This window comes from Canis aureus, chromosome 30 (genome assembly GCF_053574225.1).
Source record: "Canis aureus isolate CA01 chromosome 30, VMU_Caureus_v.1.0, whole genome shotgun sequence".
NCBI classification, from domain to species: domain Eukaryota; kingdom Metazoa; phylum Chordata; class Mammalia; order Carnivora; family Canidae; genus Canis; species Canis aureus.
Genome location: NC_135640.1, coordinates 40,338,008 through 40,577,254, shown reverse-complemented (window position 1 = coordinate 40,577,254; position 239,247 = coordinate 40,338,008). Strand labels below are relative to the sequence as shown.

General features: G+C 54.9%; 3 protein-coding genes and 3 long non-coding RNA genes across 16 annotated transcripts; 4 read left to right on the top strand and 2 right to left on the bottom strand.

Annotated features, from left to right (window-relative positions):
• Positions 1-41,295: 41,295 nt before the first annotated feature.
• On the top strand, positions 41,296-44,894 carry LOC144302010 (uncharacterized). Its single transcript, XR_013368931.1, has 3 exons — positions 41,296-42,232; positions 44,257-44,396; positions 44,591-44,894. It is a non-coding gene; the product is annotated as an uncharacterized LOC144302010 (long non-coding RNA).
• Positions 44,895-56,412: 11,518 nt separating this feature from the next.
• ZBTB21 (zinc finger and BTB domain containing 21) lies at positions 56,413-76,043 on the top strand. Of its 6 annotated transcripts, none has more exons than XM_077879291.1 (3): positions 56,413-56,541; positions 68,607-70,198; positions 70,799-76,043. In XM_077879291.1, exons 2-3 carry the CDS (start codon positions 68,620-68,622, stop codon positions 71,791-71,793), a joined length of 2,574 nt encoding a protein of 857 aa, XP_077735417.1. In that variant the 5' UTR covers positions 56,413-56,541; positions 68,607-68,619; the 3' UTR covers positions 71,794-76,043. The 6 variants fall into 6 exon arrangements, with proteins under 6 accessions (XP_077735417.1, XP_077735412.1, XP_077735414.1 ...); XM_077879288.1 differs by adding an exon at positions 67,289-67,430 and having other exon boundaries at positions 56,430-56,541; positions 68,607-76,043; XM_077879287.1 differs by lacking the exon at positions 56,413-56,541 and adding exons at positions 57,140-57,443; positions 67,289-67,430 and having other exon boundaries at positions 68,607-76,043.
• Positions 76,044-86,847: 10,804 nt separating this feature from the next.
• On the bottom strand, positions 86,848-90,906 carry LOC144302008 (uncharacterized). The gene is made up of 3 exons (XR_013368929.1): positions 90,819-90,906; positions 90,450-90,532; positions 86,848-89,612 (listed from the first exon to the last, which is right to left on the bottom strand). It is a non-coding gene; the product is annotated as an uncharacterized LOC144302008 (long non-coding RNA).
• Positions 90,907-102,373: 11,467 nt separating this feature from the next.
• C2CD2 (C2 calcium dependent domain containing 2) lies at positions 102,374-159,556 on the top strand. 3 transcript variants are annotated; one of them, XR_013368925.1, is made up of 15 exons: positions 102,374-102,790; positions 112,910-113,008; positions 124,976-125,095; positions 128,933-129,037; positions 132,723-132,845; positions 135,589-135,712; positions 137,398-137,503; positions 139,983-140,047; positions 142,012-142,136; positions 142,641-142,815; positions 143,791-143,904; positions 146,013-146,140; positions 147,748-148,063; positions 155,821-158,499; positions 159,368-159,556. XR_013368925.1 is itself a non-coding variant. In XM_077879283.1 (14 exons), the coding sequence occupies exons 1-14, from the start codon at positions 102,518-102,520 to the stop codon at positions 156,081-156,083; spliced, it is 2,136 nt and encodes a 711-aa protein (XP_077735409.1). In that variant the 5' UTR covers positions 102,374-102,517; the 3' UTR covers positions 156,084-159,556. The 3 variants fall into 3 exon arrangements, 2 of the variants coding, with proteins under 2 accessions (XP_077735409.1, XP_077735411.1); XM_077879283.1 differs by having other exon boundaries at positions 155,821-159,556; XM_077879285.1 differs by lacking the exon at positions 112,910-113,008 and having other exon boundaries at positions 155,821-159,556.
• On the bottom strand, positions 149,991-165,326 carry LOC144302007 (uncharacterized). 3 transcript variants are annotated; one of them, XR_013368927.1, is made up of 5 exons: positions 162,276-165,326; positions 153,610-153,976; positions 151,870-153,303; positions 151,277-151,427; positions 149,991-150,673 (listed from the first exon to the last, which is right to left on the bottom strand). It is a non-coding gene; the product is annotated as an uncharacterized LOC144302007 (long non-coding RNA). The 3 variants fall into 3 exon arrangements; XR_013368928.1 differs by having other exon boundaries at positions 151,870-153,976; positions 162,276-162,542; positions 163,481-165,326; XR_013368926.1 differs by having other exon boundaries at positions 151,870-153,976.
• Positions 165,327-165,679: 353 nt separating this feature from the next.
• Positions 165,680-230,861, top strand: PRDM15 (PR/SET domain 15). Of its 2 annotated transcripts, none has more exons than XM_077879281.1 (24): positions 165,680-165,747; positions 185,869-185,914; positions 186,621-186,714; positions 188,523-188,676; positions 190,655-190,907; positions 196,666-196,767; positions 198,126-198,350; positions 200,232-200,361; positions 202,373-202,554; positions 202,690-202,784; positions 203,138-203,225; positions 205,888-206,055; positions 208,697-208,791; positions 210,748-210,879; positions 212,488-212,622; positions 213,225-213,388; positions 214,287-214,366; positions 214,622-214,741; positions 220,843-220,974; positions 221,448-221,531; positions 222,001-222,176; positions 224,919-224,999; positions 226,072-226,281; positions 227,385-230,861. In XM_077879281.1, exons 2-24 carry the CDS (start codon positions 185,878-185,880, stop codon positions 227,862-227,864), a joined length of 3,417 nt encoding a protein of 1,138 aa, XP_077735407.1. In that variant the 5' UTR covers positions 165,680-165,747; positions 185,869-185,877; the 3' UTR covers positions 227,865-230,861. The 2 variants fall into 2 exon arrangements, with proteins under 2 accessions (XP_077735407.1, XP_077735408.1); XM_077879282.1 differs by lacking the exon at positions 165,680-165,747 and adding an exon at positions 166,468-166,583.
• Positions 230,862-239,247: the final 8,386 nt, after the last annotated feature.

Sequence of the window (239,247 nt, the reverse complement as noted above, 5' to 3'; positions counted from 1 at the left end):
TTTTTTTCTTTTTTTTTTTAAAGATTTTATTTATTCATGAGAGACACAGAGAGAGAGAGAGTTGTCATCTGTCAAATACTAACTATGCCCTGGAATGAAGGAAATGAAGCTCTGCCTGCAAAAGCAATACCTGGTCCACGAGGGCAAGGAGCTGTGTAACCCTGACACAACCCCGACCCTCTGTCCCCGAGTCCCCACGGCACGGCGAGAGGTTCCTGACAGCTCCAGCTTCTCAATGCTCCCATCCTCTCTGCCACTGAGCTCTGGGGTTCACACGTTACCCATCTTGCAGGGAAAATCGAGCAAAAGAAATCACGAACCAAAATTTGGCAGCGGGTGAAAAAACTTTAAACCAGTGCCAAAACGAAGTCGAGCGTAGAAACCGAGTGGATGTGTTTGAATTCCCAACTGAATAAGACAGAGTTCAGAGGGAAATGATTGTTTGTGCAGGTTTGCAACCTCCATTCTCCGCAATCCGGGGCTTCGGAAACCGGGCATGCTCTCAGCAGGAACAGGTGCCCGGCAAAGGGTTTGGGCAGGTGCCCTCGCTGGGTCCCTCACTGCCCTGCCGGCCACTTTTCACCTTCATTTACCGAGGAGGACTCTGGGGCTGGTGGACCCCAAGGGGGGGAGGGTAGCTGGCCGTGAGAGCCCACTTCACCGTCCCCAGCCTGCCAGGCAGGGGGAGAAGGTTCGAGCCAGAGGCCCTGGCAAGGATCATCAGGGTGGAAATTCGGGCTGCTGCCGGCCGTGGGGCCAGAGGGGGGCCTCCCTGACCGCTCTGGGTCCCCCTGCAAGGCTCTGAGACTCGGGGCAGTCTGCAGGGCCTGCGGGCCTGCCGCACCCACACCACGGGCAGAAATGCAGAGTTGCAGGCCCCTCCGCCTCAGAACCTGCACGCGAACTCCCCCGGCCCCCAGCTGACCCAGAGGCGCACACACACCACCTCTTTGGTGGTTGCCAGAAAGTCTGGCAAGACGGAACAGATGTCGCCTCTCAAAGCGGACGCTCCTTTGCAGGCCCACCGTCCTCCGGAGACCTGCTCCCCGGGAGCTCCCCGCTCCCCCGGCATCGCCCACGTGAGCCCCGAGCCCTCACCTGTGAAGCCGCTGGCCTGGCTCGGGCCCACCGCGCTGACCAGAGCCAGCAGCGCCAGCCTCAGCGTCCTGAGCATGGTCGGCGGAGGCGGCGAGGCTCTGGGCCTCTCCCGAGCAGCTGCACCGAGGGGCCTGGGCCGCCGAGCCTGGAGAAAGGGCCCTTCTGTTCCCAGTGCCGCCGCCGCCAGTGGCGATGGCTTCAGCGAGCGCGCTCCGAGGGACCAAGTCCCTTATGCCAGCTCGTTAACACCTGCCACCACCACGGCCGCGTCCCTCGGGGAACCCGCGTGGCCCAGCCCATTCTCGCTCCAGACAGATGGCATCTTTCAGGAAAGGTGAGTACCCGACCACCAGGCGGCATCGCTAGGTCCCATCTCGCCGTTACGCAGAAAACCCATTTCAGGCCCAAATCTGACTCCCTCCATCAAGCGCAAAGTATTCTCTTACCTTATCAGCGCGAAAACAGCACCACATCAAAGTGGTACATCGGGTTCAGAAAAGGGTCCTTCACACAGTCGGACAATACAGATCAAAGCCATTAAAATGTTCGCAGCCCTCGGCCCCGCGACCTTTTCCTCGGGGGCTGGGGGCGGGGAGGGTGGCGTGAGGGCCGCGTGGAGCTACTGCCCCAGAGATGCCCGCTCCTCGTCAGCGCCTACGATGGCGTCGAAGCAGCCACCGCGGGAGAATGGGAGCGTAAATCAGTACGGAGCACCCAAATGCAACATCACGCAGACGCTGCTGCTCCCCATGCAGACAGGGAAACGAAATAAAGCCAAAACAGTCCCTTGGCATCGAACTCCAATAAAAAAAATATATATATGTAGAAAATATGTACATTTATAAATATAAATATATATAAAAATGTAGAAAAATATATATATATAACATACAAAAATAAATTTATATATATATAAAAAAACAAAAACAACACAACAACCAAAAAAAAAAAAAAACCAATCTCTTGGAAAGACCCATCTCCGTGCGCACTTCTGCAAACGTGGGCACAATCCAGAGAGAGCCCCAGAGCTTCAAGAGGAATGGTGTGGGTGATGGGACGACAGCTGGGGCATGTGGTCCCCCCCGTGGCTGTCCCGGGTGGCGTGGATTTGGACATTTTGCACCAGATGCTTTCTAGCCGGCGTTGCCGTCCGGCTCCTCTGCTGGAACCGAAAGCTGGAAGCGCATTTTTAACGCCAGAGCTCCCTGGTTCTACCGAGGAAACGTTCAGACGAGGTAACGAAGATCCATGTTGGCTGTGGGGCTCACGAGGGCTATTCCCTCGCGCCCCAACCCCAGAAGGGCTCTTCCAGAAGGGACCTTCAGCCTCGCCGCGCGCCGACGTTGCTACGTCGTTTATCCTCAGCAGACGAACCTGTGGGACGATTAGCGGCTGCACCTGCGTGCAGATGCCAGGGCACGAGGCATAAACAAAGGTGTGGAAACAATCCCGCCGCCGCCGAGGGGCTCGGGGCCAGGGTCCTGGAGGGCAGCACCCCTGGGGGAAAGCCAGTAGCGCAGGATGGACTGGGGAGCTGTGCTGAGGTTTAAAAAAAAAAGGTCCAATAAGAAAATACATTTTAAAGCTGTAACAGTCTTCAACAAAGGAGACTTTAATGGGCACTAACAATAAATAGAAAAAGTATTATAATTTAGGGAAGTCTGGACATTTAAAGATGTGAGACATTTAAACACCCAGGGGGTTCAGTGGTGGAGCATCTGCCTGTGGCTCAGGGCGTGACCCCGGGGTCCTGGGATCGAGTCCCGCATCAGGGCCCCGCAGGGAGCCTGCTTTTCCCTCTGCCTGTGTCTCCACCTCTGTGTGTGTGTGTGTGTGTGTGTGTGTGTGTGTGTGTCCGAATAAATAAATAAAATCTTTCTTAAAAATTAAAAGATAATTTTTTTTAAAATGTGAGTTGAATCTGAATTGCGACATTCTATTCTATTCTGTCTTGGAACCTTTGCTCCTATAAGGTACGAGTGCTATAGCATGAAGGTGCAGCCAAGGATAATACTACCCTCGGTTGAAGCTGGTCCGTGCGCTTTCTCTCCTTTTTAGAGCCACTGGAGGAAGCCGATCCCTTATCCCCATTGCACAGATAAAGAGGCTGAGGGTCAGAGAGGCCGCGTAGCCGGTGACCTGGGAGATTCGATCCTGAAGCCCAGATTCTTTGCGCTCCCCTCTACCCGCTGTCTGGTTGGACGCAGCCAGGAGAACGTCCAGCCAGACCGCCCAGGAGAGCAGAGCCAGGTCAAGGCATCCTTCCAGCCGAGCACTTCATGCTAACTTGCAACTGTCCATAAAATGTTGTCATGTGTCATGATGCGCTTTCCCTTTATAGTAAAACTCGTATTTTTAAAAAGAAAACCTCTCAAGATTGACCGTCTGTCGCTAGCTTTGTGCTCCCTCCACCTCCTTCTCTTCCAAGCCCAGAAAGACACCCAGCTGTGTTGTTCTCCTTCCACCCGCGGTGAGGTAGTCCCCTCCCGTCCCCACGCGGGCATAGTCTTCCGTATGGCGGCCGCGGCGGCCGCGGCGTTTTTCCACGTTTCTCTTCCATGTGAACGCTCCGAGGAGCAAACAGCCCTGCACCCAGCACCCAGCAGCGAGAGGGGCGTCCGTCCAGGATGCCATGCTCGTCACTTCCAAGAAGTGTCCTGTCACATGTCCATCCGGCCAGGACCCCCCCCCGCCTCCGCCCCAGGCTCCCTCTCCTTGGGCGGCACCTCCGTGCAGAAAATAGCGTCTCGCTCAACACGGTGTCCGAGATCCCAGAATCTGGGAAAAACTGCCAGCGTGCAATGCTACTCACATGCACCCACTCACCCACGTGTGCATACACACAGTCATGTGCACAAACAGTCACACTCCGTGCGCGCACACGCACACCTGATCTCACATGCACATGCTCACCTGTATACATGCACGCTGGCTCACGCTCGAGTGTGCGTGCGTGCTTACACACTCACATTTTTGCCTGTGTGCATGCACACACTCAGGAGTGTTTGTAGTTCACAGTCTAACGTGTGCAAGTACAGACATGCTCAGCTGCTGGCTGGCTCACACGCTCACGTGCGCGTACAGACCCATGCCCACACACTCACACACACACACAGGATGAGGATGGGCTTCCTGTCCCTGGAACATGTGTCCGAGGACGTGAACTGCGTGTCTGGTTTCAGTGTCGGTGTCCGAGCTGGGCTCTGTGTGCCCCGTCCGCCTGCAGGAGGGGAGTGAGCTGACCTCAGCAGGGCTCTTAGTTCTGGGGTCCTGCGCACAGCAGGCTCCACCACAAAACCCATCAGGACCCTACAGGTCAAAAGGTACGTGCCTCCAGCACCGTCCTGGGATGTGGCGATCAGGGCCGAGAGGCTCGCAATGGTGGCCTAGGGCAGGGATGACACGGGGGGCGTCGCTCACTGCTCACTGCCCCCTTCCTGGAATCCTGCTCCACATGCAGCCCTGGCCACGACCATCCATCAACCGGGTGGAGCGGGCCGGGAGTGGTTCCCCGCCTCACCTGGGCTCAGGTTGGGGGTGAGGGTGGTGAGCGCAGGGAGAGGCATAGGTGGCAGGGCCATCCTAGGGGCCTGAGGACCCGGGGTGAGACCTCTGGCCGGGGTCCCAGCTGCAGGGGCAGGTCCCTGAGGGAAGGGGGGGCTCTGGGCAGGGGTGGCATGGGGTCTGTGATGTTCATTGCTGAGGGTGGATTGGGAGGTCTTCATCTCTAAGGGGCGCTGGGCGGGAGCTGCGTCCAGGGAACACGGGCAGTGGTGGGTGCTTGGGACCTTCCACGTTGGCAACTGTTGCCTGCAGAGCGGGGTTGGTTGGAAAGTGAGGGTACAGCGCATATGCGGACGTCGTCTCCAAGCCCCAGGGAACGCGCCGGACATTCGGCGTCCTCGGCTCCGAGCCAGAGCAGGTTGGACTGAGGAGAAGCAGGGGCCCTCCCCTAAGGTGCCCCGGGCGCCAGACGTGCACCTGCTACCACAAGCTGGGGTCCCTGGGGGCAGGGCTGCGAGGGCCCAGGTGCCTGCTGTCAGGGGCGCACAGAAGACCGGGAAGGCCGATGACCACGCACGGGTTCTGCGGGCGGCGCCACCTGCAGTGACCTGCTGGACGTCCTCGGTCTGTCCTTGTTTTCCCAACAGCCAGACAGCTTACCATCGCCATACCTTTCTGTGCCTCAGCTTCCCCATTCTACAGAACGGGAATCACTGTGCCTTCCAATTTAGGAGGGCGTTCACACCTGCTGATTTTGTGAGTACCCACATGTGGGAAAGCAGCGCACAGAAAAACAATGCACAGAAAAGCATTCTAGAACCCCGATCTGATTCTGAAGGTCTGACACCCGGAGAGACAAGGATGGAATTTCGATCCAAAGCCCTGCAGGCTCCAGACCCAGGAAAAGCCAACTTCTCGGTTTGACTCCAGAGACAGGAGAAACCAATGTCTCAGTCCAAACGTAGTCAAGCGGTGGGGGGTGGAGTGGTGTCAGCCTTTGTGCGATTCCAACCTTCAACTGATTGGATGAGGCCCACCCCCACGGGGAAGGATGATCTGCTTTACTCAGGCTACCGATTCCAATGTTAATCTCACCCCAAGGCCTCCTCACAGACACACCAAGATAATGTTTGACCAAATATCTGGGCATCACCCCCTGACCCAGTCAGGTTGACATACAATTACCCATCCCATACGTGCCCATTTGCATTTCTTCATTTTAGCTTTGAGCAGCTCGTAGGAACTTTTAGAAAACATGCTGAAATCTAAATGAAGGGAGAAGCAGGATGAGTTTTGGGTCATGGTTCTTTTCTGAACCAAAAATTGTTCGAATCTTCGTTCGTTCCCAGATAAGCATACAGGTCCTAGGAAGGAGAGTTGAAAACAGATGTTGGAAATCTAGAGTGCCGGGGGCGGGGGCGGGGGGGCGCTGCATCAGATGGGGCGAGGGTCCTGCCTCTCCCAAGCCCGCTGGCTTCTTGTCCCTGCTGCCAGTCCTCGTGCTGGGGCTGCTGTAGGGACAGCAAGGCCCAGGGTCACAATTCTATTGGTTAAATCTGACTTTCTTTTCTTTCTTTCTTTCTTTCTTTCTTTCTTTCTTTCTTTCTTTCTTTCTTTCTTTCTTTCTTTTTTTTTTTTTGTTTAAGATTTTATTTATTTATTCATGAGAGACACACAGAGACAGAGGCAGAGACACAGGCAGAGGGAGAAGCAGGCTCCATGCAGGGAGCCCGACGTCGGACTCCGTCCCAGGGCTCCAGGATCACACCCTGAGCCAAGGGCAGATGCTCAACCCCTGAGCCACCCAGGCGTCCCTAAATCTGATTTTCCCAGGGAACTAACCTTATCATTGACCCCAGCTGTAGTGTCAGAGGATGGGAAATAGGGGTGTGCCCCGCTCCCGTTAGAGATACGGCCACAGGCATGATCTCTAATCCACTCTACCTGCAGGATGGTCTGTTAAGGCTGCTCGGCTCCGGGCAGGGATGGCGGCTCCAGGATGCCGAGATCTTGAAGGAAGAGGTTGTGAAGCAGAGGAACACCCAGAGGTCTGGCCTGGAGGCGGTGCCTCCCTCCCCACGCCCCACGCCCCACGCGCCCGAGGGTGGGAAGGGCGGCCTCCGCTCCCGCGGCAAGAAGCAAGTGCTGCTCAGGACGCCCTTCTGGTTCGGGCCTGAATCAAGCTGGGCTGGCCCCGCGGTGGCCTTGGGAAGACCCCTGAGGCCCAGGGAATAAGGCTGCCCGGCGGGGCTCTGGTGCCGCAGAGGTCACGTGGGGAGGCAGGTGAGGACGCTGCTTCCGCACAGCACGTCCCAGCCAGGTGCACAGGCTGACCCAGTGTCCCAGACATGCCGACCTTCATCGCCCTTGTGGCATCGCTCCGAGTGCTCCTGGGTGTTCTCTTCCTCCCGTGAGCTGTGTGACCCGGCCGTGTGACACCTTACCCCCCTCCCACTCCTTGTCCCCCTCCGGGGTCGGTGCTGGGGGAGCGAGGCCCAGAGACCACGGCTTTGACAGCCTGACGGATGTGACCTCGCTGCTGTGCCCGGCTTGACAGGCTGTGGCTGGCAGCTGCCCTTGGCCGAGCTCTAAAGATGCTCCATGGGGAAGAGTCTGAGCCACCCTCAGATCCCACTCAGAAAGAAGGGGACTCTGCAGAATTAGAACAAGGGACCCAGAAACCCAGCAAGAGGAGGGGATGCCCGATAAAGGATGGCCTGGGTAGCAGGTGTCTTGTGCCCCGGGGGTAGAGTCTGCTTCTCAAAGACTGCAGCTCCCATTACAGCGCTGCGCACACATATCTCCCACCTGGGGCAAAGCCGCCACTGGGGTCGGAAAGACTGAGTCTCAGAAGCAGAGGGGCCCCACCAGGGGGGTCAGGTCTGTGGCTTTCACCCCACCTCATCCCAACATGCCCAGTTCCCCTGGGGATGAGGCACTTCTCGGGTTGTAGGATGCCACGAGAGACACCGGGGCGCCCATGAAAACCAGGATGAGTGTGTCGAGTACTGGGAAGCTCTTTAAGAAATACCAGCATTGGTATTGCTGCATTGGCTCAGCGGTTTAGCGCCGCCTTCAGCCCAGGGCATGATCCTGGAGACCCGGGATCAAGTCCCACGTCGGGCTCCCTGCATGGAGCCTGCTTCTCCCTCTGCCTGTGTCTCTCCTTCTCTCTCTCTCTCTCTGTCTCATGAATAAATAAAATCTTAAAAAAAAAAAAAACAATACCAGCATCTTCGCTCGTTCCCAGATTTGGACACAAAAAAGAAAAAAGAAAAGGAAAGAAAGAAAGAAAAGGAAAGAAAGGAGAGAACGAAAAAGAAAAAGAAAGAAAGAAAGAAGAAAGAAAGAAAGAAAGAAAGAAAGAAAGAAAGAAAGAAAGAAAGAAAGAAAAAGAAAAGAACCAGCATCCACCCACAACCCAGGAAAGGGGCTCAGAATCTCTAGAGGAGGGATGGGACCCCCTTTCTTTAGGAAATTCCCTGGGGGGATTTCAAGGGGCAGCAAGGGTGACGGCCCCTGAGTCAGCCCAGACTCCGGACAGTTTGCCAATAATGAGACAGACGCGAGGTGCCCTTCGTAACGAGACATGGCAGGTGTGTCCAAGTTCTAACCTCTGGCGCCTATGAATGTGCACGTGGAGAGAGAGAGTCTTTGCAGATGTGGTCTGCATCGGGCTCTTGGGACGAGGTCACCCTGGGTTCAGGGTGAGTCCTAATCCTGGTGTCTGGCGTCCTCCGAAGAGAAGGGCGGCGAACTGGAGATGCACGGGGGTCGGGGCAGGCCGTGGGAGGACGGCGGCGGAGGACGGAGGGATGCATCTGCAGGCTGAGGTTGGCGGCAACGTCAGGGACTGGACGAGGCGAGGAAGGACGCTCCCCCCCACCAAAACCTCCAGGAGGAACCGCCCCTGCACCCATCCTGGTTTCAGGCTTCTGCCCCCAGACTTTGGGAGAACAGCCGTCTGCGGGGTTAGGTCCCCAGTCCGTGGGGCTTGGTTCTAGCAGCTTGCAGATGCTCGTCTGCCCCCCTGGGCAGAGGCAGAGCTTCACCCACCCCTCATCGCACCCCCAGAAGACCCCCTTTGCCCTCGGCCCCATCCCCTTCTTCCTCACCCCCTCCAGCCTCCCCCCTCCAAGTTCCGGCAGAGATATTTGGGGGTGAACAGCAAGACACGGTACACGTGGATCTGTGGGTGGATAATCACATCAGCGCTTCGAGAAGTGTGTCCATCGCTCTGAAATAATACGGCCAGGTTTCCGCCTTCCACACTCGGGGTGGGGGGTCTCCACCCTCTGCGGGGCCCCAGGAGAACCTTCGGGAAACACCTCCAGGGGGATTGCTAATTCGGATCCCTTGGTGCCTCCCGCTGACTGCCCAGCCCGCCCGCCTTCCGTGCCAGCCACACCAGGAGAAGCCGCTGCCCCTGGTCTAATGGGTCGTAAGGCCTTCATCCCCCGGGTCGGTGGCTTTGCCCTCCTCCTCTGGCACGAGGGCGTCAGGCTGAGGTTAGGCTGCGTTATCTCAGCGGCGTCTGGGAGGCTTCTTCCCACGGGGTCACGGGCACTGGGCCTGCTCACAAGGCTTCTCTGCAAAACCTCCCCGCTTTCACCGACAAGACCTCTCACCTTCTCTGGTTCTTGCACCGTCTAGGGTGAGCGGTTTTCTAGAATGCTGTGTCCTGCACCCTAATCCCAGCTGGAGGCACTGGTTCAGCTTTGCAGCCTGAGCAGGGCCGAGGGGAAGGTACCAGAACTCCCAGCATTGGGGCAGCCAGGCCCCAACACAGCCCCAGCCCTCCCTAACTCCTCACCTGCCGCAGCCTCCGAGGGTTGCGTGCGACAGCATTTCTTTCAAAAGATTTGGAAAAAACTAGCGTGCGCGTGCAGGGCTGGACGTCTGTGTCCTTTAAATGCACACGCAAGCGGAAGCCCTAAGCCCCCAGCGTGTATTTGCAGTAAGGAAGTCGTGAGGTCGCAAGGCGGGGCCCTGACCCCACAGGAGTGGTGTCCTCATGAGAGGGGACACCAGAGCTCGCTTGCTGTCTCCCCCTCTCTCTGTCACATCGGGACACAGCCAGAAGGCGGCCATCTGCCAGCCAAGAGGAGTCCTCACCACAAACCCACCCTGCTGGACACTGATCTTGGGCGTCCAGGCTCCAGACCCGTGAGATGGCACATTTCTGTTGCTTGAGTCCCGAAGTCCATGGCCTTGTGTCATGGCAGCTGAGTGAGATGGGGCTAGGGACAGTGGTGACGGGTGCAGCCAACGCCATCTGACTCTCTGGTTCTGCGAGATGCCGCCAGAGGTGGGCTCAGAGCCTCTGGGGAGGAGGAGAATGTTCTCGAGGTCTAAGCCAGAGCCAGCCTCGGAGGGGCCGTGAGCACGCAATGCCAGGCTCCTCAGGTCCACCCCGCTCTCGTCCTCCCTGCAAGCAGCTCAGGGCCACTTCCCTGGAGGCTCTGCAGGGACACAGTGGGGGCCGGGGTGCAGGAGGAAGCACGGTCACTGCTCTTCCTGGGACAGACGTGTGCCTTCTCCCGTGGGCACGTCCAGCCCCGACAGGTGGGCTTCTGGAATGAGGACGGGGCGGGGTGGGGGGCGCTGTGGTCCATACGGTGAAGCCACGCCACGTTGGAGAAGGATCAAAGCGACAAGAAAGGGGAGGACAAGAGAAGGAAGTCGACAGCACAAATCGCACCGTCCTGGGTGTTGGTTCTTTTCACCGACCACCCGTTTGCAAAGTCGACTCTCCACCTGTTCGCTCACTCACTCGCAGGCCCGCCCACACGCCCCCTACCCCCCGCCCGGGGTCTCCCCAGGACCACAGCCGTGGCCGGGGCTGACCCGGACCTGGAAAGCCTTCCAGTCTGCCCTGTGGGTTTTGGTGTGTCCCCAAGAAGAAACGTTCAGGCCTTCCCGGGTACAGGTGACATAAGGTCTCCGCAGACGTCCTTGGGTTCAGGTGAGGTGATGCTGGTGTAGAGGGGACCTCAGTCTGGAGGGACCGAGTCCTCATGAAATGGACACAGAGAGGGAAGGTCGTGTCACCACCGAGGTACAGGCTGCAATGGTGACGGCGGCGGGCCCGGGGACACCTGGATCTGGGGTGGGGACACAAGGTATTGCTGTCGGTTTAGAGCGCCGAGCCCGTGGCGCTTTCCCAGGCAGCCCTGGGGATCTACTGCGGAGCGCAGGGCAGAGCATAAGGGCTGAGCAAGCTCACAACCAGTCCTGTCACCACAGCAGTTATGTCGCCAGGACGCCAGGACGAGAGCTCAGACCCGCGGGGAGGGGCACAGCCTTCAAAGGCCGGCTCCGGCTTCCTGAGAGGAACCTGCCCAGGGGGTTGGTCCCTGAGGCCCAGAGGGGGGAGGTGCGTCCCCGCCCCGTCCTGCCAGCCGCCTCCCAGGACCTCCCTTGAAGTGAGCATCACCTCCTGCACCTGTGACCCCTCGGGGGTACGAGACGGGGCCTCGGCATCCCTCAGGGCCAGGTCCGTTTCAGGAGGTATTTGGGTCAGATAATGAGGCCTGTTAAGCCCTGGAATGCCTTATCTAGAGCGCTGTGAAGATGAACGGCTGGCACGGGGTGAGCCTGCCCGAGCAGCTGGGGCGCCCCCCGCCTCGCCCCTGCGGCCCTGCCACGGGTGCACCCGCGGGACCCCACGGCACCACCCCACCAGCCTCCGTGTTTGAGATTGCAGCCTCACCAGGCAGTGGCTTCAGCTCCGGGCAGCAGGATCCAGAGCCAGAGGGGCCAGGGGCCACCCGGGAAGAAAAGGGGGGAGACTCTGCTGTGGGCCTTTGGGCCTCGCGGGTCCAGCTCCAGCCCTGACCCTCGGCTCGCTTTCTGGCAGCTCAGGAGGCCCCTGGGCTGTGTCCTCATCTGTCCGTCTGCATGCAAGGAGCGCTGCCCCCTCGCAGGTGGCCCTGGGCACGCCATCGGTGCTGTCAAGGCTGCTGTCCTCGCTCCCCCCTTATGAAGGTTAGGGACAGGAGTGACCGTGAGGTGACCCAGTACATGCAATGTCAACTATAGTCACTGTCTGTGTGGGGGACCCACTGGCCAAACGGACTCCTTGCCACAGGTCATCTGGGGACAGGCAGGCAGCAGCAAGGACCCAGATGGGGGCTGGTGGGTGCTAGGAAGCCGTCCTCGCGAGGGGTGCCGGTGGGGGTTCCAGCAGCAGCTGGTCAGGGTGGACGCAATCAGGTGACAGTGCGGCAGCCAGGACAGTGTGAATCATGAGCACACGGAGGGGACACCGGCAGGGACCCAGGGCAGGGGGGCAGGAGGCCGGCCCCAGGGAGGCCTACTGGGGTGTTAGGGCTGGCCCTGGGCCCAGAAACTGCTGATCCTGGAAGGGAAATGGCAATGGCTGTCGCGGGACGGCACGGGGCCCTCAAGCGGGTCATCTCAACCAGAGCAAGGCAGAGGCGGCGCTGAGCAGCAGGAACCACGTCCAGGGCCAAGCCAGCCCGAGGTCGGAGGCCAAGGTCAGGTGTCACAGTTGGGGCTAATGCTTGTGAGGACACGGGGGCCATCAGGGCAGCGTCGGACCAACAAGGAAACAAGCATGGGTCCAACTGGCCCCGGCTCAAATCCTAATTCCTGCTGCGCCTTCCTGCCCTGCCCCCAAGCGTCCCTCTCCCGTTTATCCTTGTGTCCATGGGAGGATTCTTTATATCTGCCCTGGGAGACGGGGGCCAACACCACGGGGAGGTCATGCAAGACCGACCACCTTCTCCTGGCGCCCAGCCGGGCATCTAGCAGACAGTAGGCACCCCGTAAGAGCTGGTCCAGCGAGCGGCCTTGGGTCAGCCCTCCTGAGCATTAGGGGACCCACCAGGAGAGTCATGGCCTTCCCCCACCCTCTGTTCCGAGGACACCTTGTTTTCGGATGCACGGACAGCCTCGCAGAGCCACGGCCACGCTTCCCAGGAGAAACCCGACCACCCTGATGCGCGGTCCGTCGGGAAAATGTGTTGCTCTGGCTCGCAGGGTGTCCCCTTCTTCCCGGGAGATCCCGGAGGGGGAAAGTCCCCTTCTCAGCAGTGTTCTTCACCCACTTCCTGCCCAAGGGGTCCCGGAGTGAGGGGAAGTCACTCCCAGCTGAGAAACCGAGCCTCCGTGCTGCACCCGTCTTAGAAATATACTTAAATTGAGGGACGACTTGGTGGCTCAGCGGTTGAGCATCTGCCTTTAGCTCAGGTCTTGATCCCGGGGTCCTGGGATCGAGTTCAGCATCGGGCTCCCTGCATGGAGCCTGCTTCTCCCTCTGCCTGTGTCTCTGCCTTTCTCTCTGGGTCTCTCATGAACAAATAAATTAATTTAATTAAAGAATAAAAGAAAGATACTTAAATTGAATATTATTATTTATTTTCCATTCTGACGGGGCGTTCCCGCTACACTACCTTGCAGTCCCCTCCACCACGTGGCGATCCCTGACCCGGCACAAACGCAGGGTGCAGCCCCGAAGCCAGGGCCGCTCCCCTCCATCACCCCGGCTGCTCCGCTCAGCCAAGCGCGGCGGGCCAGCCCGGGGAGGACCTGACTCAGGGTTGGTACCACAAGGCAGCACCTCTGGCGAGCGAGAAGACCCCCCCGGAAAGCCGGGGGTGGACAGGCAAGCCGCGCAGAAATCACTGGAGACTCAGCCCCGCGGCAGGGCGACGCCTTCCCAGGGACGGGAAAGCAAGGCGGCCGCAGTCGCCCCTGAAGGATTTGGTAACAGGCCCTCAAAACTGGGAACTTCCTTCCAGATGACTAAGTCCTCGTGTATTTTCCGAGGGCTCCAGCGCTCCAGCGCTTTGCCGGGGCTTTTCCAGGGGAGGGAGGGCCTGGGTTCCAATCCCAGCATTTGCACAGCAAATAACCCAGTGTTTACCGAGCAGTGTTCCGTGGCTTGGGGCTTGTATAAATAAAAGATAGACAGATGAGAAAGTCCAAATGGAAAGACCGGCTTGGAATGTCCCCCTGGCGGGCAGCGGGCCGCGGAGGGCAGCTTTCCATCCCAGAAGGAGCAAGATTCGCCGCCTTCCCGGCACGGCCCCCAGCGCCTCTGCTGAAGCGGCGCCTGCCTCCTGTAAGCATCTCCGCGGAGGGTTTGGGCAAGTCGGGGTCCCCTGAGAAGGCAGGGATGACAACCAAGGAAAGGAGATGTCGTGGCTGGGCAGTACCCCCCAAATTCATGTCCACGCAGAAGCTTAGAATGTGGGGCGCCCGGGTGGCTCAGTGGTTGAGCATCTGCATTCGGCTCAGGTCATGACCCCGGGGTCCTGGGATCGAGTCCCGCATCGGGGTCCCTGCATGGAGCCTGCTTCTCCCTCTGCCTGTCTCTGCCTCTCTCTGTCTCTCTCATGAATAAATAAATAAGATCTAAAAAAAAAAAAGAAGAAGAAGAAGAAGCTTAGAAGTCACTTTTTGGACATGGGGTCTTGGCAGATGTAATGAAGGTGAAGCTCCAGTATGAGACCATCCTGCGTCGGGGTGAGCCCCGAATCCAGCGCCAGCCCCCTAACACACGGAGGAGGCAGAGACTGAACAGAGGTGTCTATGAGTCAAAGAACACCAGGGACAGCCCGGTTCACCAGCCGCCGGGAAGGGCAGGAACAACACCCCCGCCCCCCGCCGATGCCCGGGAGCCCCCCCACTCCCCGAGGGAGCCAGCCCTGCTCTCATCTTCATCTCAGACTTGTGGCCTCCAGACTACGAGACAATAAATGTCTGTTGTTTTAAGCCACAAATTTGGTGGTAATTTGTTGCAGCAGCCGCAGGACACTGTTACAAATGGAAAGGAAAGGATCACATGGGGTTCAGACAGGCTCCTTACCCAAGTCTGCTTCTTCTTGATCTGCTGACGTCTTTTTAATTTTTTTTTATTTATTTATTTTGGGAGAGAGAGCATGAGCACAAGTCGGGGAGAGACAGAGGGAGAGCGAGAATCCTGAAGCAGCAGACGCCCCGCTGAGCGTGGAGCCAGACACTGGGCTCGATCCCATGACCCCAAGATCGTGATCTGAGCCCAGACCAAGAGTCGGACACTCAGCCCACCCAGCCGCCCAGGGGCCCCTGCAGACGTCCTAGCATAGACACTTGGTCTAATGCTTGCTCAGGGGCCGACTGCAGAGCAGAGAATTATCCCCGTCCTCAGATCTGTTTGCTCACCAAAGAGGATGCCTCTGGATGTGAGAACCGATGCAGATTATTTAAGTGATTTGCCACCAAGATTTCCAAACTATTTGAAAAGATTAGATGCAGAGGCTGTGGGGTAGGCCCGCGAGCCTCCCAGTCACATGGGGAAGGTGGCATTCACTCGAGACGTGCCCAGGAAGGGCCGGGTGGCCTGGGGACCAGGTCCAGCCCAGGCCAGGCCTCGCCGTGCCACACCAAGGAGACTCCCGCCAGTGACACAACCACAGTGGGCCCACCTCCTGTCCACCCATCAGGCCAGGGATTGGGCCGCAGCCCCCGGGGCCTTCCTCCCAGAGCTGACATCCAGCAATGCACAGTAATTTCAAAGTTCTTTTCTCAGATTTTATACAATCGAGTAAGATGGCCTTTGGGTCATCCAATTTAGCCTCCTGGAAATGCCCCCTCTTAGACGAATGGAAGGCAGGGAGGAAGCAGAGGGGGGATCCCCCAGAGAGTTGGTCATTTCCTCACAGTCAGGGTCTTCTTCCTCCACTGGGCCCTGGGAGGGGGTCTAGCTCTGGCCTTGGACCTGCAGGCATGTCACAGACATGAGGCGCTCAGAGGAGAAGGTCAGTGGCTGCCCCAGTGCCATCTCCATCTACAGGGAGGAACTGCAAGGAGAACTCCCTCCCCCTGGGCCCCCGGAGCCCTGGAGATGAAGGAGAGGTGCAGAGGGGCTGCATCCGGCCCCCTCGGCCCTCTGTTCTCCACACAGAAAGTCCCGAGTAGTAGGACTTCCTGTCTTCGTGATTCCACCTGCACCTGTGGCCTGTCCAGAGCGGTGCTGGGACAAAGAAACAGCCACTAAGGCTTCACTCTGGCTTTCTTGGGCGTCCTCTCCCCAATCCTGAACTCTCCAGCACCCTCCTGCCTGTCCTACGACTCCCACCACCCTCACCCTCCACTCCATCTGCAGGGTGCCTGGGTGGCTCAGTGGTTGAGCGTCTGCCTTCAGCTCAGGGTGTGACCCCGGGGTCCCGAGATCGAGCAGGGAGCCTGCTTCTCCCTCTGCCTGTGTCTCTGTCTCTCTCTGTGTGTCTCTCATGAATGAATAAATAAAATCTTTTTTTAAAAAGGGGAGCTGAGTCCACCTCTAAGGCCACCCATCAAAAAAACGAGTAGGTGACCCAAACCAGGCTTAATTAACTTACAAGTGTTTCCTAGTTACCTATAAGGCCCCTGGGCCCTTTTGCTGTGAGATAAAAGTGTAATAAATGTTAAAAATGGGTTTGTTTGGTTTGGTTTGGTTTTTTTCCAGACACATCTCCGTTTTGCTGGTGGTCCTTAGCTAGAGGACCTGACACAGGAGCTCTTAGCCTGACACAGGAGCTCTTAGGTCAAGCAGGGCGCTCTGGTCTAAATCCCCCCCTGGTTCGGGGCCCAGAGAGTGTGGCCAGGACATCCCTACCTCACGGGCCCTGTCCGCCCCACGCTGGTCTGCAGGAGCCCCCCACAAAGGGTGCCAAGGTTGGGGGTGACTGGTATGGCTCTGCACAAAGAATTACTATCCAATTGTGGGAAGGGAGGCTGGCCCAGTCAAACCTGACTTTAATTTAGCTGGGAAGCTTTCATTCCTCCTCAGCTAGGGCAAGATTTGTAATTGAATTCACAGTCGAAGAGCACGGCCAAAAATCTGCCTTTTAACACATGTGCACAGGGCCTGAACCCCGATGGGGGAGCAGAGCACCCGGCGAGGGCGCAGGCTGGGGTCAGGACAGCAGTAGTTCATAAACCGCATACACTTCCTACGTGCGGCCCCAAAAGCAGCCCCTGGCAGCCCTGCCCCGGACCCCAGCCACGCGACGTTCATCCCAAGTCACTTGGGTTTGGATTCTGTTCGCTAATGGAAAGAAGCTGCGGATTCCAAGTCTGTAAATGTTCATGCCAATGGTTGGTTCTAGTTTTATACTTTACTAAGAAAAGTGAAAAGAACGCCTTCCCTGCATATCATGATGGTCGTGACAACTGAATGCCGTGTTCCTGGAAAGGGTCCTGGGCTGGGAAACGAGGCAACCGTAAAGGGCATGATTTTATAATCAACAAGAAAGCCCTGCTCATTTGTAGGCTTTATTTTGACTCATTATCGGGGGCTGCGTCCTCCTTCCCCCACCTCCCAAAATGCCTTCTGTTCCCCAAAGGAAGTCATCTCTGGACGAGTAATTATTTCGAAGTTTTTCAGACCTTCCAGAGCTTTTCAGTGGAGGAGACACAGGCAAAGAGCCTCCCACATTCCTCTTGGGAAGGGAATTCGTGAGGACAGTGACAGTGGGCCCAACACCCGGCAGCACTGAGGCTCCAGGCAGGGTGGTGGCGAACCTGGCCCACTTCATGTCCTCCTGTTCTCCGGACTCTCCACCATCATTTTTATTTGAGCAAATTCACTGATGGTGGAAGTGGTAACTGAAATGTGTCAGAGACACGCTAGATGTTAACCACATCTCTCTGCTTTATAAAGGGGAGTGAAGGGGCACCCAGGTGGCTCAGTCAGGTGAGTGTCTACCTTGGGCTCAGGTCATGATCCCAGGGTCCTGGAATCGAGTCCCGCATCAGGTTCCCTGCTCAGTGGGGAGTCTGCTTCTCCCTCTCCCTCTGCCCGTCCACCCTGACTGACACTCTGTCTCTCAAATGAATAATTAAAATATTTTAAAAATTTTTAAAAATTTCAAAGGGTGTGAACTTTGCATTTGGATGGTGGATTAGGGACTAATATAATAATTTAAGCCTCTTGATTTTGATGAACGTGCAATGGTGAAGTAAGAGAATGAGGACATAGAGAGACATAGACATATCACGTATTTACTTGAAGATGTCTACACAGAAAGAGACGTGTGTGTACACAGATGGATACACGAAGGCTGTATGTAGGCTGATGTAACAGAATGCCACAGACTGGCTCATAGACAATAGAAATGCATCTCTCACTGTTCTGGAGGCTCCGGATCAAGGTGCCGGCAGGATGGATGTCCACTGAGAGCCCGCTTCCTGCTCCATAGGAAGCCGCCCCTCCCTGTGTCCTCACGTGGGGCCAGGTTGCAACATGAGATCTCTTTCACTAGGGCGCTAATCCCGCGCAGAGGGGCTCCACCCATCCGACCTACTCACCTCCCAACAGCCCCACCTCCAAACACCATCACGTGGGGCATTAGGTTTCCTTTTTTTTTTTTTTTTAATAAATTTTATTTATTTATTCATGAGAGACACAGAGAGAGAGGGAGAGAGAGAGAAAGGCAGAGACACAGGCAGAGGGAGAAACAGGCTCCATGCAGGGAGCCTGACGCGGGACTCGATCCCAGGTCTCCAGGATCACACCCTAGGCTGAAGGTGGTGCTAAACCTCTGAGCCACCGGGGCTGCCCGGCATTAGGTTTCAACATAGGAATTTGGGGAGGTCAGAAATATTCAAACCACAGCAAGAGGCCATACCATACATATGGATATATGCATGCACACATACTAGACATATTGCAAGAGGCCATACCATACATATAGTATATATAGTATATGTATAGTATGTATATATAGTATATATATTATATATATAGTATATAATATACATATATTATATACAATATATAATATACATACATATACATATAATATACTATATGTAGTATATAATATACATATATAATATAATATATATACATATAATATACTATACAGTATATATAGTATATAATATACATATAATATATTATATACATACAATATAATATACATATATACATACAATATAATATACATACAATATAATATACAATATAATATACATATACATATGTATATGACATACATACTATATATACATACTATACATAGAGGTCATGCTATTCACATATATACATGCTATACATACCTTACATATACACATTATACATAGAGGTCATACTAGACATACTACACATACATATACGTTCTATACATACTGTCTATGAGTATACATGCTGTACATACTATACATACACATGAAAACATATAAAGACTTATTACTCTCTATATATGTGGTTATATACATAGAGATTATTCTGTCAGTGTATAATATATGTAGAAACGGAGACACACACACATTATACAGCATATCTAAGAAAAGACATATATAGACATATGCATAGATGGAGATTATACTATATGTATGTATATATGTGTGTGTCCATATATATGTGTGTATACATGTGTGCGTATATATGTGTATGTGTATATGTGTGCATGTGTGTATATGTGTGTGCATGTATATATGCATGTGTATGTGTGTATATGTGTGTGTGTGCATATGCATGTGTGTATATATGAGTGAATATATATGTGCATGTGTGTATGTGTATATATGTGCATGCATATGTGCGTGTGTGTGAGTGTGTATATGCGTGTGTATATATGTGCATGTGTGTGAGTGTGTATATGTGTGTGTATGTATGTGTGTATATGTGTGCATGTATATATGTGCATGTGTATGTCTGCGTGTATATGCGTGCGTATATCTGAAAAGACATACAGAGAGACAAAGGTTATTCCGTATCTATAAGATACATACGAAGGTAGGGATCCTACGAAATATGTATGAAAAAGTGTCTACACAGAGATTATGGAGAGAGAGATGATGCCAGAGAGAAAAAGATGTTAAGCAAATGGGACGAAACTCTGACCACTGGCCAGTCACGTGAAGGGCACGGGATCCCTTTGTGCTCTTCTTGCATTTTTCCCCGAGGCTGAAATCAGATACCGCAGTAAGACGGTTCCACGTCCTCCTGATGGTGTCTGGGTTAATGAAGTTTCCGGGGGACGCAGTGCCCTGGCTCACCCCAGCAGCTGCTCAGACCAAGCATCTGGAGTCGTAGGCCCAGGCGGGGCCCGGCACCCGGGTCAGAGCCCAGCGCAGCCCAACCCCCCAAAACTGTGGTAAGCTCCTGGGTTCCGCAGCTGAGAACCCCCAGCACCTGCGCCAGCCCCCCCATTGCTCCCCCAGAGACCCAGACTCTGAGCCCACCTTCCACACTCCTCCCCAGCAGGTATCCTACAAATGCCCCGCTCAGGAGCAGAACTGCAGCATGAGGAAAGCCACAAGGCCCTCCGCCAGGCACGGGCGCCTGCTCACCACCCCGGTGGCCTGAGCTTCGTGCGCCGATGGGCACTGCTCGTGTCCTAGTCCTGTCCTGCCTCCTCTCCGCTCGTTCAAGACGCCTCGACTGAGAACCTTCCGTGCGCAGTAGACATCTAAGGAAGGGTCAGGGGAGAGTGACCAGACGAAGCTATTGTATGCTTATTGCAGACCACCGGTGTGACACGTCCCTATGCCAAGACCCCTGGCTCCAAGGAATAAGTGACTTAGGAAGGACACCTGGACCCTTGCCCCTGTTCTATCCAGTTCCTGGATGCCCGAGAGGACGCGCACACCAGACACATCCTCAATGAAAACCCCAGACCCCCAGCAAAGAGGAGACTCTCTCTCTCCTTTTCCTTTCCGAGTCTCCCAGACCATCTATCTGTGTCTGGTCTCTCTCTGTAGCTTCAAGAACCTCTGCGCTCATTCCCTCCCGGCTTGAGCTTGATTTCTACCCTGCACAGAGCCAGGGACCCTCTTGGCTGGTCCTGTGGGGCCCCCACTGGGTCCTCGGACCTGGCCCTCCTGCATCACTGCTGTTGCCTGGGCCAGGTGGTCATGTCCATACGCTGACCTGTCAGGTCGTGGGAAGTGCTTCCCAGCATGCAGGAAGGGCTCAGCACGATGGAAATAATGCCAGGAGCCAGTTCTAGAAGTTTCCTGCAGTCAAAGGAGGTTTGGGGCCTGGCTACTTAAAGCGTGGTCGCGGCAGCAGCAGCACTGGGAGCGCATCGGTGGCTCGCACTCCTGGGCCTGCTGTGGCTGTGCAGGACCTCCAGGTGTCTCATGCACATGTGAGTGCTGGAGGAGAAATGGGTTCAGGGCATGTGTGCTACAGGGCAGCAAGACAATGGGAGTTTTAATGGAGGATGACAGCCTGGGAGCAAGCAGGGGGGCAGCTGCAAGTCCCAGCGCCGGGGTTCCTCTGCAAACTCCCACCGCTGCCCCTCGGACATGGGGGCCCTGACAAGCAGCCAGCTGGTGCCCTGGGTGCCCTCAAGCAGGTCACCAGAGCAGCTGGACCCCCGGGGTCACTGTGGAAGAAAGAAAGCAATGAGGTAGTTTTCCTGAACCCCCAGGACTCTGTGTGGTGGTTTTCACAGCTCTGTCCCCCGGACGTCACCTCCTCACAGCCCAGCACTTGCTGCGCTGAGAGCATCCTCGCAAGACCCAGGAGCACGGCAATGCCGACGGGTGACAGATCTGCATCAAGGGGCCCCCTCGGGGGCTATAAATCCACCTCTGGCAGCCACCAGCCAGTGACCTCACACCTGGCTTTCGTCTGGGCTTTGTGGTGGTGGCCGGAGCTGCAGCGAGGTGTCCTCTGTCTCCAAGTCGGGACACGCTGCTCAGAAAGCAAAGGACAGCGCTGATGAATTCAGAGGCTTAAAATAAATTCCATTCGACCACAATAAATTTCCCAAGGTCTAGTATTGCATCTCAATATTGCTTTCTTTACCTTCTAAATTCCAAGATGCACAGCGGGTATCTTCCCTGCGGACAAGGGAATGGTGACCCTTGGTCCCCCTGCTGCAAGGTCACACGGTGAGGTCACGCAGTCCCCGACAGACGCCCAAACCAATGGCTCCCCAGCTGTTTGGACTGGAGATGCCTCAACCCAACTTTGGTTTCCCAGAATTTTCCCCTCTCACAGCACAGTCCCTGGTAAACCAAAAAAAAAGAAAATTTTTTTTGCACCAAGACAGGTTTTGAATAAGTTTTGCATTAAAAATCCCACCATGCCGCAAATCAACAGGGAATGGTGAGCTGCCAATTCCCAAATCCTGCCTCAGTGTTTGAAAAACAATGTTCTGGGGCGCCTGGGTGGCTCAGCCCGTGAAGCGTCTGCCTTTGGCTCGGGACAGGATCCTGGGGTCCTGCTCAGAGAGGAGCCTGCTTCTCCCTCTCCATCTCCTGCTGCTCCCCCCGCCTGTGCTCTTTCTCTCTTTCTTGTCAAATAAATAACATCTTTAAAAAAATAAGACAAGAAAAGAAAAACAAGTGTTCAAGACTGTGATTTCCACCCCCACCCCCACCCCCTGCCTTTGCCCAGAATCGGCCGAAATGCCCGGTCCCTTTTCCTTTGCACTTTGAGACACAGAGAGAGGAAGAGTCGTAGATGATGATCTTTGCCCTAAAACGGTGATGAAATCAAGGAAGCGCTGCGTCTTCCTGAGTCACCCGTCCGGCCCCCGGCAGGGAGAAGGGGCGGACGCCGAGCCGAGGTCCACACTCGGTTCTAGGAGGATGGGCAGGGGCCTCACAAGACCGCGTCTCTGGCCGGCTGGGCAGCGGCCTCCGTGTGGTTTGGGTGAAGGTGGATCTGGAGGCCGCAGTCGGGGATGAGGAAAGGGGCCCCGCACCTCCCCAAGGTCATCTCCTACAGCTGCTGGCCTTGCAAATGGGGTCGCCCTGAATCCTCTGGAAAACTAGGGCGGGAGCAGGGACTGAGCACTGAGTGTCATCAGGTTCTACGGGGAAAGCACACGCCCCCAATCCTCCTTGGTGTGTTTTAGCTCACTTATACCCACCAGCTCCCCTACTTCTTCCCTCGTGGGAAGGGCCAGTCCCGATGCTCCGGGAAGCCGGTGGTTGTCACATTCGCTCACTCATAACCTGTGGGAGGTAGCTCTCGCCCCGTCCACTGCCAAGCCCGCTCACGCCGCCCTGTGTCCCCGTGTCCCATGCTGAACTGACGGCCTCCCCGCCTCCTTCTCCCTCATCACGCCTCTGTCTTCCGACCGGATCCTCTCAGGGGTGTTCCGGAGGCTGGACGGGCCCGTCCTACCCAGGGCAGATGCAGTCGGCCATGCGCAGCCACTGGGGACAAAGGTTGCTCACACTCATGGACTGTCCCCTCACCGTGCACTACTCTCTGCCGTCAGCCTCAATAATGGAAAAGCTCTGGCTGGACTAGAATTCCATTTTCAACTCCCACTAAGCCGACTTTGCCTTCTCGGCCATTCTCCTTGTCTGGGCCTGTGTTCCCACCAAGCCTAGGGCTCTTTCTGCTCCCTGACAGGTGCCAGCACTCGTGGGCGGACACCAAGGACCGCAGGGATTTCGATGTTTGAAGCCAACATTTGGGAAAGAGGAGTTTGCCACGGTGGGCCCGGGGGCGTCGGAGCGGGTTGGGTGGTCATGTCCAGGCCACCTGGGATCCATGGCTCTTGAAAGTCTAAAGGTGGGAAGATTCATGGAATTGCCCCTGCGTACACACACACACATCACATAGGGTCACCTGTTCCTGGAGAAGCTACAGGAGCTGAAGGTGATGGATATGTGTCCGGCGGACCAGTCCCCGGGACCAGAGGACGGAGGCGCCTGCTTCCTGGGTGTGTCCATAGCCGCCTCCCACTGCCTTGCGTGCAGGACAGTAGGGAGAAGAGCCACTGTCACTGCACTGAGCCGCGCCAAGGCCTGGAGGCTCAGAGGCCCAACCGAGCCCAGCTTCATGGTTTACCACCTGGTTCGCTTCCGGGGCCCTCAGCTGCATCGCAGGCAAGATGAGGCTGCAGGGTGATACCTCGCTGCCACGATGTCATTGTCAGCATCCAGGACGTGAAAAGACTTTATAAAATGCAAGTGCCGGGCGCCTGGGTGGCTCAGGTGGTGAAGCACCTGCCTTCGGCTTGGGTCATGATCTCAGGGTCCTGAGGTCAAGCACTGCATCGGGCTCCCTGCTCGGAGGGGCGTCCGCTTCTCCCTCTCCCTCTGCCCCTCTGCCCGCTTGTGCTCTCACATGAGCTCTTTCTCAAACAAATAAAATATTTGAAAAAAATAAAATAAAATGTAAGTGCTTTTAATGATTACCATCGTTCTCAATGTTCTCGGGTATGCTACTCATGATATAATTAGATACCTCGGTGCCAACCGGTTGCCAGGGGTGAGACCACCCCTTAGGCCTCATGCCCCCCATGCCAGGTTTCCTGCGGAGACCACACGATGCACACTTTCCAGCGCACACTGGTCACGACCGTGCTCTTCTGACACCAAGGACCATAGCAGGTTAGGGGCATCCGAGGGGAGGGATCTGTCCCGGGGCGGGGGGGGGGGGGGTCAGTCTCTAACGAAGGGACAAACAGACGTTCTGAGATACTATGTCACTCTGGAGGCCCTGCAGTCCCTTCACTCTAGTGCCACCCCTTGCGCCCCATGCAGAACTCCACGGGGGGGTGGAGAGGGTGGGGAGGTCCTCCATCCTCATCAACGAGCAAGCGGGCCAGCAGGGCCCCACCTGCCGCCTGCTGGAGCAGCCACACAAGCCAGCACCGATCAACAGGTACGTCAGGCAAAGCCTAATGAATTATGTCGTGTCCCAGGGCCCACGGTTAATCCTGCTCTTGGCTGCCATCTCTTCACAACTTGGAACGTCAACGGGAAGCCTGGCTCAGAGCTAAGAATAGAGCCTCTGCCCGCCCTTGGCTCTGAGCTGGGTCACAGCAAAGCATCTGCCTTCTTGCTTCACCGCCGCTGTGGATGTGAAAATCTCTGAGGCCCGACATGCATGCACTGCCAGCCTCGGGCCCCAGGGAACAGGGGACTTGCAGGCACCTGCTTTCCCCCACCCGCAGCTCCCTGCGTGTTTTAACCCGTTTCAGATCTCACCCTGCGGGAGATGCCAGCCGGGTGTAACAGAGGGAAGGGTCATGTGCATGCCCAGGACCAGAGCTGCTCTGGGGCAAGTACAGCCGGCCGGCACCCCCTCACTGGGATTCAAACACATTAGGGAGGTCACCCCACCTCAAACAGATGGGGCTGGGCTGAGCCCCTCCTTCCCCCCACCCTCCGTCAGAGCAGGATGGCAATATGAGCTTTGCATCGATTGCATGGGGCAAATTAGCTCGGAAACAGAGTTTTCAAGTGTCAGGAAAACCTTGCTCCAGACGCATTGCTGTCATCCAAAGACCACAACGAGTACGTTGGACTCTGCGATGGAATGAAATACGTCACACGGCCTTGCTGCTGCAGTAACATTTTCTCATTCTAAAAAAATAATGTGCCCTTGTTAACTTTTCGGGTAAATGGACATAAAACATAGGATAATGTGTCCTTATCCATTGGAAATAAGTGACCCTAATATGCAAGGAGAACTTTCCTTAATAGCTGAGGTTTGTTTTCCTCGGAACAGACCCCGAGACAAGGATCTGCATGCAAACAGGTGGTTTGGGTGGAGGGTCCAGGAAGCGCAGGGGAGGAGGGAGGACAGGGATTCTTGTGGGAGGTCAGTGTCCTCCCAGTGGGACCCCAAGCAGGACACACCTGGGAGTTGTCCCAACCAGGCAAGAGGGAGCTGAAGCATTTCTCCACCGATCCCTGTCCCCACTGGTTGGAGGGGTCACTCCTCCTGGGAGCCTCAACTTATCATCCTCAGCCCATCCTGTGAGCAGGACAGACTCACGCCTGAGAGCAGAGAATGTGCTTGTCAGCAGAGAGACACCAGCAGGACCCTGCAGGGGTGCACCTGAACCCCCCCACCCCGCCCACCAGCAGCAGCCGGGCTCCTCTGGGGGAGGAGGGGCCCCAGGGTCTGGCTGGGCCCCCACAGCCTCCAAGGTTGGAGCATGCCTGGTTCCGTTCTCTGCAGACTCCAGAGCTTTCATCTGTGTGTGGGTTTAAGAACATTGCTGCTGGGGCACCCGGGTGGCTCAGCAGTTGAGCGTCTGCCTTCGGCTCAGAGCATGATCCCTGGGATTGAGTCCTGGGATCGAGTCCCACATCGGGCTCCCCGCAGGGAGCCCACTTCTCCCTCTGCCTGTGTCTCTGCCTCTCTCTGTGTGTCTCTTATGAATAAATAAATCAAATCTTAAAAAAAAAAAAAAAAAAGCGCATTGCTGCTGCCAAATGATCCCATCAGGGTTCTCCAGGAAGCCTTGCCTTCTCTCTGCTGCCTCCCCTCCCTCCCCAGGTACCCTCATCCCACCTCTGCAGCCGTGTGCACAGACAGGCGTGCATGTGCCCGAAGAGGAGCCACGGTTGCCCACCCCTTACAACTTCCTCTCTGTGCCCACCCCGCCATCCAGCGGTTGTTCATGCCAGCAGCGGGGTCACCGTGACCCTCCCCAGGCCCTCATCCTTCATCTTCCATCAGTGCTTGGAATGCAGCCTCCTGAATCCTCCTCTGGCCAGCCTCTGTTCTTCCCACTGCCTCTCTGGCCCAAGTTACTGCCTTCCCTCCAGTCTGGACGCGAGTGGCCACTTGTCTGCATCCGCAGCCCCTATGGTCCGTGACGCACATGGCGATCCATGCAGCAGACACCCTATCCTTCAGTCCATAGGCGGGTGCTCTCTGTTTTCCAAGTGAGTAAATAAATGAACAAGGGAATGAATGCCATTCCTCTCAAACACATCTGGGGTCCACCGTGCAGAGACTGGGTGCATGTGCTCATGCACGCATGCGCGCACACACACACACTCACAGCTCTTTGCTGACACTCAACTTGCAACTCTCTTGGTTCCTGCTCTGTCACCTACAGGCCAGGGAGGGTGGCTCTGCCAAGACAACAGCTTAGGACAAATGACAGAGCTGAGCCTCAGCTAAGGAAATGGCCCCCCTCCTTATGCACACGGCTGATAAGGAAACCCAGGCAGACTGAAGCATGGGGAGGAAGGGACCCTCTCAGAGGCCAGAGCCGCAGGTCACAGCAGAGCAGCCTGAAACCAACAGAGGAGGAAATCCAGGGGCCCCGGGAAGGCGTGGGGGGACGCCAGGGTCTCAGGATGGGGCTCGGCGCGGGGGCGGGGGGGGGGTCATGCTCAGGCCAGCTACCTGCAAAGTGTGAGAATCCCTTCAGAGGAAGCGGTGAGGCCACCCCAGCTCCGGCTGCAGTGCAGTTGAGTCGGGGTCACCGGGGTTCGGCGCGGCTGGCCCCTCTGCAGGGATTGGGAACGCCCGGCCCGGTTGGCCTGTACCACAGAGTCGGAGAAGGGGCCGTGGAAGGCAGCCCTGGGCCTGCTGACACTGGGCGAGGCCTAGTGTTACTAGAAGCTGTACCTTAGGATTTCTTACAGCGCCCCTCCTTGCCCGCTCCCTGCCTTGGCCGATGGTAACACCGGGCATCGGTTTCCTGTCGCTTCTTCAGCAATTCCCACAAACTTGGTGGATTCAAACTGCGCCAATGGGCTAGCTCAGAGTTCTGGAGGTCCGAAGTTTAAAATCAGAGTGTCAGTGGGGACGCGTTTGTTCCAGAAGCTCTAGGGGACAAGCTGTTTCCTCGCCCCCTCCAGCATCTGGGGCAGCTGCCCTCTGAGGCTCACGGCCCGTCCATCCATCCTCAAGGCCTATGGCACAGGATCTTCCCTCCTCTCCGACCTCTGCTCTGTCACCACCTCTCCTCTGATCCTCCTTCCTCTGATCCTCTTTCCTTGAACGGACCCTCGTGATCACATTTAGGGCTCACCTGGATGATCCAGGATCCTCTCCTCCTCTGAAGAGCCTTAACCGAATCATGCGATGCAGACAAAGTCCCTTTTGCCACCTAAGGGAACGTATTCATGGGCTCCGGGGATCGGGAGGTGGGCCTCTCTGGGGGGGGCATGAGTCTGTCTACCTTAGCCGTTCAGCATGAAAAGGGGTTGATGTCCCCGTTGTCGAGAGAGCAAAACAGAGAAAGCAGCGGGAGCCTGCATGAGCCCCAGGACCCGGGAGCTGAGGGCAGGCATGGTGGGCAAACCCAAGAGGACACAGTCATCACGGCCAGAGCAGAGCCCCAAGCTGGGGGAAGCGTCAGGCCGCGGACACAGGGGAGGGGACAGCGGGTGGGGAGCCCTGCAGAACTGAGCGATGGCTCAGCGTTCAGCCAGCAAGTAGCCTCCGTTTCCCATCCTGGATTTGGGCCGGGATTTTGGAGGCACATTCTGGAAGGTTGTCTCAAACTTCCGGCCCATCGTCTCTCCAAACGTCATCGTGAAAGGACTGACACCCTGTTTGAGGGGGAGGTTAGAATCCTTCCAGCGTCGAGCGCCATCGCGCCTGTTTCCACTCTCCGAGATCCGGGACACGTGGCTCCGAACAGAAAGAACGCGATTCGTGCCGAGCGTTGCCACGATCAGTGAAGCCGAACGCCTGTTCGGTATGAGTCCTTGGCACAGGGATCCACACTCCTGAGCAGCCCTGGTGCTGAGATGGGGCACCTGCTTACACTCCCGTTCCTTGTTTATTCCACTGGGCAGGACGCAAGGACCTGGCACCGGCTCTGGCACCGACCTTCGGTCTGCCCCCTGCCCCCCAGGACCTCTTTTCCCACCACTTCCAGTAAGAAGAACTGTTGCAACAGGGCGTCGTGATCATGGCCCCAGGACAGTGCAAGAATTTAACCAGTGGGGTAAGGGGTGGCACAGTAGGACAGGTGGGTGGGGAGAGAGGGCCGCACTGGCAGGTCCAGGAAGCCCGGCGACCTTGGTGACACCTGGCCAGGCCACCTGAGCCAGCCCACTTTTGTTGTTGTTGTAAAAGCTTTGCTGGGATGCCAGCCCCATGCCGTACAATTCACCCGCCTGGAGCGTGACGTTCAGTCCTTCCTAGTGCACTTGCAGAGCTGTGCAACCCTCGCCACGGTCGTGTCTAGAACACGCTCATCACCCTGAAGGACACCCCCTTCCGCCATCGGCTCCCCACTCCTCCCAGTCTCCCCCGTGCCCTCCAGCCCTGGGCCATCACTAATCCACTTCTTGTCTCCATGGATTTGCCACTTCTGGACATTTTGTGCTAAGATTTCACACCCTGTGGCCTTTTGTGTCTGGCTTCTTTGACCTAACAGAAGCTTCCAAGGCTCGTTTGTGTTGTGGTAGGTGTGTATTCATTCCCTTTATGGCTGACACCATTCCACTGTAGGAAACAGCACACTGTGCCTCCCAGCCCTCTGCATAGGGCCATGTGGGTGTTTCCGTCCCTTGTCTCCGTCCCTCCGTTGTGCAGAGTGCTACAGTCCATATTTCTTCAGTTGTGCTTTCTCACAAAGGAGTGGTGTTTGGTTTGGCAGCAGAGAAAGCACGTCTGCCCCCTACAACCAGCTCCAGGGCGATGCCAGTTGCTCCCTTCTCTGTCTCCCTCGGCCAGAGCTGCAGGGAGCACCCTGGTTCCCCGTGAAGCACCCCAAGTCTTGCATTTCTTGGAAAAGCAGGTCATCATTGCCCTGCTCAGTGTGTGGTCGGAGGACAGGCGGGCCTGCACATCAGCCCATATCCTGGGCAGGCCCACTCTTCCTAGGGGGCCTAACCGTGAACCCTGTCTCGCTGGCCCTGAGGGTCCTCGGGTAAGTGCACCCAGCTCACCTCACCACCAGCTCCCAGCCCAGGGGCCTGCAGGATGGAGTGTTAGCGTCTGTAAGCTCAAAACTGGTTTTGTAACCCCCATCAAAACATCATGATTTATGTTGCTGAGTGCAATGCCCACACCCAAATGCTATCGTTATAAAATTCTTGGAGGAAATCTCCCCCTCCCTTGGAGCAGAGTAATGTAAAATTCTCACTCGTGTTTTCTTGACTTGGACCAAATCCAATGAAATCAATGTATTACTTCTTCTGTTCACTTGCTGGGAAATCAGTGGGAGTCTTAACCTAAAACCGAGCCATATCCAGCCCATTGGGAATGAACACTGGCAGGTGAAAGGGGAGAAGCAGGTCCTGGTGTGCACATTACAGACTGCAGCATACATGTGCGTACACACATGCACACAGGTGCACACATGCATGGCACAGGCTTGTCCCCATGCCAGCCGGTCCCCCTAAGATCCCCTGGGGTGATGACGGAAGGAAGGGACGGTGGGTGGCCAGGACCATTCTGGGAAGTGACCCACCAGGTCACGGCCATGAGCATATTTAGCCCCATGATGGAACCACGCAGGGAAAAAAACCAAAGTCACATAAGCCAGAAGTTTGGAAATGGGGGGAGGCCAGGGCCTAGTGAGCAGAGAATAGTCTGGAAGGAAACAGTGAAGAAGCAGGTAATTAAAACGAGCCGTCTGCTGCAGCAGGACAGGAGCACAGACTAGGGAAAGCCCCTGCAAGAAAGCAGAAAATCCAAGTTCACGAAATGTGAAATGTCAGGGGGGAGAAAAGGCAGAGAAGGAGAGAGCGGAGACACCTGCTGCCACGTCTCAGGGGCGCCCAGGGAGGTGGCCGTGCCCGCAGGGAGGAGCACAGCCCTCAGAGACAGCGACCCAGGGAGCGCAAACGGTGCTGCCAGGAGCCAGGAGTCCACGGAAAGACCAGAAGATAAAAGGGGGAGGGGGCCTTGGGGCCTTCACCCTCCAGGGGCACCTGCTATTCACCCAGAAGCCAGAGCAGGCCTCCCTCGCCGTCCAAGGGTCCACCAGCTTCCCCTTCACAGTAAGCCTGCGAGGGGGCCTGTCCTATCACCCGGGGGACAGGTGAGGAGCCCGGCTCAGAACGAGGATTTGCCCAGGTTTGCTCACAAGCGGAGACCCCAGATTGGCCCGGGGTCTCCTGATTGCGGCCCCCGGACCATTGCGGTCTGCTGGGAGCTGCCAGTGAGGCGGCCCCCCCGGCCCACCTGCCATCCAGCAGGGACCCCAGCCCTGGGGTCACAGGGAGCTGCAGCCCACAGTGAAGACTGGTCTCCAGTGAGGTCTGGGCATCGGGTTCTGGGAAAGCTCCCGGGGCCATCCTGTCCACCGCCCCCATGGGGCTGAGAACTGCTGTCTTGAGGGCGCCGCTCCCACATTCCCAGGGCAGGGCGGGTTCTGGACGCCGCTCCGCAGGCTGCTGGCCAGCTGTGCATTCATTTTCTTTAAATGTTTGACCTCTGCAAACCAGTGACATCTGGCCATTTATAGGACTCTGTGTTTTAAAGTGAGCTTTGAAACCGAAGGCCCAGGTGGTTAGTCTGAAGCAGGGTAGGTGAGTACACAGAAGAGAGGAGGCCAGGCCCGGGGGAAGGGCCCCCCGCCAGCCACCCTGCTGGAGACCGGGCAGGTTCAGGTGAGCCACTCCCTTGAAGGCACGGCACCTGCCTGTCAGGTTATGCCAGTCCTGGGAATGCCCAAGAGCCGAGAGCTCCTCACCCGGGGCCTGCTGGGCCAGCTCTGAGGTCTAATTTGTTATGGGCTGAGTGGGATGGCGGGAGATGGAGCCAGCCCCCCAGCGCTAAGCCGCCACCAGGACAGGGATCCCCAGAGGAAAGCCTGAGGCCAGGGGCCACGGCTCTGGACCTCATCTCTCAAACCCCGGCCCCTGGGGCATGGCCAGACCAGAGCAGCCCCTGGAAATCCCCCGATTCACTCAGCCTCCGAGTCCCTAGGAGAGTCCCTAGGATTCGTGAGAATTTTAATCCCTCAGAGGGTGCAAAGCAGAGCCTTTCTGAGGATGAAAAGCCCAGCTGGATCTGGTCAGATTCCTGCTGGGATGGTCATCCAGGGGCACCTGGGGGGCTCAGTCGGGAAGCCTCTGCCTTCGGCTCAGGGCCCTGGGATGGAGCCCCACTTCAGGCCCTCTGCTTGTCAGGGAGCCTGCTTCTCCCTCTGCCTTCCACTCACCCTGCTTGTGCGCTCTCTCTCTCTCTCTCAAATAAATAACTAAAATCTCAAAAAAGAAAGAGAAAAATAAGTCATCCAATCTGCCCAGAAACACCATCAGTCAATCAACAGTGCTTCACTGAGTGCCCACTGGGCTCCAGGCTCCGTCCCCACTATTATTTGTAGCCAAGTAGCCCCTCCTACTTGTAAGTGGGCCAGATTTCTCATTTTTATCCCCAGCGAGCCTCTGTACAGTGGCCCAGAAGTGGCACTGCCAACCCTCTGGATGCTCCTGGGGTCTCTCTGCCCCCCACCCCCAGGATTGCATGTGCCTAGGGGCAGGAGCCAGCACCCAAGAGGCCAGCCCCGGACCCCTCACAGGTCTGGTGTGAGCCCCGGCTCACCCCCTCCTTCTTCCCACTCCTCCAAACTGCCCAGCTGCAACCAACTTCCAAAGTCACTCATTTTGCAGAGAAAACACATGGAAACGCCAACATAGATTAGGATGGAGATGAAAGCCAAGAAAAGAGAACACAAGGAAAAGAAAAGTTACTTGTCGTGTCCCTGAGAACAGCAGCTCTTACTGCGTCAATAGGACTTGGGGCTGCCTGGGATCCTGAGGGCTTCCCTGTCCACCAGGGACCGAGAAAAAGTCCAGTCATGAACGTGCGACACGAAGAGCACCCCACCGATCTGAGCTCACCGGACCCGTATGATCCAATGGTTCTCAGGTCCCACAGAGCTAGCAGAAAAGAAGGCGGTATTTCGAGTCACCAAGTGTATACTCAGGTGCCCCTTCCAACCTCTCCACCAGGGTGTCTTCATTTGATCTTGAACCCCAGAAGATCTTAGCATCAGGGTCAGCTGATCCAACAACAGAAAAGTTTAATTCTCACGCATAAAAGAAGTCTGAAGGCAAGCATTCTGGGGCAGAGATGGCAGCTTCAGGAGGTCACCTGAACGTCACCTGAACGCCACCCTGCTTCTGTTTTCCTCTTCTGCCACATGTGGCTTCTCTTCTCAGAGTCAACTCTTGGAGCACGATGGCTGCCAGTGCTCCAGCCCCCGACATCCACATTGCAGATGGAAAGAAAGAGGCAGGGGAACACGAGACAAGCGCCCCCTCCCTTCAGCGGAGGCTTCTCAGAATTCCCGACACCTATTTGCACGGATTTCTCTTGGCAGGTCCTCATGTGAGGGCCGGAGAGTCAAGAGGCTGGAAAAGGCGGTCCCTTAACTGGGTACCCCAAATGAAATCAAACTTCCGGGGATGCCTGGGTGTCTCAGTGGTTGAGCGTCTGCATGACCCCGGGGTCCCGGGATCAAGTCTCACATCTCACATACTTCTCCTGCCTCTGTCTCTGCCTCTCTGTGCCTCTCATGAATAAATACATAAAATCTTTAAAAAAAAAAAAAATCAGACTTCCGTTACTCAGAAGGAAGGCAAGGGTGGATGTCGAGGTGGGTCCCAGCATTCTCTCTCATAGGCACCCACTGTCCTCTAGAAAGGAAAGAGCAGCGCCGATTCTGAGGGAGATGAGGGCATTCGTAAGACCAAGGGTAGGTGGGGAGGAGCCTTGGGACCGGTGACTTCTCAGTTTCTGCCTCCACAGCCCCATCTGTGGACCAGTTGGCAATCAAGCAGGTGTCCTGCAGTGCCTACTTGGTGCGCGCAGCCCTGGGATAGAAGGTCACAGGGTTGGCAGGATTTTCATTGAAGTCAAATACTTGGGGCCACGTGGCACAGAGACCAGTGTCTGCAGAGACATCTGGAGCAGGGGAAGGAGAAGCCAGGTTCAGAAGGAGGTTAGCCCACGCCCTCAGACCTGGCATCGCGACCTCTCACTCTGAATCACCTTCCCACGAGAAGGCCCTGCTTCAGACCTGTCACTAACGGCCTCACCGCAGGGCAGGAGAGGGCTCTTCCCAGAAGATCGGAGGTGTGGGCAGCGCTCTCTTCTGACCCTTGGAGCAGAGAGAGAGCCCTGGAACCGAAGGCCTGACGGCTGATTCTCACGGCTGCCCTGGGAGGCCGCACTCCTGCATTCGGCTCCCGCCCCAGCTTCCCATCTGAAACGTGAGCAAATTGCACCAGGAGCTCTCAAGTCCTCTCCATCTCCAAAGTCCCATGACCTTTTTTTCCCCTGAGAACCAGATTTGCTAACCAGCCTTGCAGGGCGCAGTAGTGCCCTTTGACCCTGGAGTCCCAAAGCCACGGTGCTCCACCCAGCGCACCCTGTCCCCAGTACACCCATGGCAGCGAAGAAAGCCAAGACACACACAGCTCTGGCCTTGACCAAAGCGAGTGGAGGCAGCACCGTGCATCATCTTCCTTAGCCATCTGTAGACCCTTAGGTAGCCAAATGTGAGCCACAGTGAGAGTGAGAGGGGAGGACTCTTTTCCTGCCTCTTCTTAAAATGTATATAAATACGTACGCTTTTGGGGTGCCCGAGTGCCTCAGTGGTTGAGCGTCTGCTTTTGGCTCAGGTAGTGATCCCGGGGTCCTGGGATTGAGTCAGGTTCCCCGCATGGGGCCTGCTTCTCCCTCTGCCTGTATCTCTGCCTCTCTCTGTGTGTCTCTCATGAGTAAATAAATAAAATCTTAAAAAAAAAAATACGTACGGCTTAGAAAAAGTCTTCATCTATCTTTCTTTGGAAGAGGCTAAGACATACGTGTGTCCTACACTTGCTGGTTGATTAAAGAACAGCTTGACCCAATCCATGGAAATTTTAAGGCGCTTACAGGGCCTGGAAAGAAATGCAGAAGCCAATTTGAGCACAGAATAAAAATACCATCTGGGTTTCGGTGGCAATGAGTAACACCACTGGCTCTTCTGAGCTCAGACAATTATTACATGAAAAAGGATTTTAAGTCTGCACACAGTTAAAATGGTAAAAGATGTTTAACAATGAATAAGGAGACAGAAATAACCCAAGTAGTCATGCACTCCACGCCCTTGTGCACAGGGCGCGCGTCACGTCTGGAAACGGGGAATGAGAAGAGAGGATGTCGCCAAGGACACCGTCCACCTGTAAAAGGATAAAACAGGATCACCCAGGTGCCCAGAGATTAAGGTCACCCCGGCTGCTCAGCAGCGAAGAGCTGGGGCTGGGGGTGGACGTGGGGAGGAAGTCCATGCTCTACAAACTTTGGGCGCTTTCTCAAGATATTTGAATTCTCAACTCAAACCAGCAAGCATCCGTGGCAGGCACCCGCGTCTCCCGAGCCCCATGGTTTAGTCTTTCCGGAAGACGGTCCGCTGTCAGACAGCCCGAGTCCTCAGGCCACCCACCTGACAGTTCTGGGACCTGTGCCTCCCTCAACCCGTCCTAGGCCAGCTCCGCACCAACAAAGGTTTCTCTCCTCAAAGCTAAAAGCCACATGCCATGGCTGTCGGCCAAAGGGAAGACCGCCTGGCCACCGGCCATGCCACCCGTCGTTAATGAGCCAGAGACGGGGGGGAGCGTCGGGGAGCGCCTTGATGGCTGTGGCGCATAGGCCAGAAGGACGCCGCCAACATTTCTGTTGCTGTGGTTGTAATAATAGCAGCTCACGTCAACAAAGCCTTCACACGTGCCAAGCGCGGGGCCAAGTGCTTTTCCGTGTGTTGTAAAAATATTAAAAATAATCACCCGGAGCACCTGGGTGGCTCAGTCTGTGAAGCGTCTGACTTCGGCTCAGGTCATGATCTCAGAATCCTCGAATGGAGCCCCATGTCGGGCTCCTCCCTCAGCGGGGAGTCTGCTCGTCCCTCTCTCTCTGCCGCTCCCCCTCTTTGCTGTCTCCCTCACTCTCTCACAAATAAATAAATAAATAAAATCTAGGACACCTGGGTCCTCAGCGGTTGAGCGTCTGCCTTCGGCTCAGGGCGTGATCCTGGGGTCCTGGGATCAAGTCCCACGCCAGGCTCCCTGCATGGAGCCTGCTTCTCCCTCTGCCCGTGTCTCTGCCTCTCTCATGAATAAATAAATAAAGTCTTTTTAAAAATAAAATTAAGTAAATAAATGAAATCTTTTAAAAAATAAAAATAATCACCCAACAGTTAGACTCTTGCCCCCATGTGAAACCACCAAATCCTTGACCTTCTCATATCACCTGGACATCATCCTGCCTTCTCTGCTCCCCAGCCACACCCCCGCATGCACACATGCGCACAAGCACGTGTGTGTACATGAACATGCTCACGTGCACACGCACACACAGTCTTACCATCCTACTTTCTTTCCTGGAATTCTTGAACCAATTGTAATGAGACTGCCACCTCCATCATGCCCCCAAAACAAATCTTCAGATCACCCACGACAACCCCGAGATCAAGAGTTGTGTATTCTACAGACTGAGCCATCCCGGGGCCCCAGCTGGCCTCTTTTTGACTCTCCAGCACTGGACACTGTGGATCACCCCCACCTTCCAGAGAACTCTTTTTTTTTTTTTTTTTTTTTATTTATTTATGATAGTCACACACAGAGAGAGAGAGAGAGGCAGAGACATAGGCAGAAGTAGAAGCAGGCTCCATGCACCGGGAGCCCGACGTGGGATTCGATCCCGGGTCTCCAGGATCGCGCCCTGGGCCAAAGGCAGGCGCCAAACCGCTGCGCCACCCAGGGATCCCCAGAGAACTCTTTATTACGGATCACTTCTGGCCCATGTGATGACTTATTGTGAGGGAAACCCACCGCTCTGGGCAGAGGCGGCTCCATGAGCCCCTGAGCAGAGCGCGGCAGCCCCCTTCATCCGGAGCCTTTATGCAGTGCACAGACTGCTCAACAGCACCGGGCAGTTCTGCAGGGCTACAGGCTGAGGAGCCATCCAGTTGTGACGACGCAGACGCACAGAACAGGGACCGGGATAGATCCCAGAAAAGGTAGCTGGGAATGAGATGGGGTTCCTGGAGGCAAGCAGCACAACGAGGAGAGGGACGTGTCCTCCAACGGGTTTGGAGCGTTCCACTGACCTGTCCGCGAGAAGCTCACCCAGGGCTTACGGGAGAGCATATTGTTATTTTTAGGAAACCCTCACGAGGCCCATGATGTGGGTGATTTACTCTCGTATGGTTCCGATGCACATAGGTGTACACGTGCAGAGCAGGGGAGGGAAAGCTCCCAACAGGGCACACCTGACGGCAGGTGGTCCGGCCTCGGAGCTACGTGGGTGGCGCCGTGCGCTTCCTGCTACGTGCAACCTTCCTCTTGGGTTCAAGCGATTCCCATCTCCAGTGCTATTTTAGAGTGGGAGCTAGAGGCAAAACCATGGAGACGGTAGAAAGATCAGTGGTTGCTAGGGTTTGGGGGGGAGGGAGGGATGAAGAGTGAAGCACAGAGGCGTTCTAAGGCCCTGAAGCCACCCTGTGGGATGCTGCAGCGCTGGGTGCCCGCATTTCACACTCACCCAGACCCACAGAGTGAGCAGCGCCGAGGGCACCCCGCTGTCCGCCGTGGGCTCTGGGTGCCGATGGCGCCGCAGCGCAGGTTCGGGCGCGGTGACAGGTGCGCCGCTGGGAGGGGGCTGAGAGCAGCAGCAAGGCAGTGGGGGGGCGGGTGTGGGAGCTCCCCGAACGTTCCCCTCGATTTCGCTGTGAACCTAAAACTGTTCTAAAAAAAATAATAAGAGTAAGAAAGTCTTTAAAATAAAAAAGAGGAGCAGCGGCTGAGCGTGTGCCACGGCAAGCTGACAGTCTGAGGAGCCCACCTCCGCGCAGCCGGCCCGGGCGGGCGGTCCAGCACTCGCCGTCTCCCTCGGTCGGTTCTGCACCAGCACCTCAGCCTCTCGGGGTGCTCCCTGCAAACCCCTGCGGGCTTGCCCCAGCCTCGGCCTGAGGTCGTGTGGTGGGGAGGCGCTCTGATGGGCAGGACCCCCCCCCCCGGGGGTGGGAGCTGTGTGCAGGGACCCAAAGCTCCCTGCGGTGCTGTGCCAGCATCATCCACTTGAGGAAAGGTGCTGCTGCACGCAGGGTGCTCCGGAGAAACCGGTTCCGAGCTGGGGCTGAGACCCCACCCCCACCCCCTCCCAGGCTCGAACCTCAGACGCGCTTGTTCGAGAGCTTCTGCAAGTAAAGGGAGCCCACCAGCCCCCAGGACGGCATCTCCTGACTGGAGCAAGGACAGCCTGGCTCCAGCCCCCCAAAGAGAGATCCAGAAGGCGGCAGGGGCGGTGTCTGGGCCAGTGCAAGGGGCAAGCCCTGCAACGTGAACTCTGCTCAGAAGCAGGCTCGAGGCTCCTGGACGGCCCTTCAGAGCCAGCGCCCCGTCCCCTCGAAGCTGCACCGGTGACCCCAGTGGGCCTTTCCTGCCACGTGATGGGGGGGCCTGGGCTGGCAAAGGGGCAAACCCACGGGGGTGGGGAGCAAGAGGAACAGCGCCCACCCTGCCCCCCATACAACCACAGCCACCTCGCACCCCCACTACACCCCTTTCTGGGAGCTCCCAAAGGATACGGTTCCCCAACTGATGCTTTATTTCAAGGTGTATAAATATCACGGCCTCGGCCCAAGTCCGGACTCTTCACTCCAAACACACTCACCCAAACCACTGACTGATTTCACCATTCACACTCCTGCTTAGAGACGTTCCAAAGGGTGGGGGGGGGGGGGCGGGGGGGCTCAGCGGTTTAGTGCTGCCTTCGGCCTGGGGCGTGATCCTGGGGTCCTGGGATCGAGTCCCACGCCGGGCTCCCTGCATGGAGCCTGCTTCTCCCTCTGCCTATGGCTCTGCCTCTCTCTCTCTCCTCTCTGTGTATTCTCATGAATAAATAAATAAAATCTTTAAAAAAATGAAAAAAAAGATTAAAAAAAAAAGAGATGTTCCAAAGAAAACAAGTCTCCATAAGCAATGCTTGCCCAAAATATTGTTTCCTAATATCTTTGTTTGGAGGAAAATAAAGTGTCCTGCACGACAGGTTCATCAAAGGGCTGGAATAATCCTTGCATGAAGGAAGCCAGCCGGGCACAGCAAGCCTTATGGCCTCTTATTTTTAAAGAGAGCGCGTGGGTTATGCCCCAAGCCTAAAATCCAGAAATAAAAAGATTCAGAGGGGATTGCTCTGAAATGAAATTTTTTTTTTTTTTTAAAGATTTCATCCATTCATTCGTGAGACACACAGAGAGAGAGAGGCAGGGACACAGGCAGAGGGAGAAGCAGGCTCCCTGCAGGGAGCCCGATGTGGGACTCGATCCTAGTACCTCGGAGTCACCCCCTGAGCCGAAGGCAGACACTCAACCGCTGAGCCACCCAGGTGCCCTGGTTGCTCTGAAGTTCTGTCCTTCTTTGCATTTTCCTGGGAAGCATAGCAAGGTTTCAGAGACTTCAGGTCTGCGAACTCCAGCTTTCAACCATTACAAGGAGGGATTATTTTCCCTTGTCTGGGTTTCTCTTTAAGACGGATTTATTGAAGGGACGCCCGGGTGGCTCAACGGTTGAGTGTCAGCCTTCAGCCCAGGGCGTGATTCCGGGGTCCTGGGATCGAGTCCCACATCGGGTTCCCCGTGGAGACCCTGCTTCTCCCTCTGCCTGTGTCTCTGCCTCTCTCTCTGTGTCTTTCATGAATAAATTTCAAAAAATCTTTTTCAAAAAACGACATTTATTAAGAGAACGCGTACATAGGATGAAATTCACTCTCATTTCACAATACAAACACTCGTCACATCGTCGCTGTCCACCTAAAATCAACACACTGTGATGTGCCGATTATACCTTCAAAAATGTCACCCTCTGGGATCCCTGGGTGGCGCAGCGGTTTGGTGCCGGCCTTTGGCCCAGGGCGCGATCCTGGAGACCCGGGATCGAATCCCACGTCAGGCTCCCGGTGCATGGAGCCTGCTTCTCCCTCTGCCTGTGTCTCAGCCTCTCTCCTCTCTCTGTGTGACTATCATAAATAAATAAAAATTAAAAAAAAAAAAACGTCACCCTCTTCAGGTGTGCGGCTCCCAGGTGTTGGCAAAGTGGGCAGCCCCATGACCGCTGCCACGGTCGAGCCACAGAGCACCCCGTCTCCCCAAAAGCCCCAGCATGGCCCCTGCTGTCAATCACCTCGTCCCGCCCCCAGCACCCCTGACTTCCATCCCTTTCATGTCCCTTTCATGTCGCCTTTTCCAGGATGTCGTAAGAGCAGCATCATACAGTCTACAGCGTTCGGAGTCGGGCTTCTTGGGCCTAGCGGGCAGTGTTCCCCCCTGCGGATGGGCCCCGTCACCCAAGCACCTGCCGACAGCCATTTGGGTTGTTTCCAGTTTGGGTGACAAAGCTGCTAGACATTTTCTCTCCTCTTGGGTGAATCCCTGGGAGCCACACTGCCGGGCAGCAGAGGAAATCTGTCCGTTTGCACAGGAAACAGGCCGCGGCCTTCCCTGTGGCTGCACCACTTCACACCAGCCGCGCACGAGCCTCCCAGCCGCTGCACACCTTGGGTCGTGGCCAACTCACCCCATCACATGGCCTCCTGGCCCCTGTGTCTCTGTGTTGTCCCCTTCCAGGGACACCAGTCACCGGATTGCGGGCCCACCCTGTCGCAGCATGACCCCACTGTAACCTAAGCTGCGATGACCCCATTTCCAAATCAGGCCACAGGCACAGATTCAGAGGGATAGGAAGTAGACCTATTTGGGGACACAATTCAACCCACTACGGGGCTCAGACCTGTCCCTGGGAATGCTGTGTCCTCCAGGCCCCTCCAGGGCCCCCCGCCCCAGGACAAAGCTGGGGCTCCCTGGCTGGGGGACCTGAGAAAGCTGCCTACAAGCACGAGCAATGGGAACGGAGACCTCCGGTGACCCGGGACCTCGGGGAAGCAGGTGTAAGGCCTCTGCACCGCTCTGGGTGCAGCTTCCCAGGCCCGCACCCGAGCCTCTGTTTCTGGAAGCATCCTCTCTCTCGGCAGCTCTGGTTTCTGTTGGAGGCTCAGGTTATTCCCCACGAGGCAGTCTGCTGCCCAGCACCAGGCGAGCACTGGGAATGAGCTGTTCAGTGAGCACCTACTGTGTGCCAGTCACCACACAGGACCGTGAGATGACACAACCGCTCAGCCCTTCCCTCTGCGCCTGACCATTCCCTCCTCCCAGCCCAGCCTCCAGGCCCCCACAGCTCCCGGCCCTGCCACCGGGGACCTGTGGCTGCACCCCTGACCCGCTCCACAGCTCCGGCCACACCCACAGCCATCACAGCTTGGGACGGTCTCCCAGGCGGAATTCAGACCCATGCCGCCCTGCTTCCTCCTTGCTCTTCCTCCCCCTTCTAGAAGGCCACTCAGCCTGCAGGAAGCCCCACTGCGCAGGGGCAGGGTGTTAAATCCTGGGGCTACAGGCAGGAAGAGGCGGGGGACAGTGAGAGCACCTGTCACTGCCCCGGAGTCGGGAGTCGACATAAGGGCTGTGCCAGGAATGCACGGATGTCCCAAGGGGCAGCAGGGGAAAACACTGTCGCGCTGTCTGCAGAGGTCAAGGAGGGCTCCCTAGAGGAGGTGAGGCCCAGGCTGCATTGAAGGAAGAGGAGGAGCTAGCTGAGCGTCAGTGGAAGAGGGCCTGACCGGTAGAATGTGCCAGTTACCTAGCTGCGGGCAGCTCTACCTGGCGGCAAGCGGGCCTCCCTGGAGGGAGCCTGGAGTCAGGCCTGAGTGCCTCAGCCCCCCTGCGTGTCCCACTAAGGCGGAGTGATCTGGGGGCGCTGGGACGTTCCCAATGCACCCCCTTTAGGCTCTGCTCCAAGGCCGCTTGTTGAGGCTGATGGTTCCCGGGTGCTTCCCCAACCACCTCGGCGCCTCCCCCCACAGCTCCCCGCTGGGATCACTTCCCCAAGTCCTCATGGGATTACAGCAAGGTGGACCCCTTACATGCAGGCTGAATCCCACAGCTCAAGCCTGAGTCGCCCCCCCCCCCACCGGGGACAGGTTGCCTGGCAACACCAGGCCCTCCCCCACCCCAGCCCTGCCCATTGTGACCTATCCTTCACTCCTGCCTCCTGAGGGACAAATGCACTTGGTTGTAACCCTGCCCTGGCCCTGGGTCCCCTTCCCCACCATGGCCCATGACCCTAGAGGGTCTTCTCCATCCTTTGAGAGCCAGCTCCCCATCCCAGGGTCCTGGACCCTGACTCCTGCCTGCCACGCTGCCTCGTACATGGCCCTGAATCCCATCTTCCCGGTCACCAGCCGCGCTGCTGCTCCCCTTTTGCCGGCTCAGCGTGGCCATCTCATTCTCCGACTGCATGAGGTCCCTAACCCGGGGCCTTCCCTGGATGCAGGAGCCTGCCCACACGGCCCTGGCTTCCCAGAATGCTCAGGCCTTCACACGGCCACCCTGCGCTTTTAGATGTCACATTCCCCAAAATGCATCTCCCGGCCTCCTGTTTGCAGGGACGCTGCACTCCTGCCCCGGACCTCGCGTGGCCAAGGATGAAGAAGCCCTCCTCAGCGTGTGTAATAAAACCCGCTCCCCCACCCCCGGCCCCCAGACAGAGCCGCGAGCGTGCCAGGCCCGCCGGGGAGTGTTCCTTCCACGGCTGACGCGAGGCCGAGCCAGGCCCGCAGCCAGGACCCGCCGGCGGGGACCGAGGGGTGGGCCGCGTGCAGGCAGCGGACAGCTGGGCCCGGGCCCCAGGGGCACCTGCTCCAGGCCCGAGGGGTCCCGGCTCCCCTGTCCCTCTCTGACCCGCAACAGTGGGGCGCTGTGAGAACCTCCGCAAAGGACCGAGAGACCCAAGAAAAAGACCCCACGGGTCCAGCTTGACAAGACGTGGCGGTTAAGGGGACCCGCGGTCAGAAGTGCGTCCCGGCAGTGCTACCTCCCCTGACACGTGCCTCCGAGGCCTCTGGAGCCCCCAGGAGACCCAGTGGGGTGGCGGGCTATGCCCCTGAGGACCGTGGCGACAAGAGGTGAGGGGCTGTGCGCTCAGGGAGGCCTCAGGCCGCACCGCGGAAGGTCCCAATCCACAGAGCCTTGCCCTAGAATCTCCCTGCCGGGCCCTGCGCCACCCGCGCCCCCGCCACGCTGCGCTCGAATTTCCCACCGCCCGCCCTGCAGACACCGGCAGCCCCCCCTCCCCTCCGCTCCCCTGTCACAGTGCTCCCACAGGACGTGTCCCCTCCCCCAGCAGTGTCCCCTCCCCCAGCACCGTGTCCCCCAGCACAGTGTCCCCAGCAGTGTCTCCCAACAGTGTCCCCAGCACAGTGTCCCCAGCAGTGTCCCCAGCACTATGTCCCCTAGCACAGCATCTCCAGCACCATGTTCCCCAACACAGTGTCCCCACACTGTGTTCCCCAGCACAGTGTCCCCCAACAGTGTCCCCAGCACAGTGTCTCCCAGCACAGCATCTCCAGCACCGTGTTCTCCAGCACTGTGTCCCCCAGCACCGTGTCCCCCAGCACAGCATCTCCAGTACCATGTTCCCCAGCAGTGTCCCCAGCACAGTATCTCCCAGCACAGCGTCCCCAGCACCATGTCCACCAGCAGTGTCCCCGGCACCATATCCCCCAGCACTGTGTCCCCAGCAGTGTCCCCAGCACAGTGTCTCCCAGCACAGCATCTCCATCACTGTGTCCCCAGCACAGTGTCCCCCAGCAGTGTCCCCAGCACCACATCCCCCAGAACAGTGTCCCCTCAGCACTGTGTCCCTCGGCACAGTATCCCCAACACTGTGTCCCCAGCACCTGTCCCCCAGAACAGTGTCCCCCAGCACAATGTCACCCCCAGCACAGCGCCCCTCACCACTTGGCACAAGTACAAGGTAAATGCTCAGTTGTTGAATAAAGTTGCTGACCAAGCAGAAGGTGATAAACATCACCTTTGCTCAGAACCCACCATCTATCACTGAGTCACGGGTGTCACCTAATCATGGGGCCCTGAGGGTAGGGCAGGCAAGACCTGCAGTTCCTTGGGCACCAGGGACATATTGGGGCCCAGCACAGGCCGCCCCAAGAGGGGCCACTTGGGCCTGAAGATTATTTTTAGTTGAAAGAGCTCAAAACCCAGCAGCTTCAGGAAAAGCTCTTCACCTCCCCTCCCCCGCCTAGATTTACATCAGAAAGGAGAGCCGGCGGCAGCGGCAACCAGGCGGCTGTTCGCAGAGATTCCCCGGTACCTCGGGAGCTCATCTGCATCACAGGGCAGCATTTGTTTCCCAAACACCTCCTCTCCCGGCCTGCTAATGGTCTTCCTCCCCCCAGAGCTCCCACGCCCATCCCCTGTCCTGAGCTCCGGAAGTCCCGTTGATGTAGGAAAGATGTTGGGATTCAGAGCTGACCCGTGGGCTGTCCCCAGGAGCTGTCCTGGGGTCGGGAGGAGTGGCCCTTGATATAGTTTCAAGTTGGGAGGGGGTGAGGGAGCGCGTAAGTCTCTAAGGGATTTTGGAAGCAAGGTTTCCAGGACCTCGAGGGGGTTCCCTGTTGTTGGGAAAAGCTCATTTATTACTGTTTACTGAAAACCCAGTTCTGAGAACCTCCAGATGTAGATCAGCAGGTCACATGCTTGGGGGACGATTGCTAGCCTAGATCTTGGGGGGCAGAGATAAAGGAAGTTTCCAAAGGAATGTTTGTATGTTAAGGTAGACTCACAGGGTCCTGGGGTCGGGATAACGTTAAGCTAAGATTGCCTTTTGCTCTTAGCAAAGTCTTGGCATCGAGGCAGGTGACTCCCTAGAGGAAAGTCACTCTGCCTGTTTCACGGACTTGTCAGTGGGCTCTAAGTAGTAAGGGGATTTAATTTTTTCCTTTTGACTTTGTTTCCCATGTTCCTTTGTTCCCATTGGCCTCCCGTTGCCTGACAGTCCTTGGCAGCTCCGTGTCTGCCTGGATTCCCCGTATGCAGCAAATTAAATCTGATTTTCTCCGTTTTTCCGTTTGATTCTTCGTCCAGCTACAAGGACCTTGAAAGGCAGAGAAAATTTCTTCCTCTTCAACAGGTGGAAGGGAAGGAGACTCAGAAGGAAGCACAGAGCTGCTACTCTAGAAAAGGAGAATCCAACTCGATCCACAAACACCAGTGGAGCCCTGCCCAGGGCCAAGGGCCCACCTGCCTGGCGTCTTCCAGTTGAGAAATGAGGTCGGTGACCCGAGTGTGGGCTCCGCCCCTGCAGGGTGGAGTCGGACGTATAAACCAACACTCCCATCTGACCTTTGGGAGATGCATGTTCCAGCCCCCAGGGGCTGCTCCATGGAAAGGACTAGAGAAACTGAAAGAGGGTTTGGCTGCTTCCACTCTGACCTCAAACTTTCTGGATGGGTTCTTCTTTCCAGGAGGTCTCCAGGCTTAGGCAAAAGACCCTGAGGGCAAAGCATCCCCCGCTGGGAATCGAAACCATCCCTTCAAGCAATAAGGACTGCCCTGTGTCCTGGAGACCCTCCCCAAGACTGACCCCACGACAGTGATCAACCCCACCTGCACTGCTCACCTGCAAGGACCCCTCCACCTTTGTCCCACTTTTCCTGCCATAAACCTGGGAGTCTTTCCAGCACTCTGGAGACAGGCCTTGGGACACCCGTCCACTGGCTTCCCAGCATCGGCCTCCCTGAAATAAATCCCTTTCTTCTTTCACGGTCACTCATTTCTCTGCCTTTTGGGTTTTGTCTGCGGCTCATGGTCTGTTTGGGACCCCCGGGGCCGGGTGCTCATGGGTCCCTGCGCACCAGCTGCAAAGCAACACCCAACCTGGCCTTTGTTTTTTTTTTTTTTTTTTTTTTAATTTTTATTTATTTATGATAGTCACAGAGAGAGAGAGAGGCGCAGAGACACAGGCAGAGGGAGAAGCAGGCTCCATGCACCGGGAGCCCGATGTGGGATTCGATCCCGGGTCTCCAGGATCGCGCCCTGGGCCAAAGGCAGGCGCCAAACCGCTGCGCTACCCAGGGATCCCGCCAACCTGGCCTTTGAAAGACAGACTAGAGTCCTCCAGGTAGGCTTTTCGGGAGAAGTCGACGCTGTCTTCACAGAGCTTGACGGGAAGGCCAGTCTCAGGCACCAGGAGATTGTTCACAGAGCTCTCCTTCTCCCACCTAAAAACATCTGAGTCACTGGTGTGCTGCCAGACTCTACAGGTTAATTTAGAATATTCGGGTGATCAATAAATCTGTTTTTCTCCCATGGTCAATGTGATAATTCCCACATCAGTAAGACGTTCTCTACCAAAAATAACATTGAGGTGATGTTTGGCGAGCCAGTGTCAGGGTGGACTCGGCGAGGCATTAGAGGAGCGTGTCCACCTGCCGCCGAGCCTGCACCGAGATGCCCCTCGAGCCGACCCGCGCCACCCACCTCGCATTCGGATTCTGCAACTGGCTCCCTGGTACAGCTTTGCTCAGAACACGTTTTGAAACTTTCCATCTTGCCCAAATTTAGCATCTCCTTAATTAGCAACCTTTCCCAACAGCCTATTTTTAAACTCTCGTAGATGTGTATGGAATTTCTTTGCATCTTGCTGTTTAAACAGAACCAATAGTCACTTTCCCTGGTTTCCATACTGCCAAATTCTACTCATAATGTGATCCGATGAGGGGTTTTTTCTTCTATAATTTTACGTATCTATTCATGAGAGACACAGGCAGAGGGAGAAGCAGGCTCCCCAAGGGGAGCCCGATGTGGGACTCGATCCCAGGACCCCGGGATCACGTCCTGAGCTGAAGGCAGATGCTCAATCACTGAGCCACCCAGGTGCCCCCACCCCATGAGATTTTTGAGCAAGTTCTTTCTCCCCGCGTGTCATCACATAAGTCATATCGCGTGAAGGATTCGGTCTTAATGTTACGACCTCTTCTGTGCATCCGCATGATATTTTCAGCTCGTGCTCAGGATCGTCCAGACAGCATCTCCGCACACTGGATGCGGTTACACTCCAGGACCACTGCTGGCTGCACTTATTCCAGACCTGATTATTTTCCTCTGGGATGGCTTTCCATTGCAAAGTGGTTATTTAAGCAAGGGGTAGAAATAACAATACCCTCCAGCTCTCGTTGAATGCCTACTCTGTGCCAAGTACTGCTAGGCGATCGGCCCTTACCTCACTTGCTCCCCACGCGGGCCCTATGGGATGGAAATTCCCGGGGTTCCCACTCTGGGTGAGGAAACTGCAGGCGGTGGAGGTGATACAACTTGGCTGAGGTCGCCCAGTCACTAAGCTGAAGGTCTGGCACTTGAACCCGGGACTGGCAGTCCCCACCGTCCTGCTCTCAGCATCGAATCTTCTGCATCGCACAAAATGCACCTTCACAAAATGACAAAAGTGAACACCACGTGCATTTTTGTGGTTGCGTCCCACGGTCGCGGTCACTGCCGCTAAGGCGCTTTCTCGGTTTATCTTTCTTAACTTCGGAATCAGACCATGGTTTCTCAGGCACTGAGTGATGCTTCTTCATTTACTGCCCGGTTCGCATCGATTCTCAGACTTGAAGGCATTTCCGTTTCGATTAACATTCTCCAATAATAGCCCAACTTTGTGACATTTTGTTCTTATATTTGGTGACAAATCACTGGTATAATTTCTGCTTATTGTCTCTTTACAGCGTTGTACATATTTGGCCTCATTTAAAACATTATCTGCAAAAAAAAATAAAAAATAAAAAATAAAAAAAATAAAAAAAATAAATAAAACATTATCTGGGGGACGCTTGGGTGGCTCAGTGGTTGAGCATCTCCCTTGGGCTCAGGGCGTGCGTGATCCCGGGGCCCTGGGATCCAGTCCCACATCCGGCTCCCTGCATGGAGCCTGCTTCTCCCTCTGCCTGTGTCTCTGCCTCTCTCTCTGTGTCTCTCATGAATAAATAAATAAAATCTTAAAAAAAAAATTATCTGAGCAATGCTATCTCGAACGTTAGTTTATACCTGCCGAAACAATTGACTTTTTTGTGTTTTTTTTTTAAGATTTTATTTATTTATTTGACAGAGAGAGCACAAGCAGGGGGATCAGGAGAGGGAGAAGCAGGCTCCCCACTGAGCAGGGAGCCCGATGCAGGGCTCAATTCCAGGACCCGGAGATCATGACCTAAGCTGAAGGCAGGCAGATGCTTCCCCGACTGAGCCACCCAGGCGCCCCAAACAATTGGCTTTTATTAACATGTAACTGTCTCGGTGGCCACTTAGATTTTTTTTTTTAGTGCTTGAGCCTAAGGTAGGCCACTCAGCTACAGGCCAGTAAAAGACAGTGAAAGCATTGAGGGTCCCTGTAGAGAGCAAGATGGAGTCTCTCATGTCAAGCAATGAGGGTCCTGCAGCTACGAGATATCACCAGGACCAGCATCAGCTGACACCCCCAGAACTGATAACCAGCAAAACACAGGAGGTCTGCAGGAGCCCGAGATCAATTCAGTTAAATTCCTTTATAAAGGGGGAAGATTTGGAGCACCCGGGTGGCTCAGTCGGTTAAGCGACCGGCTCTTGGTTTTGGCTCAGGTTATGATCTCAGGGTCATGGGATGGAACCCCGAGACAGACTCTACAACTGAGTGTGGAGCCTGCCTAAGACTTTCTCCTTCTCCCTCTCCCCTCCACCACCAAAGCAGAGGGTGGGGGAGGATTTTTGCAGCAAACCATCAGACTTCCCAGACGCTGACCCCTCCACGTCTGACCACTTCAAAAAGGCACCTGCTGCAGAAGGCCCTGCCCGAATGAGGCCCCGGAGCAACAGAGATCCTTCCCCGCTGGAACGTAAGAAGCAGTGAGTGGCAAGAGCGGACCCGGACGGGCCAGAGGCCTTATCTCCACTGTGCGCCCACAGACTGGCTTTGTGCTTGGTTCCTTAACTTCCTACACCCTTCTGTTAATCGTGTTTGCTGTGTGGCTCGTCTCATGTTCTGCTCTGTGTACCGTGTAAGAAGCCAAGTTAATCATGTGGTGAAATGTCATCGAGTTTGGAATCCTGAATCTGCTTCATAATTATGATTAACTTTGCTTTATGATTGAATGGAGCAGGAATTGTGGAAAGATACAACTCGGGGGTGGCTTCACCGTGTGCTCATGACAGTCCCTTTCAAGCTTCCTTTTATTTATTTGCTTTAAGATTTTATTATTGAGCAATCTCTACACCCAGTGTGGGGCTTGAAGTAAGTCACCTGGAGATCAAGAGTCGCATGCTCCTCTGACTGAGCCAGCCAGGCGCCCCCCCTTTTCCTGCTTCCTTTTAAAACAGGATTCTGATGAGCTAACTTCAATCCCAGAAGCAAGAGTGCAACACTTAATTTGAGGATAATTACCCTGCTGACAACACAGTGGTAGTGTCACATGACCTTGAAAGCCCATACCTTCCTGATGAAACCAATCACTCCAGTCCATTGATCTCAAGGGAAGAGCCAGAAAGGAAATCGGATTTCAGAGGGAGGCCCAAACTTTTTTTTTTCCCACCATTGCCTCCCTGTCACATATTCCAAACATCTTAGTTTCTAAATTCAGTTGATATTTTATTTTTTTAATTTTTAAAAAAGACTTACTGGGGATCCCTGGGTGGCTCAGTGGTTTAGTGCCTGCCTTTGGCCCAGGGCACGATCCTGGAGTCCCGGGATTGAGTCCCACGTCGGGCTTCCTGCATGGAGCCTGCTTCTCCCTCCTCCTGTGTCTCTGCCTCTCTCTCTCTCTCTCCTCTATGTCTATCATAAATAAATAAATATTTTTAAAAAATTTTTTAATAAATAAAAAAGATTTACTTGTTTATTTGAGAGAGAGAAAAAGCATGAGCAGGACGGATAGAGGGAGAGGAAGAAAGAATCCAAAGGAGACCCCATGCTCAGCATAGAGCCTGACATGGGGCTCAATCTCATGACCCTAGGTTCACGACCTGAGCTAAAACCAACAGTTGGATGGTTAACTGACTGCCACCCAGTTGCCCCTAGTTGATTTTTATAAGTGAAAATCCTTGGGAATATTTTCAAGCAATATTTGAAAATTCTAGACTTATAATAGCCAATGATATGTCAGAAGGGTTAAATATACAGACTTGGCAAAAGCTCAGATGACATCATGATGGTTCTTGGTCGCTGGTGATGATTTTGATTTTCAAAGTGTTAGAACCCTGACAATAATTTGTCTACCTTAGAAAGAAAGAACGCTTAAGAGGAACAGGGCATCTATTTTTAGAAGTAGCAATTTCACAGATATCAGAGAACCAGACAGTGTACCAAATCAATTGAGTCACATTTAAGGCGCAGGGTGGCGGGGTGGTTGGGGGGGGAGGCTGCTCCCTAATGGAGAAAACAGATTAAAACACTTGACCCAGTTTTTATGAGAGTGCTTCATAAGCAAACTTCTAGTTCTAGAGTGTTTTATCCAGTCTGGTTCTAAGATCGATATTTCAACATAAATTGGGGTGGAAATATTTATCTGGACGTTTAAATGTGTCCGATTTCTAGCACAAAACATGCCAAATATCCAAGCGAATCTTGGAGATGATTTTAACCAGGCAAGTACTTTTCAGATCAAGTTTAAGTGCACGTTCATATTTCTTTTTCCTCAGTAGGGTGATTCATGTTCTGGACCAAGGTCAACAAGGCTGACTCTTACCAAAGGAGAAGGGGCGAAGCTCTAACGTGTCCAAGATTTAAAAAACAAAAAACAAAAAAAAAACAAATCAAAAACCTAGTCAGATCTCTTAGTCGTTTAAAAGGAGTTTCGGGGTCAGATTAATGGAGTCAACTGGCTATTCATCATGTGCACAGGACCACATGAAGCTTGATGTCAAGTAGGACAAATGTGCTCAGCTGTCTTGGAATGTCGTAAGAAACAGCGCCGTTTTGCTTGTAGATACACAGAATAAGCTGCTGTTTGGAAAGGGCCACCCGGCCTAATGCCCTTTTGGTGAGTTCATTGTTAGCTCTCACAATGCAATGGCTCCATCTAGAAATCTGGAATGACCGTCAGCTCCCTCTTGCCTGTCCCAGAATCAGCACAGTCAACGTCAGGGGTAAAGCCGGGTCCTCTTGCTGTGTGGCCCTTGTATGAGAGGGGGTTACAGCTTGATCCCAGGGCTCAACTTCATGGCACCGGAGGACAGAGGCTGGCATGGCCACCTCCACCCTTGGGCCTACCCCACATCTGGGTCCCTGGAAGAGGGCGGAACCGCCTCCCCTCACAGTCCTGAGCATGCATGAGTCTTGTAGCGTTGAACCACTTGGATTGATGGTTCCTGTTTCCTCAGACAGGATGCCAGTTCCTTGAGGGCGGGGACCATCCAGCATTCATCTTCGCGGTGCCAAAGCGTGGGCCACGACAGGCACATTCATGGTAATGCTGAGGGCAGGGCAGGAGGAAAGGAGGGCTGGCTGAGACTCAGACCTCATCCACACCCCATGTACCTCCACTCTTCATAGAGTATGTAGGTCATCAAACACAGGCCACAGAGTATGAATCCCTCTGCCTTCTGCCACCTGCCAGCTTATCCCCATCCACACACAGCTTCTCCCCCCCCCCCCGCCCCCCGACCAAATCATCTATCAGAAGCCCTGGGCTCTGGATTCACCTCTTCCCATTACTAGAAAAAGAGGATATAGGGCTGTCCAGCTGTCGAGTTCCACCCTAAACATCTGTAGTATTTTTCGGAGCTGCTTATGAAAGGTCTTGGACTTCACCGTCAAACCTGGATCCAACCCCCTTCCTCTACCTACTGGCCTCATGAACCTCCCTTTCCTGGTGTGGAGGGTTTTATCGTTCCTCCAGAGGAGGGTGGCTGTGCAGATCAGATCACAGCCAAGGGCGGACACTGGTTCAACAGAGGTTGTCATTCTTCACCCCAGTGTGAGGCTTTGGGGGTACAGATCCATCTTTATTTACCCAAAGAATCCCATGGTGCAGATATCAAAGCATTTGTATTCCTCACCTCCTTTCGTGATGGCAATTTATGGAGCAGCACAGAAGAAATCCCACCCAGGGATGCCTGGGTGGCTCAGGGGTTGAGCCTCTGTCTTTGGCTCAGAGTGTGATCCTGGAGTCCCGGGATCAAGTCCCACATCAGACTCCCCGCAGGAAGCCTGCTTCTCCCTCTGCCTGTATCTTTGCCTCTCTCTCTGTGTGTCTCTCATGAATGAATGAATAAATAAAATCTTTAAAAAAAAAAAAAAGAAATCCCACCCAAATCAGTTTTCTCATCGTATGCAATAATGTTTAAAGACAAGGCTTCTTGATTGTGAGCACCCAGTGGGACTGGCACTTAGCCTGATGCAATTTCCACCGTGTTGACAAGACAGCGATGGCCCACTCCAGTTCTGGGCCTACTTGAGCCTGTGACGCGGTGTTGGCAGGGAAGGGGCTGTCATACACCATTTACACCGCCATCGGACCCCTCACTGCTTCCCAGTCCCATTCTCTTTCTCTGTCATGTGCTCTTCAAAACCTTCCCCCTGTTGCCAATATGTATCCAGGAATCCTCACCTGTAGTAGATTGAGGATCTCCAGAGCTCTCCTCCAAAGGTATCAGTGCAGGTCCTAGTCTCTGAAACCTGTAATTCGGGCTTTTCTGGAAAAAGGGTCTTTGAAGTTATGATTACATTAAAGATCCTGAGATGGGGAGATAAATCCTGATTATCCGAGTGGGCCCTAGACGCCACTGCGAGTGTCCTTATAAGAGGGAGATGTGACACACAGAGAAGCCATGTGACTGCAGGGACAAAGGGTGGAGGGATGTGACCACAGCCAATGACATCAGTAGCCACCAGCAGCTAGGAGGGGCAAGGAAATGATTCTCCCCTGTACCCTCCAAAGGGAGCGTGGTCTTTGATTTCAGCCCAGTGGTACAGATTTGGGACTTGGTGGCTTCCAGAACTGTGCAACAATAAATGGCAGCTCTCTTGAGCCACCAAGATTGTGGCAATTTGTTACAGCAGCAATAGGAAATGAGTATATTGCTCTCTACTCCAATCTAATTTTTTATTCTTCATTTATTTATTTAAAAGATTTCATTTATTTGTGAGAGAGAGAGCACGAGCAGGGGGAGAGACAGAGAGAGAGAGAGAGAGAGAGAATCAGGCTCCCTGCTGAGCAGAGAGCCAAATGTGGGGCCCCATCCCAGGACCCCGGGATCATGACCTGAGCTGAAGGCAGACACTTAACCAGCTGAGTCACCCAGGCTCCCCAAACCTAATTTTACGAAGGGACAACTCCTCAACCTGCAGTTGGGGCAGATTTGGACATCTAGATGCATGCTCAAAATGAAATGGTTAAGAGAATCACAGCTGATTGAAACTTCCCATTTCTAAATATGTAGAGCCTTCTGCTATCAAACCATACAGACCTTCCTCCCCCAGTTTACGAAAGGATTGTGTTCATTTGGTGCAAGAAATGCAAAGACACCAAGTTATATTGCTAATTACTAAAGCCCCAGAAGCAGACACCACCAGAACACAGTTTCTGGCTGTCGGGAGCAGATGTCCCGGGACACAGCCCTAGCAACAGGCCCCGAACTCTGGGAATACACAGGTTAACAGATGCCGTGTCTGCATCAAAGGAGCCCACAAGCTCGGGGAGAAGCTGGCCTGCAAGCAGCCGGTAACTAAGGGATGACTAGATGTTACAGCAGAGCGACGGGAGCACAGAGGCGGGCAGCTGGCTCTCAGAGGAGAAATGGGATCTGCCGGCAGACAGAGAAGGAAAGAGACGTCCCCCAAAGTACCTTAACCAACTGTGCATGGCTGTGGATGTGCCAAGTGGAGGAACAGAGGGCAGCCACCTCTGTACCATTTTGTAGGTCATGCCCACCCTGGGGCCGCACCCAGCTGCTCTGCAGTTAGAGACGTGGGACTGACACGGACTGGCCCGGGAAGGGAGGAAGCAAATAGGAAGTTCAGCTACGAGCTTGCAGGGTGGCGTAGCTGTGGGTCACCCAGATGGAGATGTCTGACAAGAGGCTGGCTATATAGACGGTGTGAACTCTATATTAATACACATGCATGTGGTACAAGAAATCCTGTTAGGTTGCATCAGGGCATGGGTAATACAAAAAAAAAAAAAAAAAGGTTGCGCTCCCACTATAGGCCAGGCACAGTGCTAGGCTCCAGGCAGGAAGAGGTGAGGGACCCACTGGGGGCTGAGAGGGTCCCGGCAGGCAAATCCAAGAGAGTATGCCCAAGTGGTATGACAAGCTGCATGAGGCACTATGGGAGCACAGTGGGGGAGAACCAAACCCCAAATGAGGCTGAAGAGGTGAGGGATGGGGGAGTGGAATCCTGGGGTAGGGGGACAGGGGGGAGGGGAGACTAACATGAGCCAGCAGGATGAAACATCAATGGTGGTGGTGGTGGTGCTGGTGGTGTGGGAGTGGAGAGGACAACACACAAGACACCCAGAGGCAACAGACGGAGCGTGACTTGTTTGGGGGTGGGTTGGGGGGCAGAGGGGGATTCTAGGTGGGCCAGGTCGTCAGTCTGGTGGGTCACATCACATACATGGTTTGAATGTTAGCCTTAGAGCAAGTGAGGGCCATCAAAAACTTAAGCATGGGAGTGGCATGATACCTTTGGCTTTTTATTTTTAAAGGCTTTATTTACTTATTCATGAAAGACACAGAGAGAGGCCGAGACACAGGCAGAGAGAGGAGCAGGCTCCAGGCAAGGAGCCCGATGCGGGACTCCATCCCAGGACCCCAGGATCACACCCTGGGCCGAAGGCAGATGCTCAACCGCTGAGCCACCCAGGTGCCCCGACCTTTGGCTTTTAAAAAAGATCGCCTGGATTGCAAAGTGAGGGTGGATTAAAAGGGAAAAATCGGGAAGCTGAGAGAGCCATCAGGAAGCTTTTGGGGTGAAAAGTGGTTATAGTCTCAGAGGCACATTCAGGGGGTGGACAGACCGGATTTGGTGATAGGCTGCACCTGAGGAAGCAGACACGGTGCCCAAGTTCTGAGCTCAGCCACCCGAGCTCATGTCTCGGGGATGGAGGGGACTGCAGTGGGGGAGCGTAACTAAGTTCGGAGCCTCAGGAGACCCCACGTGTGAGGCTGACACAAGCCTTGAGCAAAGGCGGCGGAGGAGGGAAGGTCAGACCAGAGCTAGAGGAGCCAGGGCAACGAGGCATCCGTGAAACAAGCGGGTTCGAAGAAGGAATTGGTAGAGACCACAAACCCAACAGGTCAACTGAAAGCCTGAGGTTTCTCCTGGACCTGCGGGTCAGGTCCGGGGCAGGGACGTGTGAGGGCAAAAGCCTGATGGCGTGGCTGGAAGTGGAGACACCAATGCGCATCTTCCCGAGCAGCTGGCGAGGAAGGTAAATTGAGAGACACGGGGGCCGTAGAACAGTAACGAAGAAAACCTGGCTCCTGCCACACCCTTCCTGGCTTCCCACCTGTAAAGTGGGAATAACAATGTGCACTGGCCCAGACTAATCTGGGGGGGCGGGGGGGGGGGGCCTAAACCTCAAGGCCCTGGGAAAGTCTTGCAATCCCATTGGATCCTGCCTTCTTTTAAGTACAAAACCACTTTTCGCTCTCCTACCACTCGGTCCAAAATGCCAAGACCCTTCTTAAAGTTCTTCCTCAGGGGTAGAAGGAAATTTTCAGGTGTGAGATTCTTTCTTGGAGATTAGGAGTCCTCCTAAAATTAGTGAAATGAAAACTACTGGCAGTAGGGCTGTTATATTGGAACAAGTCAATTCTTATCAATCTAATGCAATTTTTTTTTTAAAAGATTGTATTTATTTATTCATGAGAGACACAGGCAGAGGGAGAAGCAGGCTCCATGCAGGGAGCCCGATGTGGGACAGGATCCCGGGTCTTCAGGATCCCCAGCTGGGCTGAAGGCTGCACTAAACCACTAAGCCACCCAGGCTGCCCAAGATTTTTTTTTTTTTTAAGATTTTATTTCTTTATTTGACAGAGAAAGAGAGACAGCGAGTGAGCACAAGCAGGGGGAGTAGCCAAGGGAGAGGGAGAAGCAGGTTCTCCCCTGAGCAGAGAGCCTGACATGGGGCTCCATCGCAGACCCCAGGACCATGACCTGAGCCACCCAGACACCCTAAATCTATTGCAAGATTATTTGTTAAACACACTCCCCAGGGATGCCCGGGGGGGGCTCAAGGTTTGAGCGCCTTCCTGCCTTCCGCCCAGGGCGTGACCCTGGAGTCCCAGGATCGAGTCCCACATCGGGCTCCCTGCATGGAGCCTGCTTCTCCCTCTGCCTGTGTCTCTCATGAATAAATAAATACAATCTTTAAAAAAAAAAAAAAATCAAGCGATCAAACAGACACACACACACACACACACACACACTCCCCAAACATTTCATCAATTCTCTTAACCGGGGTCATGTGCATCAACTCAGGTTTAAAAGATTCCATTAGGGGCCACCTGGCTGGCTCAGTCTGCAGAGCCTGTGACTCCATCCACCTCAGGGCTCTGAGTTCCAGCTCCCGGTTGGGTGTAGACACTGGTTAAGAATAAAACCTTTTTTTTTTTTTTAATTTTTTCTTTTTTTAAGATCACACTACAAAAATTAATAAGGGCATTCGGAAAGTATCAACCACGGCTTCAAACCCTGAACTTAGGGACGCCTGGGGTGGCTCAGCGGTTGAGCGTCTGCAGTGCGCTCAGGTCGTGGTCCTGGGGGTCGGGGATGGAGACCCTCATGGGGCTCCCTGCAGGGCGCCTGCTTCTCCCGCCGCCTGTGCCAGGGCGTGTCCTAAAACCCTCGCTTTAGGGGGCGACCTGGCGCCCCTGCAGCGCCCTGGCTCCGGGCACACGCCCAGCGGCGTCCCGGGCCGGCCCGCAGGGTGCAGAGGGCTGGCGCGGGCCGTGCAGGAGCTCCGGCAGCCCGCGGGCCATCGCGGCAGCCAAGTTAGGGACCCGGGGCCACCGGAGGAGGCCGGGGTGCAGAGCGCGCGAGGCCGCGAGCCCCATCCCGAGGCTCGGCCCCGCGGCGGGAGCACAGGTGCGCGCGCCAGGTCCGCTCCGCACGAGCCGCGCCGCCCGCCGGCAGCCGGAGCCCCGCCTCGGGCCGGCCGGGGGCGCGCGGGGCGCGGAAGGGCGCGGGCGGCCGCCGCGCTCCCCGCAGCCCCGCCCCCGCCCGCCCCCCGGGCGCGGCGCGCCTCCCTCGCCCCGCCCCCCGGCGCCGGGCGCCCAATCACAGCGCCGCGCACGTGACGAGCGCTGCCTGCGATGACCTCATCCCTGGTGTGGGATGACGTCAAATTCAAGATGGATGGAATCACAGCGGCAGCGGCGGCTGCGGCGCGCGCGAGCCGAGTGTGAGCGGAAAGGGGCCCGGCGTCTGCCTCGGGGCTGGAGACCGGTGAGTAACTGTCACGCCCCTCGCCCCGGGAGAACTGCGGGGCCCCGTGGGAGGCCACAGCCTCCTCGCCGAGCGCGGCCTTTCCTGACGTAACTCTGAGGTGATTTCTCTCCTCTTTTTTCTCTCCACCAGCGGGTTGCGGGCTCCGGGCGCTTCTGCGCGTGCGCGGGGTCCCGGCGCTCACCGAGCATGCCCCGGGCTCCCACGTAGCCGCTTGTGCCTTCACACTGCGCATGCTCCTTGCCCGCACTTGGCCTCGCCCTCGCCAGTGCGCATGCTCGGCCCCCGGCGGCTCTTCCTCGCGCGGCCAGGTGCCCCCCTGGGCCGGACGTGCCCGGCCTCGGCGCGCGCACCTGCGCCCAGCGGTTGGGACGCCTTCCGGCCGAGGGCGCGTGCGCCCGTCGGGTGCCCGCGCGGGGGGCCCCGCACCTGCAGCGGCCTGCGCCCCGCGGCCCGTCGGTCCCGCTCGGGGGCCGCCCCAGCCCGCCTCCCTGGCCGGCCCGCTGCCGGACGCGTGGAGCCCGGGGCGCGCCCCTGCCCCTCCAGGACCCCTGCAGGACCCGGCTCCCGGCGCCCCCGGCGCTCCCGGCGCTCCCGGGGCTCCCGGCGCTGGCCGCAGGCCTCGGGGCTGCAGAGGGCTCCTTGCCGGGATTCCGCGGCCGGAGGCGCAGGGGGACGGGGCGGGGCGGGAGCAGCGGCCCTGGGCGCTCCCCGCAGGGACCCCCGCTGGCCGGGGCCGCCGAGGTCCGTTCTGCGGATGGCGAAGGAGTTGAGCAGCGTCCTGTGAAGGATCCCAGCGCAGGGGAGCCCGCGGCACTAGCGCTGCACCCGGGGGCCATGCCCTCCCTGCAAGCCCCGGGCTGCGTGCGCGTGGACCGTGCGCTTCAGCAGCACGCTTGGAGGTGGGGTGTTTGCAGAGGCTGGCTCTCTCGGGGCTGCCGGCAGGCGTCCCCCAGACCCCATACAGTGCTGCATCCTGGGGTCCTTTTAGTGCGGGAGCTGTCCCCCCCCCTCCCCCCCGCCGCTCCCACCTCTGGCATGGGGGCATCAGCGTATTACAGCATAGACCAGTGATTGTTCATCACCGTGACCCTGAGTCATCCCCAAGGAGCCTGCGTTATGCTCTGTGCACCTTGCTCAAGAGGACCAAGTGGGTTCGTCGGTTTGGGGTTTCTTGTTGGCAGTAACTCTTAAATCCCCTCTCCCTTCTGACGCTTGGAGTAAACTGCCCCCCCCACTTTCCACCTCTAATGTCTCATTGTCATTCCTTTTAAATTTAAGTATTCCTAAATGCCGGTGTTAAAGAAGAAAGTAGAAATTCAGGAGGTAGGTTTGCGTAAAAAAAAAAAAAAAAAAAAAGAACATTCTGTTCAATTCATTCATTCAACGCTGTTTATTGAATGTGGGGTGAAAGGAGAGAACCCCAGTCTTCAAGGAACTTAGTTACCAGGGTTTTATGGCAGAGGATGCCCCCCCCCCCCCCCCCCCCCCCCGTGTGTAAACAAAGAGGAGTTATTGGGAGTCTCTGGGTGAGCAGATCCCTGAAGGGACAGCTGTCCCCACAGCCAACAGGGATGAGAAGAGCTGATTCTAGGGCTGTTTACAAGCGAGGCTTGCCAGGTTGTGGTGATGGGCTAGAGAGGAAAGAAGTTTCCGGGTTGGGAGAGCTGCTGGTTGGCAGCACACCTAACCAAATAAGGAATGTGTGAGGACAAGCAGATGTGGAGTAGGGGCGAGGGAAGTGGGCCGCAAGTGCTGTCCTGGGCATGCGGAGTATGCTGTGCCGGTAGTGTTGAGCAGGCACCTGCGGTCCCCGGGAGAAGTCTGAGCAGAGGTACGGACTTGGGAGTCCGCGTCCCCGTAGCTGAGCCCCAAGAGCTCCTCCAGAAAGCGCAGCTGCCACATGCTGAGCTCTTGAGACAGATGTTGGAGCAGGGTGAGCAGGTGCAGGTCTTGGACCTTGGGTGTGACGATTTCTCTTTACCCAGCAGATATTTCCAGGCCTGTGCTAAGCATTGGGGATACACAGACGGAAATAAGCGGTCTTCCTTTTATGGTCTCTCGTGAGGGAAGTAGAAAAGCAGGTCACTCAGAATACTTGTGCTGTTACTACAGACAGGTAGATGGGGTGTTGTGCTAGTTCAGATCGGACCGAGCCATTGGCTGGGGGCACAGTAACTAGAGCTTTGCAGATACAGTGACATTTGAGCTGGATCTGGCTGACAAAGTTGGCCAAGGGAGGGTAAGAAAGGTATGTTAGTTAGGTGGTGGGCATGGGGTGTACAGGTTTGTAGGGTAGATGGCAAGGAGTGTCCAGAGAGGGCAGAAAGATAAATTATGACCAGAAGTGTTCAGTCTGGAGAGTTTGGATTTTATCTAGGAAGTAATAGGAAGATCAATTAGTATTCCAAAAGGCAGTGATGGGACCAGCTTTACTTTAGGAAAACAAGTGAAAGGCACAATTTCCACTCCTGAGTTAAATTGGGTTACCAGAGTACAGAAGAATCAACAAATACTTATTGTCGTGCAAGATAACCATGTTGGACATTGTGAAGAGTGTCAAAACATGTTAAATAGATTTTTCATCCTTAAACAGCTCACAGTTCTGTCGAGAAGACACACAACTAACGATATCTGGCACCGTATACCCGTTATGTGAATGATCGCACTCTGTGACACAGGAGTTGAAAGGTGCTTTTCCTCATTATGAATTGAAGTAGCTAAGGAAAGTGTGTTGGTTAGCTAAGGGCTGCCAAAACAAAGCACCACGGACGGGGCGGGGGGCGGGGGGGCTAAACAGGGATGTATTTTCTCACAGTTCTGGAGCCTGGAAGCCCAGGATCAGGGTGTGGAAGGGTTGATTTCTCCTGAGGCCTCCTTCCTTGGTGTGTAGGCAACTGTCTTTTCTGTCTTCAGGTGCATGTCCCTCTGTGTGTGTGTCCTTATCTCCTCCCGCTGTAGGGACACCAGTCAGATTGGATTAGGGCCCACGTTAAAGCCCTCATTAAAACTTGATCTCTTTAAAGACTGTCTAAATATGCTTGTGTCCTTTTTTTTTTTTTTTACCCCCCACCCCCCGCCCCAAGATTTTATTTATTTGAGATAGAGCGAGAGAGTGAACAGGAGCAGGAGGGAGGTGCAGAGGGAGAGGGAGATGCAGACTCTGCTGAGCAGGGAGCCTGACACCGGGCTGAATCCCAGGACCCTAAGATCATGACCTGAGTCGAAGGCAGACGCTTCACTGGCTTAGCTACCCAGACGCCGCTAAATATGCTTGCATTCTGAGGTGCATGGGTGGGGTCAGGGCTTCAGTGTGTGGTGGAGCCCCCAGGAGGGGGTCACAGTCCAGCCCATGGCAGCAGGCTTAACAGAGGAATTGGATTTGAGCTGAGCTTTGAAAAATGATCAGCATCCAGGAGAGAGTGCTGGGGAAGGGTAGATGAGATCTTAGACGTTCAAAGTCTGGTGGTGGGAGAAGTGGGACGCTCGGGTTATGTCCCAGAGACACAGCATCTGAAGCAGGAAGTTATCACAAGGGAATAACAAAGGGAAAGTAAATTTAAAAAGTAGTTTGTCACCAGATTCACAGAGCCACAGAGTCTGTGTTTTTAAAATTATACATTTAATGCAAGGGAGAACCATGTGTTCCTTTTTTTTTTTTTTTTTTTTTAAGACTTTATTTACTCATGAGAGACACAGAGAGGGGCAGAGACACAGGCAGAGGGAGAAGCAGGCTCCCTGCGGGGAGGCCTACGCGGGACTCCATCCCAGGACCCCATCCCAGGACCATCCCAGGACGGACGCTGGGATCAAAGGCAGCAGCTCAACCACTGAGCCACCCAGGTGCCCCGAGAACCATGTTTTCATTATTTTATTATTTCTTTTCGCTCAGCTAAAATGTCAAATTGAGGCATTTCAAACTCCCTAGTTCCTCCACCCGGTTATAGCACCCTGTTTATTTCCATTATAGCGTGATCTGAAGCTACCTTTTTCACTTGTTTCCTTGTTCATTATCTGATTTACCCCACTAGAATTTGAGGGCTTTGTCTGTGTTGGGCACCCCTGCATTTCAGGTGTGTCTAACCATGCCTTGCACATAATGAGCTCAATAAAGAAGTTTAAATCATAATAGTATTCCCTAGTGTGTATGTCCAGTGAGTGTTTGAAGCTTTGTTTTAGGAAGCCCCATCTAGCAGCAGGATTGTAAAGGATGGACTTGGAGAGCCGGGCAGGAAGAATGAGTAACACTTGGAAATGTATCAGTTAGGGTCCTTTAATAATGAGACCAGAAACAGGCTAGCTTGACTAGAACAAGGAATTTATTGTAAAGACCCAGGGCTGCTCCCGAGGTTTAAGGAAGAGCTAAAGAATTGGGCCGGGAAGTACGGAAACCAAGGTAACTGGCAGGAATCGGTGTGGTGGGCACTGGCCCACTGCATTTCCAGGCCCATCTTCCGGGGAGAAAGTTTGTGGTCTGCGTGGCTTTGGTTGTGTGCCTGCCCGTTCGCCTGGGGAGAGCCGCTCATCAGACTCCTGGGACAGGGTGCTTCTTCCCCAGCCAAACCCAGGCCTCCTCCAGCAGGACTCCAGAGCAGGACTAGAGAGGCCGCGCTGCTAATCCCCGTGCACGTGAGGGGCACACCCCGAAGTGTGAGAGACTGAAACCCTGGGTGAGATGGGACCTTCGGGAGGGGCGGACACTCCTGCCCCTCCTGCCCCGGAAGGATGCGCTAAGGAAAGCTAGCTTTGAAATCTGAGAAGCTTTAGACAATTTCTGCATATCTGCATTGTCACCAAGTGAGTGAAAAGCCAACTCAGCACTTCTTGTCTCCTTTGCATAGTAAAATCAAGTGGGGAGTCCGGCCTCCGTCCAGACGTGAGGGATTGGGGCTGAGCTGCATGTATGCTTACGCTCCAAAGTCACATGTAGGTGCTTTGTTTTCCTGACCGGCTGTTTGCTTCCTGACGTGTTCTTTTTTCTGGTGGCGTGATTGGGACTATGTGAGCAGTCCCCAACATTCCAAAGGGTCGCGTGGGCCGAGTTCAGTTTCAGGTTGATGTTTTGGTTGTAAAGACACTTTCCTATGCAAGTGGTACCAGGGGCTAGTCTTGGAGCAGGTTTGGTGTATAATGTACCTTAGCTCTGACACCACCCGACTGTCAGTCTCCAGAACCAGAGAGGCCCTAAGGTTATCTTGGTCCCTCCCATCTCCCTCTCTGGGCCCCCCATTTACCCGCTGGGGCCCTTTTAGCCTAGTGCTTAGCCATGCTTTGCTTTCTTCTGTGCATGTCACCAGAATGCTCTGTATTCCAGAATTGTCTGCCTTCCCTCCGCTCCCCTTAAAAATCTTAACTCCTTGATGTAATATTTTTGTAAAGAGGAAATTTGCCTGGAATTGATTTCTGTAAGACACGGATCCCTGCTTCTCTTGGCATTTGGTACCTGAGGAATTTGAGCTGTGGGTATACAATAATTTTCTGTGGTTCAGTTGTGAAGGGCTTTGTAGCCATGCTGGGGAATTGGAACTTGAGGCCAGGGCAAGCCTTCGGGAGTTTTTAAGTCCTGGCACAATCAGATGTGGGTCTGAAGACTCTGTGCAGTAGAAATGTGAAGATTGGAGCCTTCGCTGTTGTAAATAGTCCAGTGAGTGGGGAGTCCCAAGTCCTCCCTGAGGTCCCCACGGTGCGCTCATCCAGCCTCCCATTGCCCAGTCAAATTCACTGCTTCCTGAAATCAGTATTCTCATAGCATCGTTTGTATCTTTCATCCTATTGGGGTTTTATGTGTCTCTGCCCTGTCACGGGAATGTGTGCCACTGGACAACAGGCAGCCGGCCAGCTCACTCCTCTCCCGTCACCAGCCTCTCTTAGGATTTATAGCATCCGGAACTATAAACATTGAGGAGAGGAAGGCCGCAAGGACATAAAACGTGTGCTTGCCATATACGAAGCACTACATACACGAGGACCTGGCGGACAGCCTGCGCCTTTGTTCTTCATAAAGGTCCGATCGGTAGGTAGGGCTAGCCCCATTTAACAGGGACGGGCACTACCACTCAGAGAGGCCGAGTGACCTTTAGCAGGTCACGTACCTGATAGGGGACAGAGCCAGGACTGGAGACAAATATTGATTTGAAGGTCTTTTCCATGGAGCTGTGAGTTCCATGAACTGTTAACTGTAAAGATTCTCATTTTGAAATTCCAGGAAACAACATGAAATAGGAACAATTCAGGCAGAGTTCTGGAAGATTTGCATGTGCAAGGATCCAAGCCATAGCTCGCCAGCCCTGTTTCAGAGTCTGGCTTTCCCAGGGGGTTTCCGCTCAGCTCTTTCTGTCCATCGTAAATGACTCTTCGGTCCACATTTCACCCACTTTCCTTTTAAGAGCGCCAAGGCTTTTCACTATGACTACAGTGATAGCAGGAACTCTGCAGTGATGAGTCAGGTGGAGACGAGCAGGGGAAAAGGAGTGGGGGGTGGACTCGGTGGCAGTGTGCATTTACATGTAAGGGCTTTGCAATTTGTGATGCGCTGTCTTCTGTAAGTCAGAGCTCCTGGTCATTCACCATTGAAACATTCATGAGAAGTTGGAGTTTGATGAGCCAGCGGATTTGTGGAGGAGGAGGTACACTGGGCCACAGGGTCGGCCTTACCTGAGGGCTGAGGAACAGAAAAAGCAAAGGGCCTGGGCGTTGAGTCCGCACACCCCGCCGCCCCAAGGGTTCTGCTGAATTAGCTTGTGAAATGCGGTGGTTGTGATTTCCACCCCTCTTTGGGCCTGCATCTTTTCTTTTTATTTCTTTTATTTTTTTAAGATTTTATTTATTCATTCATGACAGACACACACACACAGAGAGGCAGAGACACAGGCAGAGGGAGAAGCAGGCTCCACGCAGGGAGCCCGACGCGGGACTCGATCCCGGGTCCCCAGGATCATGCCCTGGGCTGAAGGCGGGCGCTAAACCGCTGAGCCACCCGGGCTGCCCAAGGGCCTGCATCTTTAATGGAACATTTTATATTTTTTAGTTAAGTTGTTAAACTCAGTAAATACACCTACCGTCCTTAAAACACAAAACTCCAAAACGTTAGTTGTTTGCAGCCAGACCAAGAAAGGGCCCAGGGTTTTTGAGTTTTAATAATGAAAAAGGTAAAAGCAAGGGCTTCAGGCGGAGAAGGGTGAGGAGCCTGCATACCTTGCGCTCGCTTTCCTGTCACTCCGGATGTCTCCAGACTTTGTCCCGGGCTGCCCAAGAGGACAGAGGAGGTCCATCTCCTCTGAGGGTCTTGGGGTGGCCTTAGCTCAGCCCTCCGGGCCCTCCTGGTGTCCGCCCTCCCGCAGCCCCATGGCCTGCCCTCCCCTCGTGCACCCTGTGCTCCAGCCAACCAGTCTGTGCTCCAGCCAGCTACTCCTCCTCCGCTCTGTGCTGTTGGACCCTGCCCCTCCCCTTGGAATGCCCTTCACCATTCCTTCCTGACTCCTGCTTGTTCAGGCCCCGTCTTCTGTAGAAAGCCTACCCTGAACTGCCTCGGAGCCACACCTGATGCCATCACCTGCGCTGCACTTGTCCCTCTGCACATGTCCCATCCGGGACTCCATACCCTGGCGTGTGCTGACCAACCTGTCCTATTCTCACTGTACGAGTCTCTGAGAGCTGTAAGCCAGGCCCCTGCTTGGCAAGCTTCCATCCTCTGTGTCCCCGGGAGCCACCTCCCAGCTTGTCCCACCGCCATCTCGCTACCAGTCACTCACCGGTGCGCACCCTCCCAGTCACCTCCATCTCCTTGTCTGTAAAACAGGCTTGTGGACAGCACCCAGCTCAGATATCTCTGTGTGGATTAGAGGAGGAGGCTGGAGAAAGCGTGGCGTGAGGGTTAGAGAGTGTGGCCTCTGATGCTGCAGCCTCCAGTGTGAATCCTGCTATGCCGCTGTTTGTGGGACCTTGAGCAGGTTACTTGACTCTCTGTGCCTGGGTTTCTCATCCCTAAAATAATCATGCTACCTGCCTGCTAGGGTTGCTGTAAATACTTAGTCAAGGTGTAAAAGTGTTGATGGTAGTATGTGGTCGAGGAAGCCCTCAAACAGTAACTGTCACTAGGTGTCCAGTTGGCGCTGGAGTGAGTGGAACCGGTGATTCCCTAGCATCGCCCACACCCGTGTGTCAGGAATTTGGTATGCGTGCCCACTTTTCACATAGGTAGTCTCGCTGATGACTAAATGGAGGGCCTAGCCAAATGAGTAGCATTTAAGCAGTTTTCAGGGACAGTGACTATATCTCCTACAACTCATCTCTGAGTGACTTATTTTTCCTAATTCCCAAATGTCTTCATTCAAAGAGTATAGGAGCCTGGGGGTAGAAGTGGTGACTTGGAAGAAAAGCAGGGAGCGTGGTAATTTGAAGACCGCAAAAGAATGAAGCTTTTCTGAACCATGTTTTTGGTATACAGCAGTAAGGTGCAGACGGTGTGCAGTCGCCTTGCTTCATGTCCAGGGACTCGGAGATTCTCACTTGGTTTGGTCCTCACACAGTCCGATAGCCCACACCTGTGCTTCCCGGTGCCTGGTGCCTTGGATTCCCCCAAGAGCAGATCCTGAGCCTAGGATTCAGAGTAGCTGTTTATTTGGGACGTGATCCCAGGAAACACAGGAAAGGTTGTAGGGAGAATGAAGCAAGAAGAGATGCCCGTGAAGGGCATGTTAATGGGTAGGTGTCTGCACACAGAATCGAATTCCTGAAAAAAATCTAAACCAATGTTTCTGTCCTTCCAGCGGCTCGCACAATTCTTGGAGCTCTCTTTAACTCCTCCCCTTCCTGTCCCCTCTGGCCAGCCCATTAGAAATCCCAGTAACTACCTTAACCCCCACTACCACCTTGGTCCAGGCACCATTGCCTCTCATCATGTCTCACCCGGATCATTGCTGTAGGCCCAGCTGGCCTCCCGGCTTCCACCTTCCCTGCCTCCTAGGGCCATCCTCGGCAGCATAGCCAGAGTGATCCTTCGGAGACAGAATGAATCTGACCGTCCATTCCGCTTCTGGTGGAAAGCTCCTGCGGTTCGGCGTCTCCTGCCTCTTCCCCTGTCGTCTCCCCCCATCTCCCCCGCAGCTCCCTGCTCCAGCCCTGCTGTGACTTGGGCTCCTCCCTCTGCTTGCAGGGCTCCTTGCCTTCTTCAGACCTTCTCAAGTGGCAGTTTGTTGAATGAGTGAAGGAATGAGTGACTTGTGAAATTCTGGTACAGTTTGTAGTGTGTCATAGGTGCTCAGTAAATGGCAGCAATTTCTGTGTTCTCACTTAAAGTCTCTGGTGGCATCGTGTGGTAGCTGCTGTGGTCCCTGTCTTCCAGCGACAGAAACTGAGCCTCAGAGGTTGACTAGCCTACAGCACTGACTTTCACCATCTTGACCCAGACTCCAGGACGAGTGCATTGTGCATGCTCACACATGTGGACGTGTGCTGTGCTGACCCTGGGTCGCAGGAAGGAGTGCATCGTGCGTGCTCATGCGCATGGACGTGTGCGCATGTAACTGAGACTGATGTTTCACGAGGTCTCAGCCTTCCTGTGTTTGAGGCATTCTGACTTTTCTTTTTTTAAGATTTATTTATTTATTCATGAGAGACACACGGAGAGGGAGGCAGAGACACAGGCAGAGGGAGAAGCAAGCTCAGTGCAGGGAGCCCGACGTGAGACTTGATCCTGGCACTCCAGGATCACGCCCTGGGCTGAAGGCAGTGCTAAACTGCTGAGCCACCCGGGCTGCCCATTTTGACGTTTTCTACTCTGTCCTAGTTGGTTTATGATTTTTTTAAAAAATTTTTATTTATTCATGAGAGACACAGAGAGAGAGGCAGAGACCATGCAGGGAGCCCGACGTGGACTTGATCCTGGGTCTCCAGGATCACTCCCCGGGCTGAAGGTGGCGCTAAACCACTGAGCCACCCGGGCTGCCCCAGTTTATGATTTTAATTGCTAGTTTCAAACCACTAAGTTGATTGTCAGAAACCCTTTTAAAAATATTTGTCCATGCTTTTAATTTTGCATCTGTCGCTTTTCCCTGTGGCAACATCTGAACTAGGTTTCTCAAAATTATTAGCACTAAAAACAGTGTTCAGTACACAGCTGAGTTATAAATGTGGCATAACAAGTCATTTCTTTCTCTGCTGATCTTTGTGAAAGATGGCAAGAGGGTGCATAAATAAATGCATGATTGTTGAGATGTAGTAGGATTAAGGGGAAAATTAAAATGGCTTACAGAAAAGGAAGGGGAAAAGTCTCTATTAAGCAACTGAGAGGAATTAAAATTTGCCACTGATATGAAATGACTGGGCAGCAATGAGCAGAACCTCGGGGCATGTGCTTGGGGCGTCATCCCTGGAAGCAGTCATGTCTCTGAGCCCATTAAATTGTGGTTTTTGTTTTTTGTTTTTTTTTTTTTTGAGCCCATTAAATTGAATCGGCACCGTAGCGGGGAATCAATAATAGGAAAGAAGTTTGTGTACCGTGCTTGATTATTCCAGGTTGGTGGCCTAGCAAACCCTCCTTTGTGGGCTGTTCTGAAGAGCCCGCCTGCTGGTTGACCAGCAGAGGCTGATCCTTTGAAACCAGAGGAGAACTTGCCAATGTCCTGGGTATCAGGTTGAGTGCATTTACAACCTGCCCTCTAGAGAAAGATAAAACTGTCACCGATAGTCTTAGTTAGTTTGAATCCATTCAAAAATAAACGTCATAACTGTTTTATTATTTTTCTAGAGGGAGGGAGAGGCAGAGGAAGAGAGAGAGAATCTCAAGCAGGCTCCCACCCTGTGCGGAACCTGACAGGAACCCACGACCCTGAGATCATGACCTGAGCCGAAATCAAGAGTCGGACGCTTAAATCAACTGAGCCACCCAGGTGCCCCTAAATGTTGTAACTGTTTTAAAGGGATGAGGTGTTACAGTAATGGAAGCCCCAGGGAAGGGTCAGCTTTGAAGCGTCCAGCGTTGTCTCTGTGTGAAGTGGCTTTCTCCTCACTGAGAGCATGGATGGCATTAATATGGACCCTTTTCTTTGATACTGAATTACACGTTTGCCGGGTATGAGATGCTGGCTCGTCCAGCCCTTGCAACAACCGCAAAAGGGAGGCGCAGTCATCCCACCCATTTCAGGCGAGGGCCGCGGCACTGGGCCAGGACGGGAAGCAGCCTCTCACCCCGGGGTCTCTGCCAGAGCCTGCACCCGGCCACCAGGCCTTCACATCTCAACCTCAGATTGGAACAGAATCGCAGTGAGATCTCAATGCAAACCCCTTAATTTACCGTTAGTAATAAGTGAGTTTAGATCGGGACACAGTTTCCTCTGTGCTATTGTTGAAAACATGATTTGGTAAGAAAATAGTATTCAGGAGATTATAAGGTGGTTAGCATAAGAAAGAAACCAAGCTCTTCTGTTGTTGAGCTTTCTAACTTTCGCTAAACACTGTGACACAGTAGTGATCAGTGAAATTTTTCTCTTTCCAGATTCTTCCCTATTTTTTAAAGGTCTAGTGAGACACTCCCCCCCCCCCCCCCCCCCCAACACACACACCCTCTTTGCAACCCAGTGGTAACAGTTCACGTTGTGGATAAGTATGTCCAGTGATAAGATTGACTTCCTTTCAGAATTACAGACTCAGGAGCTTCGATTCTTCATGCTTCCTCTCTGAACCAAGAGAGATAGAACCAAGCATCAAACGGATAAGAACCCTAGATAGCAAACCTTTTGTTTCAAATCATGCTCTTCTGCACAGCTGCTGAGTTCCAGCGGCTCTCTGCTGCTGTGAGAATACCTGGGTCACAGTCTTCGGTCCTGAGAACCCCCTCCACTGCGGTGGGGACCGGTGCTCTCCAAGAGCCCCGGGACCGGCTGGCTGCTGTTTGCCATGTTGTTCAAATAAGATTGTTCGCCCACAGAGCTCGTGTCTGCCTATGGTCTGCTCAGGACTGGCACCCGAGAAATGGCAGCGAGTGTTCCCTGCCCTTGAGGAGTGCTCCGTCCCGTGGAGAGCTTTTCACCACACCTTTCGTAACAATCGTACGCTTTGTCTTTCAGGTAAGCCCTCGCGATGGAGGGGCTGCTGCATTACATCAACCCGGCACATGCCATCTCTCTGCTGAGTGCGCTCAATGAGGAGCGCCTCAAAGGACAGCTGTGTGACGTGCTTCTGATTGTTGGAGACCAGAAGTTTCGAGCTCATAAAAATGTCTTGGCCGCCAGCAGTGAATACTTCCAGAGTTTATTCACAAACAAGGAGAATGAGTCACAGACTGTCTTTCAGCTTGACTTTTGTGAACCTGATGCTTTTGATAACGTTTTGAACTACATTTACTCTTCTTCTTTATTTGTCGAGAAGAGCAGTCTCGCTGCTGTGCAAGAACTGGGCTACAGCCTTGGGATTTCCTTCCTGACTAACATCGTCTCTAAAACACCTCAGGCCCCCTTTCCAACGTGTCCCAACAGAAAAAAAATATTCATAGAAGATGATGAAAGCAGTTCTCAGAAGAGAAGCGTCATTGTTTGTCAAAGTAGAAACGAAGCACAGGGAAAAACTGTGAGTCAGAATCAACCCGACCTAAGCCATACTTCCCGGCCCTCACCTAGCGCCGCGGCCAAGACCAGCACCAGTAAGCCCCATGTCCCCAAAGCAGCCGAGCCGCTCCACAGTCTGCCACTAGCTGACAAGAGTTGGCCGAAAGATGGTTCAGTGGGCTATGCGAAGCCTCTGGAGCACTCTGGGCCTCTGGATGACCCTTCCCGAAGCAGTTTGGTGAAAAGGAGCGCGCCGCCGCCTTCCAAGCCTCCGCAGGACAGAGAGCCGATGGACGAGAAAGCGGGTCTGAGCAGCCAGCTCCCCAAAGGCAAAGCCATAGAGCTGGCTTTGAAGAGACCCCGGCCCCCGGTCCTGTCCCTCGGAGGCTCGACGGAGACCCCCTACGTGCTGAAGGAAACTCACCGAGGCGGCGGGCCGGGTGAGGACAGGAACTTGCTGTACTACTCGAAGCTGGGGCTGGTGGTCCCGTCCAGCGGCTCTGGCTCCGGGAAGCCGGGCATCGACAGGAGCGGCCCGCTCGTCAAGAGCCTGCTCAGACGGTCGCTATCCATGGACAGCCAGGTGCCTGTCTACTCGCCCTCAATAGATCTGAAGCCGTCCCCGGGGCCCCCTTCGGCGGCGAGCGACGTGCCGGGGGCCGTGTTCTGCGCTGTGGCTCAGAAGGCACCTGTAAAGGATTGCGGGGAGAAGGCGGCCCCCGAGGAGCGGAGCCCTGCACCCCAGCCGCACCGCCTGAGATCCTTCAGTGCCTCACAGTCCACAGAGAGGGAGGGGGAGCCGGCCGTGACCGAGGTTCGCATCAAGACGGAGCCCCGCAGCCCCCTGGCCGACCCCTCCGACATCATCCGTGTCACCGTGGGGGACCCGGCGGCCGCCACCAGGGACCTCCCCTTGAAAACCGAAGACGACCAGAAAGACGCGAGCCGGCTCCCGGCCAAACGGAGGCTCCGGACGGACCGCAGGCCGCCGCTGAAGAAGGTGAGGGAGGACGAGCCCGGGTCCCCAGTGTCCGCAGAGAGCTTCCAGGGGGGCCCGAGCCCCCCGCTCCCAGACGGCGAGTTTCCCGATTCTGACTTGAATAAAGATGAATTTGGTGAGTTGGAGGGAACAAGACCAAACAAAAAATTTAAATGCAAACATTGCCTTAAGATCTTTAGATCGACAGCAGGTCTTCACCGGCACGTTAACATGTACCATAACCCCGAGAAGCCCTACGCTTGCGACATCTGTCACAAGCGGTTTCACACAAACTTCAAAGTGTGGACACACTGTCAGACCCAGCACGGCATCGTGAAGAACCCGTCACCGGCCTCTAGTTCACATGCCGTTTTGGATGAGAAATTCCAAAGAAAGCTGATTGACATAGTGCGAGAGAGAGAGATTAAGAAGGCCCTGATCATTAAGCTGCGGCGCAGCAAGCCTGGGTTCCAGGGGCAGAGTAGCTCCCAGGCCCAGGCCATCAAGAGGAACTTGCGGTCGCGAGCCAAAGGAGCATACATTTGTACTTATTGTGGAAAAGCCTATCGCTTTCTCTCGCAGTTCAAGCAGCACATAAAAATGCACCCGGGAGAAAAGCCCATTGGCGTCCATAGAGCCGCCAAGCCCAAAGAGCATGTCGCTCTCGAGAGTCCGGTAGAGAACAAGGAGGTTTACCAGTGCCGCCTCTGTAATGCTAAGCTCTCTTCTCTTCTAGAGCAAGGAAACCACGAGCGCTTATGCAGGAACGCAACCGTTTGCCCCTACTGCAGCCTTAGGTTTTTCTCGCCGGAGCTCAAGCAGGAGCACGAGAGTAAGTGTGAGTACAAGAAGCTGACGTGTCTGGATTGCATGCGCACCTTCAAGTCCTCCTTCAGCATCTGGCGGCACCAGGTGGAAGTCCACAATCAGAACACCATGGCGCCGGCTGAGAACTTCTCCCTCCCCGTCCTGGACCACAACGGTGACGTGGCGGCCGCCTCCCGGCCCCAGGCCCAGCCTGAGCCTGGCAAAGCCAACCACGCGGTCACTGCGAAAGATGACACCGCGTTCAGCGACTGTTCGGAGCACGTGAACTTTGACTCGGAAGATTCCTCCTGTCTGCCCGAAGACCTGAGCCTCTCTAAGCAGCTGAAGATCCACGTCAAGGAGGAGCCCGCGGAGGAGGCCGAGGAAGAGGCGCCCGAGGCCCGCGCCGCCCCCAAGGAGGCAGGCTCCAGCAAGGACAGCAGCCTGTGGCCCTGCGAGAAATGTGGCAAGACGTTCACGGCGCACAAGCAGCTGGAGCGGCACCAGGAGCTCCTGTGCTCCGTGAAACCTTTCATCTGCCACGTGTGCAACAAAGCTTTCCGCACCAACTTCCGCCTCTGGAGTCACTTCCAGTCCCACATGTCTCAGGCTACGGAGGAGCCGGCGCATAAAGACTCAGAGGCCTGCCCCGCACCCACAAACTCTCCGTCCCCGCCCCCGCTGCCCCCGCCCCCGCCGCTGCCCAAGATCCAGCCCCTGGAGCCTGACAGCCCCACCGGGTTGGCCGAGCACCCTGCTCCCTCCACGGAGAAGCTCTTTGTACCCCAGGAATCCGACACGCTTTTTTACCATGCACCCCCGCTCTCTGCAATCACATTTAAGAGACAGTTCATGTGCAAACTGTGCCACAGGACATTCAAGACAGCCTTCAGCCTTTGGAGTCACGAACAGAGCCACAACTGAGAGACCGACCGTCCCTCTTCACCCGCCACAGAAGGGGAGGTGGTCTCCAGAGTTCAGCCTCAGTTGTGAAACGTCCATAAGAAACAAAATATTTTTTCAAAGAGAATAATAAAGGTTGGAGATTGTTCCGCTTGAATAGGAGCTTGAGGTAAATTGATACTAATTAGTAATGTCCTCACTCAGCTTAGGAAACCTAAAATTGGTTGTGCTTTGGGCCTACAGTCCTAGGATGATTTGACTTCATTCATGTTGAAATTGGACCGATTTTGGTTGTTTGCATGGTTCCTCATTCCACGGTGTCAGTATAATCTTTACCCAGAGGTGGTTTTGGGTTTTGGTTTGTTTTGGGGTTTTTTTGTTTTGTTTTTCTTTTTGTTTTTTAATATACTGATTTGCAATCAGTGAAATACTCTTCAAGTATTTCTTTTGATTACATCAGACACCTAAGTTCTAGTTCAATCTCGGCCACGTTCTGAAGTCCACAGCGTACCCAGAGGAAGTGGAGTAGTTTGCAACATTGAGTTAGATCTTAGGATACTTTAGCAATAAAACAATGATAAGCCTCAACTTTAATAAGTTATCCTGACACTTGATAACAATAAATATTTGGTATTTTGTGGTCTTGTAGAAATTTTTTTGTATGAAAATTGTGAGAAATTTAAATCAGCAATAGTAATACTTAGATTTTTATAAAATAACAAAAGCTTGCTCTTGGGTCATTTAATATAATTAATGATGGAAGATTTGGGAAATAACGTGAGGGTTTCTGGAAGGCCTCCGAGCCCATTTACAAAAGTTTCCGTGGCGACAGGCATCGTAATCGAAACTGCTGTGCTGTGCACGCGTGCCTCAGGTCCCAGCCCTCCCCACCGTTGGAAGGACTGGACGCGTTTGGTCTCCTCCGATTTATGCTGTCACCGGTGGGAGATCCGAGTGCATTTGGGACAGGACACAAAGGTGGCATAAGGCACTCCCTCGTTTTGAATTTAGCAGCATTAGTGGAACAAGTAAGGTTGGGACAGACACTTAGGTACCCAGGTCCCACGCTCCCGGTCAGTACAGCCGCTGTAAGTCCCGGGTTGGCGTGGACTTCCCAGGATGGGAAGCAGGGGAAAAACATCGCGCCGCGGTCCCCACGCGCCCTCAAGAACAGTATTCGCAGCGTACCATTTCCTGCCTCTGTTTCTGTTAGAATCTGTTGGAGTTTATTGTGGTAAAATGTCCTTAGTGCAATCATTCTGCTTTAAGTCACTGCTTTAACGTTTCAAAAACCTGTATTAAAGCACTATCAAGGGTCCAGAGTTCATTTTTGCTACCTATTTTGGCCCATGGGGTTTGGGCTGCCTCTTTTTTTTTCTTTCTTTCTATTTTGTATAAGTTATAATTAAAAGGCTTTTGTAGGTGTCACCCGAAGCTCAGCGGGTGTTTCTAAAGGGAAAACTTCTATTTCACTTGTGCAAACGAGGGGTTAGGTATGAACAAGTGGAAATAACGGTTGAAACTACAGAATCCTTTTAAGGTAGTGCTATGGATGAAGATTCCCAACTTTGTTGATTTTTTTTTTTTTTTTTACAAGCTATTCTCTCAAATAAAAAAGAAAATTACTGTGACTGAGAAATAATTTGCTGAGTACTTAAGTGTGTACCGCTGCAGCAGAAAAGAGCTCGGTGCTCATCGATCTCGTCACCTACATTCCGTGCCAGTGATAGGAAAGACATGCTAACTTTTTATTGAAACACAAGCATTTTCGTAAAATACTAATTGGCTTTGTGGATTACAGAAACTGCATGTGAAATTTTGCCTTTTATTTTTCCATTTGAAAACTATCACAAGTCCCAAAACATTTGAGTGGTCCCTTCCTGTTTTTGTTCTTACTTAAATCTGATGCAGAAAGGAAAATAAAATGAAGTTGCAGTAACCAGTTATTGGCCATCTTTATATTTTCTTGAAGAAATCTATGCATTTTAAAGGTAGAACTAAGGCGTACGATGTTACCTGAAACATCAGCGTGGATATATTGCTCATTGAATTAATTCCCTGTATAATGTGCTGTTTCTTACTCTGAACACCTTGGCAGCTGTCGCTTCCTTGAAAGACAGTCTCCCTCAGAGTAATCCTTGCTTCTGGCTGTTAGAGTGTGTGCGGTAATTCCACGCCACACCTTACCTTGGCATTGTAAATTCAGTATCCCAGGACTTGAACCTTTATGCTACGTTTTTGAAGATTTTTTAATGATGTTAATCAGTAAAAAAAAAATAAAAATATTTTTGATCTAAATATAGGCTCAGCGTATCTGTTAGACTTTGAAAATTGCCAGTGTTTTGTCTCGTTCACATTTTTGTCTAGGCAAGGAACATAAGATTTCGAATAAAATTTTGAACCAAAAACATTTATAATGCAGTTCTGGTTTTTCTATTACTTTTTATACTGTTACCTTCAAAGCGTCAGGCTGAGAGAGTTTATTTTGGTGGTCAGAAAAATAAAATACGCTTCCAAACTCCTGTGACTATTTTAAATGTTAGGAAGTAAAATAACGAAAGACTCGTGAATCGCTTCGTTTAAGAATGAATCTCAGCGGACAAGCAGTCTGTGGGACAGGTTGGTCTTTTCGTTGTTAGGACTCCAGCTGGTAAAGGTATTCTTAAAAATGTTTTTTTTCTGAGGAGAATTAATGTTTGAAAATATAGAAAGCTCAGTATTCTTTGTAAGGATTCAGGATGCCTTTTTTTTTTTTAATGCAGTTGTGGAAAGAATGTTAAGATGTTTTAATATATTCTTTGTTAATCTGAGAACTTGCTCTCGAATCATTTTCTCGATGTGGGAGAGGGAAAGAGGAACGCCCTAAAACGCCTTTTTATCAAGGTAGGCAATGGAGGTTGCAGATAGTGTGCATTTTCTTTTATAGTAATATTTCAACTTAGCAGAATATTCACCTTTAAAACCAGTTACGGCTAGTGTGCATTTCCTGTTTTATCAAAATACACAACCACGAGTTCGACCATGACGTGGTTTTGCATTTGCCGGGGGCACGTGTGTGGTTCTCGGGTTTTCTGTTTCGGAGGGGATCGTTAACAGCCTTTAAAAAAAAAAAAAAAAAAAAGGCTCCAGCCCTTACTAACCAGTGGGAGTCTTATCCACATGCAGCACCCATTGGCGCTGATGAGGGTGGAAGCTGTCAGACCCGAGCAAAGCGAGCCCTTTCTTGCAGGCAGGGGGCATCTCCCTCTGCAGGCCAGCCATCGGCCGGCCCTGGGCCGGGAGAGACAAGAGCCACGGGCCTGCAGTCGGCCTCTGTCTCCGTGTGTGTGTGTGTGTGTGTGTGTGTGTGTACGGACGTGTGTGTACAACCAGAATCCAGAATTAAAGGTATCTGAATTTTCTTACCATGAAAATAATTAGATGTCACGCATAGCCGGTTTCTTTATAAATTGCACTAATTCATATTGGAATATTACAAGTCTGTTTTTTGTCCCATTTCTGATCTCTCCTTGATGTTTTTTTTTGTAATAATTGTGAAAAGCGTCATTATTTAAATAATGCTAATACATTTAATAAGTTCTTTAACACTGGCCTTTTTTTTTTTTTTTAAGTTTTAAAAATAGGGTTTTCTTTTGTGGCTTTAGCACTTTAAGAAGTTTTATGTTTCCATAATTGTTAATGTGCTTGTTCAGTGCTTCTCCCGTGTGTCCCCTCGCGGGGGGGGGGCCCACTTCCTCGCGCGGCTTGGGGGAGACTGAACGCTCGTGTTTACGTTCCAGAGGAGGAAGCATGGGTTAGTGTCAGGTTTTTAAAGGAATTCCTTTCAGAGACCGATGTTTGGGAACCAAAGTATTTTACTGTAAATCTTGAAAATAACTCAATTGAGTGCTCTCTAGTCATTTATTAGTGCTGTTCTCAAATTCTCCACAAAGTTATACTTGGTTAATGTTCATTTCCAAAAAGGGATAATTTCTTAATCGACATTAATCCAATACTTTCAAAGTTTTCATTGAATAACCCTTATTATGAAACAAAAGTGGTTATAAGCAAATTGTGTATATTTTGTTGTCAGATGCCTTAGCGGACTAAATCATTGTTCAATTTTATTTAGGAATGAGCTTTTTGGAACTGAAAAACTCACAGTAAAATAGGATTTCTATCTAATGTTAATCCATCGCTTATTTGTATCCAATTCTGTTGTCTGTTTCCTTTGCTTAAATCTTGACTAAGAATGATTGGAGTCAATAAATTTGTACTGTATTTTGTTTTGAGTCCTGGTCTCATTGGTCTGTTTGGGATGTTGATGACGATTAGTAGCATATACATTTCTGAAAGTACAGACGAGGGCCTTTCTGGGCGAGTCACGGGAGTGGCCGCCTGAGAGCAGGTGCTTCCCCAGGGCCCGCAGCCTGCTTGGAGAGCTAGGTTCCGGGGGCGCCACAATTACGTGCTCATTAAAACCTTACATCAGCAATCACGTTTGCCTGTCCACCTTTTTCTTTACCGTTCACGTTAGTCTTTGAAAGGATCGTGGGGGTGGGTGCATAGACATTGACATCTCAGCATAGTGCTTGATAATCTAGCTTCATTGCATAATCTTCACGGCCCCCAGGTCATCTGAACCAGGCCCTTCCCTCCGGGACTCCAGCTTCCCCCGAGAGGGGGAGCCACGCCGCGGGCATCTCCGATGACCACCAGCAGGCTGACGGCAGGCACGGAAGGAGCACGTCCCGGGCACTCTTGCTCACCGGATCCCCTAAGACCGAGGACAGCAGACTTGGGGGCCTCCGGACAGCAGTTTGGTGATCACACCGCCCCTGAACAAATGATACAATTTTTTTAAAGTTTTATTTATTTATTTGAGAGCACAAGTGGGAGGGGCAGGGGAAGAGGGAGGAAGACTCGCAGGCAGACTCTGCAGCCAGTGTACAGCCCAATGCGGGGCTCGATCTCACGACCCCAAGATCAGGAGCTGAGCGGAAACCAAGCGTCAGATGCTTAATCAGCTGTGCCATCCAGGCATCCTTACGAATTTTTGTCTTAATCCGCTTCAGCTCTGCTACCCAAATGGCCACCAAACGCTGTTTTGTTTAAAATGTTTCCTGTGGCCTTTTCTTCGTAGTGATTACAGGCCCTTTGGGGTCTGGGGCTGTCGCGGTCCTGTGGCGTCCTCCCCGGTCTTGGGCACACGCTCCGGACAGTAAATGCCTGTGGTGGCCAAACCACGGTGCCACCGTGCAACGTGTTCCCCAGCCAGAGGCTCTGCCTCGGCTCTGTCGAACACGTTGAGCTCCGTGAGCTGCGACAGTTGAGTGGCGGGAAGTCCTTCGGGGCGTGTGTCTGGAGAGGGACACTCTGCACGCTGTCACAGGAGCACGGTCACGCCTGGCGCAGCCCTGCCGTAGCGTCCGCGATGGGCCGTCCGCCCCATCCTCCAGGGTCGGGCCCCTCGGTCAGTGCGTTGTCCCCACAGCACCTGTGTCACCTGCGTTTTGCCCAACGGAATGCCTGAGGTCCCGTTTGGGTTCGGTCATTTCCAGGACACGTTTCCTGACCCCTTTGCCCCGCATCTCGCTGCAGCTCAACGTAGGCGCCTGAGTGTACGCATCGCCGCCCGAGAGCTGCGGCCTCGCCACCTTCCGTCTTAGCTGCCCGTGTGCTGGGGCCGCGCTGGGCAGGGGAAGGGCGGGTCGAGGTCTGATAGAGGAGTCCTGCCAGACGCTGCAGACAGCGCCCAATTATTCTCAGCTGTACTAGAAGACGCTCGCTCGCTGGGTGTCCCTGCATACGTCCCCAGATTCGCACTCAGCTGCTCACACGCCCAGAGCCTATTTTCATTCTTCTACGGATCCCACGAAGCCCGAGAAAAAGGACGGAAACGCTCAAACGTCCGGCCTCAGATCGACGCATCCCTTGCCCTTTGTCAACGCCCCGTACTCTGGTGGCGCTGTAATCGCTCCGGTGTGTGGCGGGCTGTATGAGTGTCACGGGCCCGGCCACACTGCCCCTGAGCTGCCCCGGCCTGCCAGGTTGTCGGGATACACTCACCTGTCGACCCGAGAACAGTAGCAGCTGATGACTACTACTAGGAGGTGGTGGTAGTACTTGCTGCACGGGTGTGTGGAGGTATTTGTAAAGCAGCAGCAGGCCTGTGTCCCTCCCACGCTGGGTCTCACTGTCCCCTGCGCTCGTGTCACCCAGCCCTCGTCTCCCTCGGTTTGGAGTATTGCTCGCCGTTTCCTCGACGTGCATAGCCTCGATCATTCTCGAGGATCACGGACCGGTCGTCTTGCAGAGCACCCCTTACCCGGGGCTTGGTGTTCCCTCCCAGGGAGCCCCCCGGTATGCATTTCTGCACCAGAAAACCACGGAAGCTATGTCCTTGCCCCTTGGTTGTGCACGAGGCGTGCGGTACCCGCGTGCCCCGTCACTGGGGGCTCTCGGTAGCATTCCTGTGCGTTTCTCCACTATGCGATCCCCCTCTGCAGCTAATAAACACTCTGTGGGGACGTATTTTCAGGCTGTATGGAATCTCGTTTTTCATCTCAATTTTTACCCACTAATGTTAGCATCTGTTGATGGGTTTTGCCTGAATTCCTTATTACAATCGTTGCCAAATGGCGATTTTCCTCATACCTTCGTGCCTTCTTCACTTACCTGCATGCTCTCCACTGCAAGAAGAAGAACACGTCTGTTATTCCCATTAATTTGTTCGCTGTGTCTGTGCTGCGGACCCTGGGATGCCTCGTCTATTCACGGGGTTGCAATCAGTCACCGTTGCTTCGGTGCTCAGTTACCCCAGGTCTAGCCAGTGGGAGCTTCAGGCTTCTCTGACCCGTGATACGTCCCCCTCTCGTGCCTGGAGTATCTTCCTACTTCCTCACCCAAGTGTTCCAGACTCACCCTGTCCTTTTCCTGCCAGAGCCCCCAAATCAGGCATTTCTCTGAGGACGCTGGTTCCTGTAAGTGGAGAATGTTGTTTGGAGACCAGGATCTGATGCAAGGTGTGGATGTGCCGGGTCCTTCAGTGGACGGGCTTACAGGGAAGATTCACACACACACTGACATCCGGATGTATCCCTGAATCTTCTAGATCTATCTGGATACAGGCAAATCTGTGCGTCCACACCACCAATAGCTTCGATTCCAACCCACTGCCGGATGGTTTGCTCTGTGGCTTCCTCCCTTCCAGGTTTACACCTTCCCTCTCTGATGGTGACATCAGGCTCCCACAGCCTCAGCCTCTCCTGTGTGTAGCCAACCTCCAGACCCCCTTGCACCTGCCTTGCACACACAGGCTGACTGCCAGCCTCAAGGGGATCTACCACTTGGCTTTTTAACATAAGGAGAAAGGAAAGAAGACATGGAGGGAGGGAGGAAGGACTATTTGTCTCTTTTTCCCTTTCAGTTCTACCAGTTTTTGCTTGATATAGTCTCTCACTCTAATATTAATTGAATACATGTATAGGATTGATTAACTGACCCCATTATTTTGTATTTCTAAAAGATTTTTATTCATGTATTTATTCATGAGAGACACACACACACAGAGGCAGAGACACAGACAGAGGGAGAAGCAGGCTCCTCGCAGGGAGCCCAATGCAGGATTCGATCCCAGGACACCCCCCCCCACCATGACCTGAGCCAAAGGCTGATGCTCAGCCACTGAGCCATCCAGGTGCCCCTATTGTTTTTTATTTTTTATTTTTTTTATTTTTTTATTTTTTATTTTTTTTTAATTTTTTATTTATATATGATAGTCACACACACACACAGAGAGAGAGAGAGAGGCAGAGACACAGGCAGAAGGAGAAGCAGGCTCCATGCACCGGGAGCCCGATGTGGGATTTGATCCCGGGTCTCCAGGATCGTGCCCTGGGCCAAAGACAGGCGCTAAACCGCTGCGCCACCCAGGGATCCCCCCTATTGTTTTTTAAATAAGCTTCTTTATCTACTGCCTAACCAACTTTGTTTGTGTTAATACAACTACTCCACTTCCTTCTTGACAAGTTTCAGCATGGTATATTTTTTCTATTTTTTTACCTATTTGTGTTATTGAGTGTGTTTCTTGCAAGCAGCATATATTTGGGTACTGATTTTTAAATCCAATCTACATCCTCTGCCTTTTTAAGATTTTATTTATTCATGAGAGACACACAGAGAGGCAGAGACACAGGCAGAGGGAGAAGCAGGCTCCATTGCAGGGAGCCTGGTGCCGGACTTGATCCTGGGACTCCAGGATCACACTGTGAGCCAGAAGCAGATGCTCAACCATTGAGCCACCCGGGCATCCCCATCCTCTGCCTTTTAATCAAAGTATTTAGACCATTTACATTTGACATCTTATTATTTATTCATTTTCTACTCATCCTGTCCATTCTGGGTTACCTGTTTTCTTTTTCTCTTCCTTCTTTTGGACTGAGTTTTGTTTTTTCTTTTCTTTTCTTTCAAGATATACTTCTTTTAGAGAGAGAGAGAGCACATGAGTTGGGAGGAACAGAGGGAGAGAAAGAATCGTCAAGCAGGATCCCTGCTCAGCAGAGAGCCCAGCCCAGGGCTCTATCTCATGACCCTGAGATCATGACCTGAGCCAAAATCAAGAGCCGGCCACTTAACTGACCGAGCCCCACAGGCACCCCTTGTTTTTCTTTTTAATGATTCCATTTCTCTCTTTTGTTGGATTATTAGCTATTACTTTGTTTTATTATTTCAGTAGGTATGTTACAGGTTATAGTATACATCTTTGCCTTAACATAGTCCACCCTCCAGGAATGTCACACAACCTTACGTGTGATGCAAGAACAGATGGCATAGCGTCCTTTTCTCCCTTTCCAGTCTTTGTGCTACGATTGTCAGACACTCATTTCTGTGTATAGTATAAGCCCTACAGTACATCGTTATTGTTTTCACTTTAATTTTTTTAAAAGATTTTATTTATTCATGAGAGACACACAGAGAAAGAAGCAGGCTCCATGCAGGGAGCCCGACGCGGGACTTGATCCTGGGACCCTGGGACCATGCCCTGGGCCGAAGGCAGGCGCTCAACCACTGAGCCACCCAGGGATCCCCTTGTTTTCACTTTAGTCAACTAAGGGGACACCTGGGTGGCTCAGTGGTTGAGCGTCTGCCTTTGGCTCAGGGCGTGACCCCAGGGTCCCAGGATCAAGTCCCACATCAGGCTCCCCGCAGGGAGCCTGCTTCTCCCTCCGCCTGTGTCTCTGCCTCTCTCTGTGTGTCTCTCATGAATAAATAAATACAATTAAAAAATAAATAGCCAACTAAATTTTAAAACAATCCAAGCAAAGTAACAAGGAAACAGTACTTATATTTACCCATGTAAGTGTTCATTTCTGGTGCTCTTTCACCCGCAGGTCCAGGTTCCATAAGCTATCATTGTCCTCTGCCTGAAGCACACGAACATCAGTATTTCCCTGAAGTGTGTGTTCACTGATGCCAAATTCTTTCAGCCTGTGTGTGCTGTAAAAGTCTTGATTTTGCCAATCCTGAGAGATAGTTTCACTGGATATAGAATTCTAGATGGATATTTATTTTTTTCTTTCAGAACTTTGAAGATGTTGCTTCACTGTGCCTAGCTTGAATTTTTTCCAGCGAGAAATCTGTAGTCGTTGTCTTTGTTACCGTACACAGAGGGTATCATTTTTACTCTGGCTGTTTTTAAAATTTTCTCCTTATTACCAGTTTTATACAATCTGATTATGATGTACCATGGTGTAATTTTTTGGGGGTTTGTGTGTACTCAAACACACTTGAGTTTATTTAGTTTCTTGGATGTTTGAATTTTATAACTTTTATCAGATTTGGAATTTTTCAGCCATTATTTCCTCAATTTTTTTTCTTTCCTACCCTCTCTTTCCTCTTCTACATGGTCTCCAATCACACATTTATTAGGGCCATTTGAAATTGTCCCATAAATCACTTGTTTTACGGAATTTTTTCCTTTTTCCCCACCGCTCTGTGTTTCATTTTGGATATTTTCTCTTGCTATGCTTTTAATTGACTAACCTTTGTTTCTGCAAAGTCTAATCTACAATTAACCAGCTAATGTAGTTTTCATCTCTAGAAGTTTGATTTGGGTCTCCTTTATATCTTCCATGTCTATAGTTAACATGTTCCATCTTTCCTCTAACTCCTTGAACATATGGAATATAGTTATGACAACTTTTTTTAATGTCCTTATATACTAATTCTATCATCTGTTCCATTTCTGGGTTGGCTTAAATTTGTTTCTCTTCCTCCTGACTCTGGGTAACGTTTTCTTGCTTCTTGGCATATCTGGTAATTTTTTGTTGGATGGCAGGCATTGTGGATTTTAACTTGTTGGGTGCTGGGTATTTTTGTATTCCTATAACTGTTCTCGAGCTTTGTTTAGGGGACATAATTAACTTACTTGGAAACAGTCCTATCCTTTTAGGTTTTGCTTTTAAACTCTGTTAGGTTGGATCAGAACAGCATTTAATAGAGGGCTAACTTTGCCCCACAAAGGGGTTTTTGCCATGAGGCAAACACATGCCTTCTCCCCAGGGTCTCATGGATTATTTCAAGCACTGTGTGAGCTCCAGGGATTGCTCCCTGCAGTCCTTTCAGGTGGTCCTTCTCTCAGCCCCAGGAAGTTCTTTCACATATGTGCGTTCATCACTACTTGAGCAAGGAGTCAAGAGGCCTCTCTCTCTGCAGCTCTTTCCTTTCAGATACTCTTCTCTCAGAGCCCTGGCCACTGTCTTCCTTGGATTCCCAGCTCTAGCTTCTCAGTGAGGGGACTACCTGATTGCTTCAGTTCTTTCTCATCATCTTTCTCATCACCATTCTTTGTTGTCTGACATGCAATGTTCTCAAAATCATTCTCTCATGTATTCTGTCTGGAGTTTAGTTGTTTCAAGTAGGACAATAAATCCAGCCACTCTACTCCACCTTGGTCAGAAGTGGAACTGAAGTTCATTATTTTATTATCGACAGGTTTGCTAACATGTCCTAAAGCATCTAGCATTGGATGTCCATGTATGTACACCAAAAACTTGCCCTTGAGCAATTTTTCCAAATTCTGAGCATGAAAGAACTCGAGACTTTCTCAAACCTGACCAAAAAAATCACATAACAGATCTCACTAAATGAAAACCAAATATATCCCCTCCTCAACTCAGCCTTTGTCAGGTCCCAAAAGCCCAGGTTTCACCTCAAGGCCAACCATTGTGAAAGAAATAATGGCGGACAGAATGTCAGAGTAGAAAGAAATAGACCTCTCCCTCTCTCATGCTCAATAGATGTGTGGTCATGTTTTTATATAGAATTTGCCATAGTAATTATCATGGCGTGGAAGTAACCTATAAAGTGAGGGGCCCCGTAATCTGAGCTTCATTAGCTTTAAGCAAATCTACCTCTGTCTGTTTTATGCACTTACAGCCACAACCCATGATGTGAATGTTATAATCTGATCATGAGTCACAAGCTGCTGTGAGACAGCCCTTTGCTTTGTCCAGGTCTCCTGATGGCCTGGGTAACAAGGATGTACTCCATAGGAAGAGGCTGAAGGAAGAGCCATCCCTTAAAAAAAAGAAAAGAAAAAAATTTTTTATTTATTTGAGAGAGAGAGAGCATGAGAGCATGAGCAGGGGAGGTGCAGAGGGAGAATCAGACTCCCCCCTGAGCAGAGAGCCTGACACGGGGCTCGATCCCACGACCCTGGGATCATGACCCTAGCCAAAGGCAGACCTTAACACACTGAACCACCCAGGCGCTCTAAGAGCCATCCCTTTTGATTCGCAATGTTTTTGATGGCAAATGTGATATGTAGTGAAAATGGCAGATACACTTGACCTACTTTTCTCTGTCATGTGATAAAGACTTTGGAAAATCAGGAAGAAACCTTAATTTGTACCACTAGAAATAGAAATTTTGTGTGTAGGAAAAGCAGAGATTTGGTCCTAATGATCTCAGTGACAAAAAGGAGATTTTCAGAGGCATTCAAGTTAGATCTCCAATCTGACATCATGGAGCTTATTAAGAACCAGTGCTGTTCCCAAAAGCAAAGACCAAAGATAGATTATTGAATAGTATGTAATGTTTTAGATTTGTCTGATTCCTTAGTAAATGAAAGGAACAAAGTGCAAGATACCTTACTAGTGCTTTCACGCAAAATAATTTATATCAAGGGGGCACCTGGGTGGCTCAGTGGTTGAGCATTTGCCCTTCGGCTCGGGTTATGATCCTGGGGTCCCGGGATCGAGTCCCACACTGGACTCACTGCGGGGAGCCTGCTTCTCCCTCTGCCTGTGTCTCTGCCTCTCCCTGTGTCTCTCCTGAATAAATAAATAAGATCTTAAAATTAATTTATATCAAGTGCTGTTGGGTCTATGAGAAGGGATGGGCTCTGCTTCTAGCCCCCTGTCTACCTACGTAATTCTAGAAACATCCAGGAAGCATTTCCTGATTCATCAGACTGAACAGTTGGAAATGACCATAACCTCCTGCTAAGGAACAGCCTTGCACGACGTAGGGGCTGAAGCTCTTTCCCAGGAAACTTATTTTGATTGATCCAAAGAGTTCCAGTTGAAGGTTACCAGAGCTCGGGAACAGTCTTACCATTCACACAACTTGGAAACCTTTTTCTTCTCGTGGTCCCTAAAAAAAACATTTTTGCGGTTCCCTGAAAGTACCTTGAGCCCTAAACCTTGTGGCTAATGGGAGAGTCCGCCCTGGTTAAAGGAACAAACAACACGAGCCACTGTGGGAGGCCAGCTGGGAGAAGCAGGTCCCCACGGGGAGAAATGCAAACGGGTTTGCAGGGTTTCCGTGGGCATATTATTCAGTGGGTGACCACCTCCAGGTATTTGTGTTTATATTTAGCCTGATAACCAAACTTAGGAATTCTTTTTTTTTTTTTTTTAAGATTTATTTATTCATGAGAGACACACAGAGAAGCAGAGACACGGCCAGAGGGAGAAGCAGGCTCAAGGCTGGGAGCCCGACGTGGGACTCCATCCGGGGACCCCAGGATCACACCCTGGGCCGAAGGCGGTGCTAAACCGCTGAGCCACCCAGGCGTCCCTAAACTTAGGAATTCTTATTGGAATTTTTAAACGTGATTTTTGAAAACAAAGGCAAAGTATTTTTTATCTCTGACACATGATGGATTAGGTGCTCCGGGGAGCTTGCCACTTGGGAGGCGTTGGAATCTCGGCAAGACACAGTTTCTGGCCACTTCCCGGACCCACGAGGAGGAGGAGGATTTTCAAAGGCCCCTTCCCAGCCCGCCTCCGAGAAGCTGGGTGAGGGTCGGGTTGCCTGAGAGTGGACACTCCCAGCCTCCCGTCCAGGAGCGGGTCCATCACCGGGGCAGTGACGGCCTGGCGGGGCGTGCGGACAAGTATTCTCCAAACAGGACCGCCGGCCCTGGAAAGTGGACAAGGCCGGCCCTTGGCTGGAGTCTGGGAACGTGGACCTGGGGAGAGTTCTCACCATTCCAAGCTGCGTGGACAGACAATGGGGTTTATACTCAACACCTGCCCTCCTCCTGGGACTCCGGGGTTTTGAGGCAGGCCGGGCAGCAGGTGCTCACATGACACAGCCCCAGTAAGAGCCCCCGGTAAGGCGCCAGGTACCTGGTGAGCTTCCCTGGTAGCCAGCAGCGCATGTGTGGTCGCAGACTGGTGCTGCAGGACCTAGCACACCCGTGTGACTCCACGGGGGACGCTCCTGGAGGCGTCATCCTGGCCTCCTCCACAATGCACCGCATGCACCCTTTGTCCTGAGGTGACTTTGCTTCGTGTCCCTTCACCACGATGAATCCTACCCATGCGTACGACCATATCCCGAGTCCCGCGAGTCCCAGCAAATCACCAAGCCTTGGGGTGGCCTCGGGGGCCACCATTTCAAGTCCACGTCACCGTCGGCTCACAACTGAATCAGACCCATCACCCCAAATTCCGGCGTTCGCGATTCCAGCAGATCAAGCCAGAGGTCACAGCCGGCGCGCGAAGAGGCAGCCGGACGCGTGAGCATGGCAGAGACAGCCAGCAAAGAGCAAGACCCCGGAAGCGGCAGGTGTCACGGCCGTCGCGTGCCAGGTGCACGGTAGATGTTAATGCAACAGTTAAATAAATAAAAGGTGAAATAATAAGATGAGGAATAACTCGACCTAATGAGGAATGAATGCACAAGCAGATCTGAGAAAGAGACAGTTGGAACTTCTGGAAAAGAATGAATGATTTGAGGGATACCTGGGTGGCTCAGCAGCTGAGCATCTGCCTTTGGCCCAGGGCGTGATCCCGGGGTCCTGGGATCGAGTCCTGCATCGGGCTCCCCGCAGGGAGCCTGCTTCTCCCTCTGCCTGTGTCTCTGCCTCTCCCTGTGTGTCTCTCATGAATAAATAAATAAAATCTTTAAAAAAAAATGAATGATTTGAAATGAACTCAGTGCACGGCGGGCTCCAGGGACTGAGTATGCATGTCCTCCCCCAAATCCTCGTGTTGAGATCTGATCTCTGTCGTGATATGTTTGGAGGTGGAGACTTGGGAAGGCGAGTAGGTCAGGAGTGGGGCCCTCAGGAATTGGGGTCAGGGACCCCACACAAGAGGCCTCAGCCGTGTGCGAACCAGGCCACGCTTCTGCCGCCGCCGCGATCCTGGACGCCCAGCCTCCGGGAGGGCGAGGAGTGAACGTCTGCCGCATATGAGCCACCCAGCCTGTGGCATTTTGTTACAGCCGCCCGAGCGGAGCCAGCCAGCGGGTCAAAGAACAGGGCTCATGTGACCGAACAGAATTAAGGAGCTAGTGGGCCCGTCAGAAAGAAATTACATAGAGTCAGCGCCAAGAGAAACTGGGAGATTGAAAACACAAAGGAAAAACTCAAAGACGCGGAGGTTTCCCACTCCAGCCCCGATGCTGTAGTAGGGACCTTCGCCCCTAAAACACCCGGCAAAACGTGGGAGTCCTCGAGACACCGGGCCCCAGGCAATGAAGCGACACTTCTTAAATACTTTAATGTCATGAAAACACTAAATGTCTAATACTACTTAATATTAATATTTGATAGCAAGGAAATATTCAATGTGAGTGAAAGTTGCCCCGTGTAATAATTTCCCTTGATCAAGTGACTTCATTTTTTTTTAAATTTTTTTGTTTCTTTAAATATTTTATTTATTTGACAGAGAGAGCAGGAGCGAGGGGGAAGGGCAGAGGGAGAGGGAGAAGCAGACGCCCCGAAGAGCAGGGAGCCCGATGCAGGACTCGATCCCAGGACCCCGGGATCATGACCTGAGCCAAAGGCAGGTGCTTCACCGTCGGAGCCACCCAGGCGCCCCCAAGTGACAGTTTTAGATGATTTTAATGTCATTAAAATACCTGATGCCTAATGTTACTGAATACTGAAGGAAATATTTGGCCTTAATTTAAAATGATTTGCAATCATCACTTGGTCAAAAGAAATGGTCAGACACAGCGGTTGTCTGAACTGAAAATAGGAGAAGCAAAGAAGTAGATCTTGAAAGTGCCAATGATGAGTTCGTTTCCATTAAAGCCTGGAAAGGAAAAGTCTAATAAATTCTGTTGATGGTATTAGTGAAGATTTAAACTCAAAATAATCTTACGAGTTGTATACACTTAACTCTTCCATTCTTTTTTTTAATTTTTTTTTCTTCTTTTTTTTCTTCCATTCTTGAATATTTTTCAGTTACTTTAACGGCCTGGAAAAAATCCAAACCATTAAAAAAAATAACATGTATACAGGGGCTCAATGTACAGGTTTTTTTGTTTTTGTTTTTGTTTCGGTTTTGGTTCATGGTCCATTACGGTTTAGCTTACATGGGTCTTTATTTAAAAATGTTGATTTTTAAGCATTTAAACATGAAGGGTTTTTTGCATTAATTTAGATCTTTAAAATATTGCATTAAAATTGTATTTGTCAGGGGCACCTGGGTGGCTCAGTGGTTGAGCATCTGCCTTCGGCTCAGGGCGTGACCCCGGGGTCCTGGGATCGAGTCCCGTATCAGGTCCCTGTGTCTCTGCCTCTCTGCATCTCTCATGAACAAAGAAATAAAATCTTAAACAGGTTGATGTTTTGTTCATTAAGGATTTTTTGCGTTGATTTAGATCTTTAAAATTATATTTGTCGGGCAGCCCCAGTGGCTCAGCGGTTTAGCGCCGCCTGCAGTCCAGGGCGTGATCCTGGAGACCCGGGATCGAGTCCCAGGTCGGGCTCCCTGCATGGAGCCTGCTTCTCCCTCTGCCTGTGTCTCTGCCTCTCTCTCTCTCTCTGTCTCTATGAATAAATAAAATAAAAAATCTTAAAAAAATAATAAATAAATAAAATTGTATTTGTCTTGATTGCAGAGTATTTGGTATCCTCTTAAATTCTGGGCCCCTGACCAGTGACTCCCTCCTCTCACTCCCGTCCTTGGCCTAACCTCCTTTCTGAACCATCCACCCGCCAGGAGCGGGAAGGCTGGGCAGGAAGTCCCCCTGCCACCTTCTCTCTTGCCAGATGCTTGAAGATGCACGGGTGTTCATCAGAGCCTTCAACTGAAAGGAAATAAGGTTGTACTTTAAAGGACATCATGGAGCCTGCTGTCCTGGAAGAATACAGAAGCTTCTAGAAGTGGCCGTTTGTCATCCTTGGGCAGCTGTACACAAAGATGAAGCAAACAAAAAAAGGACAGCTGCCAGCCGTGACTCAATGGGCTCTGAAGGTGCTGCTGGTGGGAACGGGGCAGGCCGCGTCATCGCAAAGGTGCGCGCTCCTTCCCGACAGGTGGGGCGGCCTCTCGGGGCCAGGAGGCCGGAGGGGACGATGCATCGCCCGGGTCAGTGGCCGTCACACCTGGCTCTACATCAAAATTGTGGGAACCGTGAACAAACACAGGTGCCCTGTGTATAATAGGCCCAATCCGGAAGCCACCCGATGCCCCTGGGCAGCAGGAGGGAAAGCGTGGAGTGTTCCCGCAAAGGAGCGTGCACGGCCCCGAGGACACAGCAGCCCCAGCTGCACACCACAGTGTCAACAGGGAGGGACACAGAAGACAGCAGCCCGCACGACCCGAAGCTACGCTGCTAGACGTCATTACCTGGCTGTCTCTGTTGGGGGGGTGGTAGTGACCCCAAGGTCATCCACAGGTCACCTCTTGATTCTTGATCTGGGCCCCACGGGTGTGGCCCGCTGGTGGAAACTCACTGATCTGAGCACGTGACACAGGCACTTTTCTTTATGTCAGACTTAGCAAATGTTCAAAAAGTGAATATGGGGACGCCCGGGTGGTCCAGGGGTTGAGCATCTGCTTTGGGCTCAGGGCGTGATCCCGGGGTCCCGGGATCAAGTCCCGCATCGGGGTCCCTGCATGGAGCCTGCTTCTCCCTCTGCACGTGTCTCTGCCTCTCTCTGTGTGTCTCTCATGAATAAATAAAAACCTGACAAAAAAAAGTGAACATAACACCTACAAGCCCGGGGCCCCACTGCAGAATTTCTCAGGCTGAGCCCTGACTCCAGTGGATTTGAGTGCGCGGCCGACGCCGCGGACAGCTGGGGGGGGGGGCAGTGGCTCGCCCACTTTCGCGTGAACGTACATCCCGAGGGCACCGCGTTCAAGTGCAGGTTTCCGCGTTCTTGTCGGAACAAGCTCCCAGGGCAAGGCCGGGGGCGGCCACGGGGCTGCGGGCCACTCGCTGTCATTCTCCAGGAGGGCCCCGGACACCTGCTGTTTAACCAGCACCCCCCACCCCCACCCCTGATTCTCCACTCACTTCCCAGTAGCCTCATCCGACCAGGAGAAATTCTGGAGAACTCCCTGCTTTTCTTCAAATAGGAAAGTTGGCTCTAGGGCTTTCAGAAGGTACTTGAAAAAAAAAAAAAAAAGGTCTTGAAAAGGGAGGAGGAGCATTTTCGGCTCAGGGCAGGTGAGCTCCGTGGGCGCAGCTCACCCCTACCTGTGGGGCAGAGGCAGCGGGGGGATGGGGAGGGACCTCCGGACCCCCCCCCCAGACGCCCACCCCCCAAGGATGGCTCAGCGGAGCCCGAGGTCAGCCGGGCAGCTGGGGACAGAGCGGGCCTTCTAGGACCGTCCCCACGCAGGGCCAGGAGCTTGGGGCCGCCCCTGGGACCGCTCAGGGGAGCACCTCTCACCTCTGCTAAGGTCCCCCTGCCCTTGCTTCTCATTTCCTCATTAAAGACTGTTTGCAGAGTGAAAACATTCCGTAGGGCTGGATGGGGTGATGTCCGGGAGCACAAGGCCGCCCCCGGGCCTTATCTGGGTCAGCGCCTCAGGCCCCGGGTCAGCACAAAGGTGCCGCAGAGCTTGTGGGTGTGACCCCGGACTCCCTGTCCCCAGCTGAGCCAGCAGAGACAGGTGTGTGGTGGGAAGCAGCTTCCCCCACCCCTTTCTGTGACCCCTGGCCTCCAGGAAGGGGTGCAGCTGTCTGATGGGCAAATTTGAAGGAACAGGTGGCTCTATTAGAAGAAGCTTCCTGTAGGAAACGGGGCTGCCCTGCAGCCCTGCCTGGGTCCTGGTGCCGGGACCTTCCTGATCTGGGCTCGGCATTAACCCAACCCCTGGGCCCAGGACCCTCCAGCCCTGTCCTCCACTTAGCTCCCGGGGCCAGTGATCGCTCATCACTTCCTTCCCAAGGGATTTAGCACCCCAGGGAGGAAGAGGGTGCTACATTCGGGGTCCCACCCGGAGATGCTGACGTAAGGCCATCTGGTAACGTCGACGTGGAGCCCTGACAGCGCTGGAGGCAGGATCATCAAACGGATGGTCTGCAAAAGTCGACAAAACCGCCAAGACTCAAGGCCAGCCAGTTCCCTAAAATCCGCCGCGAATGGACGTCTGTGCTTTCCGAGTTCCAGGCCCCATCCGCTGAGGCCCCGGGAGATGCAGCGTGCCCCAAGCACACTCCTCCTCCGCCCCTGCTCCCCCAGCCCGCTCACAGCCCACATTCCGGGAGGCATCTCACCCGCACCCAGGGGGACACCTGGCAGCCACCCCCGCTCCCTGGGCCCCTGACCCCCGGACGGCTCCCCTTCCACTGCCCGGGTGCCTCACCCCCACCACCCCAGGTCTTAGGACAGGACTTCTCGAATTTCATTCCAACGCAGGCTTTGATTCCAGGGATCTGGCTGGCGGCTCACAGTCTGCATTGCTAACCAGAGACACCAAAGCCACTGGACCGGGACCACACTTTGCATAGCGAGCCCCTAGGTGACACTGGAACTTGATGCCCTGTCCCTGCTCAGCCCTTGGATCATTCCCCCTCCCCCCTGGATAAAACTGACCTCTCCACAGGCCACTTTTGAGCAGGTCCAGCCTCGTTTCCAGACTGATCTCCGTCAAGTGCACCGGGGACGCCCCTAACATCTGGCGGGATCCAGCCAGAGGCAAGAGCACAGCTGGCACGGGTCCCCCGGCCTCTGAATGTGCCCCACTTGTCCATTTGCTGTCCATCTCCACTCACACTCCCATCCCAGTCCTGGGGCGCCCCCGCCGCCCTGTGGGAGCTGCCTCTTGTCTGCGCCCCCATCACCATGTGCAATAGCCCCATGGGCACTCACCGCACGCCCTGAGGCTACCTTTGTTCATCCCTCCAGACTGTGAGCCCCTCCCTTCCCCTCTGCAGGCTTTAGCTGGGTCTCCCCAGCGAGCAAGAGCTTACTTCCTGACATTTTGCTCTGGGGAAGGATTCCAGGGAACAGGTGGGGGCCGGGGGGCGCAAAGCAGGGAGGAAGGGGACAGGCCAGAGGGGGACAGCATGGAGCATGTTATGCTGTGGATTCCGGGGTGGGGGGCAGGGGGCGTCCCGGCTGCTGGGGACCCTCCGAGGAGGAGCACACCGAGAGGGAAGTGTTGACTGTCCATCTTCCGGCCCAGAGCAAATTCATTTGTGTTCTGTTGTATTGGGATGTGCACATGTTGCAGATGTTTGTGCCAGTGCTTTGTGGAAATGACAGGGACACCCAGGTACCCTTGGTACCACCGAGGCACAGTGCTGCGGGGCTCTCCCTGGATACAGCCGGGCTCCAGGGCGGGGCCGAGGCAAGAAGCAGGTCACAAGGAGAGGAGGTGGAGCCTGCAGCAGCCGACACCAGGCGGGCTGGCAGCTCTCCTCGGGTACGGCCCGGGCCGGTGCTGGCGGACGGCGGCGGCCCCACGGGGTACTGCGGGAATGAAGGAACGAAGGCACGAAGGGGTACCAATGACCTCGTTTGCTTCGTGCATCTGGTTGTCAGATGGATAACCCGGGAAAGAATCGATGACGAGCACGAGGAGTCTGCCGCCGAGCCTTCTCCCGGGCGCCCACGGGCCCGACGAAGAAGCGCACACCGAGCACGGAGCTCCCAACCCCACGGGCGTTTGGTGAGCCAGCCTCGAGGACCAAGGCCCAGGAGTCCCGGGCCATCCCCGGCGGGCTCCCCTGGCCATCCCCGTGGGCCTCGGGTGTGTGCGCCTCGGGTGGGCCGGGGCCGGGAGGCGGCATGAGCACAGGGAAGCCGTGGGGTCTGCGCCGGAACAGCTGCTGCTGGAAAAAAAAAAAAAAAGAGAGAGAGAGAGAGAGAGAAAGGAGAGCAAACACTGACTTCCGTCCTCTTGAAAAGCTGGAAATACGAATACACAAAATGGAAAAGGAAATCAAAATTAAAACGGACTGGCAGGCGGTCTTGTTTTGGAGATTGGGGTCCTCTCAGCCCCGACCCCTGGCCACGCACCCCCCTCCTCTGCCCGGCGACGGTGCCGAGAAGGTCGTCGGCCCAGTGTGATCGCTGAGGCTCTGGGACAGTGTGGGTCAAGCGACACGGGTCCCGGGCACCCGCTTTATCTGCAAAGGTCTGCTCTCACCTGAATTTTATCTTTTGTGATAATCCTAAGGCTTTGGCTAACAGGTAAAGCCCTCGGTGGAGTCCCTTCTTATCAGGGAGCTTAGCCAAGTCCAAGGAGTACAGACCAGAATGCTGGGAAACCCACGGACGGACGGGAAACCAGCGGCGAGCAGGCCCTTGGGATGGGCGGTCGTTCAGCTCCTGAGTCCGGGGCAGCTGGGAGCAGCGGGGGGTTGCCTGACGCGGTCACGGCTCAGGGTCCTCCTCGAGCCCACCTGGCTGTGAGTGTGTGTGCGTGGGAGGCGGTATTACACACATAACAGGAGCCTCCTTGTGAAATAACAAGGTCTGGGGCACCTGGGGGGCTCAGGTCACGATCTCGGGGTCCTGGGTTCGAGTCCCGCATCGGGCTCCCTGCTTCTCCCTCTCCCTCTGCCTGCTGCTCCCCCTGCTTGTGCTCTGTCAAATAAATACATAAAATCACACACACACAAAAAGAAAGAAATAACAGAGTCTCCTGTGTTTTTCAAAAAAACCGTGAGCGTTCTTCAAATGAATCGTCTTTATATTGGACTTTATTAGAAGCTAAAGCTACACCACGAATACGAAACCAGGGGAACCCTTCCCAGTGTTGGTTAAATCCATTGGTCAATTCCTATTTAAAAAAAAAAACAAAAAACTGTGCTAAGGCACACACACCTAACATAAAGTTGACCACGTTCCCCATTTTCAAAGTGGCCAGCGGCATTTGGTCCACTCAGAAGTGTTGTGCAACCATCACCGCCATCTGTTCCAGAACATTTTTCTTCACCCCTGAAAGAAGGCCCTCTACCCCCCCGCCCCACACCTGCGCCCCAGCCACTGGCCCCCACCGATCTGCTTGCTGCCTCCGGGGATCTGGACGTTTCCTGGAAGTGGAGTCTTGCGGTCTCGGGGCCAGGCTGCAGGCTGGAGGAGAGGACACCTCCCAGGGTCGTGTGCACCCCCTTTCCTGCCAGGCTTCTGCTTCCCCGTCTCCCCAGAACAGAGCTTGTCAAGTAGCGAGGACAGTCCAATAAGAGCAGTGGCCTCGGGCGCAGGCTCCGTCCCTCCAAGGGCCTCCTGGACGTCCCCTGTCTAGGGCATCCTCACGTGTCACCCGCAGTAAAGCCAGTCTGCCCACCCCCGCCCCCCGACCGGCTCTCACTGGACTTTGCCGGGCCTCAGGAACCTGCTGGCGGGAAGCGTCTCGCCCACTCGGCTCTCCACGCAGTCAGGGAGGGTGGGCGGCTTTGATGGGGCGATGGCACCCGGGCGGCTCACCCCCCGTGGGTGTCTGGACCTCCCATAGGACATCCTCATGGCGATGTGGTAGGGGACGTACGTTCTGTGTCCTCCTTGTCCCCATCCCTCGATGCCCCAGGCCCGGGAGCCCCAGGAGGCGGCCGCCAGCTGATGGGGGTGGTGGGCGCAGGACAACCCTGCCGTCCCATCCGTCCGCCCCTCCGCACATCGCCCGCTCAGAGCTCATCTCTGGCACCCACGGAACTTCACGTTGACCATCTTTGTCCTGTTCCTTCAATTTTGCATCACTTCTTAGGTCAAATTTATTTTAAGACAAAATTAACATTTATTTATTTATTTATTTATTTATTTAAAAATATTTTATTTTTTTATTCATGAGAGATACACAGAGAGAGAGGCAGAGAAAATGGTCTTTGAAAAAATGATTTTGGGGGCGCCTGGAGGGCTCGGCGGTGGAGCGTCTGCCTTTGGCTCAGGGCGTGACCCTGGGGTCCCGGGATCGAGTCCCGCATCGGGCTTCCCGCAGGGAGCCTGCTTTCCCCTCTGCCTGAGTCTCTGCCTCTCTGTGTCTCCCATGAATAAATAAATAAAACCTTAGATAAAGAAATGAATAAGTAAAAATAAAAACAAAATTCAACTGAGTAAATTAGAAGATCTAACTGGTTTTCTTCATCGATCCACGGACTGGGCAGCCCTCCCATCCAGCCCGGGCGAGGGAGCTCGGAGCCGTAGAGCAGGGAAGGTTCTTACAGGAAGGAGGGTGGGACGAGGAAGTTACTAGCAAAGGAAAGATTGTTTCGGGCAAGGTCACCTTCCCTGGGGGGGAAGAGCTGGGGTCTGATCCTGCCGATTGCCTCCTCTTCCTTTGGGGGAGGGAGGAGGACCCACAGGACAGATGATCGCCTTGATGCCGCCGGAAGATTCCTCACTGGCTGGTCATGACTACATTTGGGGGGGGGGAGCGGAGATTGGGACTGCAGTTAGTGGGGGTGCAGCGCTGGCCTGGTGACACGCCCGGGGGGCGGGGGGGGGGGGCGGTGCTGTTCTTTTTGACAGGACCCAGGCGCTCTGCCGACTTGCCCCAGAGATTGTCACTTGGAATCCGTGTTTTCCATGATGCCGTTAAGTCAACAACGAATGCTCCTGCCCTGCAGAGGGGCTTCTGTGTGTGTGTGTCGGGGGGGTGCGGGTGGGGGTGGGGTTACGTGGACTCTCTGAGCTCGTGCAGATGCAGACGTTAGTGTACATGAGGACCAGCTTCCTTGACATCTTGTCTACCCCCCGGAACATTTCTTTTTCCAGCACCTTTCAAAGGGGTCTGTTTAAGGTCGGCGGGGCCTGGGACGGGGTTTGTGTGGTGCTCATTTCCACCTGCGTGGTATTTACCCGCGGCCCCGGGGCTTTAACATCCTGCTCCTTGGTGACAAAGATCGCCAAGCCTGCACTGCCCCGGTCCTGCCCTGGAGAAATGGGACACAGGCACCCCCGGAAATCACCTCGATCTTCTTTTTCCTGCTCCTCCGGGGAAGCCTGGGCCCACTGCTGGTCGCCAGTCCAGCCCGGCCGTGCGTTCTGAAAGGCTGGCTGCTGCTGTGATGGCCGCACAGTCGCCAGGCCGCTCGTCCCCCATCTCACCCGACACAGAAGCAGGTTAGAGGAATAATCAGGAGCACATCCGGGGCGGGATCCGTGTGTGCTTAAACACACAGAAAAGGTAGGGCTGAAGCGGGATCTCTTTCTCCTGCAGGGATGGGGGCCCATCAGCCACCTTATTTCTGTCACCTGCGGAAGAGCTCCCAGGGTGCAGGCCAGGCTGCTTCCCTCCCCGGAGCTGTCTTCACCTTTGTGGCCCTCCCGACCCGGGGTAGGGGGGTCAGATTGCCGGATGGGGAAGCAGAGCTGGGACACCATAGCCACAGGTGCCAGCCCCCTGCTCCGAGGACTCCTCCCTCCCCTGCTCAGCCCCCCAGGTCCCTGAGAGGGTGCTGGATCCGTCCAGGAAACGGTGCACTGAGAGAATGGGGCTGGTGGCCCCAGGGGCGCACAGGGACAGCTACACTTGGCACTTATGGTGTGAGGGGCCGCGATGACTGCGTCAGAACCCACGGAAATGTCAGACGTCGCAGTCAATCCTCTGAAGACTTGCTCTCTGATTCTGCAGGTTCCTGGTGCAGACTTGCTGCTCCCCCCGCCCCCCCACCCCGCCCTGGGGTGGCAGGAAGGATCCCGCAGGGAACACCAGGGGATTCCAGGTCTGTCCCCGCCACCCTCCGGCCACATTGTCCCCGGTGAGTTACTGATGGCAGGAATCAGTAAGGCGGCGGGCCAGCAGAAGTCATTCATGTTTTCCTCTTTTAATCACTGAATTGGCTATTTCCACACTTGAGTATTTTTCCAGGGCAGCAAAATCATCCACTTCGTCTTCTTGGATTATTTGGTGCGCCACCGAAACGGACAGCAGTGCTCCATCATGAGCACATGGATGACGTCATAGGTGAACAGGTGCTCCCGGGGAGGGTTGGGAAGCCCTTTGATGGTGTTTTCCTTTAACTCTCAAAGAGGCAAACTATCCCTCTAGAAATTTGTGGATTCTATCCTTATGCCCAGAGAGGCTTAAACATACACACACACACAGTGCACAAAGGGAAAACTTGGTTACACCCGCAGGAAGAGACATCCCGAGTCCCACATGGGGCGTCTGAGCCGTGAGCGCGCCCTTCTCTAGCCGACCCATCCCCTAGATGAAGCCCGTGTTCTTCCAAAGTCAGCACTGGGAATAGGGGAATCAACGGGACTGTAGAGGTGGATCTAGCACATTCGGTGAGGAGCTAGGAGCAGCACCCCTTTGTGGGCCCCAGGGGACGGAGCCTAGCCAGAAGGGCCATGGCAGCCCCCCCGCCCCCGCTGGGGCCTTTGATGCAGGCAGGCCACAGCAAAGTCCCGACAAGGGCGTGGGTGGGCATCTGTCTCCTGCGCCTTCATCTCTGCCTCCCCAGCTGGCCCTCTTGCAGGGCCCCCACCGCACCCTGAGGAACCCCTCGAAGCGGGCGTCTGTAGCGCAGACCTATCTGACTCTCCAACAGCATGATCTCACCTGTCAGGGGACAGGTGTGCTACCAGCATCCTTCTGAATGGAGAACATGCATTTTAGGCACCTGCCTCCTTGGAAGGACCTCTTCAGCATAAAGAATAGGAAAAAGAAAAATACAAGGTTAGCTATTTCATTCCGAAGTTAGGTGCCAGCCTTGGATGCCAGCAGAATTGCCCTATTACCTCCCTTTTGGGCAGCCACGCAGGAGGCTTCCCTGAACCACCTGGCCGGGATGGAGCCTGCCATCTGGGTCGGCTTCCTCCATCTGCCCGGCGTGGGCGCGGTGCTGCAGGACGGCATCATTAGGGTGGCCCAGGGCAGGCTCCTGGCAGGCTGGCTGGTCCCCAGCAGGCTGCCAAGCCCTGCCTCAGACCCAAGGCGTCCCCTCCCTGCACAGTGGCATGACTCAGGGCCCTGGACGGGCCCGTCACCAGGTGGGATTCGAGGGCACATCCTGCTGACAGGTCGGTTGGGAGGTGGGGAGCCTGGAATGCCCTGCTTGGGGCTGGGGGGATGGAGATGGCCCCTTGGCCCCTCCTTGGCGGGCGTCTGCGGGACGGTGATCTGATTCGCCGGCCACTGCAGCAGCCACTGGGACAGGACCCCATGTCTGCCCCAGAAAGGGCCCGGGACGGAGCAGAAGCTCCACAGAAGTTCCTCGAGTGAACCCTGAGTGAACTTCCTCCCCCAGTGGGTCTGAAAGAGTCCACGTCTCCCGGGCTGCAGAACACAAAAGGCAATTCATCTTCTTGGGACAGATCTTTGCCCACGCACTTGAGAAACGGGACCCCTTCCTTTCCAGCCTCTAACGGTTTTCTCTTTTGAGGGGAATTTGTTTGCTTTATAAGAGGTGGTGGAAACAACACGGCTTTGGAGCCGATGCCCCCTGGGGTCAGACTCTGGCCCTGCCACTTCCTCCCTGTGTGGCCCCGGACACATGACTCAGCTTCTGAACTCAGGCTCCTCACTCTGAAAACGGGGTGATGCCGTCCTCTGTGTGGTGCCCTGAAGACAAAGTGAGGCCCTCCCGCCACTGAGCACCTGCTGGCACCCAGCCTGCCAGGTGCCCGACCCGCACCACAGGGAGGCATGTGGCACGGCCCCACCCCCAGGGCTGGCCGCCCCTCAGTGTCACTCCTGCTGGGGGGGGGGGTGGGCACCCGGCCCGCAGCGGGGACAGGAAACCAGCCAGGAGCTCACCGATTGTGGAAATGACAAGCGCCCTGTGATCGTCGCCAAGGAGACGCTCAAATGTCCCCACGGACCCCACTGCCGAGGGCATGGAGCCAAGTCTTAAAAGCATTTTGCCGAGAGGGAATTCTCGGAATGTCTCCCCTGGAGTGCCGCACATTTGTCATCCCGGTCGTCATCCAACCAAGTCCAGGGCCCTCGCCCCAGCCGGCCACCACGCCCCGGGCTGCGGGCAATCGGGCAATCGGGCAATCGGAGCATAACGTGATGACTCCAGCAATACCGGTAACCACGCAAAGTGAAGGAGGAGCTGCTCCACCAGGTCAGAGACAAACGATAAACTTTCGGAACCTCCTCCTTTCCTCTTCTACAAATTTAAGATAATTACTGGGAAATAAGCGTTGGAAGTATCTATCCCGATTTTTGTCGTTGTTAAGCATTCTTAAAAATCCAGAAGAAGAGCTGGGTCAGGGGTAACGAACAACTTCTAGCATTAATATGTTTGTTTAGAGATAAGAAACCTAGGACACTCGACATATTATATGGATTTTTTATTATTTTATTTTATTTTTTTTTGTATGGATTTTTAAAAACAATAATGTCGTCATGGCACGTCCTGGGTTGGTAGGGAGAGACGTCAAAATACTTGCATCCTGGTTGCACGGATGAGGCACCCGGAGATTGCGTGACTGGGTGGGATCACCCAGCAAGCAATGGTGAAGCACTGAGAAGCATTTTGGAAATGATTTTTACATGAAAATAAAACCCAGAACAATGGAGCGTCCTGAGCTCTCACAACCAGTTATTACGGAACGTTCCGAAGAGAAGTTTGGAAATGCAGCTTTTGCTGTTTCTTCCCTGCCACCGTGGGACTCACAGGGTCCGAGGTTCAGAGCCATGCCTTCTAGGGAATTCCAGGCAGGCTGGCAGTGTGAGCTCCCACTGTTCCCATGGGCCCCACCCCTGCACTGAGACCCCCCCACCCCCCACCTGCTCACAGAAGCTCAATTCAAAGCAGCGTGGTTCCCTTTTGGGAGTGGTTAAAAACAGCAAGCAGCTGCCGTGAGGTGAGCGTGTTGGAACCCACCATATCTTCGACGGTTTGGTGGCCAGGAGAGTCCTTTCGGTGCAGAGCAGCAGTCTGGCTCCCTGGGCAGAAGGGATGTGGGGTGTAGGAGGGGGCCGTGTGCTGGGAGCAGGGAGTGTCACCAGCTGGGGAGGTGAAGGACCCAGGTCCTCCGAGCCGGGGATGAACAGGCCTGGGCCTAGGGAGCAGTGGCTGGGAGCAGAAGCAGAAGGAGCCCGGTCTTTTCCTAGATTCACAAGATGTTTCAGTTTCTTTTCTTTAAAAAAGATTTTATTTATTTATTCATGAGAGACCCAGAGAGAGAGGCAGAGACACAGACAGAGGGAGAAGCAGCCTCCCTGCGGGGAGCCCGAAGGGGCACTCGATCCTGGGACTCCAGGGTCACGCCCTGGGCTGAAGGCGGCGCTAAACCGCTGAGCCCCCCGGCGCCCCGATGTTCCAGTTTGCATCACACGTTCTGGCCCTCCCGCCTTTTCCTATGAGCCCAGGGCCATGCCTTGTTTTCCCTCATTTTGCTTCTACGCAGAAGTAATTCAGTTTACATTCCCTTTGTAAGAACTTACAGCAGTGTGACGAATTCCAAGCCAGGGGAGGTGCTTACTTTACAGTTGGTTACAAGCCTCTAAATGAGCCAGTGGGGGAGTGTGCCTCGGAGACACGGCGCTGGAGGAATGAGACTGGTTCCACCAGTCACACGGGACGGGCTATCTGGTGACCACCGACGCAGGGCCACAGCCAGCGCGCTCGGGCACATGTGTCACCTCGCTGGAATGAGGCGATGGGGAGCTCCAGGCATCTAGCTATCCCTGTCATGCTGGCAAGGGGGCCAGCGGTACTCGAGTTACTCAGCTGCAGGGTTCTGGCTGCAGAGCCGACAAGAATCAGGCGTTTCCTCCAAATAAGAAGAGATTTCTGAGAAGCAGGAGAGCTCTTCCCCTCAACCCCCCAGGAGCCTGTGGGCAGAATGGGGAGCTAGTGTTGAATGGCCAGGCAGCTCGCAGAAAGCTCAGAGGATCATTCTGCTTCCACTTTCTTTTTTTTTTTAATATTTTATTTATTTATTATTATTCATGAGAGACATAGAATGAGAGAGAGAGAGAGAGAGAGAGAGGCAGAGACACAGGCAGAGGGAGAAGCAGGCTCCATGCAGGGAGCCCGACATGGAGCTCGATCCGGGGTCTCCAGGATCACGCCCTGGGCTGAAGGCAGGTGCTAAACCGCGGAGCCACCCAGGGATCCCCCTGCTTCCACTTTCTAATCTCAGACTTGCCAAGGGAGCCTCATAGCCTCATTCCCCCTCGGCCCCCCCAACCCTGATCCAGCTCACCTGGGCACTCCCTGCCAGCTTCCTGTTCGGTTTCCCACAAGGGCTCTCAGACTGGCCTCCTAATCCCTTCCTCTTTTTCAAAGAAAATCAGGCCCCTTGGGTATAAACTCCTTTGTCCTGCCACTCCCTGCCCACCACTTGGGACTCGCCTTCCTCTCTCCCTGACCTCCAACCTCTAAGCAAGAAGTATCTCCTGTGCGGGCGCTAGGCCTAGTTTAAAGCCCTTTTCTTGCGTCCTCGGGGTCACCTTCTAGCTGGTCTCTCTGCCCCCTTCTACTTCCTTCCAACCTGGTCTCCACCCTCTGCTGGGAGTGATATTTGTAAAATCCCATTTGTGCACTCTGTTTAGAACAGCTTGTTGCCTCCCCCTTTCCATGGCATGATCCACGATGCATAATTTGGGGGCTCCAGGTGCAGCTTCAGCTCGCCTCCTGACTGCCTCCAGCTCTCACACCCCCTTGCCCTCTCTGGCTTGGGAACACCCTCACACACACACACACACAAACACACGAATGCTTCCTCATATGCCCTTGTACCCTTCTACTGACCTCCCCTCTTCCAGGAGGCACCTCACCCCTGTCTTTAACACTTGGTATCCAGCGCAGGTGCATCCCACCATCTGTGTTTCTCTTTGCTCTACTGTTTCCGGGGCTTTTGCCTAATAAGTGTCAAAAGTGGCATTAGCCTGCGAACCGGATGGAGGTTCCTAATCCTGGATCTGCCAAACCTGCGGGCGTCCTTAGCAAACTCCCCGCACTAAGGCTTCTCTCTGCCAGCACCGTCGTGGCAGGGAGGGGTCGAGGGGGGACAAGGGACGACCCCTCCGCTGCCACAGCAGAGCCAGAACCCCCACTGATGTCCCGGGAATGCCAGGTGAGACGAGGCCGAGCGCTTGGGCGCACCCAACCCAACTCAAGGTCAGGTCCTCCTTGTCCTGTCCTGGGAGCTGCGGAACATGCCTGCGCTTCACTAGGTTGTGATTCAGGCCTTTCATCTGGCCTGGGCGGCCCCCAGGCTAGCGTTCCGCGGCCGTTCCTACTATTGGGGGCTGAGCGTGCACGGCGGCGAGGAGCGCAGGGGCAGGTCGCGCACGCACACGCGCGCACGCACACTTGCACACACCCCTGCCGAGTTGGGGCGTTTTCCGGAGCCCCCCCCGTTGGGCGTGGGCGTGCAGCCCAGGGGCGAGGCTCCAGGCCCCGCAGACTTGGGGGTGCGAGTTGTGGATTCCTAGGGACTTTCCGAGTGTGTGAAAAGCAGGCAGTGTCTGGCCGCTGGGCAGATGGTGCTCCTAGAAACCACCCTTGCGCGCGCGCCCAGGCGCGCCCCCCCATGCGCGCGCGGGAGCCCAGGCGGCCCGGCCCAGCGCAGCCCTGGGGTCGCGCTAAGCGGAAAGCCCCACCCCCACCCCCACCCCCACGCCCCGCCCGCGGCCCCGGTCGCCGTCACCCGAGGCCCGAGCGGCGCGCGCGCACGTGGAGGGGCGCGGAGAGGGGGGCGGGGAGGCGCGCGCGGGGCCTTTAAGGGGCCGGGCGGGGGGAGGGGGCCCCGGGTGCAGGGGCGGTGCTGGCCCCGCAGGCCCCGCCCCCGGCCCGCCCCGGCCCGAGCCTCCTCCGGCCACTGCTGGGCCGCGGGCGGGACGCCCGGGGCGGCGCGCGGAGGAGGAAGCGCGCCCTCCGCGGCCCGGGACCTGCCCAGACGCCGCGCGGGCCGCCGAGCGCCGCGGCCCCATTTCCCAGGTGTGCGGGGCCGGGGCGCATCCCGAGCCGCGCGTCTCCTCCCGCTCGGCCCCCACCCCTCCCCGGGGCCCCGCCGCGCCCCCTCCACGCCCCCCGCGAGCCCCGCCGGCCGCGCGCTCATGCCCTGAGCTCGCCGCCCGCGGGCTCTGCGCCCCGGCCGGGGGCCGCCCTGGCAACTTGGGGCGAGGCGCGCGGGCGATGCGCCATCGCCATGTCCCGCCTGAGCTCGTGGCTCGGTGAGGTCCAGTGGCTGGTCTTGGTGTCGCTCTTCGTCGCGGCCCTGGGCACCGTGGGCCTGTACCTGGCGCAGTGGGCGCGGGCCAGGGCGCGACCCCGGGCCCCGCGGCGGGCTGCAGAGCCTGGCGAGGGCCGGCGCCCCGAGGGCGACGCGCTGCTCGCCTGGATCCTGACGCTGCACAGCTGGAGGAGCCAGTGGCAGGCCGCCTGGGTGACCGCCCTGAATGAGGAGGCCAGACGGAAAGGGGTGAGTGTCTGCGCGGGCGGTGGCGCGGAGCCCGTCCCCCAAGCCCCGCCGCGGCCCCGCACCGGAGGAAGCCAGCCTCCCCCGCGGCAGAGCATTCCTGAAAGTTAGGAGGCAGACCCAGGAGCGCGGGGGGGACCCCTGATGGGGAGCCGAGACAAAGCCCTGGGGCGCGAGTCCCCACCGGCCAGGTGCGCCAGGCTGGGGGCTCCCCCTGCCCCGAGCGCGCGCCCACCCTGGAGGGACTCTGCAGAGGGGCCCCCTGCCCTTCCGTGGAGTCCCAGGTGGGCTCCGGCACCCGCTGGATGCTCACTGCCTTCGCACCTGGCAGATGAATAACTGTGACCCAAATATGACTCCGTCTGCAGACATGATTTTTTTTTTCCCCCCGAGCACGTCTTTCCAAAAGGTGTCCAAAAGGTGTCCAAAAGGTTAGCGCCCTTTGGCTTGTAGAGGGAGTTGGCCGCGTGTTGAGGGCCAGCCACTTGCCAGACATGGTCCTGGGGAACTTGCAGTGCCTGTATCTCTTCTTTAGACCCTCACGGCTCCTGGGACGGTCGTGTCGCCCGCATTTTACAGGCGGGTAAACTGAGGCCCGCACAGGTGAGGTGACCTGCCCAAGGTCGCACGGCCTGTGGGGAGCAGAGCCGGGGGTTGAACTCAGCTCCCTCCCGCCTCAAAGCTCGGGGCTTACTGCTTCGCTCTGCGGCCACGCTCTCCAGAGGTGGGGTTCCCCCCGTGGTTATCTCCTTGCTGACTTATTTTTACTTTTAAGGCGTCTTCGTTTCCCCGACAGGCTCCTGCCGTCTACTATTTCGAGGCTTTCCCAAAGAGGAATTAGGGCCTGGTGTGTTTGGGGAAGTGCCTCCCAGCGTCTGCTCATTACCCGAGCTTTCGCGTTCCTACACCTGCTTGCGAAGCCTGTGGCCATTCGCATTAAATATAGTGAGGGCTTCGTGTCTGGATCGCTCACCCTCCAAAATATTTCCACAGCGGGGCCCGGTGGCTGGTCTTTGCGCCATGGCCCTGACTCACACGGCCATGGCTTTTTTTTTTTTTTTTAAAGATTTATTTATTTATTTATGATAGAGAGAGACACACACACACACACACACACACACACACACAGGAGGAGGGAGAAGCAGGCTCTATGCCGGGAGCCCGACACAGGACTCAATCCCGGGACTCCAGGATCGCGCCTTGGGCCAAAGGCAGGCCCTAAACCACTGAGCCACCCAGGGATCCCCGGCCATGGCTTTTTAAAAAAACAATAATCTTTGAGCATAGAGGAGTATAAATTCATCAACTCAAAAGACCATGTTCTGAACTATTGAAAAAATTATACTGTACCTTTTAGATGAAAAAAGCCTTCAAGGTCAGTTGGCTCCGTGTGTCTGGATGGCTAGAATCTGTGCCCTGCTGTCCCGAGCTGGACACGTCCTATTCAGGGGAACTGCCCCGTCTCTTCCTCTCTCCTGTCTCTTAAGCAGACTCTGCACCCGACATGGGGCTTGAACTCACAACCTTGAGATCAAGAATCACATGCTCTACTGACTGAGCCAGCCAGGTGCCCCGGAACCACCCCATCTCTTGTGGGAGACCTAAAGCCAGGTGATCTCACATGTGTGAGCAAACACAGATTTTTTTTTTTAAAGATTTTATTTATTTATTCATGAGAGACCCAGAGAGAGAGGCAGACACAGGCAGAGGGAGAAGCAGGCTCCCTGCGGGGAGCCCGATGCAGGACTCGATCCCAGGACTCCGGGGTCATGCCCTGGGCCGAAGGCAGACGCTCAACCACGGAGCCACCCAGGTGCCTGCAAACACAGATTTGTTTCCCCAGGAAGTTGTTGTCTTTAACCCCCTAACTGACCTGGCATCACAGGCCTGGGCTCTGTGGCAGAGTTTACTTTGGGCTGGTTGTGTGAACAGGTGGGAGCCTTGTCCCAGGTCTCCCTGGAATTTGAGCACGTGTGGGCTGAATGATGAGAACCCTTCACTTCTCACTGTGGGCCTCCTGATGGAGCTTCCGGTGCGGAGGCCTGACCCTGCCTCCTGCAGATTTGGGATAGTCCTGCTTAAATCGTGTTGCTTTGTGTCCTGACGTTTCTCGATTGGCTTCGGGAAATAGGATATGATGCTTCCAGATTACCCACGTGCCTGGCGTGTTGAGGAAGAAAGGAGGAGCGCTCTGCTCTGGAATTTGTCTTTGGCCAGTCAGGTAAAGCGGAGAACACACACACAAAAAAAAAAAGCCTGAGGGTTTTGCCCAAGTCACCTGCATTTTTGCGTGGGAGTTGGAGGGGCTCTGTGTTCTGGGAGGCCAAGATTCGGCTTGTCTGCTCTCTGTTCTCCACCTGCTCCTGGCCATGCACTGCAGACAGAGCCTTAGACGTCAGTTTTTCCAGGCTCCTGCCTGGAAGTGACAGGCACCGAGCTCAAGACGAAATTGTGCAAAGTCTTCTCTGGTGGTTTTGCGAAGACGTGGGTTGGTTGTGATTGTGTTGTCAGGGGTGGATTGGTTTTGTGTGTGTGTGTGTGTGTGTGTGTGGTGTCCCTCTGCCCTCCCGATGCCTGCAAGTAAGTGTTGCTTGATTTGAATCCAAATGACAGGCTTGGCAGACAGATAGGATCTGGGTAAGTGACTTGTCATACCCTGCCCTGTCTCGGGCCACCTCTCTTGCTGCATAGACGGCGGCCTGGGGGAGCAGGAACTGGTGTTGCGGGAGTGGGTGTCCTGACCTGCCTGCGGGAGTTTCTCCGAGTCCTCCTCCGGCTCCATTCCCACTAATCCCCGAATAGGGTTGACACTCCCAGCCCACTGGCCTCTGGAGAGCAACAGCTTAGTGGCGCTCTTCCGCCCCTGCCTGCCGAGGGAGACCACTTCTCGGCCCGTCCCTGGGGCTTGAGGACGCGCTGGATGGGAGTTAATCGAGCCTGGCACCTTCCACGCAGATGGGATTCCCTGTGGATGGAGGCAGGAGCTCCTCCCAATTGAAGCTCTGCTCCAGTTTTGAATTTTAAGCCTGGAAAGAGGGGGACGCCTGGGTGGCTCAGCGGTTGAGCGTCTGCCTTTGGCTCAGGGCATGGTCCTGGGGTCCTGGGATTGAGTCCTCGCAGGGAGCCTGCTTCTCCCTCTGCCTGTGTCTCTGCCTCTCTGTATGTCTCTCATGAATGAATGGATGAAATCTTAAAAAAAAAAAAAAAAAAAAAAAAAAAAAAGACTGGAAGGGACCCTAAACCCTGGTAGCAGAGCGCCTCCTGTCTGCTGCAGAGGCTTGCCCCGGCTGCCCTGGCTCCTGGGCAGGGGTCAGTGTGGCCCGCCCTCATCCGTTGTCACATTCCGCCATGGGCAGCAAGTTCAACTTGGCGACCCAAATGCTCCCTTAATTGAGGCACAGATGCAAAGGGTGAAAGGGCGATGTTGTTTCACCTGCTGCCCTAACCACGGGGCTCGTATCTCCCGGCAGCCGAGGGCCGATGGGGAACCTGCGGCCTCTCTCTCCTTGCACCCTGGACCACCAGCGACCGTGGCAGACGGGCCCCTGGCATTCCAGCCCTTGCTCCAGAAGCATTTGTAAATCAGGCAGGATGGTGACTTGGGGGGGACACCCAAGCCCTCGCTGCTGCGCCAGCTGGTCGGACAGACGCCAGGTGCCTAGGGAGCACAGGCGAGCTGCCCCGAGAGCTTCGAGAAAGTCTGCGCGCTCCCCACACCCCCCAGTGCAGACGCCGTAGGTTTCCACAGGCTCCTCAGGTCGCTTCTCCCCAGTGAGGAGCCCGCAGAGGCACACCTGTCCCTGCGCCAGCCGCCTGTCAGCCCCCTCTCCCCGCCACCGGCGACACGTGTCCTCTCTGGTGCCGCCAACACCGGATTCCCGTTGATCTGGTGACAGTTCAGTCACGGAGCACAGGAAGCCGGCTCAGTCACCAGACTGGAAACTAATACCCCGTTATCCAAAGGCAGCAGCAGAGGTTCTCCCTCCAGAACCCCTGCGCTCCTGTGAACGTTCATGGGTGGTTTGTGGCGCTCATCAGGGACCCCAGCCGTGGTGGTGCGCACCCCCAACCCCCCCCCCAGCGGCTCTGGAAGCCAGGGTGGCCCTGCCTCCCAAGGCTGCTGCTGCTGCCGCCGCTGGACCACACGTGGGGAGCAGTGGTTCCCGAGCGAGGGCCATGTCCTGTGGCTGGTGTTGTGGACTTGTCTAGAAACGGGCCCGCCCAGCTTGGCTGAGGGCCCTGAGTTAGGAGGGTCACCCAAGCCGTTTGTTGCTTTAGTCGTTTGCCTGAGGATTTTTTTTTTTTCCGGAGGAATGTTCTCCATGCAGATGACCGAGACTGTGGGACAATTTGTGGTCTTTGTGTTAACTAAAAAAATAAAAAAGACGCCGCCGCGTGAACTTACAACGTGTTATTAATAGCTCTGACTCGTATATGAGCTTTGACATTTTAAAAAGTAAACAAAGCGACAGGACTTTACAGCTTTCCGATTTCCCCACGAGCTTTGAGTGGCGCTCACAAACATCTGAACTCCTTGAGCGGCGTCTGTGGCCACAGCGTAGGAGGCCAGCTGGGCTGGGGAGACCGTGAAGGTGACTTTGGGCCCGGGCCATGGACTTAACCCGTCGCCTTTGGGCTGCTCAGACATTCGGGGTTCTCTCCCGTGTGGGGCCCTCCCATGGGTCGTTCCTTTCGTCTCGAGCACTTCATTAACCTTTCTCCTTCTTGAACTTGTGTGAACCTGCAGGTCTCGGGGCTCAGGTCCCCGATCCTCCGCTTCCGATCCTCCGCTTCCGAGAGGATGCTGTCCCCGCCCCCACCCAGGCCACCTGCTCTCGTCCCCTGCACCCTGTGAGCTCCGGGGATGGTGAGCCAGCCCGGAGCCCTGTGTGTGCAGACACAGCCACCTTGGTGCCCTGCACAAGGCTGGCTCCAGAGCTGGCTGGGAGCCCGTGGTGGCTGCGGGTGGGGGTGCGGGTGGGGGTCGATGAATGACAGGCCCCAGCAGAAACCTGTCTCTGGCGGGGGAGGAACCGTGGCGACGTGCTTCACCCCGTCTGGACGCAGGCCTTCCCCTGCTTGGGAGCCGGCCAAGCCCGGGCAAAACAAGCTGTTTAATGTGCTTTGTTTTTCACTTCGGAAGAATCAACAGTAAAGGAGGCGCACTGATGACTTTGCAAATTGTCAATATGAAACCCGGGAATAGGCGCCAGTTCCGGCTGTTCTTTGCCCTCGCCCATTCTCCCAAAGAGACAGGAATTGAGGAGAAGGAAGAGTGGGTGTAGTGTTAACGTCAACTAAAAGGCAGCCAAAGCTAACTTCCATTCCCATCGGCCAGGTCGTGGGTTGCTGGGAGGGGAGGGGGGCTCCTTGAGCGCAGAGGAAGCTGGAAGGCAGCTCTGGGGCTGTGTGACCTCAGGGCCAGCCCGATGCCCTCTCTGTGCCTCGTCTGTAAAAGCGGACGGCTGTGGGCTCAGCCTGGAAAACAGATCCCTCTCCGGGTGGGGTGCGGTTCTGTGTGAGGTGTCTAGCAAATAGCCAGCGAAGGTGGGCTGTTATCTTGTAAAGTCTCCCTTTAAAAAAAAAAAAAAAACAAACTTGGGATCTCTGGGTGGCTCAGTGGTTTAGCGCCTGCCTTTGGCCCAGGGCATGATCCCGGAGTCCCAGGATCAAGTCCCGCGTCGGGCTCCCTGCATGGAGCCTGCTTCTCCCTCCTCCTGTGTCTCTGCCTCTCTCTGTGTGTATCTCTGATAAATAAATAAATAAAATATTAAAAAAAAAAACTTTTAATTTTTTTCCTGCTTTTAGATACATAGAAAAGTTGCAAAAAGAATTCAGAGTTCCCATCTATGCCTCACCCGGCCTCACATAACCACCTTGCACCATCAGAACCCAGAAGTTAACATTGGCACAATGTTACCGTAATTCCTTGGTGCCGTGATACTAATAATGTGACATGGAGGAAATTACCGCTGGCACAGAGCCCCGAACTGGAGGCCCTACTGGAATTGCAGCCCGTCTACCGCATCCTTTCATTATCCTCGCATTGTTCCAGAATCCCATCAGGTGCCACATGGCACTGAGCCACGCCTTCTCCCACCGCCTCGCAAAGTCTGTAAGGGTTCCGCAGTCTTGTTTGTCCCCACCTTGACAACTCCAAGCCGAGGGGGGGGCCGGGAATCGATGGTTATTATTTTTGCCAAATGTCCCTCAATGTGGTGCTTTCGCGGGCCTGGGATGAGGTTCGCCAAACCCCGGAAGTGATGTGTCCCTATTAAATGTCCTGGATTGTGGGTCTGTGACATCAGGGGACTTAGCACCGGGACATTGGCCTTGATCCCTTGGTGTGGGCGGTTCCTGCCCGGGTTTCTTCCCTGCACCGTGCGCCTCTTCTTCCGTTGTCACCCCCTTGGTGCTGAGCAGGTAACCTCGGGGAGCCACCCCGTCATCACCCCCTTGGTGTGAGCAGGTAACCTTGGGGAGCCACCTGTTGTCACCCCCTTGGTGCTGAGCAGGTAACCTCGAGGAGCCACCCCGTCATCACCCCCTTAGTGCTGAGCCAGGTAACCTTGGGGAGCCACCTGTCATCGCCCCCTTGGTGCTGAGCACGTAACCTTGGGGAGCCACCTGTCATCGCCCCCTTGGTGCTGAGCACGTAACCTTGGGGAGCCACCTGTCATCGCCCCCTTGGTGCTGAGCACGTAACCTTGGGGAGCCACCCCATCGTCGCCCCCTTGGTGCTGGGCAGGTAACCTCGGGGAGCCACTCCGAGGCTGTTACTCCTCGACCTCCTGCTCCCCGGTTCGGCATCGGCCGCGCATCTGTGCCGCTCGGTGACGGTTCTCTGCCCCTCCCCTCCATCTCCGTGGACTCACTGCAGTTCCCCTGCGACAACGAGCGAGCGGCCGCCTCTCCTCCACGGACTCGGTGGCTTGCGTCCGTCCGTGTGGCCTCACGGATCTTTATTTTATCCTCCGGCTTCTACTCCGACGCCGTGGCTGCTGCCTCTGTGGCCCGAACTGCTCTCGTGTTGGCCTCTTGCGTTTTGCCATCGAGACGCACAAACGTATATCGACGTAGCGCTTCCATTCTTCATGATGCACAGCAGGTTTGTTCTAGACTCATCTTGTAATTTTTTTTTAATCTTCCGCTCTCCCAGCCCTGGGTTCAGCCCCTTCTCCAAGCAGCGCCGATGATGCCTCTATTGGAGGAGGGTTTAGAAGCCAAGGCCTGGGCATCGGACGTGCTCATCGCTGCTGGGCTCTCCTGGCTTCTAGACCCCTTGAGTGGGCAGAGCTAGGAAGTGAGTGTGAGTCCGTGGTTCTGTGCCGCTCGGTGTGTCTGTGCTGATACGTCAACTTCCAGTTCGACAGCCGAGCTCGGTGTCAACTCCGTTTCTCACCTGTGTCCGTCCTCTCCCAGAGGAGGCGTCCGGCCTTCCTGCCTCTAACAGATTTGCTTATTTGGTCGCGTCTCGTGTACAGATAAAGTGGTCTCTGCGTTACTAACCCGCACCCCCGTGAGAGACACACGTTCTGACCTGGTTACGCCTCTGTGCCGTCAGGATGTTGCCCCCCCCACAGTTTCTTGGGCTAGATCTGTGTTTTCCCACCCCTTTGGGGCGCGGGGGGGATGATGGCATCCATCGGTAATGCGGTTAGCTTCGTTCGTTAGCGTGTGTACTCCGTTGGGGGTTCCTCCCACATCCTGATTTTTTTTAATCCTTTTTTTTTTTTAAACCCATGATTTGGGATGCCACGTTTGTCATACACGAAGTTTCTACGTGCGTTCGGGGGTGCTCTGGACACACTGTTCTGGTGCACTGGGTCGTCGGCGCCTTCATGCACCTGCACCCCACAGTTTGAGCTGCGCAGGTTCTTTTCCTTGTTCTTTTAGAAGATTTTATTTATTTATTCATGAGAGACGCAGAGAGAGAGGCAGAGACCCAGGCAGAGGGAGAAGCAGGCTCCATGCAGGGATCCCAACGTGGGACTCGATCCCGGGACTCCGGGATCATGACCTGGGCCAAAGGTAGATGCTCAACCGCTGAGCCCCCCAGGCGTCCCCTGAGCTGCGCAGGTTCTGTGGCGTGTTTTCACCTCGCGTGGAGCCAGTCCTCCTCGCGCTTTCCTGCTTGTTTTCCTGGGGACTCCTGCGTGTCACTTTCTTCCCCGTGAACGAAAAGTCCTGCTCTAGCCCGAGTGGGGTGGCGTCTGCACAGGGCCAGAGTCGTGAGCGGTGCGGGAGCTCGGGGTCGTCTCCCACTGCACGCTGGGCTTCCTGCAACCCAAGGATTGGGCCCTTTGGAAGGGAAAGGGAACCCCTGGGTCTTTATTTTAACTCGGTAATTCGTTTCCTTTGTGAGCGTGCCCCTTGACATGACATTTCCCAACAGAATCTTTTCTGGGTTTCAGTCCAGAAGGTGGCAGAGGGGTGTGGGCCGCATCCATGGATCCCGAGGCCCCAGGGTGCTGCACCTGTAGCATAGGTGGCCACGACCACCCCTGCTGGGCTCGGGGTGCTCTCAGCCTGCCGGCCTGGCCACCCCAGCCCTCACCCGGCCCCAATCAGGCTCCAGCCACGGAGAATGTCTGTGGAGCAGCCGGGTGACTTCATCGCTGTTGAGAAGTAGATCTCATTCTCCCCTGATGACTTGTAGGGGGTGAGATCGATGTCGCTAAAGCAGGGCGGGGTTGGAAGCGCCTAAGTGAGAACGTTCTGGGTCTTTAGATTCACTCGTGGTCATCTGGAGGTCTTAAGAAATAGTCCCAGGATAACTTCACTGCTCGCTCATTTGCGCCGCACTTGCCAGAAGACCTTTGGTGCCATTTGGTACCATTTTATTCCTCTGCCCTCGATCACGGCTTGTGGTTGCAAACAGCTCGCTCCAGTGGAGTCTGACACAGATGACGTGGTGGGAAGTTGTGAGGTTGAATATATGTTTTTTGACCACCCAGTTGGAGCTTACAAGACTGTGAGGCACTTCTTACAGCATCAGGAAGGGTTTATCCCAGGGCTGTGTTGTCGGCGTAAGCGTTTGGCCTCCCACCAGAACTTATTTTTAAAAAGGCTGAGGGGCCCCTGGGTGGCTCAGCGGTTGAGCGTCCGCCTCTGGCTCAGGGCGTGACCCCGGGGTCCTGGGATTGAGTCCTGCATCGGGCTCCCCACAGAGAGCCTGCTTCTCCCTCTGCCTGTGTCTCTGCCTCTCTCTGGGTCTCCATGAATAACTAAAATAAAAAATCTTAGAATAAAAGTAAAAAGGCCAAGGCTTGGTTGACTATCCCAGCTTTAGCCCTGATTTATTCTTTTATCAGACATCAGCCTTGTTGCCTGGTGTTCCTGTTAATTTAATTGTACCTCCCTCATTTGGAGAATTTTGGTTGCAAGAACCAAGATGCACACGGTGGACAAGCCATGGAAGAGTTTACTCGTGGGGTGTGGGTGGGGGCACAGAGCTGAAGGCAGAGCTGAACTGGGAGATGCTGGAGAGAGGGCAGGAGCCCAGCAGCCCCAAAGGTCCAAGAAGCAGGGTCTCGGGAACCCACTCCTTGGGCAAGGCCAGCAGGCTGGTTCATTTTTAGCTCAGGAATCTCAAATTCCAGGAAGAGGTGGCTGGCCCCTGGGGGGTTCCTGCCCCCTCACCACTTGGGTGGTGGGAGAGGAGAAGGGGTGTCCCCATGTGGAGCGGGGAGAGGTGATTCTCTAAAACCAGAGAGAGCGCCAGCTTTTGGCAAAGGAAGCGGAGGACAGAGCCCTCGAACCCTTGGCCAGATAGTGTGCTGGACCTCAGAGCCACCCAGCACCCTGCTCTTTCCTGAATACGTGAGCATTCAGAACCCCCCTTGCCATCTCCATCACCCCATCTCTGCTTTTGTCCCTGTGCTTCTTGCCCCCCATCCCGCTCTGGTAACTGACGCCAGCGCCGAGCACATTCTACCGCGAGCAGGTCCTCGGGCACATGGACTTAGCGGTAGCTGCCCACGGCTGCTGTTTAGGAGATTTAACTGGAAGGAGTCAGGTTACCTGTGCCCGGGTTTGCAGAGCTTTGTGGGGAGTATACGACGGTGGAGGAGGGCTGCCCCGTGCTGACCTGCCCTCATCGTGCCTCTCCTTCTGTTCCAGGGCCCACTGCTCCTGTCTTTCCAGGAGGACCCGCTGCAGCAGCCCCTGGAGCTGGCGGTGCAGCAAGTCTCCAGTGTGGCCAGGTCAGCCCACGAGAAGGTGAGCTGGAGCGTGGTCGCCCGCTGTGGAGCTTTCCCTGCCAAGGGAGCAAACTTCGAGCTGGGGTGGTGTGGGAGTGGGGGAGCGAAGTTATTTGGTTTTCAGATTATTGAAAATATGGACACCTTAAGAACCTTAAAAAAAAGAAAATTTGATCTATCAACTGACAAATGGATAAATGAAACATGGTAGCGCCGCACGGTGGACTATTATTTAGCCTTGAAAAAGGAAGGGGGTTCTGGTACCTGCTACATGCACGGGCCTTGGAGACACAGTGTGGAGTGGGAGCGGCTAGTCCCAGAAGGCATGTCTCAAATGGCTTCATTTACGTGGCCTACCCAGGATGGCTGGATCCATAGAGATGGGAAGAAGGTTTGGGGTCGCCGGGCATTGGGGGTGGGGAGTGGAATGCAGAGTGACTGCCCCTGGGTGCAGGGTGGCTTTGTGGGGTGAGGATAATGGCCTCAAAGTGATGGCGGTGGTGTCGGACAAGTCTGCAAAATATGTTAAAAGCCATTGAATTGGGGGCGCCTGGGTGGCTCAGGCGGTCGGTTAAGCATCCGACTCTTGATTTCGGCTCAGGTCATGATCTCAGGGTCCTGGAATCGAGCCCCACGTCGGTCTCCATGCTCAGCGGGGAGTCTGCTGGAGATTCTTTCCCTCTGCCCCTCCCTCTGTTCACTCTCATTCTCTCTCTCTCTCTTAGATAAATAAATGAATCTTAAAGGAAAAGCCATTTAATTTTACAGTTTATTTTTTTAGAAAGATTTTACTAATTTATTTGAGACAGAGAGAGAGAGAACAAGCCGGGAGGAGGGTCGGAGAGAGGGAGAAGCAGACACCCCACTGAGCAGGGAGCTTGATGTGGGACTGGATCCCAGGACCCTGGGATCATGACCTGAGCCGAAGGCAGATGCTTCACCGACTAGGCCCCCCAGGTGGGCCAAACTGTACAGTTTAAATGGGCAAATTAAATGCTGCGTGAATCACATCTCAATAAAATGCTTACATTTGTGTGTATGTATCTGTACATGTGTATGTATGACACCTAGATTTGAGCCATCTGGATACTATGTAGAGTTCATTTTACAGTCAGGGGTTGTTCCTGGGCTGAAATGACTTATTAGACTGGTCAAATGCCATAAATAATTTATTTTATTTTTTATTTATTTATTTTTTCATAAATAATTTAAAAGATTTTAAAAAATTTTTTATTTATTTTTTTAAAGATTTTATTTATTCATAGAGACACACACAGAGAGAGAGAGAGAGGCAGAGACACAGGCAGAGGGAGAAGCAGGCTCCATGCAGAGAGCCTGATGTGGGACTCGATCCAGGGTCTCCAGGATTACACCCTGGGCTGCAGGCGGCGCTAAACCGCTGCGCCACTGGGGCTTCCCAAGTTTTTTTTTTTTAATGAAAAGTATTGGGGATCCCTGGGTGGCTCAGTGGTTTGGTGCCTGCCTTTGGCCCAGGGCGTGGTCCTAGAGTCCTGGGATCAAGTCCCATGTCGGGCTCCTGGCAAGGATGGAGCCTGTTTCTCCCTCTGCCTGTGTCTCTGCCTCTCTTTCTCTCTCTATCATAAATAAATAAAAAATAAAAAAATAAAAAAATAAAAAATAAATAAATAAATGAAAAGTATCTGTAAAAAAAAAAACCTAGGAAACTTTCTCTGAAATACCAGGCTTGCCCTTGCTTCTACGTTTTACTGCCAGGTCTCACGCGTGCCGTTGAGCAGACAGTGGGGCACAGCGTGTGGGCCCTGCTGGAGGGGGAGGGATTGTCAGCCCCACAACCCCGGCCCCGGGATTCTGCTCCTGTCCCCGCTGGAGGACAGGTTGCGGCTCTGCTTCGTTCGCTTCACTACAGTTCAGGGCTCTGGGTGGGCCGGGGCTGTCTCTTCATCTTCCACTGATGGATAATGGAGTCATCTGCTCTCTCCCACCATAATGCGAAGCTGCAGTGAACTTGCGTGGTGGCCTCCCCTCCCTGACTCTGCAGGTGCGAGCAGGGGAGTCGATCGGGGGTACACCCGGGGCTGCCAGGTGGCAGGTGTGCCACCTGCTGTGTGACCTCAGGCGCGAGCAGGGGAGTCGATCGGGGGTGCACCCGGGGCTGCCAGGTGGCAGGTATGACCAGGTATTCTAGGATCCGTCACCAGAGCGCTGCTCCCCGGCAGCCTCGGAGGACGCTCCTGTCCTCCTACCCCTTGCCAATGCCGGAGGAGTCACCTGCTATATTATCCCTGTGACGAGCGTGGGGAAGTCTTTAGAATATATTGGGGTACGAGAGGAAGCTGACGGCAGCGATGCAGGATGTCGAGACCAGAATGGCCCACGAGGGCTGGAAGGGGCTGGGCCAGCAAGCAGGTGCCCAGTGCTTTTGTGAAACAGGGCGGTGGCGGGGGGTGGGGGTGGGTGGGAGGGTGCTGGGGGCAGCTGGCTGGGGGCCGCGGGCATCCTCTCTGTTACTGGCAGATGGGGACCGAGTCCCTTTGACAGTGCCCCTGGGGAGGAGGTGCGGAGCGCCCAGGGCTGGCCCCGAGGCCTAGAGGGGAAGCTGGGAGGCGGACTTAGCACTTGGCCATTTTTAGAGGCCTTGATGTTTAGTTGCCAGAAAAGCAAGTTTAGAAAGGGGATGGTGAAGCTGTGTTTATTTATCTTTTTAAGATCTTTCTTATATTTTAAAGATTATTTATTTGAGAGAGAGAGAGAGAGTGCGTGCATGAGTGAGCGAGAGAAAGAGCACGGGGGTGGGGTCGAGGGGCAGAGGGGGAGAGAGAAAATCTCAAGCAGACTCCATGCTGAGCGCAGAGCCCCATGTGGGGCTCGAACCCACGACCCTGAGATCCTGGCCTGAGCTGAAATCAAGAGCCGGGCGTCCCACCGGTGGACCCACCCAGGTGCCCCTAACTGTGTTTATTTTAAGACCATCGCAGAAATGGTGCGTCCTCATTAAAAAGCTAAATGCAGCGTAGCCGCCCGCCCCCCTCGTCCTCCTTCCCCTGCCCGCTGCCCGCAGCGTGTTCTTGGAAGCTGCCCACCTCCCGCAGGTAAGTGGCAACGCACACTCGGGATCTTGTTTCATTTTACGGGTTTCTTCAGAGTGCTTGACTTTTACGTGTTGGGTTTTCTTGGCCAAATGAGGACACGGGAGCGCGTCATGGCCTTGTCACGGCTGTGGGTTGAGCTGTCCTTGGGGCAGGCCGGTGGCCAGTCGGGTGTCATGCCCCGGCCTCCCCGAGTGGGTCCGGGTGGGGGGCCGAGTGCCACGGTGGCCTTCCAGCCCGCAGCCCACGCACCCCCGCCCCCTGGTGGGCGGCCCCCCTGATGGGATCTGCCTGCTGTCGGGCTACGGGAACTTGGGCGGAGGTCGCCGCCGAGGCCGTGGGCCCAGCATCTTGGCTGACCATGGCACGGTTGAGGGCGCCGTTTTGGGGAGGCATCGAGCCAGAGTTTCTCCTGCAACGTGTCCCCGGAGGGAGGTTTCTTAACACCTGTGCGTCAGCGGAAGATGGGGACAAGCCACGGCCTCTCCTATGGCTCCAGGCCCTCATGTTCTCGGACCGCTGCATCGGGCAGGACGCTTCCAGCAACCGAGTCACCCTCCTTCATTTAGGATCTACCCCCCTCCCCACCCTCTGCCCCCACATCGGGGTTTCAGGCGTCTTGAACCCTCCGTCCACCCCATCATGCTTTTTCTGTGCTCCGTAGAGTTCTCAAGGAGGGGAGTCAATAATGCCACCCACATGGGGCCTGCAAACCAAGGTCGGAAAGAAATACAGATGCGTGGTTTCCAGGGAGTCACCCTCCCCTTCCTCGGCTCACTCCATACGATCAGCCCGTATCTTTCTCCTCTCCCTGACTCAGCCCTGACAAGGGACGTGTGGATGGCACCTGAGCCAGTGACAGGGACACGTCCAGCCTGGACCACGGGCGTGGAGTACGTAATCCCGTCTTTGGCCATCTGGATGGGAGCGGGGGTCCCGTTCTCCCTCTGGGACCCCCTGCTTCCCGTGGGGTCGTGAGTCTCTCTGCGGGCCGCCAAGGGATAGAGCCGGGCCTGCCCTGCCCCCTGGGTGCCCCGTCCTTGACTTTTTCCTGCAGAGCCTGAAGACTCCCATATGCCAAAGCAACGCCTTGGCAGAGATCTGGTTCATCGGCACCTCCCGCCCCCGTGTCCTACATGGGGTATGAGGACTTGCGTGGCCGGAAGCAGCATGGGGCGCCTCGCAGAGCCCGTGATGGGTGCCGAGCGCACGCCCTGCCCAGGCTTGGCTGGCCGGAGCAGCGTGACTTGTCGTGCTCTGATGCCGACACTGTCGGCTTTCTCTTCCACGCCATAACCGATTCTCTGGACACCCATGGGTGCTCAGTAACTCAATTCCATCCTCTCACTGACCCCCTAGGGTCAGCCAGGCCCCGCAGGCTAAGGGCGCAGCCCCACGCGGCTGCCCCCTTCAGATGCCAGTCCCTCGTACTTATGGCCAAGCAGCCTCAGAGTCAGGGTATCCCCACCCCGCCTCAGCTTTGAGTTTGCTCATGGAACTCAGGAAAACAGTTTACTTCCTATTAATGGCTCGTAATATGGGAAACAACTCAAGAAGAGCCAGAGGGGAGAGAGGCGAGGTGTAGGGGAGGGGCCCTGGGCTGCGGTCACGCCACCCTCCCAGCACCTCCTCGTGCACACCGACCCGGAAGCTCTCCGGACCCCATTGTTCAGGGTTTTTTAGATTTTATTTATTATTTATTTATCTGGGAAGAAGCCCAGACGTTTATCCCTGACGGCAAGCCCTGCAGGTGTTGTGGGTCGTGGGTTTTCCCACAGGGCGCCTGTGCTGGCCTTGGGGGGGGGCATCTCTCCTGGCGGTGACTGGAAGCATCCCCATCACTTGGCTCGCTGCAGGCGGGCGCAGCTGGCGTGGGCGGGAGGCAGGACCCAGGCCGTCCCGGCGGGGCACTCTGCGCCGAAGCCATCACCTTTACACTCTCCTCCAGGGGCCCCTCTGCCGTCTCGTCCAGTCTCAACATGCTCTGAATAGATTTATTTCTCCCAGACTGTAATTACCCTCTTACACAAGAGCCAACGAGTTTCTACCTACGTTCTCTTTCCGCCCATCCTGGGAGAGGTTAGCTCCAGAATGTCTGACCCAGAAAAGGAAAACCTTTATTTCTACATCGCAAGTGGCCTGCGAGCCAGCTCTTGTCCCTCGGGATGTCACAACGGCTCTTCCGCGGCATGTCCGTGGACTCATCAGAAGCGATTCCGTGGAGGCCGGAGGTCGTACGAGGGTCATGTGGGGACTCACGCAGGGTGAACCGGGGTTTGGGAGTCGTGCTGCGACAGGCACCCACCGAGAAAGCCACGCGTGCCTGTCCCTTAGGGAGCGCGGTGTGTCTCTCTGGGCGACACGGTGTTTATGGCGAAGGCTTGCCGCGGAAAACAAGGGCCCCACTTGGCGCTGGAAGCAGTCTTTGGAGACTAGGAGTGATGTTGGCTTTCTTGGGGTGAGGCCAGGTGTCCTGGGAAAAGCATTCATTATCTCTGTCTGCAGTGCCATTCGTAAATAAGTAGAGGCTTCTGATGGTATAATGATCGTCCTTAGGTTACGGGTTTAAATAGACGTAATAACCCACCCAGCGCGGAGAAAGGCCCAGCTCGGAAGCCAGGGAGACGCTGGCTGGATCTGGGCTTGTTTGGGCACTTCCTTCTGTCTCTGAGCCGGAGGTTGGGCGTCTGCAGAGGGTGCTTCCCTCCCTGGCCGCCTGGTGGGGAGAACGAGGGCCCGCCCGGGCCACGGGTCCTGAGGCTGTCAGGTGTGAGCAGCCACGGGCCCTGTCCCTTTCTTGTCGCTGCTGCTCATATTCCTCTGCTGGAACCAGTATCACGCCCATTGTACAGAGGAAGAAACTGAGGCGAACGGAGGCTCGGTCATTGGCCCAGGTGGCTAAGAGCTACAAAGTGGTAGAGGCTAGAGTGGAACCCAGTCGGCCTCCGGAGACAAGCTGACCCCTGTGACACCATCGTCAGTGCTGCGATTCCTCGTCACATTTCTACCATTGTATCGCCTGTGCTCCCACCTCCGCCCGACGGTGAAAGACACAACAGGGGAAGAGGACCGAGCACCAGGGACACGAACCCACCTTTGCTTCTGTAGAACCACAGCAACCAACCAAACTCCGATGCAATTGCATGGAATCTCCCCCAGAATCTGCAGGGGTCGGGGAACCCCGCCGCTGATACTGGGTGTGCAACACGTACTGTATCTTTTTTTTTTTTTTTCTCTAACTAAGGCTGGTTAACAGCCTGCGAGTGTCTGGCATCCCCTGTGCTCTGTCCAGACCTCGGGGCCCCCCGACCCCCACCTTGGTTTGCAGAGGTGGCTTGATTCTGGGTTGTCTGGCAAATAGGAAGTATGATTGTTTTTTTTTTTTTTTTTGCTTTGCATGACTTGAAATTCCAGGTGTCACATTAGCCTGGTATTTATGCTAAAATGCTAACAGGTTGTGAAATTGTTTTGTCCCTGGTCTTTCCGAAGGCAGCTATGGAGATGTCTCATTGGAGGCGCCCTGCCCTCTGAGACCCAGCGTGGATGCCACCGTGGGATGGGAGCCGTGCCTCCCTGGAACTCCACCTGTTTGGGTTGCTGTGCTGAGTTCTGGGGCTGAGTCATCCCCGGGGTGCAGCCTGACTTCGCCTGGAGAAGACAGGGTAGAGGACCCACAGACAAGCTGGAGTTTTGTCTGTGTGTTGGACTACTGAGCAGTCGCATTCGGGGTAGGCGCGACAGTGACCCAGCGCCAGACGGGGGCACTAACAGGGAAACACCCAGTTCCCTCCTGCCTTCATTCCAGAGGGAATGGCATGCGTATGTCTTTTCATACATGGAGTTGATGAAAGAGAATGGCATGTTCACAAACAGATTTTTAAGCCAAGGAGCGCCCTCAGTAATCCACATTCCCTGATAACCATACTCCTGGGAGGGTGATAGTACTGGGAAGCCTTATTGTTCATTTTATTTTTTTATTTTACATTTTTAAAAAAGATTTTATTTATTCATGAGAGAGACAGAGAGAGAAAGACACACACACGTGCACACACGCACACACAGAGGCAGAGGGAGAAGCAGGCTCCCTCTGGGGAGCCCGATGCAGGACTCGATCCCAGGACCCCGGGGTCATGACCTGAGCCAAAGGCAGATGCTCAACCGCTGAGCCACCCGGGTGCCCCTTATTGTTCATTTTAAAATGTCCTGGAAAGAGGAGGGCTGGGGGGTGTTGCTGGAATGGAACGTCCGAGCCCGTGTGGTCCACGGCAAACCTCTCGATGCGATAAAGTAGAGCATCGACCCACCTTGTTTCCGGTATTTTTCATCTTTCCCTGTGCATACAGGATTAACTTCATAGATGTTCTGATCATAATTAGGTGTAATGGATTTGGATTTTACCTTTTTTTTTTTTTTTTTGGATTTTACCTTTTAAATTGAGTCTCGGGGCGCCTGGGTGGCTCAGTCGGTTAAGCTTCCGACTCTTGATTCTGGCTCAGGTCATAATCTCAGGGTCATGAGACTGAGCCCCACGTCAGGCTCCGTGCTCATCACGGAGTCTGCTGGAGATTCTCTCTCTCCCTCTGCCCCTCCTCCTGCTCATGCCCTCTACACAGACAATAAATAAAATCTTTAAAAAAAAAAAAAGCTGAGCCTCTACTCCAGAGTAGACACAATCGTTTACATCAGCTTGGCGCTGTCTGCAGGAATATTTACAGAGGCTGAGTCTAGATAGCAGCGTTGGGAGCTTTGAAGAAGGGGGCTTTCCTTCCCTTTCATTTTGGGCTTCTTTCTCCAGGATTGTTATAAAGCTTGGTTACAGTGAGAGCGATTCAGTGACATCAGCCCTTTAGATGCATTTTCATGGCTGTGTTCCTAGTTCTTTTGGGGACAGGAGTAATTAAATTATTTCCAGGTCTCTGGAGTGTTCCAAGAGGAGAAGGAGCTGAGGCAGCCATGTGAGAAGCTGACTTGAAAAGGAACGTGGAAATGCAGTGAGATTTGAAGATATTACAGGCCTTTCTCTGGCGACCATTAGCGAAATTCAGGACTCCCTAGGCCTGGCCTTCTTTGCCCCCAGGTCTAAACAAAGGAAAACTGTTTCAAGATAAGACCTATTTGCATAAATATGTGACTATTTGAGCTTTGGTCTTGAAGCTGGAGAAAGCACAGGAAGGTGAATGAGGCCTCCCCCACCCCTCACTGATCTGCCTGCGCAGGTTACGGTGACGGTGACCGGTGCTTGTCTTCGCATTCCTATGATGCTTCCCTCCTGGCCTCCTCCTGGCCTTCTCTCCTGATCCGAGGGGGGCGTGGGCCAGGTCTCCACCTTAGGGGCCCTCACTCCATGACGTCCATTCTCCATAAACGCTCTCTTCTGTAGAGAGGAGGGGGATTTATCTGGAATACGCACAGTTCAGCTTTCTGTTGGCACGATTTTGAAATGGGTTATGTAGCTGCAGACTTGTCTGCTCACTTTGGAAGAAAGTGAGCATAAAGCAGGTGGGTTCATGGCTGGCTGTCTTCGTGGGAGCCCCTTCTTATGCTCCCAGATGCTGGCTTTGTGGGGTCCTGCCCTGGGGCCACACGTTCACGTCTGTTCTCAGAGAAGTGCTCAGTCCTACTGCAGACACTAGATGCTGTTTCTGCTTAACTTTAAAAATCCGGCCTCGGTATCAGAGTAGATCAGCAGGGAGCCCGAGCACTGAGGATTGAATAGCCCTACTTCAACAGCTCAGTGTGATTGGGATGCTCTGAGGAGCTCACTGGAAAACCTCAGAAGGGACCTTCATAAACAGGTGTGTTTTGGAAGGGGGGTGACTCTGGGTCAAGATCAGGGTCTCTATCCGTTCATCGTACTTAGGCCGATGTCAGCCCCTTGGGAAGGCAGGCGAGCGGAAAGGGTCTGTTGAGCCTTGCATCCTGCTGCCCTAGGAGGGGGTCCCCTGTGTGGTGGTGACGGCTCGCCACCATTTACCAGGGTTGAGAGAATTTAATCTCCCTCGTGGATAACACCTTAATGCACTAAAAGAAGATTACTTATTTTTAAAGCCTTTCCATTTTGTTCTTGTCCATTTGGCAGATGAAGCATTATTATTCCCAGGGTGGCCAGGGCGGGGGCCAGCCTGGACGAGGATTGGGCCCCCAGTCGTCATCCCTCCAGTGGGGCTCCCAGCAACAGCGTTAGCAGAGTTTCATTGGGCCGTGCTGTAACATTAGGGCAGGCGGTAGTTAACCTTTCCTGCCAAGTGCTACAGGAGACCAAGGAACAGGTGGTCGTGTGACAGGCTTTATGAAGGGGGTCGGGACCCCTAGGGCCGGGAAGACCCTCCAGCGGGTCTCGGGGAGAGGACATTGGGACCCATGGATGCTCCGTTTTTACTGTTGCATTTAGACTTTCTCGATGTGACTTGAACGGGAGTTGTGACCTTCGGGAGTCTTGGGTTCTACAAGTTTTAAAGTCTTTTAAGTCAAAATCTGCTTGTTTGTTTATTTGCTCTCAGTCAAGTGCTTAGTCTAACTGCACATTCCAGGGGTGGGGTAGGAGGGAAGCTTTTTGTGGAGCTCGATATAAAGGACAACCAACTCCTCCTTGCTCAGGAACACTGCTGAAGCCGTGGGATTTTTTTTTTTTTTTGAAGCCGTGGGATATTATTGGTAAAAATTAATTAGCTCAGCAGGGAAGGTTCCAAAGACGAACCAGAACTAAAGGGGTCATCCTCCGCTGCTTCACTCGGGCCTGCGCCGCCGAGCCTTGGACAGCGAACGTTCTCCGTGTCCTGTCGTTTGTGTTTGTAGCTCGTCTGGCACGAAAATATGTTCCTCCAGAAAGGGTTGTTTATGGAGCATTTATTTTTAAAATGAATAGATGACATTTCTTATACAAACATTTTTTTTTTTTTTTGTTCCAACCTTTTGTGAACTCGGGAAAGGCAATAACATGAAGATACGTAAACGCACGCACGTAGCTCAGGCTTCTGCGAGCGCCCTTGCCAGGACGGGTGAGGCCAGCGTGGTGCAGTGTCTGCCGGTGTGCAGAGAAGGCGACACTTTTTCTCCTTCTGTGCCAGTGAGGCATCCCACGGTGGACGCTGGGAACGGACCCCGCCCCCCCTCCCCACCCCGTGCTGGGGGGCCCGCAGCATCTGGGTCAGGTCTTCCTGGGGGTGGCGGGTGTGCAGATGGGCCCGGGGTGCAGAGGCTCTGGCCACGGGGCCATTGGGGGCGGGGAGGAAGGAGTTAGCTGGGGCTGAGAAAGAGGAAGGGGGCAGATGTCCTAGCCTGAACTTGGAGGAATGGTAGGCCCGACAGAGGAACTATTTGGATAATATTTCCACTTGGTCTTTTATTTTAGATTCTGATAAATCCACCAGAGAATTAAAGAATGTTCTTTTCCTACCCAAGTGACAGCCGGCAGTGTTCCCCGGGGGGTCCCTTCTGTCTTAGGCTTCGCCTCATGATGACTTGGCTCTGGCCAGGCACACTGGCCACCTGCTGGCCACCCGCCAGCCCCACCCCCTAGTACCCTTCCAGCCTGAGCGCACCTGGCACCTGGCACCTGGCTCGTTGTCATCCCCGGGGGCTTGCTCGGCATCCTGCCAGGGCAGGGGTGACCCCTCATTCTATAAGATGCTCTCCTACAGAGGATTCTGTGGCAGAAACTTGATATTCCTCTGTTCGGCAACAGCTCTCTCTAAAACGCTTTGTGATTTTTATCGGGAATATGGTCTGGTTTTATTCCTGGTGTAATTACTTGCCTTGGTCGTACAGGTCCTTAAGCGAACTCACTTTATAATGCTATTTTTGTTCAGGCTGTGTAATTTCCTAAATGTTTTAATATTTTATATGTTCTCTGAATTATCCCCACATCTTCGGAAACCGCAGTGGGCTGAAAATTATATAGATAGAAACAACCTATTGTGTCCCGCGTATATCTTTATTTTTTATTTTATTTATTTGTTTATTTATTAAAAGATTTTATTTATTTATACATGAGAGACACAGAGAGGCACAGACACAGGCAGAGGGAGAAGCAGGCTCCATGCAGGGAGCCCAACGTGGGACTCGATCCTGGGTCTCCAGGATCACACCCTGGGCTGAAGGCGGCGCTAAACCACTGAGCCACCCAGGCTGCCGCTACCGCGTATATTTTTAATTTTTTTTTTTTTTTTTTTTTGCTTATAAAAATCTATCACTTGTTTTCTTTCTAAGGCTCTTTTTTTTAAGATTTTATTTATTTATTCATGACAGACACACAGAGAGAGGGGCAGAGACACAGGCAGAGGGAGAAGCAGGCTCCCTGTGGGGACCCGATGCGGGACTCGATCCCAGGACCCCGGGGTCACGCCCTGGGCCCAAGGCAGATGCTCAACCACTGAGTCACCCAGGTGTCCCTCTAAGGCTCATTTTTAGAGAGAGGAGATGCTAATGACTCTCACTCCCTACGAAGGTGGACATATCTGGGGAATTTTAAATCCGCTGGTTGGGGGACGACCCCGGGGTCCCGGGATCGAGTCCCGCATCGGGCTCCCTGCATGGAGCCTGCTTCTCCCTCTGCCGGTATCTCTGCCTCTCTCTGTGTCTCTCATGAATAAATAAAATAAAATAAAAAGTAAATCTGCTGGTGGGGAGAACTAGAACCCAGTATCCTGCAAAAACTCTTTATGTGGAAAGAATATAACAGCTAGATTGGGGCAACACAGAGTTTAGCTCTTGAGAAATGCATCAGAGGGAGACAAGCTTTGGAACATTGTTTCCAGAAGATCTGCGGATCTGGGTGTTTCTCGGGTTTGGAACGCTGAAGCCTCGTCCTGGCTAACCGTTCCGGCCCCGGTCCCGATGGTTTGGGGCAGTGAAACAAAGGGGGGAGACGGCATGAATTCTTCGTTCCTTCTCTCATATCTCGCGCCTCCTCCATCCAGATCGTGTCTTGTCACGTGGTGGGCGAGGCCATTCAGTTCCTGGTCGGCGCGGGGCCCGCGTCCCCCGAAGACACGGGGCGCCAGCTGTATGGCGCGCGGCTCTCCCCATTTCATCTGCAGGTGAGTTTGCGCAGACGGTGCTCGTCAACCTGCAGGGCAAGCCTGGCGTGACCGCGGGCCGGGACTCCCCCTGCTTTCGTGCTCGCGAATGGTTTATTTCATAATTTTCCACCTGTAACCTTCTGTGTTATGTTGTATCTGTAGGAGACAAAGTGTGCGTGGTGTGTGGTGTGTTACGTGTTATGTACGTGCACATACTGTGTAGCTTCCACACACATATGCATACACACCCACACCTACAGGTATACATGCGGCTACATAGGGGTGCGCTGAGTGAATTCAGAGGTTGCCCATTTACCAAAATCAGGAGATACGGTATTTTTCAAGGTGTTCAAACAACCAGGGATGTTGCCGGCAGGCAGAGTAAGGTGCGTGGCATCGGAGGCGAGGACGGGGTTCTGTCTTGGGACCTCGTGCCAGGCCCCAGCAGTCCCCCGCAGTGGGAGACCAGCCTAGGGGCCAGGGGTCATGTTACTCTTGCTAGTTTTTGGAGAAAGTCAACCTTGGAAGACTCGTACTACGTTTTATAAGCCTAAAAGATGAGTATTACTATCGTATTTTTCATAACACACTATTACGGTAATAAGAGACTCCTACCGACACGCCTTGTTTCACTTCACTTTGGAGATGAGGCTTTTTTTTTTTTCTTTTTTTTTTACCCGTGGAGGGTTTGTGGCAGCCCCGCGAAGAGCACGTCTGCGGGCGCCACTCCAGCTGCCTTTGCGTGCTGCGTCTCTGTCACGTTGCGGTGATCCAGGTGCATATCCTCCTTTTTCCTTATTATATTTGTCACGGTGATCTGTGGTCAGTGACGACGACTCGCTGAAAGCTCACGTGATGGTCACCATTTTTTTTTTCTTAAAGATTTTATTTATTCACGAGAGACCCAGAGAGAGAGGCAGAGACACAGGCAGAGGGAGAAACAGGCTCCCTGCGGGGAGCCCGATGTGGTACTCGATCCCGGGACCCCGGGGTCACAATCTGAGCCAAAGGCAGACGCTGAGCCGCTGAGCCACCCGGGCGCCCCTAAATATAACTTATATGCACCGGGGAAGCCAAAAAATGCACTTGGCTTGCTTTATTGTGGTACTTGCTATATTGCAGTGGCCTGGAAGCAAACCTGCAGCCTCTCCAAGGTGTGCTTGTGTATATTTTACAGAATATTAATAATGATCTATCTAGTAATTATATAGAGTCATATGTGATCACCGTAAGAGGCGTATTCGTGGAATTTCTGGATGCCCGGAGCATCAGATAACCGTGTGACTGTTGTGAATTTCTGGGTCTGTTTGAGGGGTCCCTGCCCATTCAACCCTGTCTTTCCTCCCCTCCGTCCCGGGTCTTGGCTGCTAATTTGGGGGATGAGCCCAAGTCGTACAGCTCCCTCAACCACAAGGGAGGATGATATCCTGTATGCTTTTCTTACACAGACGTGGTTTTGAATAACCGGAGCAAACAAGATTTTCTGGCTCCCTACATGGCCTTTTTCTCTTTCTTTCTTTCTTTCTTTTTTTTTTTTTTTAAGATTTTATTTATTTATTCATGAGAGACACAGAGAGAAGCAGAGACCCAGGCAGAGGGAGAAGCAGGCTCCATGCAGGGAGCCCGATGCGGGACTCGATCCCAGGACCCCGGGGTCACGCCCTGAGCCAAAGGCAGACGCTCAACCGCTGAGCCACTGGGGGCCTGTCTACCTGGCCTCCTTCTGAGGGCCCGCCCTCCCCGGCCTCCCCGCCAGCACGTCCTTTCTGAGAGTTCAGGAGGAGGAGTGTGACTTCATGTCACACCTGCCAGGTGTTAACACCCTCCCGCTCACCCTAAAACTTTGGACAGTGTAACTGGAAAACCAGCCCGAAGCCTGGGACACATGTAGCTGACACCGGATGCCTGGTTCGGGATAGAGCGAGTCCAGCCAGGCCTGTAGGACCGCCGTGAAGGACGTGGGGTTTCTGAGATGCTGCTCACGTGCCATTTCATGCAGCTCGGCAGAAGTAACCCAGTCGTGTCTCTGCTCTCTTAACCCAGTTGACACCTGCTCTCAGGGCAGAGGCAGCTGCTGGAGATCGATCGGTCAGTGATGAACGCCCCAGACAGGAGATGCTCCTGCTGCTCTGCTGGCCTTGAGATTAAAGGTGCAGAAAGGGGCTGCGGTGGCCTCACACCCTCCCCCCTGGACCCCTACCTGCTGGGGAGAGGGACAGACCTGCAGCAACATGATCCAAGTGCACCTTCCCTGCAATCACCAGGATTGCTGGTGTCGGGTGAGGGTCCTGAGTAGTGGGCAGTGCCGTCTAAAGCTGCCCTCTCCTCCTCTGCGGAGGGTCCGGAAGGCACCACGAGGCGAAGAGCTAGGATCTGTGCTTTAGAAAGAGGCTCTGGTTGAAAGATGAAGGAAGGTGTATTAGTTTGCTGTGGCTGCTGAAACATATCACCACAAACCTAAGCTTAAGACCCAAATATAGGGGCGCCTGGGTGGGTGGCCCAGTTGGTGGAGTGTCTGACTCTTGGTTTTGGCTCAGGTCGTGATCTCGGGCTCATGAGATCGAGCCCTTGGGTCGGGCTCTGCGCTCAGCACAGAGTCTGCTTGGATGGTTTCTCTCTGCTGCCCCCTGACCCCACTCATCCTCTTTCAAAAATAAATAAATCTAAAAAAAAAAAAAAAAAAAGAGAGAAAGAAAAGAAAAACCAGCATAGGGGCACCTGGGTGGCTCAGTCGGCGAAGCATCTGCCTTCTGCTCAGGTCACGATCTTGGGGTCCTGGGATCGAGCCCCGTGTTGGGCCCCCTGCTCAGTGAGGAGCCTGCCTCCCTCTCTCCCCCTGCTCATGCCCTCTCAAATAAATAAAATAAATAAAATATTAAAAAAAAACCCAGCATAAATGTATTATGTCGCCGTTCTGGAGGTCTGATGTCCAGCACGGGCTGGCATCGGCGGGCTGCCTTCCTGTCTGGAGCCCTGCGAGGATCTGCTTCCGTGCTCACTGGGTGTTGGCAGGATTGTGTTCCTGGTGGCTGTAGGGCCGATTTTCTCACCAGCTGTCCGCTCAGGGCCGGTGGCAGCTTCTAGAGGCCACCTCTTTCCTGCGCTCTTGGCATCCTCTATCTATAAGGCACCTCTCGCTGGCCTGCCTCCCTCCTTCATCCTGAGGGCTCCTCTGATTGGTTCCACTGGGCTCTCTGGGATAACCCAGCATTCTCTCTCCATTCATGGGCCTTGCCCTGGTCACTCCTGCAAAGTCCCCTTTGCGGTATCTGGTCACATACCTGCAGGTTCCAAGACTCTGGGTGTGGACATCTTTGGTTGGGGGGGGGGGGGGCGTGACGCTACGACGGGTTGTTGCAAGAGATCAGAGTCCAGATAGAGGGTGTGCGTGTTGGCCCAGGCAAGAGGGGGTGAGAACACCCGTGTGCTGTGTGCACAGCCCTTGGGGAACGTGTGAGCATGGGGCTGGGCTAAGCATCCCACGTCCCGTCCGTGCCCCCCTCTCCCGCGTGCCTTGGTGACACTCCAGGAGAGCATGCAAAGCACAGAGCATTACTCACCTTAGAGACTACAGAGTTCTAATGACGTGTGGCCAGTTCGGCCACCACTGCTGAGAATCGTCTGGGAGTGGTAGGTTGAGGCCGAGGAAGATGCTGGGGGGCTGAGGGATGGGGTGAAGGGGAGGTCCAGGGGGGTTAGAGCTTTCTTTACCATTTGGAAAGGCGAGGGGAGGCCAAGCAGGTGTCTGGGGAAGTAAATGAACACACGCACACACAGGTGCACACAGACTCGTGCCCCGATGCGTTGGGCCTTTGCTGGCAGGTGGGGCTCCCCAGTAACTCTGTGTTCTGCTAGCTGGAGCTCCACATGAAAGAGAAGAAGGAGGACATCCAGATCAAGTGGTCCTTCATCCACGCTGCGGAAACGGCCGTCACCGTCCAGTCCAGAGCCCCGGTGCAGGTCAGTGCCTCCATTGTGAGGACCCACCCCCCACTACAGGTGTGCATGGGAACACCTGCGCGTCGCCACCACCTGCCGAACAGAGGCTCAGACCAGCGCCCCTGTGCCGTGCAGGCTTCTCCTCTCCTCCCAGAGCATGGGGCCACCCGGTCAGGGCAGCAGGGGTGGTGGCCTTGCTGGACCTGATGCTCGGGGTCCTGACCCAGCTGCACCTGCAGTCAGCTGGGAGCTGCAGGGAATCCCGGGCCTGCCCCCTGCACCCCGTCATCCCCCTCATGGGGTTCCTTGGGCCTGGAATAGTTTCTAGCACTCCTGTGGCCTGGAGAAGCACTGGCGTCATGTCACCTGGGGGACGCCTGGACCGGGTCGCCTGCCTGATTCAGCAGACCCTCCTTCCCGCCCTGAGGCTCTCCGCTCAGGGCTCAGGCTCAGTCGTGGCCCCTGGCCGGCTCCCAGGGGCAGGTGTCTGTCCCCGCGGTTTTTGCAGAGGTGCATTTAAGGTCGGAAGGCAATCTCCCTGCTGCCCAGGGTCTTAGGTGTTTGAAGAAATGAATCTGGAAGCAGGGGGTGGGCACACGATGTCATACTGGGGTCCCTTGCGGTGGCTGGAAGGACCATGACAATCATGTGCCCCAAAGGCTCATTAGGTGGTGAGGTCATTCCTCTGCAGGGTTTTGATGATCGTCGTTTGCAGTCTCACCCCGTTTCACCCTCTGGTTCAAGCCCTGAGAGATCCCCAACAGCATTAAGTGAATTTGATCCTTCGTCCCTATGCGGTTTTACCTTTCAGGCCTTGATACAAATGCGTGCAGGTGTTTTTTAATTAATTAATTAATTTTTAAGACAGGTAAGCTTGAATTGCTGCTCCTCTGACGGGCACCCGTTGGAACTGTCACTTTTCCCAGCTGTCGGGGTTACAGCCGGCATGCAGACCGTGTCCCTGGAGGCCCGCTTCCTGCCCTGTCCCCCTTCCTTCCCACGTTTGCATCTATCTCCTTGGCCCCACTGGCGGGGCGGCTGGGCCCACCTGTGTGCAGAGGGATCCCCTGGCCGGCTGTCCCAGCACCACTGCGGCCGTGCACCCGCCCTGGCGTCCGAATTCAAGCCCTTTGAGGAGGGCAGACCTCTGTTCGGGGTCCCTCGAGTCAACTCCGTCCTTGTGTGGCCACGTGACCAGCTTGGCGGAAGTTGAGGGTGCTGCTCCTGCCGGCAGTCCGGCTTGGGTTTTGTCCCTCATCTTTGTAAATGTACAAACATATATATATATTTAACATGTACAACACATGGTTCAGAAGTCACAATCCCATGAGACATCCTACCCAGACGTCTAGTGTTTGCTCGTCCCTTGGACCCCACCTGCCCCCCGCATGCTATTGCTTTGTTCATTAGTTCCTGTTCACCTGATCCAGGTTTGTTTTTGCAAAAATGATCTTACTCCCCCAATACTCACCCAAACAGTGGCATGCTGTGTCTGCTGTTTGCACCTTGCCCCCCAGCATCCTGCGGCTTCTCTGACCGTCCCGTGCTCCTCAGGTGAATGCAAAGTGAGACTTTCCAAGTGCGGCGTTAAGCTGCACCCCCCTGGGAGCCGGTCCTGTGGGTGCAGGACCCGAGCCTCCAGCCCTCCTCCCCTCCCGTTGTGGATGTGATGGCCCCAGGGGTGGAGTGGGGGGATGGCCCGAGCCAGCTGCCCATCCTGGGATGAACTCTGACTCCAAGCACCTCAACACACCTCTTCATCCTTGCTTTCCTCCTCTATAAGGGGACAGGAGATTATGGGAGTTAAAGAAAAAAAAAAGACCCGAATATATAAGCAAGACAAGGTCCATCCATGTGATGGAATATTTTTCATCCCTTAAAAAAAAAAAAAAGGATAAGGCTCCAACACTTCTGAGGCTCCCGACACTTTCTACAGCATGAAGGAAGGTATGCGTGTGACAGGAGCCTGACACAGGACACGTAATGGGGGAGCCTGTAGCTGGGAGATGTCCCCAACAGGCAAATCATCCGATTTGGGGCCGATCGGGGCAAGTGGGGCTGGGTGCTAGTAGGGGAGAGAGAGGGTGAGCCTTCACAACTTGCTAGTGGCTACCCAACTCCGGACGTGCTGAATGCCACTGAAGTGTCTACTAAAGACGGTTCATTTTATGTTATGTAAACTTCACCTCCGTTAAAAAAGAAAGAAAGATAGAGCCACCAAGGATCCGTTGAAGAGAAAGATGACAGCACCGTGGTTAGACGTGTAGACCCCAGAGTCTTCGTGCCTGGGCTGGACTCTTGGCTCTGTCATCTGTGAGCTGTGTGGCCCTACATGTCTTTTTTTTTTTTTTTTAAGATTTTATTTATTTATTCATGAGAGACATGGAAAGAGAGGCAGAGACACAGGCAGAGGGAGAAGCAGGCTCCACGCAGGGAGCCCGATGCGGGACTCTATCCCAGGACCCCGGGGTCACAACCTGAGCCCAAGGCAGAGGCTCAACCGCTGAGCCACCCCGGCGTCCCTACACGTCTTAATTGACGTCTCTGTGCATTAGTTTCCTCATCGGTAACATGGGGATAATAATATTCAAGGTGGTTGCGAAGATTAAATTCATTACTACGTGTAACTGCACAGACGTGGCCCCGACATATCCTAAGAGTGATGGGAGTATTTGGTAATGATTTGATAATTTGTTGAGTTTCTCGCAGAGACTAGATGTTCACTAATTGGCCCAGTGGGATTGAGGTTGCTGTCACAGGGCCTGGCAGGTCAGTCCCTGAAATCCCTCCAGCCCTGCAAGTCGGGTGGTCCGGTGGAAGTCGCTTCGTGCAGCCCCCTGCGCGGGGTGGGGATGGCGGGAGCCCCACGGCGATGGCATTTATACCAGTGGGTGCAGCTTCCCTCTGAGTGATGGCACCACAGTTTATGTATTTGTTTAGCTATTGACGGATCCTTAGGTACTTTCCAATTTGGAGCCTTGTGAATAGTGGTGCTGAGAACATTCTGGAACACCGGAAGGCGTTTCTGTTGGATGTTCATTGTTACAGCTTTCTGGCGTTGCCATCTAATACAATATAAATCATCGCGCTTTGCTCCTTGCTCCTCTACAAGCTGATCTTTCCTACTGGGCCCTTTTGTTTACTTGGCTACTTTATCATTTCAAAAAAAAAAAACTGGCAGATGTCCTGCAAGAAAGAACAAGCACATCTGTCTGAAAGGCTCGACACAGACACAGCGACAAGTTTCTATATTGTGCCAGCCTTTATGGTCACCGTTTTTAATTTTTTATTTATTTATTTTTTAATGATTTTATTTATTTATTCATGAGAGACACAGACAGAGAGAGAGGCAGAGACACAGGCAGAGGGAGAAGCAGGCTCCATGCAGGGAGCCCGACGTGGGATTCGATCCCGGGTCTCCAGGATCGCGCCCTGGGCCAAAGGCAGGTGCCAAACTGCTGAGCCACCCGAACTGCCCCAGGTCACTGTTTTTTAAAAAATAAGGAGCGTGAGTGGCTTCTGCGATCGGCAGGGAGCGTCCTGTCTCCCCAACGAGGACGAGGACAGTGCGGGTCCAGAGCTGACCCCACGGAGCCCGGGCAGCACCCGGCGGGCTGGGTCTTGGGGCTGTGGCGAGGGGAGCTGTCCCCTGCCTACCTGGTGCCCAGTTAGGAAATGATTTGGTGACTTCCTCCTCTTTCGGCAGGACCGGGTGGCAGAGACTGATGCGGTGTCCGAAAGCCTCAAGGACATCCTGAAGCGCCTGGTTACTTCTGCGACCCCGTCGGTGGTCCTGAGCACCAAGCCCGTGGACGTCAGGGAAATTCAGGTAAAACCGCCGAGGGCAGTGCCTTGTGGCCCATCGGGGATCAGGGTCCCCTCTGGGAGAATCTGCGCACCTCTCTAGCGGTCCCCTATCCCCCGTGGCAGAGCGAGAGTGCCTGGCACCGAGTCAGGGACCAGCTTCAAGTTCAGGGCCCCAGGTTCCAGAGCCCCGCGGGATGGAAGGAATAGGTGTGTGAGCTGCTCCCCACGGTCCGACCCTGATTAGCCCCGACCCTCTGCTTTTCTGGAGCTACAACCTGACTTTTCACTGTCCACGCAGGGCCTGTGGTCTCAGATCTCCATCCTTCCAGGACTGAGACCCAATTAGCAATGAGAACATGCCCGCAGAGCAAGGGGGCTTTGCATTTATATATATATATATATAATTATAATATATAATTAAATATATATATTAATAATAATATATAATAATATATAGACAATAATAAATAATATATAATAATAATATATAAATAAACTAATAAATGATATATAATATATAATATAATTATATATATAAATAAATAAAATACCTAGTTATATAGTAGCCTCTGTAACTGTGTGAGCTAATTATATATATTTGAAAATATATTTATTTGCTCATGAGAGACACAGACTGAGAGAGAGAGAGGCAGAGACATAGGCAGAGGGAGAAGTAGGCTCCTTGCAGGGAGCCTGGTGCAGGACTCGATCTCGGATCCCGGGATCACAACCTGAGCCGAAGGCAGGTGCCCAACCACTGAGCCCCCCAAGTGTCCTAATTATATATTTATATATAAAATGTATGTTTAAAAAATTTTTTAAAAAACAATGTATGTTTATTCATATACACAAAAGCTTATTATAAGGAGTTGGCTCCCATGATCGCAGAGGCTGACCAGTCCCAGGATCTGCAGGGTGAGTCTGCAAGCTGCAGATCTGCAGGAGACCCAGGACCGGCCTGAAGGCCAAGCAGGCTTGAGAGCCACGGAGAGCTGGTGTCTCCATTCAGGTCTTAAGGCAGGAAAACTACCCCTGATATCCCAGCCCCAGTGGTCAGGCTTGAGGAACCCCCTTTTTTCAGGGGAGGTCAGCCTGTGTTCTAGCAGACCTTCAACTGATTGGATGAGGCCCACCCACATTAGGGAGGGCAATCTCTTTCACTGGGTCTTTTGATCTAAATATTAATCTTATGCAAAAATATTCTCACAGAAACACCCAGAACAATGTTTGAACACATACCCCGTGGCCCTGTCATGTTGACCCATAAAATTAACCATCACACATAGATATTTGAAATATTTCATTTCCACTCCGGACATGTGATTGCTCTAGCCCCAGTGCTCATGGACTTGGATCATAAGGACTTTTTTTTTTTTTTTTAAGATTTTATTTATTTATTCATGAGAGACGCAGGCAGAGGGAGAAGCAGGCTCCATGCAGGGAGCCCGATGTGGGACTCGATCCCAGGACCCCGGGATCATGACCTGAGTCAAAGGCAGACGCTCAACCCCTGAGCCACCCAGGCGTCCCTCCTAAGGACTTTTGTAATTACTTCTTGCAGCTCACACTTGGCAAAGTCCTGGTTCACAGTAGTGTTTTCTAAATAGTGACCTTGAGATGTTGGCAAGCTTCCCCAGCACCCAGGATCCCTTCCTGGAAGCCTCTGTTTGTGTAGAGACCTGTGATGTCTCCGAGAAGCCTTTCCAGGATTCCCAGACCTTTGTTCTTAAGGGACCACCACCCCCCCACCTTTTTAAAATATTTTATTTATTTATTTGACAGAGAGAGCGAGAGATTGAGAGCAAGAGAGCAGGAGGGAGAGGGAGAGAGAATCCGAAGCGAGTGCAAAGCCATACCTGGGGCTCCATCCCACAAATGTGAGATTGTGACCGAAGCCGAAACCAAGAGTCAGATGCTTAACCAACTGAGCTACCCGGGCACCCTGGGGCCCCGTCCAGAGAGCACTCACGGGGCGCCAGGGTGGCTCAGACTGCGAAGCGTCTGCCTTCAGCTCAGGTCGTGATCCTGGGGTCCTGGGTTTGAGCCCCACATCGGGCACCTTGCTCAGTGGGGAGACTGCTTCTCCCCCTCCCTCTCCGTCTAGCACTCCCCCTGCTTGTGCGCTCTCTCTCAAATAAATAAAGAAAATATAAAAAAAAAAAAAAGAAAATGTAAAAAAGCGCTCACCGCGTGAAGGGAGGGAGGAAGCTAGTTTGGGGAAGGTTTAAGGCGATGTCCTCCGGGTTAGAGGAGCCTTTTCTCTGTTGGAATTGCCTTGATGCCCGTTGAAGACATGATGATGGACACTGGGCCCAGCCATACCCACCTCTGTCACCACTTTAGTGCCTCTCCGACCCCCCGATGAGACTCGGACAGTCCTCACCTGGGTGGCGCTATGCGTGACGGCCCTTGCCGTGTGCGTGTCGGGCTGCTGTCCCGCTCGGTGCCCCTGGGCAGTGGGCCCGCAGCCTGGAGAGGGCACCCCACTTTCTCTTGAGTGCCTGGCCTGGGTCGGGTGTGGCCCCAAGGCAAGCTTGCTTCCAGTTTCCGCTCACAACCGGATTCTGGGGGGCCCTCTGGCTGAACCTGGTTTATTTGGACAGAAAAAGTTCCCACGCAGGGGAAGAGGTGATGCTGGATTGGGACCCTCACTTCCTATAGGAATGGAAAGCTGTTACGGAGCCGACTGCAGGGGGTCAAACGGGATTTCCTGGAGACCCCTCCTCTTCTCCCCTGGTCACTGCCTTTTGTTTTTCCGTCGGCAGCATCTACAGCGCGCTTCATCTGCTCCTCAGGAATCCTGCCCTCCCAAACCTCCAAGGGCTCACGAACTCAAATTATTGGTGAAGAACATCCGAGCCTCGCTGCTGAACGATCCTGGTGCTTCAGGCAGGTGGTGGGGCTGCGGGACACCCTTGGGTGTGTGTGTGTTGGGGGTGGGGGGCCCAGGCGAGCATGGGGGGACATGCGGGTTCTCCGTGGCCTCTGGCTTCCCTGCAGCATCCTTCACTTGAGTCTGCAGCATGACCCCTGCCTTTGAGCAAAGAGCCCCTGAAAACCGTAATAGGAACGCGAGAAGACCATTAAAAACCAGTCCCAATTTTGCGTGCATGAAGGCTGAGGTGGGGGGGAAGGGATGCACCTGTGACCTTGCCCTTTCCTTTCGTCCGAAGAACACCCTTTTGTTCTTTTAAACTATCGAACGTGGAAATACATATTAAGCATCCCTGACTGATATATGATGTGAACCTTCTTTCTTTTTTAAAAAAAATATTTTATTTATTTATTTGAGAGATAGAGAGCGAGCAAGTGAGCGTGAGCAGGGAGGAGGGGGAGAGGGAGAAGCAGACTCCCCGCTGAGCAGGGAGCCCGATGTGGGGCTCAATCCCAGGACCCCAGGGTCATGACCTGAGCCGAGGGCATTTGTTCAAGCAGCTGAGCCCCCCAGGGGCCTGTACCTCCTCCTCTCATAGAAGCTGAAGTGCCACATGGGCTGTTTATGGGGGTCAGCAGGGCCTCAGGCCCATCGGGGACCCCTCCGTGCCAGAGAGGCTGTTACCTGAGCAGGGACAAGTGTCGCAGAACCGGTCATACTCTCCGCGTCCTGAACGGCTGCTGAGACCCCAAGTGCACAGCAGCCTGGAACAGAACCCAGCTTCCCACCGCGGTTCCATTTTGCCGAGGACGGGAATGAATTCTTTATTGCCTGAGAACGCTGAGGGTTGCGTATCTGCGAGGAGGGCCCAAAGCACAGTCCATCCACATGTAACACCCGAGACTCTGTGCGACACCAGCTGTGGGCGACTAGCTTGGTAAGGGCCCTTGCCCGTGGCCCTGCGAGGCCTGCCCTGCTCACCGCTGCGGGGACCTCTGACTCTGGATGCTGTCGGCCCGGGCGGGGGTCCCTGTTCCTCTCCTCTGCCAGCGGGTCCACGTCGGGGTCCGTGTCTCCCGTCGGAGGTGATTGTGAAGACCAGTAAGATAATGTGCTTGGAACAACACTGCGTGGTGCACGAGAGGGCCAGGGACTGCGGTGGTTACTGGTTCCACGCTGTGTTCACAGCTCTCTGCCCTGGGACAAGCGTTGCCTTGAAGCAGAAACCACCGGGTACTAGTGAAACGTCCCATTACCCGGATCAAAGATCCTTAAATCTCTGATTGAGCTGAGTCAGGGATAAAAACACATCCTTCGTGAGTAGGGAGATGGGGTCTCTGCAGGGTATCCCCAAATTTAGGGGTCACCCCGGAGGCCTTTTGCAGGGAGGTAGTCTTGTCCCAAAGTGGGGGGTCACATCAGCTGTAGTAAAGTTGCCCCTGGGAAGTGTCACCATCCAGGGCAGGAAGCAGGGGCGCTTGGGGCCCACTGTCCGGGCCAGTAGATATCCAGTTGGGGACAGGAAGCCTCAAACCCCAAGTGCAGTGCTTTGAGAGTTTGTCAGTGGCCAATGAAATCGAGAAAAGCCCCTCGGAAGCGGGGAGCCGAGGCGTCAGGTACGTAAGTCGGCCTGTTAGGTGCAAACCGTGTCTGCGTGCAATGCAGTTCTAAATAGGAATGCCCCTTTGTGTGATTGCAGGCAACGTTAGGCCACAGTGTGTGGTCCGGCTGAACGATCCCGTTCAGAAGTTCAGCGCCCTCGTGAAAACCACGACCGAGCTCGCCTGGGAAGAAGAATTCACCTTGTGCGTACGGCCTGGTTGAGGGGCTTGCGTCCGCACAGCCGCACCTGCTCACGGCGGCCAGATCGTGAAATCCGTGTGTAGCGCTGCTAATACCCCACGCTTAAAAATTTTTTTAAGAACTTTTTTGAAAAGGTGTCTTAGACGTCCCAGGTGGCTGTAGGTTGGGTATGGATTTCTTTCTGAAGGCAGCCCTGGGTACGGGTCCCCTCCTCGCCCGCGTCCTGCTGCAACCAGAGAGTGCTCTGGGCAGGCTCCCTTTGCTTCTGAAATACACGCCGCTTGGAGCGGAACAGAGGAGACTTTGGGTGGTTTCCAGAACATAGCAGGGAGCAAAGGGAGGAGTAGGGCCCGTTGATAAGAAATGGTGTAGGAACCCTAAGTCATGGGGTAGGGAGCAGCCTCCCGCCAGCACGTGCAGAAGCCAGGTCCATTCCGGAACGTCCGGGTGGCTTCATGGGATCTATTAACAGCCCACGACGATCTCTCATGAGCTCATTGTGTTGTTAGATCAAAGGAGAAAACAAACTTAGCTTGGTAACATGCCCAGAAGATCATCAGTGACCTTTCCTGTGCGATCCTAATGTTAAAAACTTAATTAGAATAAGATTTATGGCCACCTGTTTAATAAGCTTAAGGAAGTCCTATATAAATGAGAAAGACCAGAAGTCGTCCTGTGAAAGCCGAGAGACAGATACCCACTGTTTTGTTCTAGAAGTAAGGGTAATGCACTCGGATAAGAAAAGGAGGTCGTGTACAAATACAGGAAAGGAAGAGGCAAAACGAATTATTACCTGGAGGTGATACTATTGCCTATCTAGACTGCTCGAGAAAATCAGCTGGAACGATCAGAAATAAAAACGGCTGTAGGATAGAAGTAATAGTAGGAAGCTCATAGAAATAATATTTCAGTGAAGTGGCTGAGTCTAAAAATACAGAAATCAGTTGCTTTCTGATGCTCTAGCAACAAACAGTTGGAAAAAGTACTGGCGGCAGGTGTCCCATGTATAAAATAAAGGGTTTTTAGGAATCATTAATGAAAATAGGAGCACTCTCCTGGAAAACTGGGAAAAGATGTCTGAGCTAGAAATATATTAAAGTACGAATCGTAGATAGCCAGAAACTTCTGAGAAGTTGTTCGATCTCAGAAAAAAAAATTTTTTTTTAAGATTTATTTATTTATTCAGAGAGAGAGAGAGAGAGACAGAGAGACAGAGAGAGAGGCAGAGACACAGGCAGAGGGAGAAGCAGGCTCCATGCAGGGAGCCCGACCTGGGACTCGATCCCGGGTCCCCAGGATCACACCCTGGGCTGCAGGCGGTGTTAAACCGCTGCACCACCGGGGCTGCCCTGATCTCAGAAATAGTTAAAGAAAAACAAATGTAAACCAAAGAGCTTATATATATATATATATATATTTTTTTTTTTTTTCCACCTTATGGGTTGGTAAAGAATAGGTGAGTGAGGATGGGCTGGGGGAAGTGTAAATGGGAATAACCATTCTAGAAGTCCTCACTATGTATCCAAAAAAAAAAACCAAAAAAAAAAAAAAAAAAAACAACCTCTTAAATGCACATACCTTTTGACTGGCATTTATAGTTTTCCTAAGGAAATAATCACACAGTGTGTATAAGGATGTTTACCATAGCTTGTTTATGATTATGAAATGTTATAAACATCAAGCCATTATTAAGGCCTGGTTATTTTTTAAAATTTTTTTAAAGATTTTTATTTATTTATTCATGAGACAGAGAGAGAGAGAAAGGCAGAGACACAGGCAGAGGGAGAAGCAGGCTCCATGCGGGGAGCCCGACGTGGGACTCGATCCCAGGTCTTCAGGATCAGGCCCTAGGCTGAAGGCGGCGCTAAACCGCTGGACCACTCGGGCTGCCCTTAAGGCCTGGTTAATTAAGGATTTGGATAAATAAGATCTCCCAAGGCCAGATAGTAGAGTACTAGATGCCTATTCAAAGTGGCGTTGCTCTGTAGCTTCTGACCTGGAAAGACGTCGGATATCTTACATGGAAAAAAAAAAAAAAGAAAGGCCACAAAAGGGGAGAGAGGTATATACCCTGTTCTATTTTTTGGTTTTAGAAAACTTACAGAGCTACGCTCTTTGATACAGTAAGTACTAGCCACACAAGGCTCTTTAAATTTGAATTAATTAAAACGAAACAAAATTGACTTCAGGCCCTCAGTTAGCACGGGCCTCGTTTGGGGCTCCCAGTAGCCATCTGGGGCTGGCGGCCACCGTACTGGAGGGTGCCTGGATAGAACATCCTCTGTCATCAGTCAGAAAGGAGCAGAGAGTTCTAGGAGACCAGTAACCAGAGATTAACAGTAACTGGGGATAGCGAAGTGGCAGGTCCTCTTTACACTGACGGTGATTTGTGTTTCTTTCTATAATAAGGAAAAAAAATACTGTTTTAAGAAATAATACAGCATTTGCAAGGATTCACAGCTCTTTTTTTCCTTTCCGCAGTGAGTTGAATGCCAAGTCAAAGGAGTTGCACCTGCAGATTTCAGGGGATGAGCGATCCTCAGAAGGTGGGTGTCGAGCAGGTGCGGAGGGGGTGGCCCTGCTCTCGGGGAGGGGTCATCCAGCCGCCCTGATGGGGCCTGGAGAAGCTGAGAAGCCCTTCCCTGAAACCACTCCGGTCTTTCCGAGGCAATGTTTGCTTGAAAGTCCATTTCAGTTATGAGCAAGGGGATACATTTTGGAAAAGAATATACACAACTGGGTTTTGCCTTATTTTTTTTTTTAATAAATATCTAAAATTTTTTATTCAGCCGTTCTTGGCTTAGAGAAGTACTTCTCGACCTTCTTAGCCTTAATAGACCCGTTCTGTTGTGTTCCTAATTGGGGTAAAATGCGTATAACATAGAAGTTCCCATCTTAATCGTTTCTAAGTGTAAAATTCAGTGGCGTTGAGTACATCCACACCGTGTGCAGCCATCAGCACCACCCACCTCCAGGACTTTTTCCTCTTGCCACGCTGAGACCCTGGTCTCGTGAAACACCGACTTTCCCACACCCTCCGTCCCCCTGGCACCCCCCCCCGCCCCATCCTGCTATTTCTCTCTATGGATTTCAACTGGCTTTTCCTTGTAAAATAAGCCACAGCAGCTTACACTGGACACATGCTTTAGAGACAAGAAAGCTATGGTTAAAGGTAAAATCACAAAAGTGAACATGGACCTGTATATATGCGTGTGTGTAAGTCAGGAGTTTCAGTATGTATTAGGTTTTTAAAAATGCCCATAAACATACCAAAATTGGGAGAAGGGGACCCCTTACCTGGCTTATCCTGCTGGGAGACCAAGCCATTTGGTTGTCTCCTAAAATTACAAAGACCCAGGAAAAAGCAATTCAAGCTTCTTGTTTATTTGCAAGAATTCTTCTTCTTCTTCTTCTTCCTTTTTTTTTTTTTTAAGATTTTAAGTTTTTAAAGATTTATTTATTTAGAGAGAGAGAGAGAGAGAGAGAGAAAGGGGCAGAAGGAGAGGGAGAGAGAGAATCCTTAAGCAGACTCCCCGCTGAGCACAGAGCCTAACCTCAGGACCCTGAGATCGTGACCTGAGCTGAAATCAAGAGTTGGCTGCTTAACCAACTGAGCCACCCAGGCGCCCCCTTATTAGCAAGAATTCTGAGCTAATTTCCTTGATTCCGTTGTCCCGGGATAAGGTCAGTGAGGTGTTACTGAGATAAGAACTGACACGTTCCAGGAGACGGCATGTGGTTTGAACCCAGGGTGGGCCCAGGGTTTGCCTGGAAAGAAGGCAAGTCCCAATCCGTTTCTGAGGCACCACCCCTCTGGAGGCTCATTCCTATACAACCCGATGGGATCTATGAAATTTTACATTAAAAAAACAAAAACAGAACAAAGAACAACCATATCGCCTTTACCCGGACTCCGAGGCAATGACAGTTTGCCCCATTTGCTTTATTGTTTGTGCTCGCACTTAGTGGTTGCTCTTGATTTTGCTTGCTCGGTCTCTGCATGTGCACCTGCACACATGCCAGTGCGTGCACACACACACACACACACACACACACACATGCTGGAGGGTAAACCTGTGAATGTCCGAGGGTATCAGGCCCTTTACCTTGCCTTTCTTAGGTGCATATTTCCTAAGAATAAGGATATTCTCTGGTATGTCCACAGTCCAGCTGTCTGCTTCCTGAATGTACATGCACGTTCTGTAACCTGCCCCCGGCGTTCTTCTTCATGGGTTGGCCCCGTGTCCTTTATTTAGAGCAGTTACTTTCTCCCCCCACAGCATCAGGTACCACCTTCAGTCTCCTGTCTCTTATGCCTCCCTTGGTCTAGACCGTGTCCACAGCCTCTCTTTGTCTCTATGGTGTTCTGAGATGTCCCAAAGCTGGAGGACGCTCAAGCAGACAGGATGTGCATTAGGAGGTTGTTCTGGTTGTGTTGGTGGCTCCCTCTGACCCCTGCTCCCGTGGAACCCCATGGAAATGTATCTTTACTTGTCTCCTATCTTTTTAGCTCTCTTGGCAATGACGACCATTCCATTGGATTTATTCAAGAAGCAGCCCTCTGGGCCCCAGAGCTTTACACTGACCGGCGGGTCCTCCTTTGGCGGCTCGGTGTTGGGTTCGGTCACTGCGGAGGTACGGCGTCCTTCTCTCCCGTGGCCAAGCTCCAGCTGGATGCACTTGAGATAAGGAGCATCTTTATCTGTCAGTTACTTTGGATTCTTGCTTCAGCAGCAAACGAGAAAGTTCCTCACGTAAGAGGAGCTCTTGTGTCGTGCTGTGCATTTCTAGACCTGAATGGGACACGTCCCGCCCACGGTCGTGTTGAGTGGTCTGCCATTTGGAGAACTTTCCACAACAGCTGTGTCACGTGGGCCTAACCCACGAAGGGCCACTTGGTTTCGTTTGGTGCTGTAGCCTTTGGGCCTGTCACTGGGCGCAGAGTGGCAGGGATTGAGCGTGGGTCTTGTCACCCCCCCCCCCCCGGTTCTGGGGAAACCAACCCAGATTAACTACGAGATGGTTACCGTACCGAGGGATGCCGATTGACACAGAGGTTACCGCCGGGGAGGGCGGCGTGCCGTGCCCAGGGCTTGGTCTACGCGCTGTACGAGGTGCGTAACTGTACCTTCTCTGCAGTTTTCTTACGTAGAACCTGGCGAAGTGAAATCCTGGCAGACGCCTTCACCTGCTCCCGCTGCAAAGGTAGAAAAAGACCGCACGGTGATGCCGTGTGGGACTGTGGTCACTACTGTCACTGCCGTGAAAACCAAGCCTCGCTTCGACGCGGGGAGGGCGTCCCCGCTGAGCTCTGGTGAGAGCAGCCCCTGCAGACTCCAGTCCCCCAGCCCCGTGAGCACCTTGCCTGTCTAGACAGCAGGATGCCGTAGTGAGTGTTGTTCAGACAGTCTCGTGGCACAGACAGCCGGGCAGTGGGCAAAACTTCTTAGCTTTTTGTGTTCTAGGCAGTTACCTTTCTATGCTGTCGAATAAATACACGGCATGCCGAAGCAGGGTTCAACCCGGTAGTGTGCGCTGAAGCTGAAAAATGTAGATGCTAGAGGAAAAATATCTAGTTAAATGAACTACCCTGTTACATTTACGTGGGGACAACCCATGTCGTGTAAGTGGTCAGTGCAGGTTCTTAGGAAGGCTTGACGTGCAGTCATTTTATTCTTTATTTTTGTGAATTTTTTTAAAAAATTGATTTATTTATTCATGAGACAGAGAGGTGCAGAGACACAGGCAGAGGGAGAAGCAGGCTCCATGCAGGAAGCCCGATGGGGGACTCGATCCCGGGACCCCGGGGTCACGCTCTGAGCCAAAGGCAGATGCTCAACCCCTGAGCCCCCCAGGCGCCCCGTGTGCAGTCATTTTAGATCTAGCTGAATTCTTACCTGTCCCCCCAGCCTCTGCCCCAGAGACAGCTTCCGTATAAGTGTAGGCTTACTATTTTATTTATATTATGTTTCTGCTTATAGATAGATACGTGTATTATCTTCCCAGAATAGATTGCCTGGCACCGTTCCTGAATACAAAACGGAAGAAAATGAAATTCTGGCCTAATTAAAATGTTTCTGAAATTTTACTTAACCCCAGGTTCCCATTATCCTTTCTGGGTACTTGGCCCCCACCCCCAGCCCCCAAAAAGATGAGATATCCAAAGGTTTGCCCTCGCCTTTTCCAGCTGCATAGATGGGGTTGCGTGAGAGGTGTGATTTCACCTTCCCTGGAGCTGTAGGTTCAGGCGGGTTTTGGGGCCATTATGACCTGGATTTCCTCCCGGCAGAGTCTCCCCTGAAGACGCCTGTCAAAGTGAAGGTCATCGAGAAGGACATCTCTGTCCAAGCCATCTCCTGCCACGGCGCTCCCGTCAGCAAGACGTTTTCGTCTTCGGACACAGGTAACGGGGCGCATGCTCACCGCTCCCCTCCTTCTGGGCCCTCCTCCCGTCTTTCTCGGCTGCCCAGGGTTCAGCATTTCCTTTTTGGAGTTTGAGGGGAGCTTTTTTGAGTAATGAGAGCAGAACTAGAAGGAGAAAGGGGGAATGGGAGCCAGGCAGAGACCAGGGGTGGTGGTAAGTTTTAGCAGATGCTTTCACAAAAGACACATAAAAACCCAGTTTATACCTCAGGTTATAAAAGAAATTTCTTTTTTTAAAGATTTTATTTATTTATTCATGAGAGACCCAGAGAGAGAGGCAGACACACAGGCAGAGGGAGAAGCAGGCTCCCTGTGGGGAGCCTGATGCGGGACTCGATCCCGGACCCCTGGGGTCATGCCCTGAGCCGAATGTGTATGTTCAACCGCTGAGCCACCCAGGTGCCCCCCACGTTATAAAACATTGGGGCATGATTTTTCTCCTGCTCCATATACCAGTGCTATGAATATCATAAATAAGCAGGACTCCGGGGTGTGATCCTAAAGGCGGCTTCGTTCGTGCCTCCCACGAGGTCTCCCCCAGAGCTCTGCTTGCACATTTCCCATTTTTACGGTCGCTCCCAGGGAACACGTGTCTTTGGAGAGATGAGTCCCTGCCTCCCTAAATCAGAGCACAATCTAAATTTGGGGATTACGTTTCTCCCTTTGCTCGGGTGTGACCTGCCGCCAGAAGGGGCGGGTGGCTTCTCCTTTCGGGCTCACCCTCTCCCTGTCCCCTCAGCCCCATTTCTGATCTCGCCAGTGTCAAGGATGGGACCAGGAGGAGAGGATGGTGGGGTGGGGGGGGCAGCGGGGAGCCGGAAGCTGTCACTTGACAGGTGCTGTCTTAGGACGGCTTCATACTCGCTCAGCCTGGTGATGGCGACACTGCTTCTCCCCGTGGGAGTGAGTGGTCAGGGTTCTCCGGAAACCGCAGGGCTCCCTCAACTGCAGCGTCCTGGGTGCAGGTCGTGTCCCTCCTCTGGCTGGCGTTCCTGCTCGCTTTACCTGCCCCTGGCAGGTGCCCCATGGCCTTGGACTGCAGGGGCACCTTCACTTGCACCCTTTATTTTTTTACTTTTTATTTTATTTATTTATTTATTCACGAGAGACAGAGAGAGAGAGGCAGAGACATAGGCAGAGGGAGAAGCAGGCTCCATGCGGGGAGCCTGATCCAGGACTCGATCCCAGGACCCTGGGATCACGCACTGAGCCGAAGGCAGGTGCTTAACCGCTGAGCCACCCGGGCGTTGAAACCGAGAAGGGAGACGCTCCTGTTAACCCCCTGCCCCACTGAAGCATCAGGGTTTGGCTGTGCCTCGGCAGGAGCTCTTGCGGTGATGTCGCAGGTGCCAGCTTGGGGTCACAGACCCGGTGTGGCACCTGGGCCATGCTGTGCCCCTTGACCTTCCCCGTGACTCAGATGGGGATAAACAGGGCACCCGCCTCCTAGGGCCTGGGGAGGGCTGCACGCGGCGGTATGCCCGCGGCCCTTTGCACGGCACCTGCTGGGGGTTGAGCCTCCCTGAGAGGTTGGCCAGCTGTGCGGCACTGACAATGGGAAGGAGCCGCCTTCGTGACCTGGCTCCTCTGAGCACATCGTGTTGGGCCGCCGTCGGGATGGAAAAGGAATAACCTCACTACCCTCCGGAGTTCGAACTCTTGTAGAAGGTCAGGGGCCTTTTTGCTTGTTGGCCTACCTGCTTCCGTTGTTTGTCATCAACTCTATGGAGGTAGATGGAAACGAAGGAGATGTCGGCATATAGGAAAGTGCAGAAACCCGGGTATACATCCGTGAGTGCATGGAACCATCCAGAAGCAGTGGCGGACCGAGGGTGGTCTGTGAGCCAGAGCTGGCCCTGTTCCCGTTCGCACATCTCATCAGGGCCCAGCCTCGTCCCGCAGGCCCACGAAGCTTGACCCACTCGCTCTCTGGCCCTTGACGGAAGAGATTTGCACACACCCCCCCCCCCCCCCGGGGCGGCCACCCCCGGCTGGGGATGGTTCCCATCAGCCCTGGAGGTCCCCGGGGTGGGGTGCGGGGGGGCGTGCAGCATGTGCGGCGAGCTCAGCGCCCCCTTCCCCCCGCAGAGCTGCTGGTGCTCAATGGCTCGGACCCTGTGGCGGAAGTCGCCATCCGCCAGCTCAGCGAGTCCTCAAAGCTGAAGGTCAAGTCGCCACGTAAGAAGAGCACCATCATCATATCAGGGATCTCCAAGGTATGGCCCTGCGTCCCGGGGGGCCGGGTCCTCCCGAGCCCTGGTGACGCCCCGACAGCTCCCTGCAAAGGGCAGGTGCCATTTGCCCGCCCGGCACGCGGGTCACCACGACATTGTGTTTGTGCGGCCCACCCCGTCCGGGAGGACGCTTGCAGGCTTCTGGCCGGGGTGCTCTGGCTGTGGAGGGGCTGCGGAAATCACACGGGGGAGGCCGTGCAAAGGGAGGGACTGGCGTGATGCAAGGTTCCCATTGGGGGACGGAACCTCCACCCTCTCGCACGTCGACCGTGGGGCGCTTTCCCTTTCCACGCTACGTGTTTCCAGACCATTTTAGTTGTTCTTGCAGTGGAGGCCTGTGCCTCTTGCAGTCAGAGACGTGACGCGTGGATTGTTTTAAGACGTCCCCTTCTCTTGCTCTGCGATGTGGGTGCAGAGCCCTTGGTGGGTGCAGGCAGGCCAGGCTGCCGGAGAGGCCGGCCCCTAGGGCCCAGGGGCCACACGCTGGTCCCTTAACTGGTGTGATTCCCATTTCAGAATGGATGAGGAGGATGCCAGCAAGGGATTTGGTCGCTGTGGGGGGTGAGGAGGTGACGACTTTCTCAACGCAGGGCAGGCTGTGGGAGGGGGGCAGCGTGTAGCTCATGCCTCGGTGGGGACGGGGGGCAGGAGGGGCCAGAGGCGCGGCGCCGGTGTTGCCATGGTAGCCAGGGCCCCGGTGGCCGCAGCTCTGGTCCCGGCAGGCCTCCCAGGCACCTGCGGCCAGGTGCTGCCCCTGCACTTCCAGCGGCGGCCAGCAGGGAGGCGACGGCATGGGGTGGGGTCCCTGACTGCGTCCTCTCTGCCTTCTCTAGGGCTGTATCTTGGAGTCTCTAGGAACCCGAGGACCTTTTCATTTCATGCATCCAACCCACCGCGGTGCCTGTTTACCGCGTGCTCAGGTCGTCCCGTCTTGAGTCCGTGGGCGCTCAGCCAGCCAAGTGCCATTGGCAGGAAGCAGGCCCCCCTGGGAACGGGGTGGGGGCCCCTTGCGGTCACTTTCCACCCCCCCCACCCCAGCCAGCCGGCTGCCGGGCCAAGGGTAGCACCCGCACAGAGAGGTCACACGCAGGATTTTAGGCCACAGCACGCACGCCTGCAGAAAGCAAACTCCCGTAGGAAGGGCTGTGGAAAGTGTTAAAAGTGTTAAAAGTGAACTGAACCTGTAGCCCTCTCTGTGTCCCCCCGTGCCCACCCGCCCGTGCACCATCCGCCACTTAGAAGGAAGTCTCGCCCTCCCTGCTGGGCGCCCCTGCTGGGGAAGGGTGTTTGCAGGGAGGGGGTGTCTTGCCCCTCCACCTGTGAACTCAGGCGCCCCTGGCAGCCAGAGAGGGGGCCCCCGACCCTCCGCCCTGAGGGTGGGTGATGGGGGAGACCGGTACGGGCTGCCTGTCAGTCCCTTTGAGAAACGGCTGTGCCTCTTTGGAAAACCGTGAACTGACGTCTTCCGACGCTTTGGAATCGTCAGGATGTTGGCACAGAGCCTTCCAGGCTTTTCCACACCCGCTCCTCCTCCCGTGTGTCCTTGCCACCATCTCTCATGCTGACTTTTTTCTCTCATCCTGGGACAGACCTCACTATCTCAGGACAATGCTGCTGCCATGATGCTGGACTACTCGGCCTCCCTGGACAGCGCCCGCCAGGAGGACACCCCGTCCCTTCTGGGCACAGCTGCAGCCTCTGCACCACCCGAGGAGGAAGAGGCCTCGGCCCCGCTGGCCCCGGAGCCCCAGGAGCCCCAGGAGAGCGAGCTGGACTCCTGGGACTTGGACAAGGAGTCACAGGCGTCAGCGTGGGGCAGCCAGGCCCCACTGGACCCTGATGGGGACGAGCTGTCTGAGAGCTCCCTGAGCGTGTCGGAGCCGGGCGCCACCAAGAAGCATAAAGGTACCTGCGCCCCCGCACCCCGCGCGCCGGCCCACCCCATGGCTCTCCTGTCTTGCCAGGGTCTAAGCTAACGTTAGCTCCCATCACCTGCTTTCCTGCCCTGCTCCTCTGCAGACCCACCTCCCCCAGCACCTCGCCCCAGCCAGTGCACACACTCGCAGGGCAGGGTCGGGCCCCCCTGGAACCAGCGGGCAGGGGGGCAGTTTGAGGTCATGCCCAGAGCACCCCTTCTTCCGTGCTCCACCCCTGCCCCAGGAATAGAACTCTCCAGAACATTTAGGGGGGAGGTCACCGAGCGGCATATGACACCCATGCTGGGGCCCAAGAGACTCCACACAAAACCCGCAGAGACCGGGCCTCCCCGAGCCGTGGAGATCGGCACCTCTGCTCCTTCTGCCTCAGAGTCTTCCCTCCGCCCCAAACCTGGCCAGACCTCAGCGCGCGGACCCGCCGGGGCCCCAGGGCAGAGAAGTTCCCCCAGAAAATGAACCGGTTAGCTTAATGCGTGTGTGGTGATGAGTAGTCGCGTCGTCGGAACCATCCCTTGTTTTCCGTTAGCCTTAAGTTTGTGGATTTTGTCGACGCGCGCAGTTGGCCTTGGTGCTTTGGCATGACCGGGACCTAAAGACGCGTTCTGCGGGGATGCAGTCTGGGGGCTCGAGGTCAGTTCTAGAGCGGGGGGCGAGGGGGGCGTCAAGCCTCCCACACCTCAGCTCCTCCACGAGCGAGGATGCGCCCATCTCCAGGCAGGGACCCGGAGATCCCAGTGCAGAGACAGGATGGGAGACGGAATGCAGGCGCCTGACCCCGGCTGGGAGTCGTGGGTGCAGCTCAGTGCTAAGTCCTCGGCCACCCCGCCCCCCCTCCCCTGTCCCCCGAGAACGCAGACTTTAGGAGACCTCAGCACTCAGTCCTGAGGTCGGGAACCTTGGTAGGCTGTTCCTGCCGCCACAGCCCAGTGGTTCTGGAACTGGGTGATTGTGTCCCCCCCCCACACCCCCCAGGGGACCCTGCCAGTGTCCTGGGACAGCTTCAGCTGCCACAGTTGGGGGCTGGGGTGCTGCTGGCAGCAGGCACTAGAGGCCGGGGTGCAGCTCGCCAGCCCGCAGTGTGCCACACGGTGGCCTGTGGCCCCGTAGCTGAGGGCCCTGCTGTAGGGGCCTGCCCTCATCCCCGCCCCCCCTTCCTTGTCGGCTTCATGTGTGTCCCCGTGAGCCACACCCATGTGGAAGCAGGGGAGGCACAGATGGGGACCCACTGGAAGCCAGGAGGAGGAAAGAAGGAGGGAGAGGGCACGATCTCCAGGCCGCGTGATGGAGATGGGACCTCGGGCCCCGTCTGCCTGCTGGCCCGGGCCTGGGAGACTCCCTCGCTCCCGTACAGAAGGCGCAGCCCGGGTGATGGGAAAGGCGGCCTGGCTGTGGGTCCACAGGGCGCCCCCCGCCCCCAGTCTCAGGGCCAGCACCGCCCCAGGGAACTCCCCCAGCCCCATGGAAGGCAGTGTGTGCGCTGGGCAGGGTAGAAGACGGGGTGCAGGGCGGGGTGCCCTCTCCTCTCCCTTCCTCCTCCCGATGGCCAACAGTCCGCTGCCTCTTCTCATGAACCCCAGCCCCCTCCCCCACATCCGCCCTCCTGTGTTCACTCTGAGAGGCCCTGCCTCGTCGACCCCAAGTCCATCCAGAGAGCACCCTTCCCTCGTCTGTTGCTTCCTCTGCTTTTCCTTCCGGAGAGTTCTTTCCCTTGGGCGTCTATCCTTGCTGTGCCATGGCCACGCTTCTCCTTTCCTGAACTGGACCCTTCCAAAAGGGCACTCTTGGGGACCGAGGTGCTGACAGGTGCGCTGGGGCCACCTCCAGGTGTGCTGGGGCACAGGGACCGCGCTGGACGTCTACCCTGATGGCACCGCTGCACAGACCGAGAATTTTTTTCTTTTTAAGATTTTATTATTTATTTATGAAAGAGAGAGAGGCAGAGTCACAGGCAGAGGGAGAAGCAGGCTCCTTGCAGGGAGCCCAACACAGGACTCGATCCCGGGTCTCCAGGATCACGCCCTGGGCTGAAGGCAGGTGCCAAATCGCTGGGCCATCGGGGCTGCCCCAGACCGAGAATTTATAAAGGGGCGTATCTGGTAGTGTTTTCAAACTTGCTTCCCCCTTCCAGTGTTTTCTGAGCGATTTGGACACTGCATCTCCACGAGATGTTGTCGGAACCTCAGACGATGATGTGTTACGGGTGCCAGAGGGTAGATGTGCTCCAGCAACAGTTCTACCCTGGGGATCAAGGGAGCGCGCTCTCGTTTTTAAACCGAGGCTCGTTTTGGCTCCAGAACCACCCACCTGCACCTTGCGTCCCAGCAGGGAGTTTGCACGGGTCCCCAAGACTGCCCGCGTGGTTACGGTCCTCCTGGGGTTTCGCTGGTTGGAAATGCTGCAGCCAATGCAGGAAATCTATTCCCCAGATTCGGGTTTATTTTTAGCTTCACTGAGGGTCCGCGTGGTTGCCGGGCAACGGGAACGTACTCCCCGTGACCGTGTGTTCCGAGATGGTTAGGACGGCAAGGTCTGTGTTAGGTGTACTTTACGTTGGTAAGAACAAAAGTAGTGATGGAGACTTTGCAAAATATTAAAAAGTAAAAATAAATAAATAAATAAATAAATAAATAAATAAATAAATAAACCCAGAACTAAAACCCCGACCCCCAAGCCTTGCCAGGTGTCCTGCCCCGTAACCTCCCATGCGTGCCAGGTGTGATGCTTCGGGACTCACTGTCTGTCATTCTTGTTTTGCTCCTGCATGTTTTGCTTTTGACCTCTGACCTCTTCCTTCTCGCCATCGTGCTCATTCCCTTTAGCTTAAGAGGATCGCTATGCCAACCAGAATTAATTGCCTACACAGTAAGTCCTGTCTTCTTATTTTTTCTTTTTCCCCCCAAAATCGAGTACAGCCTTGTCCTGAGCAAAGCCTGTTCTGTTACAACAGGAAGCTGGTCCCCCTTCCCTTCCTCTCCCGTCACTTCCCAGCTCGACCGGCCCACGGTGTCTGTTTTCCCCACATTCCTCCTTAGACGTGTGCCGGGCGGGTTAGTGCAGCACCTTCGCCCGACCGGGGGGTGCAGGGGTGCTGCCCCCCAGCTCAGGGGACACGGCCCTGCACGCTGCCCTGTGCATACACACCGCTTCCCTTAGCCGTGCTCTGGTTCTACCAAGTACTCACTTTTGCAGACGGGCTCGCTGTGGTTTAGCTGGAGTTCACAAGCTGTTTGAGGGCAGCAACCTCCGATGTGCGAGGGGACTTTTGCTCCTTCCTCCCTACCTCTCAGAGGCCGAGATGGATTCTCCGGTGAGCCACTCACGTCTGTTAGGCTCTGTGGAGACAAAGGAGGATAAATTTGCAAATACTTGCTGTGTCAAAGCTCTAATTTGGAATAATTATTTTTGAATTTCTCCCTATTTGTTTAACCTTTGGCCCATTTCTGATTTTTTTTTTTTTTTTTTAACCTTGCTAGAACCAGGGAAGGATGTTTTTGGTTTTTTTTTTTTCCCCTCTTCTCCATCCCCCCATGTAAGATTTTGGCCAGTTCAAATCTCATATATCTCTGCTCCAGATTTTACCTTAAGGAGTTTTTAAGATTGGAGGCGAGGTCTGAGTCTCGCTCCTGCCTGTTGGAGTGGCCGGACGTGGTCTGGAATAAAGGAGCTGGGCTTTATAAAGCCCACACCGCTCCAGCTCCTCTTGCTCAGGCCGCACGAACTTCCCTATCAGCAGAGGTGACCGATTCTGGGGGCCCAGAGGCAACGGGGACGTACCAAACTGTTGGTTATGGTCTTAGCCAGGGTCCTCCAGGGAAACAGAACCAAGGGGTGCTCAGGCGATTATGGGGTCTGATGGTCTGAAGTATGCGGGGTGGGCCGGAGGCTGAATTTCTTCCCCCAGAGGGAGGGAGCCCTTTGCGTTGGCTCTTCGGGTGTCCAGCTGATGGGCCGAAGCCCATGCACACATCCAGGTAGCTCGCTCTAGCCCGGGAGAGCCGGATGCAGGTGTTAACCACCTGCCAAGTGCCTTCCTGTGACACAGGAGCGTTTGACCGAATCGCTGGGCGCACCGGCCACGTTGACACAGAACAGAAGGCAGAGCAGCACAGTCTCGGGGCGAGAAAGTTCCAGGTGCTGTCACTCCCCAGCTGACGGGCGAGTGTGCTTGCCTGTCCGTCCCCCGCGGGGTGGTGGAGTCAGCGTCACCCCTGGGGCCTTGCTCTTCTGGCACTATTTACCCCAAAGGGAACTGTGCTTCGTGCCCAAGTTTAAACAGACCTTAACGTTTTTATTTAGAAAAACGAGAGTGGATGACCTCCGTTTATGCTCGTCATTCTTCACGTTCGATGGGTCTGGCACGGGCTTGCGTCACTAAAGCAGCCTGTCCTACACTCGCTACCAGCGTGCCTCTCGAGATTTATGTCGTTCCGTGAAGCCGGTCCACGTCCGTGTGGGGGTGCAGGGCTGGGCTCTGTGACGCCTCTGAGAGCTGAGGCCCACCACACTCCCGGGAGGCCTCCCTGGTGACCACCCACGGACACCTGCTGGCCACTTGTCTGGGGTGGGACCCATCCCCTGCCGGCTCACACAGCATCCCTCAGGTGTCCAGGGGAGCCAGGCGTGGGAACACAGGCCTTCTGCCCTGGCGCCCACGTTGGAGCAGAGCGCATCACTGCCAGGGATCCGATCTCCCTCAGGGGCCTCTGGGGGATGTACACGGGGCTCCAGCCTATAGATTTTAAGATCTATAAGATCTATATAAGATCTATTTAAGATCTATAAGATTTTAAGATATTGCAAACCTTGGCCCCTCCTTTACCACGACCCCTCCATCCCAGGCGGTGGTATTGTCCCTGTAGATGCCGTGACAAGTCATGTAAAGTTAGGGGAATGCCAGGCTTGGTGACTCTCTCCAGCGACGTTGGGATGATGGGTACCCGGGGGGACACAGGACGTCACCTGCTTCTGGTTTGGACGCTGAACAGTCAGGTTTCACAAAACAGCAGCCCTGTTCTGAGAGCCTCAGTGGGGATGGAAGCACAGAACACAGCCCGTGACCGGCCCCGTCCATGTGGGGTGCAGGAGCAGACCTTAGCTTGTGGGACAGACCACGGCAGGCAGGACGGTCTCAAGTCAGTGTGGTACACAGCTCTTTCCACTTCACTGATTTAACTCACAGGCTGCAAGTCCCTGATGGTTCTTCTGAATCTGAATATGCAAGAATTTGAATTTTAGTCATTTTAAAGTACAATTTCATTTTTTTTTTTTAATTAAAGAGAGCATGCATGCTAGTCAGTGGGGAGGGGCAGGGAGAGAGGGAGAGAGACTCTCCAGCAGACGCCCTGCTGAGCATGGAGCCCGACGCGGAGCTCGATCCCACGACCATGAGATCACGAGCTGAGCCGAAACCAAGAGTCAGACACTTAACTGGCTGAGCTACCCAGGCGCCCCAAGTGCGGTTGCTTGCTTGCAAACATGCAGATTCCCTTTTTAGAGAATTTTGAGCACAGCCACCTCCTGCCTCTCTCCGTGCTCTGGCTTCCCTCCGAATCTGGTGCAAGCCCATGCTTCTCAACAGCCAGCTGCTGAGCCCCGCAGGGCAGGCTGGTCTGTCCCGTTGCACACTGCCTTGTGCTGGAAACTGACGGTCTCCCAGCTCTGGAGGCCAGAAGGTCGAGGTCAAGGTGTGGGCAGGGCTGGTTCCTCCTGCTGGCGAGGACGGAGGATCTGCTCCATGCTCTCCCCAGGTTTCTGGTGTTTGCCGGCATCCTTGACTTTCCTTGGCTTGTAAAAGCGTGACCCCCCATGTAAGAACACGGTCATATTGGTGCAGCGCCTGCCCTAATTCACGGTAGATGAATCACCTCAGTGAAGACCCTGTCTGTAAAATAAGGTCACATTCTGAGCTACTGGGGCTCAGGACCCCAACATAGGAATTCTGGAGGGGCATGATCCAACCCACACCACCACCCCTGCTCACACCGCAGACCCCAGACCCACTCTCGGTGCAGGGCCACCTGGTATGGGGTCTTCCAGGACAGCACCTGTTCCTGCTGGGCTTCCAGGTCCTGGAGCCTCCAGCTGACCCGGGGATAGGCCGGTCTGCCCCCCTCGGGCTTCTAGCCCCCTGGGGACACTGGGGCATGGGGTCAGAGCACCTCAGGTTAACCAAATAGACCCTGCCTTCCTCTCCTCTGTTCTAGTGAGAGCCCACATTTATCTTCCCTTCAGGGACCCCAAGCTTAACCTAAAGCTGGTTTCTGTAGATCAGAAACACCTCCTTGGCCCCGGTGACCCAAGGTGGCCTTCAGGCTGGGGCCCCTCACTGTGCCCAGGGCATCCATCCGCCGGGAACTTAGCTGGTGGGTCCCGCTGCATCCAGCCCCCTGGCCAGACTGCACAGTCAAATCCAGCTGTTAGTGGTGATGGGCGTCGTGATAGGCCGCATCTCATGGGGATTTGAACAGCTCCGGGAATGGTCAGGGCCCCCAGAAGTGGCACAGCAGCCCCGTGGCCAGAGCAGAGCCACCTACACATTTACACTCCCCTTCCCGCTGTCCTGGAGACCCCAGCACACGGCCTCTCCGCACGAGCTAACTGTACACGTAGCCTCATGATTCTTCAGAATAGGCTATTTGATTATATCCAAAGAGAAAATTAAAGAAAAAAAAAAGGATCTTTTCAGCAGCATTGACCAGATGATAGTCAGCCTCTGCCTCGGGGCTCGAGCTCTGCTCTACAGCTGAGCCTGGACAGAACACGTGGGAAGTTCATCCTCAGTGCCCCGTCCAGTGAGCAGCCTCTTAAAATCATGGGGTGTGCTGCTTTTCAGTTGTTTTTTTAAAATATTTTATTTATTCATGAGAGACACAGAGAGAGGCAGAGACACAGGCAGCGGGAGAAGCAGGCTCCCTGCAGGGAGCCCGATGCGGGACTCGATCCCAGGACCCCGGGGGTCAAGCCCTGAGCTGAAGGCAGACGCTCGACCACTGAGCCACCCGGGTGCCCCTGCTTTTCAGTGTTGATTGTTCAGAGGTACACAGACAGGGGGGGCCCAATCCCGCCACCGTCCGCATGCGTTTCGTGTGGAAGAGCCAGCAGATGCTCTTCGTTATCCCCTCTGAATAAACACGATGGCTCCTGGTGTAGATCCTGGCTCCTGAAGTATTTGTTGGCCTTATGGTGACGATAAGGAATTGTCAAATAGCCATAAAGCTCCTCACCCAGATGGTCAGACTTCCTTCTTCCAAAGCCCGCAGCACCTCCACGCAAATGTAACGACCTCCAGGCTGGCTGGAAAGGTCCCCAGACCCTGCTGGGGTGTTAAGAGCACGACCATCTTTCCTGGGGCACAGAGCCCTTCAGCATTTCTGCCCTTTCCAAAGAAGGGGTGCGGTGGCGGGGGCGGTGGGGGACCCGAGGTGGGGACAGTCTGTTGCCATCTGCTTCGACTAGGAAGTCAGCCATAGAGCTCTCTGCCCGGGGATGCTCTCCAGCTCTCTGCTTCTCAGGCAAAGTCTTGTCCTTTTGAAAACTCCGGTGTGTGGTGTCCGGGCCCGATTCCCCCCGCTTTTGCCCGTGGGCAGGGTGACAGCACAGTGAAGTAAGAAACTGCTCTTGGCAGAGGCCCCCAAACTTCCCCGGGTCTTTTCACCTTGGCCTCACGGTCCCGGGGTTTTCCTCCGCGACCCACCTGACCAGCCCCCCTGTACTTTCCTCTTGCAGGAGGCATTTTAAGGAAAGGCGCGAAGCTGTTCTTCCGCCGGCGGCATCAGCAGAAGGACCCTGGCATGAGCCAGTCGCACAATGACCTCGTGTTCCTGCAGCAGCCAGAGGGAGCCCGGAGGAAGGGGGTGACGCTCACCAGGATCCTGAACAGGAAGCTGCTCTCCAGGCACAGAAGCAAGAGCGCCGTGAATGGGGCCCCGGTGGACCACGAGGCCGGCGGCCTGCTGCACCCGGACGCTGGAAGGCGCGGGCCCACCTAGCCGCCCGCCGGCCCGCCGGCCCTAGCTGGGGTTCCCCCGACAAGTTCATCTCCTAGAGGGGAATGAGAACCTGAGTCTTGGGCCAGGAGGTTCCCCCCAGAGAAAACTGACAAAGGCCGCTTTGCCACCCGATGCCAAAGGAGACCCGAAGGCGCTGCCCCGTGGGCTGTGCTCACATCTCAGAGCTCAAGTCAAATGTTAGAAAAAGATTTACGTTATGAACTAAAGAGCATCCCGTGACGGACGGTGATGGGGCAGGTTTGGGGGACTCGATGGGACCCACTCAGCGCTCGGACACCTGTTACCGTGGGTCCGCGCCTGGACCGCGTCGCAAGGCGGGGGTGGGTGTCCCTCTGTGCTGTCGCTGTGAACGCAACGGGTGGGTCACCTGTCCTCACCGGCTGCTCGGAATAGGGGTGCAGCTGGCTCTGAGTACAGAGAGGTGGGACACAGACAGGATTTGGGGTCGATGGAGAAATTACGGTGGTAACGGAGACGGTGTGCCTGAGGTAGGACGATGGTTGCCTTCGACATTAGCCATATAACTTGAAACCGTATGCAAACACTAAATCTATGCTGTGCACACTACGCTGAGCGCTCTGTACGTTTACTTTGAGCCTGTTTGCAAGTGGGAGCTCTCTCACTTCCTCTGTGCTTTTTACATTTTTCTCTACAGCATCAGAAGCGCCTCATGATCCCAGTGGAGCCGTCGACACGGGGCTTTTTCCCCCTCAACCCCCCGCTGGCATACTCAAGTGTGCAGGGGGCCTCCCGAGTACAGCTAGGAGCAGTGACAGCCCAGCATGGCGACCGTGCACACGCACGCACACACGCACACACACACACACACACACACGGGTTTTCTTTAGGACACGGCTGGTTTGCCAAATGTTGCGAGAGGCCAAAACAAAGTACACTGAGGACAAAAGAGAAAATTAGCGGAGGTCTGGAGGTCTCAGGTACGAGGTGTGAGCCTTAGGGATGGGCCAAGCTTTGCATCACACTCCTTTAGGGGGGGCTCTTGAGAATTCTGCTGTAGACAGGGCTTGACACGTCTTGGGGTGTCCTTGCCTTGCTTGCCCGCGGGGACAGGAAAAAGAAAACCGTGGCCCGCTGCATGCCCATCCGCGTGCCCTTCACACCACGTCCCTGGTCCGCCCGCCTCTCCGTGTGTGCCCGTGCCGCCCGGAGGCCCCGCCTCGAGGGCCGTGGTCGTTCCTCTGAAAAGTTTTGATGCTTTACCGAGATTCACTTTTTTCCAGGAAGATTTGAAAGCCCGTTACGAAGCCTGACTTCTATCACGGACACGGAATCCGGGGAGCTCCTTCCCACAAGCATGTTTGTTGACCCTTAAATTATCTATTTCGGGGGCCGTGGAGCCACTGCCAAACAAAAACCTTCGTGCAAACAGAACCCCCCCACACACCCCTTTTCTTGAGGGAACAAATTCTCAGACGACATTAAGAATCTCACTTTGCAAGACACGTTTAGAAATCCCTCGGCGTCCCTGGAATTACCAGGTGATGGTAATTCCGTAAAAACGGGTTTTTACGGTGAACGTCCTGAGTTTCGTCGGTGTGACACCGCACGGGGCATTCCGACATCTAATAACCACGTCACTCCCTGCGGGTTCGTAGTCACTACTAGTCTTTTTTTGGAACACATCTGGTCACTCCTGTTTTACCGGTAGGATTGCTGCCCTTGGGACACTGGAGAATTAATTCTCCAGGACGTGGGGCGTCAGAATTTCAGGCACCTGAGCAGGACTAATTCTTAGCACAGTCTTTTGCTTGACTGTGATGTTTGGATCGACTCGATTTATTCAATGTGACGATATCAGGGTTTTACTTGGGAGCTCTCTCGCTCTCAAAAAAAAAAAAATAATAATAATAATGTCTCTGCTATTCCCATTTCTGACGGGCCCCGTGAGTCTTTTGCTCCCTGCTGGATGCTTTGGTCAAGGGCTCTTGCTGTCTCAACTTCCCGATGACCGGAGGCCTCGTCCGGGTCCCGTGCAAGCGGCAGGTGGGCTGAGTGTCCCACATGCGAGAGCCACAGGGCGTCAAGATCGTGCTTCTGTGCATCTGTCGGGCACACGTCGGCAGCTCCGTACCTTTGCATAGGACCCCGGAGCCCCTCCTCAGGACGCACACACACGTTTTCTCCATCTGGGGGCCTCTTCTGAAGTCAGCGGACGAGGACGTAGCAGGGAGCTCACGAGCCGAGCATGAAGGGTGCGTGCACGCGGCACCGAGAGACCACGGGCCTGCGGATCCTGCGAGTGCCGCCCTCCTGGCCGTTGACCCCGACCGGTGCCTGCGCGGTGGGGGTCTCCGTGGCAAGGACACGTCACGATCCACCAGATGCCACGCACACCAGCCTGCAGATCACCTCATTCCCTTGCCTTTCCGTGCGTGTGAGTGGCTGCGGGGCTTTTTTTGTTTCGCCGTCACGGTATTTTTGCAGGGCGGTGTTGCAAAGTGAGGTCTCTCGAACGCTAATAGGAGCGTGTGTCTGCGCGGCTGGGACCGGGCCTCACGTGGGCGGTCGCGAGCTCTGTGTTCAAGGACGTGCCTGGGTTCTTTGCAGAGAAAGTTGAGGGAGCTTCAAGGGTGTGTGTGTCATTAACGTAGCAATAAAAGCACTGATCTCCTTGTCCCTCCTTGTCCCGTTGGAAACCCGCTGTGAAGGAGGTTTAGACAGAGCACTTTATTTAAATCAACGCTCAAGCGTAAGCTGCAAGCCGGCCCTTGATCCCACCCCCCATAGCTCCTTGCCCACCAGTCACGAATTTGGTGCCTGTTTAGGGTTTTGATGGGTTTTACCAGCTGCGTCTATAGAAGAGAGTTGCAGACTTTCTTCTCCAGCAGAAAGTGACAACTTATGTCGCTGCCACCAGTTGCAGGGCTTTTCCCAGGAATAGGCCCACAGCTCCCGGTCTTGACAGCTCAGCTCAGAGCACAGGCTGGGAGCCGCTGGGTGCGACGCCAGTCTTGCATGGGCGTGGGCTCGGTGCCAGGCCCTCCGTCCGCTGCCCTGCACCTGCTCAGGCCCCACTACCAAAGTGGCACGGACACGCTGGTGCTGCTGTGTTCTTGCAAGGAAAACTCAGGTCCCCTCCAGGCCCTTCCTTTCAGCATCCCTGTTGTAGTGGGAGGGGGCATCAGGAAAACCTCGACCCGCTCAGGTCACCCGGCTTCCCACTGACGGATTAGCCTTGTAGGGTTTCCCTCCCTTGCCTCCCAATGTCACTTCAAAGCTACATTTTTTTTTTTTTTTAAAAGGAAAGGGTTTCCCGGGTACGTGGGCAGGTCTGGCGTGACGATCGGGTGTGGTGACGAACGTGCCGGACAGCGATCATATTGCTTGGTAGCACTTTAAACACAGATCCCGCTCCTATACCAAACTGTGGAAGATGTGGCCGCCACGGGAACGGTCTTTGAAAGAAATAAACGTGCACGTGGAACACGAAACACCGAGTTGTGTCTGCTGAGCCCCGGGGTCCTGGGTCACCTTCCGTCTGCTGCGTGAGGCTCGGCAGCCCGGGTGCCGCCCATGTGGCCGCTGCTGCTTGCTTCGTTCCTGGCAGAGGCCCTTCCTATCCTTGTCCCGACTCGACGCTGGCATCCTGTTGCAGGCCTGGGGAAAGTCAACGTTTCCGGTGACCCCTGGGGTCATGGTGGGTGGTGGGTGCTACCTGCCAGGGTCTGCTTGGCCCGGGTCCTCCAGCGGTGCAAGCTGGCACGAGGCGACCCTGCATGGTCCCCAGGCACCTTCTGATGAGCTCTCTCCCCGTGGTCAATGCCCGCCCCGTGTGGAGCAGGCTCCTGTGTGGGGCAGGTGTCACAGCAGCACGGGGCTCGCGGTGGCTCCTGGGGGGGACGGGGCAGCTGGCTCTGGAGCCGGGCACGGCCAGGCGGGTGGACAGGTCCCGCACAAACCCTGCAGGCATCTCGGCTCCTTCCGGGGGGGTCCTTCCCGGGGGTCCGTGTCTCTGCTTCTCCCTCCTCCCTCTCTGAGCCCAGGCACTACAGCAGTTGTGGAAGTGGTGATCTGCGGTCCAATCTGCGCAGAGGCCGCAGGAGACCAGCTGGGCTCGCTGCAAAGCCAGCCTTGTCCCAACTTACCAGCTTTCTTAACCGGATCTCCTGCCCGTTACCTCGAGGCACACACTGTACTCTTACCAACCCCAACAGCACTGTCCGTATTTTTTTTTATTATTATTTTAGAGCGAGAAGAGAGAAAGTGCATTGAGTGGGGGGAAGTGGCAGAGGGAGGGAGAGAGAAAATCTGAAGCAGGCTGCACGCCCCGTGAGAAGCCCGACATGGGGCTCGAGCTCACAATCCCAAGATTGTGTGACTTGAGCGGAAAACAAGAGTCTGACGCTCAACCCCCGGAGCCCCCCAGGTGGCCCTCACTGCGAATGGACACCCCTCGTCCCCAGCACGTGCCGCTCCCGTCCGATGACCTAACCATACACAAGCCCGCCGTTTCCAGGAAGTAGCTCCGGCCACCACGGACGGACGGCCCAGAGCACAGGGCGCTTCTTTCAATCCCTGTCACTTGCCTCCGTATCTGTCCCTCTCACGCTGGCTCCTAGGCAGGCGGTGCATCCATCCCTCGGGCTTGGGACAGTGGGCACATAGTGACCGGTATCAGCTGACAGCCCTAGAGGAACACATCTGGGAAGTTCGCTGATGTCCGCTTTTCCCCACTCATCAGAGCCCGGGGTCGGGGGACAGAGCCCGCTGTGGCGGGGATGCCTGTGACACAACCGCGCTATCGTTTACCTTGCTCGCCCCTACAAATAGTGTCGATGTCAGTGCATCGTGTGTAGAAAAGGCAGGATGCTCACCAGGGAGGTCTGGATCCCAGGATGGATGACTCGGCAGTGTCCTCGCTGAAGGGGAAGATGCCAGACCAGACCCTCCTCCCACGGTGCCCTAGAAGCACCAATTTCACACACTGCCCCCCGCGTCCCCTGCTCCAACTGCCACTGGCACAATGCGAATCGTACCACACCGTCCCCCTGCCTGTGCCAAGCATTCAAAACTATTGATTATACGGATATCAATATTTATAAAGTGGGATGCTTAGGTGCCTTGGGCTACTTGGTATTTTATACAAAAGCTACATAAAGATTGTCACAGGGATGGTCGCGAATGCGAAATGAGCACTTAACTATGTGCCAGAATTTTTTTCAGAGTTTTACATCTACTGACTCATACATGCTTCGAAATAATCCCATGATGGGGCCACCTGGGTGGCTCAGTGGTTGAGCATCTGCCTTTGGCTCAGGGCGTGATCCCAGAGTCCCGGGATCGAGTCCCACGTCGGGTTCCCTGCATGGACCCTTCTTCTCCCTCTGCCTGTGTCTCTGCCTCTCTCTCTCTCTCTCTCATGAATAAATAAAATCTAAAAAAAAAAGAACATAAAATAATCCCATGAGATGAGGAAGCTGAGGCACACAGAGGTGAAGTAACTTGCCCAAGATTACACAGTGGATAAGCAGCACAACCAGAATTGACCCCAGGCTGCCCTGCTGGAGAATCCCTGCCCCGAGCCACGGGCCTCTGCTACCTTGCATCAAATGGAGAGACCAGGACATCATCTTTTCTAAACTTTCAGCCCCCCGTTATGGGGGAGAATGCTGTTATAAAGCGAGATGCAATGCTTTGCACATTTTGAGAATTAAATTATTCGTTGCTCGGATCTATCTGGACAAGAAAAATTAGCCAGATCACAAAGCCAGAGGTGGTGTAGAGAAGTGGCTTTGGATAATATATATATATATTAAAATATATATTTAAAATATAAATTAAATAAAAAATATATAAAATATATATATTTAAAAAATATATATTTTTTATAACATCCGGTACAAAAAGGAGTCAATTAACAAAAAACCAGAGCTGATGAGCCATGTTAGTTAGAAATCGCACGTCTGAGGCGACCAGGGACAGGGCTGAGTGCATCATCCCCGGTGTGGGGCCACACCGTATCGCGATGACACCTTAATGCCACCGCTAGTGGCTGCTTGGGAGGAACAGCGCTCGTAGGAAAATCCACTCAGTAACGGAAACTCTTCTGCTTATTCATTTTTAATTCCCCAACTTTTAAAAATTTTAAACCTACAGAATAACCCACATAGACTTCAACTAGATTCACCGGTTTTGGTATATTTGCTTTACCTACGCACCATCCATTGATCAATTGATTCGTTGTTGTTTGGAGACCTCGTGTGTCACCCAGAATTCTTCAGAATGCGTTTCCTAAGGAGGATGGCCTCTTCACATCACATCCTCAATGGTTATCGTGCTTGGGAAGCAGGACGTAGATGCGAAACTACTATCCAGTGTCAGAGGCCCCATTCAGATCTCCCCCACTGCCCAAGAACATCTTTTATAGGTTTTTCTTTTTCTTTTTCTGCTTGGGGTTCAGGCAAGGTTTCTACATTGCTTTGGTTGATAATAAAAATTGGACACTTTCAGAAATAACACTCTTTAAAAAAATCTTTAAAAGTTTGGGTAAGACAAAAACCATATTTCACTCATATGTGGGATTTAAGAAAGAAAACATGAACATAGAGGAAGGGAGGGAAAATTAGGTGAAAATTGAGAGGAAGACACACCATAAGAGACGCTGAACTCTAGGAAACAAACAGGGTCGCTGTGGGGGCGGGGGGCGGGTGAGTGGGTGATGGGCATGAAGGAGGGCACTTGATACAATGAGCACTGGGTGTTGTATGCAACTGAGGAATCACTATATTCTACCTCTGAGACTAATAAAAAAATTAAAAAATAAAATTTTGGATACAAATCTGCCTTAAGACAAGTTATTTCCAGCCTTCATAGAAGGAATATATTAAACACATTGGGAATTCTTTTGAAGATGCTATGAGCATCGTGAATATGAATCCCAGCCCTGTGCTGCACGTATGATGAGAAATGGCGTTAGGTGGCCTCAGGTCTTCCACTTTTACAGGTTTTCACTCTTGGTTTAACCTGCCAACTTTTTTCTGCAAACAATCTGCTTTTGTTCACGCGTGCCAGTACCTCTGGTGTGCAGAGGCCCAGAGAACCAGCCACCTTTGAGAATTGTGAGTGGTCACTGGCAGGGGCGGAGGGGTGTGTGTGGGAGGTAGGTGAGGGGTGCACATTAGCTGTAGGAGTCAGTCTGGGGCTCTTGGGGATTGAGCAGAGACCTGAATGCTGAAAAGATGCGGGTGGAAAACCTTAGGAAAGCACTGCGAGGTAGAGGATCTGTGCAAAAGATCTCGAGGACGTGTGTGAGGGACAGAAGTCTGGAGGGAGACTGGGGTCCCCCAGCTGGGTGGGGTATGAACGGGGTAAAGGTGAGGTGATCAAGACCATAGGAGATCGTGGAGCAGACCTACCGCAAGTGCCGCTGGGAAGTCGCCCTGGGGAGGGCGGCTTGCCCCTCTGCACCTGCTCAACCTTCACACTTATGGCGGAGCCCTTTTGATGGTCCTTATTACTGACCTTAGACACACGCCAATCCGTACAAGTAAGTCTGACTGTAGAATAAAGTCCCGATCGTGGGACTGCCAGGCCCCAGGCCCTATGCATTTAGAATTTCTATATTAACAAATGGCCTGGACGAGGGCTATCCTCAATTATTCTCCCACCAGGAAAGGATGAAACAGCTTATTTTCTACAATCTTCAAAATAATGCTATTAAGCTTAAAAAAAAAAAAAAAACTTTGCTAATGTAGCAGGTAAAGACGATTGCACTGCAATTTTGCTTTTTCTCTCATGACCATATATAGCTGAGTAGCTTTGCTTATGCTTAAAAGCCCTTGTCTTTCCCTTACTGGGGACTTTCCATTTTCTATGCGGTTCTCTATCTTTTTCCTCTTGATTCCTAGGAGCTTCCTCTGTAGGAAGGAAATGAGTCCTTTCTGACATCAATTTCCAATCACTTCCTGTCAGTGCATCCCCTCTTGGACTTTAGTGGGGGAGCTTTCTGCCTGAATGCTGAAAAGATGCAGCTGGAGAACCTTAGGAAAGAAAACAGAACCGCAGAACAAAGAGAACAGTTCTCTGGCCCTGCCCCCCAGACTAAAGGACCCCTCCAGCCCCTTCTATTTGTAGGTTTGTGGGCTCAGGTACATTTGATGCAGGGGGTCAAGAGGCCACACAGGCCACCAGGACCTGGGGTGTGGGCGGGGCAGAGACACCTCCAGGGAGCAGCCTGGCCTTCAGAGCCGCCCTAACCGGGGCAATGCTTTTCTGGAACTTTCCACATGGCAGCCTCGCTCTGGTCCAGGTGTGGATTTCAGGAGCCCACCTGCCCGGATGGGTCCAGATGCCCGCCCCTATCTGCTGCCGAGCCTCTCTGGGCGGCTAAGTCACCTGTGCGTGTTCCCAGAGGACTAAGAGGAAGGCAGCACCCCATGCCCTGCGTTCGGAAGCACCCAGGACCTGGCAGCAAGCCTCAGCCTGCTCTGCTTGCAAAGAAAAAATGTGACCACCCCCCGCCCCCACTTGCAAGGGAACGTAGGGCTCCAGCGGCCCCCAGAAGAGACTTACAGGGCCCCGGGGCCGCTGGGGCCTCGGCTGCCAGGGTCTCGGGACTGGACAAGCCTCGAGGTCCAGGATGGGGCACATGAGGATGGGGCGGCAGAGCCAGCCCCGCGGCTCCCAGGCCGGTCAGGATCAGCAGCCCGCTGCTCTCCTGTCCACACCACCCGCCCTTCCACTATCTGATCCACATCACCCGCTCCCGGTTCCACACCGGTCACTCTCCCACCCCGTCTACACTGCCCTTGCCCTCTGCTCTCCCAACCACCCTCACCACTCTACTGTCCATGCTGCCCGCTACCGGGTCCCCAGCACCCGCTCTCCCATCCACACAGCCTTGCTCCCCGTCCACACCGCCTGCGACCTGCTTGCTGCAGGTTCATGCCTCCCGCTTCCGGGTCCACACCACCCACTCTCCCATCCCCTGTCCGCACGGCTTTTCTCACTCCCCGTCCACACCACCTGCGACCCGCTTGCTGTAGGTCCACGCCGCCCGCTCCCGGGTCCACACCACCCGCTGTCCCGTCCCCTGTCCGCGCGGCCTTTCTCACTCCCCGTCCACACCGCCTGCGACCCGCTTGTTGCAGGTCCACGCCGCCCGTTCCCGGGTCCACACCACCCTCTCTCCCGTCCCCCGTCCGCGCGGCCTTTCTCACTCCCCGTCCACACCGCCCGCGACCCGCTTGCTGCAGGTCCACGCCGCCCGCTCCCGGGTCCACAGCACCCGCCCTCCCGCTCCCCGTCCACACCGCCCGCGACCCGCTTGCCGCAGGTCCACGCCGCCCGCTCCCGGGTCCACAGCACCCGCCCTCCCGCTCCCCGTCCACACCGCCCGCGACCCGCTTGCCGCAGGTCCACGCCGCCGGCTCCCGGGTCCACAGCACCCGCCCTCCCGCTCCCCGTCCACACCGCCCGCGACCTCGCTGGCTGCTGCGGGTCCGCCGGCCCCCGTCCGCGCCGCCCGCTCCGCCCGCTCCGCCCGCGCCGGCGCCTCTCCCCGCGGACTACAACTCCCAGAATGCCCCGCCGCCGCCCCCCGGCTTCCGGTGCTGCGCAGTTTCCGGAGCGGATCGCAACCCGGAGTCCGGATCCGAGCCCGCTCTGCACATTCCACAGGCAGGTAAAGCCCGGGGCCCCGCGCCCGCCGCCGCCCCCGCGCGCCGCCCCGGCCCCGCCCGGCCCGCGCCCGCGCCCCGCGCCCGGCCCCGCGCCCCGCGCCCGGCCCCGCCCGCCCGCCGCCCGCCCCGGTCCAGCCGCCATGCCGACTGTTCTTTGTTACATTCGCCGGCTGCGGGCTCCGTGGGCGATCGGAGTCAAAACCCGGCTGGATTTCCCGGAGCCGCTCCGGGATCGCCCTGCGCGCCGCCGCCCCGCGCCCCGCGCCCCGCGCTCCGGGCCCGCCGCCTCCGGCCTCCGCCGCCGCCGCCGCCGCCCCCCCCCCCGCCCGGGGCTCGGGCCGCGCTCGCCCGGGGGTGCGGCGCGGGGCTCCTCCGCCCCCGGCCCCGGCCCGCGGTCCCCGCCCCCGCCCCCGGCCCCGGCCGCCCTCGCCGCCCGCCCGGCGGGATGTCAGCGGCGCGGTCGTCGGAGGCTCCCCCAGCACCCGCGTCTGCAAACCCGCGGGGGGGCGGGGGCAGGTGACACGGCGGCGCGCAGGTGGAGGCGCTCGCCAGGTGCGCGGCGGGGTCGCCATGCGGACCCCCGGGAGCCCCCCCCGCGCGCCCGCCCTGCTGGAGCCCCCGGCCCGGGGCGCCCCGGCCTCCCCGACCTCCCCCCGCCCCCGGGGCGCGGCCAGCGGTAAGCGCAGGTGTGACCTCGCGTGCACGCGGCCCCTCCGTGCATTCACAGCTGCCGGCGCACCGCCCCGTCTGCACGAGCCACTTCCCTAAAAATCCAGATTCACTGGAGACGTTCGGAGAAGCCGGTGTGGTTCCAGGTCGTATCGCCGAGGATGAAAAAGTAAAGCAGCCACTGGCCCTGTGAACAGCCTCAAAGGGCAGCGGGGGGACAACTCGCCCCCCCCCGCAGCCCCCCCCCCCCGCCGCCCCCAGTGATACTTTGTATCACATCTGTAGGGTTTCCCATTGTCCACGTTTTCCCAGCTCCACGGGGCTCCTCCGCATTTCCCTGACATCACCAGCCTTTATGGCGAATGGTTAAGACGGAGACCTATAGTTTGGGGTTTGGAAGGGAAAAGCCACCCACATCTCTCCTTTTCGGAGTTTTCCCCCTGTTGACATCTCCGACTCCTACTTTTGCAAAGAGGAAAAAAAGTTCCTGATAGTATAAGGTTGTGTCTTGTTGGGGAAGCACAAACGAAGGTGATTTTTTTTTTATACCCCCTAGAAGATACATATATTAAAAAAAAAATTAACCCCAGTTATAAGGCTGGGTCATTAGAGTTGGGAAAGATCTCTGTTTGCCTCCGCTAGTACCTCCCTCATTATTATTCTTTTGATATCGTTATCTGGGGAGGAAGCCAAGGAAGAGAACGCGCCTCCCATTTTGCAGACTTTAGGGGAGATTTAAGGTACGTCTCTGATCCACGTGATTTCAGAGGGCAGGTTTGTCAAGCAACGACTGACACGGTCTCCTTTGCACGTGCGTGAGGGATGGGTGGTGGCTGCCCAGCTCACCTCAAGCAGTTCATGGGTGTGTGTTTTCCTCCCTTTGGCCATTCGTCCGGCAAATATTTATTCATTGTGGGCCTATCATGTGCTGCGTGCTGCTCGGAACAAGAGCGAAGACCCTGCCTCTTGAACCTGATGATGTTCTGGAGGGAGGGTGGCGGGGCAGGAGCGGGGTGGGGGGGACGTTAACAAGAAACGGTACAATTCAGTTAGGGAGACGGAGCCAGGGACCTTTGGGCTGAGACCAGCGCAGGGGTGAGTCTGTCACGGGCAGAGGAGCGGCAAGTGCAAAGGCCCTGGGGCAAAAGAAGCTTTGCATACCCAAGGATGAGAAAGGGAGTGTGACCCAGTGGGGAGGGTGCAGGAGGGCAGCACACACTGTCCGCCTTCCTGAGTTTATCCTGAGCACCAATGGGTGCCACAGGGGGCTTTGGGCAGGGGTGGGACACGACCCTGTGGTTGCCACGTGGGGAATCCAAGCCTGACAAGATTCCATTACACACAGGGTGGAGGCAAGAGGCAAAGGGGGAACCAGGACAAAGTGTATATCCCTAGAGCCAGGAGGCCCTGCTGCCGATTTGGTTGGGAAATGTGCAGTGGGCGACAGCAGGTGCAGGTGACAGGTGTGTGCGGACTGGGGAGGCCGGAGTGGCGACCAGGGGGAGTCAGGGCCCTGCAGGCAGCAGCATCTTCAGCCTCTGGGGTGGGAGAGACCCCTGCTGGGGGCCTGGCGTCTGGGTCCTCGCCTTCCCTATGCACTCCGATCTGAGGAAGGGTCCGGCAGAGAGCAACCCCCATCTCCAGGCTTGGGGTGGGTGGTGGCCCTGGGGTGCAGAACCTCAGAATGCCCGCAGATAGGTGGGTGTCGGGGGGAGTGGCTTCTCTGCGTGTAGGAGACCTCAGGCTTTCCACGGACGGAGGGGGTGGGGACCCGTGAGTGGTCACGGGGGTCGCTGATGAGTGGCCGCAGGAGAGGCTGGTGATCGAGCTCGTCGCTCTGCAGAACGAGGCTTCCCGCGCTCAGGTTCAGAGGAACGAACAGGAAGAGGCTGGAGGTCTGTCGCTGACAGGTGAAGCGCCCGAGAGGCCTCCCGCCCCAGCCAGCCCCAGCGGCTTCTGTGCTAGGTGGCCCTTGATCCAACCGTGAACCGTGCGCTGGCGTTTTGTTGGGCTCAGTGGGGTTCCAATGATCGCAGCGCTAACTCAACCCGGAAGGAATTCTCACGCGCTCTGGTCACAGAAAATCAAGACTAATTTGATTTATGGGCGTAAATGGACGCGCGTCTTTGCAGGGTGGGCAGTAGAGTCATTTCGGGCACGAACACGGAGCAGAGGGTTTAGGGCGTCTGCAGGGAGGGGGCGGGAGATCCCAGGCAGAGACGCGCCCCGAATTTCCTGACCGTGGAGGGGGAGCTCGCTCCTCTGCCTCGCGAACAGATGGCACCAGATATCACACTGCTGTGCTCGATTCCAATAGACGTGTTTAGAAGAGTGACCTAACGGTTTTATTTTAAGAAGCCAATATTTATAATATGCTGGAAATTACGTCCCTTGCAGCTGTTAAGACTAAGGACGAGCAGTCTGAGCTGTCGGCCCCAGTGCAGGGAATGTCAGCCTGGAGCCAGGCATCAGGTGGGGTCGGGCCCGAGGGCCGCCCTGGGGACACGGGGATGGGAGGTGACGTGGGGGCAGGTGCCACGTCCAGAGGGAGAGAGGACCCCGGGGCAGCCTGGGTCACCCCTCCGCCGGGGGTGGCTTTGGACAGGAGAGGAGCTGGGAAGGCGCCCCCAGAGGGACCCGGGGGTGGGGCAGAGGGCCTCCTGCAGAGTGCCACCTGGTGCCTAGCGCTGATGGAGGGCTGGCTCCACCGGCTGGGAGGTGACATGGGAGGTGACAACGCTTGGGTGGAGCCCTGGGGCCCATCCTCCCAGGCAAGAGGGAACGGGCGGTGAGGAAGCCAGTTCTTTTGCAATAGAAAGAACCGGGGCTCTAGAGCCTTGGGGGAGGTGACGTTAAGGAAAACATTCCTGTTTGCTTTAACGCATGGGCTTGGGCTGAGGCTGACGTGAACATTCCCAGGCTAGAGGTGTGTACTGAGGAGGCTGCGGGTGGCACCCGGCCCCCCAGGGGAAAGTGGGCGTGGCCTGCCCATGTGGGGCAGGGCACGAGTGCACTGCCCAGGAGGGGCCAGTTGGATGAGGTCCTAAGGATTGGGTAGGACTTTGACAGATGCAGGGAGGGCATTTCCAGAACAGGAAACCAGGAGAAGGGGCCACGGAGGCTGGAAACTGGCTGTGGATGATGTGGGGCGCAGAGGAGCCCTTGGAGGGGTGCCGGGGGGCAGCTCGGGGTCACAGCGCGGGCCCCGCTGAGGCCTCTCATCCTAATAAAATCCACAGAAACCCAACTCTGGGCCCTCCCCCGAGCCTTCCCGAGCCTGCAGGCTCGCAGTTCCACAGACTCACATACAACTGAAGGGCATCTTCATCTCCGAGATGACACCCTTCTTTGCCGGGTCTGTGCCGCGTGTCGCAGGCTCCGCTGGGCTTGTTCTTGGTCTTGGGCACGATCGGCGTCTCTAGCTCGGACCTGCGAGCGTTGATGGGTTGCCAGTATCGGCAGAACCCCGGTACCAAACGGCCTTCTGCCCTTGGTGCTGCGGGAGGCAAACTCTTTGAGAGTCGGGGTGTCCTTAAGTCACGCTCCACGCGAGGATAATGCTTGGGATGCTGTGGCAGGGCTGTCACTTCCCGTGCTCTGGGGAGGGGAGCCCGAACCTTAGAGAAGGAGCCGTCCGCGTGGTTCGCCTTTTGTAAGTTTGAGGACGAATGTGCCAAGTAGTTGCATAGGAAGTTTGCCTTTGATTGTGACCACAAACGTAGGTGTGACTTTGGCACCACGTAGGCCCAGGGGGTGACGGGATCCTGGCTCCAGTGGCCGCTTCAGTCCTGTTAGTTGATCCTATGTTCTCGGTCTCTGCTCGTCCCTTGGGGTCCCTCCCCCCCAGCACCCCTGACTTCCCTGGACTGCGTTCTGGCCACGGAGCTCCCCCTGTTTCTGCTGAGAATGCATGAGGGTCTTCCCATCACCGGAGCTCTCAAGGGGGCCCAGTTTGAAAGTGTCCCGCAAGGCCCATTATTAAGAAGCAGGCCTCACCCTCCCCTGTATAAATGTGTGTGTGCAGAAAGACAGCGGTCAGGTGGGGCTCTCACCAGCATGAGGAAATCCATACGACCTCAGTTTGCGCCATTTTCAGGGTGGCAGGGTGCAGACCACTGTCCCCCATCATCGCTCAGCAACCCTCTTAAAGAACCAGACGTGAAACATCAGAGGTACGGAAGTGATCTTTGGTGAAACGAAGGGGTTCAGGAAGAGAAAGCAGGAGAAACTCTAAAAGAAGTAACACACACACACAAAAAAAATAAAAAATAAAATAAAAGAAGTAACACAAGAAAATCTGCAGGTGGGAGGGGGGCCCCAGCAGTGCTCAACCCCGAAGCAGGTCGAGGATGCGTGAGGACACAGAAGGAGACAGAAGATCTGAAAGCTTCCGGAGGCAGGGAGTCCCGGACAGAGGGTCGCCAGCGAGGACGGTGACGGCCCTCCCCTGCAATGCTAGACACTGGGGGGGACCGTGGCGTCCTGCCTTCTCGGTCTGGGTGAACATGACCGTGTGCCTTGCAAACCATTCAGAGACTCTAATAAAGACGTCTGCAAACACAGCAAGTCTTCTCCAAAGATGTGCCTCCGTGCACCCCTCCGAGGAAACCACAGGGCACTGGGCCCCCTGATTGAGAGAGTGGACCCAGGATGGAGGCCAGGGTGCTCAGGAGTCAGGAGTCTGGGCGCCTAGGTCAGGCCTCCAGGGCAGGCTCGGGAGGGCTGTGGGGCAGACAGACCGTGAGGAGGAGCGGTTACGGGACGTGGGAAGAGGTAGCTGTGGGCACGTCACCCCAGCACTGCCACATCTGCCACCAACAGCGTCTGCACATGCACACACGACAGAGACACGGACACAGACAGTACAACACGATCTACACTCCAACACGCACAAGGCCTGCACCGACGACAACGTAAGACCACCATGAAACAAGTCCACAAAATCTGCAAACCCAAGCTCTCCGCAAACATCCCACGACAAAAGCTGCACGTAAACAGCAACAGGACCTACGAAACAACGCACGCAGCAGAATCTACGCACCGCACCAAGTCGACGTGAAACGATACACAAAAGTCGACTAACCAGACGAGACCTACACGAAACAACCCGCACCTCCGTGAAGGTTGTTCACTGCGCCGGAGCCACACACAACCAACGTGACCTACCCTATGCAACATCACACAACGAAATCTAATATACACAGCCAGCAACAAAGTATGTACAGAAAATAAGAACTAATAAGAAAAAATAAATCATTACCCTTTAACAGGTCATACTAGAAATGTATCAATAATAAATTTGTTCGAGCAAGCAGGCGGTAGTGTTTTCAGAGTCATGATATCGGATCTGCTGATTGAACCAAATCTACGTTGGGGGAAGCCGGGCAGGGGGAGACAGTGGGCAAGCTCTCTATTCGTCTCTATTCATCATAAGCACGAAGGGTGCAGCCCCCAGAGGGGAGCCACCGGGGGGGTGGGGGGAGTCCCAGTGGGAGCCTGTGCACACCAGTCGTGGAAGCTGAAAAATGCGGACTAGAGAGAGGCCCTCGGGGAGGCCGGGTAGGAAACCAAGGAGGTGGAGGGGCTGCCTTTTGGCTTCCACGGTGCGTGTCTGGTTTGTGGCTATTCACTTTTATTTTTTAAAGACTTCTTTATTTATTCAAGGGAGAGCGAGCAGGGGCAGGAGGGCAGAGGGAGGGAGAGGATCTCTAGCAGACTCCCCGCCGAGCACGGAGCCCAGTGCAGGGCTCAGTCCCAACACCCTGAGATCATGACCTGAGCCCAGGTCAAGAGTCGGACGCCCAGCTGATGGCACCACCCAGGTGCCCCTGTAGCTGTTCCCTTTAATTAGAGAGGAAATGACCTGGGATGAAAAAGAGAAAGAAGAGGGAGTAAGAGGTCCTGCTGCTCTGTCATCCGAGGGCCCTGCCCGGAGAGGTGGCTTGAGCTGGGGGCCGGGGCCAGTTTCCATCCCGAAGGTCATGTGGGTATGTGCTGCGTCCCCCAGGGGCCCTCCTGCCCCCAGGCCCTGGCTCTGGAAACATCGTACCTGTCGGGGAGCTGAGGCCGTCCCTAAGTTAGGAAGCTGCTGACCTGGTCATGTGTGCCCGCAGCAGAGGCCCGTGTTCTGTGTCCATCCCACTTAGACCCGGCTTCCCGCGTCTGCTTCCACGAGCATCTATCAGCCTGCAGAGTCTAGAGCGAGAACCAGTGGGGTGGATGAAGTGCCTCTCGGAAGCTAGTCTCCAGGCCGTGGGATGGTCCCCACGTGGTCACTGAGGCCCAGGCCGGGCGCGGCCGCCTGTCACGCTCAAACTCCGTGCTCATGGTGCCCTCAGTGCTCAGGAAGAGAGGGCGTGGGCATTGCACGGCAGCCTGGGGCTTTATAAACAGTGCTCGGGAGCACACACGCCGTGCGGAAGCCCACGGAGAGGAAGTAACTAACACGGGGGTGTCTAACAGCCAGAGCAGGGCAGAGCCAGACTCGCACCCGGGTGCCCTGCAGCAGGACCAGGCCCTTGCCTTGCCCTGACCCACCCAGTCTGTGCCCTGGGCTGAGGTTCTCCAGCACGTGAAACAGCGTGTGCACGAGTGTCCTCGTCCAAGTAAGTTCAATCACAGCTGCGTCAAAAACACATTCCAGGAGATTTTTTTTTTTTTAAATTGCAGGACTTCTCAGGGCCTTTTTCCTGTGCCATTGTGAATCAGGACCCCAGGATGGGAATCTCACAAATTCTGCTCTGCCCACCTGCTACTTTACTTCCCTGGGGTCCCGCCCAGACCATCTTTCAGGAACTTTTCTTGCAGCACACATTTGTCAAGATAGCTCTCATCTGTTTGCTCTTTCCTTCTCATGATTTTTTTTTCTCATAATGCTTTTAATATTTTCACGGCATGTGTGCCCAGTAGGAAAATGTCCTTCTTGCTTAAAAAAAAAAAAGTCCCTGAGCCTCCGGACCAGGGCTGAGCACTTGATACGGCTGATCTGAGTGAGGAAAGCGTATATGTATGAAAAAAATTCATTAATTATTTTTTTGTATCATATTGAAATGATAATATTTGGGATATGTTAACTGAAGCGTAACCAAAATTTACATGCGTGAATTCCAGCAAGATTTCATGTAGACGGAGGCGGGATTGTTCTAGAATTTATGTAGACAGTAAAGGAACAACTATGGCTTAAACCATTTTGAAGAAGAATAAAGTAAAAGGGAAGTGCTCCCCCGAGTTGGAAGACTTATTCCAAAACTATGGTAATTAAGACGGTATTGAGTGCTCTCCACCGTGAGTGGGGCTGGCCGGGGGATTGGGGACAGATCCCTGCCGAGAGAACCCAGACGCAGACCCACACGAATAGGGCCAGCTGGTTTGGGGGCAGACGCACAAAAGCAGCTCGGTGGTGCTGACACAGTTGCTCATCGGTAGGCAGGGATGAACCTTGACCTCACGTCTTACACAAACATTAACTCAAACGGGAAATACACTTCAATGTGTAAAACTCCAGGACTCTCCTACGAAACCTAGGAGGACACTTGGGGAGCTAGGGCTTTGCGCACCGGACACTGAAAGCATAATCCGCAGAGGGGAAAATCCGTGGGTGGGACTTGATCAAATTAAAAACCTTCGTTCTGCGGAGACCTCGCTGGGAGGACTGGAAAGCAGCGCCGAAGGGAGGGAGAAAATGCTTGTGAGCCACATTTCTGATGAAGGATCGGGATACACAGGGAACTTCAGAACACACTGGGGGAAAAAAAAGACAAATCTGAGGAAATGGGCAGAGGACACGAGGGACACTCTACTGGTGAGGATTTGCAAACTGGCACACGAAAAGGTGTCCGATGTTGTTAGCCATTAGGGAAGTGCAAGGCGAAACCCTGGTGAGGTGCCCGTGTCCATCTGTGAGAGGGGCTGGAATCAAACCTGGTGACAACCCCAGATGCTGGCGAGGACGCGGAGGCGTGGGCCTCTCCTATGCCGTGACAACTCCTTAGCATGCACTTAGTAGGTGACCCGGGCGGACCCCTTGCACTTGGGGGGCATGCATCCCAGAGAAGTGACCGCTACGTCCACGGGAAACCCGTGCACACTTGTTCGTTGCAGCTTTATGTGTAAAAGCCCCAAGTGAGGGAAAGCCCAGGGGTCCCTTGGTGAGTGAATGGTTCAGCCGGTTGCATAGCGGTCCCACTGTGGAGCATCACTCGGCGGTGCAAAGGGCTGCCCTGGATCCATGCGACAACCTAAGGGACCCCAGGGGCACCTTGCTGAGTGACACGGAGGGCCATCTCCGAAGATTGCATCGCATACGATTCCATCTATATGACATCTTTGAAACGAGAACATTACAGGGACAGAGACTGGATGTGTGGTTGCTGGGAGGGGGGGCGGTTAGGAGTGGGGGGTCGGGAGCGGGTGTGACTGCAGAGGGGCCCACAGCGGCCAGGTCTTCTCCGAGTGGGACATTCCTCCTGCATCTTGACCGTGGAGGTGGCTGCACAGATCTGTCCCTGTGATAGAAGGACATCGAGCGACGCGCACACACACCGCGCCGAGGTCACCTTCCTGGTGTTGATAGCGCGCCGAGGGCTCCCAGGAATTGTGATGTTATCCATCGTTACGTAAGATCCAGCCGTCGGGGGAAAACTGAATGAAGGGTGACTGGGGCCTCTCTATGCTCTTTCGGCAATTTCCTGCGATTCTATAATTATTTCAAAATGTAGCACAAACAGCTCCCAGCATATTGCATGTGCGGCTCACCCTAGACTTGTGCTGCCGAGGTGGATCTCGTACATCGTCCCGGCCAGTCACAGACCCCCAGGACACCGTCACCTTGCTCCCGAGCCCGTCCCCCTGTCACATCGATGGTCCTGGGAGGGGCAGGGAAGGCCCAGCCAGGCCAGCAGGCAAGAGATAATCTTAATTTCACACTTACGTCAACGGCCTCCACTGCAAACGCCTCTCTCTTTGAGTTATTTTTGGCCGCCTGTGTTTTAAGATTGTGATGTGTTCATTGTGCAATGTTTCAACACGGGTTGCTTTTTCTGAACCAGTGCTTTTGCAGGTCACGTTAAGAGATCATCTTTTTCCACCTCATATCCACCGGGATGGCGGCTATAAAAGCAAATGAACGAAACCACGGGTGTTGGGAGGATGGGGAGCAGCTGGAAGCCTCGTGCACCGTCGTGGGGGAGGGGCCCCTCAGAACGTGGAACGTGGCACCACGCGATCCGGCAATTCCAGCTCTCGGTCTGCACCCAGAGAAGTGGAAGCAGGGACTTGCAGAGACACTTGCACACCCACGTTCACAGCAGGATCGTTCACAATAGCCAAGCGGTGGGACCAACCCAAGTGTCCATCGGTGGGTGGACGGCCTGTCTGCACCGTCCGAGGGAGGAGTGTTCAGGCTTGAAGAGGAAGGGCCTCTTGGCCCGTGGAGGAACCTCGCGGACACCATGCTGAGTGACATGGGCCAGACGCCCAAGGACAAATGCAGTAGGATCCCCCCATCTGAGGGACCTACGGTAGTCAAAGTCACACGAAATAATCTTTGTAAAAAACATCCACACCTTTTGTCGAGGTCATGCAGAGGCTCTTCTTGGGTTTCTTTTTCTTTTTAATTTATTTTTTTAAGTAGGTTCCATGTCCAGAGAGGAGCCCAGTGCATGCATATATATATATATATATATATATATATATATATATATATATATATTTTTTTTTTTTTTTTTAAGTTTATGTATTTATTCAGAGAGACACAGAGAGAGGCAAACACACAGGCAGAGGGAGAAGCAGGCTTCACGCAGGGAGCCCCGTGTGGGACTCAATCCCAGGACCCTGGGGTCACGCCCTGGGCCGAAGGCAGATGCTCAACCCCTGAGCCCACCCAGGCGCCTCATCTGCTTGGATTTCTTTCCCGTTCCCAGGCCCCTTTACACCGACGTGTCTTCCTGAGGATGTTTGAATTGTGCGCTCTGTGCTGGAACACAAGGGCTGCTTCTTTCCTCTCCAGGTCGCTACTGGACTCACGGCAGGTTGTAGAAGGTCCCGAAGGCTGGTGTTCTGTAGAACCATGCTGTGTTTCGATAGAACACGCCTGCGAAGCTCAGAACCATCCCACTGAGGTTTCTGGGCCTTCTGAGCTGAGGGTGGTGGTGGGATGTCTTCCCTGTATCTCAGAGTTCTGGCTGATAAGCACCCGTAACCGTGGAAATGAACCCTGGTCCCCTCACCACCTGCACAAGGCGGCCAGGCTCGGGGGCGGTGGGTGACCCACGGGCCATCATCGGAGACATGCGCACGGCTCCGCACTCTCCGACAGCCGTGCCAAGGCCCCATACAGACTGTGACCTTAGGATTGACCCCAGGGGGCACAGCTGCCCAGTAAGCGCAGGGGAACCGGTGCACCTTCCTTAGACCTTTCCCTCTTTGTACCCAGAAGGGAGTGTGTAGGCTTTCCCTGGGGTGGGTGGAAGCACTCCCGGGAAGTGGAGGGCGAGCATGAAAGCAAGGCCAGGCCCAAGCTGCCGCCCCTGGAGGGCGGAGGGCACACGGGACAAGGACCTCCCTGGGGCGGGTGCCGAGAGCCAGAGTCCTGGTGCTGGAGCCTTGCCCGGAGCAGGTGCTCTGTAAATACTGGGGAAGTGAGATAAGCACGTACAGTCTCTTTTGATTGGAATGTAAGGAATCTCTTGCAGGTCTCACCGCTAATCTACGCAAACTTCTGGACCTCCCGGCCTAAGTTTTACAAACGAAGCCTTTGAACCAGCTTTCTAGCCAACTCTTAATTACCCGGAGGTACTGAGGAGTCCGGTGAAAAGATACCCAAGCTTACGGTCTGTGGAGCGTGGCGTACAAAGGGCGTAGGAATTTGAAAAGGGAGTGAGTAGAGAGATCAAGATCGAGCTTCCGTTGGAAATCTAGTAAAAAAGAAAAACCCAGACGTCGTCTGTGATTGATGACAGCTTGAGATCGCCGTTTAATAGGCAGGGTCAACCTCATTTTGGGATTTCGGGAGGGAGACTGGTTGACGGGGAGGAAGGTGTCTGGAGGGTGAGTCTGGGCTCTGTCTTAAAAGAGAAGGACTTATGTGGGGTGAGTGGCTCCCGGGGAAGCAGGACGGGGTGGGGGCGGGCAGAGAAGCAAAGTGCGGGAGGCAGGCCAGACCCCAGGAGGGGGACCTCTGCTCATGACTAGAGGTCAGCAGGGGGAGTGCAGGGACGTACATGGAGACGTGGCCAGCTCTGTTAGGAGATGTCACCCCCCCCGCCCCCTGCATGCCTGGCCCTTGCCGGGCCCAGCAAGGCTGATGGCTCTTGCCCTGTAGGCCCTGTGGGGTCACGAGATAAATAACACGCGGAAGTGATTACAGTGGTCAAAAGCGCGGTCAAGGAAAATTGCAGGGTGCTTTTAGAAAGTGTTCCAAGGCCTTAATTTGGGCAGGTGGACCAGGAAACCCCTCCCCAGAGATGTGCCAATTAAGCCAAGATGTGAAGAATGAGTAGGTGTTAGCCAGCGGCAGAGCCGAGGGAGGTTCCAGGCAGAGGGAACCGCGTGAGGGTGGCCCGGAGGCAGGAGGGCGCTTGGTGTTTCTGGGAACGAAAAGGAGGCCACTGTGGCCCGAGAGGCTCAGTGAGGGGCAAGTGGGCAGAAGAGGCTGGTGGGCTGGGATTTTCTTCCCTGGGGGCGGTGGGAAGCCAGTTGGCTTTCTGGCTGGCAGCTACTACGGTTGGGTTCAGGTTTCCAGAAGCCGCCCCCTTGGCAGTGTGGGAAATGGGGTGGCCGGCCAGCGGGGAGCAGGAAGGCCAGAGGCCCCAGCAGCCATCCAGGAGGGGGAGGGTGGGGTGTGGTTAGGGGAGGTGCTGGAGGCCGTGGGGAGGGACCCTGGGGCAGGACGAGCCCAGGTCTCTGACACCCACGTTCCAAGATGTGGGAGACACAGGAGGGCCCCGTGGGGCAGGGAAGCCGGGAAAGGTCAGGTGCTCATTTCCTGCACATTCAGTGGCTCGTGGCCTCCAGGTGAAGGTGTGGGACTCCGTGGGGCATTACCTGCAGCGCAGGTGTATCTCAGAGGCACGGAAGTGGGTGTGGCTGCCAGGGGAGGGTCCCCCGGGGAGTGCTGACAACCCAGGGGAGCTGGGACTAGGGTGGGGTGGAGGACGCATCCCCTCGGGAGGGCAACTGGAGGACAGGGACAAGAGTGGACGGTGGTCGGCCGTGTCCCGGGCGACCAGTCAGGTGAGGTGCAGAAAAGGACACGCATCCAAAGCCAGCCTGGTAGAAGGACTTGCAAGCAGATGGATGAACAGACACGGGACAAGTGTGTGTTGGCACCATGGACACGTAATTTTGTTGTGGAAGAATTGGAGACTGAAAACAGCAGGCAGCTGCCGCCGCGCCCCATCCCTGGGCCGATGTGCCCCGTGTGTCCCTGTCCGGGAGCCCCCGCTGGCCGTGCGCGGAAGCCAGCCCTGGCCGCAGCCCTGAGTTCCTGTGTCCGCATCTCTGCGCCTCCTTAAACGAGCTCAGGCGCCCAGCATTGGGATTTCCCGCTGCACAGCGACGGCCACGCACGCTCGGCTTCCACCCCCTCACCCTGGGCTCACAGTCACTTCGGGGCTGTCGATCTGTCCTCCATGTCTTTTCTTTTTTTTTTTCTTTTTTTTCCATGTCTTTTCTTTAATTGAAGTTTGAGATCGTCATAGATTCCCTGCAGTCGTTAGAAAGACTGCTGCGTGATCTCCCGTGCCCTCTGCCCGGGTCCCCAGGGCTGGTGACACCGTGCAGAGCTCCAGCGTGAGGTCACACCCAGGATGCTGATGGCGACACGGTGCAGGTGCGGTGCCCGCCGCCCCCACGGGGGTCCCTCCTGCCACCCGCCCCCTCACAGCCTCACCACCGTCCTACCCGAACCCCCACCAGTCACGATTCTAGTTCCCCCTCTCTGAATTGTCGCTTCAGGGAGGTTACATAAATGGGGTCAGCCTATGCGTGTGACCTTTTGGGATTGGCATCCTTCCCTCAGCACCGTCCTGGAGAATCCCCCAGCGCCCGTTGTGTGTGTATCACCGGTTCGCTCCTTCTCATTGCAGATAAGTCTTCCGGGCTGCGGGTCGACCCCAGACGGTTGGGTCACCCGTTGGGGGGCCTCGGGGCTTGTTTCCAGTCTGGGCTGTCGTGAACAAGGCTGCTGTGAACAGTTGTGCTCAGGCTTTTGTGGGGATGGCCGTTTTCTCTGGGCTAAGTGCCCACGAGCGCGGTGGCCGGGTCAGAGGCCAAGTGCCTGTTGGTTTCATCAGAAACTGCCACACGGTCTCTGCTCCCGCCAGCCACACACGAGTGCTCATCCTGCGCCGCGCTGGCAGGTGTGTGCCGGCAGGTGTGTGCCCGCATCTCAGTGATGTGCTATGACCACATTTCCCTGGCGGCAAATGGGGTCGGGCACCTTTTCCTGTGCTTATTTGTCATTTATATATGTTCACCGAAGAAATGCCTGTCGTGTCTTTTGCCCATGTACTGATTGGATAAGTTTGTACATGACTGTTGAGTTCTGAGAGTCCTTTGCACCTTCCGGGTGTGGATGTGCGGTTTGCAGAGATGCCTCCCGGCCTGTAGCTGGTCTTCTTCCCCTCATCACAGTGTCCTCTGTTGAGCAAAATTTTAAATTTTGATATAGTCTAATTAGTTCTCTGTTTGTAGACTGCACTTTTGGTGACAAGTCTAAAAATTGCCTACCCGAGATCTCAACCATTGTCTCTTATATTTTTCTAAAAAAAAAAAAAGTTGCTATATGCTGTCTTGAGTCTAGGATCCATTATGAGTTAATTTTTGTATGAGATGTGACATCACGGTTCATTACGGCCCCTTTCCCTCGTCCACTTGTCCCAACACCGCTTGCCGAGAGGCCGTCTCTCTGCCCTTCCTTCGTGAGTTGCTTTATGTATGCATCCACTGAAAACCAGTTGAGCGTATTTGTTTGGGTCTGTTTCTCGGTTTCCGTTGACCTGTGGGTCTGTCCCTCCATCACCAGCAGCATCTTTACTGTGGCTTAGGCTGAGGCTTGAAATGGGGTAGACTGGGTCCTCATGGGAGTTTTCTTTTCCAAGGCTGATTTTCACAGCCCATATGGGTGGGGCCTGCCTGTGAGCTCCCACAGAGAACATTCATCTGGGATCGCCCTCGCCCCCATGGCCCCCCAGCTGACACGCAGGTAGTCCCCATTTGATCCCAGCTAATGTTCATGATAAATGTGGTTTCCCGATGCATTCGGGTGGTCTCCCAGTGACCCCAGCCGTGGTTCGCTGGTTCCCTGTAGCAGAGACCGTATGTGTACTGGAGAGATGTGCGGGTCGGCAGCCTTGCTCAGACCTGGGGGTTCTTGAGCACAGAGTGCCAGGACCCATCCCAGGGAGTCTCTGCTTCAGCAGGTCTGGGGAGGGGCCCAAGAACCTGGTATTTCTGATTGATTCTCAGGAGCTGCTGGTGGTGGTCCAGGGACCCCACTTTGAGAACCACTGGCATAAATGTTCCCAGATGGGTGGTTAAAATGGCCAGCTTTCACACCTACTGTCTTTTTTGCTTATTTTCCCTAAAACGCTACCTGTAATCTCCCATCCTGGGATTTGTTACGCACCGTGAACGTCTGGAGACAGGGCTTCCCTCCTGAGCGCGAAGGGGATTTTGCGAAGGGCGCGGAGGTCCAGGTGCCCCCTCCCTTCAGGCCTGACCCGCTCGCTGTCCAGGGTGGCTGTGATCTGTTTCCTGGGCTGCAGAGAACCATTGTGGAGGCCGTGTTTCAGGGATCGGAGGCTTCTAATAAGGGATGTTCTTTCCCGGGACTCAGACATTTCGGTATAACGACAGCACTGGTGGTAAAAAGGCCTGAGCCTCCCGCTGTTTCCTGCCGCTCTCATATTCTTCCTGTGGCCACAGTGAAAACCCAGTCGCCTGGGTTTCCTGCCCCAGCTGCGTGCTTGGAGGAGCCGCTTCTTTGGGGGCCACTCCAGGGGCAGGAGACTCAGCTTCACGTCCCCCAACCCTTGCCGAGGGGTGCAAGCAGAGGCAGGTGCTGCCAGGAAAGAGGCAGCCCCCAGGGCTCAAGTATTCTTGAGGCTGTTGACCTTGTCTGCACAGTCCCATGCTTGCAGGTGCTATAGGGACCCCACACTCTGCCCCGAGCCTGCAGCTCTGGGCAGCCTCTTCAGAGTCTGCTCTTGCCTTGGCAGGACCCTCGTCATTGGGAGGCAGTGCCGGCAGGTGGAAGGGTTCGTGCCGGCAGGTAGATGGTTCTCAGGCTCCTCGGGGCACTTCAGCAACTCATGAAAGCAGGTTTCCACATGTTCCTTCTGCCTCTTTGCCCCTCTTCGCCTTCTGCTCGGGGATCTGCTCCTGTCCCCATCCCAGATTGGCCCCTGACCACACCCCTGGTACCCGTCTGCCAGGAAGCCTTAAGTTAAACCACAGCTCAACTCACAGCCACATGAGATACCTTTTAACTTAAGTAGATGTTCCAGAAAAATAGTGGGCTGTGTTTAGAAAAGTAAACACCCTGGTTATTGATCTTTAGCACTTTTTTTTTTTTTTTTTTTGAAGGGATGGGGGAAGGCAGAGGGAGAGGGAGAGAGAGAAACTTAGCAGGCTTCTCGCCTGATGCAGGGCTCAGTCCCAGGACCCTGAGGTCATGACCTGAGCTGAAATCAAGAGTCGGACGCCTAACTGACTGAGCCACCAGATGCCCCGGTCCTTGGCACTTTCTTTCTTTTTTTTTTTTTAATTTTATTTATTTATTTATTTATTTATTTATTTATTTATTTATTCATTCATTCATTCATTCATTCATTCATTCTTTCTTTCTTTCTTTCTTTCATGAGAGACGCACAGAGAGAGGCAGAGACACAGGCAGAGGGAGAAGCAGGCCCCATGCAGGGAGCCTGACGCGGGACTCAATCCCAGGACTCCGGGATCACGCCCTGGGCCAAAGGCAGGTGCCAAACCGCTGAGCCACCCAGGATCTCTCCTTGGCACTTTCAAGGCAGATTGGAAATCCCATCTCTCTGCCTTGTCTCCTCGTTGCTAAATCAAGTCTTCCACAGTGTAGTCTGTGAATCTCTCTTCTCTGCTCACATAAACGTGTTCGGGGAATCTGAGTTTTCATTTGGACTCTGCATTGTCTGCTTTTCATTCTTCAGGCTGCTGCTGGGGATGGAATGGGGACAGAGGCCTTGTGAAATCAGCATTCAGGAGGTAGCCAACCTGCATACTTCCCCAAAAAAGAACCTAGCAATACAGAGGGGCTCCGACGAGAGGTGGGGTGCAGGAAGGCTGTGCCGGGTCAGCTTCCTTGGGGGATAGAGCAAGTGAGAGAGAAGAGGAATTATTATTTTTAGTGCAGGCTGGGTGTATGGTACTTTATACTTTATGTTCCCCCTAAAACTATATGAAGTGAGCATTAAAAAAAAAAAAAAACCCTATTTTAATTCCACTATGGTTAACATACAGTGTTATGATAGTTTTAGGTGTGCAATGTAGTGATTCAGCACTTCACACATCGCCCGGTGCTCATCGTGGCAGGTATACCTCTTACTCCCCATCACCTGTCTCACCCATCCTCCTGCCCACATCCCCTCTGGTGACCGCAGTGTGTTCTCTGTACTTAAGAATCTGCGTTTTGATTTGTCTCTTTTTTTTTTTCTTTGCTCATTTGTTTCTTAAATTCCACATATGGATGAAATCATGTGGTATTTGTTTTTCTCTGACTTATCTCACTTAGTATTATACCCTGTAGACCCGTCCATGTTGTGGCAAATGGCAAGATTTAATTCTTTCTTTCTTTTTTTTTTTAATTTTTATTTATTTATGATAGTTACACAGAGAGAGAGAGAGGCAGAGACATAGGCAGAGGGAGAAGCAGGCTCCATGCACCGGGAGCCCGACGTGGGATTCGATCCCGGGTCTCCAGGATCGCGCCCTGGGCCAAAGGCAGGCGCCAAACCGCTGCGCCACCCAGGGATCCCGATTTAATTCTTTCTATGGCATTAGTAATATTCCATTGTGTGTCTGTATATATACACATGATATATGTTTACATACAGGTGCATACGTGTGTGTATATATACATATATGTGTATATGCATACATATATATATATATATCACATCTTCTTTATCCATTCATCAAGTTTTTATGTAAAGATGTTTATTTATTTATTCATGAGAGACATAGAGAGGCAGAGGCAGAGGGAGAAGCAGGCTCCATGCAGGGAGCCTGATGCGGAACTCGATCCCAGGACCCCGGGAACACGACCTGAGCCGAAGGCAGGCGCTCAACCGCTGAACCACCCAGGCGTCCCCATTCATCAGTTGATGGACACTTAGGCTGTTCCCACATATTGGCCTATCGTAGATAATGCTGCTGTAAACAGAGTGCATGCATTCCCTTGAATTAGTATTTTCATATTCTTTGGGTAAATAGTAATGGAATTACTGGATCATAGGGTAGCTCTATTCTTAACTTTTTGAGGAACCTCCATTACCTTTTCCACAGTGGCTGCACCAGCTTGCATTCCCACCAACAGCACACGAGGGTTCCCCCTTCTCCACATTCTCGCCAACACCTGTTGTTTCTTGTATTGTTGTGTTTAGCCATCCCAACAGGTGGGGGGTGATTTCCTGGTTGATGATAAGTGATGATGAACAGATATCTTCACACGTGTCTGTTGGCCGCCTGGATGCCCTCTTTAGAGAAATGTCTGTTCATGTCTTCTGCCCATTTTTTAGTTGGATTATCTGTTTTTTTGGATATTAAGTTGTAGTAGCAGTTCTTTTCAATAACTCTTTATCGGATATGTCATTTACAAATATCTTCTCCCATTCAGTAAGTTGCCTTTTTGTTTTGTTGATTGTTTTCCTTTACTGTGCAGAAGCTTCCCGAAAGTTCATTTTTGCTTTTATTTTCTTTGCTTTAGGAGACATTCCTAGAAACATGTTGCTATGCCGATGTCAGAGAAATTACTGCCTGTGCTCTCCTCTAGGATTTCTATGGTTTCAGGTCTTACTTTTAGGTCTTTAATCCATTTTGAGTTTATTTTGTGTTTGGTGTAAGAAAGTGGTTCAATTTCATTCTTCTGCAGGTGGCTGACCAGTGTTCCCAACACTATTTGTCTTTTTCCTGTTGCATATTCTTGCCTCATTTGCTGAAGATAAATTGACCGTAAAATCATGGATTTATTTCTGGGATCTCTATCCTTTTCCACTGATCTGTGTGTCTGTTTTTGTGCCAGTACCATACTGTTTTGATCACTCCAGCTTTGTAGTGTGTCTTGAAATCTGGGATTGTGATGTCTCCAGTTTTTCCTTTTTCCAGGCTACGTTGTCAATTTGGGGTGTTTTGTGGTTCCATGCACATTTTAGGATTGTTTTAGTTCTGTGAAAAATGCTGTTGGTGCTTTGAAAGGGATCACATTAAGTATGTAGAATGCTTTGGGTGGTATAGACACTTGAACGATACTTGTTATTCGGATCCATGAGCATGGGATGTCTTTCCATTTGTTTGTGGCATCTTCAGTTTCTTTCACCAGCATTTTCTGGTTTTCAGAGTATAGGTCTTTGAATTAGGTGAGCATTTTTATTTCCATTTTATAGGTCAAAGAATCTAGGCCCCAGAATTAACATGTCCAGGTCACCCCTCAAATAAGTGTGGGGGGTTCTAACCTCACAGGATCAGTCGAAAACAGAAGTGACTGATCTGATAGAGTTTTATGTGGCGAGCACCCTGCTCCACGATGCCGTGAATTGCTCTGGTTCCCAGGAGACATGGGTGTGCACTGGGCGTCAGACACAGGGTAGCAGCTGAAAGAAGATAGAGGTTGTACTAGACACGATTGCCCTGGAGAGGAGTTCACAGTCCAGTGACGGAGGAAAGAGAACCGGAAGTCACAGTAGGAAACCGACTTTTAAACACGGTGATGTGTTTATTTTACAAATGGAACCCAGTGACTAATATAGAAAGATGAAAGTCTGAGCTCATAAAGACTTTCTAATCTAGCGGGCATTCAAATCATTTCTTTTTTTTTTTTTTTTTAAGATGACTTATTTATTCATGAGAGACATGCACAGAGAGAGGCAGAGACACAGGCAGAGGGAGAAGCAGGCTCCCTGCGGGGAGCACGATGCGGGACTCGATCCCAGGACCCCGGGGTCACGCCCTGGGCCAAAGAGCAACGCTCAGCCACTGAGCCACCCAGGTGCTCCTCAAATCACTTGCTTTTTAATAAAAAAACGACATTTTTTAGGTGAGAAAACGTCTCAGCGCCCCCAGCCTCATCACAATAAAGGGGAGGCCCCTGCTCAACGCCTTCAAAACCCCACGTAAAGTCCTTCGAGGAGCCTTTCACAGGAATTGTCCTTACAGATTGCTCTGGCAAAAAAGCTTGTCACTAACAACAGGCCCTTGTTTCCTGGCAGGTGTCAGAAATGGCCGAAGACGGGAGCGAGGAGATCATGTTCATTTGTAAGTAGCCCCTGGCCTGTCCTTGAGCACAGATGGCCGCGCCACTTACTGTCCCAGCAAAGCCACATCCACGTTTTGTTTTTATATCACAGAAAAGCTGTTTCTTTTTAAATTGAAATGACTTTGCTTGCTTTAAGAAACAAATTTAAAATACACGGTGGCTGGAGGGGAGGTGAGTGGGGGGACGGAGTAACCGGGTGACGGGCATTGAGGAGGGGCACCTGATGGGATGAGCGCTGGGCGTCACACTGTATGTTGGCAAATTGAATTTAACGTTAAAAATAAAAAGATTATTGCGTGAGAAATGCGCTGCCAGAGTGTGGTGTTAAAAGGATCATCTTTCTCAGAACTCTGAGCAAAGGGGACTTTGCGGGGGGTGGCACTTGATTCAGAAAAGTATGCCAGGGGTTTAAAAAGAGATTTATGGTGTGTTAGATTTATGGTAAACAGGTTAAATAGGTGAATTTCCATTTATTCTCGTTCCTTGGGAAGATCTAGTTCTTTGTCCCCACAGAGTAACCACATACGTTGAAATGTGCCATCAGGCAAGGTCTTTTCCTTGGGGGCCACATCCTGTGTTTGCACCGTTGTTATATTTGTGGGGGGGCACCGTCGATCACCCCCGTCGGGCAAGGTGCCTGCGGTGTCCTTGGGGGGCCCCCCTCCCAGCACTGTGTCCCCTCTGATGCTCTCGTGTCTGTTGCAGGGTGCGAGGACTGCAGCCAGTACCACGACTCTGAATGTCCTGAGCTGGGCCCTGTGGTCATGGTCAAAGACTCCTTTGTGTTAAGCAGGGCGCGGTGAGTGGCTGCCTTGAGCTGTTTGTTTATAGTCCTTCCTGTCTGACAGAGTTGAGCTCTATGCCTTTTCGGGTTCCCCGGGTCCGGTTCCGACGTGGGGGCTCCCCCTGCAAGCCCAGGCTGTTCTCAGACACCGGCAGGGCTCAGCTCCGACCCTGTCTGCCCGGAGATGGCATCGGACCCCATATGCAGGGCCCAGTCCCCCGAGCCCGCCCCGCACCCCCCACCCGACGCCGGCCGCACGCCCCCGGCTCCCACATGAGCCTCTGCCCCACGCCACAGATTGGAGCTCCTCGGCCTCCTGCTTTCACGTTGCTGGAGCCGCTCACAGAGCCCCGGGCAGCGCTTACTAACCAGCCTGCTAAAGGATGTGATCGATGATATATATGAACGAACAGCCAGATGGAGAGACGTGAAGGGGGTGGGGGTCCCAGGAAAGGACGGGGAGCTCCCCTGCCCTCCCCTGCACCCACCCCCCGCCCCTACAAGCTCACCAACCTAGAGGCTCCCTACCCAGTCCTTTTGGGTTTCACGGAGCCTTCATTACACAGGCAGGACTGACTGAGTCATGGGCCACTGGGTGACCCAGCCTCCAGCCCCTCTCCCACCCTGGAGGTTGGGGTGAGGGCGGGACCGGAAGCTCCAACTCTGCACCCACATGGCCAGCCCTCTGGGCACAGCACCCGCCCTGGGGTGGGGGGCCAGAGGTCACCGTCATTAGTGACCAGACACCTATTTCCCCTTTTTGGCTCTGAAGTGTTCTTCAGGAACTGTGGGTGGAGCACTTAGGTCTGAGAAGTGTCTTTGGCCATCTGAATGACCAAATGTATATTTCTTAGAAATCATGATGTCACAGGAGGAAACCACAAAAGGAGAAGGCAGGGCTTGGCGCCTGCCTGTCCTCAGGTTCCAGAGGGCATCTGTCATTTCCATCCCACTGGGAATGGAGTAGCCAGCCACCGGCATGAGCCAAGACACGTTTTGAAGGCTTCGGAGCAAATGTCTTGCTCTAGTTCAGAGTCCCTCGGGGCCAAGCTGGCCGAGACACAGCAGGGCAGCCGTGAAGAGCCGGCGGGCCAAGGCTGCAAGTCGGCTCATTCAGTTTTCCCAGCAGCCCAGATCTGGGCCTGACAGATGCCCACTGTGGGCAAAGGTGGGACCCAGGGTGGTGAGTGCAGGGAGCCAGGCAGAGCCATCACGGCTTCCAGGGAAGCACTGGCTTGTCCCCAGCCTTAGCTCATGTCGGGGTCCTAGCTCACAGGCCTTCCTCCTCCAGTGCCCTGTCTTCGACACTCTCATAGTTTAGGTAAAAGCGTCCTCCGCTGGCCCATTCAGCCTGCTTGGAAACCCTGTTCCACTCCTGGGAATGCCGTGGCACTTTCTCCTTTCTCGTGGTGCTTTGCCCGTGGCGCCTCATCGTGGAGCTCCCTGCCTCTCCCCAGGCTGTGTGGCTCCAGGGACCAGAGCTCGGTCCCATGCATCTCTGCTGTCACAGCCCACCCCTGATGGCAAAGTGGTGGTTGGTCCCCTGGGTGGGGATTTCAAACACAGCCTTTAGTCAACGGCCCCTTCCTCCTTGTGTGCGCTGGGTGAGTACTGTGAAGTCCCTGGGGCCAGTCCAGAGCTGGGTGCACACTGGCCACTGGCCCTCACCACCTCTGTCCCCAGTAGGAAGCTCTTGGTCACCCCAGAGGAAGGCATTGCAGCAAGAATGAGCTTTGGGGCCTTCTTAACCAACTGTCCCTGCCATGGGGGGCTGTCCTCAGCTGGCGGTGCTTGGAGCTGAGGGCCTCCTGTTCCATTTCTAGGTCATCCCTCCCTTCCAACCTGGAGATCAGGAGACTGGAAGACGGGGCCGAAGGAGTGTTTGCCGTGACTCAGCTCGTTAAGAGAACACAGTTTGGTCCATTTGAGTCAAGGAGGGTTGCCAAATGGGAGAAGGAATCTGCGTTTCCACTGAAGGTAAAGGCAGGGCCCGTGGGGGCTCGGGGACGGGTGAGACCTGCTACCCGGGCGAGGGGAGCCACGCGTTCAGCTGACCGATCTGTGACTTCAGCCGCTTCAGAGACCCTAGTTCCGCTTTCTTCCAAGCCCCTGGTTCGTGTTTGATTTTAGTTTGTTTTTGTATCACAAAAGCATTAAAGTTAAGCAAGCAGTTTGCACTTTGCAACGTTGCCAACCACCGAAGACAGCGTGTGGCAAATGTGTGCAAGACCACAGTGCCGCCTTTACTTCCCTCACGGCCTGGGCTGGGTACAGCCTCCGGGGGCCGCTGCCTGCACCTCCTGGGGCCGTGTAGGCACAGCCGCTCTCACACCAGAGCCAGGTGATGGGTACTTCGCAAAGTGCTTTCAAAAGGAAGGGGTTTCCTTTAAGCAGTGAAGAGACACCAGTGCAAAGTTTATCAGCTCTAGGAAAGCACATTGGACTGAGAAAAGACAAATTTTGTGTGAAATTGAGCTTAACAGGATGGATGTAAGTTGCAGGGAGGCTTTGAGTTCTCGAAGGAAGATGTATGGAAGCGTCGTGAGGCCAGGAGACTCCGGTTCTGTCCCCGTCCCGAGCATGTGCCCAGGCCAGATACGCCTCCAGAAACGTCTGTGAATGAACAGTGAGGACCAGGGCGCTGGTCCTGTTGCAGTGACCCACAGAGAGAGTTTTTCCTAGCAGCCCTAGGCAGAGACCCGCGTGTTCCAGGACAGACATGAAATGGGTAGCTTCGGGCAGTTCTTGGAAAAGTTGAGCTCACAGGGCAGACTTCAGCAAAATGGGGAGGAAGGAGCTATTTGATTTGTTTGCAAACAAAAGAAATGAAAGAAAAAAATTTTTTTTTAACATTTTGTTTATTCATGAGAGACACAGAAAGAGACACAAGCAGAGGCAGAAGCAGGGTCCCTGTGGGGAGCCCGATGTGGGACTCGAACCCAGGACCCTGGGGTCACGACCTGAGCCAAAGGCAGATTCTCAACTGCTGAGCCATCCAGGCGTCCCAAGAAAGTCTGTTTTATGTGAAGGAATAAAGAAGCCTGAGGCCAAGCCCCGCAAAGGCCATTGGCTGCCATCCTTCGCAGGACCCGGGGCCCTTGAATGCACGTGGTTGCTGTGGGTACGTGGTTGGGACGAGGACCCTTAGGAAGAGCCCTATGTGCCCGTTTTGGCTTCCTTCAGTGACTCGGTTCTTGAGGTCTGTGTCTGACACCGACTCATTCTCAGTGCCCTCAGCATTGAGCGCCCATGTGCCCTGGGGGGTGGGGGTGGCTCTCTGCCCACCATGGTGAGTGCAGAGGCTCCCAGGAGCACAGCCCACACCAGCTGCCCTCAAGCACTCCCGCCTCAGAGGGGGCCTCTGGCTCGTCGGCAGTGGGGAGCCCGTGCAGGAAAAGCTGAGAGAGCCCCAGGCCCCCCTCTACTCATGTGGTTACCCCAACCCCAGAATGTTGACGTTCCTCGCTGCTGCCATCCATTAAGCAGCAGCGCGGTGTTACAGGCAAGGGCGCAGCCTCTGAGGGCTGGCTGGACTCCGCAGACACACCTGTGAGAGCGGGGAAGAGCGCGGGTGTCCTGGTGCCCACCCAGACCACGCGGCAGACCTTAGGCAGCCTCCTTCCCAGCTGGGCCATGCACTGCATCCGGGTGTCGGGTGACACCTGGACCAGGAGTAGAACTCAGGTGTCACTGGGCCCACTTGGAACCTGATGAGCGCTTGAGTGTCCACCCTCTGTACCTGGACCATGGGTAGACCTAAGGCTTCCCCATTCCTACCTGGGCTGTGCACAGAACTCAGGTCCCCCGATGAGCCCTGAATCAGGTTCTGTGTGGAGCCTGATCTGGCCTCTGGTGCAGCCCGGTCTGGGCTGGTTGGCCCCCTCCCCACGCTGACCTGCAGATGTCAGGTAACCAGCTCCTTCCCTGGCCCCTTGGTGGCCATGCCCACCCTCAGGTGTTCCAGAAGGACGGGCACCCTGTGTGCTTCGACACCTCCAACGAGGATGACTGCAACTGGATGATGCTTGTGCGGCCAGCGGTGGGGCCTGAGCACCAGAACCTGACGGCCTACCAGCACGGCAACGACGTGTACTTCACCACCTCGAGGGACATCCCCCCCGGCGCTGAGCTGCGCGTGTGGTACGCGGCCTTCTATGCCAAGAAGATGGACAAGCCCATGCTGAAGCAGGCCTGCCCCGGTGCCCATGGTACGTGCTGCCCCTGTGCCTGGTGTCCGGCGGGGACGATGCTGGCAGGCCGGTGCTGTGTGGGGAGGAGGAGCGGATGCCCTTGACCCCCCGGGGTCGGGTCTGTCATATTGCTAGTTAAAGGTCTGGGCTCACCCCTGAGCTCGACACTGGCTGGTGGGAAGTGTCCCATGGGAACTTGGGTGCTAGGACACAGCAGGCTGATACTCAGCTCTGCCCGCAGGGCTTTCTACGCTATAACGCCTCTGCACCCACCATCCTGCAAGGTGGCACGATTATCTCTGTTTTGGGGGCAGAGGAAGCAGAGTGCAGAGACGTTAGGGAGCCTGCTCTGAGTCACAGAGCAGGAGACAGAGGAGTCGGGATTCAACCCGGAATCTGGCTCCAGGCTGAGGCTCTCTACCCTATGGCAGCCTCCTCTATATTTGGGGTGTGCTCAAGGGCGCATGTGTGTGCGTGTGTGTGTGTGCAAGTGTGCTCTTGTGTGCACCTGTGCTCACATGTGCATGTGAGTGTGTGTGTATGAATGTGCTCAGGTGTGTATGCATGTGTGTGCAAGTGTGTATGCATCTATGCTCACGTGTGCATGTGAGGATGTGTGTATGCATGTGCTCAGGTGTGTACAGGTGTGTGTGCATGTGTGTGTACATCTGTGCTCACATGTGCATGTGTGCGCACACATGTTCCAGGAAAGACCCAGTGAAGGTCATATGTGTGATTTGCCCAAGTCCACCGTTCCCGTTGGAAAAGCACCCCCAGCTTTGTGTCCTGCCACCCCAGGGTGTGGGGCATCACCGTGGGAAGGGGGCCCGTGGAGCAGCAGATCCTGCCCCGTCCCTGTTGTGAGTCCTTGCGCCTCAACCTGAGACCATATGAGGTTGCCGCCGCCGCCAGGCCACGTCTTTGGCGTGCACACACAGTGGTTCATATCCTCGCCTGAGGCCGCCAGGGGCGGACGCACCTGTTGTTGCCACAGTTACTTGCTCAGGGGGCATAGATAACCCTCTTTCTCTCTGACGCGCACCCACGCTGCAGGATTCTGACAAGAAGATGGATTTCCTTTTTAGTGTAAGCCCGATGTGATATAAGCAGCTCTGGAAGGCTCCGGCCTGTCCCGTGTGGTTGCAGCTTTGTGGCCCGCCTCCCCGGGGAGCCCTCCCAGCCGTCCCTGTGCCGGTGATGTGAGAGGAGTCCGGGCGGCTGCCCGAACCAAGCAGACCTTCAGCAGGCTCGAGCAGCAGAAGGCTCTCCCAGCCGCGGAGCCTGAAGTCCAGGCTCTGGTGTTGGCAGGGCCGGTTCCTCCTAGAGGCCTTTCGCAGCTTCGGGTGCTGCCAGCAGCCCTTGGCTTGTAGGTGGCATCACCCCGATCCCTGGCCCTGCTCTCGTGTGGCTTTCTTGCCGCTGTGTCTCTGTGTTCTCTCTTATAGGGACACCAGTCACTGGATCAAGGGTCTGCCCTACACGTATGACCCCATTTTAAAGATATCTATCTGCAAAGACCCTGTCCAAAGATGGCAGGCAGATGTGAATTTTGGGGGGACGCCTCCTGTATCCACTACGAGCTGGGGGGCTGAGAGGTGGAGTGTGAGCCACGAGGGTGCCCTCGGGGAATGTGGGCGGGGAGCCAGCTGGCCTGAAGGCCTGCCCCGTGGCTCTGCTGGCAGAGGAGCTTGCCACCTTTGCGGGGATACTCAGAGGGAGACCAGGAGCTTTGTGGGGTGAAGGGGACGGGAGGGATTTGGAGAGACCCACACCCGGAGTCTCCAAAGCCCATCCTTTAGGATTTGCTGAAAGCAGGTGCCTGGCCTGGCCCCAGGGAGGCAGTGGCACATCCTGCTGGGCCAGGCTTCACTTTTGAGCGTGGTGTGGCTGTGCTCACGGGTGCCGTGCAAGATCTCCTGGATCTTCCTGACTGGGCTTTGTCATGGGCAGGATCCCTTCGGGCCCTCCAGCTGATGCGCGTGTGCCCCCGGGACCGGCCAGACTACACACTGGGGTCAGGGTAGGAGAGGCTGACCTCATCAGCTGGGTCCTGCACGGGGTCTTACGGCCCACGACACTCCAGGGCCACGTCGGAACAAGGTTGTTTTTCTGCTTGCTTTTACCTACAGGACAATTCGAACCTGAAGCTGAGTGTGAGAAGGTAGATTTTGATGAATTTAGCCTGGACTGTGTCGACCAGTACAGCCGCCTCCTTGTGTTCCCCCAGCCACCCTCCGGGGGAGTCCTGAGTTGGCTGTCATTCGTCCTGTGTGTGTTCCTTCCAAGAACGGAGGACACGACTGGTCATCACGTCCCCATCCGCTAGAAGGCACCATCCCCCTAAATGACAATTTGAATCAGGAGAGCAAATAAAGCGCTCTGAAGTTTTAGAAATACTTTGTAGGGTTTTTTTCACTCTTTTTGGGGAGAAGTAGCCCGAAAGTATTTCATAGAACTGCCGTGAAAGTTCTTGACAATGTTACCTGGACAGGAAGCTGGTCCTCTGCGTCATTCTGATGACCTGGATCCGACAGGTCAGGACAGGTCGGGAGAGGGCTTAACCTCTCCTTCCCCGTGATGAGTGATGAGACCTCAGGTCTGCATGTCCTTGAGACCCCAGCAGTGAGTGGAGGGAAGGGGCCCTCTTGTGGCCATCACCGTGCCTTGGGGCCAGTGGCTGTGGGACAGGGCAAGGTGGGCGGGCCTTGGGGACCACCACTGTGTTCTAGAAGAATTGTGTGGGGGGGTGGCGGTGGACCAGGAGCTGTCTTCCCATAAATGACTCAGAATCTTTCTTGGTGAGCATCAGAACTGCGGAGGATCAATTACCTTCATTCCGTCTCTTTTTCACATTTGCTCCGAAATCCATCTTTGTTCTAGAAATCAGCCAATACGCAGGTGGCAGAGCTGACCTCGAAACACACAACAAAGTCGGGAGAGCAGACACATCCTCAAAAAAAAAAAAAAAAAAAAGATCTCTTACAATTTTTTTCCGGGTCGGAAAATTGAGGTTCTCTATCTCTCTCTCTTTTTTTTTTTTTTTTTTTGCTTTGACCTCACATCTAAGTTGATTTTCTTTCTTTGCACTGAGGGCCTGGCGTTGACCGTTGAAGGACGGGCCCAGGAAGCATGGCAAGGGGTTCGCATCGGCTCTTGTCAGCAGGTGCCGTCAACAGATTTTCAAAACCACTTTTCTAATGAAAGCGATAAAACGTGAATGCGTTTGTGGGGATCACGTTAGATCCCCATTTCCGTGACTCTCGGCAGTCTTGACTGGCCTCCGACCGTGTGTTTTAAGAATCAGCACGGTCAACGCCCAGTTTGCATATGATTAAAACGTAGCAGGTCTTGGTGTGCAGCTCAGAGACCGCGGACAAAGGCACAGGGTTGTGCAGGCCGCGCCACAACCGAGGTACGGAACATCCTCGTCACCCCCAGGGTTCTCTTGCATGGCCTTGCACCCAGTGCCCTGGCGCCCCGCAGGCTGCCCGCCACCCCGCAGGCTGTGCTGTGGCTCTTCTGGTCTCCAAGAAAGGTCTCACCACGCGTGCCCTTCCATTGCCTGCTTTTGTTTCACACGAACTTTTACCTCGCCGTCCCACCTTAAGTATTCACCTGCTGCCGCTCCGTCTGTGGCATCATCTGTGGCCACATGGCGTTTCTCTTGCTTTGACGCTTCTCTTCTGCCGGATGTGTCCGCGATTGGCCATCAAGAACCACCTTCTAAAAAAAAAAAAAAAAAAAAAGAATCGCCTTCTGATGGTTGGCTCATTGCTGTTCTTAAAAAAAAAAAAATCCTGGTCCTTTATTATTTATTTATTTATTTATTTATTTATTTATTTATTTATTTATGATAGTCACAGAGAGAGAGATGAGAGAGGCAGAGACACAGGCAGAGGGAGAAGCAGGCTCCATGCACCGTGAGCCCGACGTGGGATTCGATCCCGGGTCTCCAGGATCGCGCCCTGGGCCAAAGGCAGGCGCTAAACCGCTGCGCCACTCAGGGATCCCAATCCTGGTCCTTTAAAGATAATTTTTGGAAGATAGAGTTCTTCCCTTGACGAGGGGACAGGGCTCACGACTGGTTCTTCTAGCTGGTTCCGTCGACTAGCCTCAGATCGCCGGTTGACGAGAAGGGCTTCCTGTAGTATCAGGTTAGTTTGAATCCCATTCCCGGCGGGTGGGGACCATCCTGCTGGAGACGGCAGGCAGCCCAGTGGGACCTGAAGAAATGACCTGGATTCGCCGGTGTCCTTCTGGCTAACCCACTCGTCATCCCTTCTGAACCCGTCACGTGCAAGGGTCTCCTCGCTCTCTAGGGCCGTGCGTGTTTGAGAAGGTGAGCGAGAAGCAGGAATTGGGGGCCCCGGCGCCCATTCATCCATGATCACGTCCTGACGATCTTCATGCAGCGGATTCTTGGGGGGCGAGGAGAGGAGAGGGCCGGCCGGCTGGCTGGAGCATCCCCTAACCGTGCTGCCCCCCACGGCACCCGCTCCGGACCCCTCCTGCTCTGGCTGTTAGTAGAACCGAGCATTTCGCATCACACTCTTATTTTCCCTTCATCATCAACTCAGGAGGCTCAGAAGACAGACACAAACAGCTGTGGTGGTGCCTGCACCCTGTTCTTCCAGTCTTTGCAACCTTGTTGCTAGCATTTGATATGGAAAGACTTGTCAGGGACCTGCGCTTTGTCCTGGTACCGGTATCGAGGGCGCCGGGCAATTGCAATCCTGGGTGATTTTTCTAAGGACGCAGGAGTTTGTGGAATGAGTGACCCCTGGAGTGTTGCTTGTGATGGGGCGTGAGTGTCAACACAGGCTGTGCAGTGGCCGAGTGGACGTGGTGGCCAGGGCTCGGGGCAGGGGCTGTCGGACGGGGCTGGACGGGGCTGGGCCAGGAGATCACGAACGGAGGCTCCCTGAGAACGCTCACCCCCAATTTTTAGATCCTGCAGGAGCATTAGTCATATTTTCTTTTTTTTTTTTTAAATTTTTATTTATTTATGATAGTCACAGAGAGAGAGAGAGAGAGAGAGAGAGGCAGAGACATAGGCAGAGGGAGAAGCAGGCTCCATGCACCGGGAGCCTGATGTGGGATTCGATCCCGGGTCTCCAGGATCGCGCCCTGGGCCAAAGGCAGGCGCCAAACTGCTGCACCACCCAGGGATCCCTAGTCATATTTTCTTATCGAAGGTGGCTGCAGGTCCCCTCTGCACAGCCAGGGTCCCCCTGTTGCGTGAACCCTGCCCAGACTTCTTTGGGGTATGGAGAAGAGGGGCCAAGAGCCTGGCCCTGCACCGGGGTCCCTTGCTCTGGGGTCGCCACTTCAATTTTAATGCAAATGAAACAAAATTAAAACCTCGATTGCTTACGGGCACTAGCCACCGTGGCTGCCACCCCAGATGGCGCAGTGTTTTCAGAGCAGTTGTGTCATCACAGAAAGTTCCATTGGACAACACTGGACAAGAGCCGCGGCCACACCGGGCACAGGCCCACTGACAGCCTCTGTCGGGGTTTACCGTCTCTTATGTGAACCAGAGAGAGATTGAGGAATGCCGTTTGGTCTGCAGGGTTGTGTTTTTTTTTTTTTTCTCGAAGTCGTGGAAGGGGATGCGTTTGGTCCCACCCGCCCAGTGTCTTGGAGGAAGCCCCGGGAGCAACATGGAGAGGGGAGCTCTGGTTACTGCCTTGATAGCGCCGGCCCCGGGGCGCTGGGCTTTGGGGGACAGGGGGACGCACTGCTGTGCATCACCTTTTCCTACGCTCTTTTGAAGCTGCAGGCACCCCAGAAAGCAGCGCCGCTGTGGAGTCAGAGCCCAGCCAGTGGGTGTGTAAAGTGTGTTCCGCCACCTTCCTGGAGCTGCAGCTCTTGAATGGTAAGCACCGGCGTGCACGCGGGGTTGCCAAGTGCAATTGAAAAGTCCGGGTGGGGCGCACTCCCGCATGTGCTCCAAGCGGCGCTGTCGTTTCCACGCCGTCCCTTTGCACAGGTGGCGACGCACGGTCGGCCGGATGTTCCCTGACTTTGGGTGGGCAGCCCCCTCCTGGGCCGCTGTGTAGACCCCAGCCGTGTTCCCCAGAGCTGCTCACGTGTGAGCACCCCAGGCCCTACACCGGGACCTCCGTCAGCTCCTGCCTTTACACTTGGCCTTGAACGTGGTTCCCGCTGTGCACCTTCTTTCTCTTTAGGCTCCGCGGTGGGGGCGGCCAGGCTCTGTGTTTGATCCAGCCTTTCCAGGTGTTGTCAGGCAGGTGGGCTCGTCGATGGCTTGTTCTGCTGTGTGGCCGAACTGCAAAGCCCTTCCCAGGACACATGGCGCATTATGCTGTGTTTGCTTTTGCATTTTCTTTCCCTCCCTGGATCCAGCTCCTAGAGGGCACTTACCCCACCCCAATGACCCTAAATATTGCAACAAATGAAGAAGTAACAGCCCCTTCGTGCTGAGTACTTGCGTGGGCCGGTTAAGATTCTCAATGGGGAGGACCGGCCCTGGGCCTCAACGTGCGCACCGGTGCTGTCGGTCCTTTGAGTGTTGCTCCCCACCTGTCCCGTGGGTCGTCCCCACCTCCTCCTTCCTGGTGCCCTGCAGGCCTTCATTGAAGGGCACTTGTCTCTTGAACTCCGTACCCATCCCTGCCTGCCTGGCTCCTGTGGCTTTGTAGTTATCATTCCTTTGGGGGGGCCTCGGAGGGCTTTCTTCAGTTGAAAGTGGAACAAGAGGGTTTTTGCCTTTGTGCAGTATTTTTTTTTTAAAAGACAATATTGTTTCTCACAAGGTAGCTATTTCTCACTATTTCTTTGTAGAGGCTACATTTTTTTAAGTAATTGTGATATAAATTCATCAAGAACGTTGGAAAATATAAGTAGGTATGAAGAAGAAAATGAGCGTTGTAGTGCCAGCGTCTGGAGAGAGCCGCAGTGCCGTGTTGGGACGCCCGCCCTTCTGCAGTTTTTCCTTGCACAGACACGTGTATAGGTGCTTGTACTTTTTATAAAACGGTGTGCACTTTGAGCCAGCCCTGGTTTTATCACCTAATTTAGCTTTTGAAATAGTAGTCCTGTTTGGTGCAGTAAAAGTGCTTTAATTTTCAAAAGCAGTGGAAATAAAGTTTATTTGCCTATGGAAGCTCCCATTGTTGGCAAATGAAGTTAAAAACAGACAAAATGGGGAAGGCAGTGGGCACACGGACGGGCTGCCTCATGTCCCTGTGCATTTGCTTCCCTCTGCTGCAGAGCACCTGTTGGGCCACTTGGAACAAGCCAAAAGCCTTCCCCCAGCCAGCCAGCACGAAGCAGCTCCTGAGAAGGAACCAGAAGTGCCCCGAGGGGAGCCTCCTGCGGCTCCCAAGAGTGTCAGTGCCACCAAAGAGCAGAAGAAAAAGCCTCGAAGAGGGAGAAAACCCAAAGCATCAAAACCTGAGCAGCCACTAGATATCATAGAAGGCAAGGAGCCTGCAGGTGAGGGCTGGTCCTGGGGGAGGGGCCGGCAGGTGGAGAGGGTGGTCCTGGGGGAGGAGCCGGCAGGTGGAGAGGGTGGCCCTGGGGGAGGAGCCGGCAGGTGGAGAGGGTGGCCCTGGGGAAGGGGCCGGCAGGTGGAGAGGATGGTCCTGGGGGAGGAGCCGGCAGGTGGAGAGGGTGGCCCTGGGGAAGGGGCCGGCAGGTGGAGAGGATGGTCCTGGGGGAAGGGGCCGGCAGGTGGAGAGGGTGGTCCTGGGGGGAGGAGCCGGCAGGTGGAGAAGGTGGTCCTGGGGGAGGAGCCGGCAGGTGGAGAGGGTGGTCCTGGGGGAGGAGCCGGCAGGTAGAGAGGGTGGTCCTGGGGGGGAGGAGCCGGGAGGTGGAGAGGGTGGTCCTGGGGGAGGGGCCGGCAGGTGGGGGTGGTCCTGGGCTGGGAGCCTTACCAGTGGGAAAACTAGTCTAGAAGGTCCAGGTGTCCAGGTGGAGATGGAACCAGCCTTCCCCTTTGCCCCTACGTCACTGTAGAGCCCAGTTCCCGTGTGACCCAGTGGGCAGTACACAGCATGTGCTCACTGGCCAGCTTTCCCCTGTGTCCCCTATACCCCATCAGGACAGAGAGCACTGCCATCGCCCCAGGCTTCCCTCCCTGCCTTTGCATGCATCAGTCCTGCCCACCCTGGGGCTTCTCGTGAATCCCTCTCTCCGTGCCCAGCACCTTGCTCATGGCCTGTGGAGCGAGAGTTCCCCACGCTGCGTTTCTGGCCGTTCGTCTTCTGCTGCGAGCGGCGTTGGTTCACCGTGCGCATGCCCCACCGTGCGCTCCCCCATCACTTGCATCCAGGCCGTGGCTGGGCCTATTGCAATCATATCCTCAGTTGAGTTTGGAGGGACTGTGACCCAGTGTCTTGGGTGTGCGGGGCCTGTGGCCGCTCGGTCCTCGTGTGGCCTCTGCCAGCACTGCCTGGTGCCAGCGCCCTCCCCCGGTCTCAGGTATCAGGACCAGGTGGGACCCTGAGAGCGGGGTCCCCTCACTGTCGTCCTAGTGGCCACTGGGCACTGCGCTGCCTGCACAGCCCTTGTTTCTTTTCCCGAGTGTTTATTCTTTTCTGGAATGAAAAGGAACTCAGAGGAGCAGCATTCATGTAACACACTGGGCGACTCTGGGCCTCACCCTCTCCTGCAGCCGGCCAAGAGTTCGTGTTCTGCTCAGAGCCCATAGACGGACAAGTGACATCAACCCCCCCCAACCCCCCACCCCGAGCCGCATCCCTACTTCTCTCTACCCAGGCAGAGAAGAGGCGAGGGGCACCGAAAGCTGAAGTGATTCTTTCCCTAATTATTAGTTGCATTAGGAACACACGTAGCAAGCAGGCGAAGTGGTGGAAACCAGCGCCTAGTTTTTCGTGTTATCTTCCCATGTTTCAGGCCAGGATCCCCGTTACCGCAGTTATTTGGCATCTGACTCTCATACAGAATGATGATCTGCTTTTGAACATACGATGGCGTGTCTGATGTTAAACGTTGGTATTCCCAGCTCCCTGTTGGGAGTAATCGAGTACGTGAAAAGATCCCGCCGTGTAACCGTGCTTTGGTTTGGGCTGGTAGGAAAAGGGACCGAAATAGTGTTTCAACTGCTGTGGTTTCAGGAAAGAGTCACACACTTTAACTTCAGTGTTAAGGATAACATTTTGCTTTTCTAAACAGGTAAAGGTGTGGATTCCAAATATCCCTGGTCTGTCTGTCTTCTTTCTTCTGTGTGTATCTTGCAACCCATGCCTACGACTTTGGCCGGGCTGCCGTGTGCTTGGGTGTGTCCTCCCGGTCCGGTTGTGTTCTGTCCCCCGCCCCGGCGATGACACGGCCTGTCACATCCCCTTCACACAGAGCAAGTGGCCGAGATCATTACTGAGGTCCCGCCGGACGAGCCCGTGGCCGCGGCGCCAGATGAGCGGATCATGGAGCTGGTGCTGGGGAAGCTGGCCACCACCACCAGCGACGCCAGTTCAGTGCCAAAGTAAGTCCTGCCCCAGCCCTCAGGGCTCCAGTGTGGACGGCTGCTCCGTCCGGACGGGACGGTGCCCCCAGCAGGGAGACTGGCTCACTCCTGGTGCGGGGCCTTGGGTATCCTTGGGGAGCAGCAGGATTGTTCCGGAACTCAGGAGCAGAGGAGTAGGTTCTCTGTGAAAGTGGTTAAAGACAAATTTTTTATTTTTATTTATTTATTTATTTTTGTAGTGAAACACACATCACATAAAATTTACTATCTGGGCAGCCCCGATGGCCCATCGGTCTAGCACTGCCCTCAACCCAGGGCATGATCCTGGAGTCCCGGGATCGAGTCCCACATCGGGCCCCCTGCGAGGAGCCTGCTTCACCCTCTGCCTGTGTCTCTGCCTCTCTCTCTGTGTGTGTCTCTCATGAATAAATAAATAAAATCTTTAAAAAAAAATTTATTATCTTGAGCAGTACTGAGTGACCGATTTTGTGACGTTAACCTTGCCGTAGCTGCATGACCTTCACCACCGTCCATCTGCAGAGCATTTCCATCTTGCCAAATTGAAACTCTGTCCTCATTAACTCCCCATTTCCCTCTCCCCCGACTCCCTGCCCTGTCTCTGTCTCTGTGAAGACGGAGGTCCCTTCTAGGAGGTAGCTAGGTCTCTGGCTTCCTCATATGACTATAGCCGTACAGTATTTGTCCTTTGGTGCCTGGCTGTGTCACTCAGCGTGGTGTCCTCGAGCCTCACCCCTATTGGAGCAGCTGCTGGACTGACCTTTTGTTTTAAGGCTGGACATTATTCCATCATATATATATATATATAGAGAGAGAGACCCTATTTTGTGTAATCATCAGCGGACACCTGGGTGGCTTCCACCTGTTGGCTACTGTGAACAGTGCTGCTATTATAAAGCAATTTTGTATTTGAATTTCTGCAAATTTAACACCTTGCTCTATGTTTTTTTTTTTTTTTTTTGCAAACAAGGAAAATATTTTGTATTTTATTTTTTAAAAAAGATTTTATTTATTCACTAGAAGACACAGAGAGAGAGACAGAGACACAGGCAGAGTGAGAAGCAGGCTCCATGCAGGGAGCCCGATGTGGGACTCGATCCCAGGACCCGGGATCACGCCCTGAGCCGAAGGCAGTTGCTCAACCACTGAGCCACCCACGTGCCCCAATATTTTGTATTTCAGTTACCATTTTTGGGTAAATCTTTGCTCTGACGTTGAATAGGTTAGTGGTAATTTGGGGGGGGGGCTTTTTTGGAGTGCCCCTTACACTGCTCACAATGTACCTGGTCCTGTTCCTCCTGGAACCCTGCAGATCCTGACAACGGGGACCGACGTGCTGTCAGAGGCGGTGGTGCCACCTGTTGACCACTCTACTCTGTCTTCTTGCCCGGAGGATTTCTGTGGCTTACTGTCAGAAATACCTTCAGGGGATCCCTGGGTGGCACAGCGGTTTGGCGCCTGCCTTTGGCCCAGGGCGCGATCCTGGAGACCTGGGATCGAATCCCACATCGGGCTCCCGGTGCATGGAGCCTGCTTCTCCCTCTGCCTGTGTCTCTGCCTCTCTCTCTCTCTCTCTGTGACTATCATAAATTTAAAAAACAAAACAAAAAAAAAAAAAAAAAAAGAAAAAAAAAGAAATACCTTCAGTAGGGAGAAGAAATTTTAAAACTTGGGGTCAGAGAAAGCATAAAGTAGAGCAGAGGCCAGACCGAGTGAGAAACACAACCAGGGTTATTCTCGGGACAGCCTGAGCCGCAGGCTTCCTGGGGGCCCATGACCATGCAGTCGGGGCTTGGCGGCACAGAAAACACCGAGGCCATCATGCGTTTGAGGTGTTTGCCCCGTGCACGTGCCCCCGAAGCGGGGATGATGCCCGGTACCCTCCCTCCTTTGTCCCACCGAGCCAGGAAGGTTTGCAAGGAGCTCTTTCCCAGATGACCGTAACCTTGAACTCTCTCTCCAACGACGCAGTCCGCCCCCTGCCTTACCGGGTGTGTGTCTGCCCTGGCAGGTTCCCGCACCATCAGAGCACCACCATCACCCTCAAGAGGAGCCTAATCCTGTCGAGCCGGCACGGCATCCGGAGGAAGCTCGTCCGGCAGCTGGGGGAGCACCGGCGAGTCTACCAGTGCAGCATCTGCAGCAAGATCTTCCAGAACAGCAGCAACCTGAGCAGGCACGTGCGCTCACACGGTGAGTCCGTCCGTCCCCCCCCCCCTGCGGAGCCAGTGAGGGGCTGCCCTGGCCCAGGACGGGTCCAGAGGTGGCGTGCACAGCCCCGGTACCTGCCCCGAGCCCTGAACCGGCTCATTATCGGTTGGCTCTTAGGTGACAAGCTCTTTAAATGTGAGGAATGTGCCAAGTTGTTCAGCCGCAAGGAGAGTCTGAAGCAGCACGTCTCCTACAAGCACAGCAGGAACGAGGTGGGTGGAACCCGGGTTCTCGGCTGGCGTGGGGCTGGACGCAGGCCACGGACAGGATGGGCACCTGGGAAGGAGGACCCTGTCTCGAGGGAGGAGGAGGAAGGAGAGGAGGGGAGGGTGTGGGTGCAGGGCTGGGCGAAGACAGGCAGTGGGAGGAGGGAGGAGGTAGCGGGCTCCCGTGGGCTGGCGTCTGCCCCGCGGGCCCTGAGCAGGGCCTTCTTCCCGGGCAACTGAGTGGCCAGAGCGAAAACTTGCTCCTGTGCCCGGAATTGCGAAGGAGAGGGGCAGACACACAGGGGGAGGCGGATGTGGGGCTCCTCCTGCCCTTCGCTGACGGTGCTCCCCCTCGCCAGGTGGACAGTGAGTACCGGTACCGATGCGGCACCTGTGAGAAGACCTTCCGCATCGAGAGCGCGCTGGAGTTCCACAATTGCAGGACAGGTGAGCGGACGCCACGCCGCGTCGGTGCCCCCGTGGCCGCCCCGAGTTTGCAGCGTTTCCAACCAGACCTCCTCACCGCCGTCATGTCCCTCCATTCGATCTACTTCCAAGCAGCTATTACTTGTCACCTGCAGGACACGCAGGGGGAAGCTTCCGTGTGCGGGGACGGTACCGTCTCACTTCCTCTTAGTGTCCAGGGGTGGCTGTCTGTGTCCCCCCATTCGAGGCTGCCCTCAAGCAGGGGGAGCAGAGGTGTGGCATTGTGCTAGGGCCACGTGAGAAGCCCGTGAAGGTGGGAGGTGACCTGGGAGGGGAGCTCTGCGTCGCGCACGGAAGGGCCCCCTTGACCGTCAGCGGTTGTCCTGGCGGTGCCCGAGACAGGCCGCAGCTGCCACCCTGCAGAGACCAGTCTGGCTCTGAGCCCGCTTCTGTCCACCAGTCTCAGAAAGCTCCTTGTGGGTTGGGGCAGGCCTGCGGCCAACGGGGGGCCTCTGGGCCGGGGTTGGGGTCACACTCCCCCTAGCAGGGAGTCGCTGGAGTGCTGGCGGGGGGCAGGGCAGGGAGCCCTAGCTTGGCCGGAGAGGCCGGGCCCCATGTCGGCTTAGAGACCTGCCAGGTTGGCCCTTGGTTCCCAGCTCCTGTCCTGTTGAGTCCTGTGTGTGCGTCATGTGGACGTCTGTGTTGGTTCTTGCCCCCTCACCTCTCAGAGACCCCTTAACCAGCATTAGCTAACCCTCCGCTGCCCATGTCTGTGTTCGGGTCGGAGGGCTCCTGTTTGAAGCCATGGCTTGTCTTCACTGCGCCTCGCTCCCACAACGGGGCTCCTCTGAGTGGCAGGCGAGGCTCGTTTTTTCTGAGCTCCAACCACCCTGCAGTGTCCATGACCTTGGCACCAAGTCGTGGCCTCGGAAGCTTCCAGGTGAACTGGCCGTGTGCTGCACCACCTGCGTCCTGAGCTCTGCACCCCCAAAGCTCCCTCAAATCTGGGGGACATCTACCTGCTATTTCCATTAGCTGGGGGTCTGTCTGGTTCCCTGGCTGTGCCCGTGGCCAGAGTGGGGACGGCGCCCCGTTCTGCAGGTGCACAGCCTGGTGCCAACCCTGTGCCCCCGGCTGCTCGGTGAGGTACACTCCGGTTGTCTTCTTACCTCAGTTTCTCTGGATGCAAATGAAACAAAGTGATAAAAGACATCAGAGAGCAGCTACCGCTGCCCGTCAGCCTATGGTCCTGTGAAAGCAGGCGTTAGTTTTCTTATCATTATATAGAAATAACAGGGCCACGGTGAATTAAAATACATTTTCTAATTTCCAAGGTTAGAAGTTTCAGGTGGAAAACAGAATAAACCTGGAACTGAGCTCCTCTGTGTCATGTGTCATTTGCATCCTGTTACACTTTTCCATAGCATTGACGTTAAGAACTTGTCCCCTGTAGACTGTTAAACTGAGGATTTCTACGACACAGGGAGAAGCTTTTTGAAATGTGGGGACTGATGGGTTTTGCTCAGGGGTTTGCTCGGCAGGACCGGTCCTGGTGGCTCATCCAGGCGGTCCTCGTACTGCCCGTGGCCGTCCAGGTGGTGCCGGAGAGCAGCACAGGCTCACGTCCAAGCCCTCCAGCCAAGCGTCTGTCAGCCTCCCGTGCAGCCCGGCTCCCCCCGAAACCCACCATCCCCTCTCCCAGGGTCCCTGCCCCTCCACCGGTCCTGAGTAACAGGTGTTTGCTCTTAGTTCTGCATTTTATTGAAACATAAATGTGTGTGAGCCACGGCAGGGAGGCCACCCATGGTGTGGCCGACTGGTCCCGGATGGCTGAGCCCTTGCGAACAGGTGGAAGCGGGTTCTCTGTAGGCACTTGCTGGCACTCGTGACAGAGAAGGCTGAAGCCCCGGGACTTGGGCCACCTGCCCGGTGGGAGGCGCACCTGTGCTGTTTAGTACCAGCCCAGCAGGGGTGTGTGAGTGTGAGTGTGCAGGGTGTGCGGGTGTGCATGTGTGGGTGTATGAGATGTTCAAGGGGCGTGTGAGTGTGGGGGGGTGTGGGAGTGTGGAGCATGTGGGGTGTGTGCATGTGTGATGTATGGGTGTGTGTGTGAGTGTAGGTGTGTGTGAGAATGGAAGTGTGGGGTGTGAGTGGAGGTGTGAGAGTGAGGGTGTGTATGAGAGCATGGGGGGGGTGCCTGTTAAAGAGGGACCTAGAACAAGACAGTAATGTGGACGGTGGGAGAACCTGGGCATTTGTGCATGTGGGACAGGAGCGGGGCAGAGCAGGGACAGGTGACAGGTGGGGGTGGAGCCTTGGGCGAGGGGAGCTGCAGCTTCCTGAGACCGGGGGTTGGGGCGGCAGTCAGGTTGGGTGCAGGGTGAGGGCCCAGACCAGTGATAGTTCAGGCCCGTCTGCTTTCGAGGAATCATCCCCAGACGTGGGGAGGCATGGGGGACAGGGGTGGGGCCTGGTGCTGCCAGCAGAGGGGCTGGTGTCGCTCCCCACGCTGACGACCGGCTGGCTCCGGGGGCACCTTGTATGCTGCGTGCCCCAGTGCCCGGCCCAGTGCGGGCCCTGCCTTCCCCGGGGCCTGGGTGCCGCTCCCACGGCCAGGATGCCGATCCTGTATTCAGTGTCACTTACCTAAAAGCTGCCGTGTGTCTGCTTGCTCTCCGGACAGATGACAAGACGTTCCAATGTGAGATGTGTTTCAGATTCTTCTCCACCAACAGTAACCTTTCCAAGCACAAGAAGAAGCACGGGGACAAGAAGTTTGCTTGTGAGGTCTGCAACAAAATGTTCTACCGCAAGGACGTCATGCTGGACCACCAGCGGAGGCATCTGGAAGGTGAGCGTGGCCGGCCGCCCTGGGCACCAGCTCCCGCCGCGGGGACGATGGGGCCAGGGGGGTGACAGCCAGGGGACGGGGGGACGGGGGGCTGCGCAGGTGCCGGCGATGCCACCCTGGGATGGAGTTTGGCTCAGGCATGGAGACATACTGGCGGGGCTGAACACTGTCGTGTGCTAGCGGGAACCCTTGGAAGCGTCCTGAATGCTCCACGGTGGGGAGGGGGTTAAGGAAACCCGACTCACTGTAGGATGGAACACGTTTTTCTCAAAGCCTTTTGCTATCTTGAGAAAATGCCTTTGATGTGACTAGAAAGTAGGGAGAAAAAAGTGCATGCAATTGGGTTTGGAGAATACTTTCAGCGTTGTGTGCAGAGTGGAATGTTCTGGGCAGACGCCGTGCCTCAGATGGCCCGTGCCGTCTGCAGGGGGGTACCGGGGAGCTCCCTGTCCGTGTGGTGGGCTGACAGGAAGCCAGCTGCAAGAGGAAGACGGGTGTCAGTGGGGTCAGGTACGGAGCGGGATGAGGGGGCCGTGCCATGAGGGGGTGGGGGAAATGGGGAGGAGGGGCGTGCTGCACAGACTCCCAGCGGCTCCGACCCCCGAGTGGAAGTGGAAGGTACAGACACCAGGAGCAGGGAGGTGCCAGGGCTGCAGGCATGTGCTGAGCGCCTCCGCCCAGGCTTTCTTAAAGAACCGGCCCAGACAGACCCTCTGAAAGTTGGCATTTCAGGGGCACCCTCGTGGCTCAGTGACTGAGCATCTGCCTTCGGCTCAGGCCGTGACCCCAGGGTCCTGGGATTGAGTTCTGCATCGGGCGCCCCACAGGGAACCTGCTTCTCCCTCTGCCTGTGTCTCTGTCTCTCTCTCTGTGTCTCATTAATAAATAAAATCTTAAAAATAAATAAATAAATTGGCATTTCAGTTGTAATAATCCCGATTATTACAAACCAGAGCACCTTTTTTTTTTTTAAGATTTTATTTTTTTATTCATGAGAGACACACACAGATACAGAGGCAGAGACGCAGGCAGAAGGAGAAGCAGGCTCCATGCAGGGAGCCCGACATGGGACTCGATCCCGGGTCTCCAGGATCATGCCCTGGGCCGAAGGCGGCGCTAAACCACTGAGCTCCCCAGGCTGCCCAACCAGAGCACCTTTTTATAAAAGTTTGAAAAGAATCATTTTTCTTAAAGATATTTTATTTAGTTGACCCAGAGAGAGCACAAGCAGGGGGAGGGGCAGAGAGAGAGGGAGAAGCTGACTCCCCACTGAGCAGGGAGCCCGATGCGGAGCTTGATCCCAGGACCCCGAGATCATGACCTGAGCCCAAGGCAGATGCTTCACCGACTGAACCTCCCAGGCGCCCCGAAAAGAATCATTTGATAAGGAATTACAAAGGACATCCTTGTTGAAAAAGAAAGCGAAGCTGCATGCGAGGTATAAGTGGTGCGTGCAGCGCGCATGTACGCAGATCATCATCCTGCCTTTTCAGAATACGACGAGTCCCATCCCATATAGGTTCTGCACTCCACGTTTCTACCTGGCTGTTGTTCATGTGGCTTCGTGAAACCCACCACTTTTTCCTCTGTGACCCGTTAGGGGTGCACTTGGGCCTCACCAGCCAAATCTGGGGCCCACTCAGTGACCGTGGCCCCAGAAAGGACACCGTGCCTCAGTTTCCCCCCTAAGCTGGTGGGGGGCTGAGCCAGTCCCTGCTGGTAGAGCCGTAAGCCCTAAAAGTGCCAGCTGCTGACAGTCCTGCCGGACGTCCGAGTCTCCTGACCGACAGGCACCTGGGCTGCGCCACAACCTTATCTTACATTTTACAGCTGACACCGGGTCAGATCATCTTCTGCGGGAATCAGCTAACGTGTCCCGTGGTTTTTCCTTTCACATCGGAGCAGAATCTAAACCACTGCTTCAGCTCTGGAGCGCTTGGTGCTCCCGGGAGCCTTTTGGAGAAGGATGTGGCCTCACCTCCGGTTTGCTGGGTGTTCTCAGGTCTTGCTCTGCATTCACACCGCGGGATGCGGGAATGTTCCAGAGCGGGTCAGCTGTGCGGAAAGGGACTGTGGCCGTGAATTTCTCGCTTCATTGAGAGTCCCCGTTACATGCGGGCTTCTAAAAATTTGATTGGATCCCAGTTGTAAAGATTTCTGTCTTAAAACCATAAGGGGTTCATTGCCCTTTGGCTTTTCTCCCTGGTCCTAATTATTAACCGATTTAATTTGCAAGGGTGAACATAGGTATCCTTTTAATTAAAAAAAAAAAAAGGCATCTCTAGGAATCTTGCCCTTGGATCGAATGAAACTCCCTCCTTCCGCGTTAGCTCAGCGTAGCTCTTCTACGTCGTAAAAGTCCAAAACCCCCGCTGCCCTCGTGTTTTCACACGTTTCAGTTGCGCAAACCGTGTTACTGTTGCCCGTGGGCAGGCACAGCCCATCGTTCCCGGAGCCCGGAGGAGCGGCGGTTGGCACGGTTGTGTCCTGTGCCGGGTTGTCCCCGATGTGTTCGCTGGGGCCGCCCAGCCTGTCCCCCCCGACCCCCACCCAGGCGGCCCCACTGGCTGGATGGCGGGGGCCCGGCGTGTGTGTACTCCGCGTGTATTCACTCTGTCGCTCGGGGGGGCGGGCATTCCAGGAGTGCGGCGGGTGAAGAGGGAAGACCCGGACACCGGCGGCGAGAACCTGGTCCGCTACAAGAAGGAGCCCTCGGGATGCCCCGTGTGCGGCAAGGTAACGCGCCACGCTCCCTTCTGGAATCCCAGCATGAGCCCCACCCTGCTGAGCGGTGCAAGCTCAGAGCTCTCCTCCTGGGGCGTCAAGGGAGACGTTCCTTAGGGTGACAGCAGGGACTCGGGGCAGCCCCAGTGCCCGCCCGTGTTATGTGCTGCTGAGATGCGTGTCCAGTGAATGAGCTAAGTGTCTCCCCTCCACTGCTTGCTTTCCCTTTGGCACGATTTCCCCCCAAGCCCTTCTCTTTAGTGTCCCTGACACGCGTCCCGCTGGTGGCAGGCCAGAGCCCAGTGCACCCAGCAGGCAGGGAGTCCCCAGGCCTTGGCTTTGCCCCGTCAGAGCTGGTCTCCCCTCTGGCATTTGTGAGTGAGAGCACTGACCCGCCCCAGGGCCGCGGGCGCTTGGGGCACGCTCAGTGGACGTCCACTCCCCGAGTGAGCGAAGTGGGACACCATCCTCAGGGGCAGGTGCCTCCGACATGGGCCGTCCGAGGGCTGACCCCCAGCGGGGATGCTAGGCCTCCATGCCCATCGGAGGAGCCCCCCAGGCCACATCCAGCAGTGCAGCCATCCCTCAGCTCTCCTGGGGACCCCGTCCTGGCATTGCCACCCAGGCCACGTCAGGTCGCCTGTAAACGGTGCCGTTCTTTGTGAGCAAGCGCCTTGGTCTGGACGGAAGTGTGGATGCTTGTTCCTCAGACTCACATCCCCAGACTCAGGAGTTTGCAAAGATCCCTCGCGTCCCCAGGACCACCACGGCTCCCGTCCCTCGCGTATGCCCAGCCCCTGCCGCAGGGGGTTCCCCGGGGCTCCGTGCCGCCACAAGGGGGCGGTGTGTGACCGGCAGCCCGCACTCGGGTGCTGTTGCCTGTTGCTGTCTCAGCCGCGCACAGTCTCCCCGAGAGCATGGGGTGCTGGGGCCCCGGGGCCACGCCATCCCCCAGCCTCCTCCGGGTCTGGACGCTGGAGAAGTGAAGGCTGCCAGCTGGTGGCCAGCCCTGACAGCCCAGCCTGCGGCCACATGGCAACAGTGCCACATCTTTTGACTTTCCCAGGAGAGAAAATGGGAATCTGTGTTTCTGTTTGACATTTCCTGACCTTTTTCAAGCCACAAAGCGGGCAGGTTGGCAGGGCGGTACGGCCTGTGAGCCCCTCTGCCCCGGAGCTGTGCAGGCTAGCGAGGGAGGGCGAGCTGGGGCGGCGGAATGTTCGCGTGAGCCCCGGCAGCCAGGCCTAGCCCTACCTGTGCAGCCCGCTTCCACCCAGCACCCAGAGCTGTGGTCAGGGTGGCGGGCCCCGGGTCACCTGCAGATCTTGCAGAGCGATGTCCCATGAAGACGTTAGCCTCCCATTCCTCGTGCATCGTTCCCCTTCATTCGTCCCCCGTGTTCCCCTCCTGGAGCGTGTGGGGTCGGGCTGTGGGAGACCTGCTGTCTGGGGTACGTGGCCCTCGGGACTACTGTCTACACGGAGACGCTGGGGCTGCGGGTGGCCTCTGCTGCTGCCTCGTCCCCTGAGCTCCATGCCAGAGGCCGCGAGGCCACAGCATCCCAGCCCGGCCCCAGCAGGACGAGCACGGGGCCCTGCTTGAGCCTCCACACCCATCGCGCTGGACCAGAAACGGCGCGACGGGGGAATGGGCGTGAATTGTGCATGAAAGCCGGTGCAGAGACCGAGGGTGGCGCTCTTCTTTGGTTTTCCGAAGCCCGCAGCTCTGTCTGTGATTCTCTGGCTCCTCGAAAGGCCCCACCCTAGTGAAATATTTAAGCGAGCGAATAAACCTGAGCTGGGTCCCACTGGGAGTGGAGACGGGAGGACAGTTAGTTCTCTGTGAGGACGTAGGTTCGCATTTAGACGCTCGCTCGCTGGTGACCCTGCCATCCGGGCGGGGACTGGGCCAGCGTACCGTGTCCTCGCGCCCGGTACGGCTTGTCAGGTCCCGCGCCTCTGCCCGCAGGTGTTCTCCTGCAGAAGCAACATGAACAAACATCTACTGACCCACGGCGACAAGAAGTACACCTGCGAGATCTGCGGCCGCAAATTCTTCCGCGTGGACGTGCTCAGGGACCACATCCATGTCCACTTTAAGGTACCGCCCTTCCCGGCGAGCTCACGTGGCGGCGTGGCCGGCCCTCGCTGTCGGCACCTGGAGATGCTTGCCTGCTTGGCCCCGTGGCTGCTCCTCATGGGATCGGGGGAGTCCCCTGACCTGCTGCATCTCCAGCCCCGGCCGCAGGGCTCGCAGGAACATCCGTCCATGCTGGGCACCTTCTGATGAGAGCAGTGAGGAGGTGGTGGGAGCCGGGGGTGCACCGAGGCCTCAGGGGTCACATTAAGGGCAGAAGGGCCAGTCCAGGGAGCCAACAGGGAAATCCTAGGTGGTGCCAAGGCCAGAGGAAGATGGTGAGCGTGTGCCCTGGAGACACACACCCGCCTGCCCGCCACACAGTGACTGTTCCTTGGGAGCTCCAGCCCCGGTGCGGCTTGGGGTTTCGCTGGGCAGGTGGGACCCCAAGGCAGGGGGGCGAGGCAGGAGTGCAGGAGGCCCCCCCCAGTGCAGGTGCAGAACTGCATGGACCAAGCTGGGGCAGGAGGAAGGGCCCGAGAGCGTCCAGGAGCCTCAGCCAGGGTGTGGGCGGCACTCAGACCTCCCTGGGACCCAGGGTGCTCATCCGCACCCGCCTGAGCCTCCACGTCTCTGTCTTGGAACTGGGGGCCCTGAGACCTGCCGTGCCAGGAGAGTCTCCTGGGGATTCAGCTAGACCCAGCGGAGGTGAGGGGCCTGGCCGGTGTCAGCCCCCCCGGCGGGGCATGGCGCCCGTCAGGTGCTCGTGCTCAGGCAGCGCTCCTCCAGACGGTGCTGCTGTTCCTTTGCTAAAGGAAAATAGAGGGACCTTGAGTAAGAAATAGGACAGTAGGCCCTTGTGAAAACCTCCCCCCTGGTCAGGAGGAGCAGGAGGGCAGATAGGGTAGCGCACCGTCCAAAGGAAACCTGCCGGCCCTGCTCAGAAGCCTGGGTTTTGTTTGAAAATGAAACTCGGCCGGCAGTGGTGCGCACCGTGGTGGCCTCTGCGGGGAAACGGGCAGTGGCGAGGGGAGCGGGCCACAGGTCCACTGCGGGCATCAGGGGAGCAGCTAAGACGGAGAGCCAAGCACGGCCTCCTCCGCCCCCCGCCTGGCCACTGACTCGCGGCAGCTTCCCTGCTCGCTGCTCATCTGGGGCTTTTCTAGCCCATGACGTGACTGGTGACGTGTTTCTTGCAGCCTTTTTCAGAACTGTAGGGCAGTCCTCAGCAGGTCACACGGAAAGAGGCCTTGGGGACCACCGATCCCATCCCGGGGGCAGACGCCGCCATCGTGGCTGGGACACTAGGCATTCCCAAGTCCAGGCAGCCCCAGGCTTGAACCTGGGGATGCAGGGCAGAGGCTTGGTCGGCTTGGCTGCCCCCTGCCCTCACCCCACCGAGGGCGCCAGCCCCGCATCTGCTGGATCGTCTGGATGCAGGCAGGGGCCTGGTGGGATTCCTGTGGGGTGCACAGGGGGCCGGAGGGGGCTGGAGGGAGCCGCCGGGGGCGCAGGGAGGACACAGGACCTGGGAGGGACTTCCGTGCGGCCGACAGGTGCTGGCTTCCCCACGTGGGCCGGTCCCCTTACTGCTGGGGCGTGACTAACCCGTCCACGCTTCCTGCGTCCCAGGACATTGCGCTGATGGACGACCACCAGAGGGAGGAGTTTATCGGCAAGATCGGCATCTCCTCGGAAGAGAACGATGACAACTCAGACACGAGCGCGGACTCGGAGCCTCACAAGTACAGCTGCAAGCGGTGCCAGGTACTCGCCAGCCGCCTCTGTGCCTGGGCTGTCGGGGGAGGCTCGTCCCGCACCCAGAGGCCTGGGAGGCCGGCCCAGGGGGTGGGCGGTGTGGTTCCCTTTGCACGACCACTGTCTCAGGCTGGTGACTGGTCTGCGGGATGCCGAATGGCCGACCCGGGTGGGGGACCCCTGGCTGGAGGCCGTGCTGCACGATTCAAGCAGCTTGCCGTGTGAGCAGTGGTCCCTGCCGTAGGGAAAGAGGGGGTTCACTCCCTGTTGAGTGAGGGTCCCGCATTGTGCGTAAGGGTTGGCGGCTATGCGCTCATCGGAGCACCTGGTCGTGTACCCAGCAGGGCCGGCAGGTGTGGGTGAGAGACCAGGGCGGGATGCTCAGGTGGGTGGGGAGCAGGAGAGGGCCTGGGTGCAGGCTGGTCAGCTGGCGTCCACCTCTTGCACTCCCCCCATATGCACTTTGACCGGGTGCCAGCCCTGCCCTTCGGCGTCCTTTTCCGTCTGGCCCGGGTGGCGGGCGCTCACGGTGCCCTGGTGCACAGCGCTGCCGTCGTTGGCTCGGGGATGGGAGCCCGCCGGCAGCGTGTGAACGGTGTGCCTGTTGGCAGCTCACCTTCGGCCGGGGGAAGGAGTACCTGAAGCACATCATGGAGGTGCACAAAGAGAAGGGCTACGGCTGTAGCATCTGCAACCGGCGCTTCGCCCTGAAGGCCACCTACCACGCCCACATGGTCATCCACCGCGAGAACCTGCCGGACCCCAACGTGCAGAAGTGAGGCCTCCTGGGGCTGGGGGCTCCAGGGTCTAGCATGATGCTTCGGCAGCAGGGTGCACGTCCCCTGCGGGGAGGCAGGGGCTCTGACGGGCGAGTCCTCTCCTCTCCCGTGGCTGGGTCCTGAGAGAAGCATGCTCGCCTCGTTCATCCTGCACTTCGGGGGTCCTGCCTCCCTCCCCTCCTGGCCTCCCGGCACAGGTCGGCCGCATCACAGAGTAACGGTGTGGTTCTCGGCCTGCCTATAAAACCAGCAGAGACCCCTTTTTCCGTCCGTAGTTAGGTTGCATGGGGGCCAGCCCTGCACCTGGCTGTAGCCCGCCGTCCGTGCTGGGCACAAGAGCAAGCGAGGGAGGTGTCCTGCGTAGAGGTGGCATGGCCAGCTCGGGCTGCTATAACACAGGCCACAGGGCAGCCCGACAACGAGATGTATCGTCTCGGTTCTGGAGGCCGGAGGTCCTCGACTGAGGGGTCGGCAGGGCTGGTTCCTTCTGGAGGGAGCAGGTGCCCTGGGCCTCCCTCCTGGCTGGTAGAGGCTGCCTCCTGCCGTGTCCTCACGTGGACTTCCAGCTATGGGCTGGAACCAGGTCCTGGTTTCTGCTTCTTATAAGGACACCAGTCACACTGCCCCACCCACCCCCGTGACCTGACCGTTCACCTAATCCCTCTGTAAGGATCCCGTTTCCAACCACGGTCAGAGTCTGAGGTACCGAGAGGCGGGACGCCAGCCTGTGGATTTTGAGGGGCGCCCTTCAGGCCTCTTGGAGGTGAAAATCTCTGTGCCTCTTGCCTCCACGAAGCCTCTTTTTTGCCCCCCCCCCCCTTTGCTGAGGAAGGGCCCAGGGAGGGTGGACTCCGCCGCGGCCGGGCCCGTCCTGAGGCTGCCGTCTGCCTGCAGGTACATTCATCCGTGCGAGGTCTGCGGGCGCATCTTCAACAGCATCGGGAACTTGGAACGGCACAAACTCATCCACACAGGTAGTGCCTACCGTCGGGGCCGGGCCAGCCCCGGGGCCCCCGTGCTTCCCGCTCCAGCACCCACGCTCGCCCCCTCCGTCCTTGCCACCGCTTCCATCCCAGCTTGAGCCCCTGCCCCCATGGCCCCGGGTCCTGGGGACCTTGCTGCTGCAGAGGCTGCTGGAGCGCCGGCTGCGTCGTGCTGTGCTTCCAGCCATGCTTCTCCGTCACGGAGGTGGATCCGCCGGTTAAAATTCCGACGTGCTTGTTGTTCAGGTGTGAAGAGCCACGCCTGTGAGCAGTGTGGGAAGTCCTTTGCCCGGAAGGACATGCTGAAGGAGCACATGCGCGTGCACGACAACATCCGCGAGTACCTGTGTGCCGAGTGCGGGAAAGGTACGCAGGCTGGAGCCGGGCAGGTGTGGGTGGTCACCTGCGGGTGCAGCCGGCGCGTTGGAGCCTGGAAACACCTGCCCGTGGTGATGGGGGGGGCAGGGGTGCAGAGTCGAGTCATTTGTGTCACAGGGTGCAAGGGGAGTGTCTGAAACGAGGGGATAGAGAGGAACAGGCTGGGTCCAAAAGGCAGAGGACATGACGCGTTCAAGGCACAAATAAATCGCTTTTAATGTGGGGGAAGCCGCGCCACCAAGCATTGTTTGCAGCACCAAATAGTTGTAAGAACAACCGTGTGATCTGCGCATCTGTGCACGGTCCGCGGTGCTTCCCGCCCACCGCCCGAAACCAACTACGTCTTGAACAGTGGTTCATTGTGGCCAGCGACGACTGTGACTTTCATTTCGATCAGGAGAAGTTAGTTGAATGATCAGAGACATCTTACAAAACATATCCCATCTCCGTGACTAAAACGAGAGGAGAAAAGGTCATCCCAGTCAGTACAGGATAAATTTTGAGCCCGTTTCTGTGTAAACAAAACCAAACCGTGCAGAAGAGGTGGAGCGAGCGCGGAGCTTCTCGGGCTGTGGCCAGCGGCTGCCGGCGCTGTCTCCGCTGAGGGACTGTCCCCATGCGGACGTGGGGCCCATCAGATCTTTTAAAAGTCTTTTTTTTTTTTTAACGATTTTATTTATTTATTCATGAGAGACATAGAGAGAGAGGCAGAGACACAGGCAGAGGGAGAAGCAGACTCCCTGCAGGGAGCCCGACGTGGGACTCGATCCCAGGACCCCAGGATCATACCCTGGGCCGAAGGCGGCGCTAAACCACTGAGCCACCCGGGCTGCCCAAAAGTTTGATATTTTTGTTAAGGCCGTCCTCTCGCTTTATTTGTTTAAAAAAAAAAATTAAACAGAAAAGAGTAAAGAGAACACAAACGTCTCATCATGCCACTCACTGGCCATCCCCCGTTAGCACACGTGAAATAGGATGACGACGTGTGAGAGAGTGGCCCGTGGTCTCCCCAGGGGGGACAGATGGTCTCCCGTCTGGGCCCCAAAGTAACCGTGCACCGGGGCAGCGCGCGGACTCCCTCGTTGGAGAGGGAATGCAGGCACCTCACCAACAGCGGTCATGCCAACTGCCCTGCACGGCAGCATCGTTGCTCCCACCTCAGACCTGTGACGCTCTTCAAAGGAACCACTGTCACCGTCTTGTAGGAACGTTCTAGAGGTTTCTGCGCTGGCGTGACGGTGCCCTGGCTCTCCCAGCCCCCTTCCCCACTTATTGGCAGGGACGGTGTTGAGCAGGAAAAAAGGCGGGGAGGGTCCGAGGCCGACCCTGTGGGGCCATCCCCCTGCCCCCCAGAGGGGGGTGGCAGAGAGAAGCCACGCCTGGGTCCCCCGGGGACGCGCCGCGCAGGGCCGAGCCGCATCTCACAGTGTTACGTACCTCGTCATGTAGTACAGGTGTGTTTAATATTTAGGTTCGTGGTCTTTTTTTTTTTTTTTTTTTTGCCACAAATCCTGAATACTTTCATAAATGCTGGTGTTGGAACCTGGGCTAACACGTTATTTCACACACACTAAATTATTGGTTCCGATTACAGTCATTACCGCGTACAAGCAAATGCTTGTGTTGTTTGCTTTTTTTTTTTTTCCTTCCGTACCTTGCTTTTTATTTACTTGGAAATTCGTCTTAGAGACTTTTCGCATCGGAATAAGTGAAATTGCCTTAATTTAGCTCTCAGAACCCTGCTAGGGTTCCATCCTGCAGACTCCTGTAACCAGACCCTGTTATTTAATATATTAGGGGCTTGTTGGCGTGTAGTCTTTTATCATCCCAGGCGATCTTGCAGCAAACTTTCTGGCATAGCGTTATTTTGTATTTTTTCCTGAGAATCCTAGGCCTGCCTGGGATTTATTCAGGGGAGAGACTGTTAGGAGTGGCGTGAGTCCCGGCCCCGCAGCAGTTTCGGTGAGCGGCGGGAGGAGTCAGCATACACAGAAAATGCCTTGTTCAGAATCCCTCGGCGTGCCGTGAAATGCTTGGGACGGGCCTCGGGGAGGCAGCTGCGTGGCCTGCGTCAAGAGAGCCACCAGGCATTGAAAGATGTAAAGAGGGGGGATCCCTGGGTGGCTCAGTGGTTTAGCGCCTGCCTTCAGCCCAGGGCGTGATCCTGGGGCCCCGGGATCGAGTCCCACATCCGGCTCCCTGCAGGGAGCCTGCTTCTCCCTCTGCCTGTGTCTCTGCCTCTCTCTCTCTCTCTCTCTCTCTCTCGGTCTCTTACGAAAAAAAAAATCTAAAAAAAAATTTAAAAAAGAAAGATGTAAAGAGGGCTAGGCATCTCTGATGGTTCGTCTCCCTCTCTGATTTTTCCCACTCAGTTCCCCTCCTTTCCCTTATAATCCCTTTCACTATTTCTTATATTCCCCGTACGAGTGAGACCATATGATGCTCAGTCCTTCTCTGACTGACCTATTTCATTCAGCACAACACCTTCCAGGGAGATAGTGAAGTAGAAGCGGCAAGAAGCTTATAAATTGAACAGTCTGTCTCCTAATTATTTAGGTTTAATGACATTTGTCAACGGTATAAAATTGAAGATAGTTTATCTCTCTGAAGAGTCCGCATGCGTGGTAATTACGTGAGTATACGTATGACGTCTGCGTGTGTGTATATATGTACGTATAGAAACGTAGGTATAAGACGTAGAAACGTAGATAAAGATGTAGTTATAATGTAGTGGAATCAAATAGAAGTTTTAGCTAGAAAATGTTTTATAAATGCCTCTACTCCATTACACTCTAAAATAAAAATAAGCAAACTGCTTCAATAAAAAAATTTAAAAAAAAAGATGTAAAGAGGGCTGGCCCCATTCCAGATTTGGGAAGTCTGTCCATTTAAACAGATAGCAGCTGGCCCCAGAGTAAGTTGCGAATGTGATGCAGAATGAATCCAAGCCCCAATAGAGAGAGGCTTAAAATTTCCACTGTGTGGAGGTCATATTTATTTATTTTATTTTTATTATCATGATTATTATTATTCGTAAGGACTTTATTTATTCATGAAAGACCCAGAGTGAGAGAGAGAGGCAGAGACACAGGCAGAGGGAGAAGCAGGCTCCATGCAGGGAGCCCGACATGGGACTCGATCCCAGGACCCCGGGGGGTCATGCCCTGAGCTGAAGGCAGACGCTTGACCGCTGAGCCCCGCCCGCCCCAGGTGCCCCGGTCACGTTTATGTCAAAGCCGTTTGCACATCTTCTTTCAAACGGAAGGAGACGCACGGATTGTCACTGACGTAGGCTGCGACGGGAGGTCAGAATGGGGAGGTGACCTGTGTCATGTCTTTCCTTCTGTGACCGTGCGCTATTTTGTGGCATAGAGTCGGTTGATTTTAGACACGAGTGGGAGAGAAGTGCCCGGTGTGGGACAGAACAAGGATTGGTTCTCGTCCCGGGTGCCACTGTGCCCGGCACAGCCTGGGGGAGCAGCCGGTGCTGGCGAAGGGCAGCCGCAGGCACACCCACGGACTCTGAGTGGGAGTGTGACTTGGGTCGGGTGGGGGTGAGCTGTTGGGCGCTGGTAGCTGCACTTAGAAATGTATCTTGTTTGATTTTGGCACAAAGATGTACTGGCAGCTTACAGGTAACGCGGAGAGCAGCTTGAAACACTGAGCGACGGTTTCCGTTGGCCTCAGGGCCCTTGCGCTGGCTGTCCCCTCCACCAGAAATGCTGATCCCCCCCAAGTAGCGCTGGGCCCCTTCCACGCTTCTTCGGATCACTTTTCAGATGCGTCCCCTGAGGGGATCCCCTTTCATCCCATGTGATGGACCAGCTTCTGGGCCACTTCCGTCCTCTCTGTTCTGTCCCTGCTTCATCCTGCTTTTCCTCCTCCCTTTCCCATGCAGCACGTGGCCTTTGCTTGGCCCTCTCCCTGGGAGCGGGGGCCTGGCTCGGCTCACAGCCCAGCCTCTGGCACCTGCAGCAGAGCTGGTCCCGTGGCAGGCGCTGGCGTGGCAGGTGTCTGGTAACGGACCCCTACCTGCTGTGGGTGTACTTGCTGCTCAGAGCCCCGTGGTGGTCGGTTTGCACGGGCCGGGCCAGATGTGGAGGCGAGCATCAAGTGGCAGCACAGACAGGTGACCGCACAGTGGAGGGGCCGTTCTGCATGACCCCACGTGCTCAGCAGTGTCCCTGGGTGTTCGTATGACCTGGCTGGGCAGGACTGCGAGCGCCCTCCTCAGGCGAAACTCTTGTAGCCTGTAGCTTTTTCACTGAGCTTGGGTTTTTTTTTTTTTTTAAATCAAAAAGTTAAAAATATTTTTTTAAGGGGAAAACACCGTTCTGAAGTCAGCACTAGCCCACCCGTGTCTTCCCACCCTATAGCCTGGGAAGCCTTTTCAGGGACCCATCACTTCATAGACTCCTGGTGCCTCTGCTGGCCCAGGCCGGCCTGTCCTCATGGCTTCTCACAGCATAGCCAGGCCTGGGGTTCCTGCAGGCCCGGGTCAGCCAGGCCTGGGGTTCTTGCAGACTGGGGTCAGCCAGGCCTGGGGTTCCTGCAGACCGGGGTCAGCCAGGCCTGGGGTTCCTGCAGGCCTGAGTCAGCCAGGCCTGGGGTTCCTACAGGCCCGGATCAGCCAGGCCTGGGGTTCATACAGGCCCGGGTCAGCCAGGCCTGGGGTTCTTGCAGACCGGGGTCAGCCAGGCCTGGGGTTCCTGCAGGCCCGGGTCAGCCAGGCCTGGGGTTCCTGCAGGCCCAGGTCAGCTAGGCCTGGGGCTCCTGCAGGCTAGGGTTCAGCCAGGCTGGGTTTCATAGTGGCCAGAGCTGGCTGAGGCTCACCCCTGCATTAGCAGGATGGGGAGTTTCCCAGGTGACCCAGTGGGGGCTCTGCTCAGGCATGGCAACCCTTTCAGTGCCATTACCCAGGGCAGTACTAGCAGTGGTCTGCCTCTGCCCCACCCTGTAGCTCCTCCAGGCCATTTTCTGTCTGGTGGTCAATTAGCAGTGACCTGTCACTTGCCACTGGCTGGCTCAGTTGTGGCCAGCAGGCTTGGACACAGTCAGCCTCATGCTTGTGAGCCACCACCCACCTGCTTAGCACAGCCCCTTGTCCACGGCCTCCGTGGCCCCGCTGGCCCTTCCCACGCAGCACTGCCAACCTAGTGGGCACCCTGTACCAGGACCCCCCCCCCGCGTGACTCACACTCTGTGCCAGGACCCCCCACCTCTGACTCACACCCTGTACCAGGACCCCCACCACGGATTCACACCCCATACCAGGACCCCCCACCGCAGACAGAGTCCGATGCCCACAGGGCTCCGCATCCACCCCTCGTAGATCCACAGGAGCCCGCAGGCAGGCTGGCCCATCTCTCAGCAGGTCCGAGCAGTGACCCTCAGGTCTGGGCAGGCCCCTGAAAACAAGAGCTGTGCAGACAGGGACCGTAAATCCCTGAGGGCCTTTGAGGGCTAAGGGCCCATCTCGCCACTGGGTGGAGGGGCATCCTCTAGGAGGTTCACCGCCACCCTGACCTCCCCCTTCTCTTGTTCTACACCCAGTAAGACCGGTGCCCACCCAAGGGTCCAGGTCATGACCGCAGTGGGGGGATCCATGTGGGCACTGTGAGGGGTCCAGGTATAGGATGGGGAGTGTGGGCACTGTAGGGGGGTGTCCTGGCCCAGGGTGGGGGCAGACACTATTGCAGATCAGAGAAATGGGCACTTTAGGGATAATGGGGATACAGGCACTATGAGGGATCCTAGGCGCAGATACTGGGGGTCCTGGAGGCGGGCATCATAGGGGTATCTAGGGCTGTGGGCACTGTGAGGGGTCCTAAGTGTAGACACTGGGGGTCCTGGAGGCAGGCACCATGGGGTATCAGGGGTGCGGGCACCGTGAGGGGTCCTAGGTACAGATACTGGGGGTCCTGAAGACGGGCATCATGGGGGTATCTAGGGGTGCGGGCGCCGTGAGGGGTCCTAAGTGCAGACACTGGGGGTCCTGAAGGCGGGCACCGTGGGGTCTGGGGCACCTGCCCCTGTGGGTGCGGGCACAGGGTGCAGCAGGCCAGTTCACCCCGCGCCTCCGTGGGCAGGCATGAAGACGAAGCATGCGCTGCGCCACCACATGAAGCTGCACAAGGGCATCAAGGAGTACGAGTGCAAGGAGTGCCACCGCAAGTTCGCGCAGAAGGTCAACATGCTCAAGCACTACAAGCGGCACACGGGTGAGAGCGCGGCCCCGGAGGCCAGGCGGGCAGAGGGCGCTGCCTCGTGGCTTCCCACTTTCTGTAGTTCCGGGAGTCACCTGGGCAGGGTTCTCGGGGGCTGGGGAAGCGGCCCCGTCTCTCAGAGACCGCCCCCTCCCTGCCAGCTCACGTCACACGCGCGGCTGCCCACACACTCGGGACCCAGGTTCCCGTGTGGCTCACTGTCCGGGCGTCCAGCAAGATCCGCCCGTTGCTCAGCGTCCCTGCCCCGCAGTGGCCTCGCCGCCCCCACCGCCCAGGAGGCGCTCACTCAGCCACCGACTGACTCCCCGGTTGTTGTGAGAGCAAATGATTGCTGTCTGTGGTCTGCTGGCCCGCCCCCTTCCCTGCAGACTCTGCTCACACACACGCGCACACACACGGAGACCCTGGGCCAGGGGGTCAGGTTAGAGCCCCCTGGAGCCGCTGAGGGTAGCGCCCTCTTCCTGCAGGGATTAAAGATTTCATGTGTGAGCTGTGCGGGAAGACCTTCAGCGAGAGGAACACGATGGAGACCCACAAGCTCATCCACACAGGTAAGCGGGGCGGCGGGGGGTGGGGGCGGCGGCAGGGGTGGGATTGGCAGGCAGGGCGGCGGGGGCCGCAGTGGGGGGGTGTGCGGGGCGGGGAGGTGAGGGGGCAGCAGGTGGTGCTCGCCGAGGTCCCCGGTGCCCACCCCCCACCAGGTGTGCAGGGCTGGGACGGCTTTTCTGTCCACCTACCCGGTGGCGCAGGCTTTTTTAGAGTGTAGGCGCGCCCCCCTCCACGGTGGCCCCTTAAAGATCAGCCCACCCAGACCTGCAAATACCCACTCCGCAATTTCCAAATGCCCGAGCAGTGTCTCACTCCACGCTCTGGGAGGGAGAGGGCTGCTGTCCTGCTCGTCTCGGCCTCACTGCCTGTCCCCTCCTAACCTGACCGACGTCCCCCGCCTGCCCCATGAGCCGTGAGGTGACCCCGCTCGTGACCCGGGCTTGTCTCCCCTCCCTCCTTATGTGCGAGAAGTGGGCAAGCAGTGGACGTGCTCCGTGTGCGACAAGAAGTACGTCACCGAGTACATGCTGCAGAAGCACGTGCAGCTCACCCACGACAAGGTGGAGGCCCAGAGCTGCCAGCTGTGCGGGACCAAGGTGTCCACCCGGGCCTCCATGAGCAGACACATGCGGCGCAAGCACCCGGAGGTGAGCCTGGGGCGGGCGGGCGCGGCCCCTCCCACCCCCCCATCCCTCTACTCCCCCACCCCCCCACCCCCACGGCCCTGGCTCCCGGAGCACCCCCTGCAGGCCCAGAATTCCTAGAGGCCTGCGTGCCTGACACTCCCCCTGCCCCTGGGAGGCGCCCCGTGAATGCACGAGTGAGTGCACGAATGAACAGAGGGCCTCAAGCATACTCTGCTGAGGTTATAGGTTATGTGCTCACCGGAATCCCAGCAAGGCAAGTGCAGCCCTGGCCCCTCCCTCCGCTCTTCCCGAGGCAGAGGCAGGGTGCAGAGCCGCGGGCCTCCCGGGGGCTGGGGGCGGAGGCTCCTTAGAGCGCTGCCCACCTGGCCCACCTGGCTGCACGTTCCGGAGAGGGTCTGGGGCGTTAAATAATTCTCATGCCTTACAGAGAGGCAAAGTGAGAAACAGAAGTAGGAGAAAATGCGGGTTGGTAGCTCTCAGCTCACTTTGGGGGAAGACTTTGTAAGTGTAAAATCAGTGCAAGAGGTCGCAAAGGAAAACGTCGTGGATCTGCCTGGGAAGAAGCACCCCGCTCAGGACTTGTGCAGGTGCAGCGGGTAGCGGGGGGCAGCCTGGGAGCAGGTGAGCGGTGCTACTGTTGGCAGCAGCTACGAAGGCCAACAGCGCTTCCGTGGGAAGCCTCCAAGGACGGAGCTTTCGCGTGGACAGGAGACGTACAAGGTTAAAACCCAGAAAGCACGCAGTCTCGCCGAATCCCACATGGGGCAGAGCGAGCGTGCTGGAAGGGGGAGGCTCTCGGACAAGGGGTAGAGGGAGCGCGGCGGGGGGCTCTTTAGCTCTCGGCTCCTGTTTCTCGAGGCTTCAGTCTCTTCTCCTGGGGCCGTTCCTTTGGATCGTTTCACCCTTGTTTCATCCTGTGTCGTTCAGACACACACAGGCTAAGCTCCTGCTGGTGGTGAGCCCTGGGGAGTCAGCCAGGTCAGCGTCTCACCCTCCTGGACTTCACAGTCCAGGGTGGGGTGTGGGGGGAATAGGAGGTAGACGAGAGATAACAGTAGTTACAAGGAACATATTAGATGTCGTGGAGGTGACCCTGGACAGCAGAGAAGGTGGCAAACGGAGGGGTGGGAAGGATACTTGGGTGGGCTCTGCTGCGGTTGCTCGTGCTGCCACTGAGGCCTGGTTGTATGAATGTGATGGTGGTGGAGGAGGTGGTGGTGATGATGGAGGTAGTGATGGTAATGGTGGTAGAGGAGGAGGAGGTGGTGGTAGTGATGGTGGTGGTGGAGGAGGTAGTGGTGGTGGAGGTGGTGGTGGTGGTGGAGGAGGAGGTGGTGGTGGTGGTGGTGGTAGAGGAGGTGGTGGTAATGGTGGTGGTGATGATGGTGGTGGTGGAGGAGGTGGTGGTGATGGAGGTGGTGATGATGGTGGTGGTGGAGGAGGTGGTAGTAGTGGTGGTGATGATAGTGGAGGTGGTGACGGTGGAGGTTGTGTTTGTGGTGGTGGTGGTGGTGGTGGTAGTGATGGAGGTGATGATGACGGTGGAGGTGGTGGTGATGGTGGTGGTGGTAGAGGAGGTAGTGGTGGTAATGGTGGTGGTGGTGGTGACGGAGGAGGTGGAGGTGGGGAGGGGTGGTGATGGAGGTGGTGATGGTGGTGGTTGTGGTTGTCATAGTGACGAAGGAGGTGGAGGTGAGGTGTTGGTGACAGTGGTCGAGATCACATCAGTGGCACCCGCTGCTTTCCCTCCGAGTCCTCTGCGAGCATCCCCATGCAGGTCTATGGGCAGTGCCGACGCGAGTCCCCCTGGTCCTCAGAGCCGCCGTCGGTGTTTGCGTTCACGTACCCACGCACGGGCACCTCTGTTGCCGTCCTTCCAGAGAAGGGCCGGCCCTGGTCTTTGAACTCATGTCCCTGCGGTCTGTCTTGCGTAACCACCTCTGCCGTGTGGAGTCTCCATCTCCCACTTCTATTTTCTGTAGCTGGGGAGGGATGCTTGCAGGGTTGTCTGGGTGAAGAACCCTTAAGATGGACTTCGATGGTTCCCCGAGCTTACGTAGCCCCCCCCGCGCCCGTTCCTGTTCAGAACTCACCTTCCCGGGGACCGCGTTCTCTCCGCACTCATGCTGCGCTGTCCCCACATACGATTTAATCCCGCACGTCACCACAGTGGCTAGTGAGCTGGCTCATGGATGACAGTCAGGGGCAGGACACCCCTGAACGGTGGATCGACAGCGGCCCCGGGGGGGCCAGTGACGGTGTGAGGGTCTGCAGTGCGACCCCTTGGAGGGAAGGCGGGGGTGGGTTCCCCTCATCACAGAATCGACGAGTGAAAGATCTTGTGTCTGTGTCAAGTTGAAAAATAGTATTTAAGGTAGAAACGTGTCATTTTTGGTGATTCCTCGTAGGATAGGTTTACTGTTCTGTATCTGATCCTGCTCTGCTCGTGGTTTGAAATAACAGAAGATTCACAGAAAACCCTAGTATTGAAAGCGCTGCAGCATAGGGGCAAAGAGGCAGAAAACAGAGTCTGCGCCCTCGGGCGGAAGTGGGTGTGAGGTGACACAGACAGGAGCACCCCCTCCCGCCCCTGTGCGGACGAGCATCACGGAAACGTGAAACACGGTTGGACGATGGGATGAGGGAAGGGAGAGCCAGGCTGGGGACACGGGGGTGCCCGTGAGGAATGACAGGAGTCGGTGTCCGCAGCATCCCCGACCTACCACCTGCACTCGCCCGCAGGTCCTGGCCGTGAGGATCGATGACCTGGACCACCTCCCGGAGACCACCACCATCGATGCCTCCTCCATAGGCATCGTCCAGGTAGGCACGGAGCAGGCCCACGGGCTGGGGCGGGGCGGCTCAGGTGTTGCACGGAGCCGTTGGGCAGGCCCCCGACTCTACCTGGCGTTCCGTGGGCACCTCACTCGGGTTTTTCAATTGGTTTTCTCTCCCAAGGCCTCTCGGGATATCTCCTAGTCTCTGTAACAAACATTTCTAGAACCTCCGTTTTCTGAATACTGACGTATCTCATTTTGGAGAACAGATGGTACATTCAAGTTCTCTAGAGAAACACAGTTGGTAGGGTTGTGCGCGTGTCTGCGTAGAGAGAAAATTAGATTTATTTTTAGGAGTTGGTTTACGTGATGGTGGCAGCTGGTAATCCTAAACCTTCCGGTAGGGGCTGGAAGGCGGGAGGCCCAGGGGAGAGCTGATGTTGCAGCTTGAGTTCAAAGGCTGTCGGGAACCAGAATTCCCCTTCCTCAGGGACCTCGGGCTTTCCTCTTACGGCCCTCGACTGATTGGATGAGGCCCACCTACATTATGGGTGTGATCTGCTCTGCTTGGAGTCCACTGATATGTTAATCTCATCCAAAAAATACCTCTGCAGCATCTTTGCTGGGCAACCAGACACGTGGGCACCGTAGTCCAGCCACGCTGACACGTAAAACTAACTGTCCCAGATGGCTTCCGAAGAGCTTGGCATGAGACCGTTGTAACTAAAATAATTTGATCACATGAACTTAGTTTTTTAAAGAAACTTTAAGCCAACGCCTTCATAAAAATGGCGTTTTATTGTACGCGGAACGTGCCACGCTATCGATCACTCTAAAACCACGGTCACACCTCTATATCTGAAACAGCGCTTGGAGCCGTGATTTAAAAAACACGACTTACGTGTAACTTCCCTTCGCTTTTTAAAAGAAAGTGAAACCAACAAGAACATGCCCCAGTCCCTGGAAGCACAAGCGAGCAGACACGCCAGGGGTCACTTGGCTTCCTGGGGGTGTGTCCGGGGACCCTGCCGGGACACCCCCCCCCCCCCCCCCCGCTGTGGCCACCATGGGGACACAGCCCCGTGACCCAGACGTTGCCGAAACTTCTGTTCCCACAGCCTGAGCTGAGCCTGGAGCAGGAGGACCTGGCCGAGGGGAAGCACGTGAAAGCTGCCAGGAGGGCCCACAAGAGGAAGCAGAAGCCAGAGGCAGAGGCGGCGGGAGCCCCAGTGCCCGAGGAGGCCCCGTTCAGCGAGTACTCGGAGAAGGAGCCCGTGCTGTCCGGCGTGGGGGACGAAACCGACTCCGCGGTGCAGAGCATCCAGCAGGTTGTCCCTTCCTGCCGGCTCCGGGGTGCGGGGACCCTGCGTGTGCCCCTGGGAACACGCCCATGCTGGCCTGGGCCCTGGCGGTGGCAGGCGGCACACGGAGGCATTTCTCCCATAAGCCCAGGTCACTGTGCACTTCCTAGCTTGGACCTAGAGGTTAGAGGTCACACGTGTCACTGAGCAGCGGCTTGACCGTTGCGGACCTGAGGGCTGGCCGCCCCCACCTGCTTGGGAATCGGGTCGTTACTGGGATGTTAAAAGCGGCCCAAGTGCATCCCTTTATTGTGGAAGTGGGCCCGGTGCACCTGCCTCCCCCTGTAAGGTCCCGGGAGGGTCGGCGGAGGCAGGGATGCACGTGGCCAGCCCGTGTGCTGCTTGTAACGGAAGCTTCCCATTGGCTCGGCATCGCCATTTGGTTTTGAGGCTCACGAACCTCACTGGGGTTTAGACGTGAAGCATAACAGCAGACATTTCTGCATTTATTTGGCTACATTCCTCTCCGTGGAGTTTTATGTTTCCTCTGCTGATTCTGTGTTTCCTCACTCCTGGTGCCCCAGATTTGGGGCTTGCTCTTTTTATTTTTTTTTAATTTTTATTTATTTTTTTAAGATTTTATTTATTTATCCACAAGAGACCTAGAGAAAGAAGCAGAGACACAGGCAGAGGGGGAAGCGGGCTCCCTGCAGGGAGCCCGATGGGGGACTTGATTCCAGGACCCTGAGGTCATGCCCTGAGCTGAAGGCAGACGCTCAACCACCGAGCCACCCAGGTGCCCTGGGGGTTCTTTTTAGCTTCAGAGTTGGGGTTTTTGTTTGCCAGCAGGAAGGCGTGTGAGAGGAGCACATCTCTGTCCTCCTCGCTGGTACTTTGTCTTTTTCTAGCCGGGAGAACCCTGCATCTTACTGCTCTTTTTCACTAAAATTATTTTCCTGGGGACAGAAGTCACTTGGTTTAATCCTTCACCGAAAGGCGTTTGCCTCTCTTCCTTCGGGCGAGGCGGGGCCAGGTGTCGGTCCGTGCTGCTCGATGACTGTCCGAAGCTGCCCCGGGGGTTCGGCCGTGGGCCGCTTTGCAGACTAGTAACCGTCTTCCGTCTCTTGCAGGTGGTGGTGACCCTGGGCGACCCAAATGTGACCACTCCGTCGAGCTCCGTGGGCCTGACCAACATCACCGTGACCCCTATCACCACCGCAGCCGGGACTCAGTTCACCAACCTCCAGCCCGTGGCTGTCGGCCACCTGGCCACCCCGGAACGCCAGCTGCAGCTGGACAACTCCATCCTGACCGTGACCTTTGACACCGTCAGTGGCTCAGCCATGTTGCACAACCGCCAGAACGACATCCAGATCCACCCGCAGCCCGAAGCCTCGAACCCGCAGTCCGTGGCCCACTTCATCAACCTGACCACCCTGGTCAACTCGATCACGCCCCTGGGGAACCAGCTCGGGGACCAGCACCCGCTCACGTGGCGGGCGGTGCCCCAGACGGACGTCCTGCCGCCGCCCCAGCCGCAGGCTCCCCCGCCCCAGGCGCCCCCACCGCAGGTGCAGGCCGAGCAGCAGCAGCAGATGTACAGCTACTGAGGCGCGGGGCCGAGAGCTCAGAGGGAGACCTGCAGACGGCTGTGCTTTTTTATTTTTGAGATTTGTTTGCTGGATACCAAACAGAGGAAAAAGAAAAATTGTTATTGCAGCGTAAGTAAGGTTGACTTAGCTTTGCAGAATTCTCTCCGAATCCCCCGCCAGTCGTCTGTCGGCGTGCCTCGAGTCACCCCCGGCAGGTGGCCACACCGGTGAGCCGCTCGGCCTGCGCCCGGCCACCCCCCGCCCCTGCCAACCCCAGCAGAACTCGGTCTGGGGGTCACGGGGTGTGGGGACGCGGGACAGGCGGGAGCAGACGGGCGAGTGCTCTGTCCGGAGGCACGTCGACGACTCGCCTGCTTCCTTCAGGGCGTAGCGACTGCGCGGAAACAGCCAGGATTCCCACGGGGCGGCACGCCGCGAGGAAACTCCACATTCTCCTCTCTTCTGGGTGTTCTTGGCAACTGAGCGGTTAGAAGTTAAAGTCACGTTTATTTTCTTCTCGGAAGTTTGAGTCGAGTCAAATGCGTTCCACGACTTTGGGCCGAAGACGTGTGAGAAGGCGTCCTGTGGCCGCGGATGACCCTTCGGCCTCCATCAGCCCTGGTGCAGGGGTGGGGGGTCCCAGGGGTCCCTGACTCGGGCCTCCGAGGCCTCTTTGTAACATAACACAAGGATCGATTTTTTGTATCGGTTTCCTTTTTTCTTCTTCTTTTTTTTTTTTTTTTTTACACTTTATTCCAAGCCTGTATTATGTATTCAAGACTGTCGTGGCCACGTCCTGTTGATTTTTAACATGCTGAAGTCGTTTGCACTGTAGGAATGACGGTCCGGGCGCAGCTCTGCACACGGCTGCCCGAGCGCAAGGGACACGCCACTGTGTGCGACCCGTCGGCCTCAGGCTGTCCCTCCTGGCAGCTCCTGCAGAGCTGTCTCGGGACCCTCTGCCAGCCAAATATATTTATTACCGCCGAGGCTCAGCCAAACCCACCGAAGAACAGGGAAGAAATTCACGTTTTCTTTCTGTTTCAACTGAATTCCAAAGGTTGATGTGTCTCAAGACCAATGTTGTATAAAAAAAAAAAATGTTGAACGAGCTTGGCTCTTCACGGTGGAAAAACTACAGGTTTTTCTGAAATAACGGAGACCCTGCCGCCGCCTGCCAGGCAGCAACGAAAGCAGAAGAGGTTAGTTCGCGAGGAGAAGCGTGAATGGCCTTCGTGAACGAACGTGCCAAGCAAGAGCCACGTCTGTGTCCCCGGGACACGCGCTTTCACGCACCTGCACGCCTGTCGGAGGTGGGGGCCAGGCTCCCGCCACCTGCTGCTCAGACAGGGAAACCGAGGCACGGCGTTTCCTCTCCTGGTAGCGCCGTCCACCTTGCAATGATAACGTTTGCCTTACTCTGGCCTCGATCACTCTTTGTCACGCGTCCTGTGTTACTCGGGAGATCCGCGCTGAAGAAAGAACGACGAGGAGTCAGTGGTGGATAAACAGGCGGGGAGGGAAGTGAAGCTAAGGACGATTAGTTCTGCAAAATGCAACGTTTCTCGGCACTTCACTTTATTCCGAGTCGCAGGATTCTGAGGGTAGGGCAACGCTTGCCTTCAGAACCACGGAGACGCTTCGCACGCGCCCTTCGCGAGAGGGTCTCCAGACCCAGCTCAGTCCCCCTCCCATCCGCCACTCGGCAGCTGACTTCACAGTGGGAGATTTATTCGACTTTTTAATTTATGATAATTATTTTTATGTTATTTATGTATATAATTAACTGCTTTATACACAATAGTTTCATCAAATGAACTTGGGCTAGGAGCAATATATTTTCTAAAATATTGTCTTCGTTTTCCAAACATAAACAGTCCGGGATCAAGAGCACCAAGGTTCCTAGCGTATTTAAAAAAAAAAAAGAAAAAAAAAAAAAGTCACAGTTTTTTGTTTGTTTTTTTTTGGTTTTTTTTTTTTTTTTTGGTTTTGTTTTGTTTTGTTTTGTTTGCTCTTGCGGCACATAAAGGATGAACGACCAAGTGAAAATACAAACATGATTCACCATCTCGTAGCCTTTATCTCTTTACTCCTCCTCCCTGTGAAATAAAGGCCTTTTAAATCAGTTTTATTTTTTTAAAGATGTTGTTTTTGTGCCCGGAGTAAGGATGCAGCAGATGTTTTTAAAGGACCCAGCGTAGGCTGTGTGGCCCCGGTGCCCTCCCCACGCTCATTCACACACACACACACACACACACACACACACACACACACCTGTGGGATGAGCCTTCCTGTAATAATCAGTTAGAACCTCGGAATGAAAATCAGACTCACTCCTGAGTTGTCCGTAGACACACTTGGTCTTAATAAGGGTCACTGTCGGAGGTGAAAATAGAACCGTGGCGTCTCAAAACCGTTGCTATGAATTTGCATACGAGAGACCGGAGAGGAAAAAAAAAAAAAAGGTGCCACTCAGCCAAGAGAGTCCTCGGCTATAGACGGTTCTGCGCAGACGTCCCGGGTGCGCGGCTGTATTCACAGGAGCAGATGAGAGCAAGCCATCGTGGCCACCGAGCCCGGGGGTCCCTGTGGGTTACTCTAAGAAACCGCGAGAACTTAACTGTGGTGACCTGTGGATTCGTACAGCTGTGTGGTCCTGTGCCCCACTCGGGGTGTGAATCTTGCTGGATCCCAGACCGCAGCGGCTGGACGGGAGTTGCACGCTCAAGACGGGCACCTCGCGGGGGACGTGTTCCCTGTGCCCGGCGCCGCCTCACTGGGTCCGAGAGGACCCCGCCTTGGAGAATTCTGGGTGTGGGAGGCAGAGCCACGCACCTCCGCGTTCCTTCCAGCCACGGTGTCCGGAGGCGTGAAGCTCCTGGCTTCTCGGCTCATCGGTGACCTCCCGTCGGATTTGGAAAGGCGTTAGGACTGTTTTTGAGAAGTTGCGTGTATTTCGTGTCCCATCGGTTTGTGTAATGACAAATAAAAGGTGCGGTGACCTGTGTTTTTCAATTGCTGGCCCCTCTGCTCAAATTACCTGTTCCCACGTAGTTGACGCGCTTGGCGTAGTTTGAGAACGGTGGTGGTTCCTGCGGCCAACTGCATCTCGATTTCTGCCCCCAGCCCACACCCTATACAGTGTTTGGGGTGTTTGAAACCGTCCCGGGGATACTGAGGCATCAGGAGCTCTCACAGGGGTTTCTTAAGAAGGCAACAAAGAGGGCACGTGCGATGGTTTTTTTTTGCAGAATTCTTAGATCAGGGGAGAATGGACACGAGACAGAGGAGCGGCCAGAGAGGGAAAAACCAAAGCAGCACGTGTCTTTGACCCGGGAGCCTGGAATGATCCCTTCCTTTATTGGTCAAATATTTAATGATCTGTCCCCATCTGTGAGGAGTGGTCATTTTAAAGGTACGAAGCGCCTGAAGCGCCATCCGCTCTTCCAGGGGTTCGAGCCACGAGGGCCTAGTCTTCCATCCTGTATCATGTTTTCCGTAGCTTCTGGTAGCAGCCGTTTCTGCGGGTGAGCAGGGCTCATGCACCTGCCTCCGTGCGCGCGGGCCGTTCAGCTCCCGAGGGCCGGTACGTCACCACTTGGGTGACTGTCTGGAGCTTGGCCTGACCCCTCGGCCTCTTTTTTCCCCTCCCGAGTGTTAGCCACAAAGTGGAGCAGGAGCGTGATGGGGGAAGGAGGGGAGGGAACCGTCTCTAACTTAGCAGGGCTGCACTATGTGCTTATCCCAGCGATGCCGTGGGGGCCGATGAGGGCGACGAGTGGGGATGCTGGCTGCTCCTGTCCACCTGGACGTCTCGGCATCAAGCCCAGCATGTCCAACCCCTGGGGATTATGACCCTCGGCCCCCAAGCTGACCCTCACCCACCGTGCCCACTCAAGCCACAGCCCTGCCGTGCATCTCATCACCCAGAGCCAACCTGGATGTGTCCCTGCGTCCCACATTGACGTCTGAGCGATTAGGGACCTGTCCAGTTTCCCCATAACCATGACTGTTCCCCACTCCAACTGTCTGGCTGACAGCCCCTCGGAGCCGCCCAGCCCCTCCGCCCAACTCCCATCCCCAGGAGTCTGTTCTCTGGGCCACCTCGATGGCCCTTGCAAAGATGCCCTTCTATTGTGTCATCCATGCACCAAATCCAATGTCCTCCAGTGGATTCTTTTTCTTTTATTATTTTATTTATTCATGAGAGACACACAGAGGCAGAGACACAGGCAGAGGGAGAAGCAGGCTCCCTGCAGGGAGCCCGATATGGGACTCCATCCCGGGACCTGATCCGAAGGCAGATGCTCAACCCTGAGCCACCCAGGCTGCCCTCCGACGGGTTCTAAGTGCTCTCTGGACACAACTGGATCATCTCTGTGGCTCGAGGCCTGCAGGGCCTGGCCCCGCCTCCCTCCAGCTGCTCCCCTCCCCGGGTCCCTGCACCTGGTTAGTGCCTGCTTGTCCTTCAGATCCCGGCTCAGGTGTCCCTTCCTCAGAGCAGCCTTCCCGAATCCTCCAGAAGCTAACGCGTCCCACGCTGATAGCAAGCTGCATGTTTTCGGCACAGCACTCACCAGGTGGCAGTGGCCTTGACTATACACCAGGGAGCTTGATTGTCCCTCTTCGCGCTTCCCTGCTGCTCAGTGAAGCTCCTGAAGGAAGGGCCTGGGCAGTTTCCTTCATCGTGTCGTTTCCCACCGAGTCCGCCCAGCCCAGTGAAGCCAGTGCACAGCCAAGATTCCTAACCACCGTCGGATGAACGGCTGTCCCTTGCCACCCGGTTGGTGTGGTTTCATCGGACTTGCTGGGGACCGAGCGCTGTGCTACGTCCTCTTCCTCCACTCTGTACCCGTCACATCTGATGTTCTCTTCATACACTCACGTCATACTTAGAAAACCCTGTTCAGGGACACCCGGGTGGTTCAGTGGTTGGGCATCTGCCTTTGGCTCGGGGCTTGATCCTGGAGTCCTGGGATCGAGTCCCACATCGGACTTCCGGCATGGAGCCTGCTTCTCCCTCTGCCTGTGTCTCTGCCTCTCTCTGTGTGTCTCTCATGAATAAATAAATAAAATATTTTAAAAAAAGAAAAAAGAAAACACTGTTCGGTCAGGGGCTGTGTCATGATGCAGTAGCAACCCTAAAAGCTCAGTGACTTAAAACAGCAAACATCCTCACTGCTCAAGCTCTATGACTCCTGGAGGCGCCTTCCTCGGTCACTGAGAGAACAGCCCCCCACCCCCACCGTGTCGTGTGTTGCTGGTTGTCCTGCCAAAGGGAAAAAAAACAACTCTGGGGTCCCACACATGCAGTCAGGTCTCTGAGCTGAGCGCTCCTGCTTCTGGCCGAGGGGGACCGGGGACTGGCTTTACCCTCCTATATGAAAACTAAGAAGCCAAGCGAAACACATGACACGCCAGGAACTCAAGCCCTTGGCATCAGGAGTGAAGGACAGCAGTCTCCGAGAGATGAAAAGCCAGCGAGGCCAGTCCTGTGGTTGCCCAGCGTTTAGCCGGGGGTTTCCAGGCTGCAGGGAGAGGGAACCCAGGCAGAGGACAGCAGTCTCTGGACCGAGGGGTTGGACCTGGAGGTGCGGGAAGGTCAAGGCAGCCAGAGGACCCGATACAGGAGAGCTGGACAGAGAGGAAACCCAGAGATCAGCAGAGCATCCATCCCTGTTGCATCCTCAGCGGGACTGTCAGGGCGCACGTGTGATGAAGGTCACTACTCCCACCGCGCAGAGCGAGAAGCCTCATGATTTGGGGAACTTGGGGCAGAATAAAGGTCATGGGAACTCAGCTCTCAGCTCTGCCCCGGTCCCACCTAACAGACTTTAAAGCAAAACCAAGCTTAAAAACAAAATCAAGCTGTTTCCAAGATTCTTAACGGACTCCCTGAACAAAGCCGAAGCATTTTTTAAGCTTTTATTTGAGAGAAAGCCAAGGGGGTGGGGAGAAGGATAGGCAGAGGGAGAAGCAGATTCCCCGATGAGCGTGGAGCCTGGCGTGAGGCTCAATCCCGGGACCCCAAGATCATGACCTGAGCCAACATCAGACGCTTAGTAGACTGAGCCACCTAGGCACCCCGATGCGTATTTTTATAGGAGCCACCCCGGTCCCAGGGGGTGTAACACGTCCCATGAATGTAACATTCATGAGGGCAGCTGATCAGAAATTACCAGGCCACGAAGAATTAGGAAAATAGGACCCATGATGAGGAGCAAAATTAACTAATAAAACCCAGCTCAGAAGCTATAGAATTACTAGACATTAAAAGAGTGAATTCAACTGTTTTCCATATGTTCAGAAAGCTAGAAGGAGAATTGCTCATGTCAGAGGCACGGGAGATGTGTTTTTTAAGACAGACCTAATTGACCTGTTAGGGGCAAAACTTCAGTGACGACAATGAAAAGTATACCAGATGGTGTTAACAGAAGGTCAGACTCAGCACAAGGATCAGTGAACTTTCAGCCATAAAATGTATCCAAAAGGAAATCCGCAGAAAAGGCACTTGGGGGAAACTGAGCAAGCACCCGTAAGCTGTAGGGTGACTTCAAGCAGCCCAATATATGTGATGTTCAAGGCCCTGAAGAGTCCTTGGAGGGGAGTGAAGAGAGACTGGGAAAATATCTGAAGAACAATGACCCTAATTTTTCCAAATTGGAGGAAAACTATAAACCCACAGATTCAAGAAGCTCAATGAATCCCAAGCACAAGATCATGAAGAAAACCACCTCAAGGCATAGGATAACCCAACTGCTTAAGACCAGTGATATGGAAAGAAACCCTAAGAGCATCCAGAGGAAAAAGACACATGACATACAGGGAACAAAGACAATGTTGACTGACGACTTCAATGCATTGCCAGCCAGAAGTGGGGCGAATGGTATCCTTGAAGTATTGAAGGAAATAGTCCATGTAAATTCTTGTGTTTTTTTTTTTAAGATTTATTTATTTATTTGAGAGAGAGAGAGTCAGAGCATGAGCAGGGGAGGGACGGAGGGAGAGAGAGACTCAGGCAGACTCCCCACTGAGCACAGAGCCTGACATGGGGCTTGATCTCACAACCCTGAGATCATGACCTGAGCCAAAGGCAAGAGTTGGACGCTTAACCCACGGAGCCACCCTGGTGCCCCAGGTCAACATAAATTTTATACCCAGCAAAGATACTCCCCCCCCCCAAAAAAAAAAAGAGGTGGCTACAGAATGACTTTTTCAAACCCAGAGAGGATGAAGAGTGAGGCACAGCAGACTCAAACTACAGCAAGCCAAAAAGAAGCAGCAGGAAGACACTGGTGGACAAGAGATCTTTGTTATGTTATGTTAAATGATCACATAATGGAAATGCAAAAAAAAAAAAAAAAAGATTTATGTGACACGGTCGTGTAGGTCTAATGCCTAATGTTGAGGTACATTGTTGAAGACCCTGAGGTACATATCAGTGTTCAACTATACAAGCCGGTGTAGGATTTGGTTTAAAAAAGTCCTATTCCCTGGACTGCCTCCACACATCCCAATCATTGTCGTTCAGCTTTCTAGTATTTTCCCTGTTGGGGGCTATTGGAGACTCCTGATGGATGAAAGGAAAGATAGTGGAAGTTTCCCATAAATACCATAGTGGGAAAAAAATACCCATGCCTCCTGTTCTTAGTCTCTCCAGATCCCAAGTAAAGATTTTTCTCTGCAGAGGGTTATCCTTTTAGTGGCCTGGACATGGATTTTTCTACTTCTTGAGAAGCAGAGAGCTGAAGTGTGTGTCATTAGATTTTTAGTTTTTATGCACATCCTGTAAGCACCAGTAAAAATATGTAACTGAAGTGAATTGAACTTAACTATCCAGCATACCAGTTTAGGGCAAGAGTCTGTGGTACGGACTCTTGCTTGGGCAGGGGCTCTGTGAACGTGAGCTCAGTTAAACACCCCCTGCCCCCTGCCACCCGCCACATTGTGACCTTCTGAGATGACCGTCATCTCGTCGTGAGATGACGCGGGGTTTCTCAACCACAGGGTGCACCCCCTTGCACGTGAAATGCCATTGGACATTTTCTCAGTGTCCCTGTACTACCGTATCTGCGGAATCGGGTTTCTTCCCCTGAATGTAGAATAGTATCGGTACTTTTGGAGAAATTGTGGTTTGAGAAGAGCTGCCAGCTCCCTCCTGGGGCCAAATAAGTCCTTTTAAGAAAGGAGCAGGGACGCCTGGGTGGCACAGCAGTTGAGCGTCGGCCTTCGGCTCAGGGCATGATCCTGGGGTCCCGGGATCGAGTCCCACATCGGGCTCCCTGCAGGGAGCCTGCTTCTCCCTCTGCCTGTGTCTCTGCCTCTATGTGTGGGTCTCTCGTGAATAAATAAATAAAATCTTAGAAAAAGAAAAGAAAAGAGCAACGGCGGTGGAGATAACCCACACTAGGCTGACATCTCTGGGCTCCCGATTAAGAGCCTCCCACCGGGATTTATCAGAATGCTCCCGAAGTAACCAGCATCTGAATGCAACACCTGATCATTCAGAGACTTTTTTTTTTTTTAAACTAGAGGCCTAATTTTTTTTCCCTTTTAATTTTAGAAGCTACAACAAGAAAAGAATTAAATGACTTTACTGGCTCCTGTTGGTCATCGATGGCTCCCATACGCGAGCTTTCTCACTCTGGCTATAATTAACCCCCGACCCCACCCTTGCCTCCAAGTGGAGTCAAAGCCTAAATATTTCAACCGGTTGCTCCCCAGCCACAGTCAGACTTCTGACACTCCGGGGCTGGCCGGCACCTCTAGTTTACAATGCAAATTGCTGTGAGAACTTCTGTTTGGTGGACAGCTCATCCCTGGCTCCAGTGACTCAGGGCTGAGCCGAGCGTCTTTCTCCTCAACTCGGGACCCAATCAAGTTTTACAGCCTTTGGCTGCAATTGGGCACCATTATTTCCAACCAACAACAGAAATGTGGCTAAACCACCCCGGACGTGATTTATTTTATGCACGAAGTAAGTTGGAAGAGATTCCACAGTGTCCGCAACCGTGTAAGTGTTCCTTGTCCCCAGACATCTTCATGTGGGATAGTGGAGGGTATGTCCTCCTCCGTCCTCACTGAAGGTCAAGGAGAGCCGAGTGTAGTCCGTGTCTCCTAACCTCTCACTTTGTAAACCCGCCAACTAACTGACTCCCCAGCCGGCCCTCGTCCTTCCGCATTGTCTCCAGACGTGCTCTCCTCTCTGACCCTCCTCTGAAGCCTCAGGGGTTCCACATATTGGTGGTCAAGTCTAAATGATCATTTCACGTGTTCTAGTTGGAGGGTCTTCCTGACGAGGGCTGTGCGCGTCGTCGAGGTCCGACGACCTAGAAACTGAATCATTTCATTTAAACGTGACAAGTGCACGGAGAGTTCTTAGAACATATTGACGATGGTCCTGTGTCTGGCAATAAAGTTCACAGATGACTGAGATGATAACGTTTTTAAAATCCTCACTTTCCCGGGAGGGATAAAACCACGATGAGTCCGCACCCCCTTCCTGTGTGCTGACGCAGGGAAACCGAACACGTTTGAACCACCGCGGCGGCGTGAGTCTGTGCCGCACGGGCAGGAGGCGCGGCGGCCGAGACATCTGTGCAAGGAGCGTTGCTCAGAGGCAGAGCCCTTACCCACGCCCCCATACCCGGTGTGACGGCGGGGCTGAGGGGCACCATATGCTCCATTTTCTCATGTGCACAAATAATAAGCTCGCGGTTATGCAGGCTGCACGCCATCTCTTGTTCTTACAAAGAACTGGTCCGTCATAGTGCATTTCCGTGGCTTGCTTTAATTTCTTTTCTTTCTTTCTTTCTTTTTTTTTTTTTGTTTGTTTGGGTTTCTTTTTTTTTTTTGCTTTTCTTTCTAGGCATGCGGCTCCACACATATTTGAGCTTGATCCCTTCGCCGCTCAATTCTCCAGGGGAGTTTAAATTTTTGACCTATCCGGCATCCAAAGCATTGAGGTTGCATCAAATCTGAATGATGCATTTCACAAACTTCAGATAGTAAGTGTGTAAAGATATTAAAGTTCGTTACTGTCCCATCGTGACCGGGCGGGACATGAAGCTTCCCAGGTTCTGCAGCTCGCGCTGTACTCTGCTTCACAAACGCCTCACATTGCGTCTCCCCTTCACCTCGACGTGCACAGAGTGCTCTACTAGACGAAGGCTGTAAACGTTGCTCTTGTTAATAATCTTCCTTTCACTTTTAGAATGTCTTGCAAAGAGTAATGGTACCCGAGTCACAGCCAGGAAATCACCCAGGCAGGGGAGGTTTTGTAATAATCCACAGGACATGCCTTTAGGGTGGGGGACATACCCACAGGAGGACGCTCTGGCTTGTCCTTCTTGTCCAAGAATGTTTTCCAAAATGGTTGAGTTTTTGATCTTGAGAAACAACAGATTCCAGAACACAGTAAAGTCCATCGCTCTTTTTTCCCCCCTTCTTGTTAACAAATGAAATACCCTTGCAAAATATGTCTTCTTGTGGTCCGGATTTAATTAGGACGTTCAAAGTATGACGTTTGGAAGGTTTCTGAATCACCTGTGTACTGTGATTTACATCGGCACTTCCTTTTGAATCTGGAGGCAGAGGATGACTGCGTGTAGAGGACGCACAGCTGTCTGGACAGATTGGCAGGTAATTCCCAATTAATCATTGCCCTACGGTAGGTCTTGAGTAACGTCTTCCAGAGGTGACCTGGACTGGCAGGACGGTGATGCCAGCCTGTCGTCAGCAGGTCGTCAGCATCACCCCAGCATCACGTCCTTCCTCTACAGGGAAGTGTCAGACTGCTGAGTGAGCCCGGCCTGGGATGGGCTGGGGGTGGCGGGCAGGGGGAGCCCTCCTAGGTCACATTCACAGCCTTGCCTTCCTCCCAGCCCCCCCGCCCTGGGAAAACACTGTGCAGCAGGTTTAGTAGGACGTCCTTTTTGATGTTAATTATATTTTGATTTGAAATTCTATTAAGAAAGGTCTAGGAAGGGCAGCCCTGGTGGCGCAGCGGTTTAGTGCCGCCTGCAGCCTGGGTTGTGATCCTGGAGACCCAGGATCGAGTCCCATTTCAGGCTCCCTGCATGGAGCCTGCTTCTCCCTCTGCCTGTGTCTCTGCCCCTCTCTCTCCCTGAATAAATAAGTAAATAAATCTTTAAAAAAAAAAAAAAAAAGAAAGAAAGGTCTGGAAAATGGATTACCTGCTGTTAAGATGGGGGCAGGGATGGAAGCTCAGAAGTTGGAGGTTTCAGAAGGGTTTAGAATTTTTTAGGGAGAATGGCATATTCTATTATAGGTGCTGTTTTTATTTGTTTAAAGGAATTGGTCTTTTTTTTTCCCTCTAGGAGTCAAATGCATTTACTTTTCGATACCCACCCAACAAATCGCTTCATCCTCACTCAGAGAT

Bases quoted from the DNA above. Each gene is read 5' to 3' on its own strand.
- ZBTB21 (XM_077879286.1), top strand. From the start codon at position 68,620: ATGGAGGGGCTGCTGCATTACATCAACCCGGCACATGCCATCTCTCTG.
- C2CD2 (XM_077879283.1), top strand. From the start codon at position 102,518: ATGTCCCGCCTGAGCTCGTGGCTCGGTGAGGTCCAGTGGCTGGTCTTG. The intron at 129,038-132,722 runs GTCAGTGCCTCC...CTCTTTCGGCAG, and splicing joins AGTCCAGAGCCCCGGTGCAG to GACCGGGTGGCAGAGACTGA. The intron at 135,713-137,397 runs GCAGGTGGTGGG...GTGTGATTGCAG, and splicing joins GAACGATCCTGGTGCTTCAG to GCAACGTTAGGCCACAGTGT.
- PRDM15 (XM_077879281.1), top strand. From the start codon at position 185,878: ATGGCCGAAGACGGGAGCGAGGAGATCATGTTCATTT. The intron at 186,715-188,522 runs GTGAGTGGCTGC...TTCCATTTCTAG, and splicing joins TTTGTGTTAAGCAGGGCGCG to GTCATCCCTCCCTTCCAACC. The intron at 190,908-196,665 runs GTACGTGCTGCC...GCTCTTTTGAAG, and splicing joins GGCCTGCCCCGGTGCCCATG to CTGCAGGCACCCCAGAAAGC.